Source organism: Protopterus annectens, chromosome 2.part2 (genome assembly GCF_019279795.1).
Source record: "Protopterus annectens isolate FY-2018-M chromosome 2.part2, PAN1.0, whole genome shotgun sequence".
NCBI classification, from domain to species: Eukaryota; Metazoa; Chordata; order Ceratodontiformes; family Protopteridae; genus Protopterus; species Protopterus annectens.
Window position 1 is genome coordinate 659,504,102 of NC_056730.1, and position 288,358 is coordinate 659,792,459.

Genomic DNA, 288,358 nt, shown 5'->3' on the forward strand with positions numbered 1-288,358 from the left:
TTCTCTTCTATGCTGCCCCGGTGTTCACTAACCTTCAGTTCTCACAACTGTCCAAACTTGAGCAATGCTATAATAAAATAGACAAATTTGCAGTAAACTATAACAATAGAACACACAATTGCCTAGCCCTCAGATCCCTAGCAACTAAACTACTTATGAGGCAAAGAGAAAAAGCATGCGAGGACTGGATAAAAAATAAAACAGCTCCCACCTTACTAGTATATAGACAACTAAGAAACCTAACAAAACAACTTATCATAAAAAGATAAGAAAGCCTACTACTCAACAAATCAAAGCATACACACTAATACTCCAAAACTGTTCTGGGCCTCAGTTAATAGACTGTTAAATCCAGGACAAGCTACACAGCCAACACCAAACACACAGAAACAAAATGATACCATAGCCAACCAATTCAATAACTATTTTATACAGACTGTACAGTTATTAACCAACCAGACGACTAACCAAGCTCTTGCTGTCCCTATGCAATCAAATAACCTCCTTCAATGCTTTCCCTTCAGTCAGTTCTCACAGATACCATCAAAAAGGACCTCAAAATTAAAGCCAACTACAAGCTCCTGGCAGTCTGTTTGGTGCACATCTTAAAATAGCAGCTGAATCTATTGCATATCCAGTTTCAGTTCTGATAAATCAATCCATATCTGAAAATAAAATCCCAGCACTATGGATAAATCATTCATTATTCCACTGCAAAGGGGTGGAATCAATACAGATCTTTCAAACTACAGGACGCTTGCTATTTTATCTCCCCTATCAAAAGTATTAGAAAAATGTATTCATACACAACTTCTCAGCTCTATAATATATAACTGTATAACAGACGATCAGCTTCTTTTTTGTGTCAGTCTTTTTATTAAAACAATGTAACATACTAAAATCCAATTATCAAACATCCAATGAAATATGGTTCAATATAACATAAGAGATAGCTATGGTCTGAGATGTTGGACAACTGGTAATGGAAAACACTGCACTACAAAGAGGGGGCTGAGAATTGACAGATAATTAAGTAAAACACAGTGGTTGGGGATAGGTGGGGGTAAGGAGGGCCTGCCTAACACTGTAACAAGTTGCTGCCAGGCTTCAGATTTTATAGAGGGGTCCTCATACTTCTCCAGCAGGGGCTCCATATGGGCCTTGTGCAGACATAGAAGGTCTTCCTTTCCATGCCGCACCATGTGTAACTCCTGCTAAACTCAGTGCCCAAATATGCCAGCTCCGCAAGTTTAAATAAGGAGAATGGTAGCCCAGTGAATATGGCCACATCTACTGGACATCATGTGATGTACCCCATCAGACAGCATGACGGCATGATCTAAAGTTGCATTACTGTGGCCAGGTGGCAAAACAATTATTGTAATGTCCTTGCACATAAGCATATTACATACAATCTCCCAACCAAGGAGTGGGCAGATCTCAGGTCTTGACAGTGGTTGGATCGTCTAAGGGGCCAAACGTAGATAATACAGGGAAGATGGTCAGTTCAGGATGCAATCATGCTGTTGAGGGACCCAACACAGCTATAGTCTTACTAACAGCTTGATCATATTGCAAACAAATTTAAACATGTTAAGAAATGCAATGACCCAGCTGTTAGTGAGACTGTAGGTTTTGTGTGTGTGTATGTGTGTATGGGGGGGGGGTGAATGCTTGTAAAAACAGTACCTTGCATCACCATCCAGGTAATGGAAATACAGTAGAAATAGCATCAGTAGCTATCTAAATCCAGCCTTTCCCTGCTTCACTGTGATGTGGTCAGCTGGTAAGTATTGGTCAACGTTACAGGATGGTTTACAGCCACCACCACCATACTCACATCAGCATCTTCAGCTGAACAGGAAATAGTTCTGCTGCAGCAATGTTCTGTTGTTTGCTGTTTTGAGGTTTTTGTCCTTTTGGACATTCAACTTTCTGGGGTCGACATTTTGCATTTTGACATTGGGAATTTGACATTATGTCATGGAGCCATATATATATATATATATATATATATATATATATATATATATATATAGTCTATATTAGAAGCATGAAAAGACTTCTGAGCAAATACGGAAACAGCGACACATATTCATCGAATCACATTTAAGAGATTCAATGAATATGTCATAGGGCAAGGAGATAGTTGGCCAACTTCACGTTGTTGCCCTTTCCTTCCCTATAGTGCGATCTCGGAGTTGGTATATTTAGTTAGGGGGTGTGGGGGGCGAACCCCCCAGCTGTTTATGGTGTTAAATTATTTTTTTTAGCGAAAGGCCGCATATGTTTTTTCCCTAAAAATTCGATTATGTGGCCGTTCGCTATTGTCAGGTTTCGTGCATTATGTGTCAACTTTTATGTAGTCGCACATATGCACTTTCAGTCTTATTTTATATATATATATATATATATATATATATATATATATATATATATATATATATATTCTTTACTTGCATGGCAAAGAACTGCCTGAAAAAGAAAGTCAGCTGACATACAACATGCACTAATTTTACATACTGAAGTATTTACAGACAAATATTTCATGTATATGTTACACCTCTCCCCAAAATTAATTTTATAACATTTTAAATAATCTAATGTGTGTCTATATTAGATGAGCAAAATGGCATTACAGAAAATGCCATTTCGCCGACACATATAGACCAAAATCCCAAAACAGTGAAAGCTCAGGTCAGCAATTTTTTTCCCAGGGAAAAAATTCACAAAAGAATCGCTTGGCCTGAGCCATGACATTGCCCTTTACCTGGCTGTAGTGTTAGATCTCGGAGTTGGTATATTTAGTTAGGTGGGATTGTGGGGTGTGGGGGCAAAGCCCCCCAGTTTGCAATGTTTTAAGTGGTGTGTTGTGTTTTGTTGGTCTACCGATTTTTTCCATGGGAAAAAAATCGGTGACCTGGGATTTCGCTATTTTGGGATTTTGGCCTATATGTATTGGCGAAACGGCATTCGCTGTAATGCCATTTTACTGATCAAATATAGACCCTCTAATGCTATCTATGCAATTAATTGTGGGGAGAGGTATAATATATACATGCAATATTTGTATGTAAGTACTTCAGTACCATTTTAAGATTTCCATAAAATTAGTGCATGTTGTATGTCAGTTGACTTTCATTTTCAGCCAGTTCTTTGCCATGCAAGTAAAGAAGGCAGAAAAATCCATTCAGCATGCCTATGTGTCTACATTTGAGTAACTGGAGAGGGCTAGTGAAGCTGCAGAAAGCAACCTCAAATGCATCATGGATGTGAGCATCCACTGTGCTACTAAGCTGTATATATGAACCCACATCTCCAAAACACATTTACACATACATTAACACATGTATATACATATATACATTTGGATCACTGTCGGCCTGTTGACTAGTCATTCTGTTGGTAGAGTGCAGTGTGTGCAATTTAGGTCAAGTGCATTTTTGGCTGAGTGGATGTTTGGTAACGTGCATGCGGTAACTAAAAGAGGAAATGTGGTGGGGAAAGCAAGTGTATATTTTTGGAGTTAATGTTCCTAGATGAGTAATAGGCTAATGACCCATGAAGCCTTCTTAAATCTAGCCATGCTCCCAAATGTACTGACAAATGATAGCCTCAGGTTATTTCTTTAGGGTATATGAAGGCTTGGTCATGGGTGGTTAAGCATTTACAGGCTACCTCTATTTACTAGATACATATGTACCAGACCAGGGAAACATTTCTGATTCCCCATCCACTGGTCTAAATTATGCTTGAATCAGCTTAGGGAAGAACTTTGCTTCATACAGATGGGAAGCCTATTCCAGAGAAAGGGTAGTCTTTGAGACATACCTGTCCCTCCAACATGTCCTATTTATGTTGCAGATAAGGTTTAGTTCCCTAAATCAAGTAATTTCTATTTGTTTGATAGATGTGTAACAGATCCATCAGACTGATATCAGAGGATGCTTTGTTGGTCAGCATAGATTGTCTGTCTATAGGAGACTGAATATGGAGTGGGAGTAAGACATGTTTTAGCTTTTTATGAGGAACCTTTATGGATGTTCCAATTGTTGTATATGCCTGGTCAGGAACATACTGAATGGGAGCTGTACTCATTGATTGGTCTGATAAAGGCCAAGTACAGCAGAACAATGCCAGCCTTGGACCTTAATGCCATACCTTTACTTTTAAGTTGCACAAAATAGAATGACTTCCTTGCTACAATAAACACATGATGGTCAAAGTCAAGGTTACTGTCTGTATGCATTCCCAAATACCCAACCTCTGGGTCTACTGTTAGGTGTATAATATCAATGTGGTAGTTTATAGGGACAGCTGTCTTCCCAAAGGATAAGGTTATGCAATTCTTGCATTGAGTTTTAGGCCATGGTTCTGGTGCAAGTTATTAGTCTGTGTCAGGCATTCCTGGAAGATTTATGTCTCTGGGAGATTTTGTGACTGAACCTAGTTTGCAATTGTCTGCACACTTGGTCAGCTAGAAGCCTTGATGTTGGCATTGACTTCAGAAAAGGAGTGGACCCAGCATCAATCCTTGAAGGGCTCCATTAGTGACTGGCCTGCTTTGGAAGTAGACTCCCCTACCCTAACTTTTTGGGTCATATCTGAGAACCAGCTGGCTATCTAGCAGGGCACATAGGAACTCATACCTACTTTTGTGAGTTTGTCTACAATGCCTAATTGGAATATTGTGTCAAATGTTTTAGCCAAGACAAAATAGGCAGTATGGACCATTTTGTTGTGCTTTGCTAATATGACCTTCTCAGAGAAGTCCAGTGGGTTGACTAGGCATGACCTGCCCTTGATAAAACCAAAGTTATTTGGATCCAGTGTCTGAAGATTTCCTGTGTCATATTTTATTATTTCCATGATAACTTTTTCTATTGCTTTGCATATGAGACTAGTCAGACTTGTGAGTTTGTAGTTACCTGGGTCTATAGATGGCTTTCCCTTGTGCAGGGGGGGTGGCAGTTGCTGTCCTACATTCACTTGGCATGAAGCCTGTCTGATGGCTATAGTTAAACAGTGACTATAGTAATCCTGACTGACTGTGTTTCATGTTTTTAAAGTGGCATCTTGGGATTTTATCAGGGCCCATTGAGGCAGTGTTCTAAGCCTTGGAGAGTGCATTAGGTGCATTCCCTGACTGATGGTATTTTCTGAGGGGTGTCTGGAGGGAGAGGCAAAACTGGAGCTAAATTTGTCGGCCAATAGATTTGCTATAACTTCCAGATCTGAATAGGTGACTCCATCTAGAATTAGTTTAGCACATTATTGTGTGTTGTCTTGGAGGTTATGGACATAGCTGAAGAATGCTTTGTGATTGTCCTTAGTCTGGGAGGCTTTTTTTAGCTCAGATTTGGCTTTGTAGACTTGATTAGCCCCCTGAGTTGCTTGTTATTGGTGATGGAGTTTTTACCTTGCTGAGCATTACACTTTCAAATTTTTGCCATGATTTTATTAGTCTCGTTATACAACCTATAAGATTCAACTAGGGTGGCTTGTTTTCTGAGGTTGTCCTGTGCTTATTCCAGGCAGATACAGCTGTCTCTATGTAGCCATTAACATGACTGTACTGGGTTTTCATGAACACTTCTGCATAGGCAATGGTGTTTTCATGGTTTGGGGGGCTTGAAATTTTGTGAGGTTATCATCTAATAATAAGAAATGTATGTTAGAATAATTACTAAATGTTCCAGGGTTAGCCAGAATCATAGTTTATTTTTATTTTCCAAAGGAGACAGTTTTATGGTCCCACCCTTTGAGTGAGGACATTACACGGGGGGGTGGTAACAATGTCCTTCTATGCTTGTAAGGACCAGATCAAGGATGTTGGTGCTCCTAGTGGGCATACAGGATAGCTGGTCCAGGGTATTTATGTTTCCAAAGGCCAGGAATCTCTGGGCCTGAATATTTTGGGGTCGCATGTCATTCCCAGTTTATAGAAGGGTTGTTTAAATTACCCATGAATATGGTATCAGGTTGAATGGGGAGTGTCTCTAGTATATTTAAGTATGTATAATGGGCTTTCTGGGTCAAAGAGGTGATCTGTAGTTTGTAAGGATATGGTACGGGACTTTGCCTATGGTAATTTGGACATGGAGAAGCTCAAGTATGTCATACTGTTTGACCAACCTTGAGCTGTGTTAGCTTTTGATGTAAATTGAGACACCTCCAACTTTTGTCCTTTCCTATACAGTAGCTGGTATAAATGTGTTGAAGGCATGAAAGCCTTGCACTTCCAGAGTGTTTCCCCTGATTTACACCATGTCTCAGTAACTGCACAATATGTCTACATTCCCAACTTCTGTAGGGAGTTGAGTTTCTTGATTAGACTTCTGGAGTTGAGCAGTAACACCTTCAGATTTATTGTGTTGGTTTTGCTATGTTGGAAGGTTTGCCAGGCTGACAATGCCTTAAAAATGATCTATGGGGTGGAGTCGGTTTTAGTCAATATTTGAAAGCCTAGAGGGGAGAGGTCCTGACAATCCCTGGGAAAGCTGTGTGGTCTGTCAACCAAATCTTCCTAGGCTGTTAAATATTGTAGCCCCTTTGGATGATACAAAAAAAAATAATCTAATAATTGCAGTCGATTATCTTCTATTCATACTGTGGCATCATCCTTGGGGAAGGTAGAATGCTGCTCATTGCTAGGCTTATACCTGCCTTGGACACATACTTTGAGAGCTCCATCATGTCTCTTCATATAGTCTAGGGATGTATGTCTCAGGTCATTTATGCAAATCAGAATGTGTATGTATCTTAAAGAGCTATTCCAGTCTATGGGCATGTGCATATAAATACAGAGCACGTGCTAACAAGAGTGCCATTTTGTAGTAGCAGCCAAGGTGTAAGCATGCATGTTTGTAGTAGTCAGTCAGTAAGTTAGTTCGTTTAAGTTTAATGTTACCGTTCTCCATCCTGACGTGGTTGTGTTTAATAAACAGCTTAAACGAACACCCAGCCTCATCATCTTATATGAATACACAAGACAAGTGACATGGTGTCAGAAATGATATGTCTAAAATGCCATGGGGCCAGAATGGGATCCAGAGTAAAACTTCTACAAGACCATGTGGCATGCAGTTAAAATGGGAGGAATATACAGAAGTGAATCATACGAAGCTCAAACGATTTGGAAACAGGTCAGAAAGATAAATCCAGGTACTAAAACTTGTTCAAATGATTTTTACTTAATGAATATAAAATGAAGCATTAAACCCATTCAAAATGACTTTTTAATTAAGTGAAATGTTCAAAACTATGATATATTGATAAAAATACTCAAATGCTTACAAAAATGCTTGAAATGCCTTCCAAATCACATAAAATGTATAAAAAAGAGAAAACAACCATTCACATTAACTAATATTACTCAAAGTATCTGAAGTGTGCAAAGTGTTGGCCAGTGTGTGCAGTATTACAGTACAGTTATTTGGCAGAATACAGTCATTTCAGGAGTTTATGGTGCAGTTGAATATTTTTTCAAGTACCTGGTGTATGTTTACACATAATTAAATGGGGCAGGTCTATACTACAATTTGTTGGCATGGCAGAAGGATTTTGCAAACCTGCACCACTTGTATTTGATAATAATGTGGCTGAAAATTGGAGAGTGTTTGAGCAAGAGTACGATATTTTCATACAGGTTGCTTTTTCTGACAAAGATGCACGTACAAAGTCACTTATTCTGCTTAGTTTAGCTGGTTCAGAAGCCATTAAAAGAGAGCATTCATTTGTGTATGCTCCAGCTGTGTATGCATGGAAGGGGGAAACAGCCATATTGTGGTACTGGCTAAAATGAGGTAAGACCCTGAGTGCTTAAAACATAAATTTAGAAAAATGTGTAACCCCCAAATGAATATTACAGTGGAAAGGCATGTATTTTACACAAGAGATCAAAAGCCTGGTGAAACATTTGCAGCATATATAACTGATTTGAGAAATCAGGCAAAACATGCAGATTTGGTGATATTAGAGATGAGATGATAAAAGACATGCTTGTGTGTGATATTAAAGATGATGCAGTGAAAAAGATTTTGCTTTGAGACAGTGATTTAACTTTGAATATGGCCATAGAGATTTTCAGATATATGAGCTCACAGAAAAGCACATGAATATGCTTAGAAATGAGAAATGCATGCTTCCAGTGTCTTCCAGTGCTAATGTTGATAGTATGCAGTGCGAGGTTAAAATATACAGGCCTAAAGGAATGGCCATGTCCTGACTCTCCCTAGCAAAACCTGTAGCCATTTCAGTTAAGCCCTGTGACTATCTACATAAACTTGTGGCCCCACTCTGAATCTTTCTAACAAAATCCAGAGCACGTTCAGTGAAGCAGAGGGGTGACTCAGCAAAACCTGTGGTAAGCCTCATAGTTAACTGTCATAATTGTGGAGGTAGCCATGAGCCCAAGCGAGAAAAGTGCTTAGCTTCTGGTCAGCAGTGCCACACTTGTTAAAAAGTGGAATTTTAAAAGGTTCTGTAAATCTAAAGGGGCACATTCTTTTATTAAAAGAGAACATTCCGAGATGCAAGTCAATCATCTAGAAAGCTACGACTCTACTTATGCTAATGGTGTGTCTGTGCTTGATGAAACAGTGGCTGCAGTAGATTTGTTGGCAAAGAATGAAGCATTTTGTTGCTGTTCTGAATAATGGGAGACCTGTAACGCTCAAGACTGATACTGGTTCAAAGTGCAATGTTATGTCAGCAGAAATGTTTGCCAAAGTAAGTGCTGGTGAGAAGCTTGATCTGGCAAAGTGTGCAAAGCTTGTTGCTTATGGTGGTGAAGAAATTCAAACCGAAGGCTCAGTAGTGCTTTCATGTTACTCTGCTGGGAGCAGCTATGACTTGCAATTTTACATATTCAAAAGACATGTACAGTCATCGTTAGGCCTCATAGAAAATGGGACTGCTTTCATTTAATGCAGAAGCCCACCATGTAAGCACGTGTAACAATGAAAATTTTGCACAAACTATTTTTTCTGACTATACTGATCTTTTTGAAGACAAGTTAGGCAAACTCCCAGTTGTGTATTCCATTGTTAGACCATGAAGTAAGCCAGTTATCAGCCCCACACAGAAAGTTCCAGTAGCCATGTAAGGCAGAGTCAAAGCTGAGCTAGACAGAATGGTATGTTTAGGAGTAATTTGTCTAGTAGATGAACCAACTGAATGGGTATCCTCCATGGCGGCTGCTCATAAGAAAAGCTCAGATGACATTAGAATATGTATTAATCCAAGAGACTTGAACAACTCACTAAAATGACCTCATCATCTAATGTGTACAGTCAAAGATGTTGCTGCTCTTATGCCTAATACCACTGTTTTTTCTGTCTTAGATGTGAAAAGCTAATTTTGGCAAATTTTACTTGACCAAAAATCTTCATTGCTAACCACTTCCAGTACACCATTTCGAAGGTACAGATTTTTGAGAATGCCATTTGGAGTAAATTCTGCCAGTAAAGTCTTTAAATGTGGAATGGAACAATTTTTTTTGGTTATCCATGTACTATTATAGTAGATGATATTCTTGTAGGAGGCAATGGTGAAGTTGAACATGAGAGAAACCTCAGAAAAGTTCTGGAAAGTACTTGTGAGGTGAATCTTCAGCTGATTTCTCAAAAATGCAAATTCAGGCTATAAGAAGTTACTTACATTGGTCATTTGTTTACTAGTTCAGGCTTATAACCAGTCCTTCCAAGCAAACTACAATTCTTGAGATGCCAGCTCCAAACAATGTCACTTCCTTACAAAGTTTTCTTGGCATGGTCAACTATTTGGGCAAGTTCATTCCAGATTTGAGCACACTTTCAGCACCACTAAGAGAGCTGACATGCAAAGATGTAACCTGGTCCTGGTGGGAACAACACCAAAGAGCATTTGATGTCCTGAAACACAGAATTGCCAGTCCACCCACCTTAAGATATTATGATGTTTACAAACCTGTAGCTCTTTCATGTGATGCTTCAAAGTTTGGTCTTGGTGCAGTCATTCTTCAAGAAGGTAGACCAGTAGCCTATGCATCCAGAACCCTAACCCAAACTGAAATTCAGTATGCTCAGATAGAGAAAGAGCTCTTGGCAGTTGCGTTTGCATGTTTGAAGTTTCATGATTATATTTATGGAAGACCTATCGAAATCGAGACTGACAACCAACCTTTGGTCACTATTTTGAAAAAGCCAATGCATATAGCTCCTGCAAGATTGCAATGCACAATGTTAAAATTGCAAAAGTATAATTTTCATATGGTCTACACAAAAGGCAATCTTCTTTATCTTGCTGATACTTTATACAGATCACCTAGAAAAAACACTGAACAGCAAGAAAATGAGAAACCTGCTTTTGAAGTCATGAAAGTAAGACATTTTTCTTCCACATGTCTTGATGAGCTTAGAAATCACACAGCGTTAGATACAGTTCTCCAGAAGCTCGACCACTTTATCAGTTGAGGATGGCCGTCAAAGCAATCTTGTTTACCACCAGAAGTGGTAGTAGTATTTTCCTTACAGAGATGAGATTTTGATGGAAGATCATATCATCATGAAAGGTCCAAAAGTGATTGTTCCAAAATCCTTGCAACAAGAATATATTAAGATCTTGCATTTTGGCCACCCAGGAACTGATTATACAAAAGGAAGGGTGAGAGGACTAGTATTTTGGCCTCCCGTGTCAAAAGACTTTGAGAGACAACTTTCATCTTGTTCTGTTTGTAATAGTAATAACTGCATCAACAAAAGCTAAGCCGGATTCCTGAACTACCTTGGTTGACAGTAGCTACAGATATTTTTGAGTGGAATGGTCAACATTACTTGGTCTTAGTAGACTCTTATTCAAATTGGTTCAAGATTGACCTACTTCCTAATCTCACATCTAGTGCTGTCATTACTAAGTTGAAGAGACATTTTTTGTTCATGGTAGTCTGCACAAACTCATTTCTGACAATGGTGCACAGTTTGCAAGTCAGCAGTTCAAGAGATTTGCTGAAACATGGGACTTTGTTCATATTACGAGTAGTCCTGAATACCCACAATCAAATGGCCTGGCTGAATGTACAGTTCAAAAAGTGCAAAACAGCTGATGGAAATATCTAAATGAGATAATACTGATGTTTTCCTAAATCTCCTAAATCTCATAAACATTCTTTGCAGCAATCTACTTGGTTTGCCTGCCCAGAAGTTAATGTAGAGACAAACCAGAATCGCACTGACAATCAGTAAGAATTTGTTGATTTCAAATGCTAAAAACAACAAAGCAGTAAAAGCTCAACTCCTAAAGAAGCATTTGTCCAAAAAATCTTACTATGACAAAATCAGCAAACCTCTGAATCCATTGAAAGAAGGAGAGATAGTGAGGCTGCAGACAGCAAAAGAATTTGACCGAATAGGACTTGTGAAACATTTGTGTGAGGAACTGAGATCATATATCATTGAGTCGCAAGGTATGGCATTCAGGCGGAATCTCATCATCTGTTGCTGTTCCTAAAAATATTCCTGAAAATCCTCAAGAAGAACATTCCCCAGTGACTGTCTTGTTGCTAAGCCCAGTTCTAGTTATTACATTACGAGGTCAGGTCGTAGTTCAAGACCATCCCAAATATACAGCAACCTGGACATGATTGTTGTTATTTATATATAGTAGTATAATTTGCATGCTAATATGATTGTCATTGTTTGTTTGCATAACCAACTAGTCAAAGAGGGAGGATGTAGATCAGAGTGTGCATGAATCTATAAGAGCTATTCCAGTCTATGGGCACTTGCATATAAGTACAGAGCACGTGCTAGCAAGAGTGCCATTTGGCAGTGAGCAGCCGAGGTGTAAGCATGCATGTGTGTCATAGTCAGTTAGGTTGTTCAAGTTTAACGTTACCATTCTCCATCTTGATGTCTTTGTGTTTAATAAATGGCTGTAACAATTTATACCCACATGGACAATGACTGAGTCTTAATAGTGCTTGTGGTTCAATGACCTGAGAGTGTGTGACATGGCAGATTCTGACCCCTGAACAGCTACTGACTGTGACTCTCTTCTTAAATTGAGATGTTGTAAGATGTGACTGTATGTGATGTGGTGGGTGTTGTTTTGCTGGAATGTTCTTGGGGTTTCTGAGAATACTGACTGTAAGTGCAATGTCTGGGAGGCCTTTGGGACTTAGAAAGATTACCCCCTGAATTCACTATTCTATTATATTCTAAGCTAGTCCTGCATGGAAGCGGCCACTTAGGAGCAGCACAGCAGCACGCCATGAATATTAATGAAGGTAGGCTGCCTGAGCTCCTAAATGGACACGAATTATGTACGAGTGCAGGGGACGTGTCTAAGAGCAGAGTTTTCAGAATATACATGCCCCTGCAATCAAGAACAGCAGTTTAGCAATAAGAATGAGAAAGACTGCTCATAGGTGTTTGCATAACCCCCAGCAACATCCCACCAAGTTTATAAGAGCAATAGTTAAAATATAAAATATAAACAAGCTATTTTTTTTTTTTTTTATCAAACAGATAAAATTTAACCATAGATATGTGGGTTTGCCCATTGATTAGCTACGTATACTGCAGCTTAAATGGCACAAGAGGATAAGTATCAAGATATATGAAAATGAAGCAGTACTGCAATAGTGTAGTGGGCAGAGCATTCACCTTATGAGCAATCATTCCCGGTTCGAGTCTCACTCCAGTGCATTCCATTTTCCATGTCAAATCACTTTATGAACAATATTTTTTGTTGCATAACCTACTAAATAACATATATGTGTGAACTGGAGTACTGCATTAAATGCAGATGTGAGGTGTCATTGTTATAATGTTGTAAAATCCACAGATAAACACAAATGCCCCATACAGTATATGTACAGATGAATCAGGGATACAAATCAAAGGTACAATGTGTAATGAATGATAAATCCATATAGTGTCCAAATCCACCACCTTCCCAAGAACCATTTTACATTTCTGTCAAAATTAGTGTGGGGGTAAGTGGGAGTAAGCACTATTAAGCAGTAGTAAGTGGGAGTAAGCATATTTAAGCAGTAGTAAGTGAGTTTAAGCCCATTTGCGCAGGGTTAAGCAATGTGCATACAGGTTAAGCAATATTGAAGCTAACTCTCTGTAAGCATATTTAACCGGAAGTTATGTCACATATCAGGCTCATGTACTGTTAAGATATGCGGTGATGTGGTCCCATGGCAGATCAAGGATGGGTGCGTCATATCAATAAGGGTGTGTACACCCCCATAGCCATGGTATGCTCTGTTGGTTGTCAGTGTAAGAGTATTGGAGTGGTCATACATGGTCCGCTGATGTTAAGAGCTATAAATCATACATTAGGCATTCATAAATGACATCTGTCCACATATCATCCCAGGTATGTGTTGCTGGAAAACATAGGGGCTGTGAGCATTAAAGCTGACATAACCGACACAGTAGTACACATTCAGCAATGGGTTGTACACCTGTGAGGTGTGGTGCACAGTACATGGCAGGGTGCAGAACAGGTGCACAGCAATACTGTGTACATGGGTGCAGTGGTATCCAGGGTAAGGGGCATCACCTAGTGACACAGCACATGCATCACACACATATACTGTTGCTAGCATGGATTGACTATAGCTGCACTGCATGCTGTTGGGTACCATATGTTATACATGTTGACAGATGGGTAATAGGAGGACTGTGTGTACTATCATTGTGCAACCTCACCTGAATGTGTGTGTGTGTGTGTGTGTGTGTGTGTGTGTGTGTGTGTGTGTGTGTGTGTGTGTGTGTGCATCTTGGTGGGTAGTTAGTTTGTCTGTAGGGTCACTCTGGTGAAGTGGAGGGAGGCTGATGCATGTAGGATGCATGTGTGCATGTGTGTGTGTGTTTGTGTGGCTGGCCATGTATGCACATGTGTGATTGTGGGGTGTTCATACAGAAGTACTTCCCTTTGAGATCGTGCAATACATGGACATGGACTGCCACAATACACACCAGGAATACTTATCATGTATGTAATCACAGGACAGCTGATAGTATAGTATGGTCTGTAGCATGGAACAGGCATTGAGAGGGAAGGTAGATACCAGGTACACCCTTAATATCGCATTCATTAGAGAGGTCACCTACAACCCATGTATGCAGCACTACAGATGCATTGGGGAAGTACTAGTCAACACCAGGGAGTGTATCCATATATTATAGTTGTCACATGATAGGCTGATTGAGCAGCATATCTGGCATGTACTGAACATTACATACACATGACACACCAGTGCATGATATTCTGGAGTGAACATAGTAGCCCACACATATAGGGGCCATGCTCATGATGTCTGGACATACACAGAGTGACCACCGAATGACAGCAGTGAGGCCATCTAAAACCACTACAGACAGGTCAGGCAGGTAATGTAGTAACAGGTCTTGTGTTGTGATTGCTTGTGCAGGCATCTAGAGGACTGATATGTTAATGAGTGGTATCAATGTATGTATGTTACTAAGTGTGATGCAGGATGGGGTACACATGGACATATACGTGGGACTGTCTGTAAAGTCATGGACAGGTAGGTATACGGCGGTGTGTGTGTGTGCATGTCTGTGTGTGTGTGTGTGTGTGTGTGTGTGTGTGTGTGTGTGTTTATATGTGTTCTGTTAAGCACTGCTGTACAGGTTTTAAAGTGTGTTTATTGTTTTCCTCCACAGGTGGCGAGGTGGGTCAGGGTCCCCCCTGCATGCAATCTGATGTTGGTGTCCATACAGACACTGAAGATAATGATAGTACTGTTGAGGCACAGGTGGGGTTGTCAGGGGCTGAAACAGCACCATCATTTGACATCCCCCTTTTAACCACCCCGACCCTGCACGCAGTTTCAGTGCCTATACATATCCCATCACCAGTGGTCATAGTGGAGGGACAGCTGGCGTTTGGTGGCTGTGCACAGGAAAGTGTGGTAACCATGCCTACTATGTCTTGTTGCAGCAGGCATAGCTGGATGTCTGGTAGGGCACCACATAGGCAGATGTCCCAGGGTGCTCATGGTAGGGCCACTAGACATCATGCCCCTGATAGAGGCGATGCAGCAGGAGCATGTTTCAGGCTGTCATGGAGGCACAGGCACATATAGAATGTTACACCAGACAGGGCCTGAGGCTGCAGAGGGCTGCTCTCACATCTGCAAGTGACAATGCCCATGAACTGGCTGGTGCCATCCGTGCATTAACTGAGTTCATGGATTGATGGTCTGGTGAGATGATGGCCCTCATTGACCGTGGTCTGTCTGTGCTTGAACATGTGGTGGGAGTGCGGCAATGGCCACATGGATGTAGGTCAGCAACACCAACAGCTGGCAGTCAATGTGGACATGTTAGGACACCAAGGGGCTCCAGTAGTGGCAGTACCAGCCCTGGCACTGTGGGGGGGGGGTGCTGTCCACACCACTCTACAGCAGGCCACAAGCACATGGTCCTGGCCAGTCCCAGGTGGGACCTGATACCAGCAGACATTTGTCATCATCAGGTGAGAGTAGCACATTGAGGCCTGTACCTGCATGTGCCCAATGAACCCCTGGCAGGCACAATCCATGTGTCCATGGCCACAGGCAGTTCACTGCACACCCTGTCAGGTATGGTCTGCAGCTGTCCATAAACGCCTGTGTAGGGCAGCCACATGGCAGAACTGTGTTCATGCATACCCACACACTATACAAACACACCTAGGGCAACACCATACCTACACATCACATCACCATGCCCAGTTTACCTCAGTACACCCCTCAGTCACACACTTGGTGTCAAATTTATAGCCCACCCTTGGCCTCTGGCAAACCAACAACACACCCTGTGCATATGATGACACCTCTGCCACATCCCTCTCATCCATACCATCTGTACAGGGACAGGCTACTATGGTTCTGATGCACATGGTGACTGTACTACAGTGTACTACAGTACTTCAGTGTAACATGTTGTAAGGACTAAAGTGTAATGCATATATGTCAGTTAGTGTAGCCAACCAGCAATGTTGCATTATAGCTGTTAGTGACACTGGTTGATTGTGGTCTCTATAATGTTATCCATTTGTGTTGCAGGTGTACATGTGTCAGCATGAGGATGCCCTGTGCATATGATGATACATGTGCCACATCCCTGTCATCCATACCATCAATGCAGGGACAGGCTAATATGGTTCTGATGCACACAGTGACTGTACTACAGTGTACCACAGTACTGCAGTGTAACATGTTGTAAGGAGTAAAGTGTAATGCATATATGTCAGTTAGTGTAGTCATCTAGCAGTGATGCATTATAGTTGTTAGTAACACTGGTTGATTGTGGTCTCTATAATGTTATCCATTTGTGTTGTAGGTGTACATGTGTCAGGACGAGGATGGTCTGCAGTCATATTCCACAATGGGGTATGGCACTGTGGTGACACCATGGCTGTGACATATCTGGGGTACAGTTGAACACATATAACAGGTTAGTATAACAGTTACTGCCTGTGCCACATAGACAGGTGCACCGCTGGGACATGTATACCCTGCAACCTGATGTAGACCCATCCACATACATGCACACTGTTACTTGGCAACACTAGGACTAGACCCCTACCTAGGTATGTAGTTATACTGAAGTGTGTGGCTTACATTGCACACAACACACAGTGTTTAGGGTGAGGTGTGTCCCAGGTTACATGTTACATGCAGAACATCCCCAGACATGTACAGTATACTAATGGGGGATGTAATGGGTGTATACGGACAATACATAGTGTGACATACCTTCATATACACACTGATAGATATATAAAAGGCAGACAAACATCTGAGAGACCAGGGCCTATCGCTGTTAACTAACTTGACCATGTGTCCAATGTGTTACAGGTAGGCTGCACACAGCACATGTATAACTGGCCTGGAATGTGGTATCAGTAACCTGTATGGTTGATGGTGACAGTGGTAACCATAACATGGTACATAGGACATATACCGGGTGTACCTTGGTGTAATGACAGTGTACACAGCACCCACATCCCCCAGTGAATATTGTACTCCCTGACACCCATGATGACACTCTGATATACCCACCATCACACATTTGCGACGTCTGTGATACAACCCATTGTAGATCCCAACAGTGGTACTACAGGGATATGCATCTGATGCACATGCTACATGCATAGCAGGATGTTGCATTGTCATGCCTCACTGATGGGCAGCAACAACACTATCTGTACTACTGTGTGGCAATGGGTATTGTAATATGTGTATGTGGCCTTGGAATACTGTACACTACAGATAAATGGACATGCACACATACCCACACTTGCCAGAACAAAATGGGTATCCCATGCCTATCAACCCATTTGTACAACACTGTTGTGATGGTACTGCAAGGCTTGTGTAGCCAGTATGGGGAGGAGCTTAACAGGGTACATTTAATGTCCCATACAGCAGCAGCCATGACTGGCTATGGCAATGGGTGTTGCAGTGGTTGTGAAGGCCCTCATGGAATTCACATACAGGTGTGCTAACACACAGACACTGCTATACTCAGTCATGCACATGTACACATGTGTCAGTACTGGGGTGCATCGCTGCAGGTGGTCATAGCTGTGTACCTAGCTATTGTCCAAGGAGATAAGGGTTGTGTAGGGGTTGTGTGTACAGTGGTATCCTGCCACCTGCCATGTGGCAGCAGGCAATCTATCAACAGACACTACTGTGGTGACCCTCAGGGTGAGAGTGACATGCATCAGCCATTCCTCCAGGTGCCTCCTGCACATGGCCACTGAGGTGATCATGTTGACATGCATGCAACATGCATTACAACACATGGTTAGTGTCTGTGATGGAAACCTGTACCCAAGCATGTTCTGTTGACTGTGGTAGTGTAGTGGAGGTACCTGTGGCATATGGTGCATACAGGGTGTTATCTCCAATATGTGCCAGTTCTTACACAGCTGGGCAGATATGTCTGTGTTAATCAAGCTTATGATGCCTGTACATATCCCAGCTGGATACCTGCCATCTGCACATCTGTACAGGGACTGACAGTTATTAGCTTGGCAAGTAGCTATGCAGTAGGATGAATGTGTTGACAGATAGATATTTGACAACAATATGTATGCCATACCTACATGTCAGGAGCCCTCACGATCATGTGCTGTAGAGACGGCAGTCTACAGTTACATTCCACACGCTGGATCATTACCCAGTAGGTGTTATATACTATGACACAGCTCACACACCAGGGATACAAGAGGGAGGCCTTAGAGTCAAGCTATGCCTGCAGGTGTGCCTGTTGTCAGTACTACATTTAGCAGTCTACACTTGCCTGGGTAGGCACTGTCAACAGCAGTACCACCATGATACACTACATGCCAGTGTGACAGCACATATCCTGGGCTACTACCCCTGTATGTAGCACAGTTACATGGATGACAGCCTCATATACATCTGTGTCCCACACATGACACTCACACCACTTGCTACTGTAATGACAGCACATAGGTGCATATATTGTACATGACATTACATATGCTTATTACAGATGTCATTATCCTGCTATGTTATGAGACTGGGTGGTATGAACTGGTTACCAGGGCTAAGACATGCTTAGCAGGTATCAGCATTTCTGCAATATAACAGCTGTACTGGTAAGCAAAGCCTACACTGTTTAAGCGCCCGTACATTTACATATAGCTTAGCACCGCTTAGCTTTGCGCAAACCCATGCAAACATGCTTAAAGCTACTCAAAACTGTCTTAACCACTCCGTATCCGACAGCCCTTGTAGGTCTTGAACCCAGGACCCTGTACACTAAAGTCACAACACTTAACCACTATGCCATGACCACTGTGAAGACAGCTGTTGCTTTTCCAATATATCTGTCAATACACATATTGATTAGTATTGAACTATTGCCTTTACTTCCACAATTGTGTAGTACTTGTTATTAATATGACTGTTTGATCACATATGTTGTTTTATCATAATGTACACATAGCAGATACATACAGTGAGATACATTTGGGAGTATATACACAACCGTGAGACTTACACATGACAGGAATATGGATATATACATATAATTGGTTGATATATGTCTACATGTACATACACATGTATATTCATACATATGTCTGTATACACATCTGTATAGTGCAACATATATATGGCCATGTGTGCATTTCTTCGTATGGGTATATATATATATATATATATATATATATATATATATATATATATGTATGTATGTATGTATATATAGATATATGTATATATAGCTATATATGTATGCACATCCTATGTATACAGATATGCTTATTTATGTAGATATATATGTAGATATCTATAACTATATGTGCATATAGATCTATTCTGATATACCTATTACTGTCAATATATATGCAGATATCCATAAGTATATGTGCATATGTACCTCTATCTGTATATGTGTAGGCATATATTGCTGTGTATATGTATATATCTGAGTGTTTATATGTATATATGTACATATATATATATCCATCTATGTATGTCGATATGTATATTTGTATATATCTATATAGATATATGGGTAAGTATATATACATATATGTTCATCATATGTCCTGAACATGGAGTGGAGCTCTACCTCAGCCCCAATAGTCCCAACCTCTTAGTGTAAGGGAATGTCAGGTATGTATTGCAGGTATATATGTAGACTATTGCTACTGTGATAGGGTTGTCTTCACAGACATATTGTGTGTGGGAGGTCACATCTGCTTTTAACATGTGTGCCATTGGCCACAGACAGACATCCTAAGGACATCATAGTACAGTACCACTGCTAGCACAGTAATGATCCTGTGGGCTACAGAAGAGATATGGCCAATAAATGTGGACAGTCTGACACACTCTGGTCAGTCCAGAGGTATACATAGAACCCCTTAGTGCAAGAAATGTGGACCAAGCCTGACAATGTGGATGTTAACAGCCATGTAGATGAGTATATCATGTAAACACTGGTATACATTTGCACCCATAGATTATGCATTCACACACCCCTGTCTGTCCTGACACATACTAACCACTGGTACAGAGGTGCCATGGCCACATACTACCCACTAGTTAGTGACATACATCTGTACAGCATCCCAGTGCTTTGTCTGACATACATGACTGTTATGGTGGCCTGGCAGCAGTACACCTGGCAAGTATCTAGACATAACATCACACTGGGTAAGTACACTAAGCTGCTAGGCATGTAACAAAGCACTGTGCAGGCTACAGGCAGACTGCCACAACACTGGCCTACATTTCTTATGGGGGAATACACATGTACCTGCATATATAGCAGTCTCTACAGGCATGTCACAGCACAGAGTAACAGACACCTGTGTGAAAGTGCATAACCACAACCAATGTGAACACAGCCACAGCCACATATGGTAGCTAACGTAATATTATGGTATATGGACTATCTGATCAACACCATCCTCATATGTGCCACTCGCACACTAACCCTACATATACTGGGCCACTACACAGTGTGGTCCGATGCCTGTCTGTGGTATGGGATATGTGTGTGTTTGGCCCTACAAACATGTAAGCCGATAGGGTAACATACAGTGCATCAGCATGTAACATCAGATAGAACAGGACCAGGAACAATGACATCTACCACAGTCTGTACACACACCAAAGTACATATTCACAATACACACACTGTCGACAATCACCATAAGTACAGACCTCAGTACTGTACACACAACCACAGAATGCCCAGGCTATGTCCTCAAATATAACCCCTACTATACATAACATGTGTTGCAGTCTGATATCTCACTGGCTTGTTATCAGATATGATGTCACTAAATTATGGTGTACAAAACATATGCATCTCTTACTGCATGACATATGTACACAGGCTGACAGAGTTGTGGCTGGAGGCACAAACACCAGGCCAGTATTGACATGTTGCTGTGACAACCTCATACATATACTGTTGTAACAGGGTTTGTTGGGACATATGTCCTATGAGGGATATGAAGTCAGTAACTCTCATGTCTGTCACCATGTATTGTCTGCAATCCTCACACTATACTTCTGCAGTTCACAGATAGGTGCTCTGTGAGTACCACAAGAAACAAAAGGCAACACACACTGCCCAGTCTGCAGATGACCCTACAAATGGGGGTTTCCTCAGAAATATAGCATTGTCATGACAGGTATTAAAACATGTAGACCAGCCATAACCACACACCCTATTAAACCAACATTGCTCCAAATGCAGAATAGTGACACTTACAATCTATAGTCATGTCAGGCACATCCCCCTCCTGTGTGTTGGCCTGTTTACACAGTGTATGTTGTTAGTTGTAAATCCCCAATCCATCTGTGATGCTGTTTTCCAAACAGCAGATCTAGGTCCTGCTCACAGTGAATGAAAAGACCCAACACCAACAAGATATTCCTAGATATTGGAGTGTGTTTCCATGCAATTGGCTATGGAAATGTTACCTCAGCTGTTCCACATGCAATCAGCTAGAGGAAAGCTGCAATTCATGCAGAGGCCATCAGCTGATCAAGAGCATCGCTTACAAAACACATGCTGCTGCTTAACTCATTACAGCCGAGTGCTCCTTCAGGAGTCTTTTGCAGTTAACTCCTACTGCTCCTCTAGGCTTCAAATATTGATTTTTCATATTTGCATTAATAATTCCAAAACCATGTTACATACAAGGTACCAGGATATTTTGTCTTGAAGCATATGTGATGGCAAACACAACTGTATTGATATTTGACCTCTCTCAATGAGTATTTTCTAGAACTGTAAGGTGATAATTTTATTTTCTAAAGGCTTATGCCACACCTACTGGGAGTTAAAGGCACACACTCAAAAGAGCTGTACCGGAGGGAATGAGTTAAGCAAAGCAGGTGTATGTCTCCATATTCACCATGAAGGGAGTGAGAGAGGCAGACAGAGGCAAAGATAGGTCAGGGTGGGGGTGGGAGAGTAAAACCTAAGCATGTTTGGGTCACACACCTACCAGTACAGGATATCAAACCTCTGACTGGCTGTGTATTGCTCTCACATGTCTATGCAGTTATTGGATGCGCCACATAGCTTACATGCTGAGGAGCTCTCCAAATATATATGTGATGGTGAGTGACATCTGCAACAGTGATATGGTAGCAATACATTAGGTGTATGACATGTGCCTGTCCGCATGAACAGGTGTCAGCATCAATACAGCCACACTCTCTCAGGGACCCACTCACATTGACACACTGGCAGGGTCAGGAATACACCTCCTCACTAGTTAGCTTACCACAATACAGTACTGTGCAGGTATCGCATGCACCACAGGGGTTATCCAGAGGTTATATGGGCAAAGGTTATGTGGAGGTGCCTGACAACAGACAGCATGCTTCAGTATGCCAATAGGGGTTGTAGTGAGTGTGAATGTGGTCAGAAGCATCATACACCATACACACAGACACAGGGAGCCAGTACTGACATGCATGGGTGTATTGTTTCATGGGTGTGTAGTGGTTGACTGTGCCAGAAGGCTATACAATGCTAGGTGATGGGTATACCTTGGCATCAGGCTACATGACAATGGTCTGCAGTGTGGCTCAGAGGTGTAGCATCTGGATTGGCTCACACAGTTGGGTATTGTATTCACCATCAAGTCACCTGGGCAACTATTTTGTGTGGCCATTGCTGTGCATTGCTTGCCATTAATGTGTTCTTTCGTCCATGACATGGACAGTGTCTGGGATGTGCACACATCCCACATGTATGCGCAGTGACATGTGGAACTGTACCTGTGGTGTCTGGCCCATGTTGTGTACACAGATTGCTATCATCAGATGTGCCAGTCCTGGCCTCATGTGGTGAAAACAGGTAATGGACAGCAAGTTGACCCTGCACCTACAATGATAGCATGATACAGGTATTCCCTGGTGTCAGTGACATCTGACCATACAGGGCATGTGTTTAAGGCATGGTATGTCCTTTGTGGGTCACATTTGATGGCAGCACAGGTGTTGCAGGTGTCCAGTGGGGAACATAGTGAAGGTGCACTGTCTGCATGTATGTGCCTATTGTACTGATGGACAGGGTGCCATGCCCTCTGTAGTCCACTACAATCACACCATGGTTACTATCTGTGGGCAATATGCAGGGTATTACCACCATAGCGGCTGTTGCCTAGGCAAGTGTGTTTGTGTATGAGACATGGGTTGAGAGTGTTCTCTGGGTAATACAAGGGTTGCTAACCTTGTTCAACAGGCCTTGATGTCACATGTAGGGGTATGGATTGGCACCCCAGCCTCTTGGCTATTTCACATCTGTTATCCTTGTACAGTGGACATTGTGACATATAATAGGGCCACCATATAAGAAATTTGCAAAACCGACTCCACAATGAGTCCAGTTGTTACACGCTCATGGCCTCCTCCACACAGGATATGAATGACAAGCACAGACACACACACAGCACACACACACCACCTGCCATGTCTGGGATTAGAACTCCTACCTAACTAGTTTATTACATTACAGCACTACACAGTTATAGGACACGCCACAGAGATTACTGGTATACTCCCCCAAAGATGTATTTCACAGTGAATTACATCAGTAGCCTTGCCAAAGTAGGGCATTTGATCTGTAGTGAGTGTGGCTAGCCTAAAGGTCATTGCTCCCTACACAGACATAGAAACACACACACAAATATCCACACTTGCTATGTGTGGGAATAGAACCCCTACCAGAGTATTATATCACACTACAGCATCACACTGTTATAGGACGTGCCACGGAGATTTCTGGGCTACATCTTTCTCAAAGGTGCATTTCACAGTGAATGACATCAGCAGCCTTGGGGAATTGCTCACTACACAGACATAGAAACACACACACAAACATCCACACTTCCCATGTGTGGGAATAGAACTACTACCAGAGTACTATATAACACTACAGCATAACGCTGATATAGGATACCCCATAGAGATTACTGGGCTATATTATTCCCAAAGGTGTATTTCACAATGAGTGACTAGCCTAAAAAGCATTGCTCCCTACACAGGTATAGAAACACACACACAAACACCCACACTTGCCATGTGTTGGAATAGAACCTTTACCAGACTACTATATTACCCTACAGCATTGCACTGTTATAGGAGGCACCATGGAGGTTACTGGGCTATCTTTTTCTCAAAGGTGTATTTCACAGTGAATGACATCAGCAGCCTTGCCAAAGTAGGCATTTGATCTGTAGTGAGTGTGACTAGCCTAAAAAGCATTGCTCTCTCCATAGACAGAGACAAATCAACTTGCCATGTCTGGGATTAGAACTCTTACCTTACTAGTTTATCACACTACAGCAGTACACAGTTATAGGATGCACCACTGAGATTACTGGGCTGCACCTTTCCCAAAGGTGTATTTCACAGTGAATGACATCAGCAGCCTTGCCAAAGTAGGACATTTGAATTGTAGTGAGTGTGACTAGTGTAAAAAGCATTGCTCCCTACACAGACAGGAATACACAAACACTTGACATGCCTGGGATTAGAACTCCTACCTAACAAGGTTGTTACACTCCAGCATTATGCTGTTATAGGATGCGCCACAGAGATTACTGGGCTACAATTTTCCCAAAGGTGTATTTCACAGTGAATGACATCAGCAGCATTGCCAATGTAGTGCATTTGAATTGTAGTGAGCATGACTAGCCTAAAAAGTATTGCTCTCTATACAGACAGAGATACACACACAAATACACACATTTGCCATTACTGGGATTAGAACTCTTACTTAACTAGTTTATCACAGTACAGCATTATGCAGTTATAAGACACGCCACAGAGACTACCGGGATATACCTTTCCCAAAGGTATATTTCACAGTGAATGACATCAACAGCCTTGCCAAAGTAGGGCATTTGAATTGTAGTGAGCATGACTAGCCTAAAAAGCATTGCTCCCTACACAGGCAGAGACACCCACACAGTTGCCATGTCCGGGATTAGAATTCCTACCTAACTAGTTTATCACACTACAGGATTACGCAGCGTTAGGACACACCAGAGAGAATTCTGGGCTACATCTTTCCCAAAGGTGTATTTCACAGTGAATGACATCAGCAGCCTTGCCAAAGTAGGGCATTTGATCTGTAGTGAGTGTGACTAGCCTAAAAAGCATTGCTCCCTACAGAGACAAACACACACACAAACCAGTTGCCATGTCTGGGATTAGAACACTTATCTAACTAGGGTATCACACTATAGCATTACACAGTTATTAGACACGCCACAGAGATTACTGGGTACACTTTTCCCAAAGGTGTATTTCACAGTGAATGACATCAGCAGCCTTGCCAAAGTAGGACATTTGAATTGTAGTGAGCGTGACTAGCGTAAAAAGCATTGCTCCCTACACAAAGAGAGATACACACAGTTGCCATGTCTGAGATTAGAACTCCTACCTAAATAGTTTATTACATTACAGCATTACACAGTATTAGGACACACCACAGAGATTACTGGGCTACTCCATTCTCAAAGGTGTATTTCAAAATGGATGACATCAGCAGGCTTGTCATAGTAGGGCTATGGGGAGGGCAATGTGTGTGCATGGGCCATCACCCATTCATCTAGAGGTTGACACACCACATGCAGGCACATGCAGTGTTATATTCAACATGTACGTGTATACAGCTGCTAGATGACTAGTGCCTTGTACAGTCATGTTGCACAGCTAGCACTTGCACCATATAGTCTGTAATGCTGATGGATACCAGTGGCTAATTTCTACAGTGAGTGACATTTACACATCATGTGGTTGTAGCCATTTGGCTGTGTGCTGGGTGGGACAGGCCTCATGATGGATGGCTCTTTGTCACAGTTACTCTCTTCCACACATCTATGTATGTCTACTTTTGGCTTATTATAGTGTGTTGTCCTTGGATATATGTCTGTATTCCTATCCACTGTGTGTGCAAAGCATGACTGGTGCATGCTGAGGAGTGTATGCACTAACATCTGCAAGAGTCAGATATGTCTGGTCCACTGTTTTTTGCAGACATGGGCTTCATTTGTTTAAGTGTGTGAGCATGCCCAGTATTTCCTTTTGATATGTTGCTGTCTAACATTGCCTTCATTTCTCTAAGTGTGTGAGCATGCCCAGTATGCCCTTCTGTATTGAATGTGTGGATCCATTCCAGGTCATTTGTACTCCAGTGCAGACCTTTGTGTTGTGCACCTACAGGTAACAAACTGTTTCTGCAGGGTATCTGTAGATCATTTGGCAATATGGGGACAAACTGTGCAAGGGATAGTGTGTACTGTAGGTGATTGCGTCTGTGCTGCTTCTGCTACATGGTACTGGTGTTAGCAGAGATATTCTGACATGTGTACTGTTATACACTGTGATGTTTTATGTCCTCAAGTACTGTGAGGTGGACATTCTTGCTTACAGTGATGCCCTGGGGAACAAGAGTGAATGCAGCTGTGTCTGGTATTGTGGGCAGACGCCTACATATTCATGGTAAGTTATGCCATTCTGGAGGGGGAGCTGCAGACACTTGCTGCTGGGTCTGTGTATCCGGTTCAGCACCTTGGTACAGTGCAGGCAGAGGATCCCATACTTGTACATCCATCGACATGACAGTATGGCCTTAACTTGCTGTGACAATACCTCACAGCTGTACAGATTCACACAGGTTACCCACTGGCAGAGGCCATGAGTCCGGATATTACCCCTATTGTGGTGTACGGGCAGGTTTGTAGCCACCCATTTATGTGTTTGCAGTCAGGGATAGTGTGTGCACACAGCTGTGTGTCAGATCTTGCACATTCCATGCTTCCCATGCTCCCGCCCTCCTCTAGTATTCTATCCTCTGCCATACATTATGCATACAATCTCTGATACTTTCCCTAAGGTTATCACCTCATAACAGCTGTGTTTCAGTGTTGGTCCACAGTTCATGCAGTGGAACATGGTGGACATGTTACTGTGGTTTGTCCACATGGCCTTGCATATGGCTTTTGCGGAGTGTGTTATATTGTTATGTGGGTGTCCATGACATAACATGCATTGGCAGTACGTGTGAGACACAAGCCTTTGTCAGAGGCCTGTAGGCCATTTGGTAGTGATGTGTGCCAGCTGTGGCAAGCTGTTGCATTCTGTCAGTCATAGAGTCCCAGATCGCCATACAGTATATTCCCCTGAGGTGAAAGGGTAGGTGTGCTAGGTGTTCATGCCAATACTTTCGATCAGTAATGATCAGATGGTGTGGATGCTGGCAGGGTGCTACCTACAGCTAGGGACACACCTGCATGGAACACCTGCACTGCATGCTGCATTCTGTTACTATTGCCATATACAGGTGGGGGTCATATTGTACCCATTCCCAACAGCAGAGATATGACCAGAGAGGTGCTTGTGGTTGGTGTTTGGGTGAGCTGGGTGCATGTGTGCTATGGACACTACTTGCATCTGATGCACAGATATTCATGGGACATTCCAGTTATGGTGGCATGTGCAGGTACAGCAGCTGTTTCCACATACATCAGTCTTACCACCTTTGTGATCTGCAAGTGTTCGGGCAGACTACACTGGTATTCTCTACTACAGGCCCAGATAATGTGTTGCATACATGTATGTACGATTCCAAGGGTGTGTCCATTTCATAGTTACACATTATGTACTGTATGTCTGGGGTACTTTCCCCTGTGTACTGCTTGTATATCTAGCCCTACAGCCATGCCATGTCAATCTTTCAAATGGTGACACATATTACCACCATACATTTACAATGGCTTACTGCTAACATGTGTTATACTGGTGGGAATTGTCTTTGGCACTGCAGTTGTGAGGACTTAGCCCTGTCATCGGCAGTAGTGGGCAATGGCCACCAGATCTTACCTCAACATGCATACATACTGACCACTCTTACAAAATATGAAACACACACCAACCTGACACACACATACTTGCATATTGTACAAATGCTACAATCTATCCTGCTATCTTGGGCACCTCTGGGCATCTGTGCTCTACTGGTATTATACCTACACATACATGTTACTACATTTCTACATAGGATGGGGGGAACACCTGACTGTTACTACATGTCTACATAGGATATGGGGGGTACACCTGACTGTTTCTACATTGCTACATCGGATTGGGGAGCACACCTGACTGTTACATGTGTACATTGGATTGGGGGGGGGCACACCAAACCATCACTACATTTCTATATAGGATTGGGGGTGCACACCTGACTGTTACTACTGTCTATATAGGCTATGGGGGCACATATGACTGTTTCTACATTGCTACACAGGATTGGGGGTGCACACCTGTCTGTTACTACATGTCTACATAGGTTTGGGGGAGCACACTTGACTGTTACTACATTTCTACATAGGATGGGGGGGCACCTGACTGTTACTACATGTGTACATAGGCTATGGGTGGGGCACACCTGACTGTTCTACATTGCTACACAGGATGGGGGGCACACCTGACTGTTACTACATGTCTATGTAGGATTGGGGGAGCACACCTGACTCATACTACTGTCTACATAGGCTATGGGGGGACACCTGACAGTTACTACATGTCTACATAGGCAATGGGGGAGCACACCTGACTGTTTCTACATTGCTATACAGGATTTGGGGGGGTGCACACCTGACACTTGTACACATTTGCTATGACTGTACTGGTATGTCAGGTACTCCATTTCATTCTGTTTTCCAACCTATCATGCTGACTAGAGGCATGTCAGTGTACTACAGGTCCTACGTTTGCTTGACCTATGTTAAAGAAAATACTTCAAAGACCAATCAGCATAAGGTTCAGTTCAGGTTTCTTTATTCTTGTGCAAGGAGACAAAAAATGAAGTTACAGAGTTTGTCTGACTAAAATCAGGAAGTGTCACAATTATTATACCTTTCTTTCAAGACATTGCCCACTACGGCTGATGTAGCAGATCACCAGTTCACAATTCTGTTACTTTACAGATGTTTCTCTCATTTCTAGCTGACTCTTCAAAGTTTGAAAAAGATTTTTTCAGTAAACAGGATGGCCTTGACGACCACCGGTCAATTATAACTTTCTTGCTATGTGATGTTACAAGTCTAGGTACTATGGCTAATTCAAGCACAATGCAAGTACAGATTTCTGAAGCAGTTCATTGTTTATAGTATCTAATTTTCTTGCAGCTTGTGCACTTTTTCATTAGCACGAACAGAGCTTATTGTCCATAATGAATGGATCTACAGAAATTATTATTATTCTCCATTTAATTTCCTGACCTAGCAGAAAATCACCTGCTTTCCAGTATATTTCCAAAGCATAAACATGTATTTTGCTGTGCTAGCAAACTAGGTCAGAGTGCATCTTGCAGTGTCAGAAAGCACACTTTTAGAAAAGCATGTTTTCAGTTTCAAATAGAACTAATACTGCATATAGAATAAAAACGTGTTAATCTTCCCTTATTTAAAATAAGCATTACACACATATGTTAATACATATTTTTCTAACATTTCCCCCCTGTTAATACTTTTTATTCTATTTCAAAAGCATAAACAGTTTGTTTCTTCTCCTAACCTCTTCCTTTGAGGATTTGCAGCTAAGAGAGTCATTCAGTTTAAACTTATGAAAGTGTTTTCTTTTTCAACAGTTCTTCAATTTCAGTACTTTGATACAAAGTCTCAGAAACTGACATGTCTATAAAATATTTGATAAATTTTTTCATGCAGGGAATACCACAGCAAATACATACTCCTAACAAAAGTAATCCCACACAAATGGCAATCAGGATGTTCATTAGGATGGAACCCCACCCCCCCAAACAAATTTTGGAAAAAGTCCGTCAGTGGGTTCGGGCCTGGCTTGGTCATGTCTGACACTTGCTGAATCACTTCCAAATGATCGTTGATTTCATGTTTATTGTCGTGAATAAACAAACAACACTCGTCTTTGATTAAAGCACACGTACCACCTCTCGCCACTAGGGTGAAGTCAAGAGCCATGCGGTTTTGAAGCACCACAGTTCTCATCGCATTCAGTTCATCAGTCATTAATTCAAGAGCAGAAAAAGTTGCATTGCTTATAACCTCGAGAAGTTTGGATAGCTTTCTCAGTTCCCAAATTGATTTAACTGCACCATATGCAGGGGCTATGCCAGCCCAGGATATGATAGTGTCACTCAAGTCCATGTGTGCTAGTTTACTCTTGTCTTTCACGGAGTTATAGTTTCTCCAGCCTGCTACAATCTGTCCCATCGCATTCTCATGTTTCTTGATTGGATTCTCAGTTTTTTTTGCGACATCTCTGACGTTTTGAATTATCCCATGAGGCAAAGCTGTAGTGTGTCGTATGGCCGGGACCAGGTAACCCAAAAAACAACTGCCGGACCAATTTTCAGGCAACCATTTGTATGCCTTTTTCCCACATATGAAATAACAGTTTTCTACCTTAGTATTGATATACACCTTCCCTGCATGAAACATTTTCTTATCTATAATAGACAGTTGCTTTAAAAGAACAGGATTATGTTGTATATCACTGACAGTTTTTTGCAAGGACTCAAATTATGAGTCATAATCTGCATCACAAATTGTTTCTGCATTTTTAGCATTTTTAGGTTTAATATAAAATTTATAAGAAACTGTTACATTACATTTACTCCAACCTACTTGAATCGTGTCATTCTTAAAAAAAGCATACAATTCCTGTTTGTGTAACAGGTAGGAATAATGCAATTTTGTCTCTAGATTTTACAGGTGTAGTCTCAAAAATCAAGTTTTCCCAGGTCTCATTGACCCCTAGGGGGACAGCAGCCATCAATAATCCCTCGTATGCTGTTGGTATAGCTGTGCAAATCCAACAATTTGAAATATTAAAAGTCTCAGCATACACATATTTGATTGCTTGGTAAGTGTTAAAGTTCAGATGTCAGTCTATGAGTATTGAATCACGTTTGTTCAGTCTAGCTGGTGTGGCTGAAGAAAAGAAAGGCCACAGCAAAAGCCACATCAAAAAGAACATTGTCACTAATGCAGTTATTAAGATGATTATGCAACACTGCTGAAGTCGTTCAGCATTTCTATTATCTCTGGGTCTTGTCATTCTACTGCTGCTGTGTGTTAGCAAGAGTTTTATCAAGTTCAAAGTTTTTGACTAGTTTACAGTGTGTCGAATGAATCCAAGATGAACGTTTTGCAATTTTGACTGCTGTGGGCATGCTCAGCAGTACTTGATACGGACCTTCCCACTTTGGTGTCGCCCAATTCTTCTTTTTGATTGTCTTCACCCAGACCCAAGTGCCTGGGGCTACTGCTATTTTGGATGGTTTGGTTTGGTCTTTATCTGAAACAGAATTAAACTGTAAAAGATGTTTGTTATTCAGCATACTCCTCATATACTCTGCAAGTGTCCAGTCTGCTTCCTGGTCTGCAGGCATGAGAGGTTTCCACTGAGGTATATAATAAGCTCTTCCAAAAATCTTTTTGAAAGGTGTTAATCCTTTTGTATTCAGAACAGTTCTCATGCTCAACAGTGCCAGAGGCAAACAGTACACCCAGTTCTTCTGTGTATCAACTATGAGTTTCTTAAGCTTATTCTTTAAAACTCCATTGTACCTCTCTACTAACCCTGCAGATTGAGGGTGATATGCACAGTGATGTTTTAAAGAAATCCCAAAATACCGGCTCAACTGTTGTATAGTTTGGTTAACGAAATGTGTACCATTGTCACTGTAGATCCTTTCTGGTATGCCAAATCTAGGAATAATTTCTTTAACTAGGGTCTTTTCAACAGTGGCTGCATCTAGTTTACTAGTCGGAAAGGCCTCCACCCATTTGGAGAACATATCCACAATGACAAGGCAGTACTTTTTATTTTCACATTTGTTCAATTCTATGAAATCCATACAGATAGTATGAAACAGATATGGTGGTGTAGGGAAACTCCCTTGCTTGGGCTTTAATGCCCCTTGTGCATGATGTTTATTGCAAGTGTGACATGACAGGCAAAATTTTTTAGTGTAGTTTGTAAATCCGTACGTAGTGAATACCCGATTCACTAACTGTACCATCCCCCCTGTTGAGACATGGCTCTGCCCATGGCTTAACAAAGCTGCATATCTAAATAAATTAGACGGTAATATTGGTTTTCCCTCTTTGGAGATGTACAGCCCTTCCTTGAGAATTGCTCCTCGTTTTTTCCATTTTTGTTTTTCAACTTGTGTAATAAGTGTCTGCATTGTTTTCAACATTTCTAACTCTAAAATCTCAGAAGGTTGTAATTCCTCGTTCAAAAGAAATGCTTCTGAGGCTGCTTGCTTTGCAGCTGTGTCAGCTCTCGCATTGCCTTTTGAAATCCTATCTCGTTGTTTTGTATGAGCTATGCATTTACAAATAGCTACTTTCTGAGGCAACTGAATAGAATCTAACAAATCTAAAATAAACTGTGCATGGTTAATCGGTTTGCCAGTAGATGTCACCATTCCTCGATTCTTCCACTGTTGTGCAAAAACATGTACAGTAGAAAAAGCATACTGGCTGTCTGTAAAAATGTTTATGCTTTTACCCTTTGCTAAGGTGCATGCCCGTGTCAAGGCAATCAACTCTGCTGCTTGTGCAGATAAGCTATGTGGTAGAGGTTTCGCTTCTACAATCTCAGTATCAGAAACTACTGCATAACCTGTTAGGTTCTGTCCTGTAGGACTCCTTTTGCATGAGCCATCCACGTAATATGTCACCTCGGCATTATCCAAGGGAACATCCGTGAGGTCTTTTCTAGGCAGTGTCTTTTGCTCAATTACCTGCAGGCAGTTATGGGGTGTGCCATCCACAGGAGTTGGGAGCAAGATAGACGGATTCAAAGTAGTACATCATTCAATTGTCATGTGAGGTTGGCTCAGCAATATAGTCATACAAGAAAGATGCCTAGCAGGGGAAAGATATGCTACTTTTTCTTGCAATAAAATGATTGTGACTGCATGAGGCACTCTCAATGTGAGAGGGTGGAATAACACTACTGAGGCTGAAGCCTGCACTGCCATTGCAGCTGAAACTACTGCTTGTACACAGTGGGGTAGAGACCGCTCCACTGGGTCCAGTTGTGATGAATAATAAGTGATGGGGAGTTGTTTGTCCCCATGCTGTTGAGTCAATACTGATGTCATATAACCTTGCTTGCAATATACAATTTGAAAACAAACGTTTGTGATAATTTGGTAATCCTAAAACTAATGATGATGCTATCAATTGTTTCAGTTTGCAGAAAGTTAATTCTGCTTCTGGTGCCACTGTATTAAATCTTGTGCTGCCATAAGCTTCTTAAAGATCAGGTCGGTTAAAGATTCCAAAGCATAGTTTGGGATCCAGCTTTGACAAAAATTAGTCGTACCCAGGAAGGACATCATTTCCTTCTTGGTTGTGGGTTTTGGTGCTTGTAAGATTGCTACTTTTCTGTCATCATCTAATGTTCTGCCATCTTTGGATATTACATATCCAAGGTATTTCACTTGTTTTCTCCAAAGCTGCAATTTATTTTTGCTTACTTTGTGTCCTTCAACTGCTAGGAATTTTAATAATGCTATAGTATCTTCCTTACAATCATGCTGGGTAGGGGCGGCCAGCAGGATGTCATCAACATAAAGTAAAATTTGACTACCTCTCGGTGGGATAAATCCCGCTAATTTACTTGCCATCTCTTGTGAGAATATCATTGGGCTTTCACTATAGCCCTGTGGTAGTCGCGTATATGTATACCGCTTCCCCTGAAATATAAATGCAAACCAATACTGGCTGTCAGGGTGTATCGGTATCGAAAAGAACGCGTTGCTATCTACCACAGAAAAATACTTCTGTTGAGGTTTTAAATCATTCAACAAGGTATGTGGATCTGGCACCATAGGTGCTCTTGGTATTACTGCATCATTTACAGCTTGTAAATCTTGGACCATACACCATTCTCCGTTTGCTTTTCTAACTGGGAATAAGGGTGTGTTACATGGCGAATCAGGAGATTCCACCAGTATTCCCTTCTTAAGTAAAGCTGCTATGACTGGTTTAATACCTGCCTCTGCATCTTTTCTCAAGGGGTACTGTCTCTTTTGTGGTCTAAATGCTGACTTTGGTGTGATAGTAACTGGTCCTGCTGTGCGAATAAGTCCTACATCTGACTTTCCTGTTGACCAGAGAGTTTCTGGTATGTCTAACAAAGCTTTTTCTTCCTCTTCTAATAAGAGGGATTCTCAGCTGTCTTTGCTGGACTGTAAGTGTACAGCTGGATGTGTTTGTGTTATCCAGTTCAGTTTCTGTCTTTGTATTTCCTGTTCTGACAGTTCTGATTCTGTCTGTTTTTCCCATTTTGTGATTTTTTCTCCTAGGTTTACCCATTTTAAATCTTTCTCTTTAGTTAAACTAACATGTGGTAATAGATTCGATTTGTAAAGTGAAAAGAACTCCTGGGGTAATGAACAGCTAACTACACTGTTCCATTTTATGTCCCAGTACAAATTACACAGTATTAATCTGTTTGCATGATTTCTAAACAATTCTTGTTCATATTCTTTGTCAGGTCCTGGTGTATTACAATAATACAGAGTACAGTGTAACAGGTGTTGTATGTCAATACAAAGGGAGGGGAACCTACTGATAGCTACATTCATTAACTCTTCAGTTACTGCCAGTCATAACTAAGTCCTGGCTGTACCAGTAAAATGTCTCACCTTCCGTTTACACTGCAAAAGTATTAGTTTGTCGCCGTGCTTCCATACCCTGCATGATTGGAACTACTGCTATGCCTAATAGTTGCATAAGATCTCTGCCCAAAAGGTTCACTGGGCATTTTGCAGAGACAACAATTTTGCTTTTCTGAGTTAATCCTGAAACAGGATCTGTTATTGTAATGTTATGGGAGAGAGGCTCCCGATACAGCTGTCCATTAGCTGCTTTTACTAGTATAAAGTCATGTGATTCTGAATTTCCTGGTAGTTTGGAGGGGTGTACCAGGGTTCGTGATGCCCCTGAATCGCACAAAAATTTGACTTCCCTCCCTTCTACCAGGAGTGTCACTTCTGGTTTTGTGTCAGCTAGATAGAGCTCTAAGCTCAGTAAGGCTAGGTCTAATATTTCATTTTCTTCACTATCGGTAGCTTCCTGCACTTCCTCTATTATCACAGTCTCTGCTTCTTCTATCACATTCTCATTTGTCTTTTCTCTATTATTCCTATCTAGTGATTCCTGACTTTCATATAGTCAGTCCTCACCTTCATCGTTTTTGTCTTCCACTGCTGCCTTTTTATTTTTCTTGCAATCCCTTGACAAGTGTCCCTTTTTCCCGCATTTGAAGCACTCACCTATTTTCTTTCTCCCATCGAAGTCCTCTGATCGCTGATCAGATTGTTTGTTCCCCTGGGCATTCTTTTTGCCCTTTTGTCCGGACTGTACTAAATAAACTTCTCCATCTTCCACAGCAAATACTTGGGCTTTCTTTTTCTTTTTGTTATTAAAATGCCTTTTGGCATGTCTAGCATATTCAAGCAGTGATTGTAATCTGCTTGTACGATGGTCTACCATATGTTTAGTAATGAAACTACTTATGGGTGCAATCCAGCCTTTCAAAAATGCATTCTTTAACTGCTGCTCATATGGGGAATCTTGTGTCTGGTCTTCAGGCACCTGCATTCCACAGTGGTCATTAAAACATTCTAATAATCTGGCAAAATATCTATCAACAGTTTCACTTTCTTGTTGGATGCATTGATTAATGCGAGTCCAGTCTGCCCTAGGCTTCCATTTCTCAGAAATTCGGTCTGTCAGGCCTTTCACTCTGTTATCTAGTTCTGCGCTGCTATGTGGGAGGGGCCTAAGTGCAGCGTCACAGGGATTCCAGTTGCCACTAATCATGTGCCAATCTGGACCTACTATTTGTCTGACTACTTTTTCTACTTCCTCTCCGTTTAACTGATAACTTAATCTCATGCCCTGTAAGTCTTCTAAGAACTTTCTAAAGTTAACTTTTGGATGGGGAATTCCCTCTGTGGCTTTCCGGATGTCTTCCGGTGTCCACGGTCTGTATACTAAGAGAGTTGGGTCCTGCCCTTCTTGTCCTGCCTGAGGATTTGGTACTTCTATGAGTGGGCATATCTCTTCTTCACTCATAGCCCGTGAATTTCCATTCATTTGATATAATTCAATATCCCCTTTTAAATTACGTGTTTGAGACCTAGTCTCGATAGGATCTCTAACAAACAGTAGTGGTTTTATAGGAGTAACTGGATATCGTGGAGGTGGGCCAGTTTGTTCTTTTTCTTCATATTCCGATAGAGGAACTGGTAAGGGAACCGGAACCGGAGGGGGCGGAGGGGCTGATACTATAACTAAGTTATTATCCTCTTTGTCTAGAAACATTGCTTTTGAATTTTTATTCTTTTGTTCTCTTCGGTTTACTTCCTCAATCCACCTGTGTGCCTGAGGAACTCCTAATTTACGCTGTTTCTTAACCTGACCTTTAGAATCGGTTTTTAACTGTCTAATAAGTTTGATAAGCGAGGATCTTTCTAGTTTCCCATCAAATTCATATTTATTAACCCATTTAGTATAATATCTAACGTTGGTGCGTTGTGATTGCATATATTTTGCGTCTTCGGTTAACGGTGGGCTTTGGGGTCTTTTCGTTTTTGTGCATGTATTATCTATTTTGTTCTAACCTTTTAAATGTTACGTAACCCTTTTATTTTTAATGTGGTACCACCAAGTGTTTACAGTCCCTTCAGACTACCTGCCTACTTATTCTGTTTCCCTGATCTATGACAAGATAGCAATATTTCTGTCCCTGAATTTTAACAAATTCTTAACAGAACAAATACAATCAAGTCCCTGATCTAAAACAGAAAAAAGTAGATTTCACCCTACCTGAGCCTCAGTGATTGGTCACTCACTGTTCGAACGAAACCCGCCTTCAGTCGTAGATCAGAAAAGTGGCTGGCCTCTTTTGCACGACAATTCAGTCGGAGGTCTTTCAATGAAGAAGATCCGATGTGGTATCTTCCCTGTGCAGTTTCATGCCACCTGGCCCATCTGATCCCAGGCTAAATGAGGGTTTCCGGCTCCAAAGGACCAAAAAATGTTAAAGAAAATACTTCAAAGACCAATCAGCATAAGGTTCAGTTCAGGTTTCTTTATTCTTGCGCAAGGAGACAAAATATGCAGATACAGAGTTTGTCTGACTAAAATCAGGAAGTGTCACAATTATTATACCTTTCTTTCAAGACATTGCCCACTACGGCTGATGTAGCAGATCACCAGTTCACAATTCTGTTACTTTACAGATGTTTCTCACATTTCTAGCTGACTCTTCAAAGTTTGAAAAAGATTTTTTCAGTAAACAGGATGGCCTTGACGACCACCGGTCAATTATAACTTTCTTGCTATGTGATGTTACAAGTCTAGGTACTATGGCTAATTCAAGCACAATGCAAGTACAGATTTCTGAAGCAGTTCATTGTTTATATTATCTAACTTTCTTGCAGCTTGTGCACTTTTTCATTAGCATGAACAGAGCTTATTGTCCATAATGAATGGATCTACAGAAATTATTATTATTCTCCATTTAATTTCCTGACCTAGCAGAAAATCACCTGCTTTCCAGTATATTTCCAAAGCATAAACATGTATTTTGCTGTGCTAGCAAACTAGTTCAGAGTGCATCTTGCAGTGTCAGAAAGCACAATTTTAGAAAAGCATGTTTTCAGTTTCAAATAGAACTAATGCTGCATATAGAATAAAAACATGTTAATCTTCCCTTATTTAAAATAAGCATTACACACATATGTTAATACATATTTTTTTAACAACCTACATATTAATCTCTGACTTCCTTCCCTTCAGAGCTAACATCCCACTGCCTGAACTGATGTGGTCTGTCTGTGTAGGCCTGGGGGGGGCTACCCATAGGCATCATTCAGTGGCCTTAGCACAGCCTTTGTTTGTGTTTGTCTACACCTGTCCTGCTGGCTGTGACTGTTGTTGGGTATGTGAACCTCCCTGACTGGCATGTGTGTGTCATATGGAAACACGTGTGGCCCAGCACATTTCCTGCAGTGGCTTTTGTCAACATGTGTAGTACTGGCTACTGTGGTGACACCCGTATTTGTTACAGATCTCATGTTGCCACTATAGGTGTCTACTATCTGCTGGCATCCTATTCAGCCACCCGATTCCCTTGCATGCTCACATCCATACCATAGATACAAGTAACTACACATACTACTCCAATCAGCAATCGGTAAGGGGAGTGACTTACCTTGTGGGTGTGCCAGTATTGAGGATGGTGCTGGGGGCTGCCTATGTTGGATGCGCATAGTACACTCCCTATACATGGTTGAGCATAGGTAGTGTCAGGTTTGGCATCCCTTTTACTGTATGTGCGAGTCAGAGAGAGGTGTCATTCCCTGGGTCCCTACTGTGTCAGTGTATGTGCTATGCGTTGCCTCTTTGCCAAGGCCATGGCATACCGGGCATGCCTCAATCTGCCTACTGGGGCAGGATCAGGTTGTTCCTCCTCTGAGTCACTCTGTGGATGCGCAGGCCTTGGCATTGGTGGGGGGCTGTATGGCCCATGCTGTTCCTGCTGCAGCTCTTTCCGCAAGATCATATTGTGTAGCATGGCACATACAATAACAATTTGGGTACATGTAGCTGGTGAGTACTGCAAGGCTCCACTGGATGTGTCCAGGCACCGGAACCGTGACTTGAGCATGCCAAACACACTATCCCTTATGATTCTGGTCTGTTCGTGTGCCTCATTATGGCGTTCTTGTTTGGGTGTGTGTGCATTTCTGATGGGTGTCATCAGCCACGGCCCCAATGCGTAACCATCATCCACTAGGTGAACATAAGGGATGTCCCCACTAGCAAATCTCTGGTACAGCTGCGTCAGATGCCAGATGTGGGAATCGTGATATCTTCCAGGGCAGCCAGCATGCACATTCATTATAACGCCCTGGGCATCTCACATGACCTGGCAGTTGATAGAGGGGAAGCCCTGGTGGTTGATGTAGACCCTACCCCTCTCACCAGGCGGTGCTTTGAGGCATATGTAAGTGCAGTCTATAGCACCCACCACCTCAGGATATTCTGCTATTTGGTGGAAAAGACACATATTGCTGGCCAACACCTCACAGGTGTCGAGGAAATATATGTGCTCACCGGCATGTGCTGACATGGCATCCAGAAACTGGTGAAATACTCTGGATGCTGATGCCTGTAAGATCCCCATGATATCCCCAGTTGGGCTTTGGGTGGTACCTGTGGCTAGTATTCCTAGGCCTACAAATATCTTTGTATCCACCGAGATTGGTTCCCCTCTGTTAGTTCTGTGTGTCAGGCGTGGCCGGCACAGCTCAACAATTTGCTGTAGGAGGTCCTTGTCCATCCTATAGTGCTCCACTATCTCCAGCTCATGTAGCCCCTGATAGGTTACCCTGGGTCTGTACACCCTTCTCCATCTCCTCACTGTGGGTTGGTCAACAGCATTCTCATCCTCACCAACCTCAGCCTCTTCCACATGTTGATGTCTGATAGCTGCTGCAGCCCTTATCATTCTATTGTTTTTGTTTGTTAAAATTTCCCCACTTGTATACACCGGTGGTGTAGACTATGTGGGAAAAAACAGAGGGAAAGGTGTTTGCATAGTTTATAGTAGTGTTCTTGGCTGAGCTGATCTGCTGCCTGTGTAATTGGCTGATTCTGATACATTTCACCTGCCAGCTATGCTAGTTCTCCTATATTACCTTCCTACTGCTGTTTTCCCTTCCCTTTGCATTCCTGTTTAAGCCCGGGGGCACACAGCACAAACACAGTTCTCAAATGTGCATAGAGCTGCTATTTCCTGGTTTACTTTTTTTATTTTTCCTTTAAAACCCAGTCCATGGCGTGCACACCCACTTAGGCAATGTACAGAGTGCTAGGCAGCCTCAGACACACCCCCTTGCTTAGCTCTGCTAAGCTAGGAGCAAACCCAAGCCACAGGGCTCCAATCCGCTTACAGTATGCCTGACACACACTCCTATGATGTCAGCTAACTCCTAGACTTGCACCAAGCTATTCCTGATCTTACACTGTTGGGTGCTGACTAGTTTGCAGGGGAAATCTGGGATTCAGTATCATTCCCCTCATTTGCATAGGATTGCCTGCTGATGCATAGTTACATGTCCCACACTGAGCTTCCCCCTTAGCAACCACTATTCACTGGCCATGTTGTCTTCTGCCTGCCATTGGGTATAATGGCAAAATAGTGATTTTGGTTAGAATGCTTATTTTATGTTTTTTTTTTTTCCCCCGGCTGATCCCATTTGCGCGCCGCTGCCCTATGCTTAAACAGCTGAGATCGGCTAAAAAAAATAAAAGTTGATTTTTTTTATTTTTGCAAATGTTTTCCATGCCAGTGGCCTTATAGCTGGCCATTGGCATGCTTTCTACATGATATCCACCCTTTATTTGGAACTGTCATGGCTCCGTTTTGTAATTTGCAGAAATGTACTCCGTTACTGGTGGAGTACATTTCTGCAGATTACACTAGTCCTGCTTGTCCGGTTTCCAGCTTCCTGGATCACAAATTCACCTCATTTGCATGGATTTCTCCTGCAAATGGGGTAATTTGCATACAGGGGCTGAGTCCATGCAGGACTAGTGCAGGAGCGCTCATGCACATCCCTGCAGGTTATTCCTGGATCGCACGGCAGACATATTGCCTGCTGGAGCTCCTGCACTAGTCCTGCATGCTGTGCAGGGCTTGCAGAATCCGGGAGAAAGAGTCAACAGACATTATTTACAAAGCATATCAGATTAAGGAAATATATATTTTCAAGATATTGTGAGTGGGTTGTGAATGTTGCCCTTATCTTGCTATACTGCTGAAATGGTAACATTCTGTCTCAAGGCTTAGTGATCAGAAGTTACCTCACATCACAGTATCAGTTATTATTTTTGTATTCTTACCAGTGTTTGTTTTCATACTGTGTGAGACTGATTACTCCACAGTTGTATCTTGTAATTGTATTCATGAGCAAACATTCATTAAGTCCCATATCAACAAAAGAAGCAAAAAAAAAAAAAAAACCCTATTACCTCTCTATTAGTCTTCAAATTAAGCCTGGCCTTTTTTTTCTGAGACTGTAAATTCAGCATTACACAAAACCAGATGGTTAATCTTCCCAGTTTGGGTAAAAAAACTGCTTACCTTCACAGTCCTTAGAATGTATCTAGTGTGAGACTATAACCTATACAAGAGACATGAAGCTGTGAGTAGTAATAGTCCTGGACTAGCCACTAGTACAATGCATAGGTTCATAGGTAAATACTAAGCTATCAGTCTGCAGACTATTACAAGTCTAGCCAACAACCAGATGTCAGAATCAAATTCTGTACCTTGTATCTGTTAGGTAGACACCTTTACCATTATGCCAGGACATACTGTTCACTCCAATAATGAGACTTGTGATTCCTAAGGGAGCACAACTACAGTAGGAAAATGCCATGTACTTTGCTGTGGTGAGTCTTAGACAAACCTCTGGGTCATGTAAGGCATAATGACATTATTATACCTTGTGCAGGGCTCCCTAAGGAAGCAGGGCCATATTGGGCCAAATTGGCCCAACTGACCTAAGGCTGACCTTGCCTTATATCATTAGCAATATACCAAAGACTGAAATACAGATGTTAGAATATAAAATATGTTATATATGAATTTTGGTTTACTATCAAAAGCTGAAAGTGCATTTGATTGAATGTCAGTTTAAGGAAAGTACACTTTCAAAAGTGCACAATCCAGAACTGCAATAGTCCGAATTCATAATAATGAATGTACAGGGTGATTAATTATTATGAATTCTGCAATGTGAATGGAGAGCACAGTACAGTGAGGATCAGGGTATTTACCCCTTTCCTCACTGTAGTGCGGTCTCGGAGCTGATTTATATAATTTGCAGGGGGTGTGGGGGGTGCAGTTGCTGTGCTGTTGATGTGAAAGTCTAATGGCAAGTGAAGCAGAATAGCCTGGGTGTCTGATGGCACTTACAGCTATTTTGAGTAACGTCAAATGCAGATGCTGGACGACTGACGTTCGACATTGTGTATCAAAAACATTTCAATTTCCGATGTTATTTTAGAATTGGTCTTAGATCACATGCCTTGGTGAGGTAACTCTCCTTGGTGAGGTAAATCTCCATCCCCTTGACCTATATCATATATACACATCTATCATGCAGAAACAATAACTGCTAGACTGGATTTAAACAATCAAAAATCTATTATCATTATAGTGTTATACCTCCCTCCTGCTAACAATCTCCACCATACTGAAACAATCCTTGAATGGGCCTCCTCTAACTTTAGTCAGGAAACTATAATACTTGGTGACTTTAACCTCGACTGGCTCACTTGCTCCTCTAAATCACCAACCAACTTTATAAACCTATATAACTTTCACAGAAATATTATCCACCCAACATGCATCGACAATCACAGAAACAGACCATCCATACTTGATTGGGTACTAACAAATAAATCTAATATGAAATATGAAGCTGACTGTCTACCTGATACTTTAAGTGACTATTTCCCAACATATCTAATGAGAAAAAATGTATATAACTGTAGCAATATCACATTCAGCTATATTCGGAACAAAAAACAATTTTCCCCATCCATCTTCAATACTATCTTAAGCCAACATAACTGGGCACCTCTAAAATCCTTACAGCTAGACCTTGCAGTACAATACTTTAACAATACATTTCTTTATACATTAAATGCACTTGCACCACTTAGGAAAATTTGTACACAAAACAAATTATTCCCCTGGTTAGCAAAAGAAATACTTCATCTATTCAAGGAAAGAGATAGAGCATGATCATGTTATCACTCCAACAGAAGCAATGCTCATATAGCATCTTACCGACAACTCCGAAATCAGGCCAAGAAATAAATCAAACTAGACAAAAAAAATACTTTCAATCTTGTCAACAAAAATACCAAACAAGCCCCCAAAAATTTTGGCAATCAGTTAACCACCTTCTTAAACCAGGAAAGCGCACTACACCAATCCCAGCTACAACTAGTACTACAGAATGTATCACCACTCAGTTCAATAACCACTTTATTACCTCAATAACCTCTCTTCTAAATAATTCTACTAGCTCTCCTCTATCCATACCGACCTCATCTAACCAGCAACCCCCCCATCTCATATTTGAGCCCATCCAAACAAGTCTCAAACAAAATCTACTGACAAAGGTTAAACCATGCACTCTTGCTGCCGATCAGCTACCTGGAGACTTTTTGAAACTAGCTGCCCCTTCCATTGCCTACCCTATATCCATTTTAATCAATCATTCTATCTCCGAAGAGCATGTACCCAACCTCTGGAAAATATCCTATATCATCCCACTTCATAAAAGAGAATCTTCCAAAGACATTTCTAACTATAGACCAACAGCCATTCTCTCACCCTTAGCTAAGATACTAGAGAAATGTATCCACAGACAAATACTAGGTCACTTCCTAAAGCATGACCTCTTGTCATATATACAACATGGCTTTCAGCCCAAACACAGCACTAATACAGCCCTCATAACTTTTACCAACTCTATCAACTGTAAACCAATAACCAACTTGTTTCTGCAACCTTCCTCGATACGTCAAAAGCCTTTGACACCATATCTCACCAGATCTTATTAAATAAACTGGCCTCTTACAATCTCCGCCATGAAGGGCTAAGCTGGCTTCATAGCTACCTCTCAAATTGTAATCAGGTTACCCTATTGGATAACAAACTCTCTCCCCAACTTCCTGTATCAGTAGGAGTCCCTCAGGGCTCTATACTTGGGCTTCTGCTCTTCAGTATTTTTTACTAATGACCTCCATTCAGCCTCTAGCCCAGCCAGTATCATAAAATATGTAAACGATGCCAGCCTTATCTGCACTGCTCCCAATATTAACCAGCTTCAAGAGCAACTCAAACTGCCCTTCGCAACATAGAAAACTACCTTGCAGCCCATCAGCTAATATTAAATCCCAATAAAACTAAACTCATGGTATTTTTAAATGTTTCAACTCCTAATAATCAACCTCCTCTTACTATCCTTTTTTCCAGTGGTACTAAAACAGAACCTGTTGAACACACAAAACTATTGGGAGTCACTAGTGACAATGCATTGAGGTTCGACAAACACATAGCTCTGATAATTCAAAAAGTACATATATAACTTGGCACTCTATATAGAGCCAAACCCTATCTTTCCAGTCCTGCCAGACTGGCCTTAGCTAGAACTCACTTGCTTTCTTCACTGCTATACTGTTCCCAAATATTTACCAACCTTCGCAAAACAGAAATTAATAATCTTGAATCCTGCTGCAATAAGGTTGCCAGGTTTGCATCTAACCACCCTTATAAAACACATCACTGCGTTGCCCTCTATCAGCTTAATTGGATAGAGCTCCCAAACGTACTTATACTAAATTAAGTATTAATCACCCATGCAGTTATGTATAAACCAGGCAACTGTCCAGCTCTAAGGGACCTTGTCCAACCATATAAAAACCTTAAATCTCTTAGGTCAGCTAACAAGGTACTACTCAAAGTTAGCAAATCATATAACTCATTTGGTGAGTCTTTATACAGTTGTATAATCTCTAAATACTGGAACTCTCTTCCCCAACATATATTAGCCATCAATAATGCACATGATTTCAAGCATGCACTAAAACATCATTTCTTAACCCACTGGACTTGCTCCTGTTCACCTCCAGACTAACCTGTTTTTCTATAGTATAATCCTGCTTGTATGCTTTTTCAACTGGTTCTCATAGCCAACCTGGCAATGATACCTCCTACTCATTCAGTTATTCTTTCTGGTACCTCCTTAGTCAATTGTTCCTCAAAAAGAAAAAAAATGCAAGTGTAAAGATCAAAAGTGCTAACTATTATTTTACTACACTTCATTTTATTTCCTTAGAACCCATTTTTTTACTGTCTATGATGCATTTTAATATATTTTGTATAAATAAAATATCATCTTTCTCATGATGTATCACTATGCTGTATGTACTGGAGCTTTTCTCCCCAGGTCTCCACTGGAAACAGACTTTTTGCCCAGTCAGATAATTACCCAGTAAACAAATGTAAATAAATAAACTGTGTTTAAAAGATGGTTTATTTATAACAGGTTTTAGATCTGATGAAGCGCCTATTTAGAAAAGTGTGAAAGTGCTTATCTGTGTTTTAGTCTTGCTTTCATGGTTTTATTTTCCTTCTTTGAATAAAATCCATGATGTTATACAGCAACTGCCATGGCTGACTGGTTGGATGTACTTCTGTTTTTACCTTTTCATATTTAACCAGTCAATCCAAGTTTACAATGTTTTTCTCTACATAGTGTTAGAACATTCCTTTTGTTGCACAATGTTCATACCAACACAATCACATTTACCCAGAGTAATTCATCAGACTGAGTGGAGGTGCAAAAAACACTTATATATATATATATATATATATATATATATATATATATATATATATATATATATGTATATCTATATGGGTCTACTTCTAATCATCTAAAGATCACTTACCCAAAACTGAATTTACTAAGATGACAACACCTAACTTTGACTACACCAAATGTTTATGCCCCAAATTTTTCAACAAGGAATGTATGCACTTGGCCAACATGGGGATATTTGCCCTTTTCCCCACTGTAGTGCGATCTTAGAGTTGGTATATTTAGTTAGGGGGTGTAGGGGGCATAGCTCCCCCATATTAGTGGGTGTCAGGGGAATAAACCCCCACTGGGTGGGTTTGACATATTGCTGTTTGTTTCTACACTGAATGTTGGCCATGTGCATATGTTCCTTGTTAAAAAATTTGGTAGTGTGAGCGTTCGGTGTATTAACATTTCGGTGTTGTCATCTCTGTAAATTCAGTTTTGGGTAAGTGGTCTTTCGATTATTAGAAGCAGACCCATATATACTAAACTACCTTCCAAGAATGCCTTTGTTTTGTGTCTTTTAATAATAGGTTAAGAGCAATTACATAATTCAAACCTGGTAAGTAGTCTGTCTCTAAAATTAGTCGGCAGTATTATTCCTTTCATTCAAGTGAATTGTTGAAGCCTCCACTGAGACTTAGGAAAATGATGTTAATAGTTAAAACCTTAGAAATGTAAAACTATTGCATACATTACCATACATGCTTAACTCGTTGTCATCATCGCACTTCTACTTTGATAACAGATAAATGATGGTAACTTCAATGGTAACTTCTAGTTCTAAGAAGTGGTTCTCTAACGTCTGAGACACAGAGGGCAGACAGTCAAATGGAATGAGACCATCTTTACATTTCTTCCAGTCAACTAAGACTTATTCAGGGCTTTATATTAGGTCTCATTTTATTCACAATGTCTGTGAATGACATGCTAACCTACTGAGGATGTTCACTACTTGTTAAATATACAGATAACTTCATTATTGTATTAGCTGGCCTTATTTGGCTCTTTAATTCAAAGTCACAATCCAACTGTTACTCTCTACAGCTATGGCTTAATACAATGGAATTGTACCTGAATGCCTCTGAATCTAAGCTGATGCTATTCTCCCCCCAGGAACTTTCACTCTTTCACCTCTGATGCTCTCATTGTCTTTAATATTCATGATACCCTGAGTCAGTCAACCTCACATCTTCACATAACCTCCCTCCCTTATCACTCATTGAGGAAACCAGATCAACCAAACTTCTTGACTGTATTATTGATAAGCAACTGACATTCATCATCCATGTGGTCAACTTAGTAATCAGAATTTATGATAAACCTGGCAGAGTACAGAAATTATAAACATTTCTCCTCCAGAATGCCAAACTGTCCACAGCAAAGTTCTACTTGTTCCTATCTCTTTCATGATCTATGCATCTTCCTACAGGTCCTCTCCCATCCTTACAACACAAAGTATAGCATAGGCTTACAAAAGAATGGTACATTTTGTTATAAGCCACCATCATTGGATCAGTCACTGTATGCCTTTGAAAAAGCTGCACTGGTAATTTTTATTTTATTAATTTGTTAACTGGCTAGATGCCTCCTTTTATGAACAAACTTAAGAGCACTGTATAAGTAAGTGACTTCCTCAGTCAAACAGTAAGACAAATGGAGGTGGTAGGAACCTTAACACTGTACCCTGGAATACAGGAAGCAGCATGTTCACAGCTCAGAACCTTAATCCTTCGCACTCACTGCCAGATGTACGCAGTTAGTGAAGAGTATAAACGCACCTTGTGAAGAGGACAAAGGTTATAATCTCTGAAGTGAAAATCTGACCATCAGTTGACTCATTTTTTAATTAAAATTTGTTCACAAACATTTATGTTTTCCTCACTATTTCTCTCTCTCTCTCTCTCTCTCTCCACTCTTATTGCTTGGAAGACCTGCTCAGCATGAAGACAGAGTCATTTGATAAGCCAGTTAATACCCCCCCCCCAAAAAAAAAAACAAATGTGGTGACACTTAGCTTTGTTGTTGTTAGCAAGCTGTATGACTATCTTTCTTAATGACTGTGGCACATCATTTCATCTGATCAGAAATATATTTTTGGTTGCTGTAGATATTGCAGTGTCAGTGCAGCAGTGCTTAAATCTTGACCTCAGCATTCTCACCTTGCTACCTGATCCTGTGTTATAATTTGTTATATTTCTTAAATCTTAACCTGCACATTCACTCTTTGCCAGTGGTCTTACATTATGTCTCTTCTACTCTTATTTACATGGTTTTATTTTCTGATTACTTGCAAAGCTCCTCACTCTCCTATGCTTTTTACTCCCTCATCTTTCCTTCAGGTGACCTATGCTATCAAGCTCACTGAGCATTTACCGTTGCACTCCTTTATCTCACGTTTTGCTCCAGTGTATTCAGTATTAAGTACGACTATTTCATGTCACATGTAAATTGTGATGCCTTGGCAATATTCTCTGTATTGCTTGTATTTGTACCTCTACAGCTATGATATATATTTTGTTTTTATCCTTATTCAACTGTTTTCTTTTTTTTGTTATATGACTTTGCACGTAACTCTTTGGAGCATAGCTAATGTATTATATAGTGCAAGTTAACTGATATGCACTCACATACAGTATTTCTTAATATGTAATTTTATTAATAAATTAGTTTAATTCACAGTATAATTGAGGGCCACTGTAACATATTCAAAATCATGTACCATTTTAGTGATATGTTTTCTGTATATGTGTTCTCTATGTATCTTAATTTCATATAACATGAACATGTTGCACAATGCTATATATTTAAGCAATAACCGATGATGTGGTGTGGTATATTGAAGATTTATCCATGGTTGGTGTGGTTTAATCACAAGGGAGAAGCCAGAGTGATTAAAGCCAACCGAGGGTAAATCTTCAATATACCACAACCACGGAGTTGGTTATTGCTATTAAACATTGACATTATTTAAGAAAAAAATACTTATTTTTCTTAAATAATGGGCCAGATTCACGAAGGCTTGCACAGAGTCTAAGAGAAGAGTAAGACTCCATGCAGCCAACATGTCCGCCGAGCGATCCAGGAACAGCCAGTAGAGGCGTGCAACAGAGCTCCTAAAAACGACTCTTACATGGGCAGAGCTAGGATATGCAAATTACCTCATTTGCTGCTGAAAGGTATGCAAATGAGGTAAATTTGCGATTCAGGAAACCCTAACCTGTCCGAGTAAGTGTAGTGTTATTTGCAGAAATGTACTCCGTTGACAACTGAGTACGTTTCTGCAAATAGCAAAACAGAGCCATGAGAGCTCCAAAAAAAGGATGCCATTGGCAATGTCCATCGATGCAAAAATAAAATAAATTAAAAAAAAAATGTTTTTCCCGATCGCCAGTGTTTAAGCGTAGCGCCGCGCAAACATGGTGTGCTGTAAAAACCAGAAAACCAATAATTAAAAAGCATAAATGTGGATTTTATAGTAATCCCTAATATACAATGCAAGAGAATGGCAGTCTAAAGACAACATGGCTACCGAGTAGAGGTGAGAAGCTCAGTCTAAGAGTTGTAACTAAGCATTAGTAGGCAATCCTATGAAAATGAGGGTAAGGATAGTGAATCCCAAGTTTACATAACAAAAGAGCACAGTCAGTGTAGTGTAGGAGTAGGATAAGGGGTGTAACAGAGTAAAAGATAGGTGACATCATAAGGGGGGTATGTCTGAGAGAAGTGAAGCTCATTGGAGTACAGTGGCATGTGTCTACTGTCAGATACTAATCACTGGAAGAGGTGTGTCAACAGGTACCCTAGCTAAAGGCAAGAAATTGAAGGCGTATGCTGTGAACAACACCAAAGTTTCTTGTGGAAATGCCTGCACCGTGTATGCACGCATATGCACAGCTGTTAAACCGAGTAAGCCTGTGTGTATGCGTCTGTGGCTGTGTGCGCGCGTTTAAGCCGGAGTAAGCAAGTGTAAGGATGTTGAAACCCATGTAAGCGCGTTTGTGCCTGTGTGCGCATGTGTTAGCAAGAATAAGCAAGTTGTAGTCCGTGCAAGCATGTGTGCGTGCGTGTGAGCTGGTGTGCATGTGTTTGCACTTGTTTGCGCGGTGCTGCCCCCCTGAGGAAACAGAAAGGGAAATGGAAGCACAACAAATAGTAGGAAGTTAACCAGGGAGTACTAGCAGAGCTAGCAGGTGAAAACAATCAGAATCAGGCAATTACACAGGCAGTACACTAGCCCATCCCAGCCCAGCACTTAAAACTCAGCAAAAAACATTTCAGTATGTTTTTCTCAGACACACTGCAACACTGCAGTAAGCTAATAGAAGTGAAAACTGAAAAAGCTTTACTGAGACAAAGAAATGTTAGGGGCTGCCATTGCTGTCATAAGGCAACATATGCAACATGCTGAGGGTGGTGACAATGCGAATGCTGCTGAGCACCCCACAGTGAGGAGATGGAGATGGAGAAGAGTGTACAGGCCTAGGGTAACCTACCAGGGGCTACATGAGCTGGAGATAGTAGAGAGCTGTAGAGTGGACAGAGACCTCATGCAGGCTATGCCTCACACACAGAACCAACAGAGGGGAACCCATCCCAGTGGAAACCAAGGTATGTGTTGGCCTAAGAATATTAGCAACAGGTACCTTCCAGAGACCAACTGGCGATATGATGGGGATTTCACAGGCATCAGCATCCAGGGTACTGCACCAGTTCCTGAATGCCATGGCAGCACATGTCGGTGATCATGTATATTTCCCCAATTCCCATGAGGTATTGGCCAGCAATATGTGTCTCTTCCAGCAAAGAGCGGAATACCCTGAGGTAGTGGGTGCAATAGACTGCACGCACATTTGCATCAAAGCACCAGCTGGTGAGCTGGGTAGGGTCTACTATAACCGCAAGGGTTACCCCTCCATCAACTGCCAGGTTGTGTGTGATGCCCAGGGCATAATAATGAATGTGTGTGCTGGCTGCCTTGGAAGCTACCATGACTCCCATATCTGGCATCTGACACAGCTATACCAGACATTTGCCAATGGGGACATCCCTCATGGTCACCTAGTGGGGGATACTGGATATGCACTCAAGCCGTGGCTGATGACACCCATCAGAAATGCACACACACCTGAACAGGAACGCCATAATGAGGCACATGCACAAATACAAAATGTAATCGAGCGTGTGTTTGGGCTGCTCAAGTCACGGTTCCGGTGCCTGGACACATCTGGTGGAGCCTTGCAGTACTCACCAACTACATGTACCCAAATAGTCATGGTATGTGCTATGCTACACAATATGATCCTGCAAAAACAGCTACAGCAGGAGCAGCATAGGGCCGGGCACAACAGCCACCCCACCATTGCCAAGGCCATCACAGGCAGAGTATGACTCGGAGGAGGAACAACCTGAGCCTGCCCCAATAGGCAGAAGGAGGCGTGCCCAGTATGCTTTGGCCTTGGCAAAGAGGCAACACATAGCATATACACTGGCTCAGTAGGAACCCTGGAAATGATACCTCTCTCCTACTCGCACATATAGTAAAAGGGATGCTTAACTTGACACTACCTGTTCACAAACATGTATAGGGAGTGTAAAATGTGCATCCAACATAGGGAGCCCTGCAGTACCACCTGAGGCATGATTGCTATGTGTTAAGCAATATAAAGCACTGCTGAACAGCTCTCACCACAATTTAGTATATGTAAACAAAACTGCACAAACTAAGTAGCACAACCACAGGCAATGTTCAGCAATATAGTGCACTGTCCAGCAATGTTGGGCAACATTGAGCAATGTTGTGCAAGTCTGGTCAAATGTGGGTATAGTTCATCAAAAGCAGGTTAACATGTTCATATTTGCTTCACTTTTCTTGAAGCAGTCTGTTCTGGCATGTATGAAAATATGAAGCAGTGATAGTCTTCGAACCCAGGATACAGTGCACTATAGTCATAGTACAGAACCACTAAACCATGACAGTATGTCAATAGTCAGCTTGTATGAAAAAATGTTGATAAGTCAATGCTAAGTATCGCATGGAAACCTTGCAGGCATAGCATAATCCCTGTCGAGTTAAGACACAAACGTGAGGCCTGCAGTAATAATAGAACCTGATATTCAACACACATATAGTATAAATGTTAATATTGGTAATGTTCACACACATCAACAAATGTAGTGGACCTCAGACAGCAACATACTACAAGGTCACACTGGGCATGTTCACACACTTGAAAATATGAGACAAATGTCAGGCAACAAAACACTGAAAGTCTAAACTGGGCATGCTCACACACTTAGGGCAAGTTTGAGTACAGCAGTGGGCCACACATATCCCTCAGTTGCATGTGTCAACCCAGGAACTTTGCACTATTCACCAATCCGCCATGTGCACACAGTGATATGACAACAGACACAATATAATATAGTGAAATCCTGTCACAATCAAATATGTTATGCAGAAACCTAGGTTGTTCATAGGAAGTGGTAAAGCAAAGAAGAAACAAAACCTGCAATCAGTACCTTCACTGAACAATGTGCATCCCGAACATTAGCATAGGTTCAGAGGTTGACACTAGGCTATCTGCCCTAGGGTATGTAGAAGCCTAGCCACAGTGTGTTTGTATTTTGCAACCCTGCTAGATCAGTAGACAGTGCTGTTAATAGTAGGTCACACAAGATATCTCACATATGTTTATTTCATTCTGCATCTGTCTAACAAGGATCCATAACATATCCCAGGGCTAAACATACAATCACCCATCCACCTGTGAAGATGTCACCTGTAGGTGGTCAGCTTGGGTCTGTGTGTATGTGGGACTGTGATCACATTCCAGAGTGAGTGGAGCCTCTGTGATGGTAATATGCCCCTCCAGCATGTCCTATTAACATCATTGCTCACGTACCTGTCCCTGGAGCATGTAGCTGTAAGGGACTTTAATATCCTCATGTGGAGCCTGTCCATCAATGCTGTGATGGACATGGCTTCAAACAAAAGGCACAGACTGCATCCAAGTAGGCAGTAAGCAAGTGAGGAGAGCTGGGGTCACCATAGCCAAACTGTGCATACCATCTGTGTGAGTCCCTAGATCCACTTGGTTATGTAAATCTGTGTACATTCCAGTTGCTGCAGGTGTTGGGTAAGGTACATCCGAAATGGGGCATTGTAACCAAGCATGTGCCTGATGACTATAGGGTCACAATGACCCCACCTGATCTGGATGTAAAACCGTATGGGATAAGGTTGGCTAAATAGAAGGTGTGTCCAACAACATTGGCAACATGAAGGTCAAAGGCGAGAGTACTAAGTATTCATGTCCCCAAATCACAAATCACACACACTGTACGTGATGTATCATCACCTATGTGGTAATGTGTGTGCACGATGTTACTACCAAAGGTGATGACTATGCATCTAAAGGAAGGTAGCTGTAGGCCATGGCTCTGGCACCAGTCATCCATCTCTGTGAGACCCTTTCTGAGGATGCTTGTGCCAGCTGTGGAGTCGATTATGGCACACAGTTTGCAGTCATCTGCAAACATGGTCAGCCATATTCTTCCTGTGGTAGCCAGTATGTCTCAGAAATATATACAGAACAAGAGAGGTCCCAGGACTGAGCCCTGTGGGATGCCACGTGTAACTGGTGTATAGTCAGACATGGCACCTGCAATACTGACCATGTGTATGCTATCGATGATCCAGTTAGCAATCCATCTTGTGACATATGTGTAGATATTGAATCCGGTGATCTAATGTATAAAGGCCAAGTGGGGTATTGTGTAGAATTGGTGTGTGAGCTCCAGGTAGGCTGTGTGGACAACCCTGTGTGCATCTATGGACCTGTTAACTGTTTAAAGACATCAAACAGCTGCAAGAGGCAAGATATGCTCACAACAAAACCAAATTGTGTAGGATTCAGTGTCTGTAGGTTCACAATGTGTATGTGTATGTGTTCCATGATGATACACTCCACAGCATAGCAGACCAGGATAGTTAGGCATATATTGGGATATGTCCAGGATCCCTTGTGGCACCAGCACTGTGGAGTGGATACACCATAGCTGTATGCCATTCCATGGGTACATATCCTGTAGTAACTGTGATATTGAACAGTGACATAATGTGAGTGTGAAGTTTGTCATGAATCTCGTGTATGCCACAGTCCGGGACACCATCTGGTCCCACTGATGCTGTGTTGTCTGCTATGGAGAGGGCAGCACACACATGTTCATCTGTGATGTCAGGGAGGCTACACCCTGTTGTGATGGACATGTGCACAGCAGGGGGAATGGTGGGGGAACATTCCCACTGAACCTATTGTCCCAGGATGTTCGCAATGTCAGTGGGTTCACTGTATCATTTGTAATTATGCAGTAACTCACAGCATATCTGTGAGTTCCCACCCAGGTCCCTGACATAACTAAATAAGGCCTTGTGATTGTCCATAGTGTCTGTTGCAAGTGCCCATTAGAAGTGGGCCTTAGATGAATCAACAAGTGATTGTAGCTATACCATAGTACTGATCAGAGATGCCTTCCTGATTGTGATTGTGCTCTATAATGTAGTAGCCTCCTCCTGTCCCTGTATAGCTCAGTAATGGCCGTGGTCCAGTAGACAGGTCCCCTGCCTTTGGAGAAGTGAGTCTTGTAGTTATCTGGGATAGCATGATCCATGCATTCCAGTAGTTGGCCATAGAATGGGCTTGTAAAGTATGAAGTGGTCTGAGCCATAATTAGCACTGTCCCAGGGTCATTGAGGGATACCACCTCAGTTTGTACAAGTGTGATGTTTGCTCATGAGAAGTACGTCACTGAGATCACATAGGATGTGTGTGTGTATGGGATATGTATGTCTAGTGAGATGAATGTATGTTCCGACCTTAACAATGACAGGTATACCTCTGTTGTGGAACATAGAGTCCCCAAGTGGGTGATGATCAGGTCCCACATGTTTTAACCCCCTGTGGGTGTGGTGACCAGGTCTGCCATAGCATTTGAGTGTAACAATCCTAGCAACTGTTGTGCGAGGGTGTCAGTGCTTGAGTAGTATTCCCAGTCATTGTTTGTGTATTTGAAGTCACACAATATAATGGTGTTTGGTGAGACCTTCACATTCCCCAGTGTTCCCAGGAATAACGAGTGTTGTGCCCAAGTTTGGGAGTGTGGTCTGTAACAGTCTACAAACTGAAATGCAGTTTTGCCCACTCTCAGCTGCACATGTACGTTCCCCAATGCTTTGTGCACTGCTACCAACCTGGAGGTGTGTGTATGAATGATGTATATGGATACCCCCCCTATTGTTGTTGTCCGGTCCGAGTCTTGTGTCTGAAAACCATGGTATGACGTAAAACCTGTTAGTGCTGCTGTGCTTTTGTGAGCCTGAACCAGGTGTTTGTTACTGCACATATATCGACAGACTCCATACTGATGTGAGTCCTGAGTGCATGCATTCTGAGGGTTAGACATCAGTTGTTGAGCACCATCACTCTCTGTTTCCTGTACCCTGTAACGTCTATGGCTGTGGTTATGTCTTCTGACCCTCACTTCAAACAGCCACTATGTGTGTCAAGAGCCTAAGGCAGTCTGTGAAAGCCTAGGGGTGACAGGTGCATGGCGTCCATAGCGAATGTACGTGGCATGTTGAGCATGTAATCCCAGGCTGACAGACACTGGATCCCCTGTGAATGACAACAATATGTTAGGCAACTGTTAAAAGTGATGATTTCATCTGTATACTGTGACATAGTACTTGGTGAGGGTAAGATGCTACACAAGGTCAGGGTCATACTGGCTTAGGTTACATGATCAGAGAGCTCCTCTATGTCTCTTGCCATGTAGTCCAGGGAGGAACATCTGAGGGTTTACACACCAGCATGGTCAATGATGGAGCCATATTTGTACTTGCAGTGGACTGACAACAGTGCATGTGTCATGTGGCATATCCTGGCACCCGACACACAGCACAAAGTGACCTTCACCTTGTTCAGCCTGGTGAGTGGGATGTCAGTGTGACCGACAATTACAGTCGCCTAATACAAGTGTTTGAGGTGTGTTGTGTAGGCCTAAGGGCAGTGACTGTGTGGCACAATGACTTTGTGAACTATGTGATATGTGTGTATGGTTGTGTGTTAGCAGTTGTTTGTGTGTCTGCTTTGGATGTCTCTGCTGCTTAGGCAGAGTATATTTAGATGCTCCAAGTATGTCTTTGTGTGTCAATGTATATGGTTTGCTGTTGTCATAGGTCCATGTGCGACTGTATTTGTGGTGTGTGTGGTTACCTTCACCACCCGATAGACTGTGCCAGTCATGGCTTGGGAGAGCTCAGCCTCCTGTCTGTCTATACAGTTGCACCTCTCACATATATCTGAGGTTGTTGGTAGGAGGACAGTGTTCCCTGTGTACATAAGGCAGTTGTAACAATGCGTCAAAATTCCAATATGCACCAGCTGGACTGGAGAGTACACACGAAACCGACCTTTGGACATGTCAGGATATAATGATGACATACACTGTTGACTGATCACAAAGGATCAGTAGTGTGTCAAGTGTGTAAAACAGTATACCAGGGGTTTAGTGTTCAGGTTTGTTGCTGCTGTGGAAAGATAATCTGCAAAGGAGTACAGACAGAAACATTACACCTCCTTCAGCTATGTCAGAAATATCGATGTACAGTCATATATGTCCTGAGTCAGGGTCAACTGTACCTGACTGACAATGTTGGCATCCTGTCAGACAGGCCCATACATACATACCCTCCTCCCAGTGACAAAAGGTCCTAACATCATACCAGGAGATATCACATGTAGAATGTGTAAACTGGTCCTCCCAATGCCAAATGAATCCCATCATGTGGATAACATTGTTTCCCCATATGTGTCATAAGTGAACAACAGGACAAACAGACACTGCACCCGAACAGTCTGTTGAGCCTCACACTCTCTACAGGATCTACACCGTTGAATGTGTTACAGCAACATGTGGCACACCCCACAAGTGTTGGTGCACAACACACCATGGGAACTATAGTCCTATAAGCCTATGAAGTCCGAAATGCTAGTCCATGGAGTCCATCATGATTGCATTCAGGAACAGAGATATTGTAAACCGACAAACACACAATCCAAACGTCTGTGGTATGTTAATGAGCACATCATGTTCCCCAAACTTGCTAGATATCTTGCAAGGCAGCCACCCAGGACATACATCACTGACAGGAGCAACACAGGTCCCACATAGACTTTGAATAGCCCTTTACCAACATCACAGACACATGTTGCATCCACAAAACCTACAATCCGTGCATGAATATGTATTGTCTTATGAAGGAATGGTAATTTGTCCACAGATAGATCCCACAAGCTATTAATTGTGTATTCCTGTTCAAGATGTTCACACCTGCTGACCCACAAGGTTCATTCCTGGGATTGCATAACACTAAGTGCACACACATTACCATGTCCAGTCTGATGATGTCAGCAACCTACAAATATAGCATGTGAATAAAAACCACACAGTAAAGCATATAGCGCATCATGTTAATGCATATCTCACTAGTATCATAACATAGCTAAGTAGGGGTTTGAATCCTGCAATTGCTGAGTGTGTGTGTGAGATTAGCTTTGAGGGGAGTGGCCTTTTTGGAGACTGTGGAAACACATTAGGAGTGGTGAATACCTCTTTGCCAAGTGTGATGATGTCAGCATCCTACAAAAAGAGCATTGGATATAAATGCTCCCAATAAAGCAAATAGCACGTTGTGTTAATGCGTATTTCACTAGTGTTATGACATAGTTAGGTAGGGGTTTGAATTCTGCAAATGTTGAGTGTGAATGTGTGAGATTGCCTTTGAGAGGAGTGTCCTTTTTGGAGACTGTGGAAACACATTAGGAGTGGTGAATATCTATTTGCCAAGTGTGATGATGTCAGCAGCCTACAAATAGAGCTTTGGAAATAAATGCTCCCACTAAAACAAATAGCATATCGTGTTAATACGTATCTCACTAGTGTCATAACATAGTTAAGTAGGGGTTTGAATCCTGTGAATGTGTGTGAGATTGCCTTTGAGAGGAGTGGCTTTTTGGAGACTGTGGAAACACATTAGGAGTGGTGAATACCTCTTTGCCAAGTGTGATGATGTCAGCATCCTACAAATAGAGCTTTGGAAATTAATGCTCCTAGTAAAGCGTTAATGCGTATCTCACTAGTGTCATAACATAGTTAGGTAGGGGTTTGAATCCTGCAAATGCTGAGTGTGTATGTGTGAGATTACCTTTGAGAGGAGTGGCCTTTTTGGAGACTGTGGAAACACATTAGGAGTGGTGAATACCTCTTTGCCAAGTGTGATGATGTCAGCATCCTACAAATAGAGCATTGGAAATAAATGCTCCCAGTAAAGCAAATAGCGCGTCACGCTAATGCGTATCTCACTAGTGTCATAACATAGTTAGGTAGGGGTTTGAATCCTGTGAATGTGTGTGTATGAGAGTGCCTCTGAGAGGAGTGGCCTTTTTGTAGACTGCAGAAACACATTAGGAGTGGTGAATACCTCTTTGCCAAGTGTGATGATGTCAGCATCCTACAATTAGAGCATTGGAAATGAATACTCCCACGAAAGCAAAATAGTACATTGTGTTAATGTGTATCTCACTAGTGTCATAACATAGTTAGACAGGGGTTTGAATCTTACAAATGCTGAGTGGGGGTGTATGTAATCCGATGAGAGGAGTGGCTTTTTTTGAGAATATGAAAACACATTAAAAGAGGTGAATACCCCTTTTGCTGGTTTGATGATGTCAGTATCCCACAAAAACAGCAGTGGAAATGAAAACACCCAGTAAAGCATATGGTGCATAGTGGTAATGCATATGTGTCTAGTACCATGACATAGGTAGGTAGGGTTTTGAATCTTGCAATTGTTGAGTATGTGTGTGTGACACTGTTGAGCAAAGTGTTGTGTGTTTTGCTACTACTACTGTATGACATATCAGTAAAACAACAGTATGTGCATTGCACACTGCTGGTATCTGTGTGGCAAATACACATATGTACATGTGACCTAAATTGGTAACTGTGTGGACAAGACATATATGTACATGTGACCTCATTCACGTCATAGTTGTGAAGCCTGCTGTCAACACAACATCTGTCACCATTGACATTTTTTGCTGCTGCTTCTTGGACCGTAGCTCACATATATATGTATGTATGTGACAGGTCCAGCCACTGTAGTGAGCTGTGCCCTAGGTCATCTGTGTCACACACACACATGACAGTTGTTATACAATAGTGTGAGTGTGGATGTATGCCTGTGGCATATGACAGACATGCCCAAACACAACACAGTCTGTCATTAATGGCCATTCATGGTAGCTATACAACAAACCCATGTATATGCATACAGACACCTTATTACTTATGTGATACACTGAGGGACATCAGTATAGCCTTGGGGATGTGGATATCGAAGGACAGATGAAATCACATGTGGCTGTCTGTACACATCAGTACCCTTGCTACACGTTGTGTGCTACTACCAATGTGGTACAATCAGGATACTATGTGTAGCAAATGTGGATGAGTATGCTGTTGTTGGATCATAGCTTCACAACATGTGTTTGTCAACAGGTATGTGTCTGTATGATACCTTCATGGAAGATAGGTGTCTAATCCGGGGAATGCTTTGTAGGCCACTGTATGCATCACCAGATGTGGATGTACATATCCATAGTGTGTCTGCATGTATCTAGGATGGACACATGGCAAACAGGAGTGGTCACGTGGATGTGTGGTGGTCATTACCACTGGTAACTGGTATAGTACAAAACCAGAAAGATTCTAATGCTACTGTGTATCCTACAGCTGTGTGCCAGCTGTCAAGACATCATGTAATGATTTGTTAAAATCAGGCTGTTGAGGTTATGTACACTACCAGAATGCTAACCAATGACCAATATCAACAGTATCACCCACAGCATAGTGTCATACCATGTCATACACAGATGTGTACCCAAGTTGTGACATATGTGTAGTGACATGCATATTGGACACCAATAGGAAATGTGAAGTATTAACACTGTGTAGTACAGGGCATGTCACCCTTTACATGTGCCCATCATGCACATACATGCAAACAGTGCACCTCCACCATGGCACAAATGTACACCTTGTAATCTGTACAGCACAAATCATAGATGTTACATCCACTCAACAACACATGCTGCCAGTACCACACACATCAGCCAACCGTCACATGTGTGGACAATCCATGTTTGGTATTAACACTGGTGTATACAAAACAAAATTCATAATCACTGCTGGGATGCATCATGCCTGCTCAGATACACCTACAAGGATATCATTACCCATTACTGTTCACAACATGCTAACATTGCTACAGTGCTAGTAGGTCACCCTGTGCATCAGCACCATGTTATCCTGTTCCTGCATCAATGTCACAGATGACAGGAGGTGGCACAGTTTCATCATATGCACAGGGTGTGTGGTTGTTTTCCAGAGCCCGACAATGACCCAGCCAATCAACATGTATGTATGTGTGTGTGTGTGTATGTGTGAGGGACAACAGTACAGTATGGGTCAGTGTTGATGTGATGTGTGTGTGTATGTGTTAGCCCTACGTGTTGGTAGTATGTGTGTGTGTCTGCATGTACACAGTACCCCCTTGTGGCTGCCAATTACGGGAGTTTGTGGAACAGCCACAGACTGTACCTGCCAGGCTGTACAGATCACTGTCTCTGGCCACGGACACAGTACCTGTGCCTGCCAAGGGTGACATGGACTGTATCGGGTACTAAGCCAGACTGAGTACTATCATCAGAGGCAGATGGATGTTGACTGGACCCATGTCCCTGCTGGGACTGGCCAGAGCCACAACATTGCTGGGGCTGGTACTGGCACTACGGGAGCGGCTGGCACTTGGTTGTCATCTGCGTCGGCTGCCAGCTGAGGATGTTGCTGGCATACGTCCACATTGATGTCCCAGCCATCCTGCACTGTCCTGGCACATGGACATAACATTGCGGAGGACATCTAGTGTCTCTCCCCAACGTCTATCAATGACATCGGTGTAATTGCGAATGGCACCGGCAAGGTCACGGATACTGTCATTGATTGCAGTGTTATGAGCCCTCTGCGCCCTTAGTCCCTGCCTGGTGTACTGTTCCATATGTGCCTGTGCTTGCATCACAGCCCGTAACATACCTGAGGTTGTGAGACCTGTGCGGGCACACCTGCCAGGGGCATTACGCCCAGCGATGCTCCCACGAGAACCCCTGGACATATGCCTATGTGGTACTGATCCATGTGTCTGGGCATGGCTGCTGTGTGGGGTTGCATGTGCCATGGATACCACACTTTCCTGGTCAATGCCTACCGTATGCTGTTCCTCACCTAAGGCCATTGGTGTCGAGGGATGTAATGGCAGTACGTATGTGCGCATAGATGGGGTGGAAAGCTGTGTACTGTCGATTGGTGGACCACCGACAGACCCTGTCAAACATGCCTGTGCCTCTACACTTGTATCATCATGGTCACTATTAGTGGCAGTGACCTCAGGTACCCTGCTGCACCCATCCAACATTACCTCAGCACCTGTGAGAGGGAGACAGGAAGCACACTTTACCATCTGTACAGAATGTTCACACACATGCAAACATGCACACATGCACACATGCACACATGAACACATGAACACATGAACACATGAACACATGCACACATGAACACATGAACACATGCACACATGCACACATGCACACATGAACACATGCACACATGAACACATGCACACTAATACACTACACATTCAAGTTGACACACACACACACCAACAGCAATATGGAACATAGTCGTTAGTGGTTGATGGTGGAGTACAGTATCACAATACAAAGAGTCCTCTCACATGTGTCAGCATGCAGGATGTGTGTTGCTCGACAGCATGCAGTGCGAGTGTAGAGAGTCCTTGTAGTTAACAGTATACATGTTGTTGATGCATGTGTGTTGTTCACTGATTGCCCTCACCCTGGTAGACAATGTGTATATGGACACAACATTGCACTGCAAGTCTGAAACACTTTCCAGTGTCGTGTGCACCATCACTCATAGGTATACAAACCATGTCCGGATGCATACAACTGTCAGGTGTCTAACAATGAATGCTATGTGTAGTACTGCAGGTACTGCAACTGGATGTAGTGTAGTACCATGAGCCATCATCAGGCAGCATCATGTGGTCACTCAAGGACACTGATGCATGTCACACTGGCAACTATCTTGCTGTACCTGACCTGCACCGCTTAGGCTACATTAAACAGTTCACAGACAGTCGTTGCATGGGCATGTCAGGTGTTTAGTAGGGAACATTGCCTAACATGACTGTGCTGTGTGTTGATGCATGTCACACTGCCCCATGATAGGGCTCTACCCCCAGGTGTAGTATGTGTGCTCTGTTGATGACATATGGGATACTGGAGTACGACCTTACATCAGGTGTCCACATACGCCATGTGTATCATATTAACACATACGGCATATAACAAAGTGGTGTATGTTGTGTGCATGTGTATTGATGATGCCTATACAATGTCCACTACAGTGTACCCCACTTGTTTGTGATGCTCTGTGTGTTGCATGTGTACAAGTCAGCTACTCATGTCATTGTGAAGTGCATAGTCACACAGAGAACATGCAGAGCATGCACTATGCGTAGGTGTTTAACATGTGTATATGGCCTACAACTCTCCTATGACATGAAGATGTTATATGCTAAATTGACTGTAGACCACTCACCAGCATGGGTCTCCTGTCTTGCTATCACACCAGAGGGACCTGCAAGGATATGAGACAGTATGTCAGTGTCAACAACTATGGCATTGCTGCTGTGAGTCTGCAATTATACAGTAGTACATGGGATGACAGTCACAGGCATACAGATAATGTCCCGAATTATCAGTATTGCATGACACCAGGCACCACATATTCTGCATACACAGTACACATCTGATTAATGCATATTACAACACTTTGGATAACAGTGGTTTATGGATATGCCATGTTACCTGCATGCTCGTTGTTGCTGTGCTGGGTGACTCCAGCCTCCATGATGACACAGGTTTGTTGTAGCAGTTGGCCAGGAGCCACCATGCTGAGGAGCAGCTCTTCCACTCTGGTGAGGGGGGGATGTGTGGCAGCACCACCACCTGTGGCAAGCTGTTGCCTGTGGACATCGGAGGCATGCTGCCGGACATGTCTGATTAAATCACTGCAGTGATGGTGTATATGCTCATAAGTCCAGTTATGCATGCCTACATCATTCACCTGATGGACAACATCCTGCCACAGTGCAGTGCGACCATGCTGGTCCTGGCAGGATCTTGAAAACAGTAGATTTTAATGTTGGATGAGTGCATCTCTGATGACATCCTCCTCCTCAGGGGTATATGATAGCTTTCGGTTATGTGCCATAACACTGGAAGACAATTAAACAGTAATTATGAAAAAGACATGTTGCACACTCAACATTCTAATGTACAGACATCATTGAAATGCCATATATAGCAACCTATTGGCTGTCAGCAGATACACACTTTTAATAACACATATGACTGCTAAGACCACAACTGCCTGACAGTGCCTGGCACATGCTAAATACAAAACCATGTTCTGCACAGCCACAAAGTGAAACCAGTATGTAGGACAATACAACAGTACATGGCACACTGTATGTGACACAATGCAACACCTAGCCACAGGAGGTGTATATGAAGCTAATGCATACAGACATTTGTCATCCATTTAAATCTATGTACAGTACAGTTATGGTACTAGCAGTACACCGCACTACTTGTTGATAGCAAACCCCTCAGTAACATATGTGCACATTCACCACTATAGGTGGCATACTGCTGTACTACACTATACATGTTGCTAGATGCGCACCTATATCCTGTGACACACATACCACTGAGGACATGTTACAGGCATACCCACACACACATCAGACATACCTACAAGACACAAGGGTATGGCAACCCAGATTACAGTTACCTGTGTACCATACATTACTGTGTGTCAGCACATACATAACCTCATGCCTGAGGTATGTGATGTGTGTGGACTACAGGTAACAAACAAAAGTGTGTTACCAAGCCATGTAGATATAAACCACACTGTGCAGTTGAGGCATACAGCTTCAGGTAGTGCTACAGTCCATATGTGACTTGTATTCACTAGTGTTAACAATCAATGAGCATACATGTACTGCTTTAGCCTACAAAGGCACACTCCATTCGACAACATGGGACTACATCACAACGAATGACATAGTGATTTTCAGCCCTGCCAATAGCATATGGACCTTTGGATGGGATTAGAGCTACAACACTACATACCATGGTATACACAGACTCCCAGTAGGCTATCACACATATACCATTGATACATTCGCATACACATTCTCCATCAGACGCAGTCAACCTCACATAACATGTGTTGCAACAGGTACATGCGTGTGTGTATCATGTCCTAGGTAGCTGATAGGCTGTTATCCATAGGGCCTATGGAAGCATAGACATATGGTACCCTGCACTACGACACACATGTAATGTAGGTTCCTGTGCCCCTGTCATGCAGAGCCACAGGGGTGATTACTGGGTTGTGTTTCCTATCTCACATGCAATCATCATGGTTATTGATGGCAACTGCTAATGAGGACCTTCATATGCTGTTGATAGGTGGTTGGTTCAACAGTATGGTGTGTGTCTGTGATGATGATGTGCCAGTCATGCATGTTCTGCTTTTTACATTACAAGGTGTTGGGCAGTAGAGTGTGTATCTTGTCTGGTGTTCCATCTGTTTACATGGAGCACGTCCAACACCTGTGGGTTTGCCATAGGTTTGTATGTTGGCCAGGGGTGGCCTCTGGGTAGGCGGTATGTGACACAGTGTACAATTGGTTTGATAAGACAGTCAGCAAAGGGCATCTGTTGTAATCCGGTACCACTCTTTGTGAGGTATGTGTCTGGCATCTACTGTTGCTGTGTATGTGTTCTGAGGTACATACCAACAGGGACATTGTACTCTATGATGGGTGTTATGACTGATGAGTGGAGTGGAACCCTGACCTCTGTTTCCATGGATGATACAAATTTACTGACAACATATGGACTGTATTAGTTTTACATGACTAGTGTGGCACAGTGATCATCATTAGGGACACTACTGTCCACCTGTGTCCTGTAGTCTCTTATCACACCTTCGGTGTTGAGTACACTACCACCTATGTGTTAGTTCATGGGTACAGGGCTTTTAACAACAGGGATGGCAATACATGTACAACATTCAGCTGGGGCGTACATTTCAACATCCACTGGTGTACACATTGATATGCATATCAGCACATATACAATCCACCTTTCATGGTGGGAATAACAATAATGCTAAGGTTGAGGGGGATACAGTTATGTAATGATATTGCACAGTCTTGTGCAGAATGCATGGAAGGTGTTCTCAGCCCATATATGTTTAGCAGGACCCCATATCTGGGAGACTATATACCTAACAAAGCATACCCACGGCATTTGAACAACACATGTCATATGCCAGCACTGTATGCTGTCATGTTTGACACACACTACAACCTACATAGATATATGCACATAACCTGCACCAACATATAAATGTCCGCCTTTCACAAACAGTTGCAGTATGTCCCTTGCTCTATGCACGTGTTCAGATGCTCAGAAATCAGACACATATGTATCTTGACATATGTGTGTGCCATACAGACACAAGGTCCACAATGTTGTAAGTCCATACACCTCACGGATGACCTGTTGGGCCTTGCTACAGGTAGGACAGTTGTCACATGTGTGCATACAGTAATAGTACAAGGGTATACATAGCTGCAAATGATACATCACTATGCTAGCCTGCTACAGCTGTTGCCAATGCTAAGCTGCACATTATGTGACTATCATGCATGTCTTACTCTGTGACATCCAAGTTTATCTAGGTGTTTGCAATACTCCCCAAAACTGCCATTAAACGCAGTACTGTACAGACCATAGATAACATGTTCAGATGTTTGACATGTACTGCTGACCTACAACTGTCACACTTATGTCCCACTGCACACAGCTACCCAACAATTTCTCCATGGCAATACTTATGCATGGCATCAGTGGATACATACCTACTGCTACCACATATGCATGTATCAGAGGATCAACAGTACTAACCATAACCATCTACTACCTGCCACTAACTACAAAATGTTACATACCTGTATGTCCCTTCCGGGTCCGTCTGTGTATGTGTTTTTTTTTTTTTTTTTTTGGGTACTGAAACGTACTGTTTTTTTTTTTTTCCTGCTTGCTGTTGTTTGCTATGTGCAACTTGCAATGTAATGATTGCATGCGTGGATAGCAAGTCCTATCTGCTTTTATAGGTATCTGCACATGTGCATGTGATGCCCTCTGCACCAATTGATGGTCAGCATTTGGTAAATGCATACAGCCTGCTGAGTGGTAATTGCAGTACTCACTGTCATAGTAACCCAATGCTATGAATTGCTAAGGTATGTAGGCGTAGCCCTTTCAGATATCCAGAGTGGGGCCCATGCTTGTTTGCTGTGGAGACTGTTGTGTAAGTCAGACGGTTGGTATATGTCTTATAAATGAAGCTAGAGGTGTAGACAGTGATGTACATGTTGTACTCAGACCTGACTGTTGCCACTTCCAACACTAAGCTATCAGTGTAGAGTTTTACTCACCACTACAAATGCTTACACAACATTTATGTGACTATACTGGGAATATTAATGTACTGACTTCTGCAGGGTTATGTTTTTTACTGTTGACATTACCACAGGGTTTGCAGGACAACTGGACAATTCCTGTACTGAGTATGCCTACCTACACAGTTGGTAGACCCTAAACGCACAAATATCTTTTAATTGGGGGGGGGGCTTACATACTGAGAGCATTATGCATTAATGTGTGAATATTATCTTATTGGACTTGCAGGATTGGTGTGTACCTGTGTGTTTATCAGGGCAGGTTGTCTGTCTGCATGGTTCCCACCTGTGAACTTACCCAGTTGGTAGCCAGAGGTTACACTGTCATTCTTTGTCTGTGCAACTCACAGGTGTTTTCAGCACTGTTACAATGGCATTGTTATAGTCAGTTGCTACCAGTACATGGCTACATCCATTGGTATTTCTGTGTTATACTCCTACATAAGGGTATGCTTGGGGAGGGCCTAAGAAAGCTATTTGCAGAGTGTGTAACAGCAGTATAGCCTATATGCCTGTGTGTTTGGACCTCAGCCAGGCCTATGGAACAGTCACATACATCTTTGCATGGTGTCATGGATATGTAGTTGAATGTGAGGTACACCCTACACATAATAGGAACAGTTGGTGTATACTTCAGTGAAGCAGTGCATATGGATTAGGACTCCTTTCATGACATACATGCAGTGTCTACTGTAATTATTTACAGTATTCATTGTGTATTATACCATGATCCCCCCAAAACGTGCACGCTGATTGGCCAGCGTGCCCGTTGTAAATCGAGTTATACTAATGGAAAAAGGTCCGGTCGCCCGGACTTTTTCCATTAGTATAACTTCGTTTTTAACACTATCTCGCTATGTTAAATGGGTTTAACATGGCGAGACAGTTTAAAATAAGCAGCGGAGATGTCCGTTGTTTTTAAAGCTGTCTCATGTTAAACCCATTTAACATAGCGAACAGTGTTAAAAACAACGGAGAAAGCAAGATCTCCGTTGCTTTTAATCTCGCTATGTTAAATGAGTTTAACATAGCGAGACAGTTAAAATAAGCAACGGAGATGTCCGTTGCTTATTTTAACTGTCTCGCTATGTTAAACTCATTTAACATAGCGAGACTAAAAAAGCAACGGAGATCTTGCTTTCTCCGTTGCTTTTGCTCACAACTCTGATGTACTGCGCAGGCGCAGTACATCAGAACTGCGGATGCCAGACATCTGCGGAAGGGCAGTAAACAGGCATTATACTATGCCATTATTTAAGAAAAGTAACAGTTTCTTTTCTTAAATAATGTCATGGTATAATAGCAATAACCCACTTCTGGGTGTGGGTAATGCTAAATTTACCCACGGTTGGCTTTGTTTGGTCCCTCGGGCTTCGCCCTCGGGACCAAACCACGCCAGCCGTGGGTAAATTTAGCATTAACCACACCCAGGCGTGGGTTATTGCTATAATAGCCCACCATTCTGACTGATGTCAGTACTTTTCTGTGGGATTCTGAGGGACACAGCTAAAATATGTTTCACAATCAGGGACATCCCTGGAAAGTTGACTGAGTTAGGAGGTATGGACTCTGCCCTACTCAGATATGCCAGTGTTTGTGCTGCTATGATACTGTGTGGGGGTTGTAAAGTGCCTCTGCAACATTATTTTCTGCTTGATTGGCTGCTTCTCACATCACACTCATGTAATGCAATCCCACAACAATTGCTGGTAAAGATCCACAGAACAGGCTTTGTGTTATGGCCTTCCTATATTTCCTTTACATTCACTCATTGTAATAAATTATATATTTTTTGCAGCACAAAGTTACTGCATATCTGTTGTGGCTTAGTGGTACTTCATGCAGTCTTATGTGTCCAAGTTCTGGGGTTTGAGACTGACACAGGCATTTCTATTTTGCTGCTGAGCAGAACAAGGGCCCTGACCTAGAGTGACTAAGGCACTTTTAAGCAGTTGTAAGCGGGTTTGCACGGGTTTTCGAGATGCTTAGCGAGGCTTAGCTAAGTCCACACATGTGCACATTCGCTTAATCCCGCTTACTACTGCTTAAAAGTGCTTACTCCCGCTAATCCCCACGCTAATTTCTTTGAAAGAAAAGAAAATGGGGAGATAGGAAAGTGGAGAAAAAGGGGGCACAAAGAGGGAAAGACAGTAGGAAAACAAGCTCGGGATGTGCAGGATGGGTGTAGGGAAGGTCCATAGCTGCCCATTTCTTTACCAGCAACAGCTGTGCATATGTTGCAAATTTGGAGTGAAATTTGAAACCTTCCACCCCTGAGAGAGGGGTGAGGACAACATAGTTTGTTGTACTGCCAATTAGAATTATCAGTGTACATGTCCAACGGACATGTGTGCGAAATGGGCAGCTATGTATGGGGCATAATTTTTTTTCGGGTACAGATTGCCCTTTTTTTTTTTTCAGGGGAGAGTGGAAAGTGAGGTAGAGGACGTAGGTATATTTGGGGAGGTAGGTTGGGTAGGTAAATAGACAAGACAAACAAGATGCATACAGGGGCGGAGTATGACACATGGGGTGGGTGAACACAATTGACGGGGACAGATGTTTAGAAATCGCAAGCCCATGAGCCCATAGATGGTAACAGTGTGACTGAGATCCCCACCCATGGGCAGTCACCACTGGACCTTCACAGACCCGAGGGTTGCTGTGCTGGGAGCTGCATAGGAGGGGCAGGCTCACCCGTGAGTCGCGCCACTCTCGCCTCAAGCTGGCGTAGGGGATCAGCGACTAAACACTGGATCTCCCTACGCACCACAACCCGGACCCTTCGGAGGGTGACAGGAGGCCCTTCTCTGCCCACGCTTGCAGGGGGGGGGGCGAGCCCCATCCCCTGCAGTGCTTTCACCTGAAGGTGGCACAGGATCTACAGAGGATGGTGGCCCGGGCTGGGCACCAGACCTGCTGGTGCCAGGTGCAACTGCCAGCTGAGGAGGGACAGGTGGGTCCGCTGGGACCGGCCTTCCCATACTTTCTGTGATTAGGTGTGTTTAATTACAACATAGACAACAGCATTCCAAGTTAGTTGTAACAGCATGCAGTAATCTTCCCATTAACCCAACACACCAGGGTTACAACAGTTGAACAGCAAGCATAACACATGTATGTATTGAACGACAGTGGACATTACAACAGCATGCAGGGATGATTCGTGGCAACAGGCCGCCAAGATTGTGGTGTTTTAACAGGGGACATGCATCAAAGTAAGTTCAGATTTTATATAACAATAGGACATATGTCCCAACAAATGTTATTAGATTAGACATACCCATTGAGGTGTGGAATTGCATTGTTTATGCACATGGAGTAGGGTGTAAAAAGAAACCTCCATTAACATCTTATTAGTACTTTAACTGTACACTACATTCCTATTGACTGCAGGTGTATATCCCCTACATGTATTCTTACACTAGGCAACATGCATTTGATTGCGTTATGAATTTTGCTACTTCATGATATTCCTGACCTATATCTGACATAGTAACTTTCCAGGATGCAGATGTTACTGCTACATACTTGTATTAAATTGACTTGTTTATGTATCTGCACATCTGGATGTGTTCACATGCCTTTTTCACTTGTTTTCTACACAACCCTACTTTTCAGGTAGCACACTAACATTTCTGGGGAACACCTTGACAGGCTACTAGTGTGCCAGATTTACATATGCATGTCAGCCATTTCACAACTGTTGAGGACTGCTGCATACTTCACAGCTACTGGCACTTCCTTCATCTACTTTATATGGGACTGCACTACTGGGGGTTGTCAGCACTTAATACAACAGTAACATTTCTTCACTGCAAGGGTACAACAACATTTCTGAGTAACTGGCACATACACACTGTAAGTATTATACCTTTCTTATTTACATTAAAACTCTTTTCTACAGGCTCTCTCCTTTATTTGACATTACACTGCATACAATAGACCTATTCAGGACATGTTGTACCTTTATTGATAGGTTACAAGACTATTTTTCAGGCTTACTCACTTTTTATCTATGACAGTGCATGCAGAGATAGTATTCCAGACATGTATTTGCTTTATTCATGGGTTACTACACTCTATTCCTGGCTATCTGACTTATGATATGTAACAGTACATGCAGAGGATTTATTCAGGGAATGAATGTTTTATGCATCACAGCTACTGCCACTTCCTTCATCCACTTCCTATGGGACTGCACAACTGTGGGTTGACAGCACCTAATACAACAGTACTATTTTTTATTGCAAGGGTACAACAACATTTCAAAGTAAGTGACACAGACACACTCCAAGTTTTATACCTTTATTAATTACATTGAACACTCTTTTCTACAGGCTCTCTCCTTTACTTGTTATTACAGTGCATATGGAAGACATATTCAGGACATATTGTACCATTCTTGATAGGTTACAACACTCTTTTTCAGGCCTGCTCACTTATATGTTATGACAGTACCTGCAGAGATAGTATTCCAGAATTATTTTACCTTGATTGGTGGGTTAGTACACTCTATTTCTGGCTCACTGACGTTTGTTATGTAACAGTACATGCAGAGGATTTAATCAGGACATTTTATTGCTGTATTATTGGGCTGAAACACTTTTGTTATGCTCACTCACATATATCATGTAACAATACATGCAGAATATTTACTAACCTGCCTGGTGGCACAGCCTTAGCAGCCTATCTGCATAGGCTTGCTGATTCATAGCATGAGCACCTGCAGCTGTGGAGTAAATAAAGGGATATTGAGATATACCTATCCATTATTTAGACTATATTAGCTTGTCTTACATACTGCATTCCATGGCTACCTACTTAGTAGTGGGGCATCACGTATTTGATGGGCATCCTGGATCCACTGGTTCAGAAGGTCCTGCTTCCACCTCTTCAGGTTGGCATGGTGGTGACAGACCTGCTCACCAGTCCGAGGGACGCCTGTGGCACTGGTGAGTTCATGAGCCAACCGGTTCCAAGCCTCTGCCTTATACTCCATTCCTTGAAACTGGCCCTGCAGGAGTCGAGTCTCATGCCGATGGACTAGGAGCCAAATCATATATCTTGACTCCTCGATGCCCCAGCGTTGCGCTCGAAAGCGTGTACCCTCTCCAGTACCAGACATTCTAACTGCAGATGGGAGCTACAATCAGTTATGGCGAGTATTCCCGCCTATGCGGCTTAAATATGCTGCATTTCCCACACTTTTCTGTGATTGGCCATTTTTTAATATTCTTGGCTGACTGCAGACCTGCTTAGCAATGGTTAATCAAACATTTATTACTATATATATGTTAACAGTGGATATTTATCCTAAGCTGTCATGGCTTAGTGGTTCAGTACTTTGATTATGGTGCACAGTGTCCTGGGTTCAAACCTTATCATTGCTTTTTATTTTACTACTGTCCAGACAGGTTAGGGGGCATGGCTGTGTTTAAGCAATTTTACTCTATGTTGCTCCACGTTGCCCAACGGTGCACTGGTTGGCGGGGCGCGCACCTCCGCGCAAACTGATTGCGCTGGGTAAAGCGCAATTTAGCTATGGGCAACTACATTGCGCTGGGTAAAGCGCGATTTAGCTATGGGCAACTACATTGCGCTGGGTAAAGCGCGAGTTAGCTAGGGGCAACTATACTGCGTTGGGTTAAGCATTGCTTAACTGCGGCCAATTATATGTCAGGTTCCTTTATAAATATACATTTTGTTCACTGATACAAAAGCCCTTTGAATGCTTTTTAGTAAAAGTTTCATCATATAGGTCAGGAATTATTTCATATACTAATTTGGAACAGAAAATAGGAAGGGGAGTGGTGGGACTCAAACCGTAAATGCCTCCTCTTTGTGCAAACGCTCTACCACTACGCTATTACTATTTGGCATAATTTGCATAAATATTCCTTATTAGGCTCTTCCATGTCAAGATTGCTAACTGCAGCTAAGCAATGGGCACACACGCGCACACACACGCAAATACAGGCAGCTATATTGGGAATTTGAAAAAAAAAATAATAGTTTTACTTTTTATAACTGTACTGGGGTTTACAATGTCGGGGAGTGTGGTGTTGGGTACATGGACATTTGAGCGGTCTCGTTCTTGTGTGTTGACATTTTGTTTTTTAACACACTTGCAGGGGCGTAGACATTTCCACTGCTCGGCAGTCGGACACGCCCCCTGCTTGACTGCACAGTCCATGTTGGACTTGGGTTTGAGTCAGCATGCCCTCATGAATATTCTTGGCATGCTAACATCATACCATTCAACTGCAGCCTCCGAGTAAGACTTATTTAGTCTTACACAGAGGATTCGTGAATCCGGGGGAATGTCTTTGTATAACGGTGCATTACTGTTCTTCCACCGGTGGTGGTATACTGCTTCCTTGAGTTGATGTACTGCATATGCATATGGGACTTGCATTCCCACGCATACCCAGTACATCGATTATTTGAAACGGAAGCAACGGAGAAAGTCTCCGTTGCTTCGTTATTTTTTTAATTAAAAAAAAGTTTTGAACACTTTATACTAATGTAAATAAATTCAGGTGACCGAACCTTTTTCCGTTGGCTTATTGTGGGATTTACAATGGGCACGCTGGCCAATCAGCATGCACGTTTTGGAATATTAATGGGGGGGTCATTGTATAATGTATTTACTTCAATGCTAGTGAATTTTTGTATGTAATTTCTCAGTGACTTTTTCTATACGGGAGCTTTGCTCACAGGAATTCTACTAAAAATATAACACAGATAGACATTCTTAATCAACAAATGTAATTAATTGAAAACAAACAAGTTAATAAATTCAGTTGTGCAACCGCTGCATAATCTTTCTAATGTAGAAATGAGTTACATTTAACACAGGTAGCTGTATAACCAACCAGTTTTGAGCTACAGTCACTATAGTTGTTAAAAAATATATTTTATAGAAACAGAATTCATGAATACATTTGACTTATTAACAGACTCAACAAGTGGAACAATTGTTACAAATAAATAGGCCATTCCTTTGTGCTCTCATAGTTTTCAAAATATGCTTATTAGTCATAATTTTCAAAACATTCTTATTTCTATGCAATAATTTACAGTTACTTATATTAACATCTCTAATCGAATGCACATCTCTACAGAAAGAGTGGTTCTGTATGAATCCCATGAGAAGAATTGTTCTGCTAGAAAACACAAGGAATCTGCCTGCATCAAATATGAAGCACATTTTCCCTCTGGGCTAAACACTACTCATATTTTTAATCAATGGTTTAGTACATCCTCTTTCTAAAAAAGCTATTTTTAAATAAAACTGTTTTGTGATAACATATATAATTTCTGGCAGTAAGCTGTGAAAATGTCCGTTTACTCCTGAATAATATTACATTCAATGAAATGGTGATGTACATTGGTATTGTGTTAAAACATGCTGTTTTCAAGCTGTAGTATTTACTACTGTTTCTAATTTATTAGTAATAGTGTCCTTAACCTGATATCTTAAAATCAATGGAGCTACTGCTAACAGTAGAAGTACATTCAAAATAGAACTTGATTTGTAGACATATTGCTGAAAATTCTATAACCTGATGTCTACTGCCACTGTACAACTATTCTAAAACAGACAGACAATGTTTGTAAAGGCACAACTGCATTTTGTGAGACCAGGAAAGTTAAATTGTAATGACCATGAAAGCTGAATGAGAAAAAGCAGACTCAGCCAATGGCCACACTCTACAAAACAAAAAAGCAGTACAGTTAGTAATATCGTGTAAACAGGTTCCTTCACTGAAAACTATGCTTGTCTGAGGGCTGCTTGAGGCCCAAGGACTGTGAGTTTAAGCAGCGTCAGACAAAAAGCTGCCTCATTTCTGCATCTAAAAAGTCATGCTCCTTTTCGGTCCATCTGCATGTTATCACTGCTTTTAAAGAGTCCTGAAAGTTAGCCCTCCCTACTTTCAGATATAATACAGAGGCAGAGAAACCACATTTTTTAACTTCCAAGGTGAAGTCTGTAACCTTTCTCTAATTTTGATTTCTGTCATACTTTCTTCCAGTAAACTACATTCCAGGCAAACTCAATACCTCTTCCAACAGGACTCCACTACATGCATTAAATGAAAATATTTCCATGTTTCTGTTTGAGGTAACCTGTAGGTAACAGATAATAATGTGAAACAATCCCGTGGAGTGAAACTATCTCAGCATGTCTATCCCTCAGTGTGATATGTTCTCCCAATCTAATCTCTCTATCTTCATTCTACAGTATTTACTTCATTCCCGTCAGCAGACTAAAGTGCAACACCTTCTTCTGAAACAACTCATTCATTGTTGCAGCTCAGTGTGCATTTTGTCCATGAGTGAATAAGACAGGATGTTAGCACAAATGACAAACCTATGTTAGCCACTTCATCCCTTGCCTTTGTCAATCACAGTCTTGGAAATCCTCACCTACACACACACACACAATGCATTCCACACGTCCATGTCTTTGCTGAACTTACCTGCACTGTTACTGCTTCTATAGGAGTGAATGGGTGACCATCATCCTTTGACAGCATTAATTTTTTTCTCCAACAGTGAAATTTTACTCAGCAAGATCTGAATCATTTGGTAGTGCATACTGGGAGACATTGGAATTTCCAGGGGGAGCGCATGGCTAATTATCATTAGCACTTTTCTGGATTGCTTCATTAGCATGCACCCCTGCCAGTGAGACTGCCCTCCACACTGATACCCCCACTAGTGGTAAACCTCATTGATAGGGAAGTCTTGAAAGACTACCTCCTATTTCTGTATAATACTACCAAAAGTGGTATAACCTACATGAAGGCAAGTTAAAAAAACTAAATATGTAGAAACTGTAAGTGGAAGGAAAATATCCATATGGATTGTAATGCTAAGACATTGATAACAGGAATCACTCTCAAAATCAAAAGCAAACAAGACAATTTATGCATGTTTTGCAGAAATAGTGATGATTTAGAAAGTAATGTAGTACATGGAATGCCTTGATTACATTGCAAAATACAGAAAAATACTTGTTAAGCACCTTACAGACATCAGAATGATGCTTAACAAACTTTTGTTACGCACCACTAAGTGATGCTATGATTGAGTCTTGTGCTAAGGATTAGCAGTACAGTGTTACCTGGCAAAGAGCAACTGCAGAATGTAAAACAGCTTCAAAAGCCGTTACATACTTCTGTTTGCCTCACTTAACAAATAGTGTGGCAGAATGAACTGTCTAACACATTTCAAAGTCGCTCATTCTTCGGGGACACTTTATTTCTGCCTGCTCTTTCTTTTACAGCTGTAAGTGTTTTACTGACCTTCAACAGCTTTGAAAGCTGGTGAAATCTTTGTACTCCAGTAGCATATGTAAAGGATAAAATTCCATCCACTACAAAGACTTGTGATAGAGTCTCAGTGATGATAAGCCTTATTATGTACACTCAATATGGATGCCAAAATTCACTTCTCGAGCTTCAGTCTCAAGGTGAATTTCTTGGCATGCAAATCTCAAACCCATAGTAAGTTGGTTATGATGAGAGACTTAATAAGAATCTTCTATGCTGTTAATATCATGGAAATAAATTATACACACAGGTCCAGTTCAGGTATAATTTGGTAAACATCCAGAGTAAAGGGTAAACCATTGTAAATGGTGCTTACCTTGCACATGAAGAATTCTGTATGATTTAGTGAAACAAAGGAGACATAGTGATGCATCACTAATAGGTTTATAGGTTCCTAGTTATATACTAGGATAATGCCAACAAGAGCCTTTATACGCCTAGCCAAGCTTCTCAAATGTATCCTGCAAGCAAATAGTGCCCTAGAGGTTATTTTTAGGGGTGTATTTTAATGGTTATAGGTAAGCTAGAGCACGGTTGGTTAAACATTTACATGATGCCTCTGTCTGTTAGAGACACAGTGCAAGACCATGGGTGAATTTTTGATTTCCCACCTACTGGTCTAGAATACACTTAAATATGGTTAGGGAAGAGCTCTGCTTTACTAGGATGGGAAGCCTGTTTCAGGGAAGGGGTATTCTCTGTGATACATATCCGACTCTACAACAAGTCCTATTTATGTCTCAGGCAAGCTTTAAGTCTCTGGATTGGGTACTTCTGATAATGTTTTTTATGTGGATATGCAAAAAAGTCCATCAGAATGGGATATAGGGCTTAGGACATGTCTATGCCCTGTTTTCTTTTTGTGAGTAACGCCTGTGATCATTCCAGTTGTTGCATGTGCCTCGTCAGGTCCAAACCAAAGAGGATATTGTACTCAATGACGGGTTTGATGTGGAAAGAATACAATGGAAAGATGGTTTTCTTGGATCTGGATGGCATACCTTTGTTTTTCTTATGTTGCGTAACATAAAATGATTTCCTTACTACCCTAGACACATGCAGAGTTGGATTCAGCACAATGTGACCTAGGCAGCTGGGTAGTCTGGCCATACATCACTAATTAAAAAAAAGTCCAAATCTCTGGTGCTGCATACATTAATTAAAAAGAAATGCCCAAGTCTCCATGCCCACTTTTCTACTTGGCTGCTGCTCCATACAACATTATTTAAAAAAAAAAATTCTACATACTCACTCCTATGCTTGGTTGTTCCAGACTTTCATTGGCTGCTCCAGACTCTGCTTTCATTGCTTGAAATTAAGCCAGAGAGACTGTTTCTGGGTTGGTTGTCTTTTTTATTGCATTTGAAGTTAGTACAGGGTACATTTGGACTGCTGCAATATCCCGGTGTGTGGAACTGCTGACTTTGACTTCAAGAAAACAAGATATAGTAATGTATTTGACATACCTTCTGTACAATATCTAGAGCTCTAGCCACAGATAATCTTTGGGAAAAGTAAGTTTTGCTTTAGCTACATATGAAAGAACTTTACTGCTTTAGCCACAAAGCAAAAAAGGAAAAAAAAAGTACTAAATGCTGTAAATCTTTTCTTCGAGCAGAAGTTTGTGTGTGTGTGTGTGTGTGTGTGTGTTTGTGTGTTAATATGCTTTTACCTTGGAATGGTCCCTAGCTTGAAAACAGAAACGTTTACTTCAGCAAATCAGATTCAGCCCTGATTAGTCTCTGTAGCACTGCCTGGTTAAGTGACTAGCTCAGAGTCTCACCATAGACAAACAGAGGTACAAAAGAGAAAGAATCATGCAGCAGGCAAATGGAGGTAGCTTATATACAGCGCAGAGTCTCAAACATCTGTACATCTATACTAACTGCCAGACCTTCCTTAACTTCAGTTTTTGACAAATCACTGAGGTTTACACAGTCAATAATGGCAGTCATTAAAGTTTCGTAGTTCTTATTACTCAGAAAATGTATGTGGAATGCAGCACCTGTTCTGTAATGCAACACTTGTTATTCTTGCAACTTTCTAAGCATATGAGCAGCAGTCTCTGTTGCTCAATAGGTAGCCCACTACACGCCTTTGGAACTGGAAGGTCACAAGAAGGGTGGGGTTCTATTTCCATAGCAGGTAGCTGGATTAATTTGCAGTACAGCAGAAGGCCTTGCTGTGTGTACTCCTGTGCATTGTCCTTCAGATGTTAGCGAATACAGTGCACATTTGTCTTTTGAATTCTTTCATCATTCACATAGCTGCTAATTAGTATTTTAGTATATGCTGTTTAACTATGAATCCCAGCACATATCTTGTTATTTGATGAGCTGCTAGATGCATTTTTTCAGTGAATGTGAGTTTCAAGGGAAGAGAAGTTTACTGTTCATGCTAAGTCTATTTTCAATGTGAAAATTATTTGTTTTGTTTTGTTTATCAAAGGGCCGTCAGTGTTTGTGCTATAAAACATGAAATAAAAAAGTTTAAAATCACATTAAAATCTCTGTGATCACTGTAAAGGCAAAGAAGAAAATAGTATGCACACCGCCAGGTTTGATCAGTGCTTATGGAAATTGCAGAGAAAGATTCAAGTAAAGGGACATAGGAACTGCTGCCGTGTGGGTGGGGGTAGGGGGGCTGGTCCATTACCCTGCCTAGGTCCCCATTTAACCATGTTCTGTCTCTGGGCACATGTTGGTCAAAAGCAATGATGTTACTGTATACATGTCCCCAGATCCCTATATACTAGGTCTGCTTTTAGGGGTTGGTAGTCAATGAGGTAGTTTTCTGGAGTACCTGACTTTCCAAAGGGTACTACTATGCATTTCTTGGCAATAAGTTTTAAACCATGGTTCTGGCACCAGTTATTTGTCTGTGTTAGCTGTTCTCAGAGGATATTAGCATCATGGGGGATTCTATGACTACTCCCAGTTTGCAATCATGAGCACATGTTGATGTATTCATTCTGGTGTTCTGTCAGTATGCATTTGCAGGTGTCAGTGTTAATGGGAAAGTGGGTAGCAATAACTATGGCTAGGCTAGTGGTTAATGTCAGCAGCTCTGAAAAGTTAGGCAATGATGCCAGGATAGAAAGACATGCATCACAGTGATAGGATACAGTAACCCTTGTGTCTGTCTCACTCATCTGGTGACTAACCTCCACAGAGGGTGTATGCACAGCTGGATATGTTTTACTGCTCATAGCTGTACTAATAGAGCACACATCATTCCCTTTGAGGGAGGGACTACCTGTGTCCAAGAACCTCACAAGTACTCCCTGTATGCCTGAATTATCAGATTCTGAGGTGCACACTGCTTTGCCCATGGGTATACTCACCACAGGCCAGTAATATAGCAGAACTCAATGTCATCATTAGTCAGATTTGGGTTTGATATTTGTGCAGCACTGTGGGTAAATAAAGAGATGTTCAGGAATGTTGTCTGGGTACAGTCTGCTACCAGTATGACATAGGACACCATTTTGAACTGTGTGTAGACATGGAGATTAGACATAGGATCATAGGATTAAAGGAGATTACTAGACTATAGACCTGGAGGTCACTTCAAACCTAGCCATTTTGTAATACCATAGAAATGCTAATTAATACCCAAGACTGCATTTAGTAATGGCTGCCCATGTCCAGGAGGCTAGTGGGCACTATTGGTGGAAAGAATTTACGGTGCCCCATCCACCTGTCCAGGTTCCTCTTGAACAGTGTCATAGAGGTGCTCTGTTTCATGTGAATAGGTAGCCTATTCCAAAGACATGGTGGTCGCTGAGAGATAAAACTGTCCCTCCAGCATGTCCTATTAAAGTCACAGGCCAAATATAGGTCCCTTGAGTGGGTTAGTTCTAGTCTCATTTGATTTATGGATATGCAGCAAGTACATTAGGTTTGGGTCTGAGATTGCTCTGTAAGCCAGGCATAAATCTCCCCTAAGAAGTCTATATGATAGAGAGTATAGTGACAGGGACTTTTAGTCAGTCTGTGTAAGGCACGTGCTGCAATTCATTGGTCTTCCTTGTTAGAAACATCTGAGGTCTCTCCAATTGCTGCAGGTGCTTTGTATGGTACATGCTGAATGGGCTGTTATACTCAGTTATGGACTGGATTAGTGCCGGGTATAGCAGGGTTATAACCTCTTTTACTATCAAGGTGATGCCTTTACTAATTAAGTATGCTACATAGAAAGCCTTCCTTACTACAGTAGACACCATGGTGGTCGAAGTTAAGGTTGCAGTCAACTTGTGATCCCAGATCCCTTACCACTTTGTGGGTACTTAGGGTATTGTTGTTGATTTGATAGTATAAAGGGACATTATTTGTGCCAAAGGGAATGATGATGATGTATTTCTTTGCATTCATTTAAGACCATGACTAAGACATTAGTTGGTGGTCTGTGTAAGACCTTTCTGGTGTATATGGACATCATTTGGGGATTCAATAATTGCACCCAGTTTGCAGTCATCTGCAAACTTGGTCAGCCACAACCCCTTAGTTTTGACCTGAACTTCTGAGAACTATACTATAACGTGATCAACTGAGATATGTGGTGGCACACTACCTCAATCAGTATCTCTGTATGTAGATTTTCCAGTCCATCATGTATGGCCACAGTGTCAGTGTTGTCCACACATGGGTAAAGTATGAACATAGGGAGGACATGTTATGTCAGTCTTTGCAGTGGACATGCTCAACAGCTATGTCCAAAGCTGTGAAAAGGCCTGCCACACCTCATCGTGGGTGGTAATGAATATCTACCTCCAGGAGAGCAACAACTCAGCAATGAGCTTCACTTGGTTCTAGGTACTGAAGTATCTTATCATCCCTGCCATGGTTGAACCCCAGTCCTGGCTCATCATGCTACACAGGTGGCAGTAGATCAAGGATGCAGTGGCATCCCCTCTGTGTCATAGGAAGAAATAATCTATGACACCATGTATGAGGTCACCTGACACAGATCCCACCTGCAGCCTCTGCAACATATGTTCCCTACCGCCAATTTGTATGTACAAGCTAATGTTACTGTGACAAAAAGCGATATTGCCAGCCCAGCTAGCTGGAATTTTGTAAATAATTATATGCCATTAGTGAATATTGAAACGATTTATACAATTTGCTTGTGTTACAAATGTATTAGAACTGTATGTCATGTCTATATCAAACTGCTTGTACAGACACGTGTGTTGAAAAGGGTATTTGCAGAATGCTGTTTGAAATGCAGTCACAGTGTGCTCTACCGGATGAGAACAGAAATGTACATGCATTATTGTAAGTGTTTAAATATATATATTTTAACCGTGGAAACTGGAATACAGGAGGTTAACTTCAGAAAAATAACTGAAATTAAATTACTTTATGGCTTGGCCATAAAAAATGGCATCTTTTAAGTTTTCAATACAGCCAGAGACACAATGTCTGTACTAGGAAACCTTCTATATGGTCTTTAGGGTGAAGTAATTACTAGTCTTGAAAGCATGAAGGAATGCAATTGTTTTATGACTTCCAGCATCTGCTAGAGATCTGAGAAGAAGCCCTTGTCTGTCTATTTTTACAGGTAGATGCTAAATACTGCCAGTTTCATCAATGGTTTGGCCTGGGAACTACCAGTCAGATGACAAAAAATTACGTCATTCTGCAAGTTATCCCAGGCAGTAATATTTGAGATAGTAATTTGAGAAGTCTCTTAGTGAGACAGAGCATTCTGTATTCTGTCTTGGACCTGACAACAACTAGAAGATCCATTCACCACATCTGCCTTGCTCTATTAGTAAGTTCTTAGGTTATAGTAATTCTCTTAGATACAGTCAGGAATATCGTGAAGCTTAGTTTAGATATTTTTCTTTCTTTATTTGAGACTATCCTGCAATGTTGCTTTTAAGTATTTCCTGTGGTTTTGAACTTTGATGTCACTGTGAATATATATTTGGTATTGTCTTGTTCTTTTATTATTTATTATTAAATATATTTAAACCTTTCATTGTGGCTGTTCTGTGTAGAGATATTTAAGTTTTGAGAGCACTTGGATGTTTATTTGGTGACACTGTGTGGGCCACTCCTAATAGCCTTGATCTTGGTCAGACTTCCATTTGTGTTAATATCAATACTATACAGTAAGATTGGACACCCTTTGTTACGGTCTTTAAGGTAGCTGGCAAGAGTGGTGGCAGTAAAATCTACCTTATAGTCTGGGCAGAAGTAGGCATTGCTAGTAAACCCGTGCCAGCCTTTCCTAGGTATGTGTGTGTGCATGTGTGTGTGTGTGTAAATCAAACCTCGAAGAGTGTGTATGTCAGCTACTTGGGCAGGGACACAAAGCACTGGCTGGACAGAGAGGGTGCTGAAGGTCTTAGCTTGGTCACTCAGCTGAGATCTCAACTCTATAGCTGTGCCAGTGTGGAATCTTATTGGGAATCTGGAGAAAGGTAGAGGAACCAGTCCAAACTGAGTGTGGTCTCTGTGTGCTCTTCAGAGAAATTCCACTTTATGTAAACAGCTGCATCTGGAAATACTGTGTGTGTACTTGCTATCCTCCCAGTGAACCTCCCCCACCATTGCCAGTAGTGAGGACTGAGGGTCCTTGATTACTGGTCCAGTGGTGGGTTGCCACAGTTACTCCCCTGTAAAAATGACAGTGATGGCTCACCACACTCCTTCCTGTGGTGTACTGAAGTGATGACTGATGCACAGTGAACCTCTACCATGCTCTGACTGGCCTAACCTAAGAGGCACAATGCACGCATCATGCTTAGAGTAACACTGTCACTTTAAGAATGTCATTGCCCATAGTTATTGAGCAAAAAACTGCTGACTTGCCAGCAGTACCATGTATTGCACTTACCGTTTTGGGAGTGGAGGAGTAGCTTGTGCTGATTGTACCCCTGTTAGCTCCTGATATGGTTTGCTGTCTTCAGTCATTGTTTTTGAGGAAGCTTTCAAATGGTACAATGTAGACACATACGTAGGATGATGCTCCTACTTCCACATGATCATATTATGCAACATAGCATATAGTGCAATCTTACTGGCTGTTTCTTGGGGAAGCTGTAGTGCCTCACTAGAAGAATCAAGGAAACAGAACCATGTCTTCATTATCACAAATATTCTCAGTTATGTTCCTTGAGTACAGTGGTTGTGTACAGTGTTATATCGCATCTCTGAAGCATGTTCAGTGTTGCACACAGGTATCATGAACTAGGGTGTAGGCAGCACTACCTGCAAAACACAATGTACAAATATTTTTTGGGGGTTGTTTCCTACACAGATAGGGTGTGTATATAAGCCAGCATGTTTCTATACAGTGTCTCTACTCTTATGAATGAGGTGGCCCTCTCAGACGTTCCCATGCTGAAGGTAAATGTATAGGTCAGATATGCATTGTTCCTATGAGGCTAGACCAGTCAGAACATGGTTGGGGTCCACTGTGTATCACTGTGTGTTTGTGTGTGTGTGTGTGTGTGTATGCTCCCTGAGCTGCAGATTATCTGGCAGTTCAGGGAATAGTAGCTTTTCCTATTAATACACTTTTGTGTTTATGGTTAAGATAGGACATTTACTGTCATATGAATACAATCTGTAGCAGTGAGTACCTTGGGAAGTTGTGCAATGTTATAGACATTTTGCATAATGTTGGTTCTCTCATTTGCAGTGCTGGGGAACCTGATATGCTCATCTATCTGCAGCAGCATAATATTGAAGAATCTATTGACTATTCCCGAGGCAGATAGATTTGAATCACCCACTGTGTTCACTAGTAAGACACTAAAAAATTCCCTATAACAAGAGTAGTCAGAGTTACACATACCTTGGTATCCGCTAGTGTGAGAAGACCATGTGGTTCCACAGATTAGTATATAAAGGGAACACATATGGCAGGAGTACTTTCTTGCCCTAGGCCTCTGAGGACATGCTACCTTGTCATTGGTGGTAACTAAGTGCTGCTGGCTGCAAACTGCTACAGCTTCAAACATGTCTGCAAGATACAATTATTTTTTTGAATGCTCTACTGCTGAATAAAGACATGCAAAAAAGCTTAAAATCTGTGTCGATGTCCAATATCAATTTTTTATTCCTTCTACTTGGATCTTCTTATTCACATAATAAACTGTGTAGCATATTTCCATATCATTGTGCATTCATGCGCATGAGCTGTATAATGTGCAGTGCAAACTATTATACAGTGTCTGTGAATTGTTTTCACCCTCCACATTGAGATAAACCATACAAAAAATATTTTGTGTATTAATCAAAATGTCTTTGAATACCACTCCTTATCTGATGTTGTTTCCTTGGTCATCATGAAAGCTTGTTGTACATTTGTGCCATTTTTTTATTGTGACATTCTGTAATGTCATATTTGGTGTATGAAAAACACACTGAGAGATATGCTAAAACTCTAAGGTAATATTTTACCACTCCTTAATGTAATCTCATTTCGTATGTGTTCTGCAGTTAGCTGCTCTCAACAGAGTCTTTGTTTTGCCATGTGATTTATATAATTGTGAGTTTCCTATGGATGCTGTAGTTTCCTTTCCACATTCCAAAGACATGCAGTAGGAGGATTGGGCACTCTCAATTGGCCATAGGTGTGACTGTGTGGTATAGCAGAACTAGCGTGGCAGAGCTAGCCATCTGATGGTGTAAACCTTGTCTTTAGATGATTTTCACTAGTGGAGTGACATCCCAACTCATAGGTTCATAGGTTCATAGGATGATACTAGGCTATTGGCCCAGAGGCCCTTATAAGCCTAGCGAAGAATTTCATCCATGTTCCCACAAAGTCAGCACCTGTTTTCCCTGTCCAGCAGTGACACAGGTGGGATCCCAGGGGTATATGTTCTGTTTCGCATCCAGTCGTCTAGGTTCCTCTTAAAGAGGGCTAGTCAAGTACTCTGCTTGACATGGAGAGGAAGTCTGTTCCACAGATGAGGGAGTCATTGTGACACAAATCTATCCTGCCAACAAGTTCTATTAATGTCACAGACCAGGTTGAGATCTTGAGTGCGGGTTGAGCTAGTCGAGTTTGACTTACGGATATGCAGCAACTTCATCAAGGCTGAGTCTGAGACAGCCTTGTATGCCAGACACAGGTAACATCTGAGCAGTCTGTACAAGACTGAGTAGCGGGACAAAGCTTTTAGCCTATCTGTATAGGATAGGTGTTTGAGACCCTGGAATATCCTGGTTAGAAATCTCTGTGGTCTCTCCAGCTGCTGCATGTGTTTGGCAAGGTGCATGCCAAAGGGGGCATTGCACTTGATAACGGGTTTGATAAGGGAGGAGTACAGGGATGTTATGACCTCCTTATTCCTTCATGAAACACCCTTACTTATGAGGTAGGCCATGTAGAAAGCCTTCCGTACAATGGAGGCAACATGGTGGTCAAAAGTCAGGTTGCTATCAACACGGGTACCCAAGTCCCTCATGACTAATTGCATGCTTAGTACGTTGTTATGAATGTGGTAATTAGTGGGGACACCATTTTCCCCAAAGGGGATAATGATGCATTGCTTGGCATTCAGTTTGAGGCCATGCTTCTGGCACCAGTCATTAGTTTGGTTAAGGCCCTCTTGAAGGATGTTCACATCCTAGGAGAATTTATGACTCAGTATACAAAAATGAGAAAAAAGTGGTTGTGGATGGATGGATGGATGGATGGATTTGTGTAGCACAACTCTGTCAGAGACATGGCCACAATAAGTCAATTGTTATTTGAAAAAATTCACATTTGTCTTTGCTTTATCAGTTTGTTCTCATTTGGTATCCCCTAGACCATCCATAAACTGTTTAGGTGATCTTTGTTATTTTTTTCTAGTCATTTGGGTATCATCAAGGTAAAGCTGCCTGTTTAGAATCCCAATGGATCTTAGTCCGTTGTCCTCAATCAACATGGCAGATGCAATATCGTAAAACAGCCCTGTTTTGTGTATATTTATGTATGTGTGTATGTGTGTGTGTGTGTGTGTGTGTGTGTGTGTGTGTGTGTGTGTGTGTGTGTGTGTGTGTGTGTAGATATATATATATATATATATATATATATATATATATATATGTACTTTTCTCCACCATGGGCACCACCCACCAACCATTGACTGAACCTTCCATCTGTCAGCTTAACCTATTTGTTTCCCCATCCTAGGTATTTTTCAGTGACAGTAAGAAAGGACTGAGGGTCATTGTATAGGCAGCCATGGGGATATTACTGCTCTCACTGGAATCTCACCAATGCACAGATCTCAACTATTCCTAGTTTTCAAAGACATCCCCGATATGGGCTTAAAATATTGCTCTATTCCTCCCAATCCCACCTAAAACTGGTGATTTTAAGGAAAAATGTGGTGGTTTATACTTAATATATAATTACTGTAATTAGAGTTATACACTTCTTTTAATCCACAGAAACTGCATGTTAATTTAGCAATAACCCATCTTCTAGTGAGTTATTACTATTATATAATGACATTATTTAAGAAAAAAATTGCTTCTGTTTCTTAAATAATATCTTTGTATAATGGTGCTTTAGTGTTCTGACTTCTTTGTGGTTTAGAAAGCATTCCTATAGGGGGTCACTCCTCTATCCCTCTCTCTCTTCTCTGATTTGTTTCTCTACTTTTTTGGGGGAAACAACCTCTAGCATTGCCAAAAATTGTGAGTGATTTGCCAATAAGTTTAAAAGTTTGTGAGGCACTAGGGTAGACATATAGGAAAAATGAAGGACATTCTGCTAAAGTCTGGACAGTTGAGAGGTAAGGTTAGAAGCATTGCAATCAGGCATACTACCAGCATCTGAATTTCTTAAGCAAACAGCTGTTTTGGTACTCTTTAAAACTGCAATAGTCTTTTTTTTCTGTTCTGACTTTATTTATTCAATCTTATAGTGACATGTTTGCTGCCTTAATAGAATAATAGCTCAGTAAATCATTTGTACCTATTTCCTATCAAACTTTTGTACTCCACCCCCACCCTGACATTTATACACATGCAAGTCCAATATTTGCTTTTCTCAATGTGCATAACAAATATCTTGTTTGCCTTTAGGGGTCACTTTCTTACGTGTGTATGTCTTTAAAAACACATTTGATCTTTTTAATGGCATTCGAGAAAACCTTTCTAGTCACTGTCAGAAGTAATATGTTGTGCTCTTAATTGCAATCCCTCCATTTTAATTTCATTATTGACTTGTGGTGGCCTATATATTTTACAGTCATTATCAGTAATATTAAATATTTATAAGTACAATATCTCTTCTCCAGCTTCTGTACCATTCATAACATTGTTTAGATTAGTTTCACTTTATGAATTGCTCATTTTATGGACCTTGGCCCTCTTCTCTCTAATTTTATGTACTTTGTTCTTAACAATTGCACCTACTTCTACTGCAGTTCTGTTTGCACACAGTATATCCATTCTTGTGCCATGTTTGTACAGTTTTTGTGTGCACCAACAAAGTCATGGGATGACATCTTGCCACAGTGAAAACATACATGTTTGGCGTGTTCACTGCTAAGTTTATTAATGGGGAACTCAGCCATATCTTATAATCCAGTGATATTTCTTGTAGCTGCCTCCAACAGTACTGCAGTGTTTATTGTCTTGTTTAATGTCAAATCAATGATAATATTTTCTAGATGTTAATGTACCTGAAAATGCAAATCTGTGATTTTAATGCCTCACCTAACCCCTTCCAAAGATGACAAAAGTCTGAAAATCTGCATAATTCTCACCTGGGACTAGATATACTTAGATAATTCCTTGCACTGCACAGAGCTAATAGTAAGTTATATTCAGAACCAGAAGACATAGCCAATGTACTAGCAGACATATTTAGCTCAGAGTTCACCCCATCTCCCTCCCAAAATTCCCAGATCACATATCTGCATCTACACCCCCCCCTCAGATCTCCCAAGAACAAGTTCTCAAGGCACTACCGAAGGCCAAGAGCACTGATTTATTGGGACTAGATAACATACCAGGATGTCTACTGGCTAACCTGAACCAGGACCTGTCAAAAACCTTACATACATTATTCAGTATCAGCTTCCAAACAGACTTTGTTCCAGATGAATGGAGAACAGCAACAGTCAAGCCCTTGCACAAGACTGAGGCATCAATTGTCCCAGGTAATTAGAGACCCATAAGTTTAATGAGCCTCATCTGTAAGGCTATGGAAGGAATCATTATAAAATTAACAAATAAGCACATAAGCAACCTACGAGCGAGTGATCCAAGACAGTTACGTTTTGTAAATGGCAGATCTTGCCCACTCAACCTGGCTGACATCTTTGAGAAGATTATTAAAGCAGTGGATGAAGGAAAATCATTACACAACCCATATTTAAATTTTGCTAAGGTATCTGACACCATTCCATACTCATGTTTTTTTAACAAACTCTCCCAGCTAAATGTTAATCTCTATGTAACTTGATGGACAGTAAACTGACTCATAACTAGAACCCAGGAAATTAGGGTAGATGGCTCCATTTCCTCCAAAAGACCTGCCACCAGTGGTGTACCACAGGGGTCTGTCCTTGCATCACTCTTTTTTGGTATTTACATCCTGGAGGTCAAAGTACTCATGGTAGTGGTGCTGCGGTAGCATTGTCGCCTCACAGCAAGACATTGCCCCGTTCGATTCTCAGCTAGAGCATCTTCTGTGTGGAGGCATACATGAATGGGCGTGCCTTCATTGACGGTTGTGCATCAGGGCTGGTAACTCGGCACGTAAAAATCCTCTACCAAACATTAGTGGTCCAGAGTTCCACTGTGGCGACCCCTAACCGGGATAAGCCGAAAGACACAACAACATCCTGGAGGTCAAAGTCAATATTAAGGGCTTATGGCTCACCAAGTTTGCTGATGATTGTAAACTAGGTGCCAATATTAACCTTCTGGAGGACACTGGGATCCTCCAAGAGGATGCAAATAGTTTGTGACAGAACCACGTTTGTTTTCTAAATGCCAAAAAATGTATAATAGTATCTTTCAGCAAGCATTAAGTCCCCCTGCAGCTATTACACTGACAACATTTCCCTGAAAATCAATCCAATAGTTAGGGACCTGAAACCTATGTAGACAGAGAACTGCACTTTAATCACCATGCATCCAATATTGTAAAAAAACAAAACACAAAACTTTTTCCTTGGACAGCTTATTAGTAAGGGTACATCATCCAGGTTGAGAGATATTCTCATTCCACTGTTTTTGATACCTATTATAATAGTCATTGAGTATAATGATCTTTTTGACATGCAACTATCCAAACATTGAACACAACATGAATGCTCAAAGCATTTTCTCACCAAGAAAATCAAGGGTCTAAATCAATAAGAACCACCCTGATATCTCAAAGACTACTCATTATTCCTGGTATCATACAGGTTGTTGAGTGACCTCTGCCTTGCATACAGAGTCTCAACAGCTCCTGTCATCTCAGACTTACAACCCATCCACAAGTCCAATGGTGGCATAAATATCCAGTCCAGAGATCTTAATCGTTCCTGCAAAATAAATAGAACAAGTTAGATGGATAGATATGTATCACAGATAATTCCACTTCTTTGTAATTGCCTTCCCCTCAACATAAAAAAAGTACTTCTTATACTCTACTCAAATGTAATCTGGATGAATGTATAGGAAACCACAAATTCATATCTGGAATAAAGGGTAACGTAAATGTTCCGCATAAAAGAGCTAAAAAATGTTATGAGAATGCATGGCTAGGCTTCTAAAGATCCTTCAGGGTCAATACCACAGCAAGAAACGATATATCTATGAAAAACATTTCTTCATTCCTTCTTTAGAATCCAGAATTATTTGCAATAATTGAAAAGTTTAGGTCCACAAGAGTTTGCAAAATCTCCATAGCCTGTGTAAACTATTTTTTATTTTTTAGTGTTAGGAATCTTTGCAGCTGTAAGTTTGGCTGCTTAGTGCATTACACAGCAATAAAGTTTGTGTCTTTCTGTATCTTAGCCATTCTTTCACAGGATCTTCTGGAAGTGCACACCATCAGCAGTGACCCCCTTGCTCTTTCTCTTGCTTCCTATCATATTTACTAATTAGCTTTTTATACTGCTTAAGCCACACATCCTAGATTGCTTTTGTAATAATCAGTGAACTTTTATGTATAAGCCACTTTGCTTGAATTCTTCTCGATCCAATAGTGTCCCTTGCGTTCTTATGTTATACTGCCACACATGCTGTGCTTAATCTGCATTAAAAGGTTATGTATTCAAATCACATGCAATCATATTCAGAAGGTTAGGAGTATATGACTCATTTAGTGCCCCAAAGCTCAATACACACATTTTCTTGTAAAATCAATAGTCTTTTTCATGCAAAATTAGTTAAACTGTATTAAGTAAACTGTCATCATGCTGAAGTCATGTTGTGGCGATTGTTTTTTATTCCCAAAATTAGTATTCTTAAGTAACTTTTCTAACAAAAAGATACAAATAAACAACAAGAAAGACAAATTAAGTTCTTTATCATGAAAGAGTGATGGTATTGCCTAAGATAAATAGTCTCATTGTCGAAGCTATTGCTTATAAATTGTTTGGGTGTCCAAATTCATATTGCTTAATGATTCCCTTGAGGATTTAAAACTTTGCTTCAGTCACTGTATAATTATATTTACATCATCAATTTTTCTGCAAATTACTTTTATATCCAAAATTGTGTAGCACAACTTGCTTATTATATAATGCAATAATTTCTGTTCATGAGAAAATTCATTGCATATTGCTTTGTAACAAAGTGTTTGCATGCATAAACAATTAGCAGAGGATAACAGAATGATTATTTTCTGTGTGAGTGCCACTGCAGTTGTAGAAACCTGGATGAAAAGGCGTGAAAAGGAAGTAACACAATTACTTCATAACATTATTTTTTGTAGGGGCAAAACATGCCACATCCAACAAGCAGTGAGCAGAACCCCTTGCACTCTCTTCTTCCACTCTGATGCATTGAGCTGCAACTTGACAATAAACAAGCTCAGTGATTTAGGATGGTTCAGAACTCAACCCAATGAAAGCATTGAAATGTTTTTTTTTTTTTTTTTTGCAAGAGAGTGTCCCTCCACATTTTGAACGTATGTATACCAACTCCATGGCTGCAGAAATACAATGAAAATAGAAATCTTTCACAACAAAAGAATTGCTGCAAGTATGCACACAGAAACTGCACAATTAGTGGTTTCTTATGGAAAATAGCAGAATAGCATTCAGGTAGTACAACGTCAATAAGCTGAATTCATGCAGATGGAACATCATCCAGTTTGCACTAGATGAGGTATAAGGAAGCTGCATTCCCTTATTTAAAAGATTACTTTGTCATGCTAAAAAAATCACATTATTTAAAATGGTGATATTACTTGCCACAGGTGTTTCAGTACCACACAGGCATCTTTAAGGCAGTTTGCTCATAAAATTTAATTTTTGTGCTGTCAAGTAGTGTCAATTTGACCTCTTGATCTGAGCTCATATATAATCTCATACATGACTGTAGTGTGTCTGGTGAGGTTACGTTTTTGAAGTTTGCATGCTATTTTAAATTGTCCTTCCATGCCTGTTAACAAGTATTTGCATTCTACCTTAATAAATATATGCAACTGACTAATTCTTCAGATAATTAACTGGTTTGGTACTCACGTTATCTAAAAGGTATGTATCAATGAACAACATAGAAAAATATGAAAGTAGGTAGACCATGCTATCCTCTCCTACAGATCTGTGCATTGGGATTCTTCCAGTAAGACACCCCCCATTATTCTCCTCTGGACCCCTAAAATGCAGCCTACATTTTTCAGAAGAACATTCTATAGTTTTGAAGAGTTGATATCCTGTTCCTTACACCAAAGGCTTTTCTAGTCTCAGTTTTTAATGGGGCTATAAACGTAACTTTCACACCAATTTGTAGGTATTTTCAGGGACTTAATATCTAACTTTTAGCCGTTTATAAAACTTTCAAGAGGCTAATCTGCCCCATACGTGGGAGTCATTGCAACTTAAATGACCGTGATATGGCAAGATAATATGATTTTCCTTTTTTTTTCCCCAGCAGATTTATTTTCTTTTAAATAAAAGCTGGTCTATCCCTTCGGCCACAAAATTCCCTTAGCTTCTTCTATAAATCTTCTGCTGTCAGCCACCAATCATTACTTTGATATGCAGCTAGATTAGCCTTCCTGGCCTTTTTGCTTTCAGTACTATTCAATGAATTTGCTCACCCTTGATTGTGACCTTTCTTGCTTAACTTATAATTCTAATTTACTCTGATTTTTTGTCAGGATTGCATTTATGAAAAACCTACCCCTCACTATATTACCTGTATTATCCTTTCCTCTAATTACAACTCTGGGTCCTCAATATTTATACATTTTTTGCCTTTTCTTTTCAAGATATCCTACACTGTCATTGTCTAGCTGTACATCTTTGTATTCATTTGACATACATTTTAGCTCTTTATGACTTATCCAGTTACTCTCAGAGCTACATTGGTTTTCCTAGCCATTATTTATTCTTCTAATGCATAGGTTTGTCACTGTCACGTCTCTTATGTCTACTTTTAGATGAGCCGTATTGAGCATAATGTAACATAGCTATCTCATTGCAGAACAAAATAAATACACATACATCATAGGAAGCTTTCATCATTTATTCTAGACAGTTTGAAAAATCACATTTCATGTCTTTTGAGCATGACTGCTGAGAGAGTTACGAATGCTGAAATATTTTATGAGTATGAATCACAACTATTGCCTTCATTTACAGCATGGCCTAGCACAGAAGAAATAAACCCATTTAATGTAATTCTTATAGGAATGCAAATGAAACTAATCTGAGCTGCATTTTCCAGTGAGATCCAAGTATTTTGAAAGACTGAAGGAATCAGTAACTAAAATAATAAGCTAAAATAAATTCATAACATAAAATGAGATACAATGCAACATAAGTTGTTCTGTGAACTTAATCCGGTTTAACTTATATTAATTTGTAGATATGTTTTTATATTGCGTAAGTGTTTGTTAATTATAACCTCAGCCCAAGGGCACATTACTAAATCACCGTTAATGAAAGTGCTGCACAACATAGCCAGAACAAGTATACTAATCTCTGAGACACTGCCTCAGGACACATTAGCAGATGCATTTTAATTTACTGCCTTTTCTGTCTTTTGATGTTCCTTCATTTTTTGTATGCACACAGTTTATATCAAAATCATGGTTAGCCTTGCAGTGTCAACATTTGTTAACACTGTTATTGATTAATGAGGTGTCTGTCTATGCTTTCATGGAAACCGGCCAACACATGCAATGAATCCTGCATAACAGAAATACAGTTAAAACTAAACTCACTTTAAAATGAATGCCAAGTGAAACATGGATGTGGGTGGTTCTTTCCAAATATAATATATTCCATTTCATAAGCACTTTGAGATAAAAAGGTAACAGCATTTTTTGCAAGATGAGACATTTAAGACTGACCTATTACTTTTCTTAAACCTGTGTGTCACCATTGAAATGTTTCCTTAGCTGGATGTGCATACACTCATTTATACAGACACACACACACACACACACACACACACACACACACACACACACACACACACATACACACACATAGGCACGCACACACGCACACGTACGCACGCACTCACATGCACTCAGGCACACACAATGAATAACACGCACCTTTCAGATTTTACATTATGACTAGTTCATATAAAAACATTCATTACTTTGAAAATTATAATAATAAGAAAAACATACATATTCAGCAATGGAGCTTTGCTGGATTACATATAATGGCCTTGGTTTACTATATGGTAGGCTGCACTCATAATATGTACTTGGCTTCTCAATATGGCTCCCATTAAGGGACTGAAATGTGGTAGCTTGCACTCAGAATCAATTGCCTCTTTAGACTGTTTACTTGGTATGCATTTGTAAATGGATGTTGTAAAGTGGACACCTTCAAGTAGCCAATGAATTTTTCCCACTATGTCCCTCACTAGGGGATGTTGCACCAAATGCACGCATGGGTACAATTAATCATTAACTATGTCATGTCAGAAATACTTGCCAGTTGCACATGTATCTTCATTTTATCCTGCCTTCAGTCCATGAATCAGAGGCAAATTAATTTGCCATTGTCAGAAGTTGCAGCATGTCAGACATTTAAAACAAATATTTTTGTTTAACATATACATAATGCAGTTACGATTAATGCTGCTGTCATTGTGTTTGTATACTAGTATGAGCCATGCTTGTCGCACAACTTTCTTGTATTGACATCGCATCTCATGGCTGATACAAGACTTATTCTGTAGAGCAGTTCAATGCCCCTCAAGTGAATGCCACTTAGAGTACCTAAGGTATGTGGAGTTTGGCATTTACAATTAGCCGTGAGTTTATTTTGTATAGGATACTATAGCTAGTACTGTTTCAGAAATGATTCATATACAATCGCAGTTACTAACAGAAGAATTAGTTTAGAACATTAATTTTTAATGTCAAATGTTACCAGAGTTATAGAATGCTGAGAGTCATAAATATGGCAGCATTAAAAATATATTAGAGAATATAAAATTAAGGAGGCAAAAAATGTGCCAAAATACTTTTTTTATGATCTATTGAAATATTTATGCACAATTGAGTTGGCTATACAAAATACACGTCTACCTGGCATTGTTTTACTCTGACCAACAGAACAGCTGTGGCCCCTAGCTTTGCGAATGCAGTCCTCACCGAATGGGAGTTCCACATAATCTTCAGCTTCAGATTCTGCCAGCACATAGCTCATTTGATCTGTTTTATAGAAGACATTTTAATTGTTTGGAAAGCTGTCAAATGTTTTGTTATAGAGTTTTATAGGTTCATAGGTTGGTACTAGGCTATCACCCCTAGGGCCTATACAAGCCTAGCCATAACAATTCCCTGGCTAGTTCTTCCCACACTATTTACTTCCCTGGACCCCTGTCTAGCAGGGCAACTGACGTGATCCCCGGAGTGAATTTCTTTCTCCCATCCAATCGTCAAGGTTCCTTTTGAAGAGGGCCAAAGAGGCACTCTGCTTGACATGTATGGGCAATCTATTCCAGAGTCTGGGGAGTCTCTGGGTCAGGAACCTATCCCTCCAGCATGTTTTGTTTATTGTGATGACAAGGTTTAGATCCCTGGAGTGTGTGGCTTTGAGGGATTGAGATTTCTTTAAGTGTAGCATGTCCAACAGCTCTGGGTTTGACATGGCCTTGTATGTTAAGCAGAGATCGCCTCTGAGTAGACGATATGTGACAGAGTATAGCTGGAGTTTTTTAAGGCGATCAGTGTATGGCATCTGCTTTAGGCCTGTGATTCTTTTAGTGAGGTATTTCTGCGGCCTTTCCAGTTGTTGCAGATGTCTTGAGAGGTACATACCAAACGGGGCATTGTATTCTATAATGGGTCTAATGGGGGATGAGTACAATGGGGCAATGACCTCCTTTTTTCTGGATGAAAAGCCCTTAGTGATGAGGTGTGCCACATAGAAGGATTTCCTGACTGTTGTGGTTTATTAATCAATCCCCAAGCTACTTGTGATTTATCTTTCATTCTCGATCCAGTGCTGTCCCTCTCCTTGAAATGATGATTTATAATAAAACAGGTCACCCACCACTATACTGACTTGACCTATGAACCAACTTAAGTAAACTGTTATCCCATGCCTGCAGCATACACACCCTTAAAATGAATAGAAACATACCCAAATCTCAGGCAGTCTAGAATACAAAAGTTTCCAAAGAGGACCATAGCTGTTATTCCAACCTCCTATGTCTGAATGAGGAATTCATTAAACAGGAATATACCAGTCACATTGTGGATGGAATTATAAATCTTAAAAGGAAAACCACAAGTAATTGTGAAGCACTATGTCACATAAAAAAGACGTTAATCCACTGGTTTGGCACTTTCAGTCTGGCTGCCTTACCAAAAGAAATTGATGATGTTCTAAGGCGAATACAGTTTAAAGTTGATGCCTTAGACAATTCTTTGAGGCAAAAGAAAGAAAAGAAAGTATTTTATTTATTTATTTATTTTACATTTGTTAACCGGGCTAGTCCAACTGGATACAAGTCCATTTTCAGTGGAGGCCCGAGGAGAAAAGCTCCACTAACTACTACTTAACAAGATAAAAATATACAAAAACTTATACAATAAAAATAAGGATAAAAGTAAACAGGGATTGCAGGCTGTATAGAGAAAAGAAATGTAATTCCACCTTAAAACTGGCAGAATCAGCAAGCAATACTTCCGTGAGCTGATGTCATTGCAGAACGTTGCAACAGGGGAGGAAAAAGCCGTTAGAGTGAATGGAGGCTTTTGCAATCAAGAAAACAGCAGATTTTCCAAGTCTTTTTTTATCCCCTTGGTGCTCAAAGCGAATGCAGGAGAAAAAAAACAGTGCAACATGGCCAATGGGAGACTGTGACACCAGGGAAGTACCGAGGATGAATTTGAGCAGCTACAACAATCCGACAGTGATGCAGGTAGCCGAAACGTCGAATCAAGCCAGTGTTTACCCTCTGTTTCACAGAGGAAAAAAAATCAGGAATGGCATCAAGCATACAGGTAATGCCTATGGATTTTAAAATATACAACCTGTCACACAGGGTTTTTACAGAAGCAGAGACTAATTTATTAAAGAAAGGCTTCAATTTTATGCCCTCTAGAAGGGCGGACATTGTGGACACTGTTGTTAATTTAAAAGCATACACCAGAAAACTGAATTTAAAGTTGTTAATGGGGAATCAAGAAGGTAAACAAAAGGGTAATTTTGTTACACCTAGCACTTTTAACCCACCCCTGCACCCTGCATTAAAAGCATTTGAGGATCTGTGTGAAACAGAAATTAGGGATTTGTTAAACAAAAGAAGCAAGAGAAAATTTTATAATATGACTGCAGAAGAGCAAATGATTTTCATCTCTATTAAGGATGATATTTCTATCAGGGTTATGCATGCAGACAAAGAGGGTTCAATGGTCATAGTGAATTCTGATGATTATGTGAAGGGGTGTAATTTTTATTAGCAGATGAAACTGCATATAAACAAGTTTCCAAAAGTGATATCTTAAAAGCTTACAAAAGAATAGATTCTTGGCTTTTTGAAGATTTGGCAGAAGGTTTAATTTCTAGGAATACCTATGAGTTTTTTGTAGTCGACAAACCCAAGATAGGACATCTATTTAGAATTCCAAAGATACACAAGGATAGTCATTGTCCCCCTTACAGGTCTATAGTTTCCTCACCAGCATTGAAGTTAGAGCCATGTTTTAAATTTATAGACAGAAATCTGCTTGAGATAGTGTAGGAGACAGAATCCTTTATTAGGAATTCTTTTGATTTTTAAGCAAAATTAAGAAAATTAAGGTTGAAGCTGGTGATTTGTTGGTGACAGTTGATGTGGCATCTTTATACACCTGCATTCCCCATGATTTGGGTTTAGAGTGTGTTGGGAATTTGTTAATTAACAATGGAGAACATGAATTAGAAGAGTGTAGGTTCATGTTGAAATGCATGGACAACATTCTTTCATACAATTACTTCATGTTTGACAATGAATATTTCTTGCAAATCAAGGGTGTGGCGATGGGTGCCAATATAGCTTCCAATTATGCCAACTTAGTTTTGGCTTACTGGGAAAACAACATTATGTCCAGGTTTACCAAAAGACACAAAATTGTGAGTTACCATCATTTTATTGATGATTTGTTTTTTATTTGGAGAGGAACACCAACTGAGCTCTTGCTGTTTATTGAAGACATGAACAACAGCACCTCTTTTTTGCATTTTACTGGTAGATGAGACAATTTTAAGATTTGTTTTTTTAGATTTAGAGGTTATTAAAGAGGAAGGTAAAGATTTTTTGTGGTCCAGCATCAGTTATAAAAATGGTGGAAGTAATGGTCTTTTGAGTTATTCTAGTATGCATCCCACTTATGTGAAATACAACATTATAAAGCGGCAGTTAGTAAGACTTAAGAGACTTACAAGTGACGAAGCACAGTTAGATCTGTTAGTGCAGGAACTGCGTTTTAGATTTAAAAACAGAGAGTACCCTTTCAAAATTGTGCATGACATGATTAGTACAAACGAAAAGGAGGGGCTCAAAGGAAACACACAGGACAAGAAGAATTGGGTTACATCAATGTTGTTAACCTTTACCATAAACAGTAAAGAAATCAAAAATATAGTGACAACAACTGGAGAATATTAGTTTCTAACGGTGATCTTCAGATGGTAGTAGGAGAAGCCCTCATTTTTTTAACACAAGAGCAAGGAATTTCAAAGCAATGTTAGAAAGTAGACCAAGAAAAAACGCCCCAAGGTAACACAGGTACTTTTAAATGCAAAAGCTGCAATTTTTGTAAATATATTTCAGAGGGACCAGAATTTGATATTGTAACCCATAACAAGATGTGGCATGCTCCAGGCATTTTCAATTGTAAATCTACCTTTGTGGTATACATGGCAAAATGCTCCACCTGTTTTTTGTTTTATATTGGGAAGGCCAATAGACAACTTAAAAACAGGATGTATGAATATTATTATGCCATTAGATAGAGAAATTTGGACAATGCTCTTTATAAGCACACTTTAAACTGTTTGGGTAACAATGACAGTGTTAAGTTTCTTTTCACAGTTATAGATTATGTTCCAGTGGATTTCAATGGAGGCAGAGATGGGGAGCTAGATTTTAGAGAGTTCAGATGGCAGGTACTTTTGGATGCACGCAGGGCACCAGGGCTCAACAATGATGTCAACTATAAAGCTGTTTTCATAGGTTCATAGGTTCATACTAGGCTATCTGCCCTAGGGCATTTATAATCCTAGCCAGAGTGTGTTTGGCTTTCACCACCCATTTTAAATGAATTTTGCTATGCCCTTTTTCGAGGTTAGTATACTGTGCCTCTGTCTAACAGTGACACAGAAGTGATACCCGGGGTAAACCTACTATCTCCCATCCACTCATCAAGATTCCTCTTGAAGAGAGTTAATGAGGGACTCTGCCTAACCTGGACTGGGATTTTATTCCAGAGTGAAGGGAGCCTCTGGGTTATGAATCTATCCCTCCAGCATGTCCTATTTATTTCAGTGCTGAGGTTCAAGTCTCTCGAGCGTGTAGCTCGATGGGATTTGGATTTTTTGAGGTGCAGCATGTCCATTAATTCCGGGTTGGACATGGCTTTATACGTCAGGCACAGATCGCCTCTGAGCAGGCGGTATGCCACTGAGTAGAGCTGGAGTTTCCTTAACCGGGCAGCATATGGCATCTGTTCAAGCCCTTTGATCCTCTTGGTGAGGTACTTTTGGGGTCTTTCCAGTTGCTGCAGGTGTCTGGTAAGGTACATCCCAAAAGGGGCATTGTACTCAATTATGGGCCTGATGAGGGATGAGTAAAGAGGCACGATGACCACCCCTGATCTAGATGTGAATCCCTTCATGATTAGGTGGGCTATATAAAATGTTTTTCTAACCACTTTGGCCACGTGGTTGTCAAATGAGAGATTGCTATCAACTTGGGTCCCCAGGTCCCTAATTACTTCTTCCGTACTTAATGGATTACCACCTATGTGGTAATTTGTGGGCACTTTGTTTTTGCCAAAGGGGATGACTATACACTTTTTGGCGTTTAGCTTGAGGCCATGGCTCTGGCACCAGTTGTCTGTTTCTATGAGGCCCTTTTGTAGGATGCTTGTGTCGGCTGGAGAGTCTGTTATGGCGACCAGTTTGCAGTCATCTGTGAACTTGGTCAGCCACAGTCCTTCTGTGTTAGCCTGTACCTCCGAGAAATATATACCGAACAAGAGAGGTCCCAGGACTGAGCCTTGTGGGACGCCACTTGTAACTGGTTTGGAGTCTGACATGGCTCCAGCAATTCTAACCATGTGGGTTCTGTCCTTGAGCCAGTTTGCAACCCATCTAGTGACATAGGGGTTTATATTTAAGCTGGTGAGCTTATCTATAATGCCAGAGTGAGGTATTGTATCGAAGGCTTTTGCAAGATCCAGGTAGGCTGTGTGGACCACCTTCCCCTCGTCAATGGCCTTGTTGACTGTTTCAAAGAAATCAACCAGGTTTAAGAGGCAGGATCTGCCCTTAACAAAGCTGAACTGGGTAGGATCCAGTGTCTGTAGGTCCCCAATATCTTTATTTATGAGGTCCATGATGATCCCTTCCATAGCTTTGTAGACCAAGCTAGTCAAGCTTATGGGGTGATAGTTTCCAGGATCCGTTGAGGCACCACCTTTGTGGAGAGTTACCACTGTTGCTGTACACCACTCTTTGGGTACATATCCTGTAGTAAGGCTGAGATTGAACAGTAGTTTTATGTTTGGGTTTAGTTCTTCTTAGAGTTCATGTAGGACGCAGCCCGGGACACCGTCTGGTCCCATTGATGCTGTGTTTTTTGCTTTGGAGAGGGCGGCTCTTACCTGAGCATCTGATATGTCAGGGGGGCAGCACTCTGCTGGGATAGATATTTGCCCTTTTGGTGGGGAAGGGGGGAGAAGTTTGCGCTGAACCTGTCAGCTAGGATGTTGGCAATGTCTGTGGGTTCAGTGTATTTTTTGTCATTCTGGACTAATTCTGAGCATATCTGGGAATTCCCACCCAGGTTCCTAACATAACTAAAGAAAGCCTTGTGATTATTTGAAAAGAAAAGTCTATTATAATAAATGTAAATAGTTTATATGCTTGTTAAAAATAAATGTATTATTTAGGCTGTATTTTATACACATATATGTATTTTTTTATATTAAGTTTTAAGAAAACTGAGATCTGATTGGTTTGATGTGTATTGATGATGCTATAAAAATGGGACAGTTTATTTAACAGTTTGTTCTGATGAAGGCCTAATTTTTGGGCTGAAAGTGCTAAACCAGTGGATTATAGTCTTTTTTTGTGTGACACAGTCCTTCACCATTACTTGTGGTTTTCCTTTTAATTTTACAAAAGTTACACAAGGTGTGAGACAGGTCTGCAGTTTTTTCTTGAATTATAAATCTTATTTGTTGACTATAACTAAAGGATCAACGTTCCCCCTCCCAGTCTAGGGTGACCCTAGTCTCTTAAATGGGGCAGTCTACCCTACAATCAAAACGTCTGACTCTGGTATGACCCTAACATACAGTATGTATTCCTTCAGCATCAAAAGTTCCTGTTTAAGCAGGAACTAAACACTATTTACAAAAGATTTGGTCCTGCCCTTACCAAGCCCCAACAGGACAACTTTTTCACTTATTTACTTTGTACTTTATTTTTGATATAACATTTCTTTTTCTGTCTTTTTTTCTTGCTGTTATGTAATTTCATCTTTCTTTTCCCTCCTGTATTAAAATACACAAAAAGTATTCTTAGCCTATGTCTCTTTTGTTTTAAATACTGAGTGTTCCTATTATACAATGTATATTTTTGTAATGGTATCTTCTTTGTATTGCTGCGTACTGTGTTGTGAATTGCATTTTATAGCTTTATACTATGTGCTTGTACATTAGAATACTATGTATTTGTATTATCTTTTCATGACTGTAAATTGTCTGGAGCTTTTCTCCTTGGGTCTCCACTGAAAATCGGCCTGTGGCTCAGTTGGACTAACAAGTGTCAAATAAATAAATAAATGAATGAATGAATAAATAAAATGTCCTGAGTTTCAACTGGAAAATCATGGAGAGAAACAAAAATCTCCATGGCAAACTGGGTGATAGCCAAATGTTTGTTAACAAAAAGGGAAGAAATAAAACATTTCTGAAACATGGGATGAAAACAACAAAACTTACTAAAAATCAATTGCTGACTTAAAGTCTGGCATGTGTCCTTATTGCCACTGCAGCATCTGTGAGTACATCGATATCTCCAACCATTTCACCTGTTTATCAAGCAACAGATTTTACCATTCCAGGTACTTTGACAATTGCAAAACCACAGATGATACTTACATAGTTATCTGATTTTCCTGACGTCATTACTACACTTAGAATACTAACTGAAATCTTACTTCTCCTGTACTTAGTATATGAACACCTTTACTCTTTGAAAAGAGTGTTTTTTAACTCTTTGAAGAGAGTGTTTTCTTAAAAAAATGTGCTAACTTCATCAAATGTCAGTTGGGCATAATAGATAGGGATCTTAATTCTGTCCTGAAAAAGAAAGAATGTCAAAGGGTAATCTGCCTCAATGCCTGTAACAGCCATAGAATGAATGCTTTTTCCTCAGTTACGTGTCTCTTAAACCACTAATGCCACTACTGAAAAAGCTTTCCAACATTCTTCTCTTCCATCTATGATCTTCTTGTCTGTTTCCATAATTTTTGAGCATCTTGTCCCATCTTCCCTGTCCATATTGTCTGCACTTGTTTCATACCTTCAGTTTGCAATCCGGCCACCACTGTCCTACAGTGGCTAGTGATATTCCTTTGGACAACACTGTTGATGTTTTTAGATGATGACTGAGCTAACAGTCATTAGCATTGTTTGTCTCATACTTTTTGTCTGATTTCCCCAAGCTTTATTGGTTATTGTTTCCAGTTGGGTTTCTTTGAAATTGCCTTATTTTACTGATGACAAACCCACCTTATTCTGGGCTGATCCCATATGCTTTTGCATTGACCTTTTATGTTCTCATTGTTTGATTCCCATATCTTACTTTTTTCAGTTACATTTTGCTATGGTTTTCTGCTACAGTAGTTCTTCATAAACTTGTCTTATTTTTGGTTGACAGTGGCACCATGCCCCCCCATTCTCTGTGGGAGTCAGGCATTTTCTGCTGAGATTAGTAAGGTTGCTGCACCATTCATTAACACTGTCACTAGCATATGGCATCAGCTCACTTTTTGGTATGCTCTCTTCTCCCCCCTTGACTCTATTTGATACATTTTGTTATTTTGAATTTCAAATTTCAGTGGCCTGTCACAGAATGAGCTGAGGCTTTTGTGGCTTTCCTTCCACTGATTTGCCTGCTGTTGGTGTAGACTTATGGTGGGAGCCTTGATCCATACCATTTAGTGCATACTTTTATCCTTTTCATCTTTGTATTTTTTTTCTTCCTATATGCACATTGTCTTTAGCCTTTGTAGTTATGCTTACCCTACCCTGCAGTGATTTATGAGACTGTGGCTCCTTTGTGTTTTCTATGCCATTTTCTTCCACCTCTTCTTTTACCATCATTTACCAAGTTGATCCATTGTTGACTCCAATTGGCCTATTAAACCTTTATTAGGAGCTAAGATTTCCTCAACTATTGGCAGACTCAACATTAACACATGGGTAACTGATCTCCCATTGTGAGAGTGTTCCTTGACTCTTTGCTGTGTGACCATGTGCCATCTGTTTAATGCTGCCTGTCTGGTGCTGTTTTTCAATTACTTTCTTAGTATTCTGTGGCTAATCTCTGGCTTATTAACCCTGATACACATGCTCCTACCACAGTGCTAAGAAGTGCATCATGTTCCCTAATTAATGACCTATGTTATTTACTCCAGTCCTCCATCTACCTGTCCTGGTAGGTTTGCCTTCTCACCCTCCTCCCAGCTATATTTGGTGGCTCTACCCCACGACCATGTTGTGCAGCATGTCCCCTTACTCTACTGGCCACTACCATTTACTCCCATTTACTTAAATTATTTGATGCAAGTGGTAGACTCAGCAATGCAGTTTGCAATTGGCAGTCTTTACTAGGAAGTGTATCTCCATTGGTCAGCCAACTCATTTATGTATCTTCTGACAGCTCATTGGTCAATAATCCAGTTGACTGGCTTGCCTCTCTGTCTTCTGATAATTGACAAAATGTTTTAGTCAACTCTAGAATCCATAGTCTTGATACTTTATCATGCTAGCGTATGCATTTTGTGGGGATAATGATGGCATTATTATGTTCCATCTCTGTCTAATGATGTCTACATGACATGAAAGTTTTCACGGTCTTACAGTCAAAAAAGAGCACTTACATTTACTTTTGCTTATCAGTTTTGTGTTTTTTGTTTTCTCTGTACCACTTCACTTCCATGTAAGGTACAACACATGGAGATTTGTATTACTGCAAAACTGCATTTCTGGAAGTATGTTTTTTTCTCCTCTGACTTTGTAATTAAATTAAATAGATTTCCATGATATAAAAATGGAATACAGTACAAGGGTTTATAATTCTATAAAGGGTGATATGTTAATGTTTTTTTTTTTTGCAGGATTCTTTCAATTATTTGTAAGAGATGGTAATTGAACAACATGTGTTTTATCCCAGATTAATGGCTGAAAGTCTCTTCAAGTAATGATTGCCCAAATTCATATATGAAATGAGGGGATAAAGGACTTAACTCCAAGAGTCAGTTTGCTACTGCTCCAAGGTGATGGTGACTATGGAACAAAAATAATCAGTTGGGAAGTGTTGGGAGTGTAGTTCGCAAGTGGAGAATATGGGAGGACAAACCCCCCTCCACAAAAAGCGCAAGAGGGCATTATTTATATATACTTGTGTAGTGTGAAGTTTGGTGAAGGGCAGTAGATGTCCCAGGAGTTAAAAATGCAGTCTTGGAAAACCTCATCACACTCCCAGAATTTGTCTGGTCATAGCTTGTTTTTGTCAGAACTGGATTCTGGAATCATCTGTGAAGTTAGGTACCTCACTGTATCTGAAGAGAATCATCAGGAAGGTAATATTTCTATTGAAACGAATACTATATGTAACTTAATGTGAAGTTAATTTAACAAGATGAAACAACAGAAGTTATTTTAAGTTACAATCTTAGAGATGAATTTAAGATAGCAAGTGTTCTGCTTACCAGAATTTCTATGAAACTTGTTTTCCTTGTTTCTTTACACCACCCAACCCCCCCCAAACCCCAGCTTTACAGGGATTGCTGCAAACTCGCTAACTTCAATATAGCCCAATTCAACTTCATCCTTTCTAATATAGACTGGTCCATCCTCAGACAAAGCGCTCTCAATGATGCTGTTCAATAGCATCTTTCTGAATACTCTAAACTCCCTGGTCCCTCCAGGAAGTTCAGAATAAAATCCAATTATGCTCCCTGGCTTTCTAAAGAAACTAGGTCCCTTATTCACAAAAGAGACAGCGCTTGGAAAGCCTGGATCAAAACAAATGAACTACCTCTGCTACACCAATATAGACAGCTTAGGAATCTTACTAAGAAACAAACTAATTATGACAAAAAGTCCTACTATAACTCTTCTCAGCTCAATAGCAAATCCAACCTTAGGAAATTTTGGTCTACTCTTAATAGTATTCTTTCTCTTGGCTGTCCCTCAAACCCCTGCCCTTACACAAACACATCCCCACTGGAAACTGCTACCCTCCTCATTAAACATTTTATTGACACCATCCAAACACTCATACCTTCCAACTGTAGCACTAATTCTCTCCTTACTCCTCCCAACCCTCCTAACAAAAATCTGTTCTCTTTTCACCCAGTCCCTACTTCCTACATCAAATCTCTTCTACAAATGCTTAAACCCTGTTCTCCCTCCACTGACAATCTACCTCCTACCTTCCTCAAACTCGCTTCTGATTCCGTTGCCTATCCAGTATTTATTCTAATCAATAGATCTATTCAGGAATCCACTGTCCCTACCCTGTGGAAATCCTTCTTTACTATTCCCCTGCATAAAGGTAGAAACTCTACAGAGCCATCTAACTACTGACCCATTGCCATTCCACCCCCCTCTAAGATTCTTGAAAAATGCATTCACTCACAGCTTCTCAACTACCTCCTCCAACATAACCTACTCACTCCTACTCAGCATGGCTTCCGTCCTAACCACAGCATAACTACTGCCCTCTTATCCTTCACACATACCATCGCTGAGACCCTAGATAACAAAAAACTCATATCTTCTCTCTTCATTGACCTTTTCAAAGCCTTTGATACAATCTCCCACCCTCTTCTACTATCTAAACTTACAAATCTTAATCTATCTTTTTCCTCCCTTGCCTGGTTCTCCAGTTACTTATCCTGTAGGCAGCAATCTGTCAAATGGCTCTCTTCCTCTTTCCCATTTTTACCTGCCCAAAATGGAGTACCACAAGGTTCCATCCTGGGTCCTCTCCTGTTTAATGTCTTTACCAATGATCTATACACATCTTGTAAACAATCCTCCCTCATACAATATACTGACGACTCAAATCTCATCGCCATCTCTGACAATATCTCTGAACTCCATACTCTAACTCAAGAAGCCTTCCTTTCCATAGAACAGTGGTTATCCAATAACCTACTTATCCTAAACCCTAAAAAGGCCAAACTCTTACTCTTAATGCCCAAATCTCTCACTTACTACAAATCCACCTTTTCTATTACTTTCTCTAACAGCACTACAATCCTACCCAAAATTCACACAAAACTCCTGGGTGTTATTATTGATGATGAACTCAAATTTAACCTTCACATCCTCCAATGTATAAAAAAGACGCACCATAAACTAGGCTTACTGTATCGCAACAAAAGATGTTTAACTGCTAATGCCAGACTCTCCCTTGCACAAGTTCTACTCCTCTCCTCCCTTCTATATGCTGCCCCATTTTTTACCAACTTCTAAACTACAACCTTGAACAAACGTCACCAAACTTACCATAATATAACCAGATTTATTACAAACTCTCCTTACAAGTCTCATCACTGCCTTGCCCTAAGCTCTCTCCAGTGGCTTGAATTCCCCCAACTACTACTGAAATCTCAACTTCAAATGTTACACTTCATTCTCTACAAACCTTCTTCATGTCCTGCTTTCTCTTCCTTCATCTTTCTCCCCGGGCCTCCGCTGAAAAAAGGATCTGTGGAACCTAGTCAGACATTCCCGGTCAACAAATGTTAAATAAATTAAATAAAAAAAATAAAATAAAAAATAAAATAAAATCTCTATCTATACTCCACCTCGGACTCTCCATACCTCTAATCAGTAACTACTGGAGATCTACCAACCCAAAAAACAGTAGGTAAACTACTATATAAACACTCGGTTGCCCATGCTTGGAACAAACTTTCACTTGATATACTTTCCATCATCCATCCAGCACACTTAAGAAAAACTCAAACTTCATTTACTTAACACCACAAGTTGCCCCTGCCATGCCCCAAATTAACCTCCCCTCTCACATACCTTTACCAATCCCTTCCCTTTCACTCAAGTAAGTCATCAGGCCAGTACTTACTGAACTCTATCAAACCATTACTGCTGGACAAATAAAAAAAACAAAAAAAACGATGTATATATATTGTTACCCTTTAAAAACATGATGTGTACAGCCCTTGTGCATGCATTATTGCTGTGTATATTTAACTTTTTTGTTTAACTGAATTTTTGTCATACTTTTGAGCCAAATGTCATTAATTTCTGTAAACTGTCTCTGTATGGAACTTTTCTCCTCGGGTCTCCACTGAAAATGGCCCACAAGCCCAGCTGGACCAACCCGGTTAACAAATGTCAATAAACAAATAAACAAACAAACAAACAGACAAATAAATAAATAAATAAATAAATACATTAATTAATTAATTAATGTGACACACCTAACTACTTATAACTGAACATTTGAACTTCTTAAAATGAGCTTATTGGAAAAAGTTTGGAGGATAAATATTGGTCAGCAGAGTATTTACAAAGGTACATCATGAGTATTTTATCAGAATTTATTGTAACTTGCATTTTCACGCTAAACACTGGAACAACTGCTCAGGTAAGTCTAAACATCTGAAAGGCCTTTATTATAAACAGGTACAGAGGGAATATTCAGCTATAGGAGGCTCTATTTGCTACAGCATCTAACAGCTACCTCTGAAATATATGTGTCTCTGCATGTGTACAGTGTGTGTGTGTGTGTGTGTGTGTGTGTGTGTGTGTGTGTGTGTGTGTGTGTGTGTGTGTGTGTGTGTGAGTGAGTGTGTGTGTGTGTGTGTGTGTGTGTGTGTGTGTGTGTGTGTGTGTGTGTGTGTGTGTGTGTGAGAGAGAGTGGGCTTAAATGTGTGTAGAGGGTATTTGAATGCATATTTGTGTAAAATGCAATCTCATATTTTTCCAATAAAATGGGGCTGCATACACTGTCAAAGCTGCATCTGTATGTCATTATCAGTCAATTTGCTTTTATAAGTTGGTGGCTTTAAAAATTGGTTCTAGCAGTTTCAGATGGCAGGTGACATAATAATACGGGGCAGATATGAGGGGAGGGTGACTAGTCTTCTTGACAAAACCAAAGATAATGGGTCATTGCTGTTGGTCCTGCCTACAGGGAGTAGTTGTTGGCTCCCCATGAGTGATTTAAATAACTAGCTTTTTGTAGTCACTCTAATGGTGTTACAGGGAAAGCTAGTAAGGTAGACCTATCTTCTAAGGATACAGTGTTTGCTTAGTAATTTCTGCACCCATGCAGTTTGAAGTCAGTAACTAGAGACACATTTTAAACAGTATTGGCTAGCACTACTACACCATCAAAAAAGATTTCACAGTTTTGGAAGGGGATCACTTCTGTGGCTCTGCTCGACAGGGGCACAGGAAAATAATTTTCTTGGGTGGCGAAAGCCAGGGTACATTTTTTGGCTAGGCTTGTATGGGCCCTAGGGCCGATAGCCTAGTACCTACCTATGAACTTGTCTAGGTCATCATGGGGCATAATAAAATAAATTTCATGTATACAGACCTAAGCATGAATGAACTTATTGCAGCTATAGATGTTGTTGTTTGTCTTTTTGGCTTTTCCCGGTTAGGGGTCGCCACAGCAGAACTCCAGTGACAATACCTCACATACTAATCTGACAGGCTGAAACCAGTTCCAAATGGATGCAATACAGTATAGTACATTGATTTTATAGGCTCATAGGTAGGTACTAGGCTACCTGCCCGAGGGCATTTATAAGCCTAGCCAGAGTGTGTCGGCTTTTGCTGCCCCATTGATTAATTAACTGAGCCTCTGTCAAGCAGAGCCAATGAAGTGATCCCATAGGTGTATTTTCTGTTACCCATCATAGTAGAAGGGAGCAATTAGTATTTATAATGTGCCCTTTAAATGCATTTAACATTCATACCTTTCATCTAGCTATCTCTTTCCAGTTTTCCATGTCCCATGCCCACTTTAATGTCTCTGTAGATTCCTAATCTACAGCCAGTTCTAATAAACCATTCTGTACATACATATGTACATACATTCAACAACCATACAAATATTTCAAGCACGGTTATTAATGCCCTTCTAGCCTGCCAATATACCAAAACAGTTGTTCCCATAAGTATCCAGGTTGTACTTAAAAATATACTAATATAAACTAGTACTTGCTTTAATGTAATTTGGTAGTCTGTTCCATGCATCACCTGCTCTCTCAGAAAACCAATTAGTGCACTTCTCATTCCTATAGAATCTTCTACATAGGTTGTCTGATGATTATATACTAGTTTTGATAACTCCAAACATTCCAAGAAGTAGCTGTCTCTAAATGCCCTATATAACTGAATAAGAGCTCCTCTTAAATATCTACAAAAGACACTGTACAAATTCAGATATTTTAACATTTTATAATAACTTAAGTTTTCACATCCATGGATGCCCTTGATATATTTCTGCTGTACTCTTTCCAGTTTACTGACTCTTGTTTTGTTATAAGGTCTCCATATTGCTATTCCATACTCAAGTTTGGGTCTAACGTAATTAACAAACAATTACCTCATCATTTCTGATTTCCTAGACTTTATAAATGTTTTTATAAACCCTATAATTCTATAACTATTTATTAATTGGTTGATATGATTAGAACAACTCAAAGGTGGATCTACCCATATACCCAGGTCCTTAAATGAATACAGTTTCAATTACTCTAGGCTATATTAAATATTCACCTTTCAATTTATGTCTTCCAAATCTCATATGCTTAGATTTTGATGTATTTATCAGCATATTATTTTCCTGTGCCCAAATGGTCAATTTAGTCAAGTTATTTTGCAGATGTGTCCTATCTATAAAAGATATAACCAGTTTACGCAATTTCAGGTCATCTGCATACAGACTCTAGAACACCTCAGATGAAAAAGGTAGGTCTGAAAGATACACTCTAAAGAGGTAAGGGCCTGGGATAGAGCCCTGTGGGACACACTGACTGTAACCAAGAGTTTCACTTGTCCAGTTGCTACATGATATTTCCCTTGTCCTATTTGTGAGCTATGCAGCTATCTATCTTATCAAGAGTAAATCAATACCTAGTTGTTTTAACTTATTGATTAGTGTTTTGTGTATGACACTGTCAAATGCTAAATTTAAATCTATATAAACTACATCACAGTATGATTTTTCATTCATAGCTGTTATTATATTGTCATAGAACAAACAGTATGCTACAGTTGGTAATAGATCTGTATTTCACATATGCATGCTGCTATATGACTTCAAGTTCCAACCTTTCCAGTTCTGATGATAACTTTTCCAGTATTACCTACTCCATTATTTTTACACAGCATGAACATAGACTTAAGGGTCTATATGAGTCTGGGTTTGTCCTACTCCACTTTTATGGATCTGGAGCCCTCTCAGTGAAAAATTCCTTTTCTGACCCAGTGATTAGATGGTCCCCACAATTTTTTGTCTATGCCTGTATTCCCCCTGAGCTTTCTGTTTAGGATATATCATTCACCAGTCTGTCAAATGGTTGTCTGTACTCTTATCATGTCCCCCATGCTATTGTTTTGTCTACTTGCAAACACACACGCACATGGAAATACAGAGAAAGCTCTCTGTCTAAGCACTGTTAGAATCATAAAGGTATTAGGGACATTTAGCATACAGTGTTTATGGCTCTCCTATTGGACCAACATGAACCTCTGGAGAGGTAGGTGTTTCTCCCTCAAGAGTCTTCTCATTTAAGCCCCAAGCTTGATGATTAAGGTCAAATTACAAACACATCCACACAAAAGTTCAAAGATGCCCTCTGCTTAGGCACTATTAGAATCATAGAGAGGATAGGATAATATCTCTGACAGCTAATATTATCCTTTCATTTCTATTATTTTAACAATGCCTAAACAGAGGGCTTTCATTGTATCTATGAGTGGGAGTCTTAAGGGAAGACCTGAAACCAGACTGTCCAGAGGCTCTTGTTGGTCCAGTGGTAATGTTGCCAGTGTAGTATGTTGGAGGTCTTACGTTCAAGTCCCTTAGAAGAGCTAATATTATTCTCTTACCTGTATAAATCTGATATTTAGTTAGAAGAGCCTCAGCAACACCAGTCTGTGTTTATTTTTTCCAACTTCATCACACACATCCTTCTAGTGCCTTTCCTGTGGACTACAATAAGCAACCTGATGTCCCTCATCTTGTACAAATTCCAGAACTACAGCTAATGTTCAAAGTGTGGCTCAGCCAGGTCCTATTGAAGTGAAGCATTCTCTCCTTTTGACTCTGGAGTTCATTCCATTAAGGATTTCCCTCTGCATTCTGTCTTCTGCTGCTGCCACAACCCTCTCAATCTGCTTCTAAAGACCCAGCCTACATGTTATAACCTACTCAGCTCCTTTTCTTGCTCTGTCATCATCAGGTCCACTTCCCTTTCTGATAATCAACACCAGGTTAGCACAAGTCACTTGAAGTTCTATGCATTGTTTTGAGTCTCATTTTTCTGCTCACCCTTTCTGATAAGCCTTTCTAAGTCTTTTCTTAAACCCTTCTCTGTATTCTCCAGAGCTTCCCCTATATTGTTGTCATTTGTAAAGAAGCTGATTGTGTTGCCTGTTCCCTCCAATATGTTTGAAATGAACACTTTGAAGAGAAATGGTCTCAGGATCTACCCATTTAGTAGTCCACTATTCAGTTCCCTTATTCCTAACATTGTCCACGTCATCACAACTCTTGGTGGCTTTAATTAACAGCATGTTGCCTTTTGGTTCCTCGGTCTTGGTGCTGTTCTTAACCCTGTAGTTTTCCTAGCAGCTGCCTGTATGAAACCATGTTAAAAGTCCTGATGATGTCGGGATGGGCCACATTTACCGGTACTTTGTGCTCAGTTTGTTATGTAACCCAGTTTCATAAAACTGGATATGAATTAATTGACAACTTCTAATGACCTTGGGGGATAGGGGAGATGGGACAACTTTTTCAGCAGCTGGATGACCTTGAATTGTAGCTAGATTATCAGAATGTAATCCAGAAGACACTATTAGTTATCTCAAGGCAGAAATTGTGCAAAGTATTTTGAGATGGAAGAGAAGATAAGGTGATATGAAGTAGGAGAGTATTGGAGAAACGTCACTTGCATAAGGAGTGTGTGACAGCATGAACTGGCCAGTGGTTTAGATACAGAGAAACAGTCATAGTGACTGAGATGTGATCCCTCTGTGCTAAGGGCAGATAATGAAAAGCAGTGAATACTTGTCATAGTATGGTAAAATTATTTCCCTAGAAATGAAAGAAAATTGTGATATTTGTTTACACATTCAAATGGATGCGTAACTAGCATCAAATATGCAACGGTCAAGAACTTGATTACTAAAGGTCTTGCGTGCTGTTAAATAAAATAAATGAAGACTACAAGCTACAAAAGACAGCTTAACATTTGTTTCATGATCACTTTAAAAGGACTCATGGAATATAAAAAAAAAAAAAAAAAAAATTAGAAGGGATAAATAAATGGGAGAAGGTAGCTATGCTGATATATATGCATATACTAACATTAACTGCATTGGTAAGGGAAGAGGCAAAACTCCAAAACTAACCTCATATCTAACTTGTTCATAAGTCAAGCAGTCACTCTCTGAAACGTGATGGTGTTTCTGAAACTGGAAATATGAGTATTGCAGGCACAGCTAGTGTTTCTGACAGGTACAAGAGGACATACAATTACACAGCAGTTTCATGGTGGCACAGTAACAGATTTCACAGATGAAATGGTGATGCTAGTGACTCCAGTGGCAGTTAATGTCTTGGTGTCAGAAGACATCTTTCCAAAAAGGTAGGTTATTTGGTATTAAACTGAACCAGAAGTTGAATAAATGACAAAAGTATAGTCAGATTTGCTGCAAAGGGGTTGGTGTTGTAACTATGGTGCTGAGTTGCACTGAGACCAATTTTCCATACCTATACAGGCACCTGAATTTTAGCCCTCTCAAGGAAGGAATAAAACTTTCAGTTTGCTGGGAAAAACATTTATTGCTGCTGCAGTCCATTATGGTTATCAGGCAGGGAATTGCATTCCTTTTAGTACTATTGCTATTGTTTTCTTGTACTGTGAAAGTAACAAGATACAGTGTCACCTGTATTTAATGATATGCCTATAGGTATGTTAACAATGACCTTAACCACACAGAGTCTGGTATGTGTGAAAATACAATAATACTAGTTAAGAGTCAGTCAGTTGCAGTATCTGAACTTGATTCAGGAAAACTCATACCTCAGGGGATGACTGACAATGTGGCTACTTGGGGAAAGAAATGCTATGCAGTGAGTGAATCTCAGAATCCAGTGTCCATAGAGCAAATTACTGAGCCTCCATTGAAAGGAAAGTTGGGGAAGAGTAAAAAAGATAAGATGTTATATCAGAGGACTTGAGAGACTTGAGAGAGCTGATAAAAAGATGATTTCAGGTCACTAAAGGTGGAGGTTGATATGCTGGCAAAGTAAGATTCTGGGTATGGTGAGGACTGAAGGCAAGGTGCAGGCAGTAGATGTGGTGCAACAGTCAGCCATGTTAAGAGTTTACAGCTAAGCACTTTTGACTTGCTCATGATATTCCTTTCTGACATAATTTAGGAAGAAGACACACAAAAATATGGCTTACTTAAACCTTTTACTGAAGAGGAACTGGAAGAGGTATGGCTGGGTTCTGCAGAATTTATCAGAAGTTTGAAAAGTTGGTATAACAGGAGACAAAGCCAATATTTCCTTAAATCCCTTACTTGTCACTGAAAAAAATGGTCAGGGGTATGACAAACATTCTGTAGAGTTACTCAATATCCCAAGCACAACTCTTAGAAAGTTTACTTTGGAAGCAGTAAGTATGCTGTGTTTGCTGTAATTGTGTTAGAGATACTAGCTAAAGCTTTTCTGAGTTTTCTGCAGTTTTATTTTCTAGGAAGGCCTGACTGATAAAAATACAAGTTTGTTGTCAGGTCTGCTAACTTGTCTGGTGGTATGGAATATGTTAATTAAAGATTGCTTCCTACCATCTCCAAACAATTGGACTGATGAAATGATTTATTTCACCCTGAAATAGAACCAATAGTTGCATCAGCTTCTTTAAGTATAATGGAAGAATATCCTAGGATTTTCCACACAGCTACTGAATAATCGCAAGGTAAGGACACTCCTGGATTTGTTTCATAATGAGTGGAAGGGTGGATGTGATTCTTACAGGGAGAATTTATAAAGTACTTCATATACTTTATGCTCAATCATGAGAGCTCAGGGAACATGCATAGAAGATCTGACAGAGGCACAGCAGCAATGTACCATTTGTTATAATAGGCTAGATAAGGCCTAGGAGTATAGAAGTGGATATTAGGTAATGGTGGTCATCCCAGCCAGCCAACTTAGTCTAGACTGCACAGGAGGGAGAAAAGTGCTTTGTTGTTATAAGAAAACTAATTGACATTCTTTATGTGGTAGAACTACCAAACACATGAATATACACAGGTTTACTGATGATTTCTATAATAAAATAATGACATAAGGTACAGGAAGCAAGGGAATGTAGAACATTTAAAAGAATGAAAGGAACACCACTGATGCCAGTTAGTCACCATGACACTGATAACTTTTACATAACTGAGGTGGATTACAAGATGGCAGGAATACTATACTTCAATGTGTGATGTTGTAGAATAGAAAATAAATACTCTTTGAAAAGCAGAGAATGCCACAAGGAGGGGCCTGGATGTATGCTCTAAGATAAGACTCAGTCAGGGAAAAACATAATTTGGTACAAAACACCCAAGGTCAAAAGAACACCACTGAAATTGTACAGGTTCTGGTACTATAGGAAAGAATCTTGGCTGATGGCTGATGCAACTTATTAATAAACAAATTACTTGTTTTACTGTTGGTAAGGTTTAACTTGGAAATACATGCCACTTTTGACATTGTGGTCTTTTTAACAATCTGTATAAGCCAGATGCTGTAGGTCATACTGAACATTTCTGTCTTAAAAATGATTGTTTTCTTTGCAACTAACATTATTAAAGGAAGAAGCTGCATTTGGCAGTACACCAGATGGCTCTATCTTAAGGATAGAAACAAATGTTTGTGGTAATAACTCAATATTCCGTTGCCATATGTTTTGTAATATGTGATCAAGGGAAGTTAAGAAAATGCTGCAATTATTCGTTCTGTAAGTCCAAAATAAATAGCATACTATCCTGCTTTTAATGTTAAATGCCATCAGCATTCTATTTTTGAAATTACAGTTTCACTTTATTAAGTCTATGAAATATCTTTTTAAGCACTGCCATCTGCAGAATGTCTGTGTAGGGGCACTGTGACTTGGAAGCATGTAAAGTAACACACTTTTAGCCGAATCTGTGACTTTCATCTCCAGTTATTCCTGTCATTTACTCTATAAAGACAATGGATGTATTAGCTGGTGAACTGACAATATTCCCTAGAAATTGTCTGTCACTCATCTGAATGTTTCTCATAACATTTATTTGCTGAATAAATTCTGCTTGTTTTGGAGGTTATTATTAATTAGACAAAACACCACAGTTACTAGATAGGTGAGTGTACTTAGATGAGTGAAAAGATGGTATAATCCAGTTTTACCTTATGTAAGTTAAATTATACATAATTTTCTGAGTTATGAACTGGTCTCTCCATTATAGTGCTCTCTCTGCATCCATCCATCCACACCCCGTTTTCCTGCTTTTGGGGGTCAGGGTGTCATTTTGTAGCCATTGAGGGAGAGATTAGACTAATAACATTTTTTTCCATCAAATCAGTTTATTTTAAAAGTACTAACTACATTTATGACAGGAAGGTCTGTCGAAAGGATTTTGATGTTTGAATGATTGTAGAATGTCCAGTGGTAGGTGAAATCCATCATCATGAAGTTTTTATATCCAACGATTCAGTTATGTTCATTCAGTTTTCAGACTGTAGAAGTTACTTAGCACACAGAATGCTGTCCTATGCAGACCAGCTAGGAATTAAAAGGTCAGATACAGCTAAACATTATTCCTTTTTTTAGTTTATGTAGACTATGTAAGTCTGAGCTAATTACCACATAAACATCTTTGAATTACTGTAGAGATTCAGTGTAGATGTGAATAAGTAAGATTGATGGGATAGTTTTTTTCTCATTAGAAGTTAAGAGATAAAATGAAATTTGTATCACTTCCGTACTGATGGTTTTATGTACAAGTATATTTATATATCATAGAATCATACCCACAGATACCAACACACACGCGCGCACACACACACACACACACTGACAGACAATGTACACATGTACATACACACACACACACACACACACACACACACACACACACACACACACACACACACACACACACACACACACACACACATGCACACACACACAGTCACACACTGCGTACCAGATATTTTGTTAGTAGCAGCTCTTCCCAAATAATCAACAATTTGGCATAGCTCTGCTTATGTCATCAATCATTTATCACCACTTTCCATGATATCAGACACCATAATTCAGTTTCATTTATGCAAAAAAAAAAAAGTACATGCACTTCACTTGGCAAAAATAGATAGAAACGTTTTACAACCATCTGTGTGCAACAAAATAAAAAAAATGCACAGAGTAATTAAATCCAGGCATTTAGTTTGGCATCTTCTATAGACAATGCCACTATAAAAAGATTATTCAAAATAATTAGAGGGTGATATTCAGGAATTCTGCACTTACTGTTACTATTGCTGAAGCACCATGTTTCATTAATATGAAAGGGCTTCATTTAAAAACATTACTTGAAAGTTATAATGGACTATATATTGTGTATGTTATATTTTATATTGCACCAAATTATGTGCCCAGTTGCCTGTTTCAGTAAGTGCATGTTCACCCTGTAGATATTGTAACATAATGTCTGCTTTGGCAGTTGTGTTAGTTCTGAACACTGGGGAGAGGAGTGGGGAAGGTATGAAAGCCCCAGATAGATCAATATTGTCACAAGTGAAAAACAAAGCTTGGTGAGTGTTTTCCTTTAATGATAGTGACATTTTTGGGGAGGAGGCCAAATACCTTAAAGTAGAAATAGATGTACTTAGCAGCAGTAGTATAGCAAAGGTGTGGTAAAGGGGGCAATTGCCCTGTGTCAAAGTGTTAGGGGAGTGATCAAGAACTCTTTTTCTGGACCAAAATGCTGGTACAGAAAGGAACTGAAGTTCAGTATTTTCTTTTTTCCCCCTTTACTCTTTAGTTGAAGAGCTGGGGGCGGTGGATTGCTTGCTGTACTATAGGTAACCATTTGCACAGTTAGCCGAAGACTGTCTTTTTTTGCTCTTCTCTTGGATTGTCTGGTGTATTGAAGGAAGCCAATAATCTTTCTGTAGTAGGCGGAAGTCCTTTCTTTTTTTTGCTCTTCACTTAAAGAGATGGGTGAGGTGCAAGTTTATGAGACTGGCACAGGGCACTATATGAGCTATCTACGGCTCTAATTGGTATAGTGGAGCTGCACCCCACAAAACAAAGTTGCATTAATGTTGATGAATCTGTTTAGTTTGCTTTGTCTCTGTGTGAGGCTATTGTGAGTCTTTCCAACCTGTGGAATTGTAACTACATTTGCTGTGAGGTCATAGCCTGCCCAACCATGTCCCTTGACTCTTACTCCACATTCCTAATCACCCTGGAATCTCTCAAGGTCCTACCCAACACTCTCATATAAGGAGACTTCAACTACCCCTCCGTCAACTGGGAAAACTACTTAAGCACCAATACACTGGCCCAATGCTTCCTGGAATTCATCAATGCCCTGGACCACCACTAGTGACCCCCACTAGATGAAGCAACATCCTTGACCTGGTTATTACTAACATGGGAAACTTTTGCTCTACACCAATAGTCAATCCCTCCTTGGTCAGATTTGACCATAAACTAATCACAATGGAAATCCACATCTCACCCACACCGCCTGCAAAGGTAACCACCTTGAAAAACTTCTCCAAAGCTGACTTTGGACCCCTAAAACAGAGGTTTCTAACTTCACAGCACCCATGCTAATGGAAAATATTTGCATGACTGATGAATCATACACCGATGCACTGTACAAACATGTACATAAATGCATGGTACTAATCATACCTAACAGAACCAAGACACTCTCCTCCAAAAAAAAGGAAGCCAATCTGGTGGTCTCCAGCCATTAATAAACTCTACAACAGGAGGAAGCAACTGTTACAGAAAAAGGTGAAGTCCCAAGACTGGAAAAACTCCCTTATTAGCCTCAACAAATGATGAGATCCCTCATCAAATCCTCTAAAGCCAGCTATGAATGCAGGATCACTGCAGACAGTAAAATCAATCACAAAGCCTTCTATATTTATATCAAGAACCATACCCAGATTTGTTCTGAGTTACTGCACAATGCTACCTCCTATACTGAGCCAAAAGATATTGCCAACATACTGGCTGACAGATTCAGTGCCGACTTTACCTCTCTCTTCCCCTCTAAAGGACCAATCACAATACCGGATGAATGTCAGACACCCAGCATTACTGCAACACAGCTTAAATCTGCATTGTCCAAGGCCAACAATACAGCTTCAATGGGACACAATAATATCCCTGGCTGTGTTCTACATGAACTACAAAGTCAACTTGCACCACATCTGTGTGCGCTGCATTGTCCAATGCCAACAATACAGCTTCCATGGGACACAATAATATCCCTGGCTGTGTTCTACATGAGCTACAAAGTGAACTTGCACCACATCTGTGTGCCCTGTTCAGTCACAGCCTCACCTCAGGCTTTGTCCCTACTGAATGGTGCACTGCTACAGTCATCCCCCTCCATAAAGGGGGAGGGACTACAGACCCTGGGAATTATCACCCCATTAGCCTGACAAGTCTGATATGTAAAGCTATGGAGCACATCATCATGGACCTGATTAACAAAGATATAGGAAATCTCCAAACTCTGGACCCTACGCAGTTTGGCTTTGTGAAAGGGAGATCATGACTGCTCAACCTGGTTGACTCCTTTGAGTCAGTCAACAGGGCTGTGGATGAAGGTAAGGCAGTGCATACAGCCTACCTCGATCTGGCCAAGGCCTTTGATACCATTCCTCACTTGGGAATTATTGATAAACTCACCAAACTAGGCATCAGCCCCTATATCACTAGATGGGTTGCAAATTGGCTCACAGATAAAACACACAGTGTGAAAGTAGCGAACACCAAGTCAGACTGCCGACCAGTCACAAGTGGAGTCCCATAGGGATCGGTCCTGGGATCTCTCCTGTTCGCCATCTACTTCTCAGAAGTCCAGGCCAATAGAAAGGGACTCTGGCTGACCAAGTTCACAGACAACTGCAAGCTGGGAGCCATTATTAACTCCCCAAATGATGCAGACATCCTACAAAAAGGCCTCACTGAGAATAATGACTGATGTTGAAACCATGGCCTTAAGCTTAATGCCAAAAAATGCATTGTCATCTCCTTTGGTAAAAACTCAGTTCCCACTAATTACCACATCGATGGTAGCTCACTGGACACTGAAGGCATTATAAGAACTTTGGAGACACAGGTTGACAGCAACCTCTCCTTTGACCCCCACATTGCCACTGTGGTCAGAAAGACCTTCTAGGTTGCACATCTCATTACCAAGGGTTGTTCATCCAGGAAGAAAGAGGTCATAGTCTCTCTCTACTCTTCCCTCATTAGACCAATCATCGAGTATAATGCCCCATTTGGCATGCAACTCACTAGACACCTGCCACAGCTGTAGATGCCACAGAAATATCTCATGAAGAGGATCCTAGACATTAAACACATGCCCTACATGGGCAGATTCAAAAGACTCCAGCTATTCCCTATCTCATATTGTCTACTTAGAGGCGATCTCTGATTGACTTACAAAGCCATGTCTGATCCAGCTCTGTTAGAAATGCTACATCTAAAGAATCCCAATCCTTCTACACCACAAGCTCCAGAGACCTCAGCCTCATTACCACAGTCAATAGAACATGCTGGAGGGACAGGCTCCTCACCCAGAGACTGCCCATGTTCTGGAATAGACTTCCCATACATATCAAGCAGAGCACCTCGCTGCCCCTCTCCAAGAGGAATCTTGATGAGTGGATGGGTAATAGAAAGCTCACCCTGGGGATCACTCCAGTGGCTCTACTTGATAGAAGCACTGGGAAATAACGTCGGGCAGCACGATGCCAGGGCACTTCTATGGGCTAGGCTTGTAAAGGCTCCGTGGGCCATTAGACTAGTACTTATCTATGAACCTATGAAGGTGCTAAAGGGAAATACCTCTGAGTGTTCTACATTTTGTAGTCAGATTTGACAGACTTTATGTGGGTTATGTTGCATGGGAATGAATCCATAGTGAGATGGCATTTTCCACACATCTGGAAGTATTGTTTTAAAGAAAATACAGCATTTTATTTAACTTTTTATTTTTTTATCTGGGTTGTCATTAAGATCATGTTTTTGTTCATCTCCCTTGTAAAGAAATCCATGTTGAATTTTGAAAACACTGATGACGTGGAGTGTTGTTGGGATTACAATTAAAATGAAATACGAGATTTGGTGGATGAGTGCCACGGGCAAGTTTCTATCCTTACATTTCATCATTTAGAAAGTACTTCAATCTGTGTTGCAGAAATAAATTAACAGTGTTTGCAATGTGCCTTGAATTTAGGGGATTATATACACTCTAGAGACTGAAAAAGAGTTTGGAAAATCCCTGTTATAAGGTAAAACATGAGAAATGTGCAGCTGAAAGTTTGTGCACTGTAATCCCTTGTAACTCTGAAGTGATATTGTTATGTATTGCCACTTGTGCCTATCTATGAGTGAGATGCCGATGCTATTTGGTTCTAAAATGGAGAAAGTTATTAAAGCCTTAACAAAAGCAACCACAAATAATTGTGGTTTATCTAAGACCAAATGACCAAAAATCAGACAGCTGCTGTTGCAGTTACCAATCAGAAACCACAAGCCAGCAATCAACACCAGTAAATTTTTGCCACAAATTAGCATTTACATAGTCTCCTGGAAAGAAGTGATGCTAGGAGTTCAGCCTTTTAGCAACATTTGATTAACTTACAATAACAAGTGATTGTCACACAACACTGGATAGCTTCCATAACTAGTCAACCACTCACAGCCCCAAGACCCAATCCATCTATAAAGAAAACAGGAGTAGACAAAGATACTGATGCCTGCCTTGTGACCTTAAACAGATATTTGACAAGAGAGAACTGTCAAATAAGGGAGCCAGAATATCTATACATCTTAGCAAAAAGTAGCAGACCTGTCCCTCAAAGGTGACTCCAGAGCAGAAGAAATACGTTGAAGAAGAAAAACTAGAAGTCGACCACCACGTAAAAATCCAACTCTTTATTTTAACAAGAAATGGGCGCTTTCGCGTGCATCCAAAAGGCACACTTCTTCAGATTTCTATACATCTTACAAGGAACTCTCTGAATACCTATATGGATATGGAAAATTTAGATGCCTGTGACCACCAACAAGTGAAAAAGGCACTTTTAGTTAGATTCCTGTGAGACAGATAAAACCCATTTGGAGACTCCTTCCATGCATATGAATTATATTTTGAATATTTTGTTATTGTTTTTACTGTTTTTTTGTGATAAATAGCATTATGTCACAAAGAATACTGGCTTTTAAGTCATGTCAATAGACATACCTCGATTACCATCACTGTCTCTCTAGGGTTTGCTTTGATTTGGGTGTCGTTTAGTGCCCTAGGACTATATTTAAGTATACTTCAAGTTTTTGAAGTGTTTTTGGACAGCTAGAACATGCTTTCTTGGACAATAATTGGATTGCATGTGAACACTTCTGCATACACTTGGTTTGCTTATGCTTTATGTGATTTTACAGGATAGCTAATTTTATTAATTTTATTTTTTGACAGGGAATTTTTATGTGCTGCTTATGTTACACTGCTGTGGCATAAATTTGATTGGACTGGAAGGGCTGTGTGTTGCTTATGTTTACTATTAACACCTTACCTTCTGAGAGGCTCCTTCAGGCATACCTTACCAGCAAACAGGCTTTTTCCTTGGCTACAGCAAGGATACTTAGCCCTGGTCCTGCTGGTCCTTTTCCTAACATATCTAAAAAGAAAAAAAAAATGGAATATGAGACTATGCCTCCTGTGTGGGCTTTTATTATGCCTCGGTTAATGGTGGGTGACTCTACAGTGGCCACTGCTAGTTCCTCAGACCACTTGCCTATTTCCTTAAATCTCTCTGGAGTAGTCTTGCCAGCCACTATTGACCGGGGGTTTGAAATATCCTCTGCAACTGTTCCAGTGCCCTTATTGGGCATGGGAGACCCATCCAGTTTGCATACTGGAGATACTTTGAGAGAATTCTCTTGATGTTCCTGTGGAAAGAGCCCTTTTATTTGGGTGGCTATGCTATCCCCTTTCCATTAATCTCTCAGGGATTTGCCTAGGGAAAAAAACAAAGTTAATTATATCAGATACCTCAGAGTCACATGCTCCAGGGATCTAAACCTTGTCATCACAATGAACAAAACATGCTGGAGGGATAGGTTCCTGACACAGAGACTCCCCAGACTCTGGAATAGACTGCCCATACATGTCAAGCAGAGTGCCTCCTTGGCCCTCTTTAAAATGAACCTTAATGATTGGATGGGAGATAGGAAATTCACCCCGGGGATCACGTCAGTCGCCATGCTAGACAGGGGTCCAGGGGAGTAAATATTGTGGGAAGAAATTGCCAGGGAATTGTTATGGCTAGGCTTATATAGGTCCTAGGGTTGATAGCCTAGTACCAACCTATGAACCTATAAAAATAAATAAATGGCTTCTGCCTGTAAAAATTATGTTATTACCCTAGCCAGGAGTTTATTACAGTCAGTCAATTTTGGGTGATATATGCCTTCTTCTAATACTTCTGCAACTATTTCTAAGGAAAAGGATGAATTTTTATGATGACTCTGATGTTGACACATACAGGGTTTACTGACTGTAGGGTTACTTAGCCCAAGACTCTGATTCTCTGGATAGTGAGCCCGATGTGGTACCAGTGGAAACTTTCTCCATTTCTGAGACTATTTCCAGACTGAGGGATATATTTGGTTGGGAATAGACAGATGTTTTTCCAGAGCTGGTCAGATATTATGGTCTACTTAAACAAGAGGTCCCTAATTCTGCACCAGTTTCTCATATTTTGTCTGTTTTGGAGGATGTCCTAAATGCTGCTTGTAATGCTCCTGATTCTCTCCCAATAGTTCCAAAAATGCAGATAAATCATATGGAATTTCACTAGCTAAAGAATTTCTCTAGTCTCATCTTACAGGTGATCCTGCTGCCTTCACTCCTATTGCTCAAGCAGCAAAAAAGCATCTTGCATCCTCTGACCCATTTCTTGGGATAAGGAGGGGAGGTGGTTGGAAAGAAAAATAATAGACTATTTTTTTCTTTTTCTGCCATGTTAGCTTTCAGAATACTGAGCTGTCAAGGGCTGTATTGTGGAAGTTCATTTTGAAGTGTGCTAACAGCTTTGATGAATTTTCTTCTTCCCTGAACCCTGAAGGTATGCTTTATATGAATCAAATTGTGTTTAACTTTTTTCAAGTTTCCAAACATGCCTTAAATAGTGTCTATGACTGCACTGTTACTATTTCTAGGGCTTTTGCATTAGCTACTATTTTGAAGAGATTTGTTTGGGTACATAACCAAAACTTTTTAGATGTCATAAAGTTGAAAGTGTTAAGTTTTCCTCTACTCAGAAGTTTTGTTTGGGCCGGCTGCTACTCAGGTACTCAAACAATGGGGTGACAGAGTTAAGTTAATGCAGGAGTTTCTAGGATTTTTCAGGTCCCCATTTCTTCCCTTGCAAAATCTCAACCCTTCCAAAGGGCAGAATAAGCAGAGAATTCAGACTAATAGCAATCTGGCAACCAAATAATGGCAGGAGGATCACAATGCCAAACCCCCCAAAAAAATGGGGATTTTTCAAAAAAAAGAGCCTGGCACCAGCTTTAGGATGACCATGCCAAAGACTGGTCACCTTTCCCCCTCCTCCTACCCTTAGTCTGCTTCCATCTTCAAATCATCTGTCCCTCATTTTGTAGCCTGGTGTCAGGTAATTTTACACAGGTGGGTTTTAAAGGTGGTTCAAGAGGGTTACAGCTGGGAATTAATAGATTCTTCTCCTCCTTGTAGGGAGATCCCTCTCACCCTCCAAACCAGAGTTGTTTTCTCAGGTGCTCCTACACATGTTAGAAGCTGGTGTCATAGAACATGTTTCTACAGAACACTTAGGAAGATGTGTTTACTCCACAATGTTTATGCTCTCCCCAAAAATGTGCACTCGTGGAGACCAGTTTTCGATCTCTTCTTCCTCAGTTTCTGTGTGAAAGTTCCAAAATTCCAGATATTGACACTCCAGTCATTGTTAGCCCTTCTCCCAGACTACTGTTTTATGGCAACCTTTGACCTCAAGTATGCTTACCGTCACATTCTAATAGCACACAAATTCAGGAGATTCCTAATGATACTGTGTATCTGGACACAATATCAGTTCTCTGTATTACCCTCTGTGCTAGCTACTGGACTAAGAGTGTTTACAAAGTGTCTAACTGCTGTAGTAGCTCACTGCTGGCTGCAAGGTATCCACATTTTCCTTTAGTCTTTGCCTAGATGCCAAGAGACCTTAACAAAGACTTCATTCCTCTTAACCCATATGGGGTTTCATATAAATATAAATAAATCCTTCCTGACTGTCAGAGAGGATTGTGTTTTTTAAGGTGTCTTACAGACACTCTCAAGCAAAAAGCATTTTTATTTTAAGACAAAGTGGAAACTATTCAGTAAGTATTCCTGAACTTTTTGTGTCCGAACCCGGCTTCTGCCAGATAATTCCTCAGAATTCTAGGCCTTATGGCTTCTATGATCACAATGATACCACTTGCCAGGCTGCACATGAAAAAGATTCTGTGGTACCTAGCAAACATGTGCACCTTACATCTTCATGCCTAGACTTTCAAATCTAAGTGCTTGGATTTGTAAAGCTAGAACTGCTATGGTGGAGAGATCAGAATGCTCACAGTCCAAGACTCCATTTTTTCTCTTCCTACCAGAAAGCAGTTGGTCTTAACAGATGCCTCAGAGTTTGCCTGGGTGTATTTTCCATGGGAGTAAAAGGTCAAGATCTGTGGGGCAGTTTAGACAGACAAAAGCACATAAATGTCATAAATGTCAAAGAAATGCTGACTGTGATTCAAGCTGTCAAAGTCTTACATCATCTTTGGCACCTGATTACAGACAACACCACAGTGATACGGTAATTAAACAAGCAAGAAGGTGCCAAATCAAACATGCTATTGATTTGGCAATGGTGGCTTTGGGGTTAGCTCTTCAAAAAAGAGTCAACTAGACAAATTCTGTTCCGGGAATCCTTCCAAACAAGCTTGGAGTGCATATGCTCTCTCATTCCTCCAGACAGGGTTGTCTTATATGTTTTTCTACTCTTTTCACTGATTTCCAAGGTACTTCTGCAGATTTGCACACTTTTGCCAAAAATTATTGTGGTGACCCCCTTTTGGACCAGGCAAAATTATTTCTCCCAACTTAATGAATTGGTCAAGAACAATTACCACGCACTTCCTCACAGACTGGATCTACTCATACAGGACAGTGGGGAGTTTGATACATTCCAAAATTAAACAACTGCAACTGACTGCCTGGATGCTACAAGTGGAAATCCAAGTATTATAATGCATATTTATATTTATATTGTGGCCACGGTGGTGCAGCAGTTAGCATTGTCGCCTCACAGCAAAAGGTTCTCCTATTCGATTCTCGGCTGGAGTGCCTTCTGTGTGGAGTCTGCATGTCCTCCCCATGGTCGAGTGACATATAAAGACATGCAGGTAGGTGCGTGCGTGAATGGGTGTGACTTCTTTGAAGGCTGGGCATTGGGCTGGCAACTTGTCCCTGTAAAAATCCACTGCCAATCATTAGTGGACTGGAGTTCTGCTCTGGCGACCCCTAACTGGGAAAAGCCAAAAGACATTACTATAATGCATATTTATATTACCTTATGTGTACTGTTGTTGTGTCTTTTGGCTTTTCCCGGTTAGGGGTCGCAACAACGGAACTCCGGTCTGCTAATGATTGTTAGTTGATTTTTACATGCCAAGTTACCAGCCCTGACGCACAACCTTCAATGAAGGTACGCCCATTCATGCATGTCTCCACGCAGAAGACGCTCTAGCTGAGAATCGAACCGGACAGTGTATTACTGTGAGGCGACAACGCTACCGCAGCACCACCACCGCGGTACCTCATGTACACTGTACTGTTTGTAAACATTTTATGGTGTATGTAATACTTTGTGGAGCTTTTCTCCCCGGGCCTCTGCTGAAAAAGGGCACAAGCTCAGTCAGACATTCCTGGTCAACAAATGTCAAATAAATAAATAAATAATAGTTTTTAGGCACCTTTTGCATACGGGCATGCAGCAGGTACTAAAGGAGTCAAGAAAGCCTGCTGCTAGAAAGTCATAGGCTGGAAAATGGAAAATATTTTCTAGTTGGAGCCTGGCCAATAACCAGGGTCCTATCAGGGAATTTGATCCCCCTGGTGCTTAAATATTTGTGTAAGTTATTATCATCTGGTCTTTTGCATATTTCTATTGACATGCATTTAGCAGCCATTTCAGTGTGTCTGCACATAATCTCTCAATTCCCCTCATTCTTCTCTGTTTGTGGTCAAACAGTTTATGAAAGGAAGTTTACATCTAAGACCCCTCTCAAACAAATACCTCCATCCTAGAATCTCAGATTTGTACTGAAGAAACTGACTTTGTCACCTTTCAAACCTGCCTTTTTTTGGCTGAGTTGAGTTCATTACTTAGAAAACTGTTTTACCTAGTGCAATGACATTTTCAAAGTGAGTATGTGAGTTGCAAGCTCTCATGTAGAGGAACCCTAGCTAGATTTTTATACAGATAGTGTCACTCTGTAGACCAATCTATATTCCTGCCTAAGGTTATCTCAGAGTTCACTTTAAATTAGCCATTGTTGTCTCAGAGTTCACTTTAAATCAAGCCACCTATCTCCCATTTTTTTTTATCCAGGGCCAGAAAACAAGGGGGAACATATTCTTTATACCTTGGATGTGCACAGGCAACTCATGTATTACCTTGACAGAACCAAATCCTTTAGGAAAGCTATCCAGCAATTTGCTTCCTATACAGGGACCATGAAAGGTCAACCCATGTCTAAATAGTCTGCTCTAGAAGGTTGTCCTTTGCTATTGTGTTTGGTTGCACCCACACAGGCAAACCATGGTGTCAGGGTTACGGCCTATTCTACAAGGTCTTTAGCATCTTTAATGGCATATTGTAAAGTAGTGGACTCTAGAATCATTCTAAAAGCAGCTACTTGGTCCTCCATCCTTACATTTGCAAAGCACTACCAACTGGATTCCTTCTCTAAGTCCAGAGCAGGCTATGCAAAGACCATTCTTCTCAGAGGGTCTTGAACCCAAGTTGGGTAAACTGTGGTAATCTACCCATAGTCTACTGCAGTAATGAGAATAATGAAGATAGTAGAGTTGTTACCCTTACCCATCTCAGTAGATGCTCAAATTCTTCACTGCTGCAGTAGCCCCCCCCCCCCCCCGTTGTAAATAGCAGCTGTGGGTTTCTTTTATTGTTCAGATTGTTTTTGTTTGCTGTGGTTAGTCTTTCACTGGTTACAATAGTTGCAGTTGCTTCAGGACGAGCTACCCTTGTTTCTCTTTTGGGGCAATAAAGTGCTAAAGATTTTCTAGTCACTCTAGTTACTTTTATAGTTCTCCCAAAAGGGATTAACCTATAAGCAGCTAGAGTGACTTTGTGGGAGGGTGTTAGAGCTTTGAGAAGTGTCTGTGTTGTAGTCACTTTTCAAACTTAAAACAAAAAGCCAACTTTGGCCACCAGTTTGAGTTGTAACTAGAGCTTGTGGCAATTAAGCCAGATGGGAATGGGGACATTCTGCAAAATTTAGGGAAATAGACACAATTGGTTAGAACTTTTTGGTAGCATAACAGAATATAGCATGCAATGTGTATTCAATATATAATGGTTGTAACTATGAGGCAATCAAAAATGTTAAACCTATCTCTCAGTCAACAAAAGTAAATCAGTATTGAAAGACAAGCGGAAAGTTTCTTATATTCATTTTAATTAGTTAGGAAAGACAAATAAATAACTAAATAATTCTCCCTCTAGTTTAACACCAAATTGTTTCCTTATCAGCAGGCTTGTATAAATAATGTTATTGCCAGAAGTTGTTTCAGACTAACCCATTTTTTCTTATTAAGATTATAAACACATTTCAAATTTGTAAAAAAAAAAAATCAGTTCAGCCTTTTTTGTAGCCTATATAAAACAGTTTCAAACATATTTATGAAACCATTTTTCTTAGGAGGTGTAAAGCTGCTTCTGATAAGTAAAGGAGGCAATTTTATGGGGCCACAGCTAGTTTGGAAAGCATCACATCCTGTTAGTATAAAATCTTAATTATAGTTAATATTGTCAATAATATCGTCATATATGGGAACTTCAAAACCTCCAAATCAATACCATTTAGGGAAACACTGAAATCAATTGATTTTTCAATTACCAGTTCACTTAATGAAGTATTTTGGCAAAAAAGTATCTTAGACTTTTTATCAAAGTAATGTAATGTGCAAACACAAATACGCCTCATTTGGGATAATGGTAGTTGCAAAAATTATACCCTTTGGATAAGACAGAAAATAATACCATTTGGGGAACACAATTCCTAAAATTTCTCATATTCAGCTGCAGTATTTGCCCTTCTGTTCTAAAGGCTTACATCTCTTATAATATGAACAAGGTTTAGAAGGAAGTGAAAAGGAAATTTTATGCCTTGATTAGTAGATGATTGAAAGATTGTTGCAACCCACACTTGCCCTTTCGTTTATATGTTTAAAAGAAATGTTGCAGATGAATCTTCTGTTGCTTAACAAACCAGAAATTAAAGCAGAAGTAATATGTATGATGCCATTTTCTCTATGTGTCTTCTTCCATCAATTCCCAGTGCTATTATGGCAAAAAAAATATTTTTATGATCTGAAGTATTTTTCTATAATTTACATGATTTTATGATTGATATCATTTTTGTTTATAAAAATATCTGTGCACCATGTTTTAACACTGGTCTGCAATCAACAAATATTCTATTTTATAGAGGCACTGATGCTCTTTTTTATTAATATCCTTAACCATGCAAGTACAAAGTTCACAGAAACTGATTTCCATTCCTCTCATAAATCACAGTTTTCTTTGATGAAGGCAGCAAAGGGTAGTCTAGTCACCCTCATCCTCCTGGGAGTGATGCTGGATTCTGTAGATATGTATGGAGCAACTTGGTATCAAAATACAGGCTGACTTCTTTATGGATCAATCCGCCAGTTCCAAAAATGCCTTAAATTCATTCAAGGCAGGATTCCTTGTTTTCCAGTGCAGTGATATCTACAGTGACATGTTATATTTGAGGCCCTTCTGCAGAAATAGTATGCATAACCCACATATCACTTGCATTTACACAGTTCCTTGTGTGCTATAGAATTAAGTCAGTGACTGAAAAATCAAGTTGCATCAGTCACTCACACAACATCCCTTTGATCCTCTCTTTACCTTTTATTCCTGTGCTTTTAGAGAACTGATTGAGCTAGCAACAGTTTCTGCATTCTTTATTTTCAGTTTAATGAGGCTTCTTATTATGTGGATGACCACACCCTGAACAATTTTTTATCTGTTCATCTTAACATCTTTCATTATTAGCTGTCATCATGGCTAAACACAACGGTCTAAATTATTTTTTCACATTATATGGAAACACAACAGATGCATTCTACTTATTTTGACAGATGTTTGCTCAATTTTAAATTCACACATATCCATACCTTAACCAAACTCCCTTATACGACTGCTACTTATTTCTGCGGATCTGTACAAATTTGCATCGTTTTCAGGAGTTACTTGTTATTCTGACAAAAAGTTTGCTTTTCTGTTATTCCTTGTTACAACCTATTATGTATCTCAACAATGATTCATGCTGTTCAGTTGTTCAGTCTAACAGTCTGTAGTCTTTGTCTAAGTTCAGTCATGTAGATATAAAGAGACTCTTGTAGTCCTTGTTTTTTAATGAAAAATAAATTATGAATATACATAAAGTTCTTTTTAGGGTCTCTGTTTCTTAAATCTGTCCTTAAAAGTAACCAAAATCAGTCTACTGCTTTTCAATGAGATTAAATGCATTAAATATATTTATTATGCCATCTCAAGTGAGGTGAAGAAAAGTAAAAACTTACACTCTCTTACTTTTTCTGTTATGCCAGCTGCAATGCTGAAGATATCAAATTTCTTCAACCAGTGTTGTCAGTTTTCTGCAAAATTGCCCAATAGAGCCAATATTCTGGTGGAGTAAATGGAATAATTGGTGCCTTGAATGTGCTAAAAAGAACAATGATGACCAAAGCTCATCTGGTGCAGTGATAACAATTTTCACTTAAATCAATAGCTAAGTGGATGGTTCATTCGGCTTATTTCATTGGTTTAATTTTTTTTATCGACAATGTTGCTCATTTTACTTTTTTGTGTATTCCTCTCCTGTTTTGTACTATTTCAGTTTTATTAGTCATTCAATCACTTTTTAATTATTTTTTATTAATTTTGATAAGGGATTTAATCACTTCAACTTTTGAATTTCACCTGGTGTTCTACTTGTAGTTTTTGGCTGTTACACCAGTTCTTTTAGTTGGTTTAACCAACATGGATATGAAGAATGTGCCTATGAGAGGAGTACTTCTGCAGGTCCAACTCACTGACTGTCAAAAGTTGAATCCACTACTGTAACATGATTACTTTTGTTACACCATATAATGTTCAGATTCATTCAGAACTCCCCTAGACCTACTAATGGGTGGTATAACATAGATACGCAGGAGTCATTCTGGATGTGTCCATGCCAGTTACTATGGTGGCAGCAACTGTTGAAGTAAGTTAAATCATGTGATAACAAACATGCAGGGTACTTGTCATAAAAATGGCACCCTTTTTTGTATATTATAGTCACTTGGCAGTTGCAGTGTAAAATATGTCCAGTCACTACATCTGATGAAAATTACATGGGATGGAACCTGTGGTGCTTTGAAGTGACTTGCCTTTAATTTGTTTGTGTCTTTCAGCTTTTCCCGGTTAGGGGTCACCACAGCAGAACTCCGGTCCGCTAATAATTGGCAGTAGATTTTTACATGCTGGCTTGCCGGGCCTAACGCACAACCTTCAACGAAGAAACGCCCATTCATGCATGTCACCACACAGAAGACGCTCTAACTGAGAATCGAACGGGCAACTGGCATTTAATACAGTTTAAATTAGACACAGTTCACAGATTTATGTCTTTTGTATCCAGAATTATTCTGGTAGATGTATATACCTTGTGTCTATGCAGGCCATTGAAAATCTATCCCATTTCATTCCTCAGATTTTAATCTCCATTTATTTTTTCTCTCTTAGTGCCTCTGTCTTTATGTTTGAAACATGGAAATACCCAATCTGACAGCAGAAGAGGACTGTTTAGTCATACCTTATATTCAGTTTTATGTCTACCTTTTTCTGTACTGAATAAATGAAATATTAAAATGATCTCACCTAGTTAACCAAAAGCCTGTTTGTTTTTCCTTGTTATGTGCAATGATAGCTTTCTACATTTTAAATTTATTATTTCTTATTTATTTATTGGCATTTGTTTACTAGGAAAGCCTGACTGAGCTCTAACTGAGCAGTGCCCTTTTTCAGCGGAGGCCCAGGGACAAAAGTTCCATTGTACAGACATCATAGAACTTATTTGTATTGTTTCATCCTACACAGTCAGTTTAATTCATGAGCAACAATTCCATTACTCGGACATCTGAAGAATGAGTAGGTAGAGATAAATGCCTCAAAACCACACAGCAAATGAAAAAAAGTCTTGAATTTAAAATTAGAAAGTTTTAATTGTAAAAATCCTTGTGAGTGCTTTTGTTTGTTAAAATATAAACTTTATCAGACAAATGGGTAAAAACATACAAAGTTTAAATAATGCATACTTCTACATTATTGGATGAAACATTAAGTGAAAAATCATGACATCATCACCACAAATTTAACCATTCTCTCCCCAGAAAACAACATGTAACTCATACTTTGGTTTAAAATGTACAAATAAATACACCCATGTGCTTAACAGTGGTATGGAATTTCATTAACTACTAGAATTTTTGGTCACTTGTCTACAATTTTGTTTCTTTCTAAAGCCTTGAGTTTTAACACTGGTGTAATAGAGGTGATTTCATTAATGCCTGGCCACTTATGCGCCCGTAACAAAATCTGCCACCTCAGTTCCTTTAGTTCTAAATAGAGACCCCATGGTCTCCTATCATCCATGTCAACATGATCTATGACCATGAAAGAAAAATTGTGGTCAGTGTTTGTGCTAATATGCCTAGCCAGGGCATTATTGGAGTTATTCTTCCTGATAGCATACATATGCTTGTAAATCCTCTGGTTGAATTTCCTCTCTGTTTTACCTATGTAAAACACAGAACATAAGTTACACTCAGCCAGATATACGAGTGCTTTGGAAGAACAAGTGTATTTACCTTTGATTTTGTATCTTACAGCATTAGTGGCCAGGCATCAATGAGATTACCTCTATTACACCAGTGTTAAAACTCAAGGCTTTAGAAAGAAACAAAATTGTAGACAAGTGACCAAAAATTCTAGTAGTTAATGAAATTCTATACTACTATTAAGCACATGGGCGTATTTATTTGTACATTTTAAACCAAAGTATGAGTTACATGTTTTTTTCTGGGGAGAGAAGGGTTAAACTTGTGGTTATGATGTCATTATTTTTCACATAATGTTTCATCCAATAACGTAGATGTATGCATTATTTAAACTTTGTATGTTTTTACCCATTTGTCTGAAGTTTATATGTTAATAGACGAAAGCGCTCATGAGGATTTTTACAATTAAAACTTTCTAATTTTAAATTCAAGACTTTTTTCATTTGATGTGTGGTTTTGAGGCATTTATCTCCACCTACTCATTCTTCAGATGTCTGATTTATATGTTTGTTTAGCTTGTCATTACTCAGACATCCTTGACATCAGTTACATCATTTGCAAACAGTTTCTTTTCAAAACAACAGTTGTTTGGGTTGTATATGAATATTTTTTTAAATACAGAAAGGTATATGCAGTGCAGTATCATCAGTATTCATAGCCAATCAGGTTTTATGTAAGAATATTTGTTCCTATACAGACTTGTTCAAAATCTAGGACATAGAAAGATAAGATAAAGCGTCAGAGCAGCTCAAAGCAAGGAAGGAGGGGAGAAGGCAGAAGGAAGATAAAGGAGGGTGCAGTTGTGATAATAGTATATTAAGTTTAGTGCAGCAAAGAGTTATGACACAAATTCACATAGTTATATTAGTAGAAGTTTAACCAGGTGGTGCAGGAGCAGAACCAACTATCTATCATGTGCCATTTAAGGTCTTTCAGATTGCAGACTGCTCTTGGGTGGAGTGGGATGATATTCTAGCTATTAACAATGCAGTGTGGATACAGAAAGTATCCTGCATTGTTGTAAAGTTTGGTTATGGAGAGCAGTGATTTGTCAGTGGAACGTAGAGGTCTCTTAGTAGTGTAAGGTTAAAAAATAAAGGGAAGTGATGGGAATTTTTCAGGGTTGCGTTACAGTTTGAAGGTTGTTATTAAATGTGGGCACAATAGAGAATTATTTAGTTCAAGCCAATTTAGTTGTTTTAGAAAGATGCAGTGATGTGATATATATTGTTAGTTGATTGTATTGTTCTAGCAGGTTGACAGAGAGAAGTTGAGACTGGTTAGGACAGGAGAGGCGAGGCATATAATAGGACGGGGAAAAGAAAAGAAGTGGCTATGTTTTGTCTAAAAGAGTTATTAAGGTAGTGTTTTACTGTATAGAGGTAGCCTAGCCCTTGATGTGTTTTCTTTATGGCTTGCTGAAGGTAGAGATCACATTTCAGGTGGTCACCCACAACCACACCTAGTAGTTTGGTGTAGGATACCAGTTTTATATTGGTTTTGTTGGATGGCAGTGTATTAACAGATTTTTTTTTCAGGGGGGAGAGTTGGTGGTGAACAGCAGTAATTTATTTTGGATTCAGGAGGAGTCATGAGTTGTCAAGCCATGTTTCTATAGAGGAAAAGGATTTCTGGGTGAGTTTTTGGAGCATGGGTAGTGCCCTAGCAGCACACATTAGAGTGGTGTCATCAGCATACTGTACTATGATGGCCTCTTTGGCTGTTATCTTTAGGTTGTTGATAAAGAATCTAAACAGTAGTGGTCCTAGAATGGAGCCTTGTTGGACTTCAATGGATATAGGAAGAAAAGAGGTAACTAAGAAACTAGTTAAGTAAGGAGGGTAATACCCCAAAGAAAGAGAGTTCATTTAGGAGAATTTGATTACTGACCGTGTCAAATGTCTTGGATGGATCCAAAAATAGGTCTGAAGTATGAGGACTGAAATTCTGTTGTGATGTACTGTATCTATGAACCTTAGAAGGGCAGTGGTTGCACAGTGACTGGGTCTGAAACCATACTATTAGGGGAGAAAGAAGGTTATGATAAGTAATATATGTGGCAAGTTGAGAGTGAATACATTGTTCCAAAATTTTGGATAAGGGTCAGAGAATGGCTATTTGTCTATAGTTTGTGTGCTTGGTTGATGAGCTGTCTTTATGGAAGTGTATTATATATGATTTATTCCACAAGATGGGGATATATTTTTATTGGATAGATAAAAATTATATGTAAGGCTATCTGCAGCAACTTGAAGTATTCAGATGGAAGCTGGTCAGGGCAGCAGTTGTTTCTTAAGGGTACAACACAGGGAAAGAAGGTCCTCATTAATGTGTACAACAGTCATAGTCATCTTATGCACAGATGAAACAGGCATCTGCCTAGGGCATCATTCAGCTCAGGGTGTTTTTTTAGCTTCCTTATTTTCTTTCACAGAGCTAAAGAAAAAAAAGATGCTGTTGCAGCCTTCTGAGGCTGTTTGGAAGAGAGGCACCCTTTAAATGCTGTAATTTCTGAGTTTTCAGCTTGATCCTTCTTTATAATGTACATAAAAAATCAAGATTCATTATATGGCTTGTGGGTGGGAGTTCATGGTACAAGCCAAGAAATTTTTAAGTTTGCACTGAAAGGTGTGAGTGTTATGAAAGCCCAAACAGCAACAGGAAAAGTGAATGCTGTAGTTGTGGTATAGCTAACTTAGGACAGTCTGGATAGTAGCAGATAAGATTTTTTCCCCCTGGCAGAAATCCAGATATTATGGGCAGTGGACTTCTGTACTAACATGCACTTAATGTGAAGTAAGTTGGAAATTGTCCCACATTTCACAGAATGTCTCAGATTTTACCTCATATTTTTGGTATGTTCTTAGTAAAACGTGTTGGTTTCCAGCACACAGAATCAATCACTAAATGACAGATATTGTAGTTTCAGAATTCATGTCAATTAGTAAACATTAGCTAATGCAAAATCCATTAGTCTAGCAATGTTCTAAGAACAATATTTAAAATCTTTTTCTGATTTTGGGCCATTGTCTTCCCATTTACTTTTGGCTTTGTCCCTGATTTTTGTGCTAAGTGATTAAAACTATGATTGGAATATTTATACTATGGATGACTTCTGTTTGTTTGTGTAAAATGACTGTGTCTATTGTTATTACTTTTTTTATTATTACAATCAGAGATCTTATGTATATAAAGTCAACAAAATGGCTATAATTTCTGGGATGCAGGCAGTCTGTGGATAAATGGAATTTACTCTGCTGCTGTGGTTGATCACAATTAAACCATCACTGATCTGACTTGGCAGACATGTCACCCAATGTGTTGTATTTTGTTGAAATTGCTGCAAAATATTCATTGCTCTATTTTATGCATATATCTATTTATCTATCTTATCTATATATCTATATCTATACATTTATCTAGCTAGCTATAGATATAGCTATATCTACATCTATATCTATTTATATAGATAGCTATATACAGCTATAGCTATATCTATCTATACAGCTATAGCTATATATATAAATAGATCTATGTTTATGTGTGTGTGTGTGTGTGTGTGTGTGTGTGTGTGTGTGTGTGTGCATGTGTGGAGGGATGTTACTGTATCTGACTACTGATTGTTTTTGAAAAATAAATGACAGTGTCCATTATTAGGATTTTTATTATAGTCAGACATCTGAAGTATACACAGTTAACAAATTGTCTATAATTACCAAGGATGGGGGCAGTATATAGATAAATGTGACTTTCATTGTTATCAATAATCACAGTTAGATAGTCACTGGCCTGGCTTGACTGGAACAACATCACCCATTGTATTGTATTTTGTTGAATTCAGTAGAAATGATTATGGCTGTGATTTATACATGTATGTGTGTTTGTGTGGAAGGATGTAGCAGTATATCTAAGAGTAACAAGCTCACCATAATTTCTTTAACTTTCCTTACAGTTAAACTTCAGAAGTGCACAATAACTGCTATGTTTGGTAGTGTGTGAGTGTGAAAGTAGTTAATGTCACGTCAAAGCGCTTGGCTCTTGGTTGTGGTTCTTTCTTTGTCCTTTTGTGAAGTCTGCATGTCCTCCTTGTCACTGTATTGTTTTATCCAGGTGCTGTTATTTCCTCTAACACCCCAAAGATCTAATGTAGGTGAACTGGAATTCCTCCAATTTTCTTGTGGGTAACTATGTGGCACCACAACCAGCGATTCCATTTTTGACTAGGGTACCTTCTTTGCAGAGTCTGCATGTCCTTCCTGTGTCTGAATGCACTTTCTGTGGTTACTCAGGTCACTGCCCACATACCGAAGACATGTGGCAGCTGAAATGGCACCTATATAAATTGACTGTAGATGTTTGTGTAGTGTGTATGTGGTACAAAATAGAGACCCAGCAATTTAATTATTTTCCCTAATGCACCTCAGAACATTTAGAATGCCCATAACATCTGGGACCTACAGGCACTCCAGACCCCAGTATAATTTAATTATTTCCCCCACAGTTCTTACGGTGCAGTATGGTACACTTTGATTGTGTTAATGGATGCAGGAAAAAGATGAGGAGTAAGACAAAATTTGGTAAAAGGTAAAACAAATAATCAGGATGATATGGAACAGTTGCGATGGGAGAACCAGGGGGACTGGGGGATGTGTGAGTGTGTGTGTGTGTGTGTGTGTGTGTGTGTGTGTGTGTGTGTGTGTGTGTGTGTGTGTGTGTGTGTGTAAGGGGTAAAGGAGTAGCAGTGGTTAAAGGGTAAGGCACGGAACCCTTTGTTTAGTGCAGCATTTCAACTAAGGCCAACCCCGACAGTGGTCTCCACAAAAAGCAGTAACACTGTACCTAATATGTTCCAAGAAAGCACAAAAACATAAATCAAAAGAGCTGCATAAAGCTGAACAGCAGATTCATAAAGCAATTTCACCACTTTGGGCTATGAATTATGCTCTGATACACACAAAATATAAATTTGACCAGTAGAATACCTTAAAACCAGACACCTCAGGCTAAGAAACCACCATCTGATATTACAGTAAAAGGCAGTGCTATGAAATATGTGCGATCAAATGGAAGATAATAATATACCTGTCAACAGCGTGTGGAATAAGCAACAGCATACACCATCATCATTATCGTCATCAAGAATGTTTTCTCACAGAGTCTGCAAGAAAATCAATAGCTACCACCTACCTACTTCTATTCCTTCTTATGCATCCCCATCTTTACAAATCTCAATATCACCCTTAAAGCTAAACTTGGCACGTTACAATAAAATAGCCCTTAGAGATTAACACTAGCTAGGACTCCCACACTACCTTATATACTCACAACTCAAGATAGTCCACAACTTAATTCATTCCCCTGAAAAATACCTGGCTTTAAAAAATACACTTCAACCATTCTCCAGCCCTAAAATACTATGGTCAGAAAGCAGCTCTCTCCTCTCCATGTCCAAAACAAGCAAGTCATTTGGGCATGCCCTATACTCCCACCAAATCACTAAAAACTGGAACTCTGTCCCACTCTAATTAAAACAGACAAGACCCCACACTTTTGAATTAATACCAAAACAATTTCTAAGCAAAAATTAACTCTGCTAGTGCTTAGATCATGGCTGGAGTTTGTTTTGGCCACACCTTCTCTCTTTTTTCTAAATACCTGTTTTTTTTTTTTATTTCCACCTTTTTCTCCATTGGGCCAGAAAGATAATCACTAAACTACAAGGAACAAATTGTAAATAAACAGCACAATAGAATGTCGTTGTGAGACTAGTTTTAATAAGAAAACAGTTAAAATAAACAGAAAGACTTAGCGCTTTCACCCTGTCAGCATTATGGACTTTGTCAGAATAAGCCATTACATTTAAACATCATCTTAAATAAGCTCAGTAATCATGGGATTGGTCCACAAAAAATGTAATTAAAAAAACCCCCATTAAATGCAATAAAAATTAGGTAAAAATAAAAATGTTAAGTAACGTTCAAACAATTTAAAAATCCCTAAATAGAAATATATTACAGCTACTATAAAAAATAATACAATTAAAACCAAAGAGTGGGAGGGTGGCATAATGGTTAAGATGTTTTCCTTGCAACTACAAGAGTTAGGGTTTGATTCTCAAATGGGGTAATTGGCTAGGCTTAAAATGGCTCCCAAGGGCAGTTAGCCTAGTACTAACCTACGAACCTAAAATAAATATTCCCCCAGATTCAGCAACCTTCCATGCAGCACGGAAGGGACCATTTCTGTGCACCACACTGCCATGCTGTAAAACAGGCATGGTTCTGTGTACAAGTGCAGGCATGTGTCTGACAGCAGAGCTCTCACAATACACATGCCCCCTGCGCTCCATCAGGGTAAGAAATCTGGACAAAGCTAATCGTTCCTACCAAGCCATAAATTTGATAGAATAACAGGTTTAGCATTAGCATGGATATTCTGAAGGGTACAAAACAAATAAATTACTTTTTCTGACATATGCAATAAAGTTTAAGTGTAGCTGCGCAGGTGTGCCTGTTGCTTAGCTACCATGGCAGGATAAGTTAAAAAGCAATAGATAGCCAGCATAAGCATAAGTGCAATTGGTTAGTTGTTAGAGCATATGCCTTGCATGTAGGCATGCATAGTTTGAGCCTCACCAAAGCCATTTCCTTTTTGTATGTGTAAACATTACAATTTTAATACATTTGTATATTTATGTAGGAAGTAACTTATTTTTCTCAACCAGAGTAGTGTATTAGGCCCAGATGTGAGGTGTCAGTGTAATAAAGTAGTGAAACCCCCATATAAACACAAGTGCCCCATATAGTATAGTCACACAAGAATAAATTAATTACAGCACATTGGGGGATGTCAGGGAAGGTAAATAAATCTATATTATGTAATGAATGATGAATCAATCCCATACAGGTGGTAGACCAATATAATAAAACATAAGCAATGCTAAGCATTGCACAGCTATGCTGACCGGGTGTAAGCACTGTGTATATATGAATACTAAGCAATGAATAGCCCAGCTAAGTGGATTTGCCCATTGGTAAGCAATGCTGAACCTGCCCCTTTAAGCACTGCCAACCTTAGCTAAGCAGGTTTACCCATAACCTACCTTAGCTCAGCATTTTCAAAAGCATCCAATCATGGCAGAGGGCCAGAAATTTGCTGTACTTAAACCCTGCAGGCGGGAATACAGCTCATAACTGGTTGTAGCTCTCCACTGTAGGAAGTATGGCAGGTGTTGGAGAGGTCATGCTCTTTCAGGTGCAGCGCTGGGGCATACAGTAGTCCAAGGTCATGGTAGGACTTCTGGTAAAAAAACATGATGTAAGACTGCTGCAGGACCAGTACCAGGGCTCCCAATGTAAAGTGGAAGCCTGGGAAAGTCTCACTCATGATCTCACCAGTGCCACTGGTACCCCTCAGACTGGTGAGCAGGTCCGGCACTACTATACCAACTTGAAATGGAGGAAGAGGGAGCTCTTGGAACAGTGGATCCAAAAAGCGAGAGAGAGGGGAGATGTCCCAGCAGTGTGTAAGTATTAATAGCAATAACTATTTACCAAAGTCCAGCCTGTGTATGTGATGGATAGGTATGCATAAATGCTTCTCTATTTTCATTACAGTTGCAGCTGAGCGGGCTGTGAACCAGGAAGTCCATGCCAGCAGGTTGCAAAGGCTGTGTTGTGAGGCTGGTGAGTAACACTCCTGCCTGTAGTAGTCATACCAAATAAATATAAAGGAGTAAAATGTCACCTGGCAATATAAAAAATGTGTATGGTTTCTACTGACTAAACCAGACAATATGACATTCATAGTCCCATATAGACAATATTTAAATAAAAGTGTAACTGCCTGGCAATAAAGTTCTAAATCCTGGACTGGTTGTGTTTACTCTGTTATTGTATGGCCTGACATGTTGCATTAATCAAGATCTGATATCCGAATAGTACTGTTATGTCAACTGTTTCTCACACTGTGCTACATAAAAAATATGTCTAGGAATGTCTGTATAAAAATGTTGTAATTACAAAGTCAGATTGTACAACCAAAAGAGACTCAGACAGAAAACATTGAAGAATGAACCAGCAGTTTCTAAATAGCTCACTCTGATGAAACACAAATTGTTGCATTTTTAGCGGACACAACCATGGCTCAAATCCCAGGAGTGGTTGTAAGCTGTATGCATAAATTATAATTTTAACTAGGAATTTGGGAATATGTGTAGAAACAATCAGGTAGTGTTAACAAACATTCACCCCCACAGGTCTAGCAGGTAAGAGAAGTAGAATGTAGCTATAAGACGGTTGAAGTATACACTGTGTACAAACATACCAATGCCCAAGCCAAGGCCAATCCTCTAGCCATCATGTGGATAGCCCCACAGTTGAGAGCTATGCAGACAGACTGCATTCCATGCAAAACTAGCATGTACACACAAACCATGCAAAACTAGCAGTATTCAATGCATATAACAGCAATACTCACATACTGTCCCTAGGTCTGGAACCTTATACAAACATGTAGTTGGCCTGTGTCCACAAGTCTTGTTGTAAGAGGTATTCTTACCTGCTGTATGTAACACTGCTGCCCCCACACATGAATGATGTCTTCCATACAGGCAATTTAAAGGGACAATGCCCACATGATGTAGTTATTCATAGTAGTGGGTTGCTATGACATTGGCTATTGGAAGAACTACACAGCTACCTGCATACAATTACCAAATGTGGAACAGCAATTGATGCAGAGGCCATCACCTGAACATGAGCATTACCTACAAAAGCCATGCTGCAACCTATTCAAACCATCTCGATTCCAGTAGTGGAGAGAGAGAGACACACACAAAAAAAATTAGAAACAACATAAACAAAACCTAAAAAAAATAAGAAACAAGAAGACAACTTGTACACAGAAGGAACATAAAATAAACCAGGCATGTGAAACATGTAAGCATGTAATTGAATGTAGTACTTGGTCTGTAGTAATGGGATAGATGATTATGAAAGATGTATATGTGCCATCAGTACTTGCTGTAATGATGTCCTGCTGAACAAATGCTATGGACATAGCATCTGGCTCTGTCTGCAGTGGGCCATACCTGTCAACTGTGCAGGTCTTCACAGAATGTCAATATTTAGTCATCATAGTGTTTGTTCTGTTCCTCTAAGCATCTATATTAGTCTGGCAAATAGCTGGAGATGGAAGTAATGAAGTAATGATAGACACATGAGTTTCAGACCCCACCACCTTCAGAACAGTCATGGTGATGTGAAATGTATCATGCTACAAACTTCATAGGTTTATAATAGGTATATCTATGATCTGTCCCTATATATCTTCCCTTAATGTTAGGCTTTGTCCACATGTGATACTCTAAGAGGTGGATAGGTCGGGTCACAGCTGAGGTGCCTGATACACTTTGGGAAAGGACAGCTCACATATGGCAACCACTAGAGTGTCTGTCAAATAGTCATGTCTGTGCCACTGTTAGGCCAGTTAATTGGATGTTGCCCATATCCATATGTTACCTGTGAATATAAGTATTATACATGTTTGTATTGTAAATCTAGGATACCTATATAGGGCATGAGCATAGTAAAGTACTGTTGCAGATGTGTGCGTCAAACTGCATGTGATATATTGAATTAATAACATTCAGCTGTACAGTGTTCTGCTGGACAATGTTCACAGTTGTGACAGATATCTGTAGTCACATACACATATACTTGTGTTATGTCAGCTATATTAATACTTTATCAAAATTGATTTCCCTGTTTTGTCACCCAGTGATGTGGACCAGTACTCAGAAATCTTGGTATAACAGGTTGAGACATATGATTGAGCTGCAAGACTGTAAATACAGTGTGCCATACTGACAGAGAATGCAAATGTATACCAGGTATCCCCTGAATATGTGCATGTATGTGTATGTTCAGCTGAAGGGCACAGAAGTAATAACATGGGCCACAAGCAGTCCATAAAATAGGATGCGAATGTTGCACATGTGTGTAATATCACTGTCACTGCATACAACAAAATAAAATGTGTACTGCTACTGATTGTTGCATTGCCATGACACTGATATGGGTACTACAGTAGGCATGCTTATCAGGTAGTATTCAGAGAAGTCTACAACTGTGTTATGACCCACTGTCCATGCCTACCACTAACAGCTATATCAATATCCATATACACTGGATATCAAAGTGTACAAACCCCTGTTGGAATGCCAGGTCTGTGTGCTGTATGCCAATGACACCACAGAAAGTCATGTCAAAATGTTTCTTACCTCAAATGTGAACCATAACCTATACAATTCTATTGAAAAAGAAACAAAGCTGTTTCATGGAAGGTGAGCAACTATTGCCAAGTAAAGATGTGATATGATGTTAGAGTACAACCCAAGACAAATGGATGCTGTAATCATATCAGCAGGTGTTTACACAACATATCTGTGTAAGGGTGTGCACAAACATTAAAATGGCTTACTGTACTGAGAATTAATTCCCATATGTTTTCACAGGTCAGGTTGTTATGTTCCCTATTGAACTGAGCAGGCTATAAGTCACATCAGAGGTGGGGATTGTGTTGACATGTGCTTTTGTGGGGTCATGTTTTAATTGCACAACTACCATGCATTGTAACAGGGGTGTGTACACTTTATATCCACTGTAGCTATATGGAATCAGGAGTACCTGACCTGTACAACCAGCCTCCACCAACGATAGATAATCTCCCTTGGTGGACAGCAGCAAGACACAAAGCACATAATAGGTTGCTAAAGTGGTTGTACAGGGACACATAGGTGCAGACCATAACTTGGAAGCAAGTGCAACTCTATCTGAGCAAGTATGTAGGTTCACGGGTGACTTCCTGTAAGGCTGGCTATGACTAGAAATCAGACATATCCAAACCACCAAGGCCAGTTGCAACCATGTCTCCACATATATGCGCAATCTCAGAGGTAGTAACACAAGTTATGTACTGGAGGTAAAGCACATCTTATACACACATGCCATGGATATAGGCAACCTGCATCAGACAGGATGAGTGGGAACAGTGGTACCCTGTCCACAACATTTGTACAGGGGGATATGCACATCAACCACACTCCTGCCTGCATCAATGGTGAGCATGTACATAATGCTGACTGATGGCAATAACAGCAAGTCTCCATGGGGCATGAGAACATCACAGTCTGTTTCCTACATGAACTCTGGCATGTGCTCACAGCTCCATCACACACTACAGTCAAACACAGACTTGCCTCCATCTGCACACCATCCACATAAAAGATGGCCACTGTCATCCCTCTACACAGAAATGAATGGAGAATAGTGGATTATGCCATTAAGTGTCCAACATTGGGAGAACTGGACAGGTCATGGCCAGGAGTGTAATGCAAGATGTCAAAGCCAAGATAGCTTACAGTGTTATGGTATAGTCTGGATTGTTTGCAAGTAATATCCACTGTTGATGTGCATGTGGACAACCGTATGAGGTCCTGTGAACTTATTTCCTGTTTATATCTTCCAGGTACAATGCCCCAGGAACACTTGCCAGCATTCATGAACCTTGAGAATGAAACAATTATCCAATTCATCATCCAGCATCATGGCATACTATTCGGCCGCAGGGCCCAGGATCTGCAGGAGAGGACCACCCTGTGGAATGAGCTCGTCCACAGGTTAAACACCTGCAGAGCCAAAATTATGAGCAGGTGCGGCATCATTGCACTGATCTAATCCGCCATGCCTATCAGCGTGCTGCTGCTGTTAGGAGGGACCAGCTAGCCACAGGTGGGGGTCATGCCATCCAACCCCCACTGACACATGCTGAGGAGCTCCTCATCAGCCTTGGGGCACCTGCCCGCCAGGCAAGCCAGCAGGCTGAAGACAGCATTGTGGAGGTGGGTGCCACCCACACAATGGATGAGGAGTGCTCAGGTAAGGCCCAGGGCACACTACTAGACCACTGTTGCTTATCCATTTTTATCTGTAAAGTATCTACATGCATATGTCAGATATGATAGTCTGTTGCTGGAGTGTAGTAATGAGCAGATGTACATAATCCTTAGTATTTTGGGTTTGTACTGTTGATGTGCTGAAGTGCTGCTTCCACCCTGTACCAATGCCACAGGTCTGGCTACTGACATTACTTCTCTCACACAACTGTTTAGGTCCCTCTGGTATACAACTGGGGCAGCAGCTTGTATTTGGTGAGTATGGAGTTGTTTTGTTCAGGTTTGCTAATACATTGGCCATGTTATGGCCATGCTATTCACCATGCACACATTCAACACACCTACCCATAATGCATGCTGTACATGTTCATTTTTGTTGGTAACTGCACTGAATCACAGTTGTCACCATGGTGGCATATCTGAAGGGTATGTAAGATTCCTGCAATATACCTAACAACCTGTCAGTGCAAGATGTGTGGACAGAGATGAACTTAATGGTGGGACAAATGGCCTACAGCAGAGACATGTCTGAAATGTTACCATTATACAGTGGATACAACAGTGTATACACCACTATTACAATGGCAACTGTTCCTGATATAAACAACGGCAGACCACAGTACCACATTCCACACCTTTTACAACCTGTAATGTGATCCTAACATGAGCAATGAATGTGTAATATGGAATCCTATGCTAGGACAACAAATATGGGGAATACAAACCTTACCAAACACTGGAAGTATATGTGTGCACACACTCAAAATAACATATTTTGGAAGCAGCTTGTGATGTACTGACAGCATTCACTCTTCTTCAGTACATACCTGCCATCAAGTACAGGGCCTCAGTGTCACACCAAGTAATGGTCTGCTGTCCAAGAAGTATGTCCATGATATTTGCCCACTCACCTGCAACAGAGGCAGCCGTGGCTTGCACACATCTTACAAACCATGAAATGGATCTCATATCCGAAAGGTAGCACTCAGGAGTGGGAAAAGTAGCCTTACCTTACCATTGCATTTACCATGACAAACAGTGCAGATAGTCATCTATGTATGTATGAACTATGGGACAACACTGATGTAGAAAATAAACAGATGCCCATCCAAAACAGATGACAAAACAGTTGCAAACTGGTCATGGAGGTTTCCCAGAAACATGCAGCAACACTGAGGGACTTGCAGGAATGTCTAGCAAGTACTGCCTGTGCAGTACCTGTGTCAACAATCACCTGGATTCTGCATAAGTGTGGCCTATGGCTAAGAGTAATCAGACGGAAGAGTTGTCTCACATGAAACATCATCCAGAGCTCTGTACAGGTAGTATGAACATAACATCAAGTGTCTCAAAGTCATGTTACAATGTGTAATGGTGTCATGATACCAAGGCTCAAACCTAAAGACAGTATTCATAAAAATACATGTGGTGCACAAGCAACACTTGACTCCACCTCAGGGCCACCATCCCCAATTTTTAGCTTGCTGGTGGCAGTGTACACCTTGAGGGTTGCTGTTCATTAGCTGGAACTAGACCAGTAGACATGGTGTTTGGAATTTGGAACACTGAAAAATAACACTCATGTTTGGCCCATAGTTGTCAGGCATCTGCAATAAGGCTGAGGATGGGGAGGGTTGTCAGCTTGAAACACAACAGCTCACTAAGAATGGCTGTATCTGAACACAGTCAAGGCTATGAATTGTACCAGACATAACCCAGACTCTGTAGCCATAGTGAAGCCACTGTGTGACCTCCAAGGGCTGTGCACATGAGCTGACCTTGCAATCTGGCAGAGTTGGGGGACCATTGTAGGGCAGAGTGACCAAATAATGGCAAGTGAATATGGGCCATGCTAGTATGCCCCTTCCAGTAATAGTGACTGTTGTAGTTCACTTAACAGGTGCTTAAACAAACTATCATGTTAAGGGTGTGCACACTTATGCAACCCACATATTGTATGTATCTCATTCAGTATCTGCACGACTAACACATTTGTTTGATACTGCATTGGATTGCACAGGTCATATGCCACATATCAGGCGTGTGTAATGTTAACAAATGCAGTATTGTGGCCCCAATGCATATCATAGAAGAGGCTGGCATGTCAATAAGGGTGTGTACACTCCTCATATCCATGTTAAGCTTTGAAGGTTGTCATTGTAACTGGATTTTATTGCACATACATGCACTGCTGATGAGGAGATCTGCAAATCAAAGGTCAGGCATTAATTATTGACATCAGTCCTCATATCATCCCAGGTATAGGTCAAACACATAGGGGCTGTGAGCAACAGAGTAAACATAACTGCCACACATATGCACATTCAGCAATGGTGTGTATACTTGTGAGGTATGGTGCCCAGTACATGCCAGTGCGCTGTACAGGTGCACAGCAACACTGTGTACATGGGTGCAGTGTGTTCCAGGGGAAGGGACATCACCTACTAACACAACTCATGCATCACAGAAATGTATAATGTTGAAAACAAGGATTGAGTATGGCTGCAGTGCATGCTGTTGAGTGCCATGTGTCATGCATGTTGACTGTTGGGTAATGAGAGGTCTGTGTAATATCTTTGTGCCACCTCACCTGTAAGTGTGAGTGTGTGTGTGTGTGTGTGTGTGTGTGTGTGTGTGTGTGTGTGTGTGTGTGTGTGTGTGTGTGTGTGTGTGTGTAAGACTACAGAGGTCAGGGTTGACCATTAAGCCGAGCAAATGTCAGGTGAGTATGGCAGAGGTCTCCTACCTAGGACATAGAGTGGGGAGTGGTAAGATAAGGCCAGAACTTGCCAAAGTGGAAGAAATTCAGGCATGGCCTGCACCTGTTACCAAAAAGCAGGTGAGGGCATTCTTAGGGACAGCAGGGTACTACAGAAAGTTTGTTCCCAATTATAGCACCATAGCTGCTCCCCTCACAGACCTGACAAGGAAGAACAGGCCAGATAAGGTAGTGTGGACCCCAGCATGTGAGCAGGCATTTCAGAAGCTTAAGGAAGCTTTGGGAGGACCCCCTGTGTTAGCCAGACCAGACTATAGCAAAGAATTTGTTGTGCAGGTGGATGCTTCAAACTATGGGTTGGGGGCTGTACTTAGCCAGATTTCTTCAGAGGGAGAAGAGCACCCAGTGGTGTATCTCAGTCGTAGGCTCCAACCCAGGGAGGAATGCTATGCAGCAGTAGAAAAGGAATGTCTAGCCATAGTGTGGGCACTACAAAATCTTCAGCCTTATCTGTATGGAAGAAAATTCACTGTGGTGACAGATCACAACCCTCTAACATGGTTAAACAGAGCCAGTCAGTAAAATGCCAAGTTGCTAAGATGGACCCTGGGGTTGCAAGCGTATGATATGCCAGTGCAGCACCGCAGTGGGAGTAACAATGCCAATGCATATGGGGTCTCATGACAGGGAATAGGGTGAGGTACACCCAGATAGACCTGACACTCTCAAGCGATGTTTCTCAAGGGGCACTTGAAAAGCTTGCTTGAGTTCCCGGGGGGGAAGAGATGTGAAGATTGGAGGAAGATGGGTGAAGGCTGCCAGCCTAGTCAAATAGAATTTGATACATAATTCGATCAATTGTATAAATAATACAGGCTTGTGTTTTTAAATGAAAGAAAACACTGTAAAGTGAGAACTTCAAGATCATTGCAACATTGCCATCTGCTGTAAGGAAAACCAAGGCATGCATTTCAAATGTGTCTTTTGAAGTTGAAAAGATATTATGAATCTCTTTGATGTTTACAAGTTGGCTCCAGTGAGCCTGGATGAAGGTTTCAGGCCCATTGTTTTAAGGTTAAAGTTAACGGCCAGAATTTACATGTGGAAGGTGCTTTATTGCTCTGGTTTTTGCTAGAGTGTATATGTGAAATGTCCTGTATTGTTGTAGTTTCCTGAGCAGGTGTTAGCTTGCTAAATAATACAGTTTGTGGCCTGAGAAAACCTAAGTGTCAAAATGATGTAATTTGGGAGGGCCTCGGCAGAGCTCTGGGTTAGTGTTTAAAAACTGTTGTTCAGTGAGAGACTGTAAGCATTTTGATCTTGGACATCTAACCCAGCACTGCTTGCTCTTTATGTATGTAAGTAAGCTAATAGCACTGTGATTTCTCTTAGCAATAGTTAAACTTAGAAGAAAGTTAGACTAAGTATTTTTCTTTGAAATCAGATTTTTCCTACGATATTGTTTTATGGTTCTGTGTGATCTCTGAACTTGAGTAGCATTGTACTATAGTAGTTTTGTCTTGTATTTTAATTATTTATTATTAAATATTTTAAAACCTTTACTTGTGGCTGGTTTATGTAGAGATAATGTAACCTCTAAAGTACATTACATATTTACAGATTTTACTGTCTAAGTCACTCCAAATTAAGACTTGACTGTTAGCCATACTACCATTGGATGATAATATTACACAGTAATAATTGGACACCCTTTTAAGGGCCTTTTAGTAGTTGATAATTATTAGCTGGGTGGTGGCAGGAATTACTACTGTATGGTCTGAGTAAGAGTGGCACAGCTGGAGAACCTGTGCCAGCCTTTTCCCAGGAGGGTCTGTGTGGTTGTATAACCTCTTCTCAAAGTGTGTGTGTTGTGTCAGCTACTTGGGCAGGGACATGAAGTACTGGTTGGACAGAGAGGGTACTGGAGATTTTGGCTTGCCCAGCTAGTCTGAGACCTGGACCCTATAGCTGTGCCAGTTTGGAGTCTTATTGGGGACCTGGTGAGCAAGGGAGCAACCAGCCCCAGACTGACTGTGATATATGTGTGCACTTAAAGGAGATTGTACTTTACTGTGTGTATTCGTTATCCTTTCTTCATCTAGAAGACAACCTCCCTGGTGTTAGTGGTGAGGATTGCTGGGCCAGGGCACGGTCATCACAAATATTATCAAAATCTTGAATGGGTTGGCCTTCATTATTATAAAATGACAAGCTCTAAGGATCCATTTTATGTTTTTATAAAAAAACTTTTTTTGTTTAGGACTGCTTTTTTTCTTGATTGAACAAACAATAATATTTTCTATTGTAGTAAATTTCTATGGGATCATTACAGCAAGGTTATTTTGTACTGAATTTCTATTCTTAGTGCATTATTTGGTCTCTCTCACTAATAGATTGTGGGCACAGTAATTTGTAGTCTGCTACTGTCCAACTATATTTAGTTTAGTTGATTGGTTTTGGAAATTCTACTATTGTTCGGACTCAGCACTGACTGGCCATTGGTTTACAGGGGTGATATTGTCCAGTCTCATAGGACTTGTTCCAATATTATTTGGATTGGATTCAGCAATGTATGTGTTTTGTTTTATTTATGATTTTTATTTGACTAACTTTGATTATACTGGCTGATATTGTCTGAACATTTCTTATAGAGGGAGTACTGTTTACTTGTTTTCAAGATAAAAAAAGGGACAGTTTGGTTTTTACTGTTTTGTCCCACTTGCGGTATTCTACCTTATATATATATATATATATATATATATATATATATATATATATATATATATATTTTTTTTTTATTAACAATCTCATTGTGTGGATTTTCATACAATAGTCTTTTGGCATTTTTTATTGTTTGTTTTCTCAATGGATATAACCAATCTTCTTAAGGGGTTGGCCTCTGACTGCGATGATCTTGTGGTGTTTGGCTTGGGTGTTGATCAACCCCAACAGGATGAATCCATTTTAGCACCCATTGGTAATACATGTGAGGCACAATTTTTAAGGCTGAATAAGAGTGTGAGGTCTCTTCGTAGCAATGTTTGGCATCGTAGGCTATTTAAGGCCTACATTATTAACGATATTACACCTAGGGGACTTAGAGTCCAGATTCAGCCACATGTAAATAATATTGATGCCACTTTGACTAAGCTTTGGGCTGATGCCCAACATAAGGCTTCTATGAACTTTGTTGAGATCCTAGCAGACATTATGAAAGGATTATTGACCAAGAGTTACAAGATATTACATAGATGTGTGATTCAATTAGGCAATTTGAGGGTCACTCCACATATAATTTGAACTTTAAGAAAATCAGTAATGATTTACTGAGCTTAGGAGAACAACTTAAGAAAAGGAAGAAAAATAATTTTTTTGAGAGATCTTGCTGATTATGACGGGGGGGGATTCTTTTTCTAAAGCTCAGGCTAAACATGTAAGGTTTCAACAATCTCATAAATATGTTTCTTGAAAGAAATGTCCACAATCTATTCTAAAGAAAATGTCTACTACGAGTTATAACACTTCTGGAGATGATTCATCTTCAGCCCTTGAGTCTGATGCACAATGCACCACAGAATCTCCAATACCCAAAATAAGTAATAATGTCCCTTTAGATGTAAACAAAAGTGGAGGGGGCAGGAAGCACAAATGAGTTGGACAATATGGAAGGGTTGTTGAGAATGTTTGCTCAGAAATAACTAACTCTATTGTGTTAAGTATTTCATCTTGCTCCTTGTCACCTGCTCATATTGATATCTTGAATAAAGGACTAACTTTTATACCTGGGTTTTTTGTTTTGGAAGACAGTTTTGACAATGATATTGTAGCTTTCTGTAGAATGTTTAACCTACGGTTATTCTTTCAGGATGGAGATTTCATTGGGGACCTGGCTGAGTTTAGATATCATAAATCTACTTTTACACCTCCTATAAACTCTAATGTGCAAATGTTTCAGAATAGTGTCCTTAGGGATATACATTTCTATTCCAGGGAGTCTGATGTTGGATCGAATAATCTCTCAAAGATCGAATTGGAATGTATTAGGGAATTGGCCAATAACCATAAATTGGTTATATTGTCTGCTGATAAAGGTGGGGCGGTTATAGTCCAAGATTGAGCTCAATACAATGCCGAAGTTATGAGGCAACTTTCAGATGGGTGGTATTATACTTATTTGCCCCTTAATCTGATCCCTTCCTTTAAGAAACAGATTGATGAATTTTTAATGTTAGCTAAAGATGAGGGTATTATTTTGAACCAGACTTTTTATCATCTATCTGTACCAGACCCCCTTTCTCAATATATCTATTTTCTCCCAAACATACACAAGGACTCACGGAGTCCCGATGGTAGACCAATTGTATTGGGAAGAGGCTCATTAACAGTACCATTGTCTCAATTTCTAACTGTCAAAAGAAAAAACTTCAAAGATCAATTCACGTTAGGTTCAAGCAAGGCACCCTTTATTACTTGCAGCAAGGAGACAAAGCATGTATGCACAAGGTTTGTCTAAATGATTAATGACTAGTAGGTTATACTTATACAGTTCTCTTCCTGTCACATAGAAAATGTTACATTCTATTGCTGACATAGTTAGACACAGCTTTCTGTATGTTTTACAGAAAATATTGTTAGACTTATTGCTGACCAAGTTAAAATATCTGTCATTCTGCAAAAACATTTTGAGAAAAACAACCTGGCCTTGGGTTTATGTCAGTCCATTTCAGCATTTCAATTCTTTTATTGTACTGTTCTAATACATGTGTTACATTTTACCTAGATTCAAGGTACATTTCTAGCTTTAGTACACGTAATGCTGACTACGGTTTAAACTTTCAAGCAACTATTGTTTTCTTTATCAATAGCTTTTAGCAGCTGCATGTTTTCTCATGGCATAAGCAGAAATCAATATCCCTTTCTTAATTTTCATGACATTAGCAGAAATGAATTACTTTTTGTTATTTGGTGACATTAGCAGAAAATAGAATGCTTCTTGTTAAGTTTCTAATGGCTGTGCAGATTCATGCAGTGTGAACAGAATAAATGTATTAACACTTTTAAATATCGAATACACTAAATGCATTAAACATGCATATTACTATTACATATTTTTCTAACATTTCCCCCCTTTTAATACTTTTATTCTACTTTCAAGATAAGCATAAACAGTTTTTCTTCTCCTAACCTCTTCCTACTCAGGATTTGCAGTTAAGAGAGTCATTCAGTTTAAACTTATGAAAGCATTTTCAGTTTTTCAGAAATTCTTCAAGTTCAGCACCTTGGTATAAGGTTTCTGAAACTGACATGTATATAAAGTCTTTAATCAGTCTTTTCATGCAGGGGATGCAGAAGCACACACATAACACCAGTAGGATCATTCCTACACAGATGGCAATCAGGATGTTCATCAGGATACTGCCCCCCCCCAAACAATCTCTGGAAAAAGTCCGTCAATGGATTTGGTCCTCGTTTGGTCATGGCTAACACCTGCTGAATTACCTCAAGATGATTGTCTATCTCGTGTTTATGGTCAGGAATATACTAACAGCACTCCTCCTGGATTAAAGCGCACGTACCTCCTCTAGGGTGAAGTCGAGAGCCATACGGTTTTGAAGCACTACAGTTCTCATGGCAGTCAGTTCATCAGTCACCAATTCTAGGGCAGAAAATGTTGCATTGCGCATTATTTTGAGAAGTTTAGACAATTTTCTCAGCTCCCAGATTGATTTTGTTGCTCCATATGCTGGCAATACACCTGCCCACGAGATGATGGTATCACCCAAGTCCATATGTGACAGCCCATTTTTCCCTAAGCCCACAGCTTGATGTTTTTTTCATCCCGCATTGATTTGCCCCACTGGATTGACAGGCTTCTTGATTTCTCGTCGAACATTTCAAATTTTCCCTTGAGGTAAAACTGCTGTGTGTCATATGGCCGGAACCAGGTACCCCAAATAACAACTGCCGGACCAATTCTCAGGTTGCCACTTGTATGCTTTCCTACCACATACAAAATAACAGTCTTCTACTTTGGTAGTAACTTTACTATGTCCTGGCTCTGGATGAAACATTTTTTTGTCTATCATTGACAGTTGTTTGTAAAGGTCAGCATTATGTTTTACTTCATCAGTTGTCCTATGCATCAGTTCAACAAATGAATCATAGCTCATGTTGCAATAGGATCCTGTGTTATCAGTCTTATTGTAGCATCTATAAGGAACAGTCACATTGCAATTGTTCCAACCCACCTGAACTGTATCATTTTTGTAAAAACACACAGTCCCCTTCTTTCGAACAGACAAGTGCAATGCTACTTTATCTTGTGATGTGACATCTGATGTATCATAGACTAAGTTTTCCCAGGTCTTGTTGGCTCCTAGGGGGACTGAAGTTAACAATAACCCTCCATATGCTGTTGGCAAAGCTGTGCAAATCCAGCAATTCGAAACATTGAAGGTCTCAGCATACACATATTTGATTGCCTGGTAAGTATTGAAGTTTGGGTGCCACTCTGCGTACAACTCTGCACGCTTGTTTAGTCCAGTTTGTGTGGCTGAGAAAAGTAATGGCCACAACAAAAAAATTATTATCACTAGTACAGTCAACAGGATGGTTATGCAATACTTCCAAGGAAACGGTTGTTCTGCATTCCTGTTTTCTCCAACTCTTCCGAATAGGTACATTTGGATCTTACTGGATTTTGTCATCTTTATGTCAGACATGTGCTCTTACTCTCTGCCCTAATAGGACCTTCAGCACCGATGGTTTCTTTACTGGGGTTGAGACGGATCAGTCCTATTGATCTGACCCCCCCCTTTGTAGCCAGACTTTGTGCTGAGGGCCCCAATGGAGAGGTAAGATTTTTGTCCAGTTCAAAGTTCTTAACTAGTTTGCAGTGTGTCAGGTGGATCCACGAAGCTCGCTCTGCTATCTTGACTGCAGTGGGTGTTGAAAGAAGCACCTGGTAGGGACCTTCCCATCTCGGCGATGACCAATTCTTCTTCTTGACAACTTTTATCCAAACCCAGTCCCCAGGTGTCACTGCCACTTCTGATGTCTCGGTTTGCTTTCTATCTGAAACAGAATTTGACTGCAACAGATGTTTAGAATTCATGACTTTTTTCATATATTCAGTTAGTGTAAAATCAGCTTCTGGTCTGATGACATGAGAAGTTTCCACTGGGGTGTATAGTAAGCTCTTTCATATAACTTTTCAAAGGGAGTCAATCCTTTTGCCATAGGGGCAGTTCTCATGCTCAACAGTGCCAGGGGTAAACAGTATATCCAATTTTTCCCTGTCTCAGCTATCAATTTTCTCAATTTGTTTTTTAATATACCATTATGCCTTTCAACTAGCCCTGCAGATTGTGGATGGTATGCACAATGATTTTTTAAAGAAATACCAGAATGCTTACTTAACTGCTGTATGGTTTGGTTTACAAAGTGTGTACCATTGTCACTGTAGATCCTTTCCAGAATGCCGAATCTAGGGATGATTTCTTTGACAAGTACTTTTGCCACCATGGCTGCATCTGGATTTTTGGTTGGAAAGGCTTCCACCCATCTAGAAAACATATCTACAATGACAAGACAGTACTTCTTATTTTCACATTTGTTCAATTCTATGAAATCCATACAGATAGTGTGAAATGGATATGGTGGTGTAGGGAAACTCCCTTGCTTGGGCTTTAATGCCCCTTGTGCATGATGTTTGTTACAAATCTGACACGTCAAACAAAATTTTTTAGAGTAGTTTGTAAATCCGTATGTTGTGAACACCTGGTTCACCAGCTGTACCATTTCCCCCTGTTGAGACATGGCACTGACCATGGCTCAACAAAGCTGCATATCTAAACAAATTAGATGGTAGTATCGGTTTCCCTTCTCTAGAGATGTACAGCCCCGTTTCAAGAATTGCTCCTCGTTTTACCCATCTTTGTTTTTCAGCTTGCGTAGTGAGTGTCTGCATTGTTTTTAACATTTCTAAGTCTAAAATCTCAGAGGATTGTAATTCCTCATTTAAAAGAAATACTTCTGTGGCTGCTTGTTTTGCAGCTGTATCAGCTCTCGCATTACCTTTTGAAATCCTATCTTGTTGCTTGGTATGAGCTGTGCATTTACAAGTGGATACTTTCTGAGGTAACTGAATAGATTCTAAAAGGTCTAAAATAAACTGTGCATGATTGATAGGTTTGCCAGTAGATGTTATCATTCCCCGGTTTTTCCACTGTTGCACAAAAACATGTACAGTAGAAAAAGCGTACTGGCTGTCAGTAAAAATGTTTACACATTTACCCTTTGCTAAGGTACATGCCCGTGTCAAGGCAATCAATTCTGCTGCCTGTGCAGATAAGTTATGTGGTAAAGGTTTTGCTTCTATAATTTCAGTATCAGAAACTACTGCATATCCTACTAGGTTCTGTCCTGCAGGACCCCTTTTGCACGAGCCATCCACGTAGTATGTCACCTCGGCATCATCCAAGGGGACATCCGTGAGATTGTTTCTAGGTAGTGTCTTTTGCTCAATCACCTGCAGGCAGTGGTGCGGTGTGCCGTCTGCAGGGGTCGGGAGCAGAGTAGAAGGGTTTAAAGTTGTGCGTCATTCAATTGTCATATGAGGTTGGCTCAACAATATAGTCATACAGGAAAGATGTCTAGCAGGGGAAAGATATGCCACCTTTTCTTGTAGTAAAATAATCATGACTGCAAGAGGGTAGAACAAGACTACTGAGGCTGAAGCTTGTACTGCCATTGCAGCTGCAACTACTGCATGTACACAGTGGGGTAAGGATCATGCCACTGGGTCTAGTTGTGATGAATAGTAAGCAATGGGGTGTTGCTTATCCCAATGCTGCTGTGTTAATACTGATGTCATGTAACCCTGCTTACAATCTACAGTTTGGAAAAAACGTTTATGGTAGTTTGGTAATCCCAGAACTAATGAGGATGCTATTAACTGCTTCAGTTTGCTGAAAGCAGATTCTGCTTCTGGTGTCCATTGCAATAAATCTTGTGTTGCCATTGGCTTCTTATATATAAGGTCAGTCAGAGGTGCAGATTCCAAAGCATAGTTTGGAATCCAGCTCCAGCAAAAATTAATTGTACCCAGGAAGGACATCATTTCCTTCTTGGTAGTGGGTTTTGGTGCTTGCAAAATTGCTACGTTTCTGTCCTCATCTAATGTTCTGCCTTCTTTGGATATTACATATCCCAGGTATTTAACTTGTTTTTTCCAAAGCTGCAGTTTACTTTTATTTACCTTATGTCCTTCAGCGGCTAAAAATTGTAGAAGTGCTATGGTGTCTTCTCTGCAATCCTGCTGGGTGGGGGCTGCCAGCAAGATGTAGTCAACATAAAGTAAAATCTGACTGCCTCTTGCTGGGGTGAATCCCATCAAGTTGCTTGCCATTTCTTGTGAGAATATTGTTGGACTTTCACAATATCCCTGTGGTAGTTGCGTATATGTATACCTTTTCCCCTGAAATGTGAATGCAAACCAATACTGGCTGTCAGGGTGTATCGGTATCGAAAAGAATGCATTGCTGATGTCTACCACAGAAAAATACTTCTTTTGAGGTTATGAATCATTCAACAGGGTGTGTGGGTCTGGCACCATAGGTGCCCTTGGTATTACTGCATCATTTACAGCTTGTAAATCTTGGACCATACGCCATTCTCCATTTGCTTTTTTAACTGGAAACAAGGGTGTGTTACATGGTGAATCGGGATATTCTACTAGTATCCCTCCTTTAAGTAAGGCTGCTATAATAGGCTTTATTACTGCCTCTGCATCTTTTCTTAAGGGATGCTGTCTTTTTTGTGGTCTAAATGCTGACTTTGGCGTAATAGTAACTGGTCCCACTGTACGAATAAGTCCTACATCTGACTTTCCTGTTGACCAGAGAGTTTCTGGTATATTTCATAAGGCATTTTCTTCCTCCTCTAACAGGAGTGTCAGTCAGCTGTCCTCGCTAGACTGCAAGTGCACAGCTGGGTTGGTCTGAGTTATCCAGTTTAACTTCTGTATTTGTATTCCCTGTTCTGACAATTTTAGTTCCGTCTGTTTCTCCCATCTCGTGACTTTTTCTCCTAGGTCTGCCCATTCTATATTTCTGTTTTTGGTTAGGCTAACATGTGGTAATCGATTAGATTTATAAAGTGCAAAGAACTCCTGGGGCAATGAACAGCTGGCAACACTGTTCCCTTCGGTGTCCCAGTACAGGTTACGCAATATCAATCTAGTTGCATGACTCTTAAACAATTCTTGCTCATATTCCTTATTGGGTCCTGGTGTGTTACACTAATACAGGGTACAGTGCAACAGTTGTTGCTTATCAATGTCAAGGGAGGGGAACTTGCTGACGGCTACATTCATTAACTCTTTGGTCACAGTCCCTGGACCAATCGTAACCAAGTCCTGGCTGTACCAATAAAACATTTCATCCTCCGATTGCACTGCAAAGGTATCAATTTGTCACTGTGCTTCCATACCCTGCATGGTTGGGACTACTGCTATACCAAATAGCTGCATAAGGTCTCTGCCCAAGAGGTTTACTGGGCATTTTGCAGAAACAACAATTTTGCTTTTTTGTGCCAATCCTGAAACTGGATCAGTTATTGCAATGTCACGGGAGAGTGGCTCCTGATACAGCTGTCCATTAGCTGCTTTAACCAGTATGTAATCAGGTGTCTCTGTGTTTTCTGTCAGTTTGGAGGGATGTATCAGGGTTCGTGATGCCCCTGAGTCACACAAGAATTTGACTTCCCTCCTTTCTACCAAGAGTGTAACTTCTGGTTTTGTGTCTGCTAAATAAAGCTCCAAGCTCAATAAAGCTAGGTCTAATATTTCATTTTCTTCATTGTCACTAACTTTCTGCACTTCCTGTACTCCCTCTATCACATTCTCATTTATCCCTTCTTCGCTAGCCCCTTCTAGTGATTCCGAACTACCATATAGTCAGTCCTCACCCTCCTTATCTTCCGTTGTTGCCTTCTTATTTTTCTTGCAATCCCTTGCCAAATGTCCCTTTTTACCGCATTTGAAACATTCACCCCTTTTCTTTCGCCCTTCAAAGTCCTCTGATCGTTGATCAGATTGTTTGTTTCCCTGCGCATTTTTCTTGCCCTTTTTCCCAGACTGTACTACATAAACTTCTGCTCCATCTTCTACAGAAAATATTTGAGCTTTCTTTTTATTTTTGCTATTAAAATGCCTTTTGGCATGCCTAGCATATTCAAGCAATGATTGTAACCTGCTTGTACGATGATCTACCATGCGTTTTGTAATAAAACTGCTTATAGGTGCAATACTGCCCTTTAAAAATGCATTCTTTAACTGCTATTCATATGGGGAATCTTGTGTTTGATCTTCAGGAACCTGCATTCCACAGTGGTTATTAAAACACTCTAATAGTCTGGCATAATACCGGTCAATAGTTTCACCTTCTTGTTGGATGCATTGATTAATGCAAGTCCAGTCTGCCCTAGATTTCCATTTTTCAGAGATGCGGTCTGTCAGACCTTTTACTCTGGTGTCTAATTCTGCGCTGCTATGTAGGAGGGGTCTTTGTGCAGTGTCACGGGGATTCCAGTTTCCACTAATCATATGCCAATCTGGCCCTACAATTTGTCAAACTACCTTTTCTACCTCTTCTCCATTTAAGTTATAACTCAGCCTCATTCCTTGTAAATCTTCAGAGCATTTTCTAAAATTAACTTTTGGATGGGGAATTCCCTCAGTGGCTTTCCGGATATCCTCCGGAGTCCAAGGTCTATACACTAAAATAGTTGGGTCCTGATTGTCCTGACCTGCCTGAGGGTTGGGTACTTTTATAACTGGACATATTTCTTCTCCTTCACTTATAGATCATGAATTCTTAACCATTTGCCATAACTCGATGCCTTCATTTGAGTTACCTGCCTTTGTTCGAGACCTGGTCTCGATGGGATCTCTAATATATGGTTTTATTTTCATAATGCCTCTTTCTTCAGTGACCACAGGATATCGTGGGGGTGGACTAACCTGTTCACTTGCTTCATATTCCGATAAGGGAGGCGGAGGTGCTGATGCTATTACTAAGTTATTGTCCTCCTTGTCTAAAAACATTGCTTTTGAATTCTTGTTCTTTTGCTCCCTACGGTTTACTTCCTCAATCCACCTGTGTGCCTGAGGAATTCCTAATTTACGTTGCTTTTTTACCCGACCTTTGGAATCAGTTTTGAGCTGTTTAACAAGTTTGATAAGCGAGGATTTTTCTAATTTTACGTCAAATTCGTTCTTATTAACCCATTTTGAATAATATTTAATATTGTCGGCGCGCTGCGACTGTATGCATTTTGCGTCTTCTGTTAACGGCGGATTTTGGGGTCTTTTTGTGCAATTATTGCCCATTTTGTTCTACCCTTTTATCGTTACGTAATTTCTCTTATTTTTTTAACGTGGTACCACGGATTTTGTTATAGTCTCTTCAGAATGACTGCCTACTTATTCTGTTTCTCCTGATCTATGACAAGACAGTAATCTTTTTTGTCCGTGACTTGTAAGAAAAATACAGTCTAACAAAAACAATACACATCTAGTCCCTGATCTAAAACAGAAAACAGAAAAAAGTAGATTAACCTTACCTGAGCCTACGTGATTGATCACCAATTCACGGAGACCCGTCCTTCAGCCGCAGATCAGAAAGTGGCTGGCCTCTTTTGAACGACAGTTCAGTCGGAGGACTTTTCAGATAAGAAGAACCGATTTGGTTTCTTCCCCGTACGGTTTCAACCACCTGGCCCATCTGATCCAAGGTGAAGAGAGGGTTCCGGTCCGAAGGACCAATCTGTCAAAGGTAAAAACTTCAAAGACCAATTCATGTTAGGTTCAAGCAAGGCACCCTTTATTACTTGCAGCAAGGAGACAAAGCATGTATGCACAATGTTTGTCTAAATGATTAATGACTAGTAGGTTATACTTAAACAGTTCTCTTCCTGTCACATAGAAAATGTTACATTCTATTGCTGACGTAGTTAGACACAGCTTTCTGTATGTTTTACAAAAAATATTGTTAGACTTATTGCTGACCAAGTTAAAATATCTGTCATTCTGCAAAAACATTTTGAGAAAAACTGCCTGGCCTTGGGTTTATGTCAGTCCATTTCAGCATTTCAATTCTTTTATTGTACTGTTCTAATACATGTGTTACATTTTACCTAGATTCAAGGTACATTTCTAGCTTTAGTACAAGTAATGCTGACTACGGTTTAAACTTTCAAGCATCTATTGTTTTCTTTATCAATAGCTTCTAGCAGCTGCATGTTTTCTCATGGCATAAGCAGAAATCAATATCCCTTTGTTAATTTTCATGACATTAGCAGAAATGAATTACTTTTTGTTATTTGGTGACATTAGCATAAAATAGAATGCTTCTTGTTAAGTTTCTAATGGCTGTGCAGATTCATGCAGTGTGAACAGAATAAATGTATTAACCCTTGTAAATCTCGAATGCACTAAATGCACTAAGCATGCATATTACAATTACATATTTTTCTAACACTAACCAAGTACCTTAAACCCCTTTTGAAGTGAGTACATGCCTGTATACAGGACACAACTGAATTTCTTCAGATAATTTCTGAATTACAGTTAGAACTGGGATGGTTACTTTGTACCCTGAATGTAACTGCCCTATATACCAATATTCCTCATTGGACAGGTGTTGATGCATTGGAATATTGGCTCTCCAGATCTGGATTATATTCATCTGGATTTAATACACTTCTATTAGGGCTAGCTGAACATGTCCTTACCAAAAATGTATTTTTGTATCGTGATGTATGTATTTTCAAATTCAGGGTACGGCTATGGGGACTTCCTTCACCTAATACATGCCGATCTATTTATGGCATACATTGAAGAGCATATTATTTACGATAGTTCTCATAATATATTTTTGGAGGACATGGACATATGGAGGAGATATTTGGATGATTGCTGGTTGTTATGGAGATCGGATTCTGAGTATCTACAATAATTTGTCAACTATCTAAATGAAAATAAGTGGGGAATACAATTTACGGTGAACTACAGTAAGGACTGTATTATATTTTTGGATGTATTGGTGACCAGGCAGATTTATAATACTCTAAGTTCTGAAGTTTGCCATAAATATCCAGAGTAGAGCTCCTTTCTCCATGCCACCAGCTATCATCCTCCCCACATATGTAAGAATATTCCAAAGTCTCAATATATGAGAATGAAATGCATTTGTTCAGAGGATGCTTCATATGATACATACAGGGATAATCTTACCTCTCAGTTTTTGAACAGGGGTTATAAGTTGGGACATATATTGCATGCTAAGAATACTGTGGACTCCATGCATAGGGATTCTCTTCTCGAATACAAAGTTAAGCCTCAGGAACATGAGTCAGCTATTAATTTTGTGACTAGTTATGGTAGGAACACTACTGTTTCAACTAATAGTGTCCAATGACAGTGGAATATTCTCTTGGCAGACAATAAACTTTCTGAATTTCTGAATAACAGATGCTACTTCTCCTATAGGAAGGGCAGAAACCTTGGTTCTGTCTTGAGTCATTATAAACATGGACGTAGCCAGCAGGTTCCACAGGTTCAATCTACTCTATTTGGTGACCATTTGGTTGGTTGTTTTCCTTGTGGCCACTGTGTACATTGTTCCAGAATTTGTAAGATCAACGACTTTAGCAGTAAAGATACCAGTGAAGTTTACAGCATTCCTTTTCTTGCTAACTGTCAAATTGATTGGGCCATTTACCTGGCTACATGTAGTTGCTCCGCGTTTTATATTGGCCAGACCTCACATCCAGTCAAATTCAGGATTACGGAGCATTTTAGTGATATTAGACATCAGAGAATTACTAATGCCCTTTACAAACATACTGTTTCACATAGAAATGTGTTATTTTATTTTACCGTTATTGATCGTATTAGGGGTAATAGATCATACTCTTAATAATATGTCTTATGGAGACAAAATGGATTATTAAGTTGGGGGGTTTATTTTCTCCTGGATTGAATGAGCACCTTTAAATATTAATTGTTTTAATTACGCCTCAATTGCTGATTATATAAGTGAAAGGGGGATGTTAATTGTTTGCACTGAAGAAGGCTGTTTGTATCTAAGCCAAAAACCGGTCTGTTTGATGTTCTCTTTTTTATGTGCTTTTTAGCACTACATTTAATTTTGTTTGCTTGCCACAGTCTGCTGGTCTGAATTTTGTGAATTGCCTTGACTTGGGACCTTGCAGTTGCCATATATGCAGGGGTGTTCCTTTTGCAGAAGTAAACCGTAACGTACAGGTCTTAATTTGCATTTCTTGTCTGCCCCTCACAGGTGGTGAAGTGGGTCAGGGTCCCTTCTGCAGACATACTAATGTTCGTGTCCATACAGACTCTGACAATGATGATAGGTATAGTGAGGCACAGGCAGGGTTGTTAGGGGCTGAATCTGTGCCATTGGTTGACATCCAACTTTTATTCATCCCATTCCCACACACAGTCACAATGCCCATACATACCCCTTCACCAGTGGCCATAGACGAAGGACACTTGGCAGGTGGTGGCATGGGACAGGAAAGTGTGGTGACTATGGCAAGTTTGTCTGTACACAGCAGCCATAGCTGGATGACTGGTGAGGTCCACACAGGCAGATGTACAGGGGTGCTTGTAGGGGGGCTACTGGCCATCATGCCCCTGGCAGAAGTGCCACAGCAGGTGTCACCAGATGCATGTTTTGGCCATCATGGAAGCACAGGCATGTATGGAACATTTCACCACAGATAGTCTGAGGCTGCAGAGGGCTACTCTTCCTGCTGTACATGACTAAATCCGTTATCTTGCAGATGGCCACTGTTATTTTGCGGAGGTCATGGCTAGACGGCTGGGTGAGATGGTGGGAATCCTCGACCGTGTGGTGTCTGTGGAAGAACATGTGGTGGGAATAGGGTGTCGGCCATGTGGATGTAGGTCAGCAACACCAACAGGTGGAGGTCTATGTGGACATGCAACATCTCACGGCCGCTCCCGTAATGGCAGTAGCAGCACCAGCAATGCAGGGGGGGGGGCTGTCCTACTGCATTGTGGTGTGTCCACACCACAATTTCAGTAGGCCACGTGCACATGGTCCTGGCCAATCCCAACAGGGATGCGGATCCAGCGGACAATTGTCATCATCAGGGGAGAGCACCATATCTGGACTTCTGTCTGGTAGTGCCTGTGCAACCTCTGGCAGGTGAAATTCCCATGTCCGTGGCCTGACATGGTGAACTGTACACCCTGCCATGTATGGTCAGCAGCTGTCCAGTATACACCTGTATAGGGCAGCCACATGGCAGAACTGTGTGCATACATACACACACACACATCACCAACACAACTAGGGCACCTGCATACCTGCACACACCACATCTCCACAGGCCATTTAATAAAGAACCGCCTAACCCACACACATGATGTCAACTAAACAGATCAGCCTAGGCCTCTGGCAAACCCACATCACACCCTGTGCATATGATGATACCTGTGCCACATCCCTGTCATCCATACCATCGATGTAGGGACATGCTAATATGGTTCTGATGCACAGGGTGAATGTACTAAAGTTTAGCAATGTAATGCTGTTTAACATGTTGTCAGCTGGAATGTTTAATGCTTACATGTCAGGGTGTGTAGCTGTCCAGCCATGATGCATTATAGCTGTTATTAACACTGACTGTGGTCTCCATAATGTATTTTGTTCGTATTCTAGGTGTCTACATGTGAGTTGGATGTTGGTCTGCTGTCCTTTCCAACAAAGGGTGTGGCACTGTGGTGACACATTGACTGTGTCATATCCCAGGTACAGCTGAACACAAGTAACAGGTCTGTATAACAGTTACTGCATGTGCCACATGGCTGATAGGTTTGAGGTATGTATACAAGTGAGTGCATGGTGGCTGATGTAAGCAGCTCTTCTACCATGGACAATGGTGAATATACTGGGTGGCACACACCAAATGTTTGTGAATAACACACCACAGAGGCTTTTGTATTGATGCAATACACAGAGAATACTGTTCACATGGGTGTACTTAATTTTACAGAGAACTCACTTTGGCCTATGTAATTCCACCAAGACCAAATTGCCAAAACATCACATCAGTAAATAATAAGCTCACCAGTTTAATGTCATTGAAAATGGTACTGGCAGGGTATATGTCCTCTTCCCCAATGTAGTGCAATCCTGGAGTTGGTAAACATAGGTGTGCTGGTCTGGGGGCATAGCCCACCACTTTGGAGGGTGTGGGGTGGCATAGAACCATAGTGTGATTAGCAAATACCTAACCTCTTAACATAAACTGTACATTGTAACAGCACACTAAGCAGGGGGATACGCACAACAATAACCCCAATGTGGGTGGCTGTGCCCACAACAACCACACCCAGCTATATATACCAACTCCAGTATTACTGTACAGATGTACAGTGGGGAAGAGGGCATTTACAAATCCACTACTAGTTTTGATGGAATGAATTTCTACAAGATAATTGCTTTGAAATGTTACCTTTTGCCAGTTAGTTCTTGAAAAAAATGATCTCCTGGGAAATATATTTTCTGCAAACTGAAGTAGATCCCTTCACATATACACACTTACTTGGCAACACTGAGAGTAGAACCCCTACCTAGGTACTTATTGCTACTAATGTGTTTGGCCTTAATTGCACACACAGAGCTTGTAGGGTGAGGTGTGTCCCGAGCTTCCTGTAAAGTAAACAACATCACAAGGCCTTGTACAGTATGGTAATGGGGGATGTACTGGGTGTTAATGGACAATACATAGTATAACATACTGTCATATATACATTGAAAAATGCATACAGTCATAGACACATTTGACAGACCTGGGTTTAGCAGTGCTGTCTACCTTATCAGTTAGTCCATATTGTTACAAGGTTTTTGCACACAGCACATGCATCATTGGGCTGGATAGTGTCATCAGTTACCTGTATGGTTGACGGTGAGAGCGGTCCTCATACAGTGGACCTTAGGACATGTACTGGGGGTACATTGGTGTAAAGACAGTATACCCATCATCACCACCCCACATTGGATATTGTACTCACTGAAACCCATGATAATGCTGTGACATACCCACAATCACACATTGACCAGGACTGCAATACAAGCCCTTGTCTATCTAATTATTGCTACTACAGGGATATGCATTTATTGCACATGCCACAGGAATAGTAGGGTGACGGTTTTGTCATGGCTCTCCTAATGTCAGCAACATTACCATCCCTTATAATGTATGGCAAGGTTTAGTGTATTTGGAGAATGTGGCCTCAGAATGCTGTCTTTTACAAATATGCACACTCACACACAATTGCACACACATACACACACACACACACACACACACACACACACACACACAATTGCCAGGAGTCAGAGGGTAACCCACACCTATCTACCCATTTGTAGAACAGCGTCCTAGCTATGGCATTCATAACACAGCTGGGCAGATATGTCAGTGTCTTTCAATCAGAGATTGCCTGTAAGCAGCCAGGATGGATACCTGACATCTGCACATCTGTACAGAGGACAGACAGAGAATAGCTAGTCAACAGGTTATACATTAGGATGAATATTTTGACAGAGAGACATCTGAAACTGATAGGTATGCCATTATTACATGACAGCAGTCCTCAATGACATGTCGTAAAAACATAGTAGTCTACAGTTAATATCAACACATCCTCAATATCCAATAGGAGATACTTAAAAACATACAGCTCAAACACCAAGAACACACTAATCAGTACTCAGAGTCCAGCTTTGCATGCAGGGGTGTATGGTTCCAGTACTACAATCTGCAATCTACTCTTACTTGGAAAAGCACTGTTAAAAGTAGTAATGTAATGATACAATATATATGCAAGTGTGCCTGCATATAACCTGGGATACTACCCAAGTATGAAACACATACAAAGAGAAAAAATTGTGGTATTACCCATGTATACTCAAGTGTCCCACACAGTATGCTCACACCCCTTGCTACTGTAATGACAGCACATAGACACATGTCATGTACATGGAATTAAATACACTTATTAAAAATGTCATTACCCTGCTATTTTATCAGACTGGAATGTGATCACTGGTTACCAGGGCTGAGCTATGCTTAGCAGTTGTAAGCATTGCTTAAATGTAAATGCTAAGCAGATTTGTGCACTGGTAAGCAAAGCCTACATGGTGTAAGTATGTATTCATTTAACCGTAGATTAGCTCCACTTACCATCGTGCAAACCCATGCAAACATGATTAAAGCTGCTCAAAACTGCCTTACCCACTGTGTAGCCAACAGTCCTTGTTCTGCCTAACAACAAAATAAACAGCCCTTGCAGCCAGGCCCATTTAAGCTATAGTCACATAACTTAACCACTAAGCCATGTTAGCTATAAATATGTCTGCTGCTTTTTGAAATATATAATTCGGTACATGAACTGAATAGTAGTGAACAACTGCTTTGACTACTACAATTGTTTACTACTTGTTAGTGAAAATAGTGTTGAATCAGTCATGTTTTCATATCTAAATATACACATAGATAAATATGGTGGGATACATCTGAGAAGGTATATACAACACTCATGTTTGCACATAAGGATATGGATCTATATATATATATATATATATATATATATATATATATATATATATATATATATATATATATATATATCTTTATACACACACACACATGTACATACACACGTAACATGTAGTGGAGTCATACCTCAGCACCATAACTCTCAACCGCTTAGTACAAGGAAACGTAATGTAAGTATTGCAGTTATAAATATAGAATGTTAGTACAGTAACAGGGGCTGTGTCAACATACATGTTGTGAAGGAAGGCTCTTCTGAAACTGACATGTACGCTATCAGTACTGACAGATATCATAAAATCATCATAGTGAAGTACCACACAAATCACAGTAATGATCCTATGGAATACAGCAGAAATATGAGCAATAAACGTTGACAGTCTGAAACAATCTAATCAGTCGAGAGGTATACACAGAACTCCTTAGTGCAAGAATTGTGGACCCATCCTGACAAAGGGGATGTTTAAAGCCATGAAAATGGGGATATATCACAAATACTGGAGTAGATAAGCTCACACAGTTGATGCATTCACACCATCCTGTCTGTCTTAGCACATATTAACTGGTGGAGCAGAGGTCCCAAGCCCACATACTTACCACTAGTTAGTGAAATACATCTTCACAGCATCCCAGTTCTTTGTCAAAAATACACAACACATATGGTGGCCAGGCAACAGTACATCTGACAAATATATGGACATAACATCACACTAAGGTAAATAAACTGAGCTGCTGGGCATGTCACCAAGCACTGTCTAAACTACAGGCAGACTGCCGCAACACTAACCCAATTTTCCTATTGGGGAATACACATGTAATTGCAAATATAGCAGGCACTACAGGAATGTAACAGCATGGAGTAACAGACACCAGTGTGAAATTGCATACCCACAACCAATCTCAACACAGTCACAGTCACGTTATGGTAAGCCTAATTAATAGTACAGTATATGGACTGTGTGAACAAAACCCATCATTATATTTGCCATTCACACACTAACCCTACATATACTGTCCTAATTCACAGTGTAGTCTGAAGTCTGACTGTGGTATGGCCCTACAAACATATAAGCTGATAGGGTAACAGAAACTGGAGCAGCATGCAATGTCAGATAGAACAGGACCAAAACCAATTACATCTACCCCAGTCTGTACACAGGCCAAGTAACATATTCATAATACACTACTACACAGTACTGACACTGTCAACAATCACCACAAGTACACAGACCTCACTATTGTACAGACTACAACAGAATGTCCAGGTTTTGTACTCAAATATAAGGCCTCCTATACATAATATGTCTGGCAGTCTGATATATCACTGGCTTGATATCAGGAATGACATCAGTAAATAATGATATACTGCACATATCCACCTTTTACTGCATGGCATATGGACAAAGGGTGTCAGACTTGGGGGCAGAGGCACAAACACAGGGCCAATATTGACATATTGCTTTCATAAACTGAGAAAATTATTGGTGTAACAGGGTTTGTTGTGACATATCTCTTCTTTGGGATATGAAGTCAGTAACACACATGGATGTTACCATTTACTGACTGCAATCATCAGAGTATGCTACTGCATTTATAAAGACAGAAAATGTGTGGGTAACACACCACATCTAAGACTCCAAACTCTGGCTGATCTACAGATAGCCCTACAGGTGAGAGTTTTCTCAACCACATAACACTGTCATGCCAGACTTTAAATCATACAGAATAGTCATATCCACACAAACCCTGTTAAACTAACATTACTTCAAATGTAGAACATCAATACTTACATTCTGTCCCCATGTCTGGAACATCTCCCTCCAGTTTGTTGTAAGAGGTATTTCCAACTACTCTCTGTGATGCTGTTTGTCAGACACCCACATGAAGTCCTGCTCACAGTGAAGGAAAAGGGCCAACACCCACATGAAGTGCTTAGTTATAGGAGTGTGTTTCCATGCAATTGGCTATAGGAATGATACCACAATTGTTCCACAAGCAATTAGCAAGTGGGGGACTCCAATTCATGCACAGGCCATTAACTGATCATGAGCATTATCTACAAAGGGCAAGCTGCTGCCTATGCAAAACAGATATATTGTTCCACATCTACCAGAGAGAGAGGGAGAGAGAGGGAGAGAGAGACAGAGAGAAAGAAAGAAAGGAAGAGAGAAAGAGCCAAGCATGTTTGTGTATGATCCATGGGTGGAGAGTGGTCTCTGGGTATTATAATGGTTGCCTGTATTGTTCACTAACCCATAATGTCACATAGTCATTGCACATGGCAGTAGACATTTATGGCTGTGGATTGTCTACAACAACCTCTACAGTGTTTGACAACTATTGGCCTTGTAATGTGGACATTGGGACATATAGGTCCTCAATATAATAATGCAGCAAAACCTGCACTGCAATGGATCATTTTATTACACAATCACCCCAACAGGCACACAGGATAGTGATGACACACACACACAAACTTGCCAGTACTGAGTTTCGAACTCCTACCTATGTATTGCTATTACATTGTTATTCATTTATCCCATATGCCATAAAGCTTACACGTTGGAGAGTTGTCCAAAGGTATCTTTGAAGTTGAGTGACATCAGCAACAGTGCTAAAAGAGGGGTAAGGGAAGTATAGTAAGTGTGAATGTCCACAAAAATCAGGTATGAACAAAGACACACACACACTCTCTCACACAAACACACACATTATCACAGTTGACAGGATCGGGATTAAAACTTCTACTTAACTAGCTTGTTACACTATGGTATTACGTAGTTATCGCAAGCACCACGGACCTTAGATGTTGGAGAGCTGTCCAAAGGTATCTTTGAAGATGAGTGACATCAGCAGCAGTGCTACAGGAGGGGTAAGGGAAGTATAGTAAGTGTGAATGTCCATAAAATCAGGTGTCAACAAAGACACACACACTCTCTCACACAAACACACACATTATCACAGTTGCCAGGACCAGGATTAAAACTCCCACCTAACTAGTTTGCCACACTACAGTATTACACAGTTATCTCGAGCACCACATAGCTTACAGGTCTGAAACTTGGCCAACGGGTTATTTCAGGGTGACTGACATCAGCAGGCATGCTAAAGTAGGGCAATGGGAGGTGTAGTGAGTGTGAATGGCCTCAAAATCATTCATCTCCAAACACACACACACTTTAACAGTTACCATGTCTGAGATTAGCCATCGTACCTAACTCATTTGTTACACTAAAGTATTACACAGCTATCACAAGTGCCATGGAGCTTATAGGGCTGAGATTTGCCCAAAGGGTTATTTCAAGGTGACTGACATCAGCAGGCATGCTAAAGTAGGGCACTGGGAGGTGTAGTGAGTGTGAATGGTCTCAAAATCATTAATCTCCACACACACAGTTTAACAGTTGTCGTGTCTGGGATTAGAACTCCTACCTAACTAGATCGCTATGCTACAGTATTACACAGTTATCACAAGTGCCATGGAGCTTATAGGGCTGGGACTTGGCCAAAGGGTTATTTCAAGGTGACTGAGATCAGCAGAAGTGCTAACATGGGCAATGGGAAGTGCAGTGTTTGTGAATGGGCCATACATCATTCCTCTGGAAACACACACACAAACACACACACACACACACACACACACACACACACACACACACACACACACACACACACACACACACACACACAGTCACACACAACTTTACATTTGACAGGGCAGAGTATACAAATGCTACATGGATACTGATTTGTACTATTGTGTTACACAGTTATTATAAGCACCACAGACACTGTAGGGCTGAGGGCTAACAAAAGGAATGTATGCAGTGATTGACATCAGCACATCATGTGCTATTAGCCAGTTTGATGTGTAGTGGTTGGGACAGGTCTCATAATGGAATTCTCTCTGTCACTGTCTGTCTCTCTGTTCCCCACATCTCTGTGTGTGTATGTTTGACATATTATAGTGTGTTGGCCTTGGATATGTGTGAATATTCCTATCCAATGCATGTGTGATGCATACATGGTGTACAATTTGGTGTGTGTGCACAGACATCTGCGAATGACACATATGTGTAGTCCACTGTGCTGTCAGACATGGGCTTCATTTCTCTAAGTATAGGAGCATGCCCAGTATGGCCTTCTGTATTAAGTGTGTGAATCCATTCCAGGTAGGGTTGTACTCTAGTCCAGGGTTTGGTGTTCTAAACCTACAGCTGCCAACCTGTTTCTACAGGATATCTGTAGCTAGGTTGACAATATGGAGTCACAATGGGCGACAGATAGGGGGATACTGTAACTATTGCTGTCTGTGCTGCTTGTGTTACATGGGTAGTATTAGCAGAGATATTCTAACATATGTACTGTTTTACACTTTGCTGTATTATGTCATCAACTACTGACAGATATAATTATTTGCTCACAGTCATTTCCTGGGAAATACAAGATGAATGAAGCTGTGTCCAGTATTGTGGTCCGCAGCCTAGACATTCTTGCACACACCTGCCATTCTGAGGGGTAGCTACAGACACTTTCTGATTGGTCTGTGTAAATGGTCCAGCACCTTGGTACTATGGTGGCTGAAGATCCCCTTCTTGTACATATATCAACTTAAAAGAATGGCCATACCTCTCAGCTGTACAGATTCACCCAGGTTACCCAGAGGCAGGGCTCATATATCTGGTCAGTTACCCTTCACATTGTGGTTTATGAGCAGGTTTGTAGCCACCCATTACTGGGTTTGCAGGCAGGGGTAGTATTGGCACACATCAGAGTTTCAGACTTCACACACTCCATGACGTCCATGCTTCTACACACCCCCAACTCTGTTATTCTGTCCTCTTCCTAACATTATACAAGCGATATCTGAGAAGTATCCCTATAGTTGGCCTTTCATCCCAGCGGTATTTATGGATTGGTCCACAGTTCATGCAGCAGGACATGGGGGCATGCTACTGGGATTTGTCAGCATGGCCTTGCATTTGTGTTTTGTTGACTGTGTTAGGTTGTTAGTTGGGACCCCATGAGATACCATACATTGGCACTATGGGTGAGGCACAGGCCTTTGACAGAGGACTGTAGGCCATTTGGTAGTGATGCAGGCCATCTGTAGCAGGCCAGTGCATTCTGTCACTCTTACATTCCCAGGCTGCAAACCAGTGGATTCCCCTGGGGTGACAGGGTAAGTGTGCGAGGTGTTAATGGCAATAGTTCCTGCCCATATTGATCCATTGTTCTGGATGCAGGCAGGGTGTTGCTTACAGCTGGGGAGAAGTGGGGTCATACTGTACTCATTCCCAACAGCAAGGATATGACCTGTGATAAACCTGTGGCTGACGGTGGGGTGAGCTGAGTGCATATGTGATATGGAAGTTACTCGCAGCTGACTCACAGATATACCTGGGACATTCCCCTTATGCTGCCTTGTGCAGGGACACAGGCAGTCTCTCATTACTTCATAACTGTGCCTTTTGTGGTCTGCCAGTGATTGGCCAGACTACATCAGTATTCCGTACTACACGGACAACTAATGTGCTGCTAACCTGTATGTACAATCCCAAAGTTGTGTGCAATTGACAGTTACATTTTATGCACTCTGTCTAGGGTACTTCTACCTGTGTACTGTGTGTATGTGTGGATCCATATTCATGGCATGTCCATCTTTCAGATGGTGACATACTGACATGGGTATTGCTTAGAAGCATTGTGGTTGGCACTGCAGTTGTCAGAACATGGCCCTGTCAACCACAGTACTGCCCACAGGCCACCAAGACACAACCCTCCATTCCTGCATGCTGACCACTTCCAGACAATATCGAACACACAACCTAACACACAGACCCCTGCATATTGTACACATGCAACAATCTATCCTGTAGATTGGGCCAGCTTGGGTAATCTGTGCTCCACTGATATTACTCTTCGCACTTACATGTTACTACATTTTTACATAGGATTAACATTTGCTATGACTGTACTGGTATTTCAGGTACTCTGTTGGCTTCCGTTTCATATTGTATTCTGACCTACAATGCAGACTGGAGGCATATCAGTAGAGTACAGATCTTAGATTTCATTGACCTACATTTCAGTTTCAGACTTCTTACCCTTCAGAACTAACATACAACTGCCAGACCTGTTGTAGTCTGTCTGTGTAGGTCTGGAGGGGGGCTGTTCACCATTGCCATCAATTGGAGGCCTTAGCCCAGCCTTTCTTTATGGTCATCTACACCTGTCCTGCTGGCTGAGGCTGGTGGTGGGTATGTGAGCCTCACTGACATGCATGTGTGTGTCCTATGGACACATATTTGAGCCACCACATGTACTGCAGTGGGATTTGTCACCTTGTCTGGTACTGCCTAGTATGTTGACACCAATGTTTGTTATGGGTTTCATGCTGCCCATATAGGTGTCCACCATCTGCTGCCATCCCATTCAGCTTTCCTTGCATGCTCATGTCCATACCATAGATACAACTATCAGAGCATACTACTCCATTCAGTAATTGATAGGAACAGTGACTTACCTTGTGGCTGGGCCAGTATTGAGGATGGTGCTGGAGGGCTGACTATGTCGGATGCATATAGTACACTCGCTATACATGGTAAAGCACAGGTAGTGTCATGTTTGGTATCCATTTTACTGTATGTGCAAGTCAGAGAGCAGTGTCGTTCCCTGGGTCCCTACCATGTCAGTGTATGTGCTATGCCTCTTTGCCAAGGCCTGGGCATACCGGGCACACCTCCTTCTACCTGCATGGGCAGGCTCAGGTAGTTCCTCCTCCGAGTCATTCTGTGCCTGTGATGGCCATAGTAATGGTGGGGGCCTGTGTGCCCTTGTCCCTTGCTGTTCTTGCTGCAGCTGTTTCCGCAGGATCATATTGTGTAGCATGGCACATACTATGAACATTTGTGTGTACATGTAGCTGGAATGTAGTTAGTGCAAGGCTCCACCAGATATGTCCAGGCAGAAGATCCGTGACTTGAGCATCCCAAACACATGCTCTATTATGATTCTGGTTTGTGAGTTTGCCTCATTATGAAGTTCTTGTTCAGGTGTGTGTGCATTTCTGAGTCGTGTCATCAGCCATGTCTCCAGTGCATAGCCAGCACCCCCCACTAGGTGGCTATATGGGATGTCCCCACTGGCAAATGACTGGTACAGCTGTGCCACATGCCAGATGTGGGAGTCATGATAGCTTCCAGGGCTGCCAGCAAACACATTCAAGATAATGCCCTGAGCATCACACACGACCTGGCAGTTGATGGAGGGGAAGCCCTTGCAGTTTATGTAGACACTACCCCACTCACCGGGTGGTGCTTCTATGTATATGTGCGTGCAGTCTATAGCACCCACTACCTCAGGGTATTCTGCTATTTGGTGGAAGAGATGCATATTTCTGGTGAACACTTAATGGATGTTTAGGAAATGTATGTGCTCACTGGCATGTGCTGACATGGCATCCAGGAACTGGTGGAGTACCCTAGATGCTGATGCCTGTGAGATCCCCATGATATCCCCAGTTGCCCTTTGGAAGGTACCTGTGGCTAGTATTCTTAAGCCTACACATACCTTGGTATCCACTAGGATGGGTCCCCCTCTGCTGGTTCTGTGTGTGAGGCAGGGCCAGCACAGCTTAAGAATATGTTGTAGAATGTCCCTGTCCACCCTATAGCACTTCACTATCTCCAGCTTATGTAGCCCTGGGTAGGTTACCCTGGGTCTGTACACTCTTCTCCTCCTCCTCACTGTGGGATGGACATCAGCATTCACATCCTCACCACCCTCAACCTCTTGCACATATTGATGTATGAGAGCGACAGCAGCCCCTAACATTTTGTTAGTTTTGTCAGGTAAAATTTCTCCATCTGTGTATACAGGTGGTGTAGAGTTTGTGGGAAAAAAACAGACTGGATGGTGTTTGTATAGTTTATAGTAGTGTGTTGGGCTGCTGTCTGTGTAATTGGCTGATTCTGATACATTTCACCTGCCAGCTTTGCTAGTTCTCCTTGATTGCCTTCCTGCTGCTGTTTTCCCTTCCCATTACCTTCCCGTTTAAACCCTGAGGTGCATACCTAGTGCTCAGATGTGAACAGAGCTGCTATTTCCTGTTTTTTTTTGTTTAAAACCCGGTGTGCAGTGTAGGCAGCCTCAGGCATCCCCTTCCTTAGTTACGTTTAGCTAAGGGCAAACACGGGTCACAGAGCTCCAATAAGCTTACAGCATGCATGACACATCCCCTTATGAGGTCATCCACCTCTTAGACTTATACAATGGTGTTGCTGCAACTACACGGTTGGGTGCAAGCTAACACTGAGAGAAAATTTGTGATTCAGTATCACTCCCCTCATTTGCATAAACCAGAATACTAATTCATAGTTACCACACTCACACTGAGCCTTCCCCCTTAGCAACCACTATTCCCTGGTATTGTTGTCTTATGCATGCCATTGACTATTATGGCAAAATGCTGTTTTGGGTATAATAGCTTATTTCCCCCCTTTATTTTTATTTTTGTGGCAATCCCATTTTCGCACTGCTGCCCTACACTTAAACAGCCGAGATCGGCCAAAAAAACTTGTTTTTTTAAAATTGCACTATTTTTCATGCCAGTGGCCATATATTTGGCCATTGGCATGCCTACTACATTGAGTACATGCTTTCCTTTGAGCTGGCATGCCTTCATTTTGTAATTTTCAGAAATGTATTTGGTTAGTAACCAAATACATTTCTGCAGGTTACACTATTCCTGCACAGACGCCTGCCTGCTTCCTGAATTGCTAATTCACCTCATTTGCATGGTTTTCACCAGCAAATGAGATAATTAGCATATAGCAGTGGTGTCCATGCAGGAATAGTGTAGGCGCGCTCGTGCATGTCTCGGGGGCTCATTCTTGGATCGCTCTTCAGCCATATTGCATGCAGCAGCTCTTGCACTCATCACTTCTTGACTTTTCCTGTCTCTCCTAAAGTTGCTTTACGAAATCATTTTCTGCTTTTGTGCATATGATTGAACTATTGTAGTCTGCTCTTTTTGAACTTCTCTGCAATTGAACCTACTCTGAGTTCTGCTCTGATGTCCCCATTTCTACATCTGTTCAAATGTGTGTATTGTACCACCAGTGCCATGCATTTTATTTCCCTCACTGCAAGCTTTCTCAGCTGTGCTGCCTTCACTGCCCAGGTTTCTTTGGCACTCCTTCACTGCCCAGGTTTCTTTGGCACTCAGAAACAGTGGCAAACAGCTATTTTCTACACCTTACTTTTCAGCTTCATTGGCATTCTTCTGTCACATTTTACCTATGAAACTCTAGACCAGTTGACTGCAGCACTCTGATTCCAACATTGCCCTCCTCCAAGTTATTTGAAACCATTAACTTTTTATACTATTTTCTCTTCTGTCTCAATTTTTAAGTTACTTTTGATTTACCCTATTCACTGTTATGACAACAGTCTTGTCTGTATCCAGTTTTATCCTGTGGGGCTTCAGTTTTGCATTCTATTCCCCTATCAGTTGCTGAAGTTCCTGTTCAGCTTCTGCTTGTAATGGTGCATCATCTGCATATATCAGCCTTTCAAAGTCTACCTCCAACGGGTTTGTTAATGTGGTCCATCACCAGCATGAGCAGCAGTGATGCACATCCACTCATCCTGAGATTGTCTCTGTATGAATACTGTTCATAATTGTGCCATTGGATCCTTGTACATAGCCTGCATGAATTCTATCAATATTTCTGGGACTTCAAACCCTCACAGAACTTCCCAAATCAGTTTTCATGGGACATTGGTCTTATGTCTTCAAGTCTAAGAATGCCCAGTTGGCTCTTTCCTCATCTTCAGCTTCTTCTCCACTGTCTGTCTCATTGCAACATCAAGTCAGTTATGATGAATCCTATCATAAATGTGAACTAATTATCTACCATTTTATTTTCCACTACATTATGTATTTATATATATCCCTGACCCTTTCCAACACTTTCATGGAATTTGACCAAAGTTTGATACCGCTATACTGTCCACAGTTGTGAAAGTTCCCCTTTGTTCTTGTACACTGATACTAGAATACTCCTTCTACAGACATCTGGGATACACCTTTCTCTCCATATTGTAATGAGCACCTTCAGGAGACATTTCTTCCCTGATTAACCCAACATCTTGAACATGTCTGCCGTGAATTCAACTAAAACAAATAAAACGTTGCAGACCACCACTATTTTTCAAAATTTTATTCAAACATGACAGACATCCATGAAAACACAAAGTCAGCTGATAAAATCAATGAATAAAATTCCAAGAAGCTTCAGTAAAACAATTGTCAAATCCCTAGCGCTTTCGGATACTAACCCTTCTTCAGATAATTCAACTCTACTCAGAGGAAAATATTTAATCTAACTTGTGTCCAATTATCTCTAATAATGCACCCGCCTGTTTTTTAAGGCGGGTCTCATAAAGACTGCCTCATCGAGCCCTGGAGCTCTATGAGCCAACAGCTCAATTATCCACTTAGTCTCCCCTAATTCAGTCTGTTGTTTCATATCTCCACCTCTCACACTACTATACATATTCCTAATGGCCCTAAACTTAAACCAATGTCCCTCATTCTGAACTATGTGCCTAAACAATGCATTGTGTGGATTCTTTGTTCTAATGCAGGATAAATGCTGTAAAATTCTAACCTTAAACATACAATTCATTTTACCCACATAAAAACTTAAACATTGTTGACATTCAGCTAAATAGACCAAATCTGTAGTTCTACAAGTTGCCCTGGCTTTAAAATGAAATACTTTTGCTGTAACAGGATGTCTAAAATCCACTGCTCTATTTATAACCTCACAAGCCTTACATGACCTACAGGGGACTGTCCCTTCCTTGTTCATAATTGGCCTCCATCTGGGTACATATTCTGTAGCCAAAATATCCTTAAGATTTATATTTCTCCTAAAACCAAACAAAGGAGCATGTCCCAACACCCCACTCAATTTTTCATCAGTGCTTAAAATAGTCCAGTTATTCCTAACTATTTCATAGATACCATGTATATTGTTACTACATGTAAACATAATCCTAGTGTCATGTTTATCATTAACAATGGCACGTGTGGTGTCAGGGATGCCCTTTCCATTGCATGACCTCATCCAAGGACGTATCCTACCTCTTTTAAGAATCTCCCTCTAGTCAAGTGTCCCACTAACCAACCTTTTATTATATCCCCTATCCAAGAAGTGTCCTTCCAAACTATGAACCTGTTACTCAAAATCAGGATCCTCTGTACAAATCCTCGACACTCTACATAACTGTCCTTTCACTATGTTACCAAATGTGTATTTCGGATGCATACTATCATAACTCATATATTATTTGGAGAATACTACTTCGTTTCTCCATTTTACCATTACATACTATAGAAAGGAAATAGATTTTTTAGATGTCAGGGTGACACAGGAGAGTATGGGATTCTCTTCCGATTTGTATAGAAAGAGCTGCTGGAAAAACAGTTTGTTGAGTTATGATAGTATGCATCTGAGATACACATCTTGGAGTTGGTATATTTAAGTAGGGAGGTGTGGGGGGCACAGCCCCCTACATTGGGTGGGTGTGGGGGGGCAAAGCCCCCCACTTTAGTTTAAGTTTAAGGTTTAATTTTTTTTGTCACAGAACAGTGATTTTTTTTCCCTGGGAAAAAATCGCTGTTCTGTGTTTTCGCTATTGTTGGGTTTTGGAATACAGGGCTCGATATTACAACGTTCGAACTTATGTTAGTTCAACATTGTGATATAGACCCATATATGACAGCTACAAAGACATGCAATCAGAGAGTCATGCTGCTGCACACTTGAATTCTAAATCTGAAAATGCACTCACTGGAAGTATTCCTCAAAATGAGGAACAATGACATCTGTACTGTAACAGAGACCTGTTTAAAGGCAGCAGGAAGCACCCTTGCAGTACCAGCCTATAATTAATTCCACAACATTTGGCTGCAGAACATGGACGGAAGCTCCAAAGGTGATGATATTTTCATATTCATAAAGAATGCACACACCTCCAGAGTGGTAGACCAACATTATGCATTACAGATCCTGCAGGCGTAGCTGACATTGGGTACGACAGTGGTTCAGGTTGTAGCCTGCTATAGGTCCCCATACATGTCCCAAGACTCACACTCCATGTCCATAAACACCCTGGAGAATATTAGTGTCCAACCTAACACTATCATACTGGTTTACTTCAACTACCCCACTATTAACTGGGAAAACTACTCATGTACCAAAGCACATGCCCATCACATTGGCCTAGTCCTTCCTAACATGGGTGACTGTTGCTCTACACCAATAGTCAATTCCTTCCTTGTTATATCAGAACACAAATTAATCACTTTTGGGAATCCATAGCCCTCCTACCCCCCTGCACAGGTGACCACCATGAAAAGCCTTTCCAAAGCTAACTATGGCCTCATAAAATCAGAGGTGGCTAACCTCACGGCAGCCATGCAAATGGAGACTAGTTGCATGACAGCTGAAACAAACAACAATGCACTATGAACTCGTACACAAATGCATGGATACCACATTACCCAATACAACCAGGGCCCTCACCTCCAAAAAAGGAAGCTGATCTGGTGGTCCCCTGCCATAAAGAAACTGTACAACAGAAAGAGGGAACTGATATGGAATAAGGTGAAGTCCCAAGACAGGAAATAAACCCTTATCAGCCTCAATGAAAAGTTGAGATCCCTCATCAAATGCTGCAAAGTTAGCTGTGAGAACAGAATTGGAGCACATAGTAAAGACAACCACAAGGCATCATACAGTTATGTAAAGAATCTCCATGGCAATACCAAGATTTGTTCTGAGCTGCTAGACAATGGTACCTCCCAGACTGAGCCAACAAATAATGCCAATATACTGGGTGGCATCTTGAATGCAAACATTACCCCTCACTCCCCCCCTCCCCAAAGCACCAATCACAATACCAGTACACTGCCAGGCACCCAGTATTACTGCAGCACAGGTTAAAACATCACTGTCCAAGGCCATGAATACAGCTTCTATGGAACCTGACAATATCCCTGACTGTGTTCTACATGAACTACAGAGTGACCTCGTACCTTACCTGTGTGCCCTGTTCAAGCACAGCCTCACCTCAGGCTTTGTCCCTACTGAATTGTGCACTGCTACAATCACCCCTCTCCTCAAATGAGGTGTGACTACAGGCCCTGGGAAATACTGCCCCAACTGCCTGACAAGTCTGTTATGTGAAGCTATGGAATGCATCATCCTGTACCTAATAAACAGGGGTATGGGAGTCTGCAGATTCAGGATCCCACACAGTTTACTTTTGTGAAGGGTAGGTTATACCTGCTCATTCAACCTGGTCAACTTCTTGGAGGCAGTCACGTCAGCTGTGGATGAAGGCAAGGTGACACATGCAGCCTGCATTGATCTGGCCAAAGCCTTTGATAACATTCCCCACTCACTAAACTCAGCATCAACCCCTATATCACTAGATGGGAACAGAGGCACACACATATAGGTAGATTGGACATACTGCTGTCATACATTTTATTTATTTATTTAAGTTTGATGACCGGGGAAGTCCACAGGGCCAAGAAGAGCCCATGTTTGGTGGAGGCTTGGGGAGAAAAGCTCCAGAATAATTGCAAGTTACATTTCACATGTTACAAAAGGACATAGTTCATACAGCTAATTAAACATTTACAGATAACTCCATGATATTTGCAATTTTCTTGTCACAATGTTACAAAAATGAAAATATATAATTCAATACAGAAATTTCAACATTTATATAAAGTGAGTATTTTTGTTATAAACTCAATTGTAGGTTTAACATTTCAAAATATATAGCTACTAGCCATTAGTAGGTTAGGAAAATATTATGCATGGAGATGGTAATAGTATATTTAAGATTGGAGAGTACAGAACAATAGATATTAGAAATAAAATTAGTTTTTAGTAGGGGAGGGATTGTTTTGGGTTGGATGAAGTAATAGTAGAGGTAGTTGGATGACTCAGTGCAAGGTGGAATGGGCGGGCATTGAGACAGTTGCAGATGTCACTGGGTTTGTTGTAACATCCTTTATGAGCAATATGACATCGGTAATACCAATAGATGTGAGTATTTACTGACTGCATTCCCCAGAGTCTACAACTGATTTACCAAGGACACCACCTGTCTGGTGAACACACAAAACATAACAGGCAGACATGTGGCCAGTCTATGGACAGCGTGCCAGTGGAGAGGTATGTCAGAGACATATCACTGTGAGTCGTGACATCACACACTAAATGCATGTCCACACAAACCCTGTCAATCTATCAATCCACCATGTGTATAACAGCATTGTTGACATAGAATCTGTTCACAAATCTGGGGATATGTCCCCCATGTTTGTTGGCTGTATCCACATGTCCTGTCCTGTGATGTATTGCCACCCACTGTATGCAAATCTGTAGGCCACTACACCTGTAATGTCCCTCACACAGTCAAGGAAATGGGGCATGGCCCACATTAAGGAATGTCCCATATGTCGGCACTAGCAGCAGTGTCCAGGCCCACAGCACAATACAATGTGGGCACCTACATAGTGGTATGGCTGTAGCAATACCTGACATCAGCACATTGGTACAGAGGACAGACAGAAAGTAGATAGCCAACAGGTTATGCATTACGATGAATGTTTTGAAAAATACACATCTGAAATTGAAAGGTATGCCATTACACATCACAGCAGTCCTCAATGATATGTCCAAAAACATAATAGTCAACAGTTAATATCAACATATCAGATTAATATCCAGTAAGAGATGCATATAATTATACAGCTCAAACACCAAGAGCAAAATACTCAGGTTGTCAGAGTCCAGCTTTGCATACAGGGGTGTATGGTTCCAGTACTACAATGTGCAATCTACTCTTACTTGAAAAGGCACTGTTAAAAGTACTAACGTAATGATACAATATGTGTTAAACTGTTTCTGTCAATCAGTGCACTGTAGCTAGTGTAACATGCAAGTGTGACTGCATATAACCTGAGATACTACCCATGTATGAAACAAATCCAAATAGAAAAGATTATGGTACTACCCATGTATACTCAGGTATCCCATACAGTATAGTCACACCCCTTGCTACTGTAATGACAGCACAGAGAAGCATGTTATCTACAGGGAATTAAATACACGTATTAAAAATGTCATTACCCTGCTATTTTATCAGATAGGAATGTGATCACTGGTTCCCAGGTGTAAGCATTGATTAAATGTAAATGCTAAGCAGATTTGCGCACTGGTAATCGAAGCCTACACTATGTAAATGCCTATTCATTTAACCATACGTTAGCACCGCCTACCATCATGCAAACCCATGCAAACACGCTCAAAGCTGCTTTAACCCCTCAGTATCCAACAGTCCTTGTTCTGCCTAGCAGCAAAATAAACAGCCCTTGCAGGTCTTGAACCCAGGACCCTGCACACCATAGCCTATGCAATTTACCAGTAAGCCACCTTAGCTGTATTTGTGGAGGATGTTTTCTCAAGAATACCCTTTATTACAGCCAGTTTACAATAGGGAAGAGACAAGTGTGCAATAAGGAAGGATTGGTATCCATAAATATATATATCTGAATAGAAACATACATAGAGAAAGAGTGAGATATGTAGGGAGATCCATATATATATATACACAACAATATATAGCTATATTACCAATAAATACTGAGGTGTGTGTGTGTGTGTGTGTGTGTGTGTGTGTGTGTGTGTGTGTGTGTGTGTGTGTGTGTGTGTGTGTGTGTGTGTATATATATATATATATATATATATATACATATATATATATATATATGTGTGTGTGTGTGTGTGTGTATGTATGTGTGTGTGTATGTATACAAATATATACATATACATACATATATATATATATATATATATATATATATATATATATATATATATATATATATATTACATGACCATTTGTGTGGTCCACAGGGTAAATGATGCTGGCCTGCACAACAGAACTTATGAGCATGTGCAGCATCTGGCCACCGATCTCAAATGCCATGCACATCAATGGGCTGCTGCTGTAGTGAGGGACCGGCTAGCCACAGGTGAGGCCCAGCCATCCAGGCCCACTGCCACCCACTGAGGATTTCCTCACCACACTTGGGCCACACACCAAATGCACAAGCCATGATGCTGAGGGAAGAATTATGGAGGTGGGTTGCAGACACACACACACACGCACCCACACACACACACACACACACACACACACACACACACACACACACACACACACACACACACTGGATGAGGAGCGTGCAGGTAAGGGCCCAGTGGGGATTAGTACACTAATTTATCAGACATACATGCATCTGTATTGTATCTATGTACATGTGTCAGGTCCAATTCCAGTTGTAGATGGGGTTTTCTAATGCACAGAGGTGCACATCTATGGTGAGGATGGCCATGTATTATTGCGCTTAGTATTGTAGATGTGCAGACATGCTGCATCCATCCTGTACCAAGGCCACATGTGTGTCTGCTGACAATAACTCCCTCTCACAACTACCTAGGTTCCTCTGGTCTGCATATGGGACAGCAGCCTGAAGCTGGTGAGTATAACATTATTCTGTTGTTGCCTGGCAATACCCCAGGCATGTGAAGTGCATGCAATTTACCATGCACACAACCATCAGTAATAGCTATATTGCTTTATGTAATAGCTATATTGCTCGTTGTGCATATTCACTTGTGCTGGTGTTAACTGTATTGCATCCCAGTGGTCACCACTGGGGCCTGTCTGACATGAAGTCAACATTCCTGTAGCATACCTTACAACTTGTCAGTGCAAAGACGTCTGGACAGAGGCCAACAAATTGTGCTGGACAAATGGCCTAAGGTAGAGTCATGCGTGACACGTTACTGGTATACAGTAGATATAAATTGTGTACACACCCCTCTTCAGATGCAAGGTGCTCCTGTTACATACTAATTAGGACCACAATATTACAGTCCACACCTCTTCCAGCCTTTAATGTGACCATTAACAGGTACAATGCACTTGTAAAACCAAGCATCTGGACTCATGTATTGCACCTACAAGGCTGGCCAACTGTGAGGGTGGCAGACGGCCTCTCAGCATGTTTCAGTCAGGTATGATATCTCATCCTGCCATATGTGTCAGTACATTCACTGTGGCCTATTTAGCTACAATATCACATACATAGACATTGTTAAGGCACACAGACCACATCCGACCACATATAGGTTTCAAACATATGGATATTCCAGACACATCTGCATAGAGGATTGTGCAATGGTTTAACCTGCTGCATGTGAGGCAGATGCTGTTACCACACTATATAAAGTAATGGCAACAGGAGGTGGTCACCAGCTGTGTATGGTATACACATCAAAATGGTTTAAGCCACACAAGATATGATCCTCACACACACACAAACAGTTGCCAGCATTAACATTAGAACTCCTGCCTATCTATGTATTCCTAATATAGTTCTTTGCAGTTATGAGATGTGCCACAGATGTTATACATGTCCACCTCTTCCAAAGGTACTTCTAAGGTGGATGACATCAACAGGTTTACTAAATTGGAGTGAAGGGAATTGTAAAGGGTAGTATGTAGGTCAAAATGGTATGAGCCATACAGTACATGGTTCACTCACACATACATACACACACTTGCCAGCACTGGGATTAGAACTCCTGTTTATCTAAGTATTCTTACTATAGTGCTACACAGTTATTGTATGTACCACAGTGCTTATATATTTCCATTTCTTCAAAAGGAACTTCTAAGGTGGATGACATCAACAGGTCTATGAAATTGGAGTGAAGGGAAGTGTAAAGAATAGTACACATGTCAAAATGGTGTGAGCCAGACAGTACATGATTCACATGCACATACATACACCCACTTGTCAGTATTGGAATTAGAACTCCTGCCTATCTAGGTAATCCTACTATAGTGTTACACAGTTATCAGATGCGCCTCAGAGCTTATCCATTTTCACGTCTTCCAAAGGTACTTCTAAGGTGGATGACATCAACAGGTCTACTAAATTGGTGTGAAGGGAAGTGTAAAGGGTAGTACACAGGTCAAAAATGGCATGAGCAAACAGTACATGATTCACACAGACACAGACACACACACACACACACACACACACACACACACACACACACACACACACACACACACACACACACACACACACTTACCAGTAGTGGGATTAGAACTTCTACCTAGCTAGGTATGTCTACTATAGTGTTACACAGTTACCACATGCACTACAGAACTTATTGAACTTTCACATGGCCAAAGCTGCTGATAACTGCAGAGCTGTGTTAAAGTATTACAGGTGGCAGACAGTCTGCCTTCTGTTACACCCGTACAATATGCTAGTTCTATCTGACTTGCACTTCAGCTAGCATTATGGCTTGGCAATTCACCAGGTTATTGTATCAGGAAGTGTGGTACACCTGTGAGCCATCAGCAGTACTCGTTCATCACAGATATAGCCCCAGTACTTACTAGTTATGTCCACCCCTCCTGGCATGTTTGAAGAGTGGTTATCTGTGCTTTCACCCATTAACCTCATGCACTTGTCCATTCTGAGGCATTGTTGCAACTGCCTCATGTACATAGATAACCCTCCCCTCTAAACTCCAAAACCTCAGACCTGTGAGGGTTACCCATATATCAATCAATGTGGACATATGCACTCTCCAGCAAAGACTGGACTAGTAGGGCAAGAGAATAAGATCAACACCTGTACCACACAATGTGGAACACGTAGGTCACCATGACACCCACTTTGACAGCCATGACATACAGTGAAAAGCCACACACCCACCTTCCCAGAAGCACTCAGTGGACATTTACCCAAACAGCACAGACCAGCAAGGCAGACACCCACTCAGACACAGCTATGTGGCTCATGACAAGGGACACATATTTAACCTACACAGTGTGCCCCCAACCTACGCTCCTAAGGCTGACCACCTTGCACAATACAGTGATCATGGGTAACTCAATACTGAGGCACACACATCCCACTCACTAAGTTGAATATGGAGCAGGTAACAGCCAAATATCTATCACATGCCAGCATCTAACACATGACAGAGCCAGTCATGTCACTCCACAACAGCTACAAGTATCACTCTGTATCCATGTGGGTGTGAATGACTTGGGACACACCTCCCTGGACTACATGACATGGTTGACATGGTTGAACCTTCTGATTATGCAGTCCAGGCAGGTGTGACAGTAGCCTTGGGCAGTGTACCACTGTCACCCAGAATGATGCTGCGGTACTATCAAAAGATGATTAACTGCAACATTGGCTTACGTGCTGTGTGTCATTCTCAGGGGATCCAGAACCTCTCTGCTTGGGATGACATGATTGACAGAACCCAATGACTTGCCACAGATGTCCTACATCTGTCACTGGTGGGTTGCCGGGTACTGGCTAAGTATCCTGCCACTCCTATGGTGCCTTATTAGGCAATATTCCTAATGTTATTACCACCATAACAGCTACACATGTATGCAATCTGAGGGTCATGCTGCTCAACAGTGGACATCTAACTGTCAGGATGCAGTCACTTATAGCAGTCTTTGGAGTGGAGGACACATGTCTGTTGTAATGGAGAGGTGGTTCACAGCAGCAGACAGCAGACATGCAGTATCAGGCTATGACACATTCCATAGCTGTCAGTGCCCAAACATGGACCACACCACACCTCCACAGGTGGTGTTGTCTCCATATTCATTATGGATAGAAACACATCCAGACTAGTATCCCATCATAATGCATTGGAGATACTTCCAGTACAACTGCCTTGGGGTACTAGTGCAATCCAGACCATAGCCCGCTATGGGTCCACATCTATGTCCCCAGACTGTCAATGCACATTCCTCAACACCCTGCCATCTATGATGGTCCAACGCAACACTGACATAGTACAAGTCTTTAACTACCCCTCCATCACCTGGGGAATTTAGCCAAGCACCAGTACAGTGGTCCAACACTTCTGGGATTCATCATTTCCATTGCTCTAGACTAGCTCATACTGACCCCTGGTAGAGGATGCAACAACCTTGACCTGTATTGACCACTTAAATATGGAACTGTTGCTCATCCACAGATGTCAATCCCTGCATGGTGAGATTCACACAGGCTGTAATCAACATGGAACTCAACATGTCAGCCACACCCCCCACAAAGATAACCACCTGGCAAAACCTCTCCAAAGCTGAGTTTGCAGCCATGAAAACAGGGGTGAAGGTCTTCACTACACCCATGGCAATGGGAAATAGCTGCATGACTGTGGAATCATACACATAGGCACTGTACAAACAGGTACATGAATGCATGGTACTGGCCAGAACCAACAGAACCCAGACACTGTCCTCCAAACACTAGGAGACAATGCGATGGTCCACTGCCATTACTAAAGTGTACATCAGAAGGAGGACACTGTTGCAGGGAAAGGTGGTGTTCCATGACTGCTGAACTCCCTTATTAGCCTCACACACAACTTTGGATCCCTCATGGAATCCCCGACAGGCATCTATGGCAGCAGAGATGCAGCAGACACTGATGACAGTCACAACAGCCTTTGATAGTTACATCAACAACCTCTACAACATTAAACACAAGTGCTGTGAGTTACTGCACAATGCTAATACCTATCCTGAGACAGCAGATATTGGCCACAGTCTTGGCAACACATTTAGTGCCAGCTTTACCCCTCTCTCCCCCCACAAATGAAATGCTGAGTGAATGTGTTCTCACATGTATCCCATTTCTGTTCTAGGTGTCTGTGTGTCACCAGGATGTGGCTCTGCAGCAAGGCCATGGGGTATGGCAGTGTGTAACACATCCGCCATGTCATAGGCAGGATACAGAATGTGCATGGTAATACCCGGTCTGCAACACAGTGATTGCATATGCCTCACAGATTATAGGGCTGAGGGTTGTACATAGATATATGTTGATTTACAACATCTGTTGTAGAATGGAGAATGGTACATGTTCTGGTTTGGACACACCTCTGATTGCTAATAACCACAGCCACCAGGGATATTCATCAACAAAACACACTGGGATTACTATTCTCAGACACACACACACACACACACACACACACACACACACACACACACACACACACACACACACACACACACACACACACATTTGCCAGTACTGAGATCCATAGGTTCATTGCTTCATAGGTGTGTAGTAGGTGAATGGGCCTGAAGGCTATACAAGGCTAGCCCAAGGGAATACCCTGGCATCAGGCCACATGAAAATAGTCCCCAGTGTGGATAAGGAGTATAGTCACTGGAGTGGTCCCCAGGGGTGGGTATTGTATTCCCTATCCATTCATCCAGATTTCTATTGTAGGTGGCCATTGATGTGCACTGCTCCCCATGTATATGATTTATATTCCATAACATGGACAGTGTCTGGGTTGTGCACATGTCCCACATGCATGTTCTTTGAAGTGCAGAAGTGTGCTTGAGGTCTCTGGGGTATGTTGTGTGGACAGATTGGTATCTTCTGATGTAGCATTCCTGACATTGTTTGGTGAGACCTGACTATGTAACTGAGGTAGTGATTACACCTACACTGACAGTATGATACAGGTATTCATTGGCGTTATTGGCATCTGTCCATACAGGGCATGTGTATAAGGTATGGTATTCCCTTGGTGGGGTACATTTACAAACTCTACAGTTGTTGTAGGTGTCCAGTGGGTAACATGGCAAAAGGGCCACTGTACACATTGATTGGGCTACTGAGAGTATGGAACAGGGTGCCATGTCCTTTTACTTGCTGGATAACACACACTCAGTCAGGAGATGTAACATATCAAAGTACTTTCTGATGTCAGTGGCACTGTTGTGGTCAACAGGCATGTAGTCCACTGCAATCACACCATGGGTACTATCTGTGAGGCAATATGCAGGGGAACTACCGATATAGTGGTTGTTACCTAGCCAAGTGTGTTTGTGTATGATTTGTGTGTGGAGAGTGGTCTCTGAGTATTAGCAGGTTGCCTATATTGTTTACTAATCCATGCTCTCATGTAGTCATTGCACATGGCACTAGACATTTAGGGCTGTGGATTGTCTACACCAACCTTTACGGTGTTTGACAACTGTAATGTGGCCATTGGGACATATACTAGGTCCTCAACATAATAATTTAGCAAGTCCCACTCCGCAATGGATCCTGCTATTACACAACCACACCAACCCCCACACAGAATAATAATGACAGACACACACTTGCCAGCACTGAGTTTCAAACCCCTACCTTGCTAGGTATTACTACAACAGTGTTACGCATTTATCACATGCACCACAGAATTTATAGAAGGGTGTTGTCCCAAGGTACTTCTAAGGTGAGAAATGTCACCAGCCCTTGTAAATACTGGTATTGGGTGATGTAGTGAGTGAGAGATTCCATAAAATATTTTATCCTACACACCCATTTACATTCGCAAGGTGTGAGATTCAAACCTCTATCTAACTATCTTTTTGGACCATTATGTGTATGCATTTGCCACATGCACCACTGCCCTTACATGGTTTTGGGTTGCCAACAGGTACTTCTAAGGAGAATGATATCTGCAGGACTGCTAAAGTCAGGCACTGTGATGTGTACTGGGTGTAAATGGGGCCAAAACCTATGAGGTATGGACATTTATATGTAGACATATGTACACACACAAACACTTGCCAGGAATGGGATTCACATCCCTACCTGTGTAATTATTGCTATTACAGTGTTCTGCATTTATTGCATGTGCCACAGAGCTTACATGTTGGAGCACTGAGTGACATCAGCAGCAGTGCTAAATGAGGGGTAAGGGAAGTGTTGCAAGTGTGAATGTTCACAAAATCAGGTCTCTACAAGGATACAAACACTTTCTCGGACCAAGACTAGAACTCTTACCTAGCTAGTTCACTACACTATAGCATTACAAAGTTATCACAAGTGCCACAGAGCTTATATGTTGGAGAGCTGTCCAAAGGTGTCTTTGAAGGTGAGTGACATCATCAGCAGTGCTAAAGAAGGGGTAAGGGAAGTGTTGTACCTGTGAATGACCACAAAATCAGGCCTCTACAAAGATAAACACACTCTTTCACACAAACACTCCCATTTACACAGTTGCCAGGATCAGGATTGTAACTCCTACCTAACTAGTTTGGTACACTATAGTATTACACAGTTATCATAAGCACCATGGAGCTTACATGTTGGAGAGTTGTCCAAAGGTATCTCTGAAGGTGAGTCACATCAGCAGCAGTGCTGAAGGAGTGATAAGGGAAGTTTAGTGAGTATGAATGGCCTCAACCACATTCATCTAGAAACACACACACACACACACACACACACACACACACACACACACACACACACACACACACACACACACACACACACACACACAACTTTACATTTGACAGGACTGAGATTACAGCTGCTACATGGATTCCTATTTGTACTGTAGTGTCACACAGTTATCACAAGCACCACTGAGACTATAGGGCTAAGGGCTAACCAAAGGTAATTCTACAGTGAATGACATCAGCACATCATGTGATATAGGTCAATGGGATGTGTAGTGGGTGGGACAGGCCTCATAATGGGATTCTCTCTGTCGCTGTCTGTCTTTCTCTTCTCCACATCTTTGTGTGTGTATGTTTGACATATTATATTATGTTGGCCTTAGATATGTGTGAGTATTCCTATCCAATGTGTGTGTGTGAAGTATCAATGGTATACAATTTGGTGTGTGTGCACAGACAGCTGCAAATAACCGATATCTGTAGTCCACTGTGTTGCGAGACATGGGCTTCATTTCTCTAAGTGTAGGAGCATGCCCAGTATGATATTCTATATTGAGTGTGTGCATCCATTCCAGGGAGGGTTGGACTCCAGTTCAGGGTTTTGTGTGCTACAGCTACACCTAGCAAACTGTTTCTGCAGGATATCTGTAGATAGGTTGCCAATATGGATACACAATGGGCTTAACATATGGGGGATACTGTAACTATTGCTGTCTGTGCTGCTTGTGTGACATGTTTGGTTGTAGCATACATTTTCTGACATATGTACTGTTTTATACTGTGATGTGTCATGTCATCAACTACTGACAGTTATCATTATTTGCTCACAGTTATTTACTGGAAAATACAAGGTGATACAAGGTATCTGCCATGGCTTAGTGGGAAATCACTTTGTGTGTGGTGTGCCGGGTCCTGGGTTCGGCCCTGGCAGACGCAGTTTATTTATTGTGTGAGGCTGTTTATTTATTGTGTAAGGTTGGCATAGTGATTAAGGTGTTTGCCTTACAAACACAAGGTGCAAGGTTTGATTCTCACATGGGGTAATTGGCTAGACTTAAAATGGCCCACAGGGGGCACTTACTCTGGTACTAATCTGTGAATGTATAAATCCTGTTCCTCATGTTGGGAGGGTGGACTAATGGTTAAGGTGTTTGCCTTACAAACACAAGTTGCAGGGTTTAAGTCTCACAAGGGATAATTGGCTAGGCTTAAAATGGCTCACAAGGGCAGTTAGCTTAGTACTAACCTATGAATGAAGCTGAGACCAATATTCTGAGACATATAGACTACACATTCTGGCACACACCTGCCATTGTGGAGTGGTAGCTACAGTCAATAGACTGCTGGTTTTGTGTAAATGTTCCAGCACCTTGTTAGTATACTGGCTGGGGATCCTCTCCTTGTGCTTTCTCAACTTAACAGAAAGGCCATATCCTGCTGGGACCATACCTCTCATCTATACAGATACACCCAGGTTATCCAAAGGCAGGACTCATATATCTGGTAAGTTTACCTTCACATTGTGGTTTACAAGTGGTTTTGTGGCTATTCATTCATGGGTTTGCAGTCGAGAGTAGTATGGGTGGACATGAGTTTCAGACTTCACACACTCCCTGACATCTATGCTTCTACACCCCCCCCTGTTATTTTCTCCTTCACCTAAGATTATGTAAGCAATATCTCAGAGGTATCCCTATAGTTGGGCCTTTATCCCAGTAGTATTTATGGCCTGATCCACAGTGTTTGCAGTAGGACATGGGGAGGCATGCTACTGGCATTTGTCAACATGGCCTTGCATTTGTTTTCTGTTTACTGTGTTAGGTTGTTTGTTGGGACCTCCTGACATTCTGTACATTGGCACTATGGGTGAGGCATGGGCCTTTGTCAAAGGACTGTAGACCATTTGAGATTGCTGCAGGCCATCTGTTACTGCATTTCTACATGAGATTGTGTGTGTGTGTGGGGGGTGCACACCTGCAGACTTTAACATTTGAAATTACTGTACTGGTATTTTGATTACTCTGTTGGCTTCCATTTCATATTGTATTGTGACCTATCATGCAGACAGGAGGCATATCAGTAGAGTACACATGTTAGATCTTAATGGCATATATTTCAGTTTCAGACTTCTTACCTTTCAGAACTAAAATGCAACTGCCAGACCAATTGTAGTATGCCTGTGTAGGTCTGGTGGGGGCTGTTCACCATTGCCATCATTTGCGGGCATTAGACCAGCCTTTCTTAATGGTCATCTACACCTGTCCTGCTGGGTTAGACTGGTGGTGGGTATGTGACCCTCATTGACATCCATGTGTATGATGTACTAACACCCACAGTTCTTTGGGCCATCACATGTACTGCAGTGGGGGTTATCACCTTGTGTAGTGCTGCCTAGTATGTTGACACCAGTATTTGTAATGAATTTCCTGCTGTCCCTTATAGCTGTCTGCTGCTATCCCATTCAGGCACCCAATTCCCTTGCATGCTTGCATCCATATCATACATACAAGTATGAGAACATACTACTCCATTCAGTAATTGATAGTAAGAGTGACTTACCTTGTTGCTGGGCCAGTATTGAGGACAGTGCTGGAGGGCTGACTATGTTGGATGCACATAGTACACTCCCTATACATGGTAAAGCTCAGGTAGTGTCATATTTGGCATCCCTTTTACTGTATGTGCAAGTTGGAGAGAGGTATCAGTCCCTGGGTCCCTACCATGTCAGTGTGTGTGCTATGCATTGCCTCTTTGCCAAGGCCTAATCATACTGTGCATGCTTCCTTCTGCCTACAGGGGCAGGCTCAGGATATTCCTCCTCCAAGTCCTTCTGTGCCTGTGCTGGCCTTGCCAATGGTGGGTGGCTGTGTGACCCTGCCCTGCACTGTTCCTGCTGCAGCTGTATCTGCAGGATCATATTGTGCAGCATGGAACATACTATGAACATTTGTGTACATGTAGCTGGAGAGTACTGCAAGACTCCACCGGTCATGTCAACACAGCAGAACTGTGACTTGAGCATCCCAAACACATGCTCTACAATGATCTTAGGTTGTGCGTGTGCCTCATTATGGTGTTCTTGTTCAGGTGTGTGTGTATTTCTGATGGGTGTCATCAGCCACGGCTCCAGTGCATAGCCAGCATACCCCACTAGATGGCCATATGGGATGTTCCCCCTGGCAAACACCTGATACAGCTGTGAGCAATGCCAGATTTGGGAGTTATGATAGCTTCCAGGGCTGCCGACACACACATTCATAATAATGCGCTGTGCATTGCACACAACCTGGCAGTTGATGGAGGGGAAGCCCTTGCGGTTTATGTAGACCCTACCCTGCTCACCGGGTGGGGCTCTGATGTGGATGTGCATGCAGTCTATAGCACCATCTACCTCAGGGTATTCTGCTATATGGTGGAAGAGATGCATACATCTGGTCAGCACCTCACGGGCGGTGGGGAAATATATGTGCTAATTGGCATGCTGTGTCATGGCATCCAGGAACTGGTGGTGTACCCTGGATGCTGATGCCTATGAGACCCTCATGATATTCCCAGTTGGTCTTTGGAAGGTACCTGTGGCTAGTATTCTTAAGGCTAGACATACCCTGGTATCCACTGGGATGGGTTCCCCTCTATAAGTTCTGTGTGTGAGGCATGGCTGGCACAGCTCAATGATTTGCTGTAGAATGTCCCTGTCCACCCTATAGTGCTCTATTATCTCCAGCTAATGTAGGCCCTGGTAGGATACCCTGGGTCTATACACTCTTCCTCCTCACTGTGGGTCGGTTACCAGCATTCTCCTCCTGACCACCCTCTGTCTCTAGCACATATTTATGGAGTAAAGCAGCAGCAGCCTCTAACATTTTGAGTTAGTTTTGCCAGTTAAAAATCCACCATCTGTGTAGACCGATGGTGTAGAATTTGTGGGAAAAAACAGTCTGTAGGATGCTTGCATAGTTTATATTGGTATGCTGGACTGCTGCATGTGTAATTGTCTGATTCTGATACATTCCACCTGCCAGCTATGTTAGTTCTCCTTGATTGAACTTGAAAAAGGAAGCTGGTAAGACGATAAACCTCAGCAGATGCACCAATTCCAGACACAGTGATGCTGATAAACTGCAAGTTAAAATTTTATTTTAAGCTCAACAATAATAGGCTTTTCGTCAGTGTCCCACACCGATTTCATCAGAAAAACAAACAACACATTCCAGCTTACACCTTAATAAAAAAACTCATAAATCACATGACTACTTAGCAATTACGCCAATACATTCACAACACCTGCACAAACCCTTTCCTGAGGACTCAACCTTACTGAACAAGCAGTAAAAGGAATATCCATACTTTTGTAAGCCATGCTGAAATAGATAAAAAAGTAGATGAAGAAATTAAAATAGATGCAATCTACAAAAAATAAATACAATAAAATTACCTAACCAAACTTCTTAATTTTAAAATACAAGAAATGGATAACATTCCATTTAAGCCTGGATAATGATAAGCTTCTAGTTTTAGCTGCCAAATTAATTCCTTTTGTTCTAAAAGTAACATATCTGGACCCCCCCTCCCCACTATTAGAAGGAACTACCTGATCAATGACTGAAAAAGTAAATTCATGACCCGGGTATTCCTTAACATGCCTGGCAAGTGCATTCTCCATCTTCTCTTTTTTTGATGACATAAAGGTGTTCATAAAGGCGTTCCTGAAGTTTCCTGTCAGTTTTTCCTATATAAAACGCTGGACATGAAGAGCACCTAGCCAAATATACCACATGTGAACTGGCACAGTTAAATCTACCCCTGATGTGGTATTTGGTCTCCCCAAAACTAAAAAAGGTCCCTGCTTTAATAAACCTACAGTATTTACACATATTGCATTTGTACATCCCCCTGACCGGGGCATGGTTCGATTTCATCTGTAGAATACTCTTCAGATTCAACCCCCTCCTAAACACCACGTTGGGTGTGATCTCAAACGGTGAGTTACCTTGCATGTCTAATCGTAAAATACTCCAGTTTTTCTTTATGATGGAGGAAATGTCCCCTGCATCAACATTGAAAGTTGTAATAAAACTGCAAAGGTAATTCACATGGGCTTGCGTATGGGATGGCTCGGGGTTCTGGGATGCTACATTATTGCCCAAAATTGGTGCATGTGTAATTGTCTGATTCTGATACATTCCACATGCCAGCTATGTTAGTTCTCCTTGATTGCCTTGCTAGTGGGGTCTATATTTATTTGTCAAAGTTTCAAAACTTTGAAACTGATATGGTTGGCACCACATCATCGCAGTTTTGAAACATCAAACGTTTTAATGGAAATCTCTGTAAGGGAAAATTTCCCGTTACTACACTATAGTGTGATCTTGGAGTTGGTATATTTAATTAGCGGGGGGTGTGGGGGGTGCAGGGGGGCTTGAAACATTTGGGTAAGTTATTTTCTTATTTATTTATTTATTTTTGCACATTTGAAGTTTTAAAACTTCGATGATATGGTCTCGACCGTATCAGAGTTGATGTTTTAAAACTTCGATTATGTGATATAGACGCTCCTAGTGCTGTTTCCCCTTCCCAATTCCTCCCTATTTAAGCCCCTAGGTATGCCGCACATACCCAGTGCTTATATGTAAACAGTGCTGCCATTTCATCTTTTTTTTTTGCTTTTTATTTTTGCTTTAAATCCCGGTGTGTGGCGCACACACCTGTTTAGGCTATATACACAGTGCTCAGGCACATCTGACACACCCCCTTCCTTAGCTAAGTGCAAACACGAGCCACAAAACTCCAATGAACTTACAGCAAGCATGACACACCCCCTTATGAAGTCATCCAGCTCTTAGACTTGTACTGTTGTATTCCTGTACCTACACCGTTAGGGTCAAGCTGACACTTTAAGGAAATATGTGATTCAGTATAACTCCCCTCATTTGCATACCCCAGTGTGTAAGTCCTTAGTTACTGCACTTAGATGGACCCTTTTCCCTTGACAACCAGTGCTCTCTGGAATTGTTTACATTCTGCATGCCATTGACTATAATGGCAAAATGCAGAATTAACTTAAAATTGACTTTTCTCATTTTTTTTAAATTTTCTGCATGATCCCATTTGAGCACTGCTGCCCTAAGCTTAAACTGCTGAGATTGGCCAAAAAAAAAAAGTTTTTAAAGCCAATGGGCTTATATTTGGCCATTGGCATATGTATTAAACTTATTACATGCTTTTACATGAGCTGTCATGCCTCCGTTTTGTCAGATGGAGAAATGTATTCGGTTACTAGCCAAATACATTTCTGCACTGACACTGTTCTAGCACAGAGACCTGGCAGCTTGGTGGATCGCAAAATCACATTTATTATAGTTTAAATGCTGTTTTTGGATATACAATACCCACGATCCTTGAGGTAGGTTCCACACAACTGTAATAAGCTATGGTTTAAGTTTGTTATTTCTAATTCTTGACCCATTACCCATAAACCCACCCTGTTCTCTCCTGTAGTGTAATATCTAACCCCATTATTTAAAACCCCATTCTCCTCATATGCTTTATCTATGGAACCATGGATACAGTCTTTAATTTGATAATGTTTAGGTAGGTAATCTCCATTTTGTACACCTTTAACTAGTAGCCTCTTAAAACACAAACACTGCACTTTAATCGATAGTTGTAGACACTCCTTTATCTCTAGCATATGAACTGCTCACTGATCAAATAATCCTGAATCTCAAGTTACCCAACTAGCCCCTCCATTGCATTTACCCAATCCAGTTTTAGTTTGGTCTTACCACCACCATTGATGCAATCATATTTTCCAACCTAGGGTATTTTTTATCTTTACATTTCTTGCTCTTCTCTTTTTGCATTTTGCTTCTTACGTTTTGATTATCTCCTGTGTTAATATGGTGCCCATTTACTGATATTGGCTGATAACTCTGGACTTGGCGCATTTTTGGCATGCTATTTGTTTTCTACTTTGAATTTTATGGGAGTTGATACTATTGGCTATTTTAAAGCTACTAGGACCAACAGTGGATACTTTTCTAAACCACTCCCTCATCATGCCCACTATCTTTCTGGGATGGCAGTCTTTCTTATAATATAAAATTTTTACCTTACAAATAGAATTTTATTCCAATGTACATCAGCTCGCTCTGTTCACAAACTCAATGTATATTTAAGATTACAGCTTTTAAGCTTTTATGCTTCACAATCCACTCAATAATTCCATACAATTCTTTATTTTATGGAACGTCATATGAACTAAAATTTTTAAACATAATTGTATTCCACTTTTTGCTTTTATTTGGGGATTTTTATTATTTTCAAACAAGCCAAATAGTGGATAGTTGCACCAAAAATTAACCAAAATAAACTCGAAGGTGCAAAATGAGAGCACAGGAAGAACTTCCACACAAAGTTTTATTTGACAAAGTTGCAGTTTCAAAAACGTCAAAAATTATAAAACCATTAATGCCTTAATGTTTGTTTTTTTATAATAATATATAAAACAATATTTTTAATGCAAGAATTTTAAATTTGGAAATTTATAAGTCCTCACATGGATATAATAAAGTTTCTTATTCTCTTTTATACATTTTTTTAAGAAGAAAGAATTTTAATATAATAATTTACATTTTTAAAACATGGGAACAATACATTCACAATACAATGTCCCTTTTCCAGTTTTTTATGTTTGTGATTCTTTAAGATATTACATCACTGATTTTATTTGCTATTTAATTATTTAATTACTTAATTGTTTTAGGTATATATACAGGTGGTCTTTTGAAATGTTAGGCATCTGAGGAAGTCTATGTAATAAGATGAAAACGCTGTGTTATATATTTAAGGCATTAATGGTTTTATAATTTTTGATGTTTTTGGAACTGCAACTTTGTCAGATAAAACTTTGTGTGGAAGTTCTTCCTGTGCTCTCGTTTTGCACCTTTGAGTTTATTTTTATTATTTTATTAACCTCTTATTTGAAAAATAAGAAAAATGGACTAGCTAATTATTCAACCCATATTCCGAGGTTTATTGCCCCCACAACCATATTAATAACTGATTTATGTTCCATTTTCCATAAACCCTCCCTGTGATATCCTCAAGTTTAATAACAGACCCCTTACTTCTCACTCTGAACTCCACTATGGGTTATTTTTAGGAACCAAGATGGCAGTCACCCAGTGAATAAAGTGAATTAAGTTAAAATGCTGAAAAGAACATGGATAACCATAGCCCCTTAAGACCCTAACTATTACACTCTGAGCCTGATCCTCATGTTTTGTGCAGTCAGCAAACCAGCTCTTCCATTTCACTTTTAGCTTTAACTCTAGATTATCTTTTTCTTTTCACCATTGTAGAACTTTACTCAGACCCATGTGTCTTCCTTTTGATTCACCCAATAGTTTCCTGCTTCTTTCTTTCCTGCAAGGACTCTAAGGCCATCTTTATTTTATCTTTATTCCTTCAGACATGATTTTGGAGCCCTTACTTTTTTCAGCCATACACAATTGTTTTCACTAATGTCACCCATTTTATTGTTTCTCACTATCTTTTATGACTGATCCAGCCATATGTTTGATTTATTTACCCCTGCTGATTTTAGGCAGGCAAACTTTTCCCCTAAGGTAGGTTTTTTCAATTATTCCAATATACAATTTTTTTGTTTGAGGCAGATCTGCAAAAGCTTTTAGTGAAAGCGCTGTAGTACTTTGCATGGATTCTAAGCCTGGATTTTCATTCATTGTAATTACATGACCCACCTCCTGGTATTAGAATCACATTCAGTCTGGATAACTTGAAATTCTTTTTCTTTTTATTTATCATTATTATTATTATTTCCAGTTTTATATGGCAGTTATGTCTTATGTCTTTTTCCAAACAAGTTTAATTTTATGCTTGGTCTTATTGGGGTACTTTCCTGATACGGTTTGAACTGAAAAATCATCAAATGGCATATGTCATCTAACATGCAGTTCATCGATCCATTCAAGTAAGGTTGTATTATGGTAGGGATATGGGAATTTGCCCTTTCCTCACTGTAGTGCGATCTTGGAGTTGGTGTATATAATTAGTGGGGTGCAGCCCCCACATGAGGAGGTTTTGGTAAACAGCATTTACGATGCAATGCTGTTCGGCAATATTTCCATTTGATGGCTAAACATAGACTCCACATATCTAGCTATTTGGATTACCTGTTTTGTGAAAGAATAAATGTATACTGAACTAGTCTGTTTCTGTAATACTGAACATCAGTGCTCATCTCCCATTAAAATGCTTTATGAAACAACATTATCCAGTTTCTTTATTTATGATTTTCCCATTGATTGTTAAACCAGAGATACAGATCCTTTCTAATATGATGCCGCTTGACCTATTCTAACTCAGATGGATTTGTTGAACTGAAACTTTAAAGTTTTTTTGATCTTGTACATCCAAAGCTAGCCAGGATTTTTAGGTTTAGTCCCTTAATTACAGGTGCTTTAGCATCCTGATTTGTACTTTACTTTGGTTCTTTGACTGTGGCAACCCAGCTTTTAGGGTGGTTGAAGTTTTTCGCTAGACTTCAGTTTCAGGACACCAAAGGCCCTAAAAGGGTACATTTTGCATATCCTCTTTATTGTCAGAAGCCAAAGTAACTCCAATTGCAGAAAAGATCAAAAAGAACAGATTACAGTGGTTCAGGCAAACGTGCAGAAAAGCAGAAGACAATCTGTTGATGAAGATTTAGGACAGGCAGGAAGAAGGTAAGAGGAAACAAGGGCATCCATTGAAGAGGTGAATGGATTGTGTGACAGAAGATCTGTGACAGGCATGAAAGGCAGAAGTGTGGCATTACATTGAAAGTGCTAGCCACAGTTAACATGACACCCTGGGTCCAGGTAGAAAATGGGAAAAAGGGGGTTGATAATGATGACCTAATATTACAGCTGATGTCTAAAGTGGTTGGTCTACACAACTCTTCCCAAAAGATGCATCACCTACATTCTCTGCTGTTGCTGCCCATGACTTCATTATATGTTAAAATAATCTCAGAAAAAGAATACAGAACAATTATTTATTAACAGCCAAGATCCTCAGCAACCATTGCAAAGCAGCTATTAGTGACAAAGTCTGTTTATGTAAGTTTAATATAATTTATATCACACAAGCTGAGCAAACAAAGAATGATTTATCTGTGATGCAGACATTTTAAAATCCTTGTCAGGACAAGGAAGAGAAGAGTAGACTACACTGCAAAATAATGCAAATGGGAAAATGTTACTAACAATATCCTAATAACAGCAAGTGTATACCTGATTAGAAGCATGACCCACACATGCCATATAAACAATATCATCTGAACTTTGCAGTTACTAATTTGCAGGGCTTACTTGAATATGAGCATGGAAGGACGACAAGGAGACATGGTGGTGGAATGAGGAAGTACAGGAGAGTATACAGGCAAAGAGGTTGGCAAAGAAGAAGTGGGATTATCAGAGAGATGAAGAAAGTAGACAAGAGTATAAGGAGATGAGGTGCATGGCAAAGAGAGAGGTGGTGAAGGCTAAGGATAAGGCATATGAAGAGATGTATGAAAGGATGGACACTAAGGAGGGAGAAAAGGACCTGTACCTATTGGCTAGACAGAGGGACCGAGCTAGGAAAGATGTGCAGCAGGTAAAGGTGATAAAGGATAATGGGGGAAACATACTCACAAACGAGGAGAGTGTGTTGAGCAGATGGAAAGAGTACTTTGAGGGGTTGATGAATGAAGAGAATGAGAGGGAGAGAAGGTTGAATGATGTGGGAATAGTGAATCATGATATGCAATGGATTAGCAAGGTGGAAGTAAGGATAGCTATGAAGAGGATGAAGAATGAAAAGGCTGTTTGCCCAGATGACATACCTGTGGAAGCATGGAGGTTTTTAGGTGAAATGGCAGTGGAGTTTTTAACCAGATTGTTTAATGAAATCTTGGAAAGTGAGAAGATGCTCGAGGAATGGCAAAAAAGTGTTTTGGTACTGATTTTTAAGAATAAGGGTGATGTGCAGAGCTGTAGTAACTATGGAGGGATTAAACTGATCAGTCACAGCATGAAGTTATGGGAAAGAGTAGTGGAAGCTAGGTTAAGAAGGGACGTGATGATTAGTGATCAGCAGTATGGTTTCATGCTGGGAAAGAGCACTACAGATTCAATGTTTGCTCTGAGAGTGTTGATGGAGAAGTACAGAGAATGTCAGAAGGAGTTGCATTGTGTTTTTGTAGACTTGGAGAAAGCATATGACAGGGTGCCTAGAGAGGAGTTGTGGTATTGTATGAGAAGTCAGGAGTGTCAGAGAAGTATGTAAGAGTGGTACAGGATATGTACGAGGGTAGTGTGACAGCAGTGAGGTCTGCGGTGGGAGTGACGGATGCATTTAAGGTGGAGGTGGGGTTACATCAAGGATTCGCTCTGAGCCCTTTCTTATTTGCAATGGTGATGGACAGGTTGACAGACGAAATCAGACAGGAGTCCCTGTGGACTATGACGTTTGCAGATGACATTGTGATCTGTAGTGAGAGTAGGGAACAGGTGGAGAAGACCCTCAAGAGATGGAGATATGCTCTAGAGAGAAGAGGAATGAAGGTCAGCAGGACTAAGACAAAATATATGTGTGTGAATGAGAGGGAGGATAGAGGAATGGTGAGGATGCAAGGAGTAGGGGTGGCGAAGGTGGATGAGTTTAAGTACTTAGGGTCAATAGTTCAGAGTAACGGTGAGTGTGGAAGAGAGGTGAAGAAGAGAGTACAGGCAGGATGGAGTGGGTGGAGAAGTGTGTCAGGAGTGATTTGTGACAGACGAGTATCTGTAAGAGTGAAAGGGAAGATCTACAAGAGGGTAGTGAGACCAGCTATGTTATATGGGTTGGAGACAGTGGCATTGACAAAAAGGCAGGAGTTTGATCTGGATGTGGCAGAGCTAGAGATGTTAAGATTTGCACTGGGTGTGATGAGGTTGGACAGGATTACGAATAAATATATTAGAGGGTCAGCCCAGGTTGGAAGGTTTGGAGACAAAGCCAGAGAGGCAAGATTACATTGGTTTGGACATGTGCTGAGGAGGGATGCTGAGTATATTGGGAAAAATATGCTAAGGATGAAGCTACCAGGTAACAGGAAAAGAGGAAGGCCTAAGATAGGGTTTATGCATGTGGTAAGAGAGGACATGCAGGTGGTTGGTGTGACAGAGCAAGATGCAGAGGACAGGAAGAAATGGAAACAGGTGATCCGCTGTGGCGACCCCTAATGGGAACAGCCGAAAGAAGATGATGATGATGACTTGAATATGAACATGATTCTTAAAGAGATTAGTGGGAAGTGGTACATTTGTTATGGCTTAAGGGATGTTGAGTGTTTACAGGGAATTGAAAAGTATTCCTGAATGCTAAGCTCTTGTGCTGAATATGGTTTTATAGTAGCAGAAACTGTCATGCTGATCCTGATCCGCCATTGCAGGTAATAACATTCCCTCTATCATCTCTCACCAAATGTTCTGCTAGCAACTAAGACTTGCCTCCTTGTCTTGTATTTGTATTTAGATAGTTTTGAATTATTTTTATTATCTATTTAATAACCAGATAAGTGAACTGGTCAAAGAATGTCACATTAAGTGGTCATTATTTGTCAGAGGTGGAGTGACCGAGAAATGACCATAATAAAGTAAGGAGAGGTCGCCCCCTTCTTTAGTCTTCACACATTGTCATTGTGTAAAGCTCACATGATAGTACAGTGCATGTACAATCATGACCAAACAGTTTTGTATTTAGAGATTTTGGGTTCCTTGTTATTACACTGAAACCTATTCAACCATCTCATATGTCTGAAATGAACTTTCTTTCTCATACTAGCTCTGGCATTTATTCTGACAAGGAAGAGTACTGCTGGGAGATTATTTGGCATGAAAAGCAGCATGCATCCAGTTATTTATGTAAACTGAACCATGCTCAAAGTTGACCCCACCCTGATATAGCCCAGCCTCATTTCAGTTAGCATGCCCACTCAGCTACTTCCTACAACTTCTCCTTGCTTTGGTCTAGCCACCACTGCAGTTGAGGTAACATCTGCATAATCAAGTTAGCATGTCTTGCTTGCATCTACATTGATTTTCCCTTCCTTAGCCTAAAGACGTAAGTAGGTGAAGTGGTGATCCTCTGTGTGTGTATGTATAGTTTGTGTGTGTGTGTGTGTGTGTGTGTGTGTGTGTGTGTGTGTGTGTGTGTGTGTGTGTGTGTGTGTGTGTGTGTGTATTCATGCTGTAATGGACTGACATCTTGTTCAGTACTTTTCCCTGCCTTATGCCTATTAGTTGCCAAGAAAGTCTGTGAATCCACCATAGCACCAAACAGGTGAAGCAGATATGGGAAATAAACAATTTAATGGTGATTGATATTAGTGAAGAATCAGTTTCAAACCTCAAATGTGAGCAGTAATTTTCTTTCTCTTTATAAGGTGTTACATCTTCCTGCTCGTAAGTGTTACATTTCTTTCCAAGCATTTTGAGCTCATTGCTGTTTTCCCCATTGTCTTTAAAAGATAATGTACTTAAACAGTTCTGCTCTGGTTGGAAACTGTCTTTTTGTGGAGAGGCAGAAACAGAGACAGACACAGAAGATGAATGTAAGTGCTTCATACATGGTTCTACTCCTATAGTGATTTCCTGTCACAAATGAATGACATAATCAGACACCACAAACACTGAAACTACACTAAATCATGCCAACAGAGCTTCAACAAAGAGTGAACTACTTCATCCCAGGGATGGAGCACCACTTACACATGGCACTATAGAAGATCTTGTCTAAGTTGGATGCCAAATAAGATCATCACCCAATATTATGTGCTCCTTCTGAGGCATGTACTGCTGAGGATACAATTTATTTATTTAATTTATTTATTATTTACTGACATTTGGCTGCCGGTAAAGTCCAGCTGGGTAGTTGTCTGTTTTCAGCAGAGGGCAGCACAAGGAGAAATACTTCAAAGTGCTACTGATACATTTTAAGAAAACTAATTTTACAATCTTCAAAATAATGCAAAACCATCTACAATTTAAATAACTGTACCAAATTAGATATAATGTGCCAACATTGGTTAAAATAGATACAACTTGTATGACAATGATGTAATAGTTAGAGAAATTTTAGCCATGATAAAGAAATTAAAGGTAAATTAGTATAATATAAACAGGAATTGCAATATGAAGTGAGAAAAAAAAAATAAGGTTGTGGCATATTTAGATAGATAGTCAGGAGGGAAATTGAATGAAACAAGAAAAGGAGTGAAGAAGGGGGAGTAAGGAGATGTAAGGTATGAATGGATGCTTGGAAATCTATGATGTAGAAAGGCAATTCTGGTAACCTGATCACTCTTGGGCTGAAGGTGACTCTCTGCATGGAATAAATGACGTGGTAGACTGAAAGGTGGATTTTGAAATGTGGTGGGAGGTATCAAGGAAGACACAGAGAAAATAGCATCTGCAGTCACTGCAAAACAGTGGGCATTGATACTTATTGGAGCAAAAATGATGTTCTGTTTAATAGTGGCTAACATAGTTAGAGGGGACAGATTAGGTGCATTGTCCAACAGCTAAATACACCAATGGAATGTGTATGGCATGGTTGAATTAAGGGTAAAGCAGAAGGATGGCTGCATGAAAAAGGGATACAAATTGTGGGTCCTTGTCAATCAAGAGAAGCAGAAGAAGTGAAAGTCAATAAATACTGGAATAATGTAAGTTCCATGTAGTAAACCTGATAAAATGATGGCACTATGGTAACAAACATCATAGAAAGAGGAATAAGTCTGACCCCCCAAAAATTATGCAGTTTGGCCTATTTAAAGGAAAGTAGAGCTAATGAAGAATGAACCTATCAAGGATCTGAAAGGTAGAAAGTACAACTTCTGGAGGGAGAGTAATTGCTAGAGCAACAATCATGGAACTGAGTTAAGCTGACATAGTTTTATGCAAGGCTGGATACGGGTTATAATCTAGAGCTCATTTCATAGAAAGGACAGCAGCAGAGGGACTTGAAGATGAGAGGGACTGTTAATTGGTAGTGGATAGTGGAAATCAAGAAGGAGATTTAAGGCATTGCATAAGTCTACTGTGGGATACTAGTAAAGGTGTAGTGAACCATTAGGGAAGTAGAAATGTCATTACTGGGTATTGTATTGTGGAGAGGTTAAGGAGAATAACCAACTATGTGATGGGTGGTGGGTTTTCCCAGGCTGAGAGCAAAGGGAGATATAGCTATAATTGAGTGCACTAAAATAGAGCTCAGTATCTCAAGCTATTTAATTGCAAGGATAATTTCCCACATAGGATGAAGATGGAGCATGTCAGCAGAAAGGACAGAGTTTAGTAGTGCTGGTGGTGTTATCGTGTGATAGATTGAGTACCACATCGACTATCTTGCAGTATTTTTTATTCCATGTAATACTACTACTACAGTCATGGACAAAGGTGTAGCTAGGCATACTCAGTGTACTCAAATCAATGCTTTTTTCTGAGTATATCCTAGCTATATTATGGTTCAAAGAGCACAGAAGACTTAGTATTATCTTAGCTAGCATTTGCTGTATAGAGCTATACATAACTTGCTTGATAGGGATACTCCTCTAAAAATGATCTTTTTTAAGATTTTTTTATTAATTTAACATATTTACAGTATATACACAGAAAGGAAGAAATTCAACATCACATACTGTTATACAATGCTAGGAATACATTGAATCATCGAGGTAATCTTATACAATTAACACATTAAGATAAAAGTAGCCTTTTATGGTTGCAACTGGCAACAATTGTAAATAATGTGTCCCTTTGCAAAGTGTGTGCATGCAGCAGTTTATAGCTTGAGTACATTTTTAAATGATTGGATGAAGGCGCCAGCATGGAGTTTGAGTAGAAAATATGCATTACTGGCTACACCCTTTGTCGTGGGTAAAAGGATAATGAATATTACTGAACAGCTGAAAGTCTGGCATGAAACTAAAGGTATCCAGCTAGTGATAATGTGGGGCAGTATATTTAGCAATTTATGATTCAGGTATGTCTGCATGTACTTAATAAGAGGCAAAGAAGTACAGCCTTGAAAGGTTTTGTGTTGTATACTGGGCCCATGGACCCATTAAATTAGGAGATGTGGTATTTCCATGTCTTTCGGTGGCGTAAGATCCAAAGCAGGATACCGTCAGGACTAACTCATAAGATCTGGAGAATTTGAGATAAATTGAGGCAGTGAAGAGGATCATTACTGGTTTCAACATGATGTAAAGGCATTTGAGGGTAGTAACAATCTGGTAGTTAGTGCAGAGGATTAAGGTTATAAGCTTTTAATGACTTATTCTTGTCATCCAGGGTTTAATTCTTTCTCTCTCATGCTATCTGCCTACTGTGTGATTTTATCCAGAGAGTATAGCCAGGCTGAATCAAATGAAAACCAGTCTGTGTGGGTCAGTGCTCTAGCCCAGTTAACAAAAAAGTAAATAAATAAACACTCAATTAACTAATGAAATTGCTTACTTTTATGTAAGTGCTGCTGACCTGGCAGTCCTATCTGTAAAATAAGCATCTAAATACTATTTGTTTGTTTATAATCTAGATAAGCCCACTAAGCACAAGTGAACCTTTTTTAGGGAGAACCCAGCAGCTCTGTCAAGTAACAAGATTAACTGAGTCATGTCATTTACAAGTGGAAATCGAAGGAATAAAATCCAGGCTTACAGTTCGATGCTCATTAGCAGCTCATATTCCTAACCTGCTAAGCTAAGGTAGCAGCCCTGGAATGACCTTGAGTGCCCAGGCTAGCAGGTATATGTGAATGAAGAAAAGAAACAGCAAAAAAAGCATACAGAAGTAGAAACATAAAGATCAATTATAATATCTAGCTCATTGATTGTGTTAGTATATTTGTGTGTACAGCAAAACAAAAGGTATAAAACCAAAGTACAGAGCTGATAATTTCACTGAATTCTTTCTGTTGAGTGGTAACTTGGAACTCGCTTTTACACAACAACATTACACTGCCAAGATGAGCAGGTACGTGTGATAACAATTAACTTACCTCTCCTTGTTTCATCAAACAGTTATTTATAGTCTTCCCATAATGGCTACTGGATTTGTCTCTCTGCATCCATAAACAGAAAGCTCAAGGGTGGTCTTAAAAAAATTCTGGACAATTCTAAGCCCCAATGGCAAACATTACTATATAAGTTATAGGATATAGGTTACAAAGTAAGTACTTGTCCTTGAGAGGTTTGCTATAAATGTGAATGGTTACAGTACACTACTAAAATGATTACAAAAATAATAAATTCATTTAGATGTAAATTAAGTAAATAACACTGACAAGTTTTCTTATATGCATTGATGGATATATGTAGGTATATCTACACACAATAATAAAGGAACAGAGTGGTAGGCAGACCCGTTAAATGCCTTCTGGACTCTTTTGTTAAGTATCAGTGATGACTCACGTTGGTTAGAAGCACATCTGTCCCTGTTGAGACCGCATGGCATTATTGTTCATTTCTACTGAGCTGTATCTTTTCATAGTTACCATGCACAGTAAAAGTGGTTCTGTGGTATATGCCATCATTTCCCAGACTAAAGAATACATGTAATAGCAGGACAGGATGTTTAGGACAGTAAGATGCAGCAATATCATGTAAATAGTCATGCTTCTTTTTTATTTTGCTACCTCCACCTTATTACCTGGATATATGTACCTCCACTTTGTGATCTGGAAGGAAAGCAGCTCGTTTGTTGTTTTTTTAAATCCTGTGGTGAATAACCCCAATGTACTTAAAATTTCATGCACATTACTAGATATTATTTTTGACTCACAAAATGATGCATGTTTAAGAGTACTTACTACCTTATATCATCAGGCAAACATTTTCTGAATGTCTACTTTTGTTTATTCTTTTAACTTTGCAATGTTTTTAAGAAACAAACAATTATTTAAATGATATTGTGCTGGATTCACAGAACCCAATTGCAGTTTAAAACACATATATTCTTTGTACAGGGCACAGGAGGTATCTGGAATCACTGTGTAGCATCCAACATAATATGAGAATATGTATAATTAGGTGCCTACAGGAAGCAGAGCACTGAAATGTTTTATGACATAAGCTACTAACATATGTATTCCTTTGCAGTACTGTATACTTATTTGGATACTTTATTTTATTTTATTTTATTTTTATTTTACATTTGTTGACCAGGCTAGTCTAGCTGGATATATGTCCATTTTCAGTAGAGGCCCGGGGAGATAAGCTCCAAACAGTTCAAAATAATTTCTCATTAAAAGTAGTACATGTTTATAATGCAAATACATTCACAGTAAAGGAGATAAACAAACTTTAACTGGTCACATATTAATAATGTATAAAAATGCAGAGTATTAGACTTGACTTAGTACAAATACAGTTACAAATAAGCATTCAGAAAGAATAATAGCATAATGTATAGTAAGTGTAAATACAAAGAAAGTTAAGAGAAGTAGCAGTTACGTAATACATCTAGTAGTAAAACATGTCCAATGATATATATATATATATATATATATATATATATATATATATATATATATTTATGATACAGTAGTAAGTAATGATGGAGAAGTGGATCAGTAGATGTTAAGATGAAGTAAAAGCAGGGTTGAGAAGGTAGGGTTGAACCAAGTATCAAGAGCTAGTTGGTCAGTCAGGGTTGGTCAGTCAGGTAATTGAAATCATGCATTCAGACAACTAACAGATGTAGATTAAATATACAGATAGTCATGCTTTATTGAAAACAAAAGACCTCAGATCTATTGAATAAGTATCCTTAATACATGTGAACTATGATTCCATCAAGACACTGCAGACCATAATAATTTAAGCCACATATCTCACTGAATTCTACTTATGCAAAGACGCACCAAATGATTCTCTAAGCTTTTACTGATATTGACTTTATATAGCTTTTAGTCTGCAGTTCTAAACATAAATTCAATCTTTCGACACCTTACAGCAGAAATCATTTGAAAGTGCATATTTTTTCTGTTTTCCTTGTACAGACTTGCTGACCAGCTGCTTTGTACTGCTTTTTTCTGTTCTGTTTTCTAGATAGTCATGCTGTTGATTTCACAGCAGGTAACATGGAATTAAAAAAATCTGTAGCAGTCAGTGTGGCATTAGGGGCTGCACACATCTTTCATACTGACAAGAAGGTATATACTCGTCATAGCTGGAGCAAGCCTGCTGGAGTGACTGACAGCAGGAAATCATCTGGTGAAGTGATGGATAAGGAAATTGCTTATAAGACCATGTTAAAAAAGAAATCATTTAGCTTTCTTCCCTTTGTATGATTCATTTATATTTGCTTTCCAGGTTATTAAACAAGACAAGCTAATCTATATTCATAAGGCTGTATTTTATAGATTTTTAAAATTACTGTAGACATTGATCACACACACATCAAACTTTGCATTTCTATTGTGTCATATATAGTAGAATAAAATAACATCATACTCAGTTAAATGTGACTTATTTTCCTGACTACCACTTAGAGTTTATCACTACCTCATACTGCTTTTATGTTTGGAAGCATGCAGAGGTGCTATTTTTAAAACCAAATAAATTGTCTTGTTTAATGTATTAAAAAGAGAGGTAGCCAGATACCGTTGGCACATTTTTGCACTCTGTTTTTGTACCTTCCAACTGCTCATTATTCGTCATGACCTGGCACATCTTCTCAACCTACCCACTAAGGCAGAGAGGAGGTGGGGGAACTGCATGGAGGTCTGCTAAAAGCAAGGAAGGCTGTGCTTATTCTGCCTACTTTAAACTCCATCGTGATCCCACAGCATGTGATGATGTCAGTGCAGTTTGCATGCATATGCAACTATGTGCTCACTCTCTGTTGTGGAGATTTTGTCTGTACCTTTCCCATATGATTGCCTGTCTGTGTTAAAAGCCCCATACTTCACCAGTGGCCACATCCAGATAGGAAACTAACTTTCCCCCTGGGATGGGCAAACCAGCATTTAAGTTCTCCTCCTTCCCTACCCATATCCTCCATTATCTGAGCTCATACTCAAACCCAGGTCTCCTGGACCACAGTTAGATCTCCAGACTTCTTACCCATGGAACTGGCAGCTTCTGGTTTATGTAGTCTGTGGTAGCTTGAACAAAGGCTTTCACACTATGCTGCCTGGCTGTAGGAAACAAGGGCTGCCCATAGGTGGCTTCATGGCTCAAAGGGGCAAGAGAGATGGCAGAAAAATCATCAGCAAAATGAGATTCAAAGTGTGGTGGTAAGATCTGACTCTTTAAAGAAGAAAGGTATTATGGAAAGAGTAGTTAAATTTAATCTCACATCTCTTTTTTTATTAATGGCCTGGGAGATCAATTCACCAGCAGGCTAATGAAATTTAAATGAAATAAATCAATGACTGATAAAAGGTTGAATATAACAGAAAAGACCTGTACACTACTGAGGAATTACACATCCTGTAAGGCAAACACACACTGGTGAGGTCTTTAATTTAATATAGGGAATGGTACATATTATATAAGATAGTTAAGTTTATTAATGACTTCTGTGTACAATAACAAAAATCTCAACTTATGTGTCTAAATAGTAACTGCATATAGCAATTTAATTTAATTTGATTTGTGTGTTAATAATGTCAATAAGGAAGCTAAAATTGATTCATTTGCACACCTCATGATAGTGGTGTCCATGTGCAAAAACTGCCTACTCTACATAATTCACACTGTTACCCATATATGCCTAATCCTTTGCAAGCAACTAATGTAAAATTCCTGGACCTGGATATGCTCAGTTCTTTCTTGCTATAACAAAAGCATCAACTCACACCACCACATAAACACACAGACAGAGGGTCTATAATAGTTTGTCGAAAGACATCTCCATCAAATACCTCTCCATCAACCTGAAACTGTCAAAATTCACTTCCGCGAATCACAGAATTTTTCCAAAGGTGAGGAAGAAAAAGTAGTTGGCCAACTCCACAGCTTTCCTCTTTTGCTCACTGTAGTGCAATCTCGGAGTTGGTATATATAGTTGGAGGTGAGGGAACTGCAGCCCCCCACATTGGGGGTGTGATGGGCAAAGCCCCTCACTTGGGTGGGTTTGATTTAGTGCATTGTGTGTTCTGTTGATCTATGAGACAAATTTTCATTGCCCTGGGAAAAATTCTGCAAATCGTGGAAGTGAATTTCGACAGTTTTGTGTCGATGGACAGGTGTGTAATGGAGATGTCTTTTGACAAACTAATATAGACCCCAGACACACACCTAGACAAACACACACTGACACACATGAGAATGGATACTGCGGATCAAGATGTTCATCTGCTTACCTGTTTTTGATAACCATTGCAACCTGTTAGGGTCATCTAGCAACTGTTACCACATACACTAAGCTTCCTTTTATCTCCTAAGGAATAGTGCATTTTTTCAGTGCAGCAAGTATGATAAAGACTTCTGTAAAATTTAGTGATTACATTGTTTGCCAGATCTGACACATCTGAGGGCTGAAACTGAAATGGATCACTTTGCCAGAAAATATGCTAGTGCCTGTATTTGTCATGAATAAATCAGTGACAAGCGTAACTCTTCAGAGGGAAAGATATTTCTGCTTCACCGTGGTAAAAAACACTAAGAATTTATTGCAACTTGGCCTAGTGCTGATTAGGTATGCACTAGTGCTGGAATAGCACTGTCATGCCAGGGAAAGGACTGCATAATGAAACATCACAGCCATAATAACAGCAGTAAATGTGCTGCTAGAACAGCTGTGCTAAGGGTGGTCACAATACCCTAAAGGAAAGTGGCAGGCAGGTGGAGTGCCCGATGCTCTGCATGTTCACATGTGCAACAAAGTATCCCATAATTGCAACACAGGCAGTGACAGCTGCCCATGCAATGTCATCATAGGAAATTACTGATTAATTTCATCGTATTAATGGGGAGGAAAGAGGGGAGCTAGTAAAGGCAAAATTTGGGACTAGACTAAAGGACATTGTGAAGGGAATATAGGCAGGCAGAAGGGTAAAATGTTTTCTTTCTAGGGGTGCCCATTTTTCATTTTTATTAAGCTGAGTATAGAGAGAGTAGCAAAGAGAAAGTATCTTGAGGAAGGACAGTATAAGAAAGGAAGAAGGAGCAAACAGGGCTTTTCATCCAGAAAAAAGGAGGTCATTGTCCCACTGTACTCATCCCTCATTAGACCCATTATAGAATACAATGCCCCATTTGGTATGTACCTCTCAAGACATCTGCAACAACTGGAAAGGCCACGGAAATACCTCACTAAAAGAATCACAGGTTTTTTGTCTGAAGAAGGTTGTACATTGTTATGCTCAAAAGCGTTAACAATAAATTTGGAAGGTCTGGTATATCATGTTGCCTTTTTGTTTGTTCTCTACAGTTTGTTTTTTGTTTTACAACAGTGAAAAGATGCAGACTGACAGAAGGGAGTGGGGTGGATTACACTGCTGATAGGGACAGGGTGAGACATATGTGGATGAGAAAACAATGATGAGGAACAGGCAAGGGTATGGAGGCCTTCCTAACTTTCTCAGGGGGTACCCCACCAAGATGCCAGTCACCTTCATGGCTGACATTATGGGGACCCAGAAACATTACTCAGTGGCTGGAGCAGAGCATCTTGGTCACCACTTCACTACACCCTGCACCATAGGTGGCTTTGTGGAATGAGAAACAAAGAAACAAAAAGAAAATGAATAGAAAAAAAGAAATTCAACAGATTAGAATGTGTATATAAGACTTTATTAAAATACTGCTTTACAACACCAATAAACTACACTTACATGACTTCCTGAACAGCCTGCTACATCTCTTTTGATAGTTCATTTTGGCAGATTCAATCTCTTTGGCTGCTGTAAAACATAAAACAAACAACACTGAGTATAGCATATCCCAGATATCAGAAGGCAGTTACAGGTATAAAAGAAATGCTAAATGTCTTGTGCCAAACTAAGTACAGAATGCTTAGAAAAATGAGATGGCTCCCTCCCCTTAACCTCTGTCCCCTGCAGGTAGAACAGGTTCTGGTGGCACCTCCTCAGGTCACTGTACTTAATCCTACACTACTCATTAGAGGCAGTGATGCCAGTGGCATCACTCTATATTCCAGAAAGTTGGTGGCATGCATTCGTTTTTAGAGGGGACATTCATACTCCTCCAACAGATGTTCCTTGTGGTCTCTGTGCAGCAGGTGTAGGAAGATGGTATGGTGATCTTGGAGTTGGTATGGGGTTTTGCGCCTCCTCATCAGGGGTGCAGAATGCCCCCCCCCCTACAAAAATAAATTTTAAAGGAGAACAGTGATGTTCAAGATTTGGTCTTCTGGGTTTTTGATCTTTTTTGTGCTGACATTCCAATACAGAGCTATCATTATAAGGTCTGTTTTAACAAGATAAAATCAGTGTTTGCTATATTGCAACTGCACTACAGCAAGTAGTGTAAGAATCAGAATATAATGTATGACAGAGTGACTATGAAATAAACAAGCTTGGAGCAGATAAAATTACTGTAATGGATGTCAGGACTGTTGAGAGCACACAAGGTTGCATGGAGGCAACAGGAACAGTTACTGATTAGAACAGTGCTTTGGGTAACACAACACAGAGCATATCAGGAGCTAGTCATGCTGATGGCTATCAACATGATAGGAAACAAGGAAAGGTCAGCATATGTTGCACTGGTGTTGTGGAGAACTCAACCTGAGAGGGAACATGGAATAAAATCAGGGAAAGTTATTGCCCTGCTGTGAAAGGATCTCAACAGTGTAGCACATGTACATGGACTGTAAGATGTGTTACAAGGACATGAGGCTTTCATTACATTAGTTTCAAACTGTACTGTCAGTGCAGTTTTTGTGGTAACATACTCACTGCTGCTGCCCTACGGTACAGTGTCGGAAGGTTCAGGTTGGCAGCATAGCAGTACACAGTGTTGTGCCCACGGAAGGAGGGAACAGGACAATACTGAAATAATTGCCATCTGGCATGGATAGTCATGCATGCACACCCTAACCCACATGTGTAACTCACAAGGGTACAAATCTTGTTATGAGAATGAAGGAATAGCAAACGCTGGAAAAGTTCACCATAGCAGGTGACAAAGGTACTACTGCAGACCCAATTCACACATAACATGCATATGCCTGAGAAGGATAAAATAGCAGTGTTCTTCCATGACCAGCTGTGGTATGAACTAGTGCAGACATTGATGCTGTGGGTGGCCATAATTAGGAAATAGTACAGGTATGTAACAGGATTACTGATGTGAAACTTCATATAAAGGTTATGACACAGGAAAATGCCTGAGACAGGTTGATCACATGGGGATGGACTACCAAAAGAGAGGTGTCTCATGGAAATTGAGGTATTCCTGATGCCCCTCTCTGAGGAATGTAAGAGAGCCCTCATACCTGGTAGTTACTTGTATGCGGCTGGTGGGATGTTGACAACTACTAGTTGTCTTTGGGGATACAAAAGGTTAGTACTATCATGTGTCTTAACTGTGGGATAGCAACTTGCAATTGTGAATGGTTTACGCAAAAAATATACACATGCATATCTGTCATCCAGGGGTATATTATCTGCATGCATTCAGTGGGTACACTGCTATAGACTCCAGCACAACAGACCAGAACATTCCTAATTTCAACAGGTCTTCACTGGCTAACTATGACTGCAACATGCAGAGGGCACAGACCAATAACAAATCGGCACTATCAACAACACTAATACTAGGTCACACACTCACATCACTCATAGCTAAGAGAGGGGCAGGATGAACCTCTAACTTCCCTTGTGTTTAGTACTAGCATTCCATCCATGTAAGGTCTACCCAATCCATACATATGCCAAAACCACAGAGGGCATCAGATGGCCACACTGCCTGCGATGTCTGTTTTGCAGACATAGAGAAGAGGCATAGAGGTAACCATTGTCACTATGCCTTCAGAATATTCCTTGACCTAGATGTCACCTTTGGCATTAATTACCACCTGTTTTGCTCAATGACCCAGATATAGATGGTCACTACTGATACTACATCAAAAATATTGAGTGAGCTGCTTGGCCTGCATGAAGAAGTGCAGCCACTTCATGGACTGTATAACATCCCATTACACACACAGAATGGTATGGTACGGAGAGACCAGGAGCATATATACCAGCTGAGGGACATGATGACCCAGTTGTCAACAAGTGATGCAGCCATGAGGATGCAACAAACAGCTTGCTATGGCCATTCTAGGGGATGGAGTCACACTGTATAGTCACATACTAGTCTTATGCTGATGGCATATACCATTCCAGAAACACAGCACCAGAGGTCAAACTGCTCATAGCTGCCTCTGCCCCTGGGTATGGACAGTCCTATGGTCATGACTGATGCTCTTCTGTGATACCCCACTGGCAAGCCACTCATACCCCATGGTTCAGTGCTTTCTCACTCTACTGTAGCCCTACTGATTATTAAACCAACCAATTACCATTCATGGAGTTGCGGATGCTGACATTTTACTGCCACACCAGATGGGGAATCCACAGCAAGATTCCTTTACATGCTATTGACATGATGCACCATCCATTGGACAGGATGCCTTTATTCCTGACACTGCAGGGTCACATAGTACATCTGAATAGTGTATGGGTCATGGATACTACACACTGTCACTGGCAAATGTCATCCATGAATCTCCCCAACCTCCCATCCATGTGTGTGGATGGCTACCTCATCCACCACCTATAACCATGCCACCTGTGTTAACATTGTCTTCTGTTGCTGTACCTCATCCCACCTGTCTAAATGATGATTACTATGCCCCGACCATGCCTCTGCACAGTTGAGTATGGTAATGACCGATGCACAGACTGGCTAATAAATGCACTATAGTACATAACCTGGGTGTGTTCTTACATGCATCAATTTTATTCTTTGTCATTCTTATCATGATCCACAGTTGTGGGCCAGATGCTTTTTCAGTGCTACAATGTACTGTGCCCACTTCGACCTTGCATAGGGTATCACTGCAGCCACTTCCTCTGACTATTCCTCACCTGACTCCTCCTCCTCTGCTGCCATAGGTATGTCCAGTAATCCTACTGTGTCCCCACATTCTAACTGTTGTTTAGCACCATATTGTGTAACATGGTGCAGATCAAAAATATCTAGCTGCAGGTCTCTAGAGCATACTACAGTGTGCCACCAGATGTATTCAGGCAGTAGAGGTGGGTCTTCAGACATCTGAACACATGATCAGTGATTTATGCCATCAGCAGTATTGTGTTATACTCTATCTCTGCCATAGTTTGGGGGATGCAGATGGAGAACATCAGCTATAGCTAAGCTATTCTGCATCACCTGCAACATATAATGATAGGGACCATTTGAATAGGCTGCTACCTACATTTATGAGGGCAGTATACTGAGAGCTCTGTGAGTGACAATTATGATCTCCTACCAACTAGAGCCATCCATCCACAACCCCTTTTCTATTTTTGCAGATGGGGTTGGGGTGTCATTTCACCAGTAACAGTCATCTATATCCACTGTTTACACTGGCGTGTGGCTAATCCTGCAGCAGTAACTCTTCCACACCACACACTTGCATGCACATTCACACCTATGTTTTTGGAATGTGGGAGGAAATCGGAGTACCCGGAGGAAACTCATGCAAACACAGGGTGGACATGCAGACTCCACACAGAGGGCACCCCAGCCAAGGATTGAACAGGCAACAAAACTATCTGCTAAACCACTGTGCTGCTCCTACCAGTGCGATTACTGTGGAAAATCACCACATTTAAAATGCTGGTATAGGTCATACATGTACCAGATGTGGTAAATGTAATAACTGTCTAGATGGCCCACAGATACATTGTATGTAGTACCATCTGATAGGTAGAAGCCCTTTCAGCTAATATATCAGACAACTATGTGATGTCTTGAAAGTAATGTGGGTATGCAGGTGCAGTCCATGGCCCTCAGAAACTCATCAAAACAGTCTATGTTATAGAAAGTCCACATAGCTGTGGCTGTTTCCTCTGCTGTATATGACGATCTGCTATCATCCTCCACATGCTGTAGAACCACATCAAGGAACTGGTGCAGAATTTGTGAGGATAAAGCCTGTGAAGCTCCTAATGTGCCCCCTGTTGGATACTGAAAAGTCCCCATAGCAAGGATAGTTAATACTACATAAACCTTCTTGTCCACTGGGATTGGCAGTCAATGCACCGCTCTTTACTTCATGTGATAACACATGCTTACTAACTTTCATATAATGTCTATTTCCACATGATGGTAGTCAGCAATGTTGCAATTGTGGGGGTGACTGCATGCTAACCACTAGCGTACCTGTCTGTGATATGGTGTATGACAACGAGCAACATCACAGACACTGGCTATAAAGGCAGCCACTAACACATGCTACTTTTTTTAATGTTGGCAAGACTCCAAGAATCATCCTAACATCTACATAAGTTAAGCTCTTGTACAATGGAGAATCCTTGTGTTCAGAATAAATTGTCACCATGGCTTATAATGCAGACTTATAATTCTGAATAGCTTCATCATGTTTGATTTCATTTTTTGTATATGTGACGGCTCTGTACTGCATGCTGCATTCATTTGCAATCCATTATGTGATCATATGCTTCCAATGCATACCGTGCTATTTCTCCATGAAAGAGGTTGTATTACCTGTGTCACTGAATTGCCTTCTCCTTGTACATTGCTGCTCACCATGCTGTTTGGTGTAATTCTGCATGCTGTTTGGTGTAATTCTGCATGCTGTTTCAGAAGGCCCAAATATGTTGCTGTAATTATTAAGCTATTGTAGAATCTGTAATAATATACAAATATACAAAATATATGCAGTTTTCCAAAAGAAATTAAAAATAAATGTATTAAAACAGTATTCATCTAGAACAAAAGCAAAAAAAAAAATATGCATTTATGAATGCTCATTGTTGACTTGAACAGTTAGTCAGATGCAATGATAAGATCAGCAAAAGGGGAGAGAGACAGAGTAATTTATCAATAATATAAGTATGCAAGAGTATGAAAAATGTAATCGTATGACAGTAATCACTTATATACTTTACTAATCAAAACTTGAACTATGTATTACAGTTTTCTTCCTGTTTGTTTTTCCGAAATAAATAGCAGAATGCATGCATCAATCCCCTACAGAGACAAAAAAAAACAGGATTTCATTTTAAACACCTTTATTAACTTATCACTTAAGACATAGGCAAACATACATTAACAGAAAAGGAATAAAAAACATATTAACATTTTTCCATTTGCATACATTATGCATCACATCTTTTTTTTCTTTGCAAATATCATTAGCCCAACATTACATAAATTGTTGAATTTTTGTCTTCTCTTAAACCTCACTCTTCTTCCTGAATATTATTGTGCATGTATTGTCCCCACAATTTCTATTTATTTCTATGTAATTTTCTCCTTCCCTTTTCTAAAGATCTTTTCCATTTTTTCTTTCTTTTATAATATACAGTACTTAAAATACAGTTGGTTTAGACTTCGATTTCCATTTTCTAGTAATTGCTTTTTGGCAGCTAACAGAATTAAACTTAATAACATCTTACTGTGTCTAGACAATTCAGAATTTGTGTCCCATCTCAAAAAAAATATTTCCTTATTTACAGCCATTTGCTCACACAATATTTTTAACAGAGTACTCTGCAGATAATTTTTAAAATCTACCAACTCATTACTCTCCCAAAAAAAAAAGAAATTATGTACTTATCATAACATTCCATCTGTGTTGTCACTCTTCATTTTTTCCTCACAAATGGGTTTAGATCTGATCCATCGGATCTGACTCGGCCAATGCTACAGCTCGCAGTCACCAGATCTCTTGAGCTTCACCCTTACCCACAATGCCCCTTGCTAAATACCTAAGATCTTGTTTGTTGGTATAAAGTGTAAAAGGACAGAGATAAATATGGGAATCTGAATCCAAGTCATGTAAGCATATAAATGTATCTAGTCAGAGACCATGTAACTGCTCGTTCTTCCAGAAGTCATGGAGGGGAGGTAGGTGGGAGGGGATGTGAGGAAAGAATGAAGATCAACATCACAGATGGAACATTATGATAAGTACATAACTTCCTTATCTGATGTTGACAATCTTTATTCTATCCTCACAAATGGGACAGTGTCCCTAGCTACTTGAATCCAGGGTGGACTCAAAGAAGGATATTCCTGAGCACCATAGAACCAAATGATGCCCTACCTCTGGAGAACAGGTCCAATTTGTAATGAGCAATAAAGGTATGAGGAGTAGCCCAAATTGCTGCTGCACAAGTATCAACCAGAGACATCCTAGATTGAAAAACTGTGTAAGTAGCCACAGATCTAGTGGAGTGTGCTTTCAATGGATGTCTAAGAGAAATGCCTAATTTATTATAGACAGTGGAGATGCAATTTGTTAACCATTGTGATAGAGTAATTTTAGAAACTGATTTTCCCAATTTTGGTCTAGAAAAAGAAACAAACAGTTGGTCTGCTTTCCTGATTTTTTTCTGTTCTATGCAAATAGAAACAACATCCAGTAAATGCAAAATGTATTCTCCTTTGTTGGTAAATTTAGGAAAAATACTGGCAGATGGATTGAACTATTTATGATGGATTCTGACACCATCTTCAGAAGAAAGGATGGTTTGGTACTTAAGGTCACTCTGTCCTTATGGAAAACCAAGTATGGAGGTTTAGAAGATAACCCTTGGATCTCAGAAATTCTTGCAGAAGTGATGGCCACCAAGAAGATAGTTTTCCATGAAAAATATTTAAGGTCACATGTAAATGATGGTTCAAAGGCAGGTTATGTTAGAGACTGCAGTATCAAATTTAGGTCCCATGGAGGAGTAGGGTCTTTAAAAGGAGGCTTTAGAAAGAGTGTCCCTTTCAAGAAGGCCTTGCTCAATTTGTGAGAAGCAATGGGTGTGCCATTCAGTCCTGTATGGTCATTTGAAATTACTGCTAACTGTACCCTAATGGTTGAGGTACTAGCACCATTTTGAAAAAGGTGAGCAAGAAAATCTAAGATATGATAAATAGAGACTGAAAAGGGGTCAAGTTGAAGTTGCTGAGCCCAAATAGCAAACCTTTTCCATTTACTTGAATATGTTTTCCTTCTAGAAGGTTTATGGGAAGACAGAAGTATATGTTGGACAAGAGATGAGAGCATAGACTGTCTGGCTACTAAGGGAACTGGAGAAGCCAAGCCGTCAGCTTGAAGTCTGGAATATCCAGGTTCCATGGAGACTGAACCAGGTGAAGCCATAGGAAGGGAAACCAAATTTGTTAAGGCCAGTAGGGGCCAATGAGGATCACTGTGCTCTTCAACCAGGTAGCTTTCAGCAGAAATTTTAGAATCTATGGGGTTGGTGGGAATGCATAAAGGAGACCGGGAGGCCAATTGTGAAGTAGAGCATCCCTTGGTGACTGTCCCTGTGGGGAAATCAGGACAAAGTAGTTGCTGCATTTGTCATTTATGGGAGAGGCAAAATTATTGCAGCATGGCTGCCCCATCAATGAACAATTTCATCCATCACCTTCTTGTTGAGGGACCACTCATGTGGAAGTAGAATACACCTGCTCAAGTTTGTCTGCAATCACGCTGGATCTTCCTAGAATGTGCATTGCTAAAAGAAAGAAGTCTGAAGAGATCACCCTCTGTTAGACCCCGAATGCTTCTCGACACAGTGGATAAGACCCCCCCCCCATTTGTTGATATACCAGATAACTGACATGTTGTGCATCTGAATAGCAATCATTCCGGAGGGCAGAGCATCTTGAAATGCTCACAATGCCAATAGCACAGCTCTCATCTCTTGGGCATTTATATGCAAATTGGCCTCTTTGGGGACCATGTACTCTGGACTGTCTTCCCATATAATGCTCCTCCACCCTATCTGGGAAGCATCTGTGGTCACTATGGCCTTTGGCTGTTGGGGAATGAATGGACGGCCTTGGAGCAGTTGATCAGACTGGATCCATCAATAGAGATAATTTTTGCAAGTGTTGGTAATTTTTATTTGGTACAACATTGACTGATGAAAGAGTAACCATTGAGTAGCCAGCATCCACTGTAGGATCTTCATGTATTTTTGCTGTCATGAGGCCTAAAATGCGAAGAACTGTGCGGGCTAAGACTGATGTGTTGTCTACAAACTTCTTTAGAACTCTGTGTGGTGGAAGGGAAACAATGTCCATCTTTGTGTTGATCAGTGCTCCAATAAATTCCAGTGTCTGAGTTGGTTGAATCTGTGATTTGTTGTAGTTTATGGTTATTCCTAAGAATGCACAGGTGTGAAGACCTTGAGCTGTTAATTGTATGAGTTGATGCCTGGTCAGAGTGGTAATGAGCCAGTCGTCCGGGTGGGGAAACACCCAAAATCCGTGCAATCTGAGGTGTGCTGCTACTGCTGCCATACATTTGGTGAACACCTTGGGTGCTGTGGTGAGCCCAAAGGGCAGTACTCTAAATTGGTAGGTACTTTCTGGACCACCTGTTCATCTTTATGTGATAGTAGACATCCTGGAGAGCTATAGAACACATCCAGTTGTCCTTGCACAGAAAAGGGAGAATGGAGACAACCCATCTCCATGTAAAGTAGTCAACAATGAATCTTTATAAATTTCACACAGAACAGAATGTACAACTACCTTCAGCTGCAGACTTTTTGACTCCCACTGAACATTTACTAATGGGAAAAAAAACAAGCTAATATCTTTGCAGATATAAGAAACTTAGAATTGTTCATAGCTTTCATCAAACCTACTTACTTACAAAACCAATTGTTTATAGCTTAAGCTAAGACAGTAATCTAGACATTCATCCTTGTAAAATAAGAGAAAATACATTAATTTTACATGTAATATAATTAGTGGTCTTTTACATTCCTTCTTCAGCCCAGAAGCTCAAGACTGGAGAATATTAACATTAAACTTGCTTTTGTCTAGCCTTTCTTCTCATGTTTTACTGTAAAGCCTATATTTTTTACAACTAAAAAAGTACTTTACTTTAATATTTTAACACATATAAAGTCCTCACCCCACACTTTTAAAATACCCCTGACAACATACTATACAAAACTGCTTTACTATATACATCATGCAGTTTATATCATAAACTTCTTTATACAGATACTAATGAGAAGAAAAATTGTTTAATGTACAGTTTTTTTCCCCTTTTAGTGTCATAAACATTAATAACATTAAGTGGGGTATATGGTTTACAACCCAACCACAAGTTTAACAAAGTCAACAAAACTCCAATCTTTTACAGCCGCTTTTTCTTAAAATGCTGTATTTCGCAAATGTGCCTGGTTCCACCTCCCAACAGTAGATTCTGGTTCAAGTCTATAGTACTGCTGATTCTTTTAGTCAACTCCTATGTTTTTTTCTGTCTTTCAAGCATTTTCTTTCAGAAAATTGGAAAAGGTTTCAATGGCAACTTCTCTCTTTTAGCTTTATTGTAAGAAGAATGTGAAGCAGAGTCCCTTTCTGTTTGCTAGCTCACTTTTTGGATGCACTCTTTTATTTCCTGATTAGCCTGTTCTGCATCCAAAAATATATTTTATCCTCCAAAAAATATTCTGAAGACAGCTAGATATAGCAGCCCTGATTGCTGTGATAAATTTGCTTCACTTTAACCAGGTGTACAGTGAATAATCATTTTCACCACTCTGCTGTCTTCAGTTTTTAATACGTATGACAGTTTTGTCAGAATCAACTCTTTGTGCTGGTATGACTGCATAGTTACTAAAACAGGTCTTGGCTTCTTTGTCATGGTCAGGTTTGAAGCATACACACAGTGTGTCCTTTCAGTTAACAAATCCTGTTGTGGAATACCAGTCTGGTTGCTTATTTGTGATATCATAAATTTAATATAGTCTGTTCCTTCCAGTTTCTCTGGTACAGCAGAAAACCTCAGGTTTTCTCTGCACATGCTATCTTCAAACACTACCATTTTTTGACACAGCACTTCTTGAGAAGTTTCATACTCCACCATCCTTTGCTTTATTTCAACTTTGATTTTTGGAGTTTTATTAGTTCATCTGAATAGCTACTTAAAGCTTCTTCTATTTTTTTCAGCCTTATGTTATTTGAGTTGATATACTCCTTCAGTGCTTCATTTATTTTGATCACCTCTGAGTAAATTTGATTTATTTTTTCCTTTAAACTAGTGAAAGCCATCTGTTGCTCCAAAACTGAAGCTTGCATTGATTCTTATTAAACAACTGCAGTATTCTTCTCAGCCAGTGTATTTTCTCTTTACATTTTCTGGTTGATTTTCTTTCAGGTTTTCTAAATTTCATCTTTGCTGGCATCCAGGTAGTGTACTTACTTGCCAGTAACTGAATTTTACTCATGCTTCCAGTATCACTGTCTCTTACTTCTCAGTTTCTTTTTTCACACTGAGAGAGCTGAAATTAAGCTAGTGATCAGTGTGCAGCCATTTTGGAAGTCTAAATTAGCATTAAATATTGAGTATAAATAATACGAAAATGAAATGAAAACAAAACATTTTATAATAAAGTAAAGACATGGCCAAATAAAGTTTTATAGTCACACTTTGTTTATATTAGTACAAATAGACATCAAAGTGTTTCATTAGACTGCATGCAAATTTAATCCGATACCACAACTGCCATTGTCTAAAATACAAATTATGCTAGGATGAATGAATGCATCAACATAACATATTATAATAATTATTGTTTATACATTTTTATGAAACACTATAGTACATGCACTTCTTTGTCCAACCTAAACAAAAGAACACTGACACTTTATTATTTACCATGTTTTTGAATCTTTTGTTTGTGTGCTCTAGCTGCATATTGCTTTCTTTCCTCCAACTTTAAGTCATATCTACCGGTCAAGAAATAGACAATTCCTGGAATTCTAAAACAGTTTTCATGTCATGGTAGGCAAATATGTGAAATAAGCAGCCACTTGCAGGGTGTGATGATTTAGGGACATATTCAGTAGAAGTCTTTAAATACAAGAAACTCTCTGGCTTTTAAAATATGCAAATAGCAGTATAATGGTATGGTAATTAAAAACAGTGTTAATATGAGAACAACCATGGATACAAATGAGGGTAAAGAATATGGTGCAGCAATTCAGAAACATATATATATTTTGCATAGCAAGATGCTAATTCCAGAGTTGTTGACTCCAGCTAAAATGTGGAGTTTTGGGAGACAGACCATGACAACATATATGGGGTAGCTGCTGCACTAGTAAATCTTAATATGCAACAGGTTATACTCACCACTGGTAGTCACAGTGTTGTACACTATTGTCCATAGCAACAGTGTGTCATGCATCCATGCTTAACATATAACCCCCTTTGTGACACTGAAATTGTGGACTTCTGTCATGTGGACAGAGGAACCATGCAGGAGCTGGTCAAAATGCGTCACCATCATATGCAGACCTATGGGATGGGTGGAGTGCCTATCCCTGTGAACATCAAGTTTTATGTAACTTTGAGAACACTAGTTACATGGGCCTTTTAATGACTAACAGGGAACACAGTGGGGTATGATAGGCATCTACTTCAAGAATCACCAGATCCTTGATGCCATACAATAGTATGTGGAGGAGCATATATGGTTTCCACATACCACAGAAAAGACAAGCAAAGCCATGCAGGCATTTTATGCTATAACCCATTTCCCTGAGGTATGAGAGGTCATAGACTGCACCCACATTACAATAAAGGCCCCACCTGGGAAGTGGGGGAGAAGGTATATCCACTATAAGAGGTTCTGTTCTTTCAGCTGCTAGGATCTGCAATGCACATAGTAGGATATATAATGTGTTTGCAGGTCACCAAAGCAGATCCTGTGACTTCCACATATAGCACAAATTTGACTCATATCATGGGTTTGTACGAGGTGATTTTACCCAATGACATCTTACTGGTGATGTTGGATATGCCTTACCATGATTAATGACAACTATCAGGAATCCCAGCACCATAGCCAAGAATGGCTACAACCAGGGGTGCCTCACTATACCAAATGGTGGGCTGCAACTCCCCCCAATTGAAATGAAAAAAAAAAAAGAGTATTAAATTTAAGAAGACAAATATTATTTTTAAATTATTTATTTATTTATTTATTATTTATAGGCACTCTGCCTGTTACTGCCTGCATCACAAGGTAAGGTAAATACTTCATTTAAGTATGTGTGTGTGTGTGTGTGTGTGTGTGTGTGTGTGTGTGTGTGTGTGTGTGTGTGCGCAAAGAAGTTCACTGAATAAAAGCAGGAAATTCTAAGTTCAGAAGTGGTAATTTTGTTCCATGCACGTGTGTGTGTGTGTGTGTGTGTGTGTGTGTGTGTGTGTGTGTGTGTGTGTGTGTGTGTGTGTGTGTGTGCATGCGCTTGTGTGTGTGTGTGTGTGTGTGTGTGTGTGTGTGTGTGTGTGTGTGTGTGTGTGTGTATACCAAATATATGAAAACTTGCAGAACTAAACACAGGAATCAGAGACTTAGCATTTCCTGGAGCTCTGCTCATAGCAAAGTATTGATGACCTTAGCTAAGCACTGCATTCTTGTCAGTTTGTTTGGCATTAACTGTTTACTTTGTAAATTGTATAGCTGATCAGTGAGACTGTGTTAGGTAGATCAGAAACAGTTATTTTCTTTGATAAATTTACCAGTGTTTAGTGAAGTTCAGTGAGCTTGTTAATCTGTAAATACAAGCATATCTGTGCTTCCCTGCCAGTTCTTATATCTCTCCTGACCTCAGAAAGTTGTATGTAATGTATATCTTGCACCACAATATAGGTTCATAAGTATGTACTAGGCTGGTGACCACTGGGGCCTTTTTAAGCTTAGCCATGCATCCCAATTCTCTGACAAGTTCTTGTACCCTTGGTAATTGTAAGCATGGGCCTAGAAAAGGCACCATTTACAAGCAAGGGCCTTGGAGAGGAACCATTTACAGGGTGCCTTTGTCCATTAGACTCATAGGTGCCAAACCAAGGATGAATTTCCTATTGCCCAACCAACTGTCCAAGTTGCACTTGAATTGAGTTAGGGAGGAACTTTGCTTCACATGGATGGAGTGCCTGATCTAGGGAAGGGGTAGTGTTTCTAGGATACATACCTTTCTCCTCAGCAAGTCCTATTTATATCACTGGCAAGTTGTATGCCTTTAGAATGAGTAATTCCCACAGTGTTTGTTTTATGGATATGCAGGAGGTCCATCAGAGTAGGGTCTGACAATACCCTGTATGCCAGGCATACATCTCCCCTTAACAGCCTGTAGGAAACAATTCAGGGAAAGGGTTTTGAGGTGGTCTACATAGGATATTTTATTTACACCATGCATTCTTTTAGTGAGGAACCTCTGTGGATATTCCAGTTTCTGGATGTACTTGGTTAGGTACATTCCAACGAGGGCATTGTGCTCAATAATAGGTCTGATGAATGCCAAATACAATGAAACAATGACCTCATTGGACGTAGATGTCATATCTTTGTTTATAAGTTTCACAACATAGAATGATTTCCTCACTACCACAAATACAAGCTGGTGAAAGGCTAGATTATTGTCTATGTGTATCCCCAAGTACCTGACTACTGGGTCGACTGTTTGGGGTCTGTTGCCAATATGATAGTTACCAGAGGTGGCTGACTTCTCAAAGGATGCTGTTATGCATGGCTCTCGCACTAGTTATTTGTCTGAGCTAGCCCTACTTGGAGAACATTAGTGCTGGTGAGGGATTCTATGACTGATCTTAATTTGCAATCATTTGCAAATTAAGCAGCCAGAGGCTTTTGATACTGGCCTTAACTTCAGAAAATTAGTTGCCAAAAATTAGCAGTTATAGGACTGATCTTTGAGTGACTCAAGTGGTGATTGGCCTCTTTGTAGATGTAGACTCCCTAATACACACTTCCTGTGTCCTGTCTGTGAGCCAGGAGGCTATTCATCGGGTGACATAAGCATTTATAGCTAACTTCTTGAGTTTGACAACAATACCCAAGTGTGTCAAATGCCTTGGCTAGGTCAAGGTTGGCAGTGTGAATCATTTTGACCTTGTCCATTGTTATGGTGACCTTCACAAAGAAGTCCATCAGGTTGAGTAGGAGTGATCTGCCCTTAATGAAAACAAGCTGGGTTGGGTCCAGTGTCTGGAGGCTTCCTATGTTATTAATGATAATTTCCATGTTAATTCTTTCCATGGCTTTGCATATGAGACTTGTGAGACTTATAAGTCTCTAGTTTCCAGGGTCTGTAAATGGCCTCCCTTTTTGCAGAAGGATGATGATTGCTGTTCTCAGTTTGTGAAGCATGAAGTCTGGAAGCTATGGTTAAATAGTCATTTCAGAGGTCCTGCTACGTCATGTTTCTTGCAGTTTAGAATGCAGCCTAGGATACTGTCAGGGCCCATTAATGCACTGCTCTTGGCCTTAAAGAGAGAGAATTGAGAACATGTTCCTCAGTGAGAGTAGCAGGAGTTATGTTTAGTGGTATTTTCTGAGGGAAGGCTAAGGTACAGAGGGGTAAAGTTAGAGTTGAATTTGTCTGCCAGTTAGTTTGTATGGCTTTAAAAAAAAAATTATTCTGTATATCAGCATTAGAGCTATGCAGATTATCAGTGGGCTGTTAATGTGTGTCATATAATCTATGTATGTATGGGAGATCTATCTGTCTAGATATTTTTATATCTCTATCTATAGCTGTATATATATATATATATATATATATATATATATATATATATATATATATATATATATATATATATATATATATATATATATATATATATATATATATATATATATCTATATGTTGTTGTGTCTTTCGGCTTTTCCCAGTTAGGGGTCACCACAGAGAAACTCCGGTCTGCTAATGACTGGCAGTAGATTTTTTATGTGCCGAGTTGCCGGCCCTGATGCACAACCTTCAACGAAGGTACGCCCATTCACGCATGTCTCCACACAGAAGACGCTCTAGCTGAGAATCGAACAGGACAACGTCTTACTGTGAGATGACAACGCTACCGCAGCACCACCACCGCAGTATATATATATATATATATATATATATATATATATATATATATATATATATATAGCTGTATATATATATATATATATATATATATATATATATATATATATATATATATATATATATATATGTATACACACATACATATATATCTATGGGTCTATGGTCTATGTCAGATTTTTGAGTTTTCTGAAATTCGAAAAGCTTATGGTAGAGACCATCCTCGGGATTCATGAAGCTTGCGCCAGGCGCACGCATAGCGTAGGCGTTATAATGCCAAATATGGCCGCAGAGCGATTCAGGTACGATCCAATTCCACGTGCACTACCGGCGTACGCCAGATCTGCGCAGCCCCCGGCGTAGGTATGCAAATCACCCCATGTGCAGTGTCGCACCATGCAAATGAAGGCATATAGCGATTCATGAAGTGGTGCAGGCGTAGCGTAAGCCCACGGAAATGTAAACCAAAAAAGACGGTTTACATTTTCCCAAACAGAACATCGGAGCTATGGAAGAGGGCCAGACCCAGGTATCACAATGTTAACGTATGCCAATGGCGAAATACACAGCCAACTGCATAAGAAAAGATGCACAACACGTAAATAACAACATTTAATGTCATGTCCACAGTAACTCACAGCAGAACCGCAGGACATGTGTGCGGAAGCTGTAACATAAAGAAATAATATAAAAATGTCATAAAATTGCAACGTAATAGAAATCAGGTTTACAGCATAATACACAATGGTAGGCATGGAACACCACAACCAAGGTGCAAGGGTTGCTAAGGGCTTGCGATAGTGTTCGGCACGGTAACCATGAATTAGTAGTCAATGCCATGCAAATGAGGCAGATAATACTGAATCACAAATGTCCCGCCGGAGGAAGGTTGTACCATACGGCGCAGCAGTATAACACCGAGGAGTGGCTCAGAGGAGATACATGACATCAGCAGAGGGGTGTGCCACTGTAGCACTAAGCACATTGGAGCATTGCAAATCTGGCCTGTCCGTTGCTAAGCAAAGCTGCAGGATAGGGATGGGGAGGAATCATTTAGCTGAGAGCACACATGGTGGCCAAAAGCGCATGTGTACGAGGATGAAAACGTGCTTGAAACCCAGTAATCGGACGCATGCGCCACAAACAATAGCAGAAACAGGAAGGTCAGGGGAAGAAAAGAAGGAAATGTGGAAGTAGGGTAATTGGAGTACTAATGAGCAATCGACACCAATCAACCCACGAAGGCCAATCGACGGCAGCTGACACGTTCGGTTGCAGAAACCTGCAAAACAGGATAGGGGAGGCATGTGAATGCAAAGAAAGGAGGGGAGGTATTGGATTGCAAAGATAGGAGACCTGACACAGCAGTGCAAAGCAAATCGACAGCAGACCGGCAGTAGCACACATAACGCAAGATATGCCAGGTCCAGGAAAGTACAAATGAAAGTAGGCTGCAGGATTCACGCCAGTAAATGGTAGGTGCAACGCGCAGAAATGTAAAGGGAAGGTCAAGAGGTAATCCACGGCAGACAAATGTAATTCAACACCAAAGGCACCACAATAGTAGTTCCGGCAGTAAAACACATAACATAACCTGTAGCTACAAATGTACATACACACCCTATGACATCATCGGTGTTCACAGCACAATAGTATAAAGTGTGAAAGCACCCAACACACACCTGTGTATTCCCAAACACCACATCATAGGTGTAAACACACGGGGAACTTTTAAAATGTACATGTTGGGAGCTGCCATAGCTGTGATTCATCAGCATGTGTTAGAGACTGACGGTGTTGTGGAGGATGATGCCGACAACCACCGCAGGCCTCGGAGGAGAAGGAGAGTGTTCAGACCAAGGGTAACCTACCAGGGGCCACATGACCTGGAGATAGTAGAGCATTACAGGGTGGACAGGGACATCTTACAGCAAATAGTGGAGCTGCGCCGGCCATGCCTGAGAACCAGAAACAACAGAGGGGAACCCATACCAGTGGACACGAAGGTATGTGTAAGCCTGCGAATACTGGCCACAGGTACCTTTCAAAGGCCAACTGGAGATATAATGGGTATCTCACAGGCATCAGCATCCAGGGTACTACACCAGTTCCTGGATGCCATGTTACCACATGCCAATGAGCAGATATACTTTCCCAGAACTCAGGAGGAGTTGGCCAGCAATATGCGCCACTTCCACCGTGTGGCACAATTCCCGGAGGTACTGGGTGCGATAGACTGCATGCACATACAAATCAAGTCACCTCCCGGTGAGCAGGGTAGGTGCTACATAAACCGCAAGGGATTCCACTCCATCAACTGCCAGGTCGTGTGCAATGCCCAGGGCATTATCATGGATGTGTGTGCTGGCAGCACTGGAAGCTACCATGACTCCCATATCTGGCATGCCTCACAGCTGTATCAGGTATTTGTCAGGGGAGACATCCCACATGGCCATCTGGTGGGGGATGCTGGCTATGCACTGGAGCCGTGGATGATGACTCCCATCAGAAATGCACACACACCCATGCAAGAACACCATAATGAGGTACACGCACAAACCAGAATCATCATAGAGTGTGTGTTCGGGATGCTGAAATCACGGTTCCGGTGCTTGGATACATCTGGTGGAGCCTTGCAGTACTCTCCAGGCATGTGTGCCCACATCATCATAGTATGTGCCGTGCTACATAATATGATCCTGCGGAAGCAGCTGCAGCAGGGACAAAATGGTGAAGGCCCTCATAGCCCACCGCAATTGCCAAGGCCAGTACAGGCACAGAGGGATTCAGACCATGAACACACTGTGCCAGCACCAGTAGGCAGACGGAGGCATGCCCAATATGCCTACGCCTTGGCAAAGAGGGAACGTATAGCACATACTCTGACTGTGTAGGCCCCTACGGACTGACACCTCTCCACCTGCACACACAGTAAAATGGATGGCACACAAACATGACCACCTGTAAATTGTAATGTATAGGTGGCCCAATGTGTGACTCCTACATAGGCAGCCCTCAAACATTGTAAACACAACAGCCAGTGGAACACGGAATGCCAACACCTGAACAGTACATGAGTCTTACAGCATATGGTGGTGCTGTGTGCCTGTCACGTTCCCTGCCAGATATATATATATATATATATATATATATATATATATAGATATATATATATATGTACACATATGCATATATATAATACAGATAGAAAGGGCAATAGAGGGATATATGGTGATATAGATGGATTCAGCGATATCTGCAAATATAATAGATAGTTCAACGACATTCATAACATCTTGGAGGTACAAATAAATAGGATACTGCCAACCATGGAATGTGTAACATACCGACATGCATAACCACGAGGCTGAAAGACCGATAGAACACAGTACCAGAACAGTACATCCGCGAGTAATAGTATGATGATATGAAGGGACAGTTAGTCACCGCTGCCGGTGTCGTGGTCCACGTAGGTACTGTGTTCAACTGTGTCTGTGAGTGCCGTAGTCTGTGTAAGTGTGCGTTGAGGGTGCCGTGTGTGTTTCTGTGTGACTGTAATGTGTGTGTTTGTCCGCAACATGTGTATGTTGGTGCCAAGTCAGAGGCAGATCAGTATGGTAGGTGTGGGTATAGCTAGCCGTAGGCATACGGTTACTACCTGTACCACAGTAGGAGGGACAGCCCCACCCTGGGCAGGTGTGTCCTGACATAAAGCAGTACAAAGGGAAAATGTCCGAGATGGCAGGACATAAATATGTCCCATATATAATGTAACAGTCGTATTTAATAGTTATGCCTGTATGTAAGAAACTTAAATGTTACATGCAATATGATAAGTAGCCAAAGTCACATAACAATAGGTATGTAGTGAGGATAAAAGTATGTGCTACCTGTGTACTGACCGTGGCTACGTGTTGGCCTGTAAACACCGCTTTGTGTCCCGCAAGTGTCCAACAATGACCATATGAAAAGGTGGCAACCCATGGCAAACAGAATCTTTTAACACAACCACAATGACTGCAAATATCTGGGACAGAAATACAAGGGATAGCTGTCACTTACACATATCCCCTGATATATCGCTGCAATTATGGAGGTATACAAGTAGCAAGCTCACCTGCAGACAATATAGAAACCAATTAACAATGGCCCAACGTACAATCCCGTAACATAAGTCTACTAACTATTAGCTCTCTAATTAGGGACGGAGCCCACACACATATATACAGATTATGTAGAAATGCAAGGCCCACACACCGTATATGTTACGTACAACCACCGACATCCCCCACACTAGAAACTAAAGCAATACAAACTGTAACAGCAGCACAAACATCCAGTCAGTCAATTACATCTGCAGAACACTCAACATACTGTGTGAGAGACACAATTAAAGGCGACATGCAAAATTGCAGGCGTTGTATAATGGAACAAACAGCCATGTTACAGGTTTTGATTGCAATACTCCATTATCAGACGTCGGGATGACAGGTACACCCACATGTTGAACCAAATACTCTACCTGTCACACACAATATACGGGGGACATAAATCCAAACTATACTTGTCTCCATGCATAGCAGTTGCAGTTACACATAACAAAACACAATACAGACCGTCTCCCCGAAGGTAGGGCAAATAGGCAATGCCCAAGTGGAGAATCCAATTATACCCCACTGTCGCCGCATATTTGGCGAATGGAGTAGCTGCACAGCTGATATGCAAGTAATTAGTCACTCAGGAACACCAATTGGTGGGAAGAATCCACATGTTTCAGGTATCGACGTATATAAGGATGAATTGCCAGACATTCAAACCGTATGCTCATACCGAATAACAGCTGAAACACTGTGAGAGAGATAGAAACGAAATGCCGTAACGACAACAAGGTATGTAGAACGCCCGATATGTAAGGTTATGTATAGCATGATCTGTATTAATTATTTTTACTGTATGTATAGCCTGTTTTGCATTAATTAAATGTGTCCACAATGCATAAAGTGGGGAAAGGTATTTATGTAGTGATGTCTTGCTGAGCATACTATCGCTTGTAGAATCTGTGCGTCCAGCAGTGGGACACAAGGTACACAGCACAGACACCACAAGGGATACTACATGAGGCTATTAAACAGAACAATGCCATACAACCCGCCGTCAGTGGTAGGGTATGTCCAACAAGGACGTGCCATAGCAGGGGATAGTATATGTTGATATACTGTCACAGCACGCATGTGTATGGGCATATGACATTAATGGCATATGTAAGGTGGTCCCGCTGAGCAAGTATGCTTTGCATTATGGGATACTATGTGAAATATGTGTAATGTATAGTATTATAGGTAGATATGACAGATATTCTACACAGCATAACAGGCATATCATGCATACCACAGGTATCGTCTATTGGTATGTACAATAACAGGATACATATGGCCTGTAGGTATGGGACATAGTAATAGCATGATAGCTAATCTAAATGGAAGGGCTACCAAGTAACCATGCACAAAGGACATGTAATAGCTGCACAGGTGCATAGTGGGGTACTATGCAGTCTGGCAAGTCCAGCACAAATACAGTGTTCACACTAGTGGCACCTCTCCAGGGTAGTGTCCTGTGAAGAGCAGAGCCAGGTGTCACCTGCACCACTGCACAGTACAGCCACTGCAGTGATCCCAGGCCTACATGTGTCTCCCAACCACCAAGGGAGGTATCACATGAACAGTGCTACTGAGTGTCCCTGCGTGATGTACATAGGACTTATGTTCCACAGCATGGTGAGTGTCTGGTTTGGGAATGTAACCCAGAAGCACATCCCACTCATTGTGGCGTGTGTGCACATATCCATGAGCATGTTGCTCACAGTGGCCTCTGCTTATGTTGCGTATGAGGAGTATATCCATCAATAATGTTGTGGACATGGGCCATGTCTGGTCAGCAGAGGTCACCCCTGAGTATGTAGTATACAAATGTGTACAGATGTGGTGTCCGTAGTGCAGCCGCGTATTTAAACCATTGGAGCTCAGTAAATGTCATGGCGTGTTAATGCTGTGGCATGTAAAGCTGTAGCTGTTGTGTAAGGTACACCCTAAATGGGGTGGTGCACCCTTGAATGTGTGTAGATGTCTTGAGTTCAGAGGTACAATGGGTGCCTATGTACCAGTTACACACCCAGTACAGATAGGTGTGGCCACGTAGAAGGATATCCACGCCACAGTGGCAATACGGTAACCACAGGAGTGGGTGCGACATATCTGTGTACTGCAACCATGTACAATGTGATATGTATGTAGGGGACTACCATCCATGTGATAGTCAGTGGGTGAATGGTGTAATGCAAAGGTGATGTGCATGCACCTTGTGTCATGCAGCTTGATGCCATGATAGTCAGATTATGTATCTGTCACAGCGACACCCGTATGGTTGGAGTCAGTATCAGCTGGTGGAGCAATCATGTCACTTGGTATGTAGGGGTTTGAAAGCTAGGCAGGGAAAGTCCCCTGTGTCAGCCTGTTCCACAGGGAAGCATATACTGAACATGAGGGGCCCTATGACTGAGGACCGTGGTATGCCAAATGTACCTGACATGTAGTGGGTACTATGGTATGCTGGCCTCACTGTGTGTCCTGTCCATGAGCCACATAGCATAACATCCTGAGACACAGGGTACGATGTGCAGGTGGATGTGTATGTTGTCAATACCAGAATGGGGAATGGTGCTGAAAGGCAATGAGAGGACAATGTAGGATGTGTGGACTCCTGTACCATCAGCAACTGCCCTGGTAACTGTATGAAAGGAGTCCACCATGTGTAGGGGCCATGCTCTGGCCTTAACAAGCCCAACCCGGTGGCAGCAAAGGACGGAGCCCAACAATGTCTCTGAGAATGACGTCCTTGATGATGTGCCCCATAGCCATGCAGAACAGTCCAGTCAGGTGTGTAGGACTATAGTCCCACACATGCAATGCGGTGCCACCTGTGTGTAGTGTGATAAATGCTGCTGTGTGCCATTCAGGGGCTACAATGTCTGAAACAAGGCTATCACTGAATATGGTGGCCTAGTGGGGAGACATGTAATTCAGAGGTTGGTGGACATCACAGCCTGGGACGTTGGAAGGTGACATGGGGCCAGTGTCCCAGGACATATAGAGTGTAGGTCAGTACTGTGTAGGTGTGACCACAGGGACACCACAATGCTCATGTATGGATTGCGGCCCTGTAGTGAGTGAGAGGGTGTACTGTCAGCATTGAATCCATCCTCCAGCATGTTGCCAACAATACCTGGGTCTGCAATGTTCCTGAGTGACTGCTGTATGTGACAGCAGATGTGGGTGTTGCCATCGAATACTAACATACCACCATAGTGCCTGGTGGTACACCCCGGAATGTGTGGCAGTCATGTTTACGTAGCTAGTCTTGGAGTATGTGATGAGGGACCCTGTGGCCCCACCACGGCTGACCAGTGAGCCACCCCACACATGGGAATGTGCACCACTGTGCAACAGCCTACACCTGTTGTTGTACATCATATGTCCGTGGAACATGACCACCAGAGTGGCGTCTGTTATCTGGTGTGTACCATCATGGCTCTGTGTGGAATAGCATGATCCATGCAGTTGTGTACATGCTAATTAAGTGCACTGGGGTATGTGTCAGCATTTGTATGTGCATTGTCCATCTGCACGGGTGTCATGATGTTAACAACCGCTGTCAGCAGACGTCTGTAGTAGGTGTTGTAGTACACATGTACTGTGTATGCTGTGATGGGTGTGTTGCCGGGATGTGGCTAACAAGGTCGATTAGCATATGTTCGGAATCCACCAATGAGGGGATAACCCCAGGTGTGTAACACCAGTCACATGGTGGTAGTGCTCATGCCAAGGGTAATGTAGGTCTTGGAGGTGGTGTGTATGGGTTGATCCAGCAGAGCGGTGGGTATGACTCATGGATGTGTCGGTACATGAGTGGCTATCCCAGTGAAGTGTGGGGTAGTGTCAGTCACACATCTGTAGTAGCTGAGGCCCACTGTCCACTATACCAACATAGAAGGTATGTTACCCGTGGGGTATGATGTTGACTCTGTCGCTTGTTACAATGTGTATAGCAGTCCCGGACACAGTTAGTTGCACGTGAAGCACCTCTGATGCATTGTGCTAAGCAACTTGCCAGGATGTGTGCAAAACATAGTGGGATATGGGAACCCCTCAGCTGTGGGTGTGCCGGTCCAGGTATGTGCCTGAAAGGTATGGTCTGTCTATAACCTGTCATTGCAGGTGTGCTCTGCAGAGCCTAGAGGCAGGTCCCAGTCACTGCAGAGATGTTTGTGTGGTGCATTATAAGGTGTGCCTTGCCTGCATGCGTCACAGAGGAAGATGCAAGCAATGTGTCACATGACCCCATGTCGCGCCTGCCAGTTACCGCCCTGCCGGTGACAGTTATTGGAAACTGTGCAAGACAGGCAGTATAGAAGCAGCAAGAGCCTTACATGTGAGCTGTACTCCCAGGGCTGACAGGTGCAAGTCATCTGTGCCACAGCATTGTGTTTGACCAGGACAGTCATAGCGGACAGATATCACATGCCTGTGGAATGACAATAGGAGCATAGGCAACTGTTGAAGTGACACAGTCAGTCATTGTACAGTGGTATCATGTCCGAATGAATGCAAAATGCTCCCCAGGGCTAGGCCCACACCCTCAGGGCTATAAGACTGGTGAGCAATTGCATGTCCCTGCACACGTAGTCTGTGAAGTGGCATCACAGGGCAGTCACACTAACATGGCGAATGACAGACATATCATACCTGGTGAGGTGTGGCATGGGTGCATAGGTTATGTTGCAGAAGCAGTTACCCGACAGCAAGATGTAAGCGACTAACGCCTTGTGTAGCCTGCTGTGTGGAACTGCAGTGTGACACCCTACAGAGTCAGCTATGACTGGTGTGTTGTGAATGTTATAATTCACTATTGGCTGTATGTGGTGGGCACACATGAGTCTGTGGGCTATAAGCTGGTGATGTTGTCTGCCATGATGGGGGCTACCTCTGGTGCCTACAGTGAGTATGGAGATGTACTGCACAGGTTGTCCTCGTAGGTGTGGCCAGTGGTGTAGATCATGTGAGACTATGTGATGGATAGGGTGTGTTGCGAATGTTACACATCCCCAAATGACTGTCAGGTGCAGTCAGGGTTGGTGACAGCATTACCCCCAGCCATAGCTGTCAGCCTCCTGTCCCCAAACTGAGGAACATTAGCCCTCATACCCTGTGACAAATGGGCGAAACGTGGAACACTTACAACTGGCTTACTAACAGCGTCAACTAGGAAGGGCATATGATGGCTAAAATAGGCTGGTTTTACGTATAAAACAGATATTCCAATGAATTAATATGATTCCCATCTATTTAGCCATGGCTAGCAGGTAAACTATGTACAACAATGAATGTGTGACAGACCCTTCCAATGTGGAACCATGAGGAACATGCACCTTTTAGAACCCCAAATGAGGTATGTTCCCCGTAATGAGGTACACCTGAGAGCTATGGGCCCAGCACGGCTGCAGACGTGCATCCCCCACAGGCTGTAGTGCCGTATGTTGGGAGGTGAGCATTGAATGTGTACATGAGACAATTGCTCTATTGCCACATGTACGACATATCCCTCATATAGACAGGCAGTAGCACTGGTACGTGACAGTTGGACATGCCTGTATATACAACCATGTCCCACAGGATATGTGCATTACGTGTGTACAACAGCTGTCGTACCTTAAGCAAGCTGGGAAGTGTAGGACAGCCAGTGTACCTGTGGGAAATGGTGTGGAATAGGTGCTATAGTAATCAGTAGCTCATGACATGCTCACATGTTCTGGACAAGTGCCTAGCATGACCATACAATACAGATAGGGTGTTGGATAATATCAACACACAAGTGGTGATGACAGTCATTTAGGGTGGCACCGCGCTATAACCCTGCTGAGTATGGTGTGCATGTCCATGAAAGCACTGTAGATGTTAGCAGTACAGATGTACAAGACAGCACGGATATTTGATTACAAATACCTTTGCATGTCACAGGAGTGTTCCACCAGTGGCCTGTTGACAGACTCACAACTACAAAAGGTGCAAGAGTGACATGTGCACAGCACATCAGTGCCAGATACAGTAGAACAGGGTTAATGTGTTGTACCCCACCGTCATTGTAGCCCATACCACACAGACAAATGTTAGGCATCTGTGTATGTAAGGCTGTGAATGGCCATGACCTATCAGTATAGCTGTGTCAGTGTTGTGAACAACATACAGAATGGGCTGTGTGGGTGAGGTGTGTGACATATGTGCACAGTCTGATGGATGATACCAGCAGTGTCACCACTAGGTGAACATCCCTGTACCCATAAACTACTACCTAGGCTGTGGCAACATTATGGGCACTGTGTAAGGGATGGTGCTGTGCAGTGCACCCCCCGACATGGTGATGTCTCCAGGCCCCTTAAGTAGTCATATGAGGTACCCATGTCATGTCAGGGTACCATCCATGAGCACAGAGATCACTGGACAGGCATATACAGCACTGTGGTGACCAATATTGGATCACATACCCCCTGTAAGGGGTAATGGCTATGCATGGATGTGCGGTACCAGCCTTCACAATCCACACCTCCACTATGCAGCATGCTGTCTACCTTGCAGAAGGACATTTGCTACACCATGATGATGGACATGCTACATGTCCATATCCTGATCTATATGACATATGTCATGGACAGCCACCGTCCTAATACTAGGATCGCCACAGGCTGGACAGATCCCTGTGACATATATGTGACATACTCCTGCCATACCATGCAACCCTGTCCATCAAAGCTGCACATGTCATCCCAGTCATACATGGTGTGATGGCCGCATGGTAGATGTACTATCAACTGACTGGATCAGTAATGTGGCACTGATGCACCTTGCGGTGGCACAATGGCTGTCTGTTACAGCGTGGTAACCATGCATGCACATGCTATGGTTGATGACCATCCCTTCGAATGTCGATTGTCCCATGTCTATCACATGTGTAATACAGGCGATCCATGGCAGGATGTTGAACAGTTGTACAGTGCTGTGTAGATGTATATGGCAAAACACATGCATGTACAGGTGTCCATGCGTATGTGTGCATTGTCACTGCTCAAGTCCATTACGGCTGTGTCTGTGTTGACATGTGACATATACACAGCATCCAGGTCAACAGTAGTACTGTGGACACATCGAGGCATGTGCAGATAGGTAAGAACACAAGTGCAGGCAAATAGACATGCCCACAACAAGACAGCATTTACATGGAGTATGAACACTGTAATGAGGTGACACACATATATGTTGATGATATCCAATGCATAATGAGTGTGACATGTGTGACACAAACACGTCAGTCATGTCAGTGTCATGATGCTTTGCAAAGATAACTGTGCAGATGCAGTAGATGTCATAGAAATGTATGTGCAGCAGTATCTCTGTACATCTCTGAAACTGTGACCTGTCACCATCATTATGTTTTACAGATAATGCCCCGTATATGCCTCCCAGCATACACCCGCCAGGAGGATGATGTCCTCATCCCACAGCTCCATGACAACTATGACTTGTTCAGCCATGTGCCACAGCATGCCCTGCAGCGGGATGACCTGTGGCAAGATCTATGCAGGAGGGTGAACGATGTGGGTGGCCATAACTGCACCTACCAGCAGGTGCGCAGACACTGCACAGACCTGATACGACACGCAAAACAGCGTGCCACTGCAATCACCAGGGAACAATGTGGAACAGGTGGTGGGCCACCAACCCAGCCCCCACTCACACACACCGAGGAGCTACTGGCCAGTCTGGGGACACCCAGGGAACAGCATCCAGAAACACTAGCTGCCATCGTGGAGGTGGGTGTCTCCCAACCAATGAGCCTGGAGTTGCCTGGTAAGTCAGTACTGCACATATGGCGATTATATCCCATGTAGTTGCATGTGTCACTGTACATTATGTAAAGTAACAACATATGCCAGGTATGTGGAAACACATGCTGCATACTACAGTATGCTACGTTGTGTATGCACACATGTGCATACTATATGCTATTACACAGGTGAATGTGTTCACATGCACAGTGCAACCTGTGGCTGTCATACATTCATGGATAATGTTCATACTGGTGTGTCACCCTTATACAGGTACCTCTGGTGTGCAGCACAGACATGGGTCCGTTGCAGGTGAGACTGTCATCAGTATCAGGCATGTTACAGTGTAGATCTATTTGCCATGTGGCCAGTTAACACTTGCACACCTGATGTTTGTTCCAGTCACGATATGCAGGTCGCACCACCCTTCATTCACACACACCACCCATGTGCAATATATACAATCATAATGATACACAGATGTGATACCACAGTACTTGACATTGCGACATGTGTGGTCAGCTGTGCATACAACGGTGGAGGTGTTCTACAATGGAGGCATATGTAGTATGCATTGGAACAACATGTGTGTTACGCACACAGTACCACACAGTGAGCTGTGATATGGGCAGCCCACAAGTGTCACCACTGTGTCATATGCCCCTGCATTGGGTGCACACATTGTGGTGTGCCACCTGACATGTCCCAGACATGTAGTGTTCTGTCTGCAATATTGTCACACTATCGCATGGCCTATACCCCACATACCAAACATACAACCCATTGTCTGCATAGCCCTGTGGATTGTGACATATCTGACATGTATGGGTGTATGTCATATGGGACAACACAGACATGTGGAGAAGATGCCCATCACACACAATTGTTCAACACATGTGCAGACATGGCCATGGGGGATGGCCAGAGACATGTAGCCGCACAGTACTTGGGATGTGCATATACCCTGTTGCACATTGTCCACACATGGTCAATTATAGCCTTAGTTGACCGATTATACAGTTGATGTGGTACACTGGACAACCTAAATGCCTGTGCACAGCTACTGGAGGTGTCACTGAAGTTTACCATATACAATCTGTCGAACATCACGACTGTGTTGCAGTTATGGCTATGCAATGTGTACATATTATGCATTCTACAGCAACATACATGCCTCATGTTGCCATGCAATGGCACAGTGTCTGTACTTCACACTGTATAGCAATGTAGACAGCTCACACTACCCTCCCATGCTCATGCACATTTGCTAAACATGCATTCTATCTGCAGGGCATACACACAACACTGCAATGTGAAGCCCATTATGATGCAGTACATGTGTCAGGACACCATTGTGTCAAACATGTATGCATGTTAATGCACATGTCAGCAGATTACATGTCAAGGTCATGTCAGCCATGTGTACTGTTATCCTGTTCTGGGCCACATGGTGTATCACAGGGATGCATGCATACTACCATGATTGTGTGAACTGCATGGCTACTGATATGACACCTGCTTGCTGTAGTGTGCACCCCAGGGAGGTATGCTTACTAACACTATTAATGTCTGAGCTGCATGCCCTCTGCTGTATCGCAGGCATGCTGCATGCCATCTGACAAATCACATGCATGGTGTGTCTGTGTGTGTGTGTGTGTGTGTGTGTGTGTGTGTGTGTCTGTGTGTGTCTGTGTGTGTCTGTGTGTGTGTGTGTGTCTGTGTGTGTGTCTGTGCCTGTGTGTGTCTGTGTGTGTGTGTGTCTGTGTGTGTGTCTGTGTGTGTGTGTCTGTGTGTGTGTGTGTCTGTGTGTGTGTGTCTGTGTCTGTGTGTGTGTGTGTGTGTGTGTGTGTGTGTGTGTGTGTGTGTGTGTGTGTGTGTGTGTGTGTGTGTGTGTGTGTGTGTGTGTGTGTGTGTCTGTGTCTATTGTACTTTACAGTATTTCTTTGCATTCACAGGTGATGTATGTGTACCCTCCTGCGGTCCATCTGATGTTAGTGTCCCCACAGATACTAGCGGTGATGAACATATGCATGAGGTACAGGCAGGGTTGTCAGGGGCTGAATCTGTGCCAATGGTTACCATCCCAGCTATGTCCCCTCTTCCCGCACACAGTTCTGCTGCCAACACATACCGCATCACCGTGGCCATAGAGGAAGGACAGTCAGCCTGTTGGCGTGGAACAGGAATGTGTGGTGGCTACAGAGGGTGTGTCTACACACCATGGTGTCAGTGTAATGACTGCAGATGTGCCACACAGGCATGTGGCCGGTGCTGCTCGTAGGAGGACCTCTGGCAGACATGCACCTGCAGGACAGAGCGCAGCAGCTGGTATCACCAGAAGCATGTTCCAGACTGCAATGGCGGCACAGGCACGTGCTGAATGGCAGAACAGAGAAGGGCAGAGGCTGCAGAGGGCTGCTATCCATACCCTAAATGGCAACATCCAGGCATTGGCAAATGCTCAACAGCAGATTGCTAATGTTCTGGATAGGCGACTAGGTGAAATGGTCGGAATCCTTGACCGAGGCATGGCAATCCGCGAGCGGGAGCTGTCTGTGCTGGAACATCTGGTAGGAGTGAGGCGTAGGCCACGTGGACGTAGGCCAGCAACACCACCTAGTGTAGGTCGACGTGAGTGTGCCACCTCACATGCCCGCTCCCATAGTGCCGGTAGCAGTAGCAGTGCAGCTGGTGCTGTGCTGTCAAAACCAGGACACAGCAGGCCACATGGACGTGGCCCTGGACGGTCTCAGCGGGGACACGGTTCCAGCGGACATGCGTCGTCGGACAGTAGCCACTCTGTACCTCCACTTGGTAGTGCCCGTGCAACCCCAGGCAGGCACAGGTCACGTGGCCGTGGACGGACACAGTGAGCTGTACACCCTGCACTGTACAATCTGGGGCTGTCAATAATACCCCGTGTAGGCATCACAAATGGCAGAACTGTGTACACACATACACGCACACAGCAAACACAACTGTAGGGCTCCACAACATCCACATGCATTCTGCACAGACATGTCCAGTCAACTCACCGGCCCTTACACACACACATGATGTTATCCATTGGTGCAGCTTATGCCCCTGGCAAACATATCACCCAGTGCATATGATGAAGCCTGTGCCGCATCCCTGTCATCCACACCATCGGTGCAGGGTTATGCACAAATATTCTGATGCACAGGGTGAACAGCATAGTGAGAGGTGTATGTAATACCTGTGTATGCATAGTGAGGGATGTGTATGTTGCAGTGGTTGTGTGTGAATACTGAGAGTTGTGTATGTGACATAGGTTGTGTACTGTCGACATGCACCAGTCATGCCATGTAGTGCAGGTGCAGCATGCATTGTGATGTGTTCATGGTATGTGTCTTGGCTACATCTGTAGCACCATGTTGGTTGTGATACCCTGGTTCCCTCCTATGGTGTACTTGCATGTGCATACAGGTAGCAGTGTTTGCAGTCCCCCACGTGTAACTGGATTACACACAGGCACATCTGGCAATATCAGCATGCTACACGTACCCTCAACCTGACTGTTGGACACACCAACATGACACAGATGTCCGCACATATACTGCACTTGACGCATGTGGTCGGTGCCACAGGCTACATTGGACAGAGACGTGACGTACATAGCAGGACACATTACAGGTATGGTGACATGGTGCAGGGGTTGTACACAGCCGCCTGGCCAATGATGATGTGAGGTGTCACTTGGTATCTGGAGGCCACACTGTGCAGCAGTAGGACCCTGTAACAGTACGGGAACATGGCCACATTCACGGGGTGTACACCACTATAATGCACACCCCATAGTGTGCAGCTGGCGACCCTTGCCTGTGTGGTCATCACCCTCACAGTACTAGGCACCCACACGATGTGTCACAGAAAGGGACATGCACAGGTAGCCAGTATGGCTGGGACCTATGGCATCAACAGGGTTGTGCAATGCATCACCATTATGGGTTAGTCACCACGTGGGGCTAGTGATCATTTCCCACCATATATTAGCATACACCCTCACACCAAGCACCAGACATACATACAGACACACACACACTGTGGTGACCACATGTGTATACGGACAGCCGACGTGTGTGATGCACCACACCAGCCAATGTCATGCTTCCCACACTGACGTATGTACCGATCTCTACAATGGTGTGCAGGGATGTGTAGCAACTGGGACATATTCCCCGCGATATGTGGCATCCCTGGTCACACATTCGGACACACATGGCAGTGCTGGGAATGATACACCTGCCATATGATGACACGTTTGATAGACATGCTGCGGTATTGATTGCATTCTGTGTACCAACGCTATATCTGGCAGATGTGCTGCTATATGCACACGGGGGGGTTGTAGGTGTTACAGGTGCCATGTTACATATAGTTGTTAACACCTGACCGCTGTGTATGCATTATGTCAGCACCGTCACGTAACAGCGACATAGCGTACTGTTTGCACATGGCATATTAGGATGGTGCGTGACACAACTGTGAGCCACCCCTTGCACACATACATCTAGACAGGAGGTTCACCATGTTATGTACACACATCCCTCCATACGTGCTGTTTGTATGTCACCGTATACAGGTGTCAATGATGGGTCTGCATTGCGTCTGTATGTCGTAGGTAGGTGCAACTATGTTATGGACATCGGCCACTGCACATGCATGGTTGCTGCATGCACAGTACAGATGTCACATGTGTCTCCTGTTGCCATGTTTGTATGCATTGCTATTGTTGGACATGTGTGTTGACATACATAACACATGGACTGCGGTATGATATCACGGGTGTCACAGGCAACCAGTACAAGGGTATGTGTCCCAGTCAACACTGCTACCCCCTGTAGTGTGAGCATTCAACAGACATGGGCCCACCTTCCATTCATGTGTGTTGCATTGATTAGGCCAGTGTTATGCATGTGGTACATCAAAGGCTATGTATGTATGTGTTGTGTGTGCAGTCCATGCACACATCCACACAATCACATGTATGACATATCCAGACGTGTGTTCATTGGTGTACAGCAACAGTCAGGTGTCACAGCTGTGTAAGGGCCGTGGTATGTGTTGAGCTGACCTGTTCATGTAGACTGGTATCATTGCAATGCATAACACCTGTTGGATCCCTGTTGGTACATGTGTACTCTGCACAGCTGGTGTACACCGCTGTACAGCCCAGTGGTCAGGTGTCACATGGTGTTGTGGGACCGTACGGCTGTGTAGTGCTGCACCGACAACATGGTGCTGACTTGACAGCTACAGTGTACACTGCAGTGTGTACATGTGTGACCTGCACCTGTGACAGCTGTGATGGCAGCTGTGTGTGTACAGGTCACTGCATGTGTGACCGCCCTGTGCGTGAGGACAGATTTACCTTACTGTGCCCATCTGTACTGTGCCCTTCTGTGTGTACACTCCATCTGCATGCAAGACGGCCCTTTGCTACTGCTAAGTGTGTGAGCATGCCCAGTATGCTGTTGTGTAGATGGACACACAGTACATTCCACACTGCGCCCTTCCATGATTAGACTCCGTGTGCATGCAAGATGGCCCTCTGCAACTGCTAAGTGTGTGAGCATGCCCAGTACGCCATTGTGTAGATGGACACACAGTACATTCCAAACAGACGTGTGATACTAAGCGTGTGGGCATGACCATTGACATCCTGTATAGCCATGGTGGTCATCCAGGCAACCGATGTCCATTTTCAATGTCACGATGGATGCCTACATTGAACACACTGGTTGCTCTCTCGAAGGGTGTACTGTCTGTGGCGCATCCCATATCTATTTAGAGTTGTAGTGCTCCGTAGAATATTTAGTTGGCCCGATGACAGCACTGCCGTGTTTGTGTACGTCTACCTTGGGACAGTAAAATGCTTTCAGACTGCTCAATCTCTAAACATTCCCTATCGGCATCTTTGCCTTTGCGGATGATGTCACCCACCTAGGAGTATGCCTCTGGGAGTGCTGTGTTCAGTAATCTCGGTAGCGCATTCTGTAAATGCGTAATGCTGTAGTGTGTTAAAGTAGTTAGGTGTATGTTCAACTCCTGGCCCTTCCAAGTGTGTGTGTGTGTGTGTGTGTGTGTGTGTGTGTGTGTGTGTGTTTCCAGCTGCCTGGGGGCACAGTAATTCTTTTAGATGCCTCACAACACATACATTCCCTATCGGCGTCTTTGCCTTTGCGGATGATGTCACCCACGTAGAAGTATGCCTCTGGGAGTGCTGTGTTCAGTAATCTTGGTAGCACGTTCTGTAAATGCGTAATGCTGTAGTGTGTTAAAGTAGTTAGGTGTATGTTCAACTCTCGGCCCTTCCAAGTGTGTGTGTGTGTGTGTGTGTGTGTGTGTGTGTGTGTGTGTGTATGTTTCCAGCTGCCTGGGGACACAGTAATGCTTTTAGATGCCTCACAACACATACATTCCCTATCGGCGTCTTTGCCTTTGCGGATGATGTCACCCAACTAGAAGTATGCCTTTGGGAGTGCTGTGTTCAGTAATCTCGGTAGCGCGTTCTGTAAATGCGTCATGCTGTAGTGTGATAGGGTAGTTAGGTGTAAGTTCGATTCCCAGGCCTGCCAGATGTGTGTGTGTGTGTGTGTGTGCGTGTGCATGCTCCCGTCTGCCTAGGGACTCAGGTTATGCTTTTAGATGCTTCGCAACACAGATATATCCTGCTGACGTCTTTGTCTTTGCGGATGTTGACACACACCTAGTAGAATGCCTGTGTGTCTGCTGTGTTTAGTAATCACGGTAGTGTGTTCTGTAAATGCGTCATGCTGTAGTGTGATAGGGTAGTCATGTGTAGGTTCAATTACCAGCCCTGCCACATGTGTGTGTGTGTGTATGTCTGTATCTCTCTCTCTATATATATATATATAAAATCTATTTTCTGCCCATAACTCTGCTCTTGCATGGACAGCTGACTGTTTCATGTATCGCATATTTGCATAGCTTTCACATACCAATGGGGTATGTTGCAAATCCCAACATTGTCCATGCAACGTCCATGTTACAGGTGGTGTTACACGCCCTTACAGGCATTTGCTGTATATCTTGGCAGACATCTATCCTTGCTGTACTCTCACTGTACTCGTACACGCCGGAGGCTTCATGTATTATGGCCTAGTTTTGATGTGTGTATGTCTATTTGTGCTGTGTGCATGGCTGTGGGTATGTCCCACTATCATCATTTCTAAAGGTGACAGCCCTATAGGTTCTTCATGTAGACTGCTGTGTCATTTTACATGTCCGCACATACCTGCGGACAGTACTGCACATCCTACTGCAGCGCATTTCATACCTTCTGCGTTATCTTGCAGTCGATATTGCTGTTTCCTCACACATGTATCTGTTTCTGTTCATACCACTCCACCACCTAGAGCAAATTTCTGGACAAGGCCTTATCTGATAGTGGGACACATAGGGGCAGTATTGACATGTTGCTCTTACAAACGCAGATAGTTGACAAAATAATAGGTTTTGCATTAGTATGGTTTTTCTGTCGGATTTGGTGTCTTAATCACATGTTTGTCATTATTTCATGTCTTCAGTTATCATGAAAGTGCCAGAATGTTACTGTTGTTACGTGGAACACACCAAACATATGAGGCAGAACTCTGCACATTCTGCGTAAATCTGTACAGTTGCGGAGTATGTGTCTGATACAAAATATCAACTTTCTGACACCAATAAACACACTGTATGGCGGCATCACAGGCCACATGCCATTACATTTATATTGCAGGACACACCCACCTAGACAGTTGTATTCCTCACACAGGCCAGCAGCTGCTTATCCACACTAATTGGTCTATCATGTACCGTATGTGTGCGCCGGTATTTGCGCTTTCCGTCAGTGGCAGAGCTCACGTACGTGTATGGGGGACTGGACATTTTTACGGTGACACTGCATGACACCCTGGGGGACACATTACTTTTGTGTCTATTAACCTTCCACATTGACATTCACAGGGCATACGTTGTCATTCACATTTGTCGGAGTACATGCGTATGACTTGTACATGTTTTCTCATTTGTCCTGATGTCTTTCTTCTCACCTGTCCACCTAGTATCACTAGTTCTGTACATGTATTTTGGACAGGTTACCTTCATACCCCTAACCTGTACACATTATGGGTAAATGCCCTGACGTTTGACCTTTGCCCTTGTTACATTTGTCATAGTGATGTGCCTTTCTGGTAAATTGCTGGCAAGGCATTACGAACTGTGCGGTAGATAATAGTGACTGACATTTCCATTACATGATTAGTAACACTCATAACATCCGTATTCATGGCTACGCCAGTATTCTCACAACGTTCTGACTTTGTCTGGGGTATATCTAATATAGTCCCTATTTGTAGTTCATGTACTATGCCTTAGTGCAGCTGTGTTATTCTGACAGTTTGCCAGTTATGGGTACCATCTTGGTCGTACGCATGTCCATCCATGATAATCGCCTACATGACACTGATATAGGGCCCTACATATTGCCAAAATGGTTTCCGCAATATCCAGTGGATGGTTTGCCCCATTATTGAGAATATAGGCGTGTGCTATACCCACATCACTCCCACAGGGCGGGCCTACGAAATCTCTGCCAAACAACACCTAGGCCCATTTCTGCATACCCATGATTCCCATACCTGACAACCCTCTACAGTACCCATTACACATGTTAAATGTGTGCGGTACTGAAGTGTGGAGGTGTGGAGACACTTATATGCACTCCCCACTCTACGGATATCAGTTTGTACGGCATACATTCTATCAACACATGTGTCATCACCCTTGCACCTGATACTGTTGCATGTACAGCTATTTCGTATTTGCTGAGGTCACTTATTTTGCGTCAATGTCGGTTGACACTACGTAAGGATCAATTTTTGGAGTCCTGCAATGGACACCTATCTGCATGTTTAAAGTGTAGAACTTGCTGGACTGTCACTTTCTGGCCAATGGTTTGGAATGCAGTGGTTTATTCACCTTTCGTGCATGTCTGTTTGTCTACCCATATTAGCTATAACATGGCCTGTTTATGTACATATGTCATATCTACGGGACATAAGTCTGTTGTGTATACATATATACATGTACAATCCTCATTTCATAACTTGCTTTGGTTTACGTCTGTGGATTATGTGTATACACATATATCTATATCCATACCATACCTTTCCACTATACAGATTATCGCAGAGTGTACAGCTGGTTGCCCCTTTATCTTCGGTGTGTTTTACATAAACCTGTGTCTATCTGGCAATGTAGTGGCATTTCATTTGAGACTTACGGTGGGGAATTCTGGCAAGCAGTTCAGGTTATGACTGCATACCCTTCAGAGAATCCATGCTACTGACACACCCGTTATTCTATCCACTTTCTATGTTTGTTCTGGCACATATCTGGGGTTTGTCCCTATTTGTACCGGTAGTTTGCATGGCTTTGTCCGGTTTCATACTTTACGAGGTTAACAGGTTTGAGCCATGTATAACTAACGTGGGGGAAACAGCATTCATTTACTATGCTGTGAGTGGATCACACACACACAGGCGCACTTGCATTTCCTTATTGTGGGTTACGCGCAGGCACGCATGCATATCCTTATTGTGGGTTACATATGTTTACTAAGTCTTTGTGCTTACGTGGGCTTTATTACTTGTGACAGTACCAGTAATTATCTGTGATCCGGTTAACGGACGTATGCGAAACACACGTTCATCTTTACATATTTAACTGTCTGTACAGCACAGACGCATTCATTACACTTTCACATTATATGTGCTGTAGTCGTAGTTCAACCGGGACTGCATTCACCTTGGCCGGATGCTGTAACCACTATATGTTTGGTGTTCTGACTCATTTATATGCATACCCATAGTACATAGCTACATTAACATATGCCTCACCGCTTCACTTACGTCACAGGCATCCATTCTCCTGCTGGGAAAAATGCGGTACTACATGTTACACATTCCCTATTCCCTACTGCTCTGGACCCAAGCTGCATATTTAATCACTGCAGGGATATTCAGAACCCAAAGGCTTATAGTCCTGACACATACAGGTCTTTAATTGTCAGGGTGTTCATGTGGTGATCTGGGTTTAGGCTTGTCCGCCTGGTGAACGGAACTGCCCTGACTGTGTTCAAATGTCAGACAAAGCACATGGACAGGGTTTGTCCATTTTAAACATTTAATCTGTGTTTACAGACACAGGTGTTTGGGCACCTGTCAGCAGCTTATGATGTTGGCAATACATAATATGGGTGGGGGTGGTTACAATACATAATCCATGGTTAGTGGTGTTCCCATTCAAATTTGACTATTTCCTGTATTCATTCTTACGAGGGTTATTATTTTACACATGACTTAACTATGAATTAACTACGGGTATGCAGTAGTACAGTCAACATATGTGACGGTTTGTTACAGTATAAATGTACGGACCTCTGTAATACTGGGGACTACCCCACATCCTTCACAACATTTCCTGCTTATGTACATACTATTATTCAGTGAACTTTCGAAGCTTGTGAGAGCAGTAATTACATCTGTCCCTATTTGTCCACCCATCCTTTTAGGCTTTGTCCAGGTTTTGTTGCTGTAATAGGTTGAAAGGTGGTGTCGGTATGTGATTGAGTTGAATATATACTGTCAATAATTCAGTAGGGAGTAGGGTTACCACTTGTTCCTCTTTGCGAGGGGAGGTCCCACTTTGGACAGTTGTGTCCTGCGATGACACCTAAGACATGGCAAATGTCCTGTGATTTTAAGACAATAATATATTTCTTATTTTCTTTACTAGTTGCATGATACAGGTATTTTGTATCTGGTACACATAACTATTATTTGGGATAGCATAAGCTATTCAAATGCTATGGAATAAGCTTTTATCTTGGCATACACGTGTAATTCTGTCCTTTGCACTGGCCGGGGGTATGTTTTATCCTGCAAATTCTCACATTTCTACAAGGGATGTCCCACCTTGGCCATCTGAACAGGTGGCAACCCTAGTGGGGTGACCTGCATGGTGGACAGCTGTTCCATACTGCATAGTATGTTTTGCATGTCTGTGTAGAAACTGTACAGTACCTTGACTACACATACATGTTTTGTCCAGATGTGTGCAGTTATGGACACCGTGGCGTGTAAACAACTCTGAGGTTTCAACAGGTTACTTATCCCACGCGGGATGTACACACATTTTGCCGAAACATTAACGCACGGGCATTTGGATTTACGTACCTGTGATGGGATGTTTACAAATGTGGGATACATATTTGCAATCCTGACACTGTCTAGGACGATACTTCCTACTGCATATGGGGAATACTCGCTATGTGTAGGTGTACGGATGTGCAAGGCTGGTAGCTGGATTTGGTGGACATTCAGACATGGGTGCGGGTTATGTGCTATACAGGGGTTGTTGCGTATTGCATTTGCATGCATGGGTTCTGCTTTTGGATATCCTGGTTCCGCATATGGCATCCTATGTGTATGTGATGGTTACGTTCATGTGTATAGCACATTTTAATATACATATGTTTGTGTGTGTTTGGTATACAATTTGGACTGTCAGGTTTCTTTACGGTTGTTATATAGCCACAACTGCCCAGCTGTGTACTATCACTACCACTGTGGGACTGCTGGTGACCATGCCCATGGGGCTAGACGTGTGTATTGGCGGCGCGCTGACATGATGCGCTTCACTTCCACTGGGTATACCTACTGACAGTGCAGTACATTACGGACACACAATTTTAAATATCATTTGTTCCATGGACGGAAACTCATATTGTGTTGCGTGCATTTCTGTTTGGTTCTCCATTTTGTGTGGCCGGGAACTGTCTTGTATGCTTTGCATACGTTTCATTATCCACAGACACTGATAGGTGCGATTACTATTGCAGGCAGGCTATAATATTCAGCAGTTTAGGTTGCTCATCACCAGCCGACATTGACACGCCTCCGGGCGCAGCTTAGTAACGCCCCATGCACTCGCGCACGTGTTCTATGCACGTGGATGTGGTAGCGGCGCACCTTCATTAATATGCATATGGCGCTACTACACCATTTATACGCCGCACGGCCGGCGCAGGCCTTACACCGGCCTTGCGCCGAGCTTCATGAATCCAGGGGCATATGTTTGACTTTTTGAAAACTCAAACAAAACAAAATACCAAAATCTGAATTTTTTCACGGAGCAAGCCCCCCTGCATAGCACCTGCAAATTGTATATAAGACTCTGAGATGACACTACAGTTGGGAAAAGGGTAAATTCCCTGACCCCACTGAACCGTGATCTCCATACAAATGCTTTGAGTTTTCAGAAAATCATATCAACCATATAAAGTTTGAGTTTCTAAAAATTTGATAATCTGACATAAACCCATGTGTGTGTGTGTGTGTGTGTGTGTGTGTGTGTGTGTGTGTGTGTGTGTGTGTGTGTGTGTGTGTGAGTGTGTGTGTGAGTGTGTGTGTGTGTGTGTGTGTGTGTGTGTGTGTATAAATATATAGTTATCTATCTATATATGTATCTATATCTTTATCTATGAGTGTATGTTGCTTTATCAAGCACAGCTCCTCGGAATGCACTGCATCCAAAAAATAAAATGATAAAATGAAAGTAAAGTTGTTTTTTGCACTGGGGAAAGCCCCTCACACCTAATATATATATATATATATATATATATATATATATATTATATACGAACTCTGAGGTCAGCAGCTTGTAAAATCTAAAAGAAAGATAGCTGATCAGATGTGCTGGCTTTGCTTATGTGCTTGATCGCAATGCTGTGGGGATAAGGGAATTTGCCCTTTCCCTAGTGTTGTGCAGCCTTGGAGTTGGTATATAATTAGCATGGGGGTGTGGTGGGTGAGGGGGACTTGCCCCTTTGCAAAAAAAATAAATAAATAAATAAAAGAGTTTACTGCTGTTTTTTTCTTTTGATACAGTACATTTTGAGCAGTTGTTCTTGACAAATTGTGCTTTTGATATGGTGCTTGTTCAATAAAACAACATACACCTATATATATATACATATATATATATATATATATATATATATATATATATATATATATATCCATATATATAAAATATGCATTATATATATATATATATATATATATATATATATATATATATATATATATATATATAAATAATGTGTGTGTGTTCATGCATATAGCAGGGGGGGCATACATATTTTCTGAACTGTCCTGATTTTGCAGAATGACTTTTTTATGTCTTATTTTGATCTGCAACTTGTAAAGTTTTTGCTTTTCCTGGTAAATGAGGATTGCAGACAGAAAATAATTACAGCTATTTTGAGACTCAGACTTAATAGCCTTTAATAAAAAGCATGCAGCCAGAGGCAAAGTCTGTTATGCTAACAAGTTTCTAAAAATAGCAAGCAATAGCTGTCCCTAATGTTTGTCCTTAGTACAACAGTTTTTATTTTTAGCTTTCTTTTTTTATTTTTGAGGTAAGATGTTGAGACGTGTGTCTGTTAGTGTGTGTATGTGTGTGTGTGTGTTTGTGTCTGTGTGTGTGTGTGGGTTTGTGTGCATGCACGTGCGTGTGTGGGTTGCAACACACTATGTTCTGACAACATTGAGCTGAAAAGATAAATCTCTGTGTGACAGTTATTTATGTATTCATTTATTTGATGCAAACACTTGCGGTATTCAGCCACTATCATATGTTCACACTTTTTGTGCATGTGTGTCATGTAGGTGTATATATATATATATATATATATATATATATATATATATATGTATAAAATATGTGTGTGTGTGTGTGTGTTTATGGTGTATGGAGGGGCCACAGAAGCTCTGAACTATCGCATGACTTTTGTAGAATGTCGATTATTTGTGTCATATTTTGGTCCTTTCCTTGTAAAGTTTGTTGTTAGCCTGGCTAATTAATGAGGATTACTGTCAGCAAATAATGATGACAGACATTTGAGTTTCAGAGTTAATAGCCTTCAAAAAAGCATGCTAATACAAAGCCTGTTATTCTAGCAAGAATGGCAATAGTTGTCCCTGTTTTTTATCACTTCCTCACTATTATCAGCTTTTTCCTTGGTTCTTGAAGTAAAAGGCTGAAATATATATACAGTGGTGGTTTGCACATTGCTTTTTGACAGTGAGCTGAGCATATAAATTTCTCTTTATCTAAAAATAGAAAGTTGGCCATAATGTTTTTTTCACTTTTGATTACAGTCAAACATCAGCGTTGTACTCAAGGGACTGTGGTGGTTTGGGCAGGGTGTATGTAATACCAGCTGATCATTGGTAGGATGTCATATTTCGTCATTTTGTCATCTAACAGTGCTTGTTTCTCTGGCTGAATATTTGTCTGAGATGTCTTATTTGTAAAGTTTGCATGTATCTCCTGTCAATGTGTAGGTTTTATCCATGTGTTTTGGTTTCTTCTCCTGGACCTTCAGCTGTATAATGTATGCCTCTGGTAATTTATACTTTTACTTTTATCCCAGTATAACACCAGAGAGTTACCATCTGTCTTTGTAGGGCCAGGAGGTATGCACTATTTCTAGATAGGATGTATATATTTTGCATTTGTCTTCTCAGTTTTTAAGGAAACCACTGTTTTGTTAGCTTTGTATCAGAGCCAGATCCAGCACTAGGTTACCTAGGCAGTCGCCTAGGGCCAACTGGCCAGGGGCTGCCACAACTTTAAAAAGAAGAATGCACTGTGCATGGTTCTTCCTATGTAAGTTGACGCACACATATACATGCTACTTATTCTGTCTGCAGAGCAGTTCCGCTTCTTTTTCTTTCCATGGATTAACACAGGATATTCTTCATTCCAGTAAAGTGTGTGTGTGTGTGTGTGTGTGTGTGTGTGTGTGTGTGTGTGTGTGTGTGTGTGTGTGTGTGAGTGTGTGTGTGTGTGTGTGTGTGTGTGTGTGTGTGTGTGTGTGTGTGTGTGTGTGTGTGTGTGTAGTGTGTGTTTGTAAAATACCCTAGTTAGGAATGGCAGGTTAGTTAATTTTCTCAGGGTCAAGTCCTGTATCTTGGTTACAGGTAACAAGAGCCTGAATCCTCTACATCATCTGCTCAATGAATATGAGTTTACATTTTCAAGGAATAGTGCATTTCAGTGCATTTTCAAGGAATTGAGCATGTCAGTGAATTTTCAAGAAATTATGAGCTTCAAGGGAAGAGACGTTTACTGCTACTCATACAAAGTCTGTTTTTAATGTGCAACTGTTTTGTTTAGTAAATGGCTGTCACTGCTTGTGCTATAGTGTTAGTAGCACAGTAGGTGGCATAATTCCCTTTGGTGTAGAAGGCTGTGGGTTCTACTCCAGCACCATATATGTGGTTTGCTGATACCTTTGTATACTTTAAGGCAGTGACGGCTTGTGATATTGGACTGCAGCCCCCCAACTGTGAATCATGATGGTACAGTCCTACAAATCCTCTGAGCCTGCACATACCTTAGCAGTCTGGATTTAGGAAGAAGGCAGCAGACTGCTGATGCCCCAGAAGTCTATGCAGTGCTAACCACATAGTCTGGAAGGGTATCGGACTGCAAGGTCAGCAATCTTGGAACATTCAAACAGGAAGGAACAAACAAGAGCTGGGGAACCTGAAGTGAACATTTTGGCGTGAATGGAGACAGCTGATACTCGGCAGCTGCTGTGGATTTTATTAGTGTGGTTTACTCTCTGCTGTGGATTTGATTATTGCAGGTGAGGTGCAGTTTACTCATTAGAAACTGTGGATTGTGTGTGTATTCCAGCACGAATGGAGACGGCCGATAAATTAATTATTGCAGGTGTAGTTTACTCATACTCTGTAGAGATGAACATTTAGAAGGAAGGTGTGTGTGTGTGTGTGTGTGTGTGTGTGTGTGTGTGTGTGTGTGTGTGTGTGTGTCTGTGTGTGTGTGTGTGTGTGTGTGTCTGTCTGTTTGTGCACACATTGTGCATGTATCTGAAGCATCTTATAAGTTACATTTCTTTCTATGGAAGGTGCCTGATATATAACTTGCCAGCTCAGAAACTACAGGGCAGAAATGTATACAACAAAGCTTGTCCCAATGAAAGCAGCTTAAAAGTTTAAGTATATTTATTTTGCAGACTCTGGCTATCTTGTGCCTTTTGTGTGGGGGGGCTGTACCCCTATACAAACTGCTATTTTTTTCTAAGTCTGAGTTGCATTAATACTTCCCTTTGCATCACAGCATAGTACTCCTTTCTCTATGAAAAACTGAATAGTCAAAGGGGTGCTGCATGTGATTGTTGGCATTTTTAAATTTAGCAATATCTGTTCAACAAATCCCAATGACAAAGTGTAGGTAGACTGTGTGTGTGTGTGTGTAATGCCACCATTGATTTATACTGGTGGCTAGAGAACTCAGGATACCTGCTGGTTAGAGAACACTTCAGTCTTGAGCCCTGTACCTTGAGTGCAGGTAACAAGAGCCTGAATTCCCTACCCACCACCATTTGTGAAACTTTTGCAGATTTCTGCCTCATATTTTGTTCTGTTCTGTTCCTCATAAAAATCTGTGGTTTCTGAATTTTTAATTCCTTAAGTTGTTGATGATGTGGTGGTGCAGTGGAAGCATTGTTGCCTCACAGCTCAAGGTTCTCTAGTTTGGTTCTTGGCTGGGGTGCCTTCTCTGCGGAGTCTGCATGTCCTCCCTGTGTTTGGGTGGGTTTGTTCTGATGTCCTTTCATGTTACAAAAACATGTGTCTGCAGTATTTCTCCCTGGGCCTCTGCTGAAAATTGGCTTTTGTTCCAAGTAAGACTTTCCTGGTTAACAAATAAAATTGACAGGCATTTAAATTTCAAACTTCATATTCTTCAGAAAGTACATAGTAACATAAAACCTTTTATTCTAGCAATTTTCTAAGTTTATAAGATGAATATTTGAAATTTGTCCCTATTTTTGGGACTGTATTCCCCCATTATTGGCTTCATCTAGTTTTTTTGTGCTAAGGTTGAGAGCTATGGTGAGAAATTAATTCACTGAATATGTTTGAGAGCTGTATTCCCTCATTACTGGCTTTTGTTATTTACAGGCACTCTGCCTGTTACTGCCTGCATCACAAGGTAAGGTAAATACTTCATTTAAGGTGTTTTGTGCTAAGAGGTTGACAGCTATGGTGAGAACTGAATTCACTAAATGGTAGCCATTTAAGTTTCAGTATTCCTCTCTTTTGTAAAACAGCTGATGATATGGCATAGTGGTATGTTGCTCTAACTGTTTTGCACTGGGTCCTGGGGTTCAAGACTTGGCAGTGAAATGTATGGTGATAATGCAGCATTTTATTCTAGCAACTTTCCAAGATTATACAAGCAATGTTTAAAATGTGTCCCTGGTTTTTGGGCTTTTGTCCCCCCCCCAATAAATTTTGGCTTTTTCCAGATTTCTTGCGCTGCGAAGTTGAGAGATACAGTCGAGTGTCAAATAGATTTTACAAGGAGCTGAGATCTGCAGGAGAAGAGAGGTTTAGTGCTGCATATGCTGAGCTTGCTTGCATTGTTAATAGCACAACAGGTAGTATACTTTCTTTTGATGCAGAATGCTGTGGGTTCTACTCCCACAGGGGGGTGGATGCTGCTGTGCTGAGAATGTCTAGTCTTTGGCAAAGATACCTAGTAATTATGAGCCTGTTATCAGTTTGCCATCCATTCCCTTTTGCAATATTAGTAGCTTATCATTTTTTTAATGTAACATAGGCAATTTATTCCTCAAGGGCAATAGGTACTTTATTTGCAGATGAAACAATGAAATATAAAGTTGTTTGCTAGCAGCAACCTCTTCATTAGTTACAGATCTCTTTAATGTGGAATAATTTAGATGACTTTTACTTCTGCAGAGATTGTGCCTATTTACTGATACTGGTGGACTGTAGAAGTTTGAGTAGACTTTTATGATGGAAATGTTCTCAATTGGGCAGTTTTGCCATTATTGGTGCATGCATTTTGTTTCATTGTTTACTGGAAAATGTTCAAACCATAAGTTTAAAACACTCTCTAACAACTGTAGTGTAGTATACAAGGAATATAATTTAATACAATCAGGATGGTGTATCACACAACGCGTATGTTTTGTGTGCAAGGGGCCTATCATTTGAAAACAGCCCAAAGTTAATCTTTATACTAGCCAAATGTATTTTGGTTGAATGTGGATTTCAATGCTGTTTCAATGAATGTGAGTTTCAAGGACAGAGAAGTTTTAATGCTAAATCAATTTTCATTGTGAGACTGCATTGCTTTGTTTATGTTGTCTTAGTGTTTGTGCTGTAAAATGCAAAATAAAACTTTCAAATGAAATCCAAATCATTGTAGAAGTAAAGCAGTATGCACATTACAATGTTTATGGTAGTGGGGGCGAAATAGCCAAGTAATGGGACATTGGAATGGGTACAGGGGGGAGGCTCCATTCAACCATAATTTTGTGAGGGGGAAGGGCAGCAAACTCAAAGATAGCCTGGCTGAACTATACCTCTCAACTGTCCAGATTTTCACAGAATGAATAGATTTTTGCTTATTATTTTTGGTTTGTTCCTCATAAAATTTGTGTTTTTTGGCAAATCATTTAGGAATTAAGTCACTAAATAATGACAGACATTGAGTTTCAGACTTCATAACCTTCAGAAAAATGCATGCTAAAGCAAGACCTGTTCTATCAACTAAGTTTATACAAGAGCAATTTTTAGTACTGTTTGTATGTTCCCCCAATATATTTGGCCTTGTCCAGATTTTCTGCATTAATAGGTTGAGAGGTACGTGCAAATAAATTGCTTTATATAATTAGGAATATCCAAACATCTCAGCTGTCCCTGATTTTGGCTCAAAATGTTGCTTTCCCTCTAATAATCCCTCCACAAAATGGCAATTTTGGAAGAAAACATGAAGGGTTTACAATTAATAAATAGCTGTAATAATCAGTTATATATTACTTTTATTTCAGAAATGCACGTAGATTCATTTATTTTGTCAGCTGCTCAAATTAACAGTGCTAATATTAAAGTGTCCCTTCTTTGACTGGGTCACAGCTGTATTGTGAGGCTATTTTATATTTTTGCATCGCATGTTTGGTCCATTTTTCATAAAATTGTAGTTTTCTGGCAAATTAGTGGCAAATCATTAAAGATTGAAGTTAGAAAATAATGACAGACATTTGAGTTTCAGATTTCATACCCTTCAGAAAATTCATTCTAGTGTAAGGCCTACTATTCTATTAGAAAGTTTATAAGAGCAGTATTTAAATATTGTCCTTATTCTTGGGCCTTTGTCCCACTTCTGTGTATGGCTTTGTCCAGATTTCTTGCACTGAGGTTGAGAGGTATGAAATGTGTCAGGGCCATCACAGTCAGAGACATTTCAAATTGTGACATACTCGTTGCACCCCACTCCCCCATGTAGTGACTCTGGATGTCTCCAAACAAAGCAAGGAGCAGTTATGCAGTGTAAGTGTGCAGAGTATCCCCCCATCCAAGGTAGACACACATACTACAGTGGCTTTTTATCTGTCCTTGCTTGATTTTGCAGAATGTTCTGGTTTTCTGTCATATTTTCATACTGTTGATTTATGCTTCTTATTATTCAGAAAGTGCCCGTTGCTCTGTGTTTAAAAAGCAATGCTTTTATGACCATCAGGTAAGCTTGTCTGAGATTGTAAGATGCAGGTAAGCTTTAAGAAGCATACTGTTAAAGAATTATCAACATTGAAAGCCTTTTTGTTGTTGCCATGCAGAGAATACTTACATAACTAGATAATGTATGAGCCTTGGGTATTGAAATGCATATGACCGTATTTGTAATAAAGGACAGGAGTACAGTATTTTAAGAAGCACATTACCTTTGTTGGAGACTTTGTTGGAGACTTGCAGTCATCTTTGCAGGCTTTACCGATAAAACTAAACAGAATGCCAATCTATCATGTCTGGTCCATAACCTGTGCAGTAATCCTTTAAGCAATTTATCTTGAGCTTGTTTCTTGTTTGCTGTTCATTTTTTTACTTTGATCATGTTTTCCCCATGAAACAAGTAGATAATTGTTGTCAGGCAGCAGGTCTTTTTAGATAAGAAACATTTTTACAAGTGGGGTATCACAGAGATTGCTACTTTCAGCATGCTAGTTGGTACTTTTAAGCTGAATATAAATTATAATTATAATTGCAGTGCAAGGAGAAGTGGTTTGAGTTGAGTGCTGCTTGTTTTTCTTATACTTGATTTTGACTGACATTCCAGTAATGTATTTAAAAAGTAATTTATTTTTTCATGCCTCACAACCTTTTTGTTTCCATCTAGATAAGTTAAGTAAGCTGTCATGCAGCCAATGCATTGAAATATTTTTTTTTCTACTACACTTTATTTTATCTTGATTGGACTCTCATAATGATGGTTTGGCACCAGTTTTTGTGGTTTTGAACATAGCCCCTCCCCTTTCTGGTTGGTCACACCCCTTTCCATTGGCTCCACCCATTCAGCTGTCTCCTGCAGTCCCCTTTGATTTGAAGTCACCAGCCACAACTGCTTTAAGGGGAGAGCAAGTGCTGCAGTCTGCATGCATCTATTTGTAGATAAGATGCCTAGTAACTATGAACTGATTATTTCTGTGCCAGCCATTCAGTATTGTAATATTGCCAAGTTACCAGTTCTTTTTAATGTAACATGTAGTTTATTCTTCAAGGGCAGCAGGCACTGAATTTGTACAAGAAACACTGAAATATAAAGTTGTTTACCAGCAGCAACCTCTTCATTAGTTACATATCTCTTTAATGGGGAATTATTCAGATGACTTTCACTTCTGCAGAGATTGTGCATATTGACTGGTATTGGTGGACATTAATGGCACAAGTATGAGTGGCCTTTTATAATTGAAATGCTCTAAAATTGGTAGTTTTGTTAATATCGGTCAATACATTTTGTTTCATTGCTTACTGGAAATATGTTTGAAACTACAAATTCAAAACACACTCTAGCAAGTAGTATTGTATTATACAAGGAATATAATTTAATACAATCAGGAAGGTGAATCAAAGAACACATGTACTATATGTATGCATAGTTTGAAAAATGTGTGCAAGGGGTCTATGCTTTCAAAACAGCCCAAAGGTAAACAATGCATTTTCTTTGAATGTGGATTTCAATGCCATTTCAATGAAATTGAGTTTCAAGGGCAAAGAAGTTTACTGTTTATGCTAAGTCTGTTTTCATTTTGAGACTGTATTGTTTTGTTTAGCAAATGGCTAGCAGTGTTTGTGCTATAAAATCTGAAATAAAAGTGTTAAGTAAATTCAAATATCTATAATCATCGTGGAAGCAAAGAAGAAAATAGCATGCACACTGACAGGTTTATGGTAACTGGGGAGAAATAGCCAAGTAATGGGACAAGGGAATGACTGGGGAGCTGCATGGGGTGGTGTGTGTGTATGTGTGTGGGGGGGGCTCTAATCCATTACTCTGCCTAGGTCCCCATTTGACCATGATCTGGCTCTGTTTTGAATATTACATTTTAGATACAACTTATTTTTCATTGAAAGAAAAAATAACACTGAATTTCTTTCTTTACTCACCATTTTGTTAAGGCTATCATTAAATAAAAAGTTATAAAATAGCTCTAATATGCATCTCAGAGTGTTTAGAGTCCTGTGAATTCTGGATGCTTAGCTGCCCCAGACCCCTGGCTTAATTCACTTACATCCTCTAGATCTATTACAGTAGAATCTTGGCCAGTTATATGTATTAAAAGCATGGGTGGGCTAAAAGTAAGGAAAAGTGTAAAAAAGGAAGGAAGAAGTCATCTGTGTGGACTGTGTGGGGCCAGGATGAAGGGAAAATGGCAGAGGGACACTTTGGAAGAACAGCTGAGAACAATGGCTCCATTTCACCTAAGGCTGGCCTTGCTGATTGCAGTCAGACATGTGAGGTATACATATTTATAGTCAGTAAAGCGGCTATGAGTAGGTGTATACTGAGGCAGACTTTGAGTGAAAGTAAATTACTACATCTGTTTGATCATAAGTAAAGGTCATTGACCTGCTGTAACAGAGCCAAACCCAATTCCAGTTAGCCTCTCACATTCAGTTGTTTCCTGCAGCTCCCCCTATCTTTGAAGTCATCAGCCACCACTGGCTATAACAATGTCCTGCCACATGCCTGTGTCATTGTTGAATCACGTATTTGGCCTTCTGAAGGCCACTTTCACTGTCTGGATGTAACAGCGGTTAACCTGCAGTATGACCGTGGCACATGCAGTAAAATAATTTTATTCTGTCCTAGGTTACACAACATCATTATACAAAAGCAGCTACAGGTTACAGCATGGCTAGCACATTCTGGAGAAGAAGAAGACGTTATCAGATTCCACAGAAGAGGAGGTGCCTGATGAGCAGCCTATGGAGGAGACAGCTGAAGGGAAGGAATAAAGCAGATGGAGGTGGGTGCAGTATGTTCTGGTGATGGCTATGAGGAAGTTTTACCATGCATTTACTGGTCACACTGCTCACACTGTTCATCAGACATAGGCTCTCCAAGCAGCAAAGTAGAGAGTGTAGGGTGCAGTTATCATCATATGCACAGGTGGGGAGGGACACAAAGTCATCTGTCATCAGTGGGCACTTGTAGATGTGGTGAAGTGTTGGAGAAGTAATTTCTGATGTGTTTTTGGTTTGGAGAACTGGATATACTGGGTAGGGAGGGTGTACTGTGTGAATTGTTGTGTCAGGAAGTGGGTAGTTCAGAAGTTTGATTAAATGTTTACTGGGATATAGCCTCAGCAGATGTTCAGCCCCATTCTGGGATCTGGTAGACAAGTCCATGTGCATCCCTCCTCCATGGAAGTGCCTTTTTCTTTGAGGGTCACAGGCACATTCCACACAATGCTGAGAAGAAAGCATGCTCCATTACTCTGAACAGTGGCTAATGCTATGGGTGGGACTGGCATGAACACTCCACCTGCATGGATGTCTTGTCACAATGCCTTTCCTCAATACTGGACAGCAGAGTGAAAGTAGTGGCACAACATATGCTTGAACACAGCCTTATCCTTCCATGGTGATGGAGGTGAACTGGCCATGGGCAGTGTGGCAGCCATGATATTTTGCCAGACAGGGACACCTGCTGCAAGCAATTGCCCTATGCCTCATGTTCATTATGTTACAAATGTGGTCTTTACACTCCATGAAGTGATCGTGCAGACTATGAACTATCCCACTAGCATAGGAAGATCTGTGATGATGTTTACCTGCCCCTGTATCATTGCCTTGCACTAATCCTGTGTTGTAGCCATAGACACACCTAGTTTGGGTAGAAAATGGTATCTATGATATGCTCAGTCACTGGCATAATACCCATCAATGTCTTCTTATTGTCCTACTGAGCTTGCAGGAACCAATGAGGAATACTGCAGGTGAAGACACCCCTCCCTGAGTAGATATGTCTGTGTCTTCCAGTCCTTGTGTGTCATCCTAGGTTTGTGGGCTGAGTTGCAGAGGCACAGATGCTATGTCCATGGTGTAGGAATTTGAACATCACATTGCCCTTGTCCATTACTGACATTATGACTGCAGACCCCATCTGAAGCTGGCTGCCATTATCATCATCATCATCATCATCATCATCATCATCATCAACATCATCAGAGCTGGACAGCTCTTCAACATCAGGCAGCGGCATAATCACTGTGGGGGACCCTGATAGCGCAGTATCTGCTGCTTACCATGTTGTGACATACTTTTCTGAAATGGGAATGAAAATCATATGTGAGAACTTTTACATTCTTACCTGACATATGCCTATTCAACTTTTTAAAGTATAGGGCACAGATGTGGCAAGGAGTATGCAACCTTGGTATATGCATATTTCTTGCCACATCTGTGCCCTATACTTTATAAACTCACACAGATAGGGGGTATACATGGGAATGTTTGTTTGCTTAGGTCTTCCCAGCCTCAGCTTCCATCCCATACAATAGGATTTTGCATCCCTATTCTGGCACTTAACATGGAGGATTAAGGTTCTGGTCTGTTAATGAGCTGCCTCCTGAAGTTAAAGGTACAGGGTTTGACCCCTTGCATCTTTATTTGCCTACTGTGTGATTCTGAACAAGTCTCTTAATCTGTCAATGTTCCTTGGTTAACCCTGAAAATGGACATTGTGCCCAGTGGGCTTTCCCAGATAACAAATAGATAAAAAAGGAATTATAATAGCCTCTTGCAGTATTCCTAGATGGGTATCATAACTTTTATACAATCCACTCAGAGAACATTCCTTTAAGCTATATATATTTAACAGAGCGAAGTAGAGTATATATGGACTGGTATTGCCTGCATACATGCATACATTAAGGCACACTACAGACACATAAATGTGTACCTTATCAAGGCCCGAAGTACTTCAGTAATCTCATAGATGATTTGCTTAATACTACGAGTATGGTGGATTCTACTTTTGGAAGTGGGCATACCTCACAACTGTCCAGATTTTCACAGAATGTCCAGACTTTTGCCTCTAAGTTTTGGTCTGTTCCTCATAAAAGTTGTGGTTTTCTGGCAAATCATTGAGAATTGAAGTCACTAAATAATATAATGATGTACATTTGAGTTTCAGACAATATACTTCAGGAAAAATATAATAATGTAAAATCTGTCATTCTAGCAAGTTTCTATATTTATAGGAGCAATATTTAACTTTAACTCATTTAATTTAATAATTAATAATAATTTAATTTAAAACCGGTCCCTATTTTTGGGGCTTTGTCCCCCCCCCCCCATTTTGTCTGGCTTTGTCCAGATTTCTTGTAAAGAGAGGTTGAGAGGTATGGAAGTGGGGTGTGCAGGTACACAAATACAACAGTTTGGCAACTACATATGCAGTGCATAAAGCTGAAACAGTGTTTAGAATTCCTATCACAAAGCTATGTATTCCCCCACCTTCCACCCAACTAAAAGCACACAAAACAAATTAGTAACTAGTCACATTGACTTGCGAGAAAATGTTATCTTATTGACATGTATCATGCTCCAGGTGTATCACCTACTAATATCTGCATCAGATGTACCTCTCCACAAACACATATGCCGATTGTGCAATTCCATAATGTAGCAACTTCCTTACAAATTTAAATGCTGTACATTCCCTCAGACAACTGTCATATCATGCATTGTACACCTCATGTTTGACCTACAGGTATGCATAGATTACATTAACACATTTGAATGCATTATAGGTCAGTGTGCTACTTCAAAAAACCTTCTATTTACCTTGCCATAGCAGTACGCAAGCAGTCTTTGTAATGCACTCCATCACTGTGGCAGCATGGCTGTACCCTTAAACACTACCCTAAACAGTCTGTACAAGTACATCATTTCAAGGGGATACTAAGGCAGAAGTAGCTGCATAGTAACAACTCATATCAAAATTTTGCAAGTACACTTGGCTTTCCAAAACAAATGCTGCACTTAAAAGTATTGCTTTGCAACCCTTTTTGCACCACTGCAATCTTCTGTTGCACTCTGAGGTCCATAGCAGATGTGGGAGCTTATATCACACAGTTTAGAAGCAACTGCTGTGACAGTCATGCTGATGAGGCACCAGCTGACGAATATGCCTAAATCTTGTTTTTCTCATTGCAGTAATGAGCAATGCATATTAAGAGGTTCACTCACATACTTGGTCTCACATAATCATCTGCGAAGCACACAGGGCATGCATAGGTGGACCAATGATCCCTACAGCGATCTCCATAAATGTATTTTACTTTTGTATTCTACAGAGGAACTAAAGATTAAATCTGCTATCATATCTAAGGAGCATGAAGCTAGTACAGTCTTTTCATAGCAATGTTCACAACATAATGCCATGATTCCATAGAACCATTTTTTGAGCTAAGTGATGGTGGCACAGTACTTTATCACAGGAAAATGGACAGGATCTCTAGATGAGGGGGTGTATATTATGATTTCTTTGCATGTTTGCTAGTATTTCTTATACAGCTGCCAGTTGTGTCTACACTGCCAGAGTGCATACTGGTAGACATGTTAGCACTTAGTTAGATTAACTATTAAACATTATAAGTGGAAGTAATTGCACCTGTCTTTTGAAAATGCGCAATTCATACAAATATGAAGTGAATTTTGAAGTGACAGCTGTCACAATGTTTTTATAGGAATAACAGCTAAATGAAGTAACATCTGTTAGGACAGTAAAGCAAAGCAAAGCATTGCATTTGTGGGCAGTATTCCCCACACACCCACAACTAGTATACAAGACACAAGTATACTTTATACTGGAATTTTTCCTTTATGACATGGGTCTATCTGCCTGGCTGTACTGAGATCTTTCAATTTCTAGACAGACAAGTGCAACTGCATGCAGCAGTCAAGCTCATTGTTTAACCCTGAGGATACATTCTTTTTTGTGGTGAGAGTATTGGTTGTGTATGGGAGGTAATATATGTTTGTATTTGTCATAGGTGGGTGGTTTTTGTGGGGTAGCAATTTTTTGTATGTGTTTTGTGGGTCACTGGGTTTGCAGTTTTATGCAGTTCATATATTATGGCCCCATACTGGTTGTTTGATGTGATACTATGTACAAAATTTTTCATGTCAGCCAGGCAGATGTCAGTGCTGTTAACAACTCTCCTCATGCATAAATATGTTGGTATTGATATATTATGTCATTCTGTGTACTGAAGGATACTGCTTTCTTGTAGGGTGCTTGTAGGGAATTCACAGATGCAGTAGTCACACAGAAGCCGCAACCTTTTATGCACAAGAATACATTGTCCACACCTCATTATAGACACTTGCACACCAACTCAATGCAGTGGGAGCTGTGACACTACACATATTTCTCTATATTCTATCATAGGGCCAGATTGTACTGTAGGTAGGCAGGAGTCTGTGACACTGTTATACTGGTATATTTTATGCTTGTTTAATATACCTCTATGTACTTCTATTATAGGTCGTGTCACATACATAACAGTAATATTTGTTTATTTCTGTCTCTCTTGATTTCCCTCCCTCCCTCCATATCTATTATTGCCCTTATTTTTTGTGTTTGTTTTATTTATCTCCATTTATGTTTCCATTTTAACAGCATCTTCCACTGCCATACAAGAGGTGTGGCACTGGTGAAGTCAATATTCCCCACTAGTCTCAGACTTCTCCTGCAGCAACTCCATCACTCTGCATGCCTGCATCCTGGTCATGTGTAGTAGGCGGCGGGCAGGATGCTTTTCTAGTGGTCTCTGGTGATCTGTCACTGAAGGATAGTGCTATTATGCCTTCGGTGACACTGCCAGAGGTGTGTGACTTTTAATGTGCAGGGAGCTGGCAGACATGGTGGTAGTGCTGGTGGGCCAGCCTCTAAAAGCCTGAAACAGCCACCCAGAGAGAGTTATCATGCTGCTTACAGAGTTGCACCACTGTGTTACTCTGCCTTCACAACCTCAGGCAGGGCCCATTGGGGAGGCTCATCAGGGTGCTGACTGATCTCTCCCTGGGTCCACCCAAGGTAGCATGGATAAATGAGGGTTATACCCGCCCTAGTCCCCATCATGATCTTCTCCTTGCTTTTTCCTTACTTGCATGTCTGTTGTCCAGTTCCCCCATCACCAGTTCCCTCCCTTTGCCAATATGTGTATAATTCCTCTGTTTGTCTTAGTGTTGGCTTTATTCTTGGTTGTGCTCCCCTGCATCTAAACCTCACTCTCTTTCTATCCCTTGTCTTACAGCCTTCCCCATCTTTCCTTTTCTAAAAACAAAATTTACACCTGTCCCTGAAAAAAAGTATGCCCTTCCTCTTCCTCCCCTGTTGCTTTCTTACATTCCCTGTTTCATTGTGTCAGTTCCTCTGCTTATTGTACCAGTATTCCTACTGCCAATTACAGTATTTCTTGATGCTTAGTTTAGAATATTTAGGTAGGCTGTATGTAGTTCTTTTAATCTTTATTGATTTTTTATGAGCCTATTTGATGAATAATTTTTAAAGTTTGATAATGATAAAAAAGAAGTTACCAATAAATTTATCTACAAGTATATTAATGATATATCTATGGGTAGAGTGTGCAATACCATTATGAATGAACTCAAAGCACTATTTCAATTGTCTGATGTTATTAAAGAAAGACTTATGATTATTATTGGCTTCAAATACTAATTTTAATTTGTCTTTTACTTTAATCTTCCTTATGCTGGCTTTCAAATTTTGGCTGATTTTTTTGATAGAGTTATTTCTAGAGATTCAGAATGGACCCCATTAGTGGTTTTAAGAGCTCTGGACCATTTCCACAATGCGGGGAGTGTGAATCAGATTCATGTTAGCTGCAATGATAAAAGACCTCATTATTGGCTAATTTCAATGTCTCTGAATTGCCCGTGACTATTACAAGTGCACATATACATTTCAATAGTAACAGACAGACATACTGAAACATAACATGTGCTATTGGATGCTTTGTCATACTTCTTAATAGTCTAAGGCAAATGCAATCCAGTTAAATGGTGAACTGATGAAATTTAAGTGGCCTTCACTGATCCCGTCTTGCATGCTGCCACATTTGCGTTTAATTTTTATGTTCACCTGAAAGCATGCATCAAGGCATCTGTCCCTGTAAGACATAAATAGAATGCCAAATTCAGAGCTAAACTCCTATGGTAGAAACCTAGTATAAACAAACTATACAGAAAAAGAAACTCATAGGCTGTAAAAGCAAACTTAATACCCAACCATCTAGAGATGAACTCAAAAAGAAAAATGTGGAACTCAGACATAAATCCTAATACTCAAACAGTACTAATTGACAATTTCTACCTACACTAAGGACAGCCACAAAGCCTTCTTCAACTGTGCCAGAAACCTTAGTGGCAATGTCCATCAATGATTAAAGCTAATAAACAACAACATCACTAACTCATCCCCTGATGACATAGCCACCATATTAGTGGGCAAACGTGGCTCTAATTTTACTTCCCTAACTTCATCCAACTTCTTAGCACACCCACATCACTCGCTCTGATCACCTCCAAACAAGTCCTGAATGCTCTTTCCATTGCCAAACACAGTAGCTCCATGGGTGCTGATAATGTGCTGGACTACCTTCTTATAAACAAGAACAGCACCAGCCACTGTCATGTAGACCCGCTAGTGGTAGTTATCATGCTGTACAAGATAGGATCTACTATTGGTTCAGGAAACCATAGACCTATAAGTCTCAACAGCTTTATTCCTTTATTATTAAGTCACAGCCGTATCTGAAAAGCAATGGAACACATCAGAATGGAAACTGTTATCAAGGACAAATCTACAAGCCCTGGACCACCACCAGTTTGGGTTTGTTACAGGTAGAGACTGCCTCTGGAACTTGGTGGGCTTCCTTGAGCATGTTACCGATGCCTCACTGATGCATTATTCTCATGTCAGTAGGTTCTCATTGCCTACCTGGACTTGGCCAAAGCCAGTGATATCATTGTCAGTAAAACAAAATGTAACCCCTTATGGAACCTGCTGGTTAGCAAACTGGCTAACTGACAGAACCCAGTCAATTAGTGTAGAAACATTCTCTTATCAGCGGAGTCACCAAGGGATCAGTCCTAGGAACAATTTTGCCTCTGGTATTTGGTTCTCCGATGTCAAGCCTGACATCAAAGGCCAATGGCTAACCGTATTTTGAAGCTGTCATTAACTTCTCATCAGACTTCCAGATTCTTTAGGAGGGACTAACACAGACTAGTAAGTGGTGCCTGGACCAGGGCCTAAAACTAAGTGCCAAGAAATACAGCAGTGTGGCCTTTGAAAAAACTGTGCACCTATACTGGAGAGACAGATATGTCTCCCAGAGAATAATGATACTCTAGAAAAACTCCCAATTCATGTAAAGCAGAGTTCCCCAAAGACCTTCTTTAAGTGCAACCTGGACAACTGGATGGAAGACCATAAATTTATCCTTGGGGTGGCACCTATGTCCCTCTTGGACAGGGGCAGCCAGTGCTGATCATAGATTCACTCTACAAACAATCAAACCACCTAACAATGCTCAATTAGGGAGCCATGTAACAATGGTCAATAAATGTCCTAAGGCCATTAGCCTAGTAACCTCCTATGAACCTATGAGTCTTTTTCTAGTCTTTTGAACATAGAGTGACTGTGCCTGACCATGGAATCATGAATTGCTAGGACATTTCTTCCTGGAGGTGCAGATTTAGTGGTAGTGGAAGGTTTGCATTTTGCTGCATGGCAACTCACTGAGCTATGTGAGTGTGGTGGAGTTGCTTTAGTGAGATGCTGCTGAGGCTGTTTAGCCATGATTCCTGAAGGCTTGGGAAGTCTATTCTTTACAATCTCAGCATATGTTTGTTTAGTTTGATCTTGGAGGTGTGGGCGAGTTTATGTGTTGACTACTGACCATCTGTGGAGATGAGAAGGTGGTTTTCAGTTTATATAGTTAATAACACCTGTTACAAATCACATCATACTGATCCAATACTAGTTGATTGTCACTAGGCAGTTCCTGCACTGTCTTAGAGTACCAAGTGTAATGATGTTGGCACAGAAGAGGCAAAGGTGGCTTCCATGTTTGTCAGGTGGGTTGAATTACCAAGTACAGGAATGACATATTAAATCACATTAGTCAGTAGGCAGAAAATATATGTTATAAAGATAAAATGTGCAGTGGGAATATACTAGATGAGGTGAAAGTACATCTATAGTTCAGTAAGAACTCGTAATTAAAGTAGTAAGACAGCGATGCAAAAATTAAGTATAATAAAAACAGTATGAGGGCTGAACAGGCAGCATAAATTGCACACATCCATGAATAGTACACAGCTATAGTGTTATACAGTACATAATTACAGCAGTAAGAAAGCAATACACAGATTTGGTATAATAATACCAGTATGAGGTCTGAAGAGGTAGTAACAATTACACATGGAATATTCTAGAACAGCAGGCTCAGATGCCATTAGTACTATGACTGGAGGGTGGATCAGGTGCAACACATCACAGACTTCAAGACTTTCTTGCCACCATCACAAGAAACAGTGGACAATTTGGATGCTGCAAAATACACACTTCAAAGAGTCAGTAGGCTTGGGTACCACACAATGGTTTATTCTAGGATTTATCAGGCTTGGCTGCCACATGCTGGAAAGCAATCATGTATAGTTACTGCCAATACCTTGCTTATGTACAAGGGGAAATGCAAATCTCAATAGCTTTGATGATGGCTTTGAACTAGTCTGGGAGCAGCAAGGAGCTATTATAATAGCAATAACTGTTAGAGGAATTGAACTGTAGGAAGAAAAATTACAATAAACCATCAAAGCATGCAGTGTGTAAGGCAAATCAGCTGAGCTGGGAGCAACAGAGAATTCCTGTAAACAAGCAACAGCAGCAAAGAACTCAGCACAGTTTAAAGCTAAGATATACTACCAATAGCAACCTTTAACAACCATAAAAACTAGGTGAGGGACCACTAAGACTATAGTGCAGGGAGTGCTGAGATTACACTCCAAACTGGGAAAAAGATAAACTAGCATGAAACCCAATCTTAACAGGACTTCAAGTTGCTTAACAAAAATTTAAGGACATCCAAGCTCTGTTAAATTTGGAAATTGCACTATGCACTAAAAGGAGAGAGAGACAACCAACAAAGAACAGTGGCAGAATGTAAAACAGTTTTTAAAAGCTGTTAGAACTTCATACTTCTACACACATAAATACAAAGTGTGTCAGAATGACATGTCTAACTGCTTTTAAAGCTGTTAGCACTACAGAGAAGCACTTTGTTTCTGTCTGCCATGCTTTTCATCTGTCCCATATTTTGCAGAAAGTCCCTTTTTTGCCTCTTATTTTTGTCCCATCCCTTGTAAAATTTAAGATTTTCTGGCAAATCATTGAGGATCCCATTCAGTCAATAATGCCATATATTAACATTAATCAAAATAAGGTCTTTCAAAGCAGTAAAATCCAAAAACACACAGTTATTTAAAAAACAAAGAAGCAGTCACAGGTAATATACAAGTAATTTATTCCAAAACTAGGTTTAGTGCTTTTGTTTCTAAATAATCATGGAACTTCATCAGCACAATGTATGTTTGACAGTACTTGTTAAGTGCTCTAGTGTTTTTCAAATCTAGTAAAATATTTTGCACTGGTGTGCTTTCTTTTCTTTTTGTGTAATTGGTAATACATGGAGCAGATAAAGTGCCATGCACTGCAGAGAACTATGATTGGATCATCGATCATAACCTTTTATTATGTGTTCTCAACATGGTCACCTTCACTCTCAAGGTGAATTTTCTGGTATCCCTGTCTCAGGCACATAAGCAAGTTAAGATTGGAGACCCAGTAATAATCCTCTTTGCTGGGAATATTAGATTGCTGTTATAATACTTTAGAACAAGCTAATTGTGTCTGTGCAATACAACATTCCCAGTCACCATGTGTCATGTTGCACGGTTAAAGCTCATAGTATTGCTCAATTCAATAGGAGTGGGTAGCAAGGAAATGCAGCACAGAGCAGTCCAGACAAACAGAGCAGCAAGTTCAGCTACATTTAAAACTGTTACCAGTTAGAAAAATTAAAAATACCCTAAGGATCCCAGATGAACAAAACTTTGGCACAATAAATACCATTGACAGAACAGCAGTAAATGCACTTGAGCAAACACACCACATTCAGAGCCTTGCATGTAGAAAATATTGCTGATTTGTAACTTATTTCAGTAACTGAACTATAAAAACTGAAATCTCCATAATAAACTTGCAGTACTAACAATCTGTGCATTTAAACATTATTTATTAATTTCATTTCTCTTTTCTTTTTATTTAAATTAAAGTTTCCCTTTAAATGTTTGACCTCATTAGTAAAACAGGTTGTCCATCAACAATGTCAGCTATCTCTGGATCTTTTTTCTTTCATTTTTCATTTTACATTTTACAGCTTTTCAGTCTCACTGGACCTACTTCTGTGGTAATAAAAAGAATGGACTTGATAGAGTGGGGGCAAAGGGTCAATGCCCATTATATTTATAGCTTATATTCTTTCATTCTTTTGAATAGAGAAAATAGTTGGGGTTTTAGATATGTGGAGCCTTTGACACATCTCCTCTTGAATGCTATAATTAATGTTTGTAATGTTCTGTGGTATCTTTAACAGTCCTTTTATGAGTGCTTGCAGAGTTAACATGTAATAGGCTGGTGCGTTCAAGTTTTATTTATGCTACTGCTACATATTTCTTTTTTTAGGGAGAAGTAGTGGCAATTAGAGTGGTGACCTTCCTCTCCCCTGAACTAAAATATTGGTATGGATTGCATGTACACAGGATACGAGAGACACATACTTTTCTCACCTTAGTGAGTGCACACCTTCTTCTTTTGATTTTCAAAACTGAACTGTTAAAGCAGGGATATGAATTATGTTTTGACTACTATTTATTTAGATTCATCATGAAGGTATATTGATGAATGAACTTGAAGTTACATGCATGGATTATGGGTGATAGTACATGAGAGGCAGGTTGTGTAGAAGAGGGTTTCTGGATGTTAGAACATGATTGTAATTCTCAGAGGATGATAGGTCTTATGCAGTAGTAAATGTATGCACAATATCTGCTTTTTATAGTTCTTGACCTATGGACAGTTCTGAGTGCCAACACTGAGATTATTAGGCCTTTTACAGAAGTCTATCATTTAAAACTAAATACAGAGAAATCTTAGGTGTTGTTTGTGGGGTGACCCCTCTTTTGCTTTGTAAGAGACTTTTCATGCAACCTCTACAAAAGAACATATTCACTATTTATCAGTTAACATCACTCTGATAAAGAAACAAATGGTAGTCAAATTCTCTTCATAATGCTGACAAAACTCATCATAGATAATGGGGGGGGGGGCAACATAGATTTGCCCCTAGCTATAGTTGCTTCACTTTTGTCAAAGAGTGGACAGAAGACATCAGTGGGTAAGATATATAGTTATGACTACTGTTTTAAGACTGTTTAAGATTCCATCTGAAACCAGGTCCAGCACCCCAAGACTGATTATTTGAGGGGTATACTTTTAACAGCTTACAAGGCTATAAGAAAGGAGCAAATGATGCATTCATACTGTATTTCTACTTGGCAGACTTTCATACACAGATTTTATTACAGGCAATTATACGTCAAAAAGCAGGCATCTTGTATAAGTGCTAAGTTATGGTTTTGATTGTGATGTTAAATTGACAAATTTACTAGGGATGAGGTATGATCCTTAGTTTTGCACTAGAGATAATTCTATTAAGTCTTTCTAACGTACTGTATTTTATATACCACCATTGCTAGTACGATAGTCTCATGTTGTAGAAACTGTTTATATGCCTGAATGAGGACTCATTTTTCTTTCAGCTTTTTAAGCTGCCCTTGTTCCACTATCCTATGTATATTTTTTAAAGAAAGAAAAGACAAGGAGTTTCACTTGCAGTCTGTGAAACCTGGAACACATATGGATGTACAGATCAGAAACATTTTTCTTTGGTTACTGTGACTGTATATAATTCATACTGGGTCACAGGGAGATGGGGGTTCACAGGGAGATAGGGTACCATCAATATTAATTGAACTTTGCAGTGAATGGTATTTGGTGGGGGTGGTGAACTGCAGTGATTGCAATAGAGGAATTTTTCATTATTATTGATGTTAATTATAAGGTTTATCTAACATGAGTAAGTAGTGATGTTGCTTTTGTTCCATTTCAGTGTTATAGCGTACAAAGCATTAGAGTGCTGGCAAACAATGGCTAGTAATAAAACTGATATGCCTCAACAATGGCTAGTAATAAAACTGCTATGTCTCACTCAGGGGGCCTTCAGAAGCAATGGTTCAGTTAGGGGGCCTTCAGAAGTAATGGCTCATGCTAAAAGCCTGAGGGGAGGAGTGGCTTGTCTTTTGAAAGTCAATAAAATTGCTGCATTCAGAATGTTACCAATGATAATTAGACTGTGAGCTGTCACTAGATTGTTCTCCTCAACAAAACCTGCAGGGAAGGTCTTAGCATTTAACAGTGCAAATGTTGTGAAACTGCAAAAAGCACCACTGCATGGTCAATCAAATAAAGTCAACACACACACAGTCACATCTGCCTACTCACATCGATAAATAATCATAAATTCTTGACTAGGTCTACATAATTCTTAAAGGTAGAATAACTTATTTCAATCTCATAGATATAAGGTAACAGGCTACAGACAAAATGTAGGCAATTAAAAATCTTGTAACATTATAAAGGAGTTAATGCTTCTGGTAATTAGCTTTTACAACTACATATATGGCATTACCATCTCTTTTGCTGACTTTTTTATGATTTTCTCTCTGAGTTACCAGGAGTGTTCACTCAAAAAAAAAAACACTGGTTGTGTCAGATGTAAGACAGTATAAAAGATCTGTACAGTATATCATAAAGTGAAAAGAAATGTAAGTTTATCCTGCAAGTGTGTGCGTTTGTATGTATTTCTAGAGACCTGTATTTAAATGCTGATTCAATTTATGTAAGATTTTCAACTTCCTCTAATTTTCCCCTCTACCTTTCATATGAGCAAAAGGTGATTGTTTGCACATGTCAGCTTCTTCCTTCCTATAAAAGGTTCATTAACCATGTTCTCCTTTAAAATATATGCTGTCTTGACAGGTGACATCAAAGAGAGGTTTATTTTTTAGTGTGCTGAAGTTTGTCCTCTTAAAATAGATAATTACCATCTTCTGAAAGAAGCTGCCTTATCCAGGTCTATTTCAGTTAGTCAAAATTTTAAATTGTCCAAACCCATATAGTCGAGACCACATGATCAATTTAAAATATCAAAACCCAACTAAGAAGAAGAAACAGGGTTGCATGGAGATTGCAGTACAGTTGGGATAGAAGAATGCCCCTTTCTCAACTGTAGTACAATCTCTGTGTCAGTGTATTTAATTAGCAGGAGGTGAAGGGGGCTAAAATGCTGTTTCTTCTTCCTAGTTGGTTTTAGATATATTAAATTGTCAGTCATATGGTCTCAATTGTATGGGTTTCGACAATTTAAAATTTCAACCAATTGAAATAGATCCCCTTATCCACATCTATATAGGAATAAAATACAAAGGAAAAAGATAAACAACGACTAACTTATAATTTAAGAAACGTATACTAGTCATATTGTTCCTTTTCTTTATAACAGGTTTAGGAACAATCATGCATTGTAAAATTCCAACTGATGGAAGTAAGATTTAATGGACCATTTAATGTACCATTGGATATTTTACTTGTCTGAGGTGCACAGAGGCTTGTTCTACAACATTTCTGTTACCAGAAAGGCAAAACAGAAACTTTCAATTATCTGTGTATGCATTCATTAAATGGAAAACAGACAGAATAATACAGAAATAACACAATGAAGATCAGAAATGATCAACATAGTGTTACAAATCTTAACTTACCTATAGTTTGTTTTATTTTGGGTGGCACAAGTGCACAAAATAAAAACTAAAAACAAAATTAAATTTTTTCTCACATCTTTACCAAAATTGTCAGAAAATCATGCATGGGATGGGGAGGGGCAACGTTCAATACAAATATTAGGATGAGTAAGTCAGGAAGATGAGGCAAAAAAAGGAGAAATGGAAAGATGGATGACAAGTGTGTTCAGATGAGAAGATGTCCAAACTAAAGAAAGAGTGATGTTTTCATAGGTACCTCTGTGAGAAGACTATGAAAGCAGGGTTAATGTGACTTAAAGGAGATAGCAGGAGACAATTGGTTAGTGGGAAACAGTGAAAAATGTATACTGAATAAATACTTTTGTCCAGTATTCACAAAAGAAGAGAAGAATCTGCAAAATTAACAAATTAAAATACCCAGAACAAGAGTTTATACCAATTTAGCTACAAAAGAAAAGACCGCACTTCTAAAATGTTAACTGGAAAAAGCATGAGAATGGATGGGATTCACCATACTGTTGTAAGAGAACTAGTAACACCATGTACTGCCATTTTAACAAACCATGGAAGTGTTTCAATGTGTCTGAGTACTAACTAGGGTAGTTATTCTTCATCTTGCACTTTATTGTGATGCTATTTTTTACTAGCAGGTCTCAGAATTAGGCAGTCTGTAAGTGTGATTCCACTGCCATATTAACCATTCTTCTGTGTGCACTACATGTCATAAACTACTTGAAATGTGGTTAGAAGGCTAATGCGGCATATAACACAGCAATAGCCATGACAGACAGATCTAAGTCTATCAGGGAAAACTGGATAACTTGAGCTACGTAGACATGTTAGTTTCATCATGATATAAGAAGTACATTGAAAATATTAATGCATGTACATATACAGTAACCCTTTACAACATGCACAACAACAGGATAATGACAATGACATATTAGCTGCTGTGGTTTCTCATGCATAATAACTTTAAATCACAAGTCAGAATCATCATCTTTTTCCCATTTTCTACATAGGGTCAGGGTATCAAGTCAGCTGTTGCTCTCTCTCCCGATTTAATGCTCCTCTCTCCCAGTTTTTTCGACAGTCTTGTCTGTCACAAACCTTTTTCACCAGATTGTCTCATGCTTTCCTGCATATGTGCACCAACTACTGTATTGTTCTTCTTCTTCACCTTCTCTGCAATTGGAACTACTTGGGTTTCTGTTCTAATATCCATATTTCTTCATCTGTCCCACACTGTGTATCCTACTACTGATCTCAGGCTTTTCTCTAGCTTCCTCAGCTGCTCTGCCTTCACTGCTCAGGTTTTGATACCATACAGTAGTACCGGTCACACCATTGTTTTGTACACCTTACTTTTTAGCCTATTTGCCATTCACCTGTCACACTCGGTAAATTACCAGACTTCAAACCCAGCTGCAAGCAAAGGAGGCTCTCAACGGTGAATAATAAAAATTTTATTCAATAAAAATCACTGAGCATACAAAAAATAAAAACCAAACAAGTAATCAGATTAAATGCTTTCATCTGTAATCAACCAGACTTCATCAGAATCAGTTAGACTATCCACTCACCTCATTTAAATAGCAATCCATGCAAATTACGTGATCAAACTTCACTTATTTAACATGATTATGTATTTGACAATTAGCATCCTGAAGTCCCAAGAAACCTAACGAAGGGAGGAGGTTTTGGTGGAGGAAGATGAGTTTGATAATTATGAGCAGCCCCCTTTGGTGAATGGTCCAGTCTGGAAGTCAGAAAGATTAAAGAACAGGATGGAATGGCAGCAGGACCTGCCTCCAACACACAGAACTATCCACCAATCCTCAAACAGGAAAAAACAGCAGGTTTACTGCAATATCAGCTACTCTCACAAGTGGAACTAGAAGTAGACTTGAACTCTTCTTTGAAGAGGACCCTGGGTTGCAAGTTGTGATTAATGAAGCAGTGACTTCACTCATTCCAGCTATAGTAATTTTGAATGTACTGAGCAACACGCTAACCTTTGAAGTAAGAGAACAACTTTTGATCCAGCGTGTAACTTCAGTACTGACAGATTACTCATTGATTTAAAGCTTTATTTAAGAAAACTGAATTTTCATCTACTATTTAATGACAATAATGTTTGGGGTGACAGTTTGTCTATGAGCCGCAGGAGTACATTTAACCGCCCATCGCTACCCTTACTTATTTTTGAGAAGTTAGTGGAATATGATTTTAGACTTTTGCAAAATCGGAAATATCTACGTTCAGTTAGTTTGAACTTAACTTCTTCTGAAAGTTTGTTGGTATTTGAGTTGGATAACAACAAAATTCTAAGGGTAATGAAACCAGATAAAGGGGGTGGGGTGGTTATCATGAATAGAAAGGATTATTTAGGCAAAATGAATGTTTATTGTGATTTATAGGAGAAAATCTCTTTTAACATGATATAAATGGCTTACAAGAAAATTGATTACTTATTAAAAGATTGGTTTGACCAGGATGTAATAGGGCCAGATTGATACAAATTTTCCAGGTTAAATTGCCCTTTGTTCCTAGTATTTTTAGTATTCTGAAAATACATAAAAGCACTACTGATCCACCTGTGAGGCCAATAGTTAATGCTGAGAGGTCCAAACTCACCCCCCTGGCAAAGTATGTGGACCTAAAAGTTAAAAAATGGGTGGAATCCTTTAATTATTTATGCCGAGATTCTTGGAATTTCCTACTGAAGATTAAGGACCTGGATTACTCTAATAATTATGTGTTGCTCACTATTGATGTAGTAGAACTGTTCATTGTAATACACCACTCTGCTGGTTTGGCTTGGTTCCATGATTTTTGTGTGAATCAACCAATTTGAGCAATAATGAGATTCATTTTTTGGATGTGTGCATGGAGATTGTTCTCAAAAACAATTATGTGTTTTTGGAAGGGCAATATTTCCATTAGGTCAAAGGTATGGCTATGAGGGCCTCTTGTACCCCCACTTTTGCTAATATTTTATTTATTTATTTTATTTTTATTTATTATTTGTTAACTGGGAAAGTCTGACTTAGGACAAATCCAATTTTCAGTGGAAGCCCGGGGAAGAACACTCCAGATGTATGTCTTTGTAATTTGGGAGGAAGCTGGAGCACCTGGAGAAAACCGACACGAATGCAGGGAGGACATGCAGACTCTGCATGGAAAACACCCCAGCCAAGAATCAAACCAGAGAATTAAACCATGTCTTAATCCAGTGGGAAAAACAGTTTGTATTCAACAATGCAGTTACCAGGTGTTGGAAATTATATCTTAGGTATTTGGATGATTTATTTATTATTTGGGATAGACCTAGTAGTGAAATTAGTGACTTCACTGACTACTTAAATTTCACTGCAATATTTCTTAACTTCACTTACACTTTTGACCACCAGGTCATTAACTAGTTGGATGTTAAATTATCTAAACATGATTGTGAGCAACACTTTGTTAGTAGCATGTGCAGGAAACCCACCCACTGTAACAGCTTTTTATACTTTAAGATGTATCATTCTCAAAACCAAAAAACGTGGTATAGTTAAAGGTCAGCTTATATATCTGCCCAGGATGGTTTCTGAGGACAGTGATTTTTTTGTCAGAAAGTCAACATTTGACCAACATGTTCCTGGCCAGAGGGTATCCTGCTCAATTACTATCTAGAGTGAGATCCAAGGTGTTAAACAAGAAAGAAAACAGAGATCTTTTGCCTTTATTGAAGACATCTTACCATTCAGTGTCTGACATGGTTGGTCAAACTGCTATTGTTAGAAGTAACTATAATTTATCTTTTATTATGGAATATTGGTTGGAAGATTATAACATTAGAAATGTGATGTTTAAGAATTGATTTATTTTCTCTTGTTTCAATATTATTGAAAAAGTAGGGGATAAGCCTTCTTTTGTTTATCGAACAGGCAGAACCCTAAAGAATATTTTAGAACACAATGACGATCTGAGTGTTTTAATAAGTCACAAAAAAATTGGAACTGGTGAGTGACAAGGTTATTGTGAATGGGATTTCTACTAGAGCTGGATTCCATTGTAATTGTAAATCCCACATGTTGATTTATTTGGCCTTGTGTCAGAAGTGCAATGGGTTTTATGTAGGTAAAACCCAAAGAAAATTGAGGAACGTATACACGAGAATTTGCTGGACATTAGAAATAAAAGTTTTAAAAATTCCTTGGCTAAACACATTGATTCGCATTTTGATCACAATTTTCTTTTTTTTTTTTTTTTGGTCTTGGACAGGATAAGAACCTGGGGGGGGGGGGGCATGGGCAGATTTACTTGAAGCTTCGGAGTTGAGGTGGCAACTCAAGTTAAATGCCACTGCCCCCCCACCGGTTTGAATTATCATGTATCTATTAGCAGTATTTTGATATTAAAGTCTTATGGTATGTGACAGATTTTGTTATATTTTGCTATGAGTCAAAATGGTTGTATGTGTTGACTGTTCATTAGGTTTCTTGGGACTTCAGAATGTTAATTGTTGAATATGTAATCATATTAAATAAGTGAAATTTGATTGTGTGATTTGCAGAGAGGACTATTTAAATGAGTTGAGTGGATAGTCTGATTCTGATGAAGTCTGGTTGATTACAGATGAAAGCATTTAATCTGATCACTTGTTTGGTTTTTATTTTTTTGTATGCTCAGTAATTTTTATTGAATACATTTTTTATTATTCACCATTGAGAGCCTCCTTTGCTTGCAGTTGGGTTTGAAGTTTGGTCATTTGTCGAGTATGTAGTTGTCGACCTTGGCTTCCCGATTCACCTTTCATACACTACCCTTGACACTCTGCGCCAGTTGGCTGCTGAACTTCTAATTCTAACTTTTGACCTCTTCATTCAGGCTTTTCTTCTCCCAAACCATTCCCCCCAGGTACTTGAAGCTGTTAACTTGTTCACTGTTTTTCCTTCTATTTTTAGTTCTCAACCTCTACTGATTTTCTCCATTTTCCATCATTACAACTGTGTTATCCGTAGACTGCAACTAATTCAGAAGATAACCATAAAGCCTTTTTCAGCTATATTAGGAAGATTAGAAATATCCTACAATTCTGTATGGAATTTATCATAAATGGTGCCTCCCTTTCTGACCACAAAGACATTGCTAATATTCTTGGGAATAAATTCTCTCCAGTTTCACTCCACAATCCTTCCCTCCCCACCTCCATTTCCCCCTCACTCCCGTTCATATGATCAGTATGGACCAAGTCCTTTTGGCTCTTTACAAAATTTAAAACACTACTTTAGGGATCTTGATAATATATCTGGATGCCTGCTGGGAAGTGTAAAATCCCATTTAGTAAGACCCTTCCATCAGCTCTACAACCTGAGCATCTCCATTGGTTATGTCCCAGAGGAGTGGAGGATAACAGCTGTGATACCCTTGCATAAAATTGGTCACTCTACTGACCATGGGAGTTACAGGCCTATTATTCTCACAAATATTACTTGCAAAGCTTTGGCATGTATTATTGATGAACAGATAAACAATGAAATAGTTGACTTTATAACAGCTTAGTTTTGTAAAAGTCAGATTGTGTCTGTTCAGCTTGGTTGAACTCTTTGAAAGGGTTACCAAGGCCACGAGTAATGGACATACAGTCTACCCTGCTTATCTAGACCTTGCCAAGGTATTTAACACTATCTCTATGCTGTGATTATTGACAAACTCTCCCATCTCAAAACTAACATACATACTTCACAGAATTGGTAATTGGCTGTCTCACAGAACCCATACCATTAAGGTTGAGGGTCTTTGCTCTAGACAGGAACCTGTCACTTATAGCATCACACAAGGATTTGTCCTGGGTCCCCTCCTCTTTGGTATATATTTCTGTATCATAAAAGCTGATGTCAAGGGACTTGGCTAACCAAGTTTGCTAATGTCTGCAAACTGGGGATAGTTATCAAATCCCATTTTGATACTTAAATCTTCCAGCAAGGGATGGACCAAACAAATGCTTGGTATATTAATCATGGGCTCACCATTAACACCAAGAAATGCAGCAGAGTCTTCCTTTGGAAAATCTAGCATCACTTCTGCTTACTATAAAGATAATATTATACTTAAATCTGACCCAGTCATCATGGAATTGAATACATGTGTTGATTATAGAATCTCATTTGACCGTCATGTGTCTGTGGTGGCTAGATAATCATTCTGTCTTGTACAATTTATTCTTCATGGCATCTCCTCAAGGTCCAAAGAAGTTATAATCTTACTTTATTCCTCCCTTATTAGACCCATCATTGAATATAAAGTACCCTTTGGCATGTTCCTTACTAAGCACCTAAACCAACTTGAGAGACCTCAGCTTTTGCTCACCAAAAGATCTCAGGTTTTACTACTGTTCATTACTCTGATAGACTAAAAGCTCTGTCCCCCTACCCAGTCCTGAGGGCTGATCTCTGCTCAGGTTTCCATGCCATGAATGACCAAGCCCTCTGAATCTCAGCTAAATAGAACAAGAAGTAAAGTAAACTCCCATTTTAGAGATCTGTACCTATGATATTAGATCAACAACACCAGAGGGCATGACATACCTAACCCAGCATACACCCCATTTCTGGAATAGACCACCCATACCTATCAAGCAGCGTACTTCCCTAGTAACCTTTAAAATCAGTCTGGATGGCTGGGTAGTGATCACAATTTTTCATCAGGAATATGTGGAGAAAGTCTACTTAATGGGGGCACTGCTAGATTTCCAGCTATACTGGATGATGAAGCTGAGCTTCTTGATTGTCTCTTTTGGCACACATTTAGTAAGAACCTACAAAGGCATTCTGTAGTATAAAATTCTTGTATGAATAGAAGTTTCTCTGATTATAGTACCTGTGTGATTGCGCATTGAGTATGTATGCAGTAGTTAAAATACTAACTTATGCTTGTATTGCAATTGCAAACCAGAGAACATAAAGTTTTATTTGAATCGTTCCCCTCTTAGACTAAGAAAGGAACAACACTTTCTAGATTTTGAAAATAAACTAAAAGAATACCTGCTATGAAATCTGAAAGCAAATGTAAACATTTGAGAGAGCATAGTTATGTGTGTGTGTGTGTGGTGTGTGTGTGTGTGTGTGTGTGTGTGTGTGTGTGTGTGTGTGTGTGTGTGTGTGTGTGTGTGTGTGCACGCGCATGTATATATGTGTGTGTGTGTGTGTGTGTGTGTGTGTGTGTGTGTGTGTGTGTGTGTGTGTCAGTGCCTGTCTGTCTGTACTTATATAATAACTTACACACCAGAAAAACAAAACTGTTTAGTGTTCTAATGTATGTATGGTTTGCAGCTCATGCATTGTTCTATAAAATACTAAAAATGCACAACTATGTGCATTGATTGCTATATTTAATGCTAAGTGGACTGTTTTTCTCTAATGATGAGTGCTTTTGTTAACTCAGCATTATTTGTAAACCTGTGTATTCATTGCTTTCAAGCTCACTGTATACTTTTGCTTATTATACTTTAGTTGTAAATCTGTTTTTTTTTCATTCCTGGGTCATGGCTTGTAGAAGCCTTGGGCCTAAACCACCTGCCTGCTTTAAAAAATGAAAATAAATAAATATGTATTGCTAATTTAAAAAAAACAGCTTAATTGATCTTGTTTCAAGCTTTGGAGGCCACTGTTGTAAATATGGACTCCATTACAGTTGTAGAAAGCATGGAACTTCATTGTAAATCAGTAGAGCAAAGCATGTGGCTTGGAATATATCATTCTATAAAGGAGTGTAAAGAGGCATTTAAAAGGGAACATGATGAATACAGTGAGCTGTTCTGAAGTTACTTATCAGCTAGCTTTTCATTATTAATCTGTTGATAGTTTTGCATGAGGTACAGTGGTGGATCCTGATGAGTGACCTGAGATGATCTTAGAGATTCTACAATGCATTTTTTATGATTTGGGAAAGAGGATTGAGGTTTAGGTTGGCTAAGGTACCCAAACCATACAGAACACTAGGTAGTAAGAAAGTCTTTGGAAGCGTGATGCAGACTTTGTAAGTCATGAATTGGTATATGAGGTAAGCATGTGAAGTTTCTGGTGGTTGTAGAGTGCAACTGAAAGAATATGGAGCACAAAATATGGGTCATGATCTAAGATCCCTTTTAGTAGTTTGAATGGTGTAACTATTTCTGTTTGGACATTGTTTTAGAGAGGATTTTAAAGTTGGTTAGGTCTGAGGGTTGCATAGTGCTAAGTGTAATAGCATAACTTTGTTTTTTCTTGGTATTAAGCTGTAAAAGCAGAGCCTCCTAAGCAGAACTCATCCTTTGAATATCAGTTTTATATGTTATCTCAGATGTTAGCAGAGGATTTTGATGAGTAGTAGAGTTAAGTTATTTAGTGGTTAGATGGTAGGTAGAAAGATGCTGTCTAATTAACTAAGATAACAAAGAAGGAGTGGACTAAGGACAGAAGAGGGAGTAAACCAAGGACAAGTTCTTGGGGTGTGCAAAGCTAACCGATAATGGTGGGGAAATTATCTGATCATCTCTCACTTCTTGCATTCTGCTAGTTCAAGGAGCTGGTAGGAATGCTATAGTTTGCAAGCCATTGAGAAGAATATAGTGAGTGATTGTATCAAAAGTTTTTTGATAGGTCAAGGAAGGCTTCTGCTACAGCTTCTGCAAAACTGAGTTTGGAGAGCAGCTGTTTTATGAAAGTTAGCAGTGCAGTTTCAGTTTCATGGCTTGGAGTCAAAACTGTGTTGGGAGTTTAACAGGATTTTGTTTACATTTCAGTGGCTTAGCATATGTTTGTGAATACTTTTTTCAAACAGATTAGATAAAGGAGAAGTAGAGCTATTGACTGAGAGTTACATTTACTGAGAAGCCTCATGCAGCCTTCTGCAGTTGGACAGCTAATTACTGTAGAGATAGAGGAGGGGTAGGATTTGGCATTGGTGGCTAGTTAAAGAAGGATGGTATAAATCCTTCTGAGCTGAGAGAAGGGGTGAGGGATGATTTTAGTTTTTAAGGAGCCTCTTGACTAGATAGGCTAATATGGTAGACATATATAGGGTTACTGTGTATTGGTTTGGTGACATTGTTTATTGTTGTGGTGATGGTGGTGGCTGAGGCTGAAGATATTCTGGTGAAGTCACATTAGAACTGAAAAGTGAATGTACACTTAGGTGTAGTCTGGCAGGAAGTTCTTTCCAGAACTAATGAGAAGAACTATGTTGTTCCAAAATTACTTGGTGACGTTTTTACAGATGCTCTGCTGGGTGGTGCAGTTTAAGTAGATTTACTGTGTGCAAGTTTGAACGTTAATTCATTATAAAGAGGGTTATAATGGAAGAGTGAATTGATATTTTTGTTTTGCTGCTATTGTTCTCATGCTTCATCCCACTAAGTCACAGGAGCTGGCTCTACCTAACTGTTTTAAGTGTATTAATACATGTAGCCAGTACAAAATCTATAGCAGCTCTGGCATACCAGTACTGCTGTTCTCTTGGTGAATGATTTTTTTGTCCAGGGGGAGAAGACTGGATACTGGTCATTAAGTTTATCTCACATTGCACCTGGTGATGAAAGGTAAGCACCCAGTGTAATGTTCTTTCTCTTTCTGAGGTTTTGCCTACTCCAATTTTAAGAGTAATAGTTTCATAGGTTTATAAGTACTTGCTAGGCTAGATCTGTGAGCACCTTAAGAAGCCTAGCCCTGTATTGCCATGATAATTTTTGCCCTAATATTTTGCAGTATGAATCTCCAAAGGCAGAGCTGCAAGTATATATGTTGAGTCCATGAGGGCCATTGGTGCTAAACAAAGGGTGAATTTGCAGTTACCCATCTATTTCTCCAAGTTATGTTTGAATAGAGCAAGAGAAGTACTCTGCTTTATGTGCAGGGGAAGTTAGTTCCATAGAAGTGGTATTCTCTGTGATACATACCTATCCATCCTGCATGTTCTGTTAATCTTGCAAAGAGATTTGAGGTCCTTTGATCAGGTTTTCTGGTACTACTGGACTTCCGACTATATAACAGATCTGAGGAAACAGGGTATTTTGAGGGTGTCTGTGAGAGGTAGAGATCATTGCTCAGTAGCCTGTATAATACTGAGAAGAGAGACAAGTTTTTGAGACAGACTGTGTAGTTTTTTTTATAATTTAGTCCCTTGATTTTTTATTGAGGAAACACTGTGGTCATTACAGCTGTGACAAGTGTTTCAATAGGTACATAGTGAAAGGGATATTATACGCAGTGATCAGCCTAATGAATGCCAAGTACAGAGGGACAATTATGTCCCTAGATCTGGACACCATACCCTTTGAAATACGCTGTACAATGAAAAATTACTTTCTTACAATGGTGATAACTGGTGATCAAAAGAGAGTTCTTTGTCAACATAAGTTCTCACTTCCCTAACTGTCAGATCCTTTTTCTAGTGGAAGTGTTAATATTGTAGTTACAGAGGGAGTCATGCTTGCTGAAGGATACAGTTGTACATTTCTTGGGATTTAGGTTCTGTTCATGGTTTTTGCACAAACTATTTGTTTGAAACAGGTCCTCTTGTGGAATCATGGTGTACTCTGGGGAGTTTATGATGGCACCAAGTTGACAGGGTGAAAAATTCAAGTAATGATCAGAATGAACCTCAGAGGCTTTATGGAAGGGGGTTAAAAATGTATATATGGGTGACTTCCAATTAATATTAACGTCTGCCATCATTATCATCTCAGTTTGGAGGTACTGTCTCAGTTCTATCCTTTGGAGAATTAGGATGAACATATTTACAGCATGTGTTTGCCAGAATTTATCTCAAGTTGACACAAAGGAATATGTGATAAGTATGTCTGGGAGGGGAAGTTAGGATTGGCAAACCTAGACTGAGAATGGGAAGGGAGTATTGGAGGTTGGGGTATGCCAGCTTTCAGAAGGTATGTTGCAGCAATAAACATTGTTCAAAAATTATGGAGAAAGAGAACCTATAGTGAGAGGGAAATAAAGGGAGGACATAGAGGGAAGGAATGGAAGTGTGTTATTGAAGGGATCAAAAATTCAGTTCCTTCAAAGACAGAAGTTTATGGGAAGAATGGTTAAATGGAGAAGGGGAGAATAATTTGAGAGATGTAATGAAGGGAAAGCAAAGGAATGTGTTTGAAGAGAGGATACAGGAATTGGAGCTTACATGGTTGGCTTATGTAGAGAATTTGTGGGAGACTGAACAAATGATATTGCTTTTACATACTTTTGAGAGATTACAGGAACAACATGAATTAGGAATCAGTAGTGGTTATGGAGTGTGATGGTGCTAGTACAGGAGAATTAATATGGCTTCTATTTTTAGCCATAACCCAACTCTGATAGTGGACGTGAGTATCTTTGTCACTGTGCAGCCTTTTATACCTTCCTTATACATTGGCATGCTACTATCCAGATGTTAATGAGGGCTATTGTTACTGACCAGGAAGCATCAAGTCCATATCT